This window comes from Camelus dromedarius, chromosome 2, assembly GCF_036321535.1.
Source record: "Camelus dromedarius isolate mCamDro1 chromosome 2, mCamDro1.pat, whole genome shotgun sequence".
NCBI classification, from domain to species: Eukaryota; Metazoa; Chordata; class Mammalia; order Artiodactyla; family Camelidae; genus Camelus; species Camelus dromedarius.
Genome location: NC_087437.1, coordinates 75,333,834 through 75,589,977, shown reverse-complemented (window position 1 = coordinate 75,589,977; position 256,144 = coordinate 75,333,834). Strand labels below are relative to the sequence as shown.

At 39.6% G+C, this 256,144-nt stretch overlaps 2 protein-coding genes across 2 annotated transcripts; one reads left to right on the top strand and one right to left on the bottom strand.

Moving 5' to 3' along the window:
- Positions 1–94,484: 94,484 nt before the first annotated feature.
- Positions 94,485–107,163, top strand: HHLA2 (HHLA2 member of B7 family). Its single transcript, XM_031437768.2, has 4 exons — positions 94,485–94,568; positions 96,119–96,460; positions 97,664–97,930; positions 106,805–107,163. Exons 1-4 carry the CDS (start codon positions 94,505–94,507, stop codon positions 107,161–107,163), a joined length of 1,032 nt encoding a protein of 343 aa, XP_031293628.2. The 5' UTR covers positions 94,485–94,504.
- Positions 107,164–116,556: 9,393 nt separating this feature from the next.
- MYH15 (myosin heavy chain 15) lies at positions 116,557–255,838 on the bottom strand. Its single transcript, XM_064495687.1, has 41 exons — positions 255,742–255,838; positions 251,692–251,798; positions 248,676–248,819; positions 247,059–247,215; positions 246,387–246,414; positions 244,979–245,072; positions 243,104–243,196; positions 240,138–240,201; positions 239,956–240,051; positions 232,283–232,386; positions 230,857–230,995; positions 221,671–221,789; positions 217,017–217,166; positions 216,262–216,432; positions 202,260–202,436; positions 201,040–201,172; positions 197,995–198,062; positions 197,047–197,134; positions 193,484–193,601; positions 192,460–192,583; positions 190,718–190,854; positions 186,512–186,767; positions 182,677–182,919; positions 181,408–181,584; positions 179,563–179,708; positions 176,488–176,578; positions 174,109–174,498; positions 167,404–167,530; positions 159,255–159,373; positions 156,516–156,712; positions 153,020–153,369; positions 150,751–150,875; positions 147,436–147,551; positions 141,664–141,856; positions 141,239–141,442; positions 136,875–137,000; positions 133,871–134,041; positions 131,209–131,313; positions 120,433–120,528; positions 119,360–119,494; positions 116,557–117,234 (listed from the first exon to the last, which is right to left on the bottom strand). The coding sequence occupies exons 1-41, from the start codon at positions 255,827–255,829 to the stop codon at positions 117,220–117,222; spliced, it is 5,781 nt and encodes a 1,926-aa protein (XP_064351757.1). The 5' UTR covers positions 255,830–255,838; the 3' UTR covers positions 116,557–117,219.
- Positions 255,839–256,144: the final 306 nt, after the last annotated feature.

Here is a 256,144-nt window from a genome sequence, read left to right as displayed (position 1 = left end):
CTAATAGACCCAGAGATCAGTGTTTTGCTTTTGACAGCCACAGAGTATTTTCTAGATTTTTTTTGCACAGCAGATACTTTAGTACATGTAATGTGTTAGGCACTATTCTCGGGCATGGTGGTACAAAGACTGATGAGCCTGGTCTCTGTGCTCAAATAGCTCATACTCCATTGTGGGATACAAGTGAGAATTGGCAAGTGCAACCTAGGGTACAGAGAAGTACAGTGTATTTTGGTAGAAGGCTCTCCAGACTTCTTTAATCCTACTCCTCCACAAGCCAGAGTCAGTTGTGCCTCCTCTGGATGATTTCTGTCTCTGGAGTCCCATTTGTCTCTGAGGCTGTGAAGGGTTGGGAAGAATTATGAGAAATTAGTAAGATTAATTAATATGATTGAGATAGTTTCTCACCTGGAGAGCCAAACTTCAGAGCAAAGGTGATGGCTCCTCTCCTTTGTGTCTATTTTGGGGGTTGGTGCCCTTTAGCCTTTTGCTTAAGGGTGCAGGGGGGCATGAGCTGACTCTCTTTATTTCGGAACTTTAGCAAGGGGTCCGCCATATACAGTCAGATATTTCCAGAATCTGGAGAAGAGCATGCGCTTGTGGCCCATTCACCAAGAATTCAAATTGAAATGTGTTTAAGTGCCTTCTAAAGAACTCATCCCAATATAGCCCTGAATCAAGAGCATAAGCCAAAAACTCTTTTTATGACTTTCTAACAACTTATTTTCAAATAAGTCTTTGCGCTTGACCTGCACGCCAAAAATACATTTTAAAAAGTTGTGGCTACAGGGTTCAGAGGAATGCTCATAAACTCAGTATGAAACTTTTCTTCCTTCTCCCCAGTACCCCAAAGCAGAGAATGGATTTGTCATAGTAACTTTCTGAGGAAGAATAGACAATTGAGAACCTGTAGACTGTGTGGTTGCCTAAGCCCCCAGAAAGAAAGGGAGATGGTCCCCACAGCTCCGCCATTGAGCAGGAATTGATGGTTCCCCTTCATACCGTAGAGCTGTGAGAGAATGGCTAGCCGTCTACCAGCCCGTTCCCTGTTCCTGTGAAATGTTTATACTTATTTGGTCTATTTCCAGATTTCAGACTTTGAACAGACTTCTCTTTGCTTATCCTCATGCCTGTGAAAAAAACTTGTTCTTGTTTTTGTTTTTGTTTTTGAAGCTTTAAAACAAGATTTACTCTCAGGTAGGGCATCCCCCTCCTCTAATTCTCTCAGCTGTCTTGATTATGATAGAGCCTTCTTCCAGATGAACTCCAAATTTATTTAATTTTAAAATGTGTACTCTCACAGTATTTTTGTAATATTGAGTTTATCATCCAGGAATACAGCATATACTCTATTTGAATCTCTTAGTGGGTTAAAAAGTTCTGTGGAAAACTTCTGTTTTCAATTTTTAAATTGACAGCTAATTTTAAAACAGAAATTCTTGCTGTTCTCCTTATGCTGTTCAGTTAGCACTGTTGAGTATGGAAACTCCATATTTTACTTTCTGAAGGCAAGGACAGACTGTTACATGGCAAAAGATCTGAATCTCCTCAGCCTCTTGCAGGAAGAATAATACTTCTGAAATGGGAGGCCAGAGCTTTTATGAGTAAAAATGCCCCAGAGGATCTTGCTCTTTCAAAGGAAACACCGAGTCCTTTCATAAAATAAAAAGAAAAAGTCTTTATTCTTGCTTGGAATACAATGACAGCTTCCTTATATTTTCCCCTGCATGTCTGGTCCGCTCGCACACTTTTGTCTGCATTGCTCCCAGAGTAATCTTTCTAAAATGCAAATATGGACACATCATTGTCCTGCCTGGCATCCTTACATGATGCCCCGCTTTAGGACAAATCTGTACTTCTTAGCCCGCTACACAAGCCTCCAGGGACGTATCTGGGCTTTGTGGGGCCTAAAGCTTATGCAGTTTAGGAGCAGGGATCCTTTTTAATAAAAATAAATATAAAATTTTGAATTCAGAATGAGCTACAGGGTCTTAGATAATTAAAGGGGTGATGTTCTTTGGGACATACATTTTACTAATTTCCTGGGTGTCTGCCTCTACAAAGGGAATTGTTTCATCATCTCAAATGAGTAAAGGTTACCAAGTCAATAAATAATGGCTAAGAAAAAGTATCCAATAAATTAAAGTTGAAAAAAATTTTTTCCTCTACCCTTCTAGATTCTTTGATTGAGACCCTGCAAATTAGACTGAAAAAGATAGACTAACAAGAGAAAAATAAACAGTTTATTAACTTGTGCAGTGAAGGTACATGCAGGATAAACTCAGTGATGAATAAATCAATGGGGTGGTTAGAACTTGGGCTTGTGCAGTATTTTAATGAAGAACAGTAAATGTGTAGAGAAGAGACAGGACAAAGGAAAAGGGCTTTAAGCTTCCAAGGTATATACATGGGGGGAACCAGTGGAAGATAAAGGTTGTTTGGATAAGGCATGTTACGGTAGATTAGTCAGTGCTGTCTCTGGGCTGGTGAGTCTCCAGTGATTCAAGAGTCTAAGTTTGGTTTTAGGAAAATGTCAAGGATGGCAAAGAGCTTTTTTTGGCACCTGCTATTTTTCAACTGTCCTCAGCTCAAGAGAATTCTTATGCCAAAGTGGCATATTTTGGTGTGTTGTGTTCCAATCCCCTACAGCTGAGATATCACTGAATAGAACTCAAGACCCAGTGGCTGAATGTGGCCAGGATGATTCTTCTAATATGAGACAGATATTTCAAGGCCTTTTAATAGTCACCACAATGAGGAGACTGTTAAGTGCATAGTTATCATAGTAGGTTATTTTAAATTGGTTCAAGTGTGACCCTAAAATTGCTAAATTAAACAAAGTTAAATTACTTCCCTGTGATTTGAGATTGCAACTCTCTACCTGGTAGTAATTGACTTTCTTCATTAATCCTTAACCACCTAGTTGAAATATTTAACAGTCTTCCTGTCTGGCTGAGCTACCAATTTTTCATTGGTGACCTAAATAATATTGTAATGATATTTTAATAATGGCTGATGGGACTCTTTATCTCTTCTGCCTTTGTCTGGCTTTGTAGTCAGCGCCACCGAGGTCATGCTAATGACACCTCTGATGAACTCTTATTCGCACCAGTTGATGGTTCTGGCTTCTTCTCAGCTGGGACTGGAGAGGGCGGAGTGATGAGAACTGTTGCACACACTCTCATTGTTTCTTACCCCATGTGACCATCCTCTCCTCACTCTGTAAATTCAGTTCATCCCCTCTGTTTCCTCTAGAGCCTCCTTTTAAAGATGGCAATGATTTCTTATTCTTTAGGTGACTTTTCTCTAAAGCACTTCTGTTAGAGTCTTCCAAGAATCAGAGATTGAAATGTGATTAGACATGCAATCTCATTTATAGGCTGTATGCCTAGGATGGAACATGGGAAGGGAGCTGGCAAAGACTGGGTCAGCAGTAAGGTCTTGGTACAGGACTGGCCCCAAGTGAAGAATAAAGGGAAGAAAATTTGGGTAGAAGTGTTCACTTTTCACCACCAGTCAGTCTAAGGGCCTCAGTCGGAGCTGGCAGCCTTTTGTATCACCCTGTGTATGGGTGGAGTGAATATTCCCAGATTTGGAATATGTTGCCTCTGAAAACTGAAGAGACCTATGTGTTTTGTGTCCTTCTTTGTGTGAGGAATGCAGGATACAGTGATTTGTCTTTTACTTTGGAGCAAGTCCCAACATGCCTCTGATCACTGGGTTCTCAAAACTTCTCTGAGGGGACTTGCACCTGAATCTGCTCTCTCACCCTCTAGAGTACGTGCATCTTACCCAGGCCTCCATCATGCTAGCCAACTCTTGCTCAATCATTATTATATCATGGATGTAATGGGTAGGTGTGATGTTCTGTGGGATGTCCTGAAGGTCTAGATCCCTTTGGATTAGTACAGAGGACAGGAGAGTTAACATAGCCCTGAGGGAAAATTTTAAATGAAGTGGTGTCCATCCATGTGAATGCAAACTTTCTAGTTCTCTTTCCTGATTGGGATTGAATAGAATACATTCACTAGGTTAATGGCTGTGTATTGTGTACCCGATGCCATATTAATTTGCTCTATCAGCCATACCATGCCTAGTATAGAAGCTACAATCTAGGATACACCTTGGTTGACATTGTGACCATCTACAGACATTCTCCAGGAGCTGCCTGGCTTTTGAAGGGGCCAGAGTGTCAAATTAAATGGAGATAGGGTATAGTCCACCATTCCTGCATCTTCAGATATTTAATGCTGGTATTCACCTTTGCCACACCCCTCCATGGGATATGGTAGTGTTTTTGTTTTACTGTCTTGAGAGGCAGTTTCAGAGGTTTCCATTTGACTGTCCCCACTGATAGGTCTTACTCCAGAGACCAGGACATAGTGTGGAGATTGCTCCAGCTGCCAAGTGTATCAACTCAAATCACACATACAGGCACTCTGTTGTCGTGGTACACACTTGGCCTTGGTGTGGCAGAGTCCTTCCTCCTAGAACCCCAGCCCCTTCTTTAGTCAAAGGGTTACAGACGTGAAAATCTGGTCTGGGAACTGAGCAAGTGATCATGGCTGTGCTGGGCAAGCACTTTCAGCATCCTGCTCCTCTGTTCTTTATTTGATTGTAATGTTAGCTGCCCCCCCCCTTTTTTTTTTTTTGCCCCTAGAGACATCATGCTCTACTAACCGTCTCTACAATTCCCTGTGGGTCAAGCGGCCTCAGCTGCCCTGCCCTCTGGTCTTGCCAGTCATTATGATAATTACAGCTTCCTGGCTCCTGACAGGCAAGTCCTGCCATCTGGCCTCGGTTACTTAAAGCCCCTTCATCTCCATGGATGTTAAGCAGCCCAGCTATGCAAGTGCTTCTCGCATTAACATCCCTGGCTGGTAGCAGAAGGCCACCTCAGACTTCAGTAGAGGTGCTGGGGCCCCTCTCATCAGTGCGTTCCTGGTGGTGTTGGTGAACGGTGTGCTCTCTGCACCCTCCTGTAGAACTCCATCTCTGGTGGGTCTTTGGCCTTAGGTACCCATCCCACATGCCCACTTTCCTCAGCAACTTAATTCCTTCATCTGCCTCCTGTTCGGGCAACTTTATTGAGAGTTAGCTAGGCTTCTAAGGAGCTGCCCTAGCTGTAAGTTTACCTATCCTGTTGGGTTATTAAATTCTGGGTCTGGATAAAGTGTCCCTAAGTCAACGAATTCTTGCTTATTCAGTTGTGTATTCTTCCTCACTGATCAAGCACTTTCAAAATCCACTTTCAGGAGTAATTTCCTGGCTCCTACTAGTATATCTCAGCTCATTCATATATATAATTGTTTATGTGCATAGTCTCTTTCTTCCCTTATAAGGCCCAGCAGCCCATCTCTAGCTGGGTTAAGCTAGGATTTCTTATTGGCCTGGCAGCCAGGAGAGATGGCAGGGGTAGCCTGTGTGGGTATCTTCTATTGCCTTGACAGGGTGAAAATTCTGCTGTGCTAGGAGATGCTACAGAGATGCTGGTTCTTACTGGGGAGGGGTGTGCTGCCTTTGCAACCCCAAGGGTCTGGAAGGTTGCAGAGTCGACATCCTCAGGACATCCACTCAGATGTCCCTATACTATTTCAGGGTTCTAGGTTTTCCCCACCAGGGCTCTGACTTTCACACAACTAACCTGCCTTGGCTGAGGATTAATATGTCTCTGGAGCTCTGGGACTTTTTCAAGTCTTCAGCATGCTGTTCAACTGTGTCGGCTCTTCTGGCAGAAGACAGGCCTATTTGTAAGCTACCACCCAGGCCCTCTGGCTCTGCTGTTTAGATGCTAACTAATGGTTTACAGCCCTCATCTTCCATAATCTCTGCAGAATGTCAATGCAACTTAGCAGTAACCAGCCAACCCCTCTATCTTTGTAAGCATTGCTCCCCTCCAAATGTTTCAAATGCCAGTATCATCCCTACCTGTCACAGCATTCACCTCCACTGGAATATTTTCCAGAGAGCATTTACCAAGGCCATCAAGAATGCACTGGTGAGAGGTTACTGAAATCTAGCAATTCAGCTACTGTCTTCTGCCAGAAGCTGTGTGTATTCCACCTACAAAGCCAGACAGTGCCCTTCCTCTGCCTGGTGGTAGACGAGCTAGTACCACACCCCTGTCTTCCTGCTTGCTTTTGCTCATACCACTAATGTTTGTCTGTCTGGGTCCTGTAAAATCAGACACTGAGACTGGGTTAAACATAAAGGGATTTTACTACAGAAAATGCCCATGTGATGAGGGAGATGGAAAAGTCTGCAAGAGCTGTCGGAACAAGGGCAAGTCTGACTGCCAGTGAGGAAGAGATGGAAAGTTGAAAGCATGTCATTACAGTCTTAGGAAGGCTCAGCAAGGCCGTCAAGGAATCCAGCCAAGATCACCTGTCAGAGAAGGCCTCCTGCAGAACTCAGTCATTGCCTGGAAGCAGCCCTTGGGTGCATTGCCTCTGTTCAGATAGTGGTTTTTCAGTTTGCAGCTGTTGAAGCCTCTGGTCAATTCTGTTCATTTGCATGGCCACCACAGCTTAATCAGTGTTCTAGTTGCTATTTATGGATAACAAGATACAACAAAATTTTGCAGCTTAAGACCTCATTCTATTTGTAGTGTTAAAGAAAAACCAAAATGGAGGCCACAGTTTGAATATACCCCTAGACCAAACATTCATAGCCACATAACCAGAACTTAAGCTGTCCTGGTTTCCTTGAAATGCTGACTCTGATTTTAAACAAATCTTAAGCTTTCTTCATGTCAGGGTGAACTTACAGCTTCCTAGCCAATCATCTACAAATTAGTGAGCTTATATAGTGCTGTCACCCTAAAACAAATATAAGTTTCTAGTAAACCAGTCACAGTAGAAAACAACGTACAGTTTACCCTTGAACAACATGGGTTTAAACTGTGTGGGTCCATTTATACGTGCATTTTTTTTCAATACTAAGTATAGTACTGCATGGTTGGTTGAATCCAAGGATGCTGAACTGCAGAAAGAGAGGGCCTATGAATTTGGAGAAACCATGTATAGAGAAGGCTGACTATAAGTTACATGCAGATTTTCCACTGCGCTGAGACAGGTGCTCCTAACCCTAGGGCTGTTCAAGAATCAACTGTATGTTCTCATTCATGCTTTGTAAACTGAACTGTAACTGCTGAGACCTGAACTTTGTATCACTTTTGAAGTCTCTCTGTTTATGAACAATTTTTTCTTGCTTGATAAAGTATTTATATTAAGTAAAGCCCTCTGAATTTTCTTTTGATAGTATATTCTGTGGGCCAGGAACTCAAATACAGCATATCAAGCATGGCTCGTCTTTTCTCTATAATGTTTCGGGCACTAAGTAGGAAGACTGGAAGTCTGGGGCAGCTCGGTGTTCAGGGGCTGGATTCCTCTGAAGGCTAATTCACTTATGACAGGCACCTGGGCTGGGATGGTGTGACGATGAGGACTGCCCACTAGAGTGCCTACACATGGCCTCTCCATGCGGCTTGACTTTTACAACAGGATGACCTCTGGGTAGTCAGGCATCTTACAGTTTGGCTTAGGGCTCCAAGTGTAAGCGTTGTAACAGTGAACAAGGAACATCTTTTCTGATCCAACATCTGCTGTATTGTAGCCCACTCAGTCTCATGGGGAAGGGACAACCCCTCCCCTCTTTTGATGGGAAGAGTGACATAGTTTTGTGGCCTTTTTTTTAAAACCACCACGGCAGGGTAACAGGATCCTGCAAGGAAGGCTGCAGAAAACCTGCAGCTTTGTTGCCACCACTAGCTTCCTGGATTTACGCTCCTAACACATTTCAACTTGGATTATAATTGCCTGTTTACTTCTGTTTCGGTCTTCCTTGTTCTCCTGCACCTGCCACACAGGTGCTTAATAGGCATTCAATTAACTGTTCTTCCCTTAAACCTACTTTGGGAGCAAAACTATGTAGGACAATAAAATTACAAGTTCATTTAGTTCAAGTTCTACTGTAAGAGTTAAGTTTTCTTTTCTCCTTCATCTGAATTAAATCCAGGTTGATGAAAACCTGGAATTATCCAAATAACGAACTTCAGGGAGCTTTTTCAAGATTCTCCCTTTGTCTGAAGTGATTGGTAAACATTTCAACTCCAGTCTGACATACAATTCCAAAATAATAAAATCCTAACTTGCCTCCCAAAATGGCCTTTCTAACCAGGGAATTGGGGAACTGAGTTCTTATCCAAAGGTAATTAAATGATCTTAATAGGTAACTAATTAAGGACTTCTTAAGGACCTTCTCAGTATATTCAATGCAATGTTTACTGCAGTAAGAGAACTATCAGAGGCTTGGAAAGAGTGACAGGCCTTTGTCCTGAAGGACATCCAGAACAAATCTTTAACCTTCCCCTACTTATATCTCCCTTTAAAAATATTACCAAAAAGTAAATGAAGAATATTAGATAATAAAATGGATTAAAGTATTTAATGTTTATCTGCACAGTGGTTAAAATGCAACGTAACAGAAGAAGCAAGAGGGAAATAAATGAGACCACACCAAAATACATCTTATGGCTGTGTGTCAAATTGTCCCTGAGTTTGTTTAATCTCTATGTGATTTATACATGAAGAGCTAGCTAATTTGTGATATTGTTTGGAGAACTCAGAGGTATCAGATTGAAGGCAGTTTTTCCAAACTAAAATGAGTTGGGAAGATAAGAAAATCCGCCATTTAAAATAAATTGGCTCAGGGACTAGCTAAAACTCAGTACAAAGCTCTATCACGAATGCAATCCTTATTGGAAACTTAGCTTTGACCTATCACTAAATATAAAATTCTTATTTTAGTCTTCTGCAGCAATAGATATCATTTATTTATAAATTCGATTTTGCCTGTGACAATTTGCATAGCTTGGTAACTTAGGAAATGTACTGAATTCTAAAGAGAAAACAAAGATCCATTGAAATGAGAAAAACAGCTTTCCTACCAATCCGTACTTTTCATTATGGATTTGATAAAGCAATAGGCTTACCTTGAGTTATACAGAATCTAATTATTGAACTAGGGCCTGTCTTTTCTTGAAGACTGGTAGGATTATACTTTATCTTTCTTAAAGTCCCCTTGCTTTTTATAGTCAGACTGGAATAGACAAAGTGGACTGCTGTCTCCATGGTCTGTCTATCTCACTTCTGACAGGCCTGTTTAAAGACTATGTATGCAGGGATGGGAGATAGTTCTCTAACTTTGCTTTAGCATAAACTACTGGGTTGAAAGCTTAAAATGATAATGAAAAGTACCATGAATCCAGAAAGGTCTGTTTGGGTAGTTATATCCTGATTAGGGATCCATTCTAAAAGTCACAGAGAGAGGGAAAGGAGGGCACCTATGCTTGATGTCAATTAAGGCTACAAAACTAAAGAGGAGGTTCTTTTAGTTTGAGAAATGAGTTGAACTTACCTGAGTCTTAAGATAATCATTCAATATACATCAATAAGACATGTGTTTTATAATACTGTTCTGTCATTGGTAGTTTCTGGCTATAAAGTCAAGGTAATTCAGGATTAACCCTTATAGATACCAAAGCTAACATTTAGTGAGCATCTTCTTAGATGTGTAGGGTTCATGATCCTAGTCTATTAAAAACTAGTTCACTAAACGGCGGTTATACTTCTGTTCTGCAGACGCCCATCCTCCAGCCGAAAGGGATGTTTTGATTTCCTGTGTTTGAATGGAGCCCATACATCTCTGTGTTTAAATTCTCCACAGTTGAATCTGATATGCAGCTAGTAGCTATATCATCCCTCCAGAAAAGTTACTGCTTCTATCTTGCATCATGTAGCTATGGATAAAAATTCAGAACTACCTCCTTTCTTTTTCAGGAAATACTGCTTGTTGGATTAACTACATTACCCTGAGCTGTTTTGCAATGTGAATGTTCCCTTAGTTATCACTTCGCTCTGTCCACCTTGAGCTTCAACTTCCTATCAGTACTGTTCTACCATACAATGAAGGTTTTGTCCTTTATGAAGAAGAAAAAAACCAAAATTAAGCAGTTCTGCCTTTTTTCACTGGATGATTTTTTTAATCCTGTTCTTCAAGCATTAGCGTCTATCCTGTCTATTGCTTTTTCTTTTGAAAGCTTAATTTCGACTTCCTGATGCAGTCCTTTCTTATTTTTTGGTTATACGCCTGTTCCCTGAAACTGTAATTTGAGTTGTGGAATTTATGTACATGTTTTCCTTTTTTCTTTCCCTCTGTTACCTCCCAGGTGATTAAGGAGCCAGGGTTTAGTTTGAGCCTCCTGTCAGGCCTGAACTGCCTTTCACAACAATAGACTGTCTGGCATTTGAATGCTCTCCCTGCTTTGAAATAAACCTTCCTAATATCTGGCATACTTTTCAAAATGTACTTGACATTCTTTTCTTTGATTGTAATAGATTCTGAAGGTGTTTTCACGTCCTTCCGAAGTTTCTATTACTTCTACTTCTAAAAGCATTAATTTATGTTGATCAGAGTGAAATTAATTCAATGGGAACAAATACTTTTCTTCCAAAAAAAGGATCTTCTTAAAAATCCTGCTTCACTCTTTTCAGAAGTATTTGTCAGGCAAATCAAGACTTTTGGAGTACAAATTTCCCCCACTATCTGAAATTAGAGTGTTCTGTTAAGCTCTGTGTAAGCTGAAATGATGTAAAGCAAAGAAGCAATTACCTTAGGACATGTCTTGCTAATGGATGTACAAAATAAATTGAGATAAGACACAGATGCTCAGAGACACAGTTCAAAGCTATGGCAGCTTGATGCAGACGCTGAGTGTAGTTCTGGGGAAGCTTGGCGGGGCCCCTCTTCATTGCTCGGGGTACATGCTGTCTCTCTAACAGCTCGCTGCAAAACAAACACTGAATGCAATTTTTGCTTTTTGCCTTTTTTCGTAAAAGCCAGAATCCTCTTTAGGTATCTTTCCATTAGCGAAAATAGATACTAATGTAGGTAGTTTGTAAAAGTGAAGTGGTGTAAAGCAAACTTTTGAAAACTGGGGGATGCCTGTATGTTCTTTTTCTTAGTGTCCCCTCTACAGGAAACATTCCTCTATCAATGGTCAACTTAGATAAAGTTTTATGTAAATAGACTTTTTCTATTACTTTTTACAATAGAAAAAAATTGGAACCGGCTGACATGTCCAGTGGTACATAGTTAATATTCCATGGTATACAAGGGCTCTTATTTAGGCAACATTGAAAAAGATGTTTTAAGATATTTCATGACATGGAAAAATACTCATGCAATCAAAAAGTAGATTTGAAAATTGCATATAAACAGTATAATATCAGTTCTAAAATATATGCATATAAAAATAAGATTAATCATGTTAGTTATCCTGTAATGATGATTGCATTATCTGTTTCTTATAAAAGAATTTCCAGACTCTAGTCATATACGCTTTGAAAATAAGGAAAAGTTAATAGACCATTTTAAAAAAATCACATATACACGTCTGTTAATGGATGTCTGCTTAGTTGGGGTTCTGTCTCTTTTACACCTTGTTTTATAATCTAATAATCACTTATCAAGTTTAATACAGGGACAGAAGAAACAGTTACTTGCTAATAATTGTTCTGATTCTTTTCTCCTTCATGATAGCTAGCATTTGAGTGCTTACTATGTGCTTAGGCACAGTGTCAAGGTTTTTAAGCACATAGTGTTTTATGTATCAAATTTAGATACTACCTAGCTTAAGCCTCAAAAGGAATTTAGTGTTTTATAGATAAGGACACTGAAGGTCAGACTGTCCAAGGTCACACAGCTGATATGTGGTAAGCTGTATCTGGTTCAAGGTCTCTAATAACAAAGCCTGTAATCTTTCTACTGTAAGTTGAACATTACCATGCTTCTTCCATAGTGCTTGGATAATAATTTAGCAGAATTGTTTGGCTATACAGCGTAGCTAGTCCATTGCCCTGCTTTTCAATTAGATTTTTAAAATTAAATTAAACTTAATTTTAAGACAATTGTGGATTCATACACAGTAGTAAGAAACAATCCATAGAGATCCTTTGTACCCTTTACCTAATATACATCAGTGGTATCATCTTGCAAAACCGTGGTACAGTATTATCATCAGGATATTGACATTGACACAGTCAAGATACATCACAACAGGGATCTCTGACATTGAACTTTTGTAGCCACATCCACCCCCCTCCCACCCCACTTAACCTCTGGCATTTGCAGAAGTGTTCTCTGTTTACATAATTTGTCATTTAAAGAAAAGTTATAAAAATAGAATCAAACAGTATGGAACCTCTTGGAACTAGTGTTTAAACTCAGCATACTTCTCTGGATACGTCATCCTGGTTGTTGTTTGTATCAATAGTTGATGCCTTTTTATTGCTGAGTAGTTTTCCATGGTATGAATATACCACAGTTTGTTTAACCATTCACCCATTGAAGGCTATCTGTGCTTCTAGTTTTTGACTATTACAAATAAAGCTGCTAAGAACATAAGTTTTCATTTTTCTGGGATAAATGCTAGGGGTACAATAGTTGAGTCATATGGTAGTTACGTGTTTAGTTTTTAAAGAAATTACCGAACTGTCTTCTGGACTGGCTGTGCCATTTTGCATTCCCATTGGCAATGTATGAGTGATTCTGTTTCTCCACATCCTCACCATTGTTTGGAGTTGTCATTTAAAAAATTTTTTTAATTATCATTTAAATTTTTTATTTTTAATTTTTTAAATTAAAAAATTTTTATTGTGATAGATGTGTAGTGATTATCTCATTGTAGTTTTAATTTGCATTTTCCTAATGTCTAGTGATGTTGAACTTTTTTTCATGTGCTTTTTTGCTATCTACAGATCTCTAATTAAACATCTCATGTCTTTTGTCCATTTTCTTTTGGATTCCTTGCTTTTTTTTTTTTTTAACTATTGAGCTTTGAAAGTGCTTCATATATTTTAGATACTAGTCCTTTGCCAGACATATGGCTTACAAATATTTCCTCTCAGTCTATAGTTTTTCTTTTCATTCTCTTAACAGTGTCTTTCACAAAGTAAAAGTTTAAATTTTTGATGAAAAATTTATAATTTTTTATATTTTTTATAATTATAAATTTATAATTTTTTCCTTTTATGGATCATGCTTTTAGTATCAAATCTCAGAACTTTTTGCCTAGCTCTAGTTACTAAAGATTTTCTCTTAATTATTTTCTAAAACTTTTACAGTTTTACATTTTATACCTTAGTTCAGGCTAATTTTCTGCCTCAGTCCTAGAATCAACCATTCTAGTATTTCCTGTCTGAGTCCTAGAATCGGCCATTTCTCCAAGGAACCCTGGTTCCTTTTTCTGAAGAATGGTATTTTTTGTCTAACTCAAATTTATGTGCCCAATACACAGTGAAGCCAAACAAATCAAAACATTGGAGTTTGGAGTAGACAGGTTTATTGCAGGGCCAACCAAGGAGAACAGGGCAGCTCATTCTCAAAAGAACCGAAACTCCTAAAGGTTTTGGGGAAAAGTTTTTATAGGCAAAATTTGGGGGGAGATCTGCAGGGTGTGTGACCTTCCTTTGATTGCTTGGTGGTGAGGTAATAGGGTGGTGTTCCAGGCATCTCAGTCATTAGCCTTCTGGTTCCAACTAGTCTAGGGTTCACTTGTTAGAGCTCAGCCTGAAGTTACCATCCTCCACCTAGGTGGGGCTTTAGTTCCTGTAGAAGAACTAGATATGTATCAAATTGTTATGCACATCCCCCCCCCCCCCCCTAAGGAGGAACCAGGATCAGGCTGCATGCTGCACTATTGTTTGTTTCTTCACTCCCTCACTCTCCTAATTAGTAACTGTTTGAACCTGCCCTCTGGAACTCAGGTCTAGGAGGCTGAAACCTTTTTCCTACAAACAGAAATGGTGGACATGGAGAGGCCTTTGTACTTGGAAGGGCCACACAGGGTCCTGTTCTGTTTCAGTATTAGAAACCAAGATCTAGGCAATAGGTGTATGTGTTGTAACTGTGATTTCATTGATGTCAGGTCCTGTCAGCCTACAGAACAAGGAAATATGTGTTACACTAATTCATATACTAAAACTTGCATGTACATAGCTGAAAGTAGTTTTATATGTAACCATCTGGATCTATAATTAAGGTAAACCTGAGTTCATATTTGTTGCCAAAACTTGGCCTCCATACCCTGATTACTGAATTGAGACTGGAGGACAGAGTTTTGATTGAAGCAGAAAAGGAAACTTTATTTCTTTGCCCGGCAAAGGAGGTCACAGTGGGCTAATGCCTCCAAGACAGTGAGCCTGCTGGGGAAAGAAAGTAGGGAGTTTCATAGTAAAAGTTCAAGAACTCAAGGGTCAGTGCTGGTTTCTATAGAGATCATGCCCAGGGTAACAGATTGTTGCATAGTTCTTCTTGTTTTTGTAGACTCAATTGGTCCCCTTCCTTCTGCTAGGTATGATGTTTTCCCCCCACTTTGGAAATCTAATATTCTTGTGCCTGGCACAAAGGCTGCTTAGGAAATGAGTCTGTGGAAAAGTGCTCTAGAGAAAAACTTGTGCAATTTAAAGTCAGGTTGGTAAATGCTTCTAGCATTTTAGGCAGGCTGAGGCCTGGGACCTCTTGCTGCAGTGTTTGCGTAGGCTGGGACCTGCACCTCAAACAACAGAATGCAAAAAACCACAAGTGACCGATAAATAACTGTGTGCATGCACATTTGGGGCGAGTTATGAAAAAGATACAGAAAACAGAAACCTAACTGCCATTTCTGAGATACTGGGAAAAAAGCAGGGCACTGGGGGCAAAAGCAGGGCCCTGAGCATGGTCCCCGCATGCAGCACCAGAAGGGGGTTGGGCAGACCACCCAAGCCTCCCTTCTCTCCAGCCTAACTCTGGTTGGCAAGAACATGAGAAAAGCCACTTAAACTAGTATACGATTAAGCAGTTACAAATACCATATGGTCACTAATGACAGTAGGGTCCTTTTCAGTTACATACTGATGTCTCCAACTCTAATCCATTATCAAATGGATCATTCTAGCTTCCTTCCCTTGCTTATCTGTAAATTCCCAACAGTGAGAAAACTAGCTCCTATCATCTGCCATCTATTTACTTAATCGCTCAATTCCAGTATACATATATAGTGGTATCAGAATTGTTAATCTGTACCCCAATGGGAAACAACTTTATTAATGAGAGTACAGTGCTCATGTACAGTTTCTTTTGCTATAGTGTTAGAGACTCCACTCATTTCCAGAGTTAATTTATTCAGCACCTTTTCCCCACCCCCTTCAGCAAAGTTATGTCATATATTTGTTGTACAATTAGATTGTTTTGTCCCAGTTTGCATTCCATTCTGGAATCCCCTAATCTTCTAAATGATTTTTTTTTATTTGCATGCATTCATGCTATGAAGTTCTGTGGGTTTTGACAAATGCATGATTTAATGTAGCTACAATTACATTCTAATACAGAATGCATGCCTTAAAAATATTTCCTGTACTTCACCTATTCAACTGTCCCTCTTTCCCCTCCTTCCTGAAAAACACTGGTCTTTTTACAGTCTCTATGGTTATATCTTTTCCAGAATGTCATATAATCGAAATCACGTAGTATATAACTTTCTCTGACTGGCTTCTTTCATTCTGTAATATGCATTTAAAATTAATCCATATTCTTTCCTGGCTTGACAGCTCATTTTTTTAATAGCTGACTAATATTCCATTGGGTGGTTGTACCACAGTTTGTTTATCCATTTACTTATTTTAGAATATCTTGGTTGGTTTTAGTTTTTTGTGACTATGAATAAAGTTGCAATAAACATTCATGTGCAGATTTTTGTGTGGACATACATTTTCATATAAGTTGAGTAAATATCTAGAAGTATGCTTGCTGGATTATGTGGTAATCTATATTTAGCTTTGTAAGAAAGTTCCAAACTTTCTTCTAAAGTGACTATATCATTTTTGCACTCCCATCAGCCATGAATAAGAGTTCCTGTTGCTCTGCATCATCACCAGCAAATAGGATTCTCAGTTTAAAAAAAAATTGATTATAATAGATGTGTAATAATAAACTATATTTTTATTCTTAAAAATATACTGGAAGACAGGTTATTTTGCAATGCAGAAGAATTAAAGGCAATGGTACCATTCAAAGACACTGCTAAACACAGACTTTGCCTCCTTCTCACAGAATTGACCTCACTGCTAAGGAATTTGCTTTAAGACACAGGACAGCCTATGTTTGTAAACATTCTCTAAAATCCATGATTCTCAGCCCTATCAGACCCACTGTGCCCTTACAACAAATGTTTGTAATGCCTTCTTTTCTGTGCCAAAATGAAATTAATCAGTAATATAACCTAACTATGTGGTTTTAAAAAATCAATATAATGTCCTGTCACATACAGGAGAAATTTTAAAAATTAAAAATAAATTATATATTCAGGCATGCAAATATTCAGTCATAAATATATTAAAAGACAATGAAGTAGCCAGGTATTAGTACCTTTGTGAGTAAGTGAGGAGATCAGAAGTCATTCTGTACAAGGCATACAGGGAAGTTGAAGCAGTGATGTGAGTGGGCACTAGAATAAAATCTAGTGTCACCTTTAGCATGATTGAAAGAGAGCTTATTTATATGTAATGGAAAGGAACGACCCCAGTTGATATAGGAATAATATGCCAAGATAAATTAGACTGTTGAAGTGAAAACAACGGGGATGTATGATGCTTGCAAATGAGCTCAGCATTAGAAGTATGGTGTTAAAATTTCTTATGTTGTGACATGGGCTGTTTGTTAGTGACAAAGTGTCATGTCTCCTCCTATTTTGCAATCCCATTACATGTTGGAACATATGTTCAGTCTCAGCTAAAACAGCCTAGGAGGCTGTATTCTTCAGGAAGCAATAGGGACTACAGAATAGATTGGGGGGAAAATATAAATAAGAGGCTATGGTGAAACTATATGATAAACCATAAGGGCCAATATTGTAGTAAGAGCTGAAAACAGGCAACCCCCAAATAATTTCAGTGCTGTTTTCACAATATAAATTTTTGTCCTTGTACTACAAAAAATAATGTAAGAATGTGAAAATTTAAAAACATTTTTATAATGAAATGTAGTGTTCTGCTAGTTTAATAATATTTGGCATCAAATCACAAGAGTAGCTCCAAAGGTATAATATATTTTCAATCTGCCTTGTTGTTTTTGCAATAATTGCATTTCTATACTGAAACCGTTTTTAACTAATATGAACTTTAAAATGCTATGTAACATTGAGTAGATAGAAAGTAAATTATTCAATAGTTTTAAAATAGTCTTTATTCCATTTAAGCTTGTCTCTCTATAACATTCCTCTCTTAAATAATGTTGACTTTTTGCAAAAATATATGGAAAGTCTTTTTAGTATCTCATCGACTAAAGTATCATTAGTTTGTACTTATTGTGGGTTTAGCACCCTTGGATATTAAAAATATGTTCAGGAAGATTCTCCCTGTGTGGGATTGTCCTGTGTATTTTTTGAGTATCTAACATCCTTGGCCTGGAACCACTAAATGCTTGAGCCTTCATGCCTCTGTCCCCAGTCATCAGGTAAGCAAAAATGCTCCCTTGTTTCCAGGATGTACTCTCACCTACAGTACTTGCCTTGTTGAGAACCTCAATTAAATCTATGTTTCCTAACCTTTCATGAGGAATATTGTAAGTTTCAACTGCTTAAGCCTTTAGAGTGAAGTCTAGACAAACAGATTCTGTAATGATTTCCTGATGACTGGAGTGGCCACCATGTGTTTGATGAAATGGGAGTTTCAGAACTGAGTTCAAATGATAAATGTCAGATTTTGCAAAAGTGGGTATAAAAAGTGCCCTTGAGGGGTAAACTGGCTATTAGAGAAGAAAGCTAGGTCAGAAACTAAATTTGCTCGTTCTGTTGTTGCTTTTTAGTCCATAAAACTGGATTGGGACATGAGAACCAAGAAGAAAACATCAACTAGCCTGCAAGTGTGTACTATGTACCAGGAGCTCTATTGATACTTCCAAACCTCATCTTCATAAAAACTCTCTGAGGAGGTTGTACTGTTCTCAATCAATTCTCACTTAGTAGAGGAAACTGGGGTTCTGAGAAATTATGTAACTTTTCCTACCTTGGTTGAAAAGCAGAATCTTACAAAAAGAGGAACAAGAAGAAAAGTGTATGTTGGAAATGGAATAGATTGGCTTACGCATGCTGTTGAATGGGCAAGCAGCTTTGCTAGGTGAGAGAGATCAATGTTTGGGGAGAAACAGAAAGCCTTTGTGAGATGTAGGTCCAGGAACTCTGTACTCCTAACCTGACCTAAGGTTTTTCCAGGTGGTTTGGACATACAACTGTTGTACTTTGTTTCCTATGGGCAGGAACAAAACACACCACCCAAGGTTTGGGCTTTTTGATTCAGGTCTAGCGGTGGCTAAACTCCCATTAAATAATGTGGCCTGTGATTGTGCAGTAATTAAACATTTCAAATTGAAAGATGGAAGAAGTTCCCCTTAGCTGAGATTAAAGATTCAATGCAGGTGAAATGTGTTACTTTCTGAGAGCTTATGGATAGAAAATCTCTAAATGTTTATTTTATGTGCCACTCTTGGCAAGATCTACATTTAAATCAGTGGGTCTTATGCTTTAATTCTGAAGTCTCAAAGGTAGTGTTTGGAACACGCTCCTACAAGCTTGTGAGGGCCGATTGTTAAATTTTCAGTTTTGCCATCTGTTAAATGGTTGAAATCAACTGTGATGGCAATATTTACATCACAAAATCAGAAAACCTTACAAATCAGTAAGTCCCTACTCCCTGCTTCTGGAATTGTTTTTAACTTTTTACTAATTTTTAAACTTTATATCAGTCTACTAGTGTTTAAAGGTTGTAAAATGATTCAGCCATGGCCATTGGCATTTACTTGTGCCCGAGGGTATCTTTCTGTTGCTTACAATCATTGGCCATATGACAACTACTGAAAAAATTACTTGTTCCTTTGACATAACTCACTTTCAGTTGGAATGAGGAAAGTAACAAACTTACTTATTTGGGTGTAGCTCTCTATTGCAGATAGTGGTAATAATCACGTTGTGGCCATTCCATTCCAATTATTTCCCTTCATCCTCATTCTTTACTCCCATTGCCCTCTGCTGTCATTGGCAAACATTCTAATCAATGTAATATCTGTACTTCTAAATGTGTACTTATAAAATGTATACTGTTCTGCAGACATACACTAACTTACAGAAATGGTTTATCTCAGTCTATTTTATGTTATTTCATACCTTTTACACCCAGAACGAGTTTTAAGGATTCTTAATTTGACTATGTTGTACCCAGTTGTCCTCTAGAAAGACTTCACTAGGCACTTTCCCATCAACGATTCTTGAGAATCCCCATGTTCCTACATTCTTGCCAATACTTGACAGTTATCCAACTTACTAATTTCAGGCTAATGGGTGTAAAATAATATCTTAATTTACACTCCTTTGATTACTAATGAGTTTGAGTACCTTATTGTATACTTGCTAGTGTTTTGGGTTTCTTTTTTTTTTTTTTTCCATAAATAGCTGTGGATATATACTTTGCACAAGTTTTTTTCCCATAGAGCTTTTGTCTATTGTACATTCTAGATATAATTTCTTGTCAATTTCAGATCCTGCAAACTTCTTTGGAGGAACAAATTTAAGTACCTTTACTATCCAGACCCTAAAATTTGAAACCTATAATTTCATATTTTTTGGTGATAGTGTACCAAGAAGAAAACTCTGCTAATTACCTTGCCCTCCACCCTCCCCATTAGTTCTTTTATCCGTCCCAATAGATTCGATCATGTTTCAGTACCAATTTCCATATCTTAATAGTTTAAACAGGCAGCATGCCTGAGTGAGAAGTAAATATGTCTGCTGTGGATCAGCAGAGGGGTTCTACTTGTCACAGTAATTCAGGGACTCTCAGATCAGCCACCCCCTCAGCACTGCTGGTTGCTAAGACAAAAGGGAAAGAGAGTTCTAGAGCATTTAGCACCAACAATTAAATGCTTGGTCAGGAGTGGTCATGTGGCCTTATCCATTTTCCAAGAGAATTCTAGAGCACTTAGCACCAACAATTAAATGCTTGGTCAGGAGTGGTCATGTGGCCTTATCCATTTTCCAAGAGAATTCTAGAGCACTTAGCACCAACAATTAAATGCTTGGTCAGGAGTGGTCATGTGGCCTTATCCATTTCCAAGAGGTCCATGAAGTATAATCCCGCCATTTTAGAAGAAATAAGTGAGATGCAAATAGTCAGCAAAAATTACTATTATCTGCCTTTCTGGCCATCAGATATGTCGGTCACCACTTTCTTTCCTGCAGTCAAAACATTCCACCTTTCTTGAGAGATATAATCCAAAAGTCACTTCCAGTCAGTGCATCAAACTCAAGAGCCCATCTCTAAATAATAGATGGAATTCTTCACATCAGGTTCAGGCATTGTTCTTCATTATCTGGAAACCTACGAACTAAGATGACACGTTATTAGTTTTTTACACACCCAATATACATTGGTGGAATAAAGGAAGGATAACTGAAACAATCCTGTTCAGATTGGAGGAGAATGGGACATTTGGGAATCAATGGCAATTTTAAGACCACCCTGGGAATGTGTTGTGAGGATCCTTTATGCTGTTGGTAGGGAGTATTTCTAATTAGGGCTCAGTTCTGCTTTGTGGTAGGGAATTCCAAGTTCATTATTTTCCAAAGTCCTTGGCTTCAGCCTTAGGAAAGTTTCTCCTTTCTCCATTATCTTCTGTGACTACAGTTAAGGAGAACATTGGAGAATATATCTTCCTTAGAGATTAAGAAGCTTTCTCAGCTTGAGCTTTAAGGCCAAGAATCATTTTAAGTTTGAAACAATCATCAAATTTTGGTCTAATCTTGTGGTTCTTTGGACTAAAACTACTACAAATGTAATTGGTTTCTCATCTGTTTGATTTCATTCAGCAGCATGCTCCAGTAGACGTCCACAATAATTTTTAAGACTGGGCTAAGTTCAATTAAGTGCACAGCTTGAACCTGTAAGGATTTGGTGGGAGAATCACAGCCTTCATCTCTTTCCACTGAGTCAATTTGTCCTCTTAAAATGATATAGTGGATGCTATAACCTTAGCTAGATCCATGCTCCCTGATAACTGAAACCATTCAGAAGTTTTCATTTCAGCTTCAGCCATGTTTTTGATTTGTTTTTTGGTCTAACGCTGAAATTTTCATAAGCTTTTTTTTTTCTCAAAAGGCCTCTCATTTTTATCTTTTACCAACTGAAGATGAGAAGCATTGCCTTTCCCAACCCTGCAAGTCCTAGACTTTCTAGACTCTCCTCTGTTCCCTTTCTTGCTTATAAACTAGCCAACTCTTTCCTGGAGTTAATTGAGTTAGTTTATTTCTTGTTTATTGACAAATATAGCCAATGATAATTAAAATTCTCTCTTCCAACCTTTTGCCTCAGACATGCAAGTTTATGAAGCATATACATTACATACCTTCTAAAGCATCACCAGTGACAATTTAACCAAGTGTTTCACCACTGTATCACATGGATTATTATTCTTCCAATTTCCAAATATTATTTTCTTGCTACCTAGTCCCTAGGCCAATGCCAAATCGAGATTTTTTTTTGTTATGGTGACACCTCCTTTTCTAAATACTTAACTTGTATAGTGATCCAGGCATTCTTCTGAGATGGAAGACTAACATAGCAAGTTAACAGTGAGGTTCTGCTGCTTACTGGGCCATCTTCTTGTTACTGAGTTAGAAGGAGAGGATAATTGTTTCTTTTTGTCTTAAGGTCCAGTGTTTCTAGGTCAGTTATTAAAAGAAACATTAATAACACTAAATAAATATAAAAATCTAAATTATCAGTATCTGAAACTAATATATGGAGTATCTCTTTTCTCCCTTGCTACATTTGTAGCAAGCTTGAGAATATTTTTCATATAATTTGCCTTCTTGCCTGATCCTTCCATACAGGTGTAAAGAATAAATGGGTAACTTGGCATTTCTTTTCTTTTGTCAAAATATGCTTGCATAATCAGAAATTTTCAAGGAATTGTGTTGAAGCTACTCAGGCTCCAATTTTGTGGGTTTGTCCTTTTAAGAGATCCTTGAGTAATTTTAGACACTAATGTATTGAAGTACCAATTTGGGGGGAATAGAGAAATGAATGATGCTCCTCTACCCTGGGGGTTGAAGTGGAAAACAGACTCTTCCATGAGGCTAGAGAGAGCTGATATCAGCTTCATGTTTAGAGTTTGTTGAGTGGTAGATCTCAGACCCATCCAGCAATGCAGGTGGATGAAGAAGGTAAAGTCTTGATAGGCTAGAGAGGACCAGGATGACCCCAAGTTAATCATAGCACTGAGCTTGACATCAAGAAGACTCAAACTTCCTGTGAACCCAGGTGGTTAACACTTGATCATTGGGTACCAGAATATCAACTCTGGAATATTGGCAGATGGAAGAAAGTGACTGCATCAAAGAGAAATATAGGCCAACTCATGAGATCTGTATGTAGAGCAGGGGTTGCAAACTTTTCCTCTAAAGGGCTAGATAGTAAATATTTTAGGCTTTGTAGGCTATATTGCAATCTCTGTCACATGTTCTTTTTTGCAACCCCATCTCCCCCAACCCTTCCTCCTCCTCTTTCTTATTCTACTTCTCATCTTCCTCTTTCTCCTACAACTCTTTTAAAATGTAAAAACCATTCCTAGTTCCTGGATTATACAAAATCAGGTCTGCAGAGTATATGTGGCCTAAGGGTTGTAGTTTGCCAATCCCTGGTATAGAGGAATTTGGCAAAATATCTGTAGGACTGTGGATACAAGGGAGGTGAGGAGGCATCTTCAGGGAAAACTCTTGTCATGTGATGGAGTCCTTATTGGATAATGTCCATTCTAAAACACCAAGTCCTTAAGCACCAGCAGTTATGCATAGAAAGATGTGGCTATTCAATTTCTCCCCACAGCTGAGTGGACATAATTTCTGAGCAAGGATGAAGAAAAAGCCTGAAAAAAGATCTTTAAGTAGGAATGCAATTAAATGATTTTGAACTTGGATGGAAATAATTATTGAATTGGACCACTTTTTCTACTGCTAAGCAGAAGTGGGACTCCAGAGCTAAAATGAAACTGGTTATAGAGATGGGGTTTCAACTGTGTTCTTTCCAATTTGCCTTTCAAATCTATACCTGGTTTAAAAAGATGTTTGAACAATTACTAGTGAATTTGTACAAAATATTTAAAAATAATTGGGGATTCCAAGATAGATATATCTCTTAACAGAGATTTGGATAAATGTAGAAAGGAATACAAAAGCTGTATTCACAGACTAAAAAGAGGTCTCGAATGTGCAGCATGCAAAAGATGTAGATGTAACTTGTTTTTTACCATTTTTTTTCTTGAAGTATAGTTGATTTATGATGTGTTAGCTTCTGGTGTACAGCAAAATGATTCAGTTATATATGTATTCTTTTTCATATTCTTTTCTGTTATGGTTTATTACAGGATATTGAATATAGTTCTCTGTGGTATGCAATAGGACCTTGTTGTTTGCCTGTTTTATATATAGTAGTTTGTATCTGGTAATTCCAAACTTCTAATTTATCTCTCCCCAATCCCCTTTCCCCTTTAGTAACATTTTCTATGTCTGTGAGTCTGTTTCTGTTTTGTAAATAAGTTCATTTGTATCATTTTAGATTCCACATATAAGTCATATTATATGGTACTTGTCTTTCTCTGTCTGACTTACTTGATTTAGTATGATAATCTCTATGTCCATCCATGTTGCTGCAAATGGCATTATTTCATTCTTTTTTATGGCTGAATAGTTTTCCTGTGTGTGTGTGTACACAGTATCTTTTTTATCCATTCATCTGTCAATGGACATTTAGGTTGCTTCCATGTCTTGGCTATTGTAAATCGTGGTGCAAAATAGTATCTTTTTGAATTAGAATTTTCTCTGGATATGTGCCCAGGAGTAGGATTCTCAATGGTGAAAAACTGGAAGTCTTCCCACTAAAATCTGAAACAAGATGAGGATGCCCACTCTCACCACTTTATTCAGCATAGTATTGGAAGTTTTAGCCACAGCAATCAGATAAGAAAAAGAAATAAAAGGTATCCAAATTGGAAGGAAAGAGGTAAAATTGTCATTATATACAGATGACATGATACAATATATGGAAAACTCTAAAGACTTCAAACAAAACTACTAGAACTGATAAATGAATTCAGCAAGGTAGAAAGATACAAGATTAACATACAGAAATCCAATGCATTTCTTTACATTAACGATGAAATATCAGAAAGGAAAGTAAAAAGAAAAAATCCCTTTTAAAATCATGTCAAAAAAGTACTTAGGAATAAACCTGACCAAGTTGGTGAAAGACATACTCTGCAAACTATAAAATGTTGATAAAGGAAATTGAAGATGATGCAAGGAAATGGAAAGATGTTCCATACTCTTGGATTGGAAGAATTAATATTGTTAAAATGACTATACTACCCAAAGCAATCACAGATTTAATGTGATCCCTATCAAGTTATCCATGACACTTTTCACAGAATTAGAACAAATAATCTTAAAATTTATATGGAACCATAAAAGACCCAGAATTACCAAAGCAATTCTGAGGAAAAAGAACAAAGCTTGAGGCATAACCCTCCCAGACTTCTGACAATACTACAGAGCTACAGAAATCAAAACAGCATGATTTTGGCACAAAAACAGACATGGATCAATGGAATAGAATAGGGAACCCAGAAATAAGTCCACATACCTATGGTCAATTACTCTTTGACAAACAAGACAAAAATACACAGTGGAGAAAAGACAGTCTCTTTAGCACATGGTGTTGGGAAAACTGGATAGCAGCATGTAAATCAATGAAGTTAGAACACACTCTCACATCATACACAGAAATAAACTCAAAATGGCTTGAAGACTTAAATATTAAGATGACACCATAAAACACCTAAAAGAAAATATAGGCAAAACATTCTCTGATATAAATCATAGCAATGTTTTCTTAGGTCAGTCTCCCAGGGCAAAAGAAATAAAGTAAAAATAAACAAATGAGATCTAATCAAACTTATAAACTGTTGCCCAGCAAAGGAAACCATAAACAAAGCAAAAAGACAACCTACAGACTAGGAGAAAATATTTGCAAACAATGTGACCAGTAAGGGCTTTGTTTCCAAAATATACAAACAGTTCATACAACTCAGTAACAAAGAACACAGTCAGAAAATGGGCAGAAGACCTAAACAGACATTTCTCCAAAGATGACAGATGGCCAATAGGCACATGAAAAGATGCTTAACATTGCTAATTATTAGAGGAATGCAAAAACTACAATGAAGTATCTCCTCACACTAATCAGAATAGCCATCATTAAAAAGTCTACAAATAATAAATGTAGGAGGGGGTATGGAGAAAAGGGAACCCTCCTACACTGTTAGTGGGAATGTAAATTGGTGCAGCCACTATGGAAAACAGTATGGAGTTTCCTTAAAAATACGTAATTTTTAAAACAGTTTTTTTTTATCTTTGAGAAATTTTCTAGACTTTGAAAATTGGATATTTTTCAAGCCAGTCTACACCACCAAATCTACTGAAAGATACTATCAAAGTTTACTTAATTAGGAAAAAAATTAACACTGTATCTAGGCTATAAAAAAATGGGAAAATTCAGATTATTGGAAACATTTAGGTTTTTAAAACATATCAAAAGTTCAATTATAAAAATAAATATAAAAATATCCCCTACACTTGTTCTTTGTGATTCCTGACAGGAAGATCTGTAGGACAAACAAAAACATCCTCAAATCTTTTGGCTCTTTTAATGCTTTACATGTTTTGGCCTAAGGAGGAGCAGCAAGCAGGCCCACCTTTGGGGCAGTTAAACTCTTAACCACAGCTCTTGCATAGTAATCCTCTGAAAAGACCTCCTATAATCTTGAGGAATCCTAGTCCATGTGCCTTTGGTCTTTCCATCTCTCCTTTTTGAAGGTCTTACTGAGGTTTTTGTATGGTATCTGGCAGGCACGTGCCAGAGCAGAGTTATTTAGGGTTTGAATCAGGCTGGTACATGGTGGTATAAACCAGGTCAGGACTCATGGAATCCCCAGGGCCGAGATGGAAATGTCATAATGGAACATTATATTGCTGTCACAGGCCAGGCTTACTACACAGATCCATCGAACACAAGCTCGGGAAGCAGCTCCTCAAGGGTTCCTGTGGGCCTCTGTCTGAGTGGGGGCTTAGCGAGAGGGAATAACCTTAACTTTACCATTGCTGTTGGTCTTGGCGCTGTGACTGATATGATGAGTACTGGCTGGCAGTCCAGATCTCTTGAACTATATTGTGACAGAGGGCTAAATTAACTGAGGACGTTGTTAACTGTCCTGAAGGCAGAATTGTAAAGGAATTTTGTCTGTTTCACACAAGTGTAAGTGTTCTGACTCTCATTCCTGATTGGAACAGAAGACATTTGTTAATTCCGTGGTTGCATACCATGTACTTGAGGCCTTATTAATCTGCTCTAGCAGTGCTACCTTATCCAGCACAGGGGATGTGGCAGGGGTTACTGGCTGGGTGAGCTTGCAATGGTCTAATAGACATTCTGCAGGTTGCACTCAGTTTCTCTAGGGTCAGAGTGGCAGATTAAATGCAGATAGAATAGGGACCACCACCCTTGTATCCTTTTCGGAATGTGATGTTGTTTTATATTTACTATTGTATCTGGGATGAGAGTATTTCAAGGACTTTGCTTGGCCTTCCCCACTGTGATAGCTCCTATCACTAGGACAAGGACCTAATATGAGGGTTATGCCAACTGGCAAGTATGTCAACCCTAATTATACGTTTGAGGACTAAGAAGCTGATGATGGCTGATTCTACAAACCAAGTAGATGTCCTGTAAGTCAGTGGGATCCATTTATTACCTGGTCTTTGCATGCCCCCCTCTAATAGGGGAGCCTTGATTCTGTTCTGTGGATATCAGTATTAAAGAAGACCTTATCTCCCAAAGTCCTTGAAGTGTCTGGGTGTTCCCCTTTCCTCTGTGTTCAAGTAAATGGCTGGTCTCGTCGGAAAAGAACTAGTGGAGTGATTACAGTAAGGTTATACCTACCGTGGTTCTGCAAAGTCCTTCAACCTGAGGACTCATCCAACTCTTTAGTCAATGAGTTCCAGGTCTTAAAACTGTTCAGGTCCAGGAACTAAGCAAAACAATGTGATCTTTGAATGAGCTGATCACATTCAGCCTCCTGCTCTTCCATTCTTACCTTCTTTTGTTTGTGTGTATTGAGCATCAGCCTCACAAACTGCTAGTCTATTTTGTCTCTAGAGATACTTCAACCCCCTGCAGGTAGGCCCCCTTAGCTGCCCTTCTAAACTTGCTGGTTGTTAAGGTAATTTGGGGTCCCTGGTTTATAGTGTTTAAGCACCACCACCTCTCCCCTATTATTCCCCATTAACCCCATTGCTATTAATGAGCCAAATCCTGAGACTGTCTTTCCTACCCTTAGCCCTGGCCTGAAGAGGAGAGCAAACACTGAACTTTTTAGAGATGCTGGCACCCTTCCGTCCAGCACATTCCTAACGGCCTTATTGAATGGCACATTTTTTGGGTACTCCTGTGGGACAAATCCTGTGGCAGGTATTCCTTCTGGCCTTATATAATATATCCATTCTGGCAAGCCCACTCTCCTGAGACTTTTGATCCATTTCCCCAATGTCTGTCTCAGCAACCCAGACATTGTTACTTTGCAGTGTGGACCAGCACTTCCCTAGGTTTCTAAGAACCATCCCAGCAGCATGTCCACTTCAACCCCAGGGTTCTTACCATATCACCATCAAGTGCCCCCAAGTCAGTGAATGCTCATTTATCCAGTCTGGTGCCCTTGATCAAACACCCTTAAGATCCTTTACAATGGATATGTCCCTTGTTTCTATTAGGACAGGCTGCTAATTTTTGCAATTCTAATCCCTATCCTCTCTTGACAAGGCCGGCATAACCCCAGCTGGTTTATGTTGGGATTTAACCCTTGTTAACAGCCTTAAAGCCAGGAGACAAAGTGGGGGCACTTCTGGAGGTGGGCACCTGATACCTTATGAAGCAAAGCCCTTCCAAGTGTCTTCCTGTATGAGGTCGATGTTAGCCTTTAATAGGGAGGGCTGGGCCCCCTTTCTAGGCTCTGGGTCAGGGTGTCTACAGAACCACAGTCCTCAGGGACACCCATTCAGATGCCCTACTGACATGTTTTCTCACATATGGCCTTGTCTTTGGCACAGTAGCCTCTGCCTTTGATGAGCTTTCATTAGTCTTTGAATCTTCACAACCTTAACTATCAGATTTGGAGTTTGTTCTTCAGCTGCACCTGCTCTCCTTCTAAAGAATTAAGAGCTTCTTTGTAAGTTACTACATACGCCCGCTAGTCCTCGCTCTTAGTTTGGACTTTTTAACTGTCCTGCAGTGTCTCATTTCCCCTCTATAATTCATCAGCAAAACTTAGAAATAATCAGCCAATTCTACTATTTTTTTTTGTATATGTAGTTCCCCTTATTATATTTTAAGTGCCTGAACAGTTCTGCTGGCAAGGTTATCCCTCCATTGGGGTGTTTTTCTTGTTCTAATGGTGCCATTTTTAGCAGTTGGGCTTCTACCTTGTGTCAGGGAGGAGCCTTGCCTCATATACCACTCAAGATGGAGTCCTTGCCACACAGCTAGCAATGAAATCAAATCCCATCTTACCACCTGCCCTCTTGGACCACTCCAGGTACCAGTTGTGTTAAGTTGCATCTTTAAGGAAGCAGTCTCCGAGAGAGAGAGAGAAATTCTTGAGTTGTATTGCTGGTAATGCCTGTGACACATAAAGAGGGAAATACGCAGGAGTAGGGAGAGCCTTCTGACTATGATGCATGTCTGACCTTTACAAAACAAGGCAGGGAAGGAAGGAAGGTTTGGATAAGAAGAGCACAAGACTGAGGTGCAGCTTTGAGAGTCTCAATGAACCTGGGAGAACTCCAGAGCAAAGACTGCATATCACAGGATGCTTGCGTTGGCCAGAAATAACCATGTTCTAGTATTGCTGTTTTTCTAAGTCATTGGCTGGGAGCTGTTTGGGGAGGATTGTCAAACACAAAAACAGATCCTGAAGATGCTACAGCTATGGCTGGTTGTCACTGGCCTGCACTCCTTGTTGTAGGTAGTTCGTTAAAGGGAGATCTGAGCAATGAATGTACTTTTGTATTTTTATGCTGCCAAACTAGGTATAGTCTAGAGGCTCGACATTACTTTTTACATTTCAGACCCTTTATCTGGTATCATTTCTCTTCTCTTTGAATAACATACAATAGAATGTACTTTGTGAATTTATTCTGGTTGTAGAAAAAATTTAATGCTCTTTTTCTTCAGAATGTCTTTAGGTATAGAATAAGTTATCCTTTCTCCCCAGTTTATTATGTCATTTCTCTGTTGTCTACCTTATATGGTACTTTTAAAAGTTCAACCATCATTCTAATTGCCTTTATTTTATAGACTATCTTTCACTTCTCTCTGACTATACATTTTTACAATGTATCTTTCTTCAACATTTATGATATGTCAATGTATGGTTTTATTTTTTATTGCTTTGGACTTTTACAAAATCTTGGCTTTATAATTATTAAATTATAAGAAATTATCAGCCACTATCTCTATTTCTCGGGTTCTTAAGTCTTTCTGGAACTCCAATTACACGTGTAAGACATTTCATTCACGTCTCTTCCTGTCTTTTGTATTCATATGTCAATCCTTCTGGATGCGTTTTGGAATTTTTTTCCAAATTATACTACCAGGGTAGACGGAGCAAAAATAAAATTAGTCAGCTTTTAAATTCATACTCTGAATTTTATATTTTATGCACTGTAGTCTTCTTTTCTATATGTTCTACATGGTTGTGTTTTAAATCTCTTGGTTCTTGTTCTTTTAAAATCTCTTATGTCCAGTTCATTCTCAACGATCTCATTTTTGCTCAAGGAAACATATTTGCTTTTTATTCTGGTTGATAACTCTGAAATTTTTTGTGGGTCTATTTCTGCTAGTTCTTATAATATATTTTCATTATTATTTTTTGATTAGTACTTTGGTATGTGTATGGAGGTGCTCAATTTTCCTGGAGTGTTATCTCTGGGAATTCTTAGAGTTCTGGGTTATTGTTAAGTTTCTCAGAACAGGTTGATATTTTCTTTTCTCAGTATCCTGGAGGTACAACTAATCCAGAAAAACTGTAGATTAAATTCTGTCCTTGGGCTTTCCTTGGACCACACAGGTAACTTGAATGTAGACAGTAAACCTGAGAACTAGTTTATGTTTGTGTTCTCAGGGAAACATTTATTTTTTTTTCCCCATCACTTAGCACCAACTTTGAAAAGGCATGTTTTCTCGATGTCATCTTTTTGGGAGATTTTTTTTCTTATATACCAATGAAGTCAAAAGTTTATGCAGAGATACTTTATTTGATTCCCTAACTAGACAGGTCATAGGATTTAGTTCTTCTTCCTCATAGTAGCTCACAAAGAAGCATCTCATTGAGAATCTCTAGGGTTCCACAGAAACTAACAGGTCAAGAAACTGATTTGGTGCCTATTTACCCAGCATTCCTAGTTTTAAATAATTTGAGGGATTTTTCATATTTCTTAGGTTTGTACAAGTCTATTGACATTTGATGGAAGACTTAAAAATATTTCTATTCATTCTCAGTTGGGAAGTGTTGTTTAGGATATTTAATCTACCATACTTCTGGAAATATAAAAACTAACAGCTCTTTGTCTGTTGAATGTTTTATGGAAGCCCAATTTTTTCCCCCAAATGTTTCTTGTTCGGAAGTAAGATTGCACATTTTGGTAACTAGATACTTTAAATAAAACCAATTTTCAATAAAAATCTAACTTACCCAAATCTACTCCTGGGAGAAAAGCTCCCTGTGGAGGAGAAGGAAAAAAATTAACATAGTCCAGGAAGAAGAACCTGTTTGTTACCAGAAGGTTTTCTTTTTTTAAACCCAACGTGGTGCTTCCCTTTGTTGTCTAACACAGTCTTGATGTTAACAAAACTTTCGTCTCTTTCTGGTTTACCCATCACCTGTTCTACTTCTAGAGCCTCCATGTTTCTTTTTATTGATTTTCTCTCATCTTCTCCTTTCTATTCCCTTAGAGTCAAAATTCTAGGGTATTTTTTAATGCTCTTGTGTTAGAGCAGAATTCAATCCATTGGAAAGTAGAAATAGGCATGTCTAAGATTTCCATTTACGTTATTTTTCCTATGAAAGACGCTGAAGTACTAAAAATTTTCACTGGCCCCTGCAAGACCTTAGCCCCAACTGTTCCTTTCTACATCTTACTAAACCCAGTTGTCCCACCAGCGGCTGCTAACATGGTCCTTTGATGTCCCTGCATTTTGTCCTGTGATTAACACAACCTCAGTTTTCTCATACCTTTCAAGAACTTAAGCAATGAAATTTGACCTTCCTTAATATAGCCTATAAAATCTTTAAGTGTCTTCTCCCCTTGGACCATTCAACTTGAGTACTTATCACATTGTAACTTTTAAAATAAAAGCTTGAGTTAACTCCTTTTTTACCCCCTTTCACAGTTCTTTTGTTCAGTGGATGTTTATTAGTTATTAGGGAATAAGGACACTAGGTGCTAAGGTGACAAGATGAATAAATAGGATACCTGTCCTTAAGGGAAACTTAAAAAAAAATTATATAGATAAGTCAATAGTTCCCATGTAATTTGAGACATTTCTTCACATCTGCTGGTAACTGAAGAATATAATCCAAGTTTGGGTGAACTTGGCCTCTACAAAAGAATAGAAAAGAATATAAGGGATATCTGACTCATCTGGAGATGGTAAATATGTGTTTTCTGGGGGTTAGAGTTCTTGCTATAACATGTGGAGACAAAATACATCATCACAGAGGAAGACATCTGGTCCTCGTGTAGAATAGACTACTCTTAAGGAATTTTATCTTTCAACCCTCTTTCAAAGTGAAGAAGGAGATTCTGGCAAATTTACATCTTCCAGGAAAAAAAAATGGGTATGTAAAAGTTAGATGGATTCATTTACTGTGTTTAAGGAAATGTAAATATTGAAAACAGACCACTGTGGGTGGAGGCAATAAAGTCAGTGTATCCAAGGTTTCTCAAAACACTTGAGGGAATCTTCACCTTCAGGCTACTTAGACTTGTTAGAACCTGGAAGCTGAACCAATTAACCTCAGGATTATTGTCTCCAGTTCTAAATAACTAATCACTTAAACTATCATTGTGTACTCCATTGTCACAGAGATCTAAAATTAATTAAAAATTAGTGTTCTTCACCCAATAAATTATATACTTTCGGAATGTAGTATAAATTTGTTTGTGTATAACTCTCTTCCAAGAATTTAATGTGGGAGCCATAAGGCACGATATATGTACATTACACATTACACTGGCTATGTCCCTATACTGCTGTTTTATAGTGAAGGAAGGCCTGGTGTGTGCCTGCTAGCATAGAAGCCCGAGTTTCCCTGTGTGCTGGCTGTATGTAACTCCCTCCTACCATAGTCCTTGACTCTGCTGGTAACTGTCTCCACTCTTGTTTTTCTGGCGTCACTACAGTTTTACTTCACCCTGCTGTGGAACAATATGGGAACTGGGAATAAAGACAGGGCCAGACTGGTGATCATGGCAGGATGTTACTGCATTATTGCAGCAGTGTGCCTTTTCTCTCTTTTTGGTAAAAGGTGAGGATATCATTCGGAAAAGAGTGTTGGCATGTATAACCACCCTGTTCCTGTGAGATGGATACATGGTATCATCCCATTCTGTTACTGAGGAAATGGCCCTATTGCGAGAGAAGTAGCCCAAAGGCACCCTTAAAAAGCACAATAATACAGGAGGAGCTCGCATTTGAGTAGACATTTGAGTGTCTACTACAGACTAGGGACTTTGTTAAGGAAATCATATTCCTATACAGAGCAAAATTGCCAACTCTGTAGAGGAAAGTCAGGAATAGTCTTATTGGTATTGAGAGAATGTGAGGGTCTGGCAGATACTGAGTCTCCCTGGAACTAGAAGATCCAGAGGAAGTCTCGTAATGTGTGCTTAAAAGATCAAGAAACTGGTAGCGTAATTTCATTTCAAAGAGAAGCAATCTAATATTTCAATGTCTACAATGAGTCAAGCACTTTACAAACCCTCTGGTTTAATCTTCAGCACTTCCCAATGAGGTAAATATTTCCCATGTCTCACAGCTGAGGAAACTGCCATGTAAGATCAAATAGCTAAAGTGACAGTGAAGGATTTCTGTTTTCAGGAAGATCAAATGGAAGTACTTGTCTCTTTTTCTCCCATTAAGTACAATAAAAACCCTGAACATTGTCTATACGACAATTATAAGGTTCTGAAAGGTAGAAAGAGGAAGGACAACAGGTTAGGAAGCCCAGGACCCAAGGAGCTACAGTGTGGAGAATTCCCTGGGTTTTCTGTTAGCCTCATGTACCCTAGACTTGGAGCCGAAGAGATTGCGACCCACAAATGCTAACAGGAGTAGATCAAAAGATCCAAACAAAAGTCCTCTCTCTACTAAAGGGACCAGAAAGGGAAAACCTAGCAAGACAGAAAACTTTAAGACAATAACCTCTCTATTAATAACAAACATCACAGAAAAATGATGGTGGAGACCCTAGACTTGCTCTTCCTGGAGACTCTAAGGAAGTGCTGTGCCCTCCCACTGGGATGGTGGCAGAGAAGGCTGAATAAGGAAACTGGGACTTTCATTTCATCCTCCTAAGCAGTAAGAAGAACCTTGCCCTCCCCAGAGTGTCTATGGAGACTATGTGGGAGCCTGGACTTCCACCCCCAACTCTGTAGTAATGGAATGGCATTCCTGCCTTTCTCTGCTGAAACTGTATCAGAAAAAGCCAAGTAAAATACAACGTAAAAATAAGATCTAGAGTCTCATAAATTAAAACCATTTGCTCTGCAAAAGTTTTTGTGAAGAGGATGAAAAGACGAGCTACAGTTGGGGAGAAAATGTTTGTAAACCATGTATCTGACAAAGGAATAATACCTAGGATACATAAAGTACACTTAAAACTCCACAGTAAAAAGACAATCCAACTGAAAATGGGCAAAAACATGAACAGACATTTCACCCAAGAGAATATCAGACAATAAATAAGCACACAAAAAAGGGCACAATACTGCAGTAATGCAGTGACATCCTGCCATTATCACCAGTCTGGCCCTGTCTTTATTCCCAGTTCCCCCATTGTTCCACAGCAGGGTGGAGCAAAATTATAGTGAGGCCAGCAAAACAGAAGTGGAGACAGTTGCCAGCAGAATCAGGGACTACAGGGTGAGGGAGTTACGTACAGCCAGCACACAGAAAAACTCGGACCTCTGTTTTAGACATTTGTTAGACATCAATAGGAGAGACCCTTGTGGTGATGGACATGTTCCGAATCTTCATGACTGTGTGAATGTCAATACCCTAGCTGTTATAGACTGAGTTTGTCAACCCCACATGTTCATATGTTGACATCCTAACCCCCAGTACCTCAGAATGTAACCATATTTGGAGACTGGGTCTTTAAAGAGGTCCCGAAGTTACAGTGAGGTCATTACAGTGGACCCTAAGTGATATAATTGGTTTTCTTTTAAGAAAAGGAAATTCGGGCATAACCTGTACAGAAGGAAGACCCTGCAAAGATGCAGGGAGAAGGCAGCCATCTACATGCCAAGAGAAACCAACCCTGACAACACCTTGGGGTGTTCAGCTCACCTGAACTTCAGCTTCTGAGGCCAAAAGGCCTGAGAAGAAACCAACCCTGCCAAACCAACACGAGCTCAGACTTCCAGCCTCCAGAACTGCTAGGAAACACATTTCTGCTGTTTAGACGGCCCAGCCTGCGGGGCTACTTTGTCATGGAAGCCCTGGCAAACTAGTACACTAGTTATGATATTATACTACGGTTTTGCAAGATGTTACCTTTCAGGAAAAGTGGGTAAGGGGTACATGAGATCTGTCTGAATTATTTCTTACAACTGCAATTCTACAATTATCTCAAAAAGTAAAAAATAAAAAAAGTGGTTCTGAGGTTCAAATGCAGGTTTCTCTGTTGCTAAGACTTATGCTCAAAAACTGACCCAAACTTTTGACACTGTCCTGTGTCAGAGAACCATCAATTCTGAGGCTGACTCAAAACTCCAAACTGTGAATTCCGACTGAGGTGATTAACATGGGTGCTGAGTTAGGTTCTTCGTGGTGATAGGTCAAAAGTAGCATTTTGCTCTGGGGTTTTCTGATTTTCTTTATTGTGGACCAATACTTCCTGTCTACTTTCTTCCTTGTAGAAGTGATTCTACGCTACAGACCTATGCCTTGGAGTAGGGGGTGACCCCAAGCTCTATTGCTTTCGTATATGAGTAAAGCTGCCTCACCAAACCTTAAAGGTAATTGACACGACTTAACGTTCTGTGACTCTGCAGAAGTTACACCACATAATTTTGAGTGCACCTGTTTCATAGTGATTAGGAATGTGTTGCTTTTCTAGATATTTTTGGTACTACATAGACCTAAAATGCAAGTCTGCTACTTTGGGTCCTCAATTGAAAAATAGTGATCTGAAATGAAAAAATAGTAGTCTGTTTCCATGCTTAAAAAATAAAAATCCAAAAGACACAAACTCTCTGTTGAACTCAGGATGCTTCTGTCTGTTTCTTTTGTGGTAAGGGATTTTCATAAGGATTTTCAGAGGTAATTTTGACTTTATGCATGTTTTGCTTTATATGCTGACTTAAGAAATTAACCTCCTCATAAAATCCAATCCCACTTTGCTATTTTGACACTTCCTTTGTCTGAAAGTATTCATTAACATTTCACATAATTGCTCCATTTCCAGAGCAAGTATATAATTTCCTATGGAGTGAAGGCTTCATAATGCATATCCAATAAAGTCCATCCGGTCTGCCAGTAGTCAATGCCTTAGTCTTACCATGGCTTTAAAGAAATTTTTCTGCTGTGGATCCTATTGAATCTTATTGGCCATCTGCACTGTTGAAAAGTGACCACCAGTAGTGGCTATTTGTAATTTCTACTATTCCTTAGCCATTGTTGTTCTCTTATGAACTCCTGGCTCTTTTCTGGATATGTACTGCTAGTGATTATTGCCAAGTCAACACATAGGATTTTAAGCAAAATTGATCAGAGTACTTTCTTGTCTTGATGTTTACCAAGATAGTTATGTAAATATGAGTCTAATTTTGATAGTAATATTGGCTAATAGGGAAAACTATGATAATGTACCTATGAAAACCTATGTTCTAGTGAAATATGGAGTCAAAGGATGGGCTTATTGATACAAAGGTATTTTACTTTCTGACTAAAGAATAAATTGCACAGAGCTTCAAAGAATTTTTTTAATCAAATGTATATGTTGTTTTTGCCTAAGGAATTAAAAGCAATCATGGAAACAGATTTCACTTTATTACTTTTTCAACTGAAATGACCTGTTATTAGTTTTATGTTCAAACAAACTACACTTTGAATGTTCTTTAAAATTTTTAATGTTATTAATCATATGGATAATTCTGGTGCTCATAGAATAGTAACTGATACTTTTTTTTGGTATCTGTTCTAGGCTTTGAGAAAAAGACCCTGGCCGCCCTATGTGGACTATATCTATGTTCTTTAGGAAAGCCATGGGAAAAATTAGTTTTCCCGCAATGACAAATGTTTTAGCCAGTATATCTAAAATCCAGAATTTGGGTCTTCATTTCTTTCATTCATATTTATAACTTAACACACTGCGTCTCAGTCTTTAGTGACAAGCAATCACAGCAACGTTTACATTCGGGCTGCCTGATTTCTGGTATCTGTCAAACATTATAAAATGATCTTTGCTGGCTCTTAAATCAGAAGCATTGTGGCTAACTGATCAGCTAGTCTGCACAAGCTACATTGAACTGTTTCTTTCAAACTACTATTTATACTTAGATTTGTACTTTCCAAATCAAAAATAGTTTAACATTTAGCAGTTGCTTTTTCTTAATCCTGTGCTGGTATGCGATGCTGATAGCAATATGGTACTTTGTCCAAGAGATTTCATTAATTTTTTTGCACTGGAAACAAACAAGTATGAATGATCATGTTCCATCTTTAAAAAATTAATGAAAGCAAATCCTCATTAATACATATATGTATACGTAATTACAACTGGTAAATATTGATGTTACTGCTATTATAAACCTCAAAGCTATAAAGACATCATTCTGTTTTCTCCATTCTGTGAGACTCTTTAGAGTGAACCATCAATATATCTAAAATAAGAAGCCATAAGAATAAAAATCTTGCTTTTTATTAGAAAATATAAGATGAAAAAGAACCAGTGAGGAAGATTTATAGGCATGGAACCCTTACAAACTGATCCTAGATATGTCATTGGGTAAAGATAGCTACTTCCAGCTCTTTTAAGTCACCTGCAGGAGGGCAATTTATATATTTCTCTTTGTATTTACACATAAATACACATACATCATTGTTAAATAATCACTACCTTAAAAGTAACCACAATTTTTCATTAGTAAGCACCTGATGTGTGCAAGGCTCTATAGAGCTTACAGAGGTTATACTTGTGTTCAAATATTAAATGTTATGGCTGTTGTTTGTCCGTGATTGTAAGTGTTAAAAAATGAGTATTGAATTTTAGGTCTGGTGATTAATAGGGTAATAAGAAGAATGAATCAGAAAATCGAAAGAATGTGTTTACAGCCTGTTGTAAGAAGCTGAGCCTGAGATAAGTCTTTCATGCAAGCAGCTGATTTTGGGAAGGGAACCCAAATGGTGGAGGGACCATTAGAAGAGTGAAAGAAGGAAGGAGGGTGAGCTAACCGCAGGGTGTTATCTTGAGACAGCTATCTCTGTGGGTAACCGGGGCTCAGAGTTGGTAGGGATGCTTTAGGGAACCACGTAGATGACCCTTCAGAACTGTTGACCAGGGACACTGGAGAGAGGAGCAACTCGACCCCTACAGGCTAAAAGGAACACTGAAGGGTGCTGATTTTCTCCTTTCTGGGAATCTTACTAGGAAGCAGAGAATCCCTGGGACAAGCAAGTTAGACACACAGAATAGCTGAGCCGAGGTGCCAGGTGCCATCAAGAACACCTGTGCACAGCTAACGGTTGCTCCAGCAGCGGCCAGAGCCAAAAGGTGGGCTGATGGGATGGCAGAGGGGACTGTGGTTCCCCTCTTGGACACTTGTTCATTTGGTGTGTCACTTATTCACTCTTAGCACCCATTTCCTCCAACTAAAAGAGTCTGGGTGACCCACTCTGCCTCTTTCCCAGACTTAAGGATTTGTAAAAACACACGGATCAATTTAAATGATAACCCACTATAAAACTGAAAATAGTTGAAGCTGTTCTAGACCTGAGACATGTAGAAATCCAGGGAAAGCAGAGAAGAAAAAGAGGTTACAGAAAGAATCTAGAAGGACATGAGAAGCCCCTGCATGTGATGTGACAGCTCTGTAGCCACCATGACCAGGACAGGAAGACATGCACAAATGATGACAAACATCACATTCAGCAACTAGGAAGATAAATGTGTGAGTTTAAGAGATCCAATTTTCTGCTAGCTAATATTAGGAGATTGTTTCTTGTTAGAAATAAATATTGATTGAACTGATTTAGCAAATACCTGACATATGATGCCTAATCTGCCTCTCAGACCAACTTAAGTTTGTCTACATTTTATTCATGTCTGTCTGCCCCACAGCTCTAGAGCTCAAATTCACAGCCGGATTATTAATTTCAGCCCTATTTGATCTCTGAGGATTCAGCCAGTAGCTACTCTCCCATCCTCAAGTTACATAAAGTTACCCTTTTATTTCTCAGAACTTTTGCAAATCTAATAAGTGTTAAATGCCAGTGTTACTTTAAATTCTCCTCTAAGCCTTAGTGTAGGTGCATATATATGATAGATATGATCAATGTCAAGAATATTCCATATGCCATTTCTCCTCCCAGCAACGTGAAGACATTATGGGGGAGCTTGACAGAGGAGAATCCAAGCTGGTATGTGCTTGAATTGGTGATGGATCTCAGAGCCTAACAACTGAACCACTGCAAGCAGTAGCCCTGTGGGCTTCCCTCAGCTAGGTTCCTAGTGACTCGTCCCACTTTCTTTCAGGTAGCCCTTCCTGGAGAGGTGGTGCAGTACATCTAAGGGAAAGGTACAGAACCTAAAGCTGTTGATCCTGTCTTCGATCGTGCTTTAAATGTTGAGGTAACTTTCTCTGTGACATAAACCTCAGAGCAACCCTCATCTCTCAGCTATTGATATTCTTAAAAGCCATCATTCTATTTTTGCTTCAGCTGGAACAGTGTCTGCATAATAAATATCTCTAGTGTGTGTGTGTATGATATTTCATCTTGAAACTTCAAAAATGTTCAAAGAATATCTAGTTCTTCTATTTTTGAGACTCTGTGAAAGTCTGTTCTCCCCATGTGTGGGCTTTAGGATCTTAGCTATTTCCTTAAACTAATATTAGAGTGGCTGTGATATACCAGGAACTACGTGGCCGTGGGGATTCAGAGGTGAAAGCTGGGATTGCCTGTGTCTTCAAAGGAAGTCCCAGTTTGATCTTATTTCACAGTAGATCTTATTAAACAATGATAAAAGTTGGCATGGATGACTTTGGGGATCCTGGGAGGTGAGCAGTGATCTCCAATTCAGCTTCCAAAGGGCAGTAAAAGGCTCACCACTGATGACTACTGAGTTGAAGAAAGAGGGCAAGAAAGAGGGAAGGAGTTCCCCAAACGTACCTTGTCCTCATCTCCAAGTGACTCCATGTGGCAGACGATAAAGTGAATGTGGACAGGAATGCATGAAGGCTAGAAAGCTAGGCAGGGCTGTGTGTGTCCCTTATTCCAGACGGAAGAGTCCTGTTGAAGTCCTGCGGAAGAGGCCATTGTCCTGGCAAAGTATCTTTTTGTTTACTCTGTAACTTCTGTTTCCATGGACTCAACAAGCAACTACTGTGCGGCTGTGTAGGAGGCACAGTGCTACTTGTTGGGGATGTAAGGGTTGCTGCCACACACGTGTGCAAGTGTGTGTGTGAGAGAGAAGGAGACACCCAGTAATGATAACAATATGCCGTGTGCGTAAAGGACGGGCACTGCTAACCTCTCCCCCACGGAGTTCAGGGAAGGCTTTACAGGGAAAACAATCATCTGAAGCTGAGTTTGTTCTTCTTGGATATTCTAGCAACCAGAACTGCAGTGAGAATTGTAGGTGCGGATAAACTCTGACTCTGTGTAGGGTTGTGGCTTTTTTCAAATTAGCACCCGCTGCAGTCAGCAGCACAGTTTTCTCTACGACTCTGTAGCAAACTAGGTAGGCTTGCTCTGGGCATGGAGGCCAGAGAGCAGTCCCACCCGAGGGGCTTGCCTGAATCACGCCGATGATGAGGGCTGGCACGTGCAGCATGGAAACGAGAGTCCACCAGCTGCACCACTGTATTATCTGTAACTGGGCGTTCTGGTTTCTGGATTTTAATCATCTGTGCTGATCCTGATCTGGGTGGAGTTAACTTTGAAAGGAGCCCTGCATAACATCACTGGTTTCCTCAACCTGTTATAGGTAATTAAGCAAACAGACTTTACACTTTACCCTCTGACTCATACCATATTCACCCTCTGACTCATACCATATTCACTATCGCACCCTCTCACATCTGAATTCAATCTGTGGTCTTGTGTCTAATGACTTAACATTGAACTGAAACATACATTTCTAAGTAAGGTAAGGATTTTTTTTCTAAGTTGTTTGTACCTAAAACTTAAAGTAGAGCATGAATGAGTAGAAAAATGTAGGGTTTTACTTAAATGCCTTATTTATCTGTTAGAAAAAAAAATGTGACTGGTTCTGTAAATTGATTTAGTGCAGATATCTCCAGTACCTACATACAAAACACATGCTTGATAAAAGGTTGTCTTGAAGGGTCATGCTGAAATATTTCAAATAAAAGAACTTAACAAAAAATGATACAATGTAAAGGATGGAAATTCTAATGTTCTGATAAGTTAGTGAAGGAGGAATAAGACATGTTTATTTTGAAAAGTATTTTGAGGAATTTATGTCTGAAAGAATATTCTTAGCACTGTTCATCTAGTTACACTACAGAGGCTTGGTAGCTGCCCCAAGGATAGTTTTCCCCTGGTGTGGGAGGAAGAAAGGACTATGGTTTTCTAGCAGAATCAAGTCGTCTTTGAATTCTAAAATAAGGAGCTGAAGTTGGCTAGGTATTTACACTGTCACAAGGGACAGTCATTAAGTTAATCTCATTTTTAATGCCTAAGAAAGGATTCAACAAATTAGGATTTAATTCTCATTAGATTTCTGTTATTTGGGACTTGGGATGATAGGAAAAATTACTAAAAGATAATTTAGGTTTTCTGTGTTGTTTGTACCTGACAATGAAAACTCGAGTTTCTGCATTTCCTGGAAATTTGGAGGAAATCATTTTTGTCTAGAAAAGTAAACTGATGTCATCTCCCACAATTATAAGCATATAGGCATATTTTAATTAAAAGGTGTAATAAGGTATAGTGGTCAGTATGATCGTCTCCAGAGTCAAATAATCCTTGGTGTGAATACCAGCTCCATCATTAAGCAATCGTGTATTTTTCTCTGAGCCTTAGTTTCCTCACCTGTAAAATAAGGTAGACAGGACCTCCGAGGTTTCCTGTGAAGTGTAAACGAAATGTATTAAAGAGCTTATCAACATGCCTGGTGCATAGAACATGTTCCATAAGTGTTGATTATTTGTCACTTACATCTATATTCTGAAATAATAATAATTTCCCAATCATATCATAACATGATATTATGTTATTATACTACTGAGGGTCCTATAAGTCTGGTGGTTCTTAAAGTAAATGAGAGTCCTTGGAGGAAGGCTCTGCCCAGTTTCAGCATGCTCTAGCAGTCGGCCTGTGCTGGGGAAGGGACCGATTCCTGGATTTAGTTTTCCTCCAGACACTTACAGGTGGGAACAGCTGTATGAATATTTGGATCGACAGCTGGGGATCCTGGGCGGCTCCTCCCTGCTGTGGTCAGTAACCAGGTGTACATTGTGTAGAAAGGTGTTAAGGTATTTTACCTCCTGAGACTGGCCAATCAACTTGAAATTCCCAGACACTTGCCTAAGGGTGGAAGCTTTATTCTAAACTGTCACATTACAGCATCCTTTTCTTTGAGGCTTTGAATGAACTCTGTAACTGACTTCCAACCCCAGAAATGCAAAGATCCCCCCGTACCTAGAGGGGATGAATATCCTCTGTCTGAGAGGCTCCCCAGCAATGGCCCAGGGGCTACCCAAGTGCCTGGTTACTTCCTGACTTATTTTAAGCCCCAGAAAGACTAAATAAACTGACTAGCAGGAAGACCCTAATCTTTCTCAGACTTCTGCCAGGTGAGACTGGCCTTTGGGTATACACTTCTTAGGGCTCAGACCTGACTTCCCTAGAAAAGAAAACTAGGGTCCAAGTCCATAACTGAAGCTATAAATGTGCCATTCTAAAAATCCTGCTGTTCTGGCTTTCTTTACCTTTAGGTTCTCCTTCCTGATGCCACACGTCTTTCTCATATATGTACAACCTTTCATTGGTATTTTATTGTTGTGTTAATGTATTCAAAATCCCTCAAATTTAGTCCTAAGTGAAGTTCCCAGTAAATATTTTAGGACCTCTTTTATTCCACAACCTTTAAAAATATGTGTGTCTCTTTCTTTTGTGACAGACTTTACCCTCGGAGGCTTGCTTTTCTCTGGGTTTCCTTTCCAGCAGGTCTCTGTGATAATGTCCTCAGTTTAATCCCTCTCTGCTAAAGAATGAGATGCTGCTAGCTGCAGCCTCTTATCTCTTCAGTTTCAGAATTTTTTCTCTGTAAAAACTGCTAAATGTCCCTTCAGAAACTTACTTTTAAATTCTGAGTAATGGGGGCTTGCTCTTCCTTTGCCCTTGGCCTTGGAATCTTGTAGTCTATAAATTGTGCATCACTCTTTATCAGCCATTTAGAGTTCAAACTACTAATTCTCAACCATTTGGATATTAAGATACAAACTGGAGACATACAAATACACATTTATAGCTTTATTACTTTAGTACTTTCTGTTTCAGGTAGGTCTTTGCCAAGGACACACAGATTCTGTCCTACAAAGCATCTTTGACAAATGGGGTCCTTTTTATCTAATTTAATGTAGATTAGAGGCACTGTGGAGAACACTTTCTAAAGAGAAAAGCCTTCTTACTTTCTGTACCTGTCCTATCTTTATCTGCTTTAGCTGTAACCATTGGAATGTAGTCAGTTATACAAGATCAATTATTAAGACTGACTTTGGTAATATTTCTATCTATAGGATAAAGTTTAACATCATTTCAAATTAGGGAGGTATTTATTCTCTTGGAAAATACCACTGTCTTATACAAAGTTCAGTACTTCATTAAACAGTCTATTCCCAGTAATATATTTAGAATTTTTCTCATTGTTTTGGGACTACTTTAGCTGTATTTTTTTTAAAACCGATTATGGTTAAAGTGAGCCCTCTCCATCATGCTGTCCCAGCTCACCCAATCCCCACCTCAGTCTTCATTTAAAGTATTTTTAAGAATACTTTTCCATATTTAAATAGACTTTATGTATTCTTGGAACCATTTCATCTAATCTGATCTCTAAAGAATTGGTTATACCCTTTTTTTTTTAAAGCTGTGCTATATTTTTAAAAACCCAAAACATTTAATGATCATTTACCTATAATTATATAAGCAGTTTTTACTGTAACTTTTAATATAATTGTAAAAATCCCCTCAAGCTATGTTTCTAAGAGACACAGGCACCAAGCTAAAATATTTAGCAAAACTATCTCATTTGTTTAAAACATTATAAATGCAAGTTAACACAAAACCAAGATGCCTCTTTTTATTAGCAAAATATTTGAAAAACCTAATGCTGGTGGTCTTGGGGTATAGCAAGTGCTGCTAAACGTGGCGGGTGATATTACAAAACCCTGTTTGAAAGCAACATCTCAGTAAATATAGATGATGAATAATCATCAAGTCAATTTCAAATTCATAAAATGCTAAGACAGTATAAAAAGCACCCTATTTCCCTACTTAGTTACTGGAAAGATCATCTCCTGGTGGGTCTATAGGAATAGAATTCTAAGGGCTGAGATGCTATTGGTTGTTAACTTTTTAACTCTGAGATACATTATTTGCCTCTGGGACCTGTAGATAATAAAAATGAGTATTTTTTATTCCCAGTAATTTTGTCCTTTTTGATTATAAGGCAAAAAAAACGTTTGACAACTTCAAAACTCCACCTGGTAATTGTTGATAAGGAGGAATCATTTCTGAGTTCCAAGGCTTTTATATTAGTTAAAACTTATCATTTATGTACTATATTCTAGGCAGTGTTGGGAGTACTTTTGTAGATATCAACTTGTTTAATCCTCCAAACCACCTAAGAGGCTTTCCCCGTTTCTGTCCAGTGCCACAGAACCAAGTGTAAGAGCTTGTAAGATATAGGATCTGTATCCCAGCAGTCTTACTCCTTACTGGTCTTTCTCAATAAGATCAATTATGTTATGCTCATGTCTCTTCGGCTCAGGTAGTATCAGACAAAGATAGCTGGTCATAGTGTGACAAACTATGGTCTATACTGCAATCAGTTGCCGTAATTATTTCTAGAGAGTTAAATGCTAGGTTTAGTTTTCATCCACACAGTATGTATTTAATATTTACCCATGAGCAAGGGTATATTCAAAATATTTATTAAGTCTTAGGGCAGGAGCACTAGCCAGTCAGAAGGGACACCACCCAATCAGAATGCCCACAGCATTAAACAACCAGTAGGGTCATATGGATGTAAAGTGAGTAGATATTAATCTACTCCTTAACCGACTCACCCAGGGATGTCTATGTACTTCAAGAAAATGAGCAGCTACGTTTATCACTGACAGCATACATTATGTTTAAAGATAGCACGTGGGATCAACCTTGAGGAATTTGATGAGGACCCATAATTACAACTGCAAAGCAAGTTCTTTCTACATTTTGAGTTGTTCCATCTGGGTTCAGGAATTGGAGATCCTCACTCTCCTTGGGCCTTCAGTTCACCCTGAGACCTTCTTTGTTCTATTACTTTTTACTTAAAGAACCATTTTTAATAGGACTATACATGCAAAATAAGAATTCTACTGTCTGTTAATTGTTAGACACATGCTAAGCAGTAGAGCTCATTCTTCCTCCAGTGCAAGCTCCAAATGTGGCTCTACAAAGCCCTGCCTCCCTCCTTCTTAACTCTTCTCATTAGATTTACCTCAAACTGGAATTTGTCTTTTCTTGTATTTTAATTCAAGCCTGTGACTATCCTAATTTTGAATTCATCCTTGATAATACCTTTCTAACTTTGGCTATTCTGTTTTTAAAATCCGAGTTTAGAGAAACCTTTTCAGTCCCAAAGCTTTCTGTCACTTTTTGCAGGAGAGGAAGGAGTATTTGTGATACTGTTACTTGTGTTGAATTTGAGAGACTCATCTGTTGTGTCATTTTTCATTTTAGGGACTTTTACCATGGTGTCATAGCTAAATCCTTGCAAATGCTGAGAAGTTAGTCTTTTCCAAGTCTGTAGCAAATCTCTATCTGTGCTCAATGTCTTTTTTTTTTTGTAAGTAACATGGCTACCTTATTATAAGTCAAATAAACAGCCCATTTTTATTCCTCTTTCAGGAGAGTGGAGTTGTACTGTGCTTATCTAAAGACAGGGGACATATGTGCTGTGGGAGGTAGTAGTTGAAACATTAGTCTCAAACCCTCTTAAGCAAGGATTCTAGTGTCTGAGTTTGTGGAGCTTCTGCAGATCAGAGGCTTTTGCTGTTTGTATCCACATCTCTCATACCACTTTTCATGGATATTGTTAGGAACCTGGAGTGAATAGCTCCCTTTTGATGGTGGAAGTTCAGAAATGAGTCTCCTAGAACTCCTGCTGGCTGTACATTCCCAGCAAAAAGACAGCTCAACCATTTTGAGCTATAAACCGATGTGTTCATAACTTTTTCATGATAGCTTTGACATGAGTAAAATTTTGTACTTCTTTGAGTATAAATAACTCTTTCATTACATCTGTGCATCCTAAAATATAATTCAGAGACATTGTATACTTACTGTGTTAGTTATCTATAGTCGTGCAGCAAATTAACCCAAAATGTAGTACCTTAAAACAACAAGCACTTAGCTTATGGTTTCTGCAGGTCAGGAATCTGAGAGCCTCGGATCCAAGGCCCCTCAAGAGGTTGTGGTCAGGGTGTCAGCCAGGGCAACATCTCATCCAAAGGCTGGATAGGAGCAGGATCTACTTTGAAGCTCACACTCATGGTTGTTAGAAGGATTCAGTTCCTTGTGGGCTGTGGGAACTGAAGGTCTTGGTTCCATGCTGGCCATGGGGAAAAGGACTCTCTCAGTTCCATGCCCTGTGGACCTCTCCATAGGACAGCTCACAGCATGGAAGCTGGCTCACTCAGAACAAGAGAGCTAGTGAGGGCCCAAGACAGAAATCAATCTTTTTGTAACCTAATCCTGGAAGTTATACCTCATCACTTCTGCTGTATTCTGTTTGTCAGAATGAGTCACTGGTTCCAGCTTAGATTCAGGGTGGGGAATTACATAAGGGTGTGAATTCTAGGAGCCAGATCATTGGAACTTTCTTAGAAGTTGCCTATCATATCTACTAGGGGAGGCATGTGTATGCGCAAAGAAAAAAGAGTCTCAGTCAGCCGTGGGCTTAATCTAATAACTCATCAGAGGCCAAGCATGGTAAATGCCACAGTGGAAGTGATGACACTGCTATGGAAGTGTAAAGGAGAGTAGTTTGGGGGAGGATCTCAGAAAGCTTCAAGGAAGACATGGCTTTGAAAGATGGAAGGGGCTTTGACAGGTGGGTGTTGGCATGAAGGATATCCCAGGCTGTGGAAGCAGCTTTGGGTGGAGCACAGGCACAGTCAGCAGACTCATAAGTGCCTGTGACCAGAATCCTGGGTTGTGTGACGACTAGGGTTGATACTACAAAGATAGCCTGGGGGAGATACTACAAAGATAGCCTGGAACTATATTTTGGTATCTTAAATTTTAGTTTGAAGAGTTTGTGTTTTGGGGGCAACATAAATCTTTTGGATATTTGAGGAGAATAAACTGATCAAGGCATGTATCTGGGTCATATTCTCTGTCCTCTGTAACATGTGGTATGAGGTTAATAGCAGATTCTGTACACTTAGGCCTTGCCATTTGCTATGGGTTTGTAGTAAATTATTCAATCTGTTGCCCCACAATCTACTCATCTATAAAATGGACATATTAGTATGTATCTCATAGAGTTATTGCTAAGATTAAGTAAAGGAGTGTTTATAACATAGCAAATCTCCTGTCACATCACCAGCAAGTATTGAGTGACTTTTATTAATTACAAAATGAACCACAGCAGAGCTACTTCTGTGAGTGAGTGAAAGAGGTCCTATTGCTTAAGCCATCTTTGTGGGCAGCAAAAGACAAAAGCTTTGTAAGGTCAGCTTTTTGTAGTTGACTCTATTTACTTTGTATATGAGTCTGAGTGCCCACCTGGAAGGCAAGAGCATCCAGAAAGCGCATCTCACCAAAGATGTGTGTGGCTGAAATGGTCACACCTGCACATGCCCAAAAGATAAGTGGCTTCTCAGCCTCTTGATGATGCACACAGCGTGGAGTGGAAGGAGAATGGGCTTTGGAAGAGGACTTGGGTCCACTGCTCAAGTATTTTTGTGACTTTGAGCGGTTTACTTACTCTCTGAATTTCCACCTTCTCATTTCAAGTGGAGATCAAACAGGGACTTAAATGAGGACTATTATAGCTCATAACTAATTATCGAGCCTTTTAACATCTTTTCAAAGATTTATCTCCATAGAGAAGTCTCCTTTAACTCTCCATCTTTTAAGGCTCTATCTATAGCTGTTCTAATTGAATTTTTTTTCTTTTCTATAGTTTATATGCCATTAGCCCTGCCAGCTACAGAGAAGAGAGGAATTTCTGGGAAGGAAAAATCTACCTTACTCTACCATAGATTTTCTTAAAGAGAGAAAATGATCTGTAATTGATTAGTTTATTATCATCATATTTTTCAATTCTGCCTACTTAGAATCTTACTTCTCCTTTTACTGTTTTACCCTTCGGTCAATATCATAAAATACTTCAACGTCCATTTTCCCCCTCAATACTGAGTTGGCAGTATTTTTTTAGATTCAAAATTACTTGTTCTTCTGAACTTGTCTTAATCTAACTTATTACACCTAACATCTCCAGGTTAGAAGGATGGCTATCAGAAACATACTTCTACTCTCTAGCCAATTTAAAATCAGTATCTGTGGAGGACAGCTATGACCTGGGATACTGTATATGCAGAGCATGTAAAATATTACCCACTTTACTAGAGTTGGGGCCTGGTGGGGAAAAAAAAACAACGAAAGCTCAGCGGAAGGAACAGATGAGAATTATGTCTCTGAAATCTGTGTCTCTGCAGATGCACAGCGTAGAGTACACAGGTGAATCGTCTCTTCCCCGTGTACCTTTTGACTGGGGCTTGTGGTACTGCTGAAGGGAAGAGACAGGTCAGTGACTTCTATGGAATCACTTCAAAGGAGTTGTTAAGAGCTTCTTCTCTACCCAGGTAGTTCTAACAATTCTTGTTTTTTTCCTTCTGAACATAGAAATCTTTCCTAGGAATTGCTCCAAGACTAACCAGAAAGAACTCTGGTCTCACTCAATACTTTCCTTCAGCCTTCCTCAGTTTCCCTAGAAATAGAGGGCCCACACTCAGTATGTAAATCTTTGGGTCCCTGGAAAGTCATTGTGACCTTTTACTAGTTTTCCAGCCTCAGAAAGGGTACTTCCACTTTAACAAATCGTGAATAGTGGCTTCCAAAACTGGTTTTTAAGCCCCCAAAATAAAAAAAAACCACGAATTCATTTTTTAAAGTGGATATGCACTTGGTGTTCTTAATTGGAGGGACTTTTTAATCTCATAGAATGTACAATCATAAACACTGAAGTTAAGTGTAGGATACATTTAGGGATGTTGGTTTACTATTGTTTCATCTCTGATTGTATTGAATGATAATTAGGAATAGTAGGACTTTTACCATATTTTTATCTTATGTGGGGAAGAGAAAACCCAAAGCCTTTTTGGAATCTAGGCGTGCTATCCCTACTGTTCCTTCCTGTCCACATGACTGGTCTTCTTGTGAGAATCTAAATTTCCTCTAAAATAACCACATCAGTTGCTAAACATCACTCCTAAAAATTTACACATTGACAAATTATAGGATTGATCTAATTATATATAAACTAGGCTATCAGCTTTATCAAGATCATCTTGGCAACAAGGAAAAGAAACCTGTTTACTCTTAAAAAAAAAAAAAAAAAGCTCAAAATGTTGTTTTTTTAGAAAGACCCAGGAAGTATAGAATAGCCTAAGTGAAAATGGGGGCAATAGATGGAGTCAGGGCTTGGAAATCTTAAGACAGTGTAGTGGGAGATGAGAAAGGAGGTGAGAATGATAGGGTTGTGCCAGGGCAGGCTGCTCTCTGAATTTGAGATTTAATGGGTAGAGCTGTTCTGGGTGATAAGGGCAGGATTTCATCTATGGAGATGACAGATTGAATGAAGAAGTGATTGGCTTTGGAATTCTTGATTATTTTTTCATGGAGTTTTAGATTTGTTGTCACGTGGGCATCAAAATTACCCAAGATGGTGAGGGAGACTGAGTTTTGGTGCTAGTTTTCAAAATCTACAGGAGCTGATCAGGATTTAGTAGATAACAAATGAGGAAGGGGCATAGGGAGGCTAAGACAGATGACCCAAGCCACAAAGTATTTGTTAAAAAACACTTTATACCTATGAAGGCTATAAAGAATACTATAACCCAACCATATATGCCCCAACCAGCTTAATATAGCTGACACTCCCTGGGGGCCCTCCTGTGTAGGAGCAAGGGTCACTTCAGAGTTTCGGTTTTCACAGTGAAATCCAAAAGCACCGAAGATACGGAAGTGATGGTTTGGAAAGAACATTGCTGAACAAGGAGATTGCCAGATTCTTATCTACAGATTCCAGTGTGAGAAAGATGGAAAAATGAATCACTCCTTCCTAAGGAAAAAGAGAAGGGGAAATGGCACCTTTGGGAATGAATCAGGTTTCAGTTGAGGCTGGAAAATAGCAGAAATCTCAGCAGGTTATGGGTAAAGGGCAGTTTATTGTGGAGTGAGGTTTTCAGAGGGCACGAGGGAGAGATCTGAGAGGCGCAGGAAAAGTAGGAGGCTGGGTCAAGGGAGGAGCATCACAGAGTATGTGAGAAGTTGAGTGTCTTGTTCACAGAGTAAAATGCCAGTTTTGCTGAGATGTGAAGATGAAAAAGAACAGCTCGGGACTTTCAAGGATGACCTGTCAGGGAGTTTGAGTGCATTCATTTGTGTCTTAGGGGAGATTCTACTACAGGCAGCTGCTTAGCCAAAGGTTTAGGTGCAAATGACTTATTAAGATAGTCCTCCCAGCAGAAATCAGTTAGGGAGTTGGGTAGCCAGCGTGGTAGGTGGGATGAGAACATAACCCAGGTGAGTCAATGACAAGAATCCAGGTATATGGCTGATTGGCTTGGTTCTGCAGTGGTAGCCAAAAGGGAGGGTCTGATACTTACTGGGGAAAATGACTACTCAGGTCCTAGCAGTGATGGTAAGTTCTGTGGAGTATGTGAGTCAAGGTAATCTGAAGGGGCACACAAAATTTGGGTCCAACACATGTGCTAAGTCACATTTATAAGTCTTTCTAATATTAAACCTTTGGATTCCTGGAGAAAACCCAACTTGGTCACTGTGCCAGCCATGAAAATATAGGGCCCGGATCACCTACTGTACGGAGTATCATTGATTGACAGCCCCAGTTGCTGCCCTCTGAAGGAAACACCGCCTTTGTGTTCTGTCCATGCTTACCTCGGGCCAGACTGATCTCACCAGATGCTCGGCCACTGTTTACTCAGCCAGTGATGGAGCACCATGGCAATACTAACGCAGACTCATTCCTGAGGGCACGGGGGTCCTCTAATGGGTGACTGGCCTAAGGGCTCCCCGGTGGCCTTGTCAAAACTTTCTTAGAACTGCACTGCAGTCTGAGGGTCTTTTTATTCCGTTTCCTCCTTCACTCCTTCCAAGTCACCGTCTGAAAGTTCTGCTGCCTTCTGTCCTTTACCCTTTGTAAGAGTTTCCCTCAATAAACCTCTTGTCTGTGTTATCTCGTCATGCTGTCTGCTTGTTAGAGGACACGTGATTAGCACAGTCACGGTCTATTACCTGTTTAAACATTGTTAGATCTGGTGCACTAACATTTTGTCTGGATTTCCCTGTCTATTTTCACGAGGGAAATAGGTTGCTTATTTTTTCTCCTCATTCTGCCTGGTTTTAATACCAAGGTGATACTGTCCTTGAAGTTCGGTTGAGTTCATCTGGAAAGCCATCTGGGCCTGCTGTGTGTGTGTGAGTGAGAGGGAGAGAGGGGAAGGGTTTATTATCCAGTTTCTTTAATGATTGTAGGATTCTTTAAGCTTTCTGTTTGGGGGTGGGGGGCAATTTTGCAAAGGAAAGATTTCTAGGAAATTGTTTTCAAATCCATTTGCAGAAAGTTGCTGATATTTTCAAATTTCAGCCTTATTTGTAGTTATGCCACCTTTTTTATAATAATTTTCTCCTTTAATTTTGCCAGAAGTTTGTCTATTGTTAATTTTTAGTCTTATCAGTTTTTGACTACCCTTTTCAATTTTATATATATATTCTATTTCATTTATTTCCACTATTAAGTTTGTTCTTTTGTTATTTTTCCAACTTCTTAGATTTTATGGTTATTTCATAAATTTTCAGCATTTATTCATTTTTAATGTTTTTATGACTATATAAATGTCCCTTAAAGGACTGCTTTCACTACACTCCACATATTTGTATATGTTGTATTCTTTTTTATTTGGTTGTAATTAAAATTTTGCTTTGGAATAATTTTAGAGTTACAGAAAAGTTGCAAGAATATTGGAGTTCTTGTTTACTTTCACCCAGCTTTCCCATTAACATCTTATATAGCCATGGTTCATTTGTCAAAACTAAGAAACTGGCAATGATAAAATGCTATTAACTAAACTACAAATTTTATTTGAATTTTACCAGTTTTCTGCTACTTTTTTTTTGTTTGTTTGTTTTTTGAAGTACAGTCAATTATAATAAGTCAATTTCTGGTGAACAGCACAACATCCCAGTCATTCATATACAACCTTTTTTTTTCTATTCCATCCAACCAAGAATTCCATGTTGCATTTAATAGTTCAATAGTTGTTGCATTTAATAGTTATATCTCCTTAATCTTCTCTAATATGCGGCAGTTTCTCTCTCTCTTTGTTTTTGTGACCATGATAGTTTTGAGGTGTAATGGTCAGATAATTTGTTGACTGTTTCTCAGTGTGGTTTTCTGTTGTTTCTCTCCTGGTAAGACTGGGGTTAGTGGGTTTTGTGGCAGAACACTGTACGAGTGAAGTGCCCTTCTTATCATATGGGTGGGGAGACATGCTATAATGTTAACCTTGATCACCTGGTTAAGATGATGTCTGCCCAGGTTTTCCCACTGTAAAGTTACTATTTTCCCCCTTTTCATACTCTACTTGTTGCAAGTGAATAGCTAAGTCCAGCTCACACTCAAAGGGTGATGAATTAAGCTCCACCTCCTGGGGGAGGGTAGTATGTACTATATATTCTTCAGAATTCTTTGGTAAGGAAAAATGTTATTTATTCAACCGTTTATGTCAGTATGGACACATGGATTTTTAAAAATTTAGGGGGTTATAATCCAATATTATAATTTATTTTGCTGCTTAAAATTTCCATCTTTGGCCATTAGGGGCTCCTTGAGGTCCTTTGATATACCCCAACATTTCTTTTAATTAGCACTTTCTTTCCCCTCTCCATCGCCCCAATTTGTTTTCCTTAGACCATTCATATTTACCTGTAATGGAACAAATATATTTTTCTAGAGAAAAATTCTAGGCTAAATTAATAAAATATATTATTTTATCCCCAGTTTTGATACTTATTTATAAGAAAAAAGTCTTACATAGATAAAAAACAGTTAGATATATTCTAAATTGCTTTCAGGTGAAAAATACTTGAAGCATGCAAAATTCGACAAAAGTGTCAGTTAATATATTTGTGTTATTTTCATCAATCATATTCTGCTGGAGTTAATGGCATATTGTTCCCTTCATACTTGTTGGAAGAAATCAGCTGGCTTAATTGTTAAATTTTTTGAAATTTCTTGGCAAGCCAGAGTAATTCATTTGGATTATCAAGAGAAATTTTATAGTATAATGGTCCAAATTCTGATTCTCGAAAGTTGTTAATCACTGGAAATTAACTGCATCCCACATCCATATTGGCAGTGAGAATGAATTTGCTTGTGTGTTATGTTTATAGATTTGATTTCCCATCTCAGCAGATACAGAACAGGAATCCCCTTTGGTGCATCTCAAGACTGATTGGAAAGCTTAAGAGGCCATTTAAAATTGGGATTTGGGGAAGATGTGAGTATATTTGGTATATTTTATCATGAATATTTGACTCTGTCATTTACCCCAGTATATAAGTATTATAAACTGTTTTAATGCAACATTTAACAGACACATTCAGTCATTTTTTAAATAAATGGGGTTTTGGCAACTGTGTGCTAAACGCCCGCACGCTAATCCTATTTCTTGTGTAAGATTTTACCATTCATCAAAATGCACTGTGAATTCAATAGAGAGTTAGAGCTTATAGATCTTCCAGATCTTGTCTTAAAGAGTTACAGGGTTGAGAACATTTACAAAATTCTATTATTTATTTTCTTTAGTTTACTACATGGAAACAAGTGTGTGTATCTGCATATAGTATATATACTTGGAAAATTGCTCCACTCGTAGCAAACCTGTATTTTTTTTTCTCCAGCTATTTGATTTGCAGGTGGTGGAGAACAAAACCTGGGAGGCTTGTCTGTCTGTATTTTCTAATAAGCCTGTAATCACTTTGTTAAGCCCCTAGGGGCAGTCTTTGCCTGAACTGTCTCTTGAGTGGTTCCAGGTACTGACACAAATTGACAAGTAATTAAAGACACATGTAAATGTGCCCACTAAATTTGGACCTGTGGTTAATGCTTAATTATGTTATTTAGTGCATGGTAAAACACTTCAGATGATGACTAACAGTTTGAAAATATCAAGTAATATCAAATATCAAGGATGATTTATCCAGACGTATGAAGGGGAAAATGGAAGTTTAAGCAAAGGGAAGGTCCTGCCAAGTCAATCTGTGCCAAAATTACTAACAAACTGAAACTCAGTTCTTAATGTTACTTTCAGAATCCTCCAACTTTTTCTTACCACTTTTCCTAGATTTAATCTGAGGTTGGGAATAGGCATCAGGAGGGACTGAAGCTTTCAGAGTTGGTCTCTTCCAACTAGGGACCAAGCTAGAGCAACACCACCTGGTCTACATTTGATTTCATTGGCTTTAAGACCTGGCATGAATTTTATTTCTTCTAGGTTCATCTAAAGAGATGTGTAAGACCACAAATTAGTTGACTCTGTATAACAGCAGAGAAAATGGGTGACACGCAGTGGTTTTGGTGAGCTTGTACCTCACAGGTTATGAAGAGAAGGGTGCAGGTGTACTCTAGTGACTGTGTCCATCATCTGCCTGATGGTCCTGTTCTCCTTCTGTCCTTCCCTTACTCTGCTGTGCATCACAAGGAGCTACATTTCCATAGCCCCCTTTCCCTCCGGCTTCTGGTAGGTCTGACCTCTAGGAAGCACAGGCAGAGAACTGGAGGGCTGGAGGGGAGAAGCCAGACTACTGCCCCACATCCTCACTTCCTGGAATGTCTCCTCTGCATCACCTCAGGGTTCTAGCCCCCTACACCTGTGACTGCTAACACCACCTCTCATTGTCCCTCCAGCCCAGGGGCTGTTGCAGCTTCTTGTCATTGCTAATCACTGCATTGCCTCACTCATTCCTGTCGCTTCCCATCTCTCCCATCACCCAATTTCCTGTAATTAATTTCTTCTTGCTGTTTCCTGGCTGGACCTTGTAGACTACTAGCTATGTCACTGGACAGGTGTCAATAAGAGTAGTAGTCCCTGTTGATGTCCTGCTCAGATCCTGTTTGCTGGGCAGGTGCACCCCACCCTCCGCTGTTACGAATGTTGGCCTCCAATGGCTTGTGGATGCACCCTTCTCTAGAGAAGTGCGCTTGCCCAGGGATGCCTGGGAAGCTGTGCTGTCCCATCTGGGATGGCCCAAGGCCAATGACTGACTGATTTGAGGATACAAAATATTGACCCCTTACCTCAAGGATGAATAAGACTGTAGTGCCATTTGTTAGAGACCAGACTTAGCCAAGCTCATCTTCACCTGGCTTCTTTCCCTTCTCTGCCCTGTTTCCCTCACTTCCTTACAGCTTTCTCTTGAAGGTATACTGTTAAAAAATCAGCTGCACAAGAATTCTCATCTCTGGCCATACTTCCAGGGAGCCTGACCTAAGAAAGTATATTTCCTAGGAGAAATGGAGAAAATCAGTTAATCTTGTGAGATAGTTAAGTGGAAGTTGTAAACAGAGCTTCAAGTACAGTTCCTAACAGGGTCGTGATGGTGAGAATGAAAAAGCAGCAGCTGGAGGATTCTTGGAGGGCTCTCTGCAGTTGTTGTAGAACTCAGAAATTTTGATATGTAGAAAAATAGTGCCTTGCAAAATTAAGAAGGTTTAGAAAGGCTAGATGTTATGGTAAAAAGATGATATCATACTTTTGACTAGGTGAGTGCAGAGTCCCGAGTTTTAAGAGTAAAAATACCTGGAGGTGATTACAAATGCAAGTCTGGTCTAAGACTAGATGTATAAACTCTGAGAGACAATTATATAAAGGCCATTTTTTCTCAGATTTGAATAATACTTAATTCTCTTTTTTGGGAAAATTCTTGTATCCCCTCGTATGACATAAATGATTTTTAGCACAAAATTATTATTTTTTGAGCTACTGGTGATCTTTCCATGAGGCATGTCATTTGGTCTTCAGTTGATGAAAACATGTCTGCTCCTGTCCTTTTTAACATGAGGCAAAATGGTCCAGCTTCATGCCGAACCAAAGCAACATTAACGCTGAAACTGTGTAGCAGCGTTTTAAAGTGATCATCCAGGAGACCAAAAATATGGGTCATTTTATCACAGAAATGAAAATAAAGTTCCTCAGTGATGTTTAAATCAGGAAGGATACATCCTTGGACCATTTGAGGATGAAACTTTTAGAGCGACCATCTCAGGCTCTGATTTCAGGGACACGCAGGCTACAGCAAAGACTGGTTTAGACAGGAGGTAAGACCACAGTTCAGGGGGACTAAGACCAGGAACGAAAGAAAAAGGGTCGGCACAGCCATGCATTATTGATTAGGTCACCATCTCCAGGGGCTGAGTTTAGTCTTTTGGGACCTTTTGAGGAATGTTAGGAAATGTGCTTCGGAACTGTCAGCATTTCTCCATCCCTTCCAGTCCTCCGGCGGGCCTGCCTCCTCCCTAGCTCTGGACTGCATGTGCATGGGGAAGCGCAGTGTGAGGTTTCCTGGGCTCCCTCTCTTCCTGCTTGAGAACTTCTAGGCGCTGGTATGGTCTTGGGGCAGGGTGCTCTGGGCTGCACCTGCAGTCAGCCGGCCGAAGCCTTTGCAGAGCTGCTTGCTGCAGTATGGACGAATAAGAGCTTTACTAAGTCGCGCCTGACAGATGTCCATACAGGCTACTACCTGGAGGGTGACAAGACCTGATCTAGAGTAAGGTCTGGCTCTGCCACATAGAAATTAATCTCTGTGACCTTAGGCAAGTTAGTCCTAAATTACTAATGTGAATATTAAGGCTGATGGTGTTTTGGAACTGACCTCCCATTATACCCACTTGCAGAGTTAAAATGACTTCATGAGGGCCCTCACTTTGCTCCCCAGACCCCTCAACTAAATTCTCTTTAATTTTCAAAGATAGTATTTTTGAGGGATTGAGGATGGCTTCACAGAGGAGGTGTCACTTTCTCTTCTGCATGTGCACTGTCCCCAGCGGAAGTCTAGCACACGCCATGTGTGGTGTCATTGCATATCCCTTTCTGCTGGACTGGACTCTGGGACACAGATCGATTTTTGTCTTTGTGCCCACAACACTGGCAAGTTGCTTATCAAGCTGTTGTACTGACGAATACTATTAGTACAGTTAATACTAACTGTTGTACTAACAGAGAAAGAAATTAAGAGACAAAAAAGGTAGAGGAGGGAGGGGGCAGGGTGGCAACCATTGAACTGTACTCCATATTCTTGTGAGCACCTACTCTTTTGTTACCGTGAGCAAAGCAGATCTATGGTCCAGGACTGTCTCTCTGAAAGAAAGTTTTCTCCACTCTTACATCCTCAGACTTGCCTTTTGCCATTTTGTGGATTTCTTCTTCTTTTGAATCTATTCTTGAAAGTTGTGGCTTCTCAATTTTTTAAATATGACAATAACATTGCTTGGAGTGAGGAAGGTTGGCATGAGAAAGGGAGGAGCTTGTCTTGGCCTCAGATTTCTTCGGGACCAAAGCTCTTGTCTCCATGACTCCTGCAACTTCCTCCTGTTGTTAAGATAAGTTAGAAAGACAATGGAAGATAAGGGGAAGGAGGTAGAGTGTGAAAAAAATATTTGTGTACCTACCGTGGAGCTGGGTATTTTACTTCATCAAATCGTCCTGGGGACTAAAGAGACTATTTGTACCCACTGCTACCCCAAACATCGGTTTTACAGGTGAAGCAAGAGCCTAAGGACAGTTGTATTATCGAAGTCCTATAACTAGTAAATTTTGGAGCTGGAAGCAGGCCTAACTCCAGAACCCATTGCTCTCACCTGCCTCCTTCTAAAGCACCTACTGGTATTGACAGCAAGACTCAGGTGTCCCCACTATGAAAGGAGCCTGCCACTCTGAGTTGGGACTTGTCCCCCCTACTCATCTGAATACAAAGACTGATGCTCCTACCAAGAAAGATGCCAGGCTCTGTGCCAAAACTTCTTTTCAGCTCTTCAGAAGAACAAATGCCCTTATTTTCCCAGAAGGGTTGAAATGGTGCTTTTGTACTCACATTAAGCTTTCTTCCAGAGCCTCTTACCCTGTGAAATTAGATTAAATTTAAAGTGGCTCACCGAGTGTGTCCAGGGGTGCATTCTCCAGCCTCCCACCCTCAGAAGGGCCTTGAGATCAGAACCGAGCCCTGGGTGTCTCATACAAATGCTGTGCACACTGAGTGTATTCTGTGGCTCTGGAGACAAGAATGTTGGCAACTGAGAATCCTCAGATATGACGGAGAGAACGTGGCCTCCTGTTACACAGAATGAGGGTGACAGTCCCTTGGAGTTTAAGCTCCGAGCACGTGTCAGTGTGCCGCCTCAGAGCTGTTACCCTCCCCCTGTCCACTTGACTCCTCTTCAGTTCATCCTCCCCATGGGTCAGCATTTCCCGTGGAGGCTGCAGGTACAGAGGAACATTTAGTCCTCACCACTTGCCACCTCTGTGTGGTTGTGGGCAAGTCTGTTAGCTTCTGCTACGGTCTTGTTTGGGTTTTTTAATTTAATTTAATTTTTTTTTTTTTTTTAGTGGGGAGGTAGTTAGGTTTATTTATTTATTTACTTAAATGGCGATGCTGGGGATTGAACCCAGGACCTCGGGCATGCTAGGCACACACTCTACCACTGAGCTATACCCTCCTCCCTTGCTACGGTTCATCTGTCATGTGAGAGGACAAGGCTGGCCAGCAGTCCAAGAAGCTTTCTGCTTCGAGGATTCTAATCTGACTGGGTAGGCGAGTTGTTAGATCGACACAGGTGATTTATCTTATGGTGAAAACTTTCTCTTCTGGAAACTCAGGGAGCTTTCCTTTGAGATAATAAAGTTCTGTCAGACACTGCAGGTGATATATGCCTTACACGAGTAATTACACCAATCAGGGATTACTAACCTGTGTATATTTTGGGTTAAATCTTTTTTCTTGGAAAACAATGCATAATTAGAATATGAATCGCTATTTGGCTCAGTTTTAAGTACTATTTACCAAACTAGAGGTGGCTAGTCTGATCATTCTGAATGTTAAAAGCAGGCCTACAGAAGCTTGTTTTCACCGGAGTAAAGAGTCTTGATGCTTCTTTAAGTTCTTTGGAAAGTACGTCAGCAGGCAGCTGGCTTTTCTTGATGTTTTCAAAGGGCATATAATAAGCATAAATAGGAATATGTGTGGTGGTTTTCTTAAAGTTGTTTGTATTTAAGCGAGAATGGTATACCTTGCATTTTCTTTTCTCTTGATTTTCAAATATCTGTCTGTCCCTTAAAACTACCTCCATTCAAAAGCCTGATCTATTTGTGTGGTTTGCATGTGGTTGATGTTTATTTGAGTAATCTAAGGTAGCAGAAGAGGAATATATTTAATCATCTAACCTTTACAATAAGGAACATTTGAAATGTCAGCATTTTATTTTGGGAACAGGTGAGCTATTGCACTATAAGGCCTTTATTTATTTATTTACACCCTGCATCTTTCTGAAAAGGAATTTGAAACAGCTTAGAACAGCTTATAATAAAGGGTAAAATAATATGAAAAAAAATATGAAAGAGGAAACAGTAAATATTCCAGCCAGAAGGGTCAACATAGTTGCTGTGATGGAATATAAACCTGTGTCTAAGATCCCTAGAAACCCAGCAAAGTGGGAAACGAATTATATAATCTTTAATATTTGAGAGATGGAAACAGGTTCTTCTGGTTCAAAACTCAGGGCTCTAATAGAGCATATGATATAAGGGATGTTGGTTTAATCCATTCAACAAATACTTAAGCACCTGTCATGTAGCCAGATCTTTGTCAGTTGCTGGAGGCAACACTGCGTACGTATGAGTGTTCTCAGGAAGCTCACGGTCTAGAGGTGCGATCAAACCTATTGATATATAACCAATTATACTTTTCTTTTGTATCAATTAGTGAAATAGTAACAATTCTTAAATTCGCTTAGACGTCTCTGGCTTAGACGTCTTCCCTGACTGTGAGACCTGAAAGATGGGTAAGCCTCGTCCAGGTGAAGAGAATAGAAGGAGAAGGTTGGATGGGCTGGAGAACCCAAGGAGAGCCAGTGTGCCTGCAGGAGAGCGGGACAGAGGAGACTGTGAAGGCAGCTGGTGGCAGTCACATCAGCAGTTCCCTAATGCACTGATTCAGCTTTACTTTATCAAAGCAAAGATGTGGGTCTAAGTAGACAGAATTTATTTCTGGTGAAATATTGGCCTTTTATTTTAAAATTACTATGCTCAGTAAATTATATACTTTAAGTCTCCTGGTTTCTTTCAAATAAAACTTGGCAACTCTGCATCAGTTCCCCCAAAAAACCCCTTAAACTTAAAAGAAAATTGCTCTGTGAAATCCAAAAAGCAGGGAAACATGGTCTGCATAGGACCCTCAAAAAATATGGCTGGAAAGACATCTGTAAGGATGAAAAGGTTTACAGTTGAAGCATGATTTAGTGATAGGATTTCCTCACGGGACTAAGGTAATGTCTTCTAAGCACATAAACCCTGGCTGCCCTGGGCAGTTATTCAGATTAAACAGTGTACTAGGGCACCCGGGTCATGGCATGAGTGGAGACTGAAATTTAGTCCTTGTTCCTCTTGTCAAATCATGTACCCTGGTTTAGGGTGGGATCTGCCTGGAAGAAAGGGAGCCTTTTATTTTTTATAGAAAGACACTGTGGTCACTGGTAGCAAACATCATCTTCCCGTGGTCTAGTCTGATTCAAGCATAGAACTTAACAAGCCTGTAGGAGTGTGCCTGGAGTGCAGTGAGGATCTCTGTGACAGTCATTCAGCCAGGTATTTTTTTAATGTATACAACTGTTCTCCAGTACCTTCTAGTATGGGTCTAAAGTGCTAGCTGCTGCTGATTAATGATGGATCTAATATTTCATAAATTAAGCTGGTAAGTGGAAAGATGAGTAGCAGAAAGGAAAGAAGGGGATGTCTTCATGTCCCGGTCATTGACACAGGTACCTTCTTATTTTACATAAATAGCGCATAAGTTTACCAAAAGGATTCTGATGAGTCATGTCCTCGAGAGGGTAAGGTAGTCTGTGATCTGGGGAGATTGTTTCTTGAGAACAAGTATTAGCTTTAACTATAGTCAATTTTGAATTTAGTTCTTATTGGAGCATTATCTTTCTTAAGCCCTCATTATAAAGCAAAGTAGAGATGGTTCTGGTTCAGAGATTTTCAGAGAGGGTGTAGCTAGTGGTCATCAATAGCCATGGGGAAAAAAAAAATCTTAACTAAAAGGTCTCCCGTTACTAACATGGTCTGTTAAATGTGCCTCGCAGGATGAATTAGCTAAAAAACGCATCCATAGGTTACAGGGTAAACTGACCTGTTCTGTGGAGTTCTGTTATAATTGACCAATTATGTTGGAGACTGTGCTGAAAACAATGACTTTACTTAGCTAATGTTCAGCCTAATTGCTGGAAATAAGTAATTACTCAAATCATTTTTCCTACCATCTTTTCTTCTTATATGATACTAATTCATGGTCATTGTAGAAAAATTAGAAAATACAGATAAGAAAAAAAATCATTCATAACCCTTTCCTGTAAAGAGACAATACTAGCATTTTATTCATGCTGTCAGATGTTTTCCACTCATGTATATTTTGTCTGTGCGTATTTTTAACTAAGATGTCAGTTGTGGTGACCCTGCCTCTTATGATCTTCCTCAGATCGGCCTGTAATACCCACTGCCCCCCATCCCAGTCATGTGGGAAGTTTAGTGCGTGTCCTGAGCTTTCTGGAATTGCTCAGGGACTTTGTCAACCTAGGTTATCATTTCTTACTTCATCTTGTAGATGTTTCCCTATTTCCACTTGGCAAACAACTACTTTTCCTCATTCTCCAAAAACACATACACTGTCATTCACAAGGCAGCATAAAATCCTTTTGTCTCTGAACACCGTATTACTTTGCTCTTTCTCCATTCCTTCGCTCTTCTTCATGTCTCCCACACCACAAATTCCTGTTTATTTCTTATTCCCAATGCCTTTGGAAAAGGCCTTGATAAGACCGTTGCATAGGGGACATAGGACCCGAGGACCTGAATGGAAAGGTGGCAAAGTTCCTGAAAGAATTCTAGTGATATCTAATAAAATACTTTAAAAAAATCCTATCATACAAGTCATTGACTTTAAAACAAAGAATATTCTCACTGAAACCACGCACACGTTTAACTATATTGTTGAGAATAGATTTCATCAAATTTGGCCTCTTTATAGCCATTGGATTATTTTTCCTCATTATCTGTTGTTTCCAGTGATTATTGGTGAGGGCACTCCCAGTCTGTCTTCTAGATGCTTTGTCTCTGTGTGAATTCTGCCACACATACTTTGGGAGCCATGGACATACTCAGGTCTCCTGCTAGGGGGAGCGCAATTGACTGGCAGTGCCCGCGGCTGCACCCCTGGGTCTATTACCACATTTGTACGGATGTCATGCTTCCTGTGGCTGCTCCCTGTCACTGAGCACGGTTGGGGGTATTAATGCAGGCCCTTGCTGCAGCACGAGTGACTCTCCAGATGGGTGACTTGCATAAGAACTCCCCGTCAGACTGGTTATTACTTCCTGGAACCCCACTGTAATCTAAAAGTCTTCCCATGCACTCCTCCTCTGTCTTCTTCACAAGTGTCAGAGCCTCTTCGTAGTCTGATGGTCTTCTCTGGTTTCTCCAGCTCTCTTCTCTTTTCCTTCGTGGGTATTCCCCCCCAATAAACCTACTGTAATAATCCTCTCTTGGTGTCTCCTTCTCAGAAGTACCCAAAATAATGCAGACATTCAGCAAGTGACCAGAAGAGTCAGAAGACCTGTTCATGCAAGTTTGGTGAAGTACTGGAGCTCCTGCCCAGGGGTCAGAGTTCCTTGCCTGATGAGTTGATTAGATGCAGACACTGAAGTGTTCTAGTGCTAACTGCTTTGTAGGTGCAGGCTTCTGTTATACTTCTGTTTATGCAAGAGCAGAGATGCCTGTACTTTTCACTAATGAATAAATATTTTTAGCATCTCTTATGCTAGTTAGCAAACCCTTCAGTGCTGATGGAGTTGTCATTGAAGCACTTGCACAGATGCTTGGAATGCATGCACTGAGCAGGTTTCCTCCAATATTAACTAACCATCGGTGGGGGGTAGGTTAAAACCAGTGCACACACATATTGTATGGTCCATGGTTAAGTGTAATGTGAACTTTACCCATGTTAGTGTGTCAGTAAATTCATCATATCTAATGACTATGTAATGGTCAATGGCATGAATATTCCACTTATTTTAATCAATTCTACAAGAATGGGTGTTTTTAGTTCCTAATTTTTAACTGTTTCCGATTTAGTAAAAAGTTTGTGTATACTTTGGGCATTGTCCTGCTATTCATAGAATAGCTTTTAGAAGTAGAATTACAAAGTTTTAAGGTTTTGCTGTTCATTGCCAAAAAAATCCAGGAAGTTTGTTCCAGTTTACAGTCCAACGATTACTGTATGAGTAGACGTATTTCTTTACCCTTTATTTTCTGCATGTGAAATTATGTGTAAAATGTAAATGTTTAATCCAAAAAACAAGTTTAAAAAACCCTTTGAATCCTCCACCCAGATTACAAACTAGAATTTAAAATCCTCCTGTGTTTATTGCTTCAAAACATTCCTCTCCATGCCGCCCTTCCCTACAGGGTGACAAGTAAAAAGCTGGTTGTGTGAGGGACTCCAAGACAAGATGAACTCAGTAGTCGCAGGGTTTTAGGCTTCTGCTTCCTGGGAATTTACAAGAGAACCTTCCGATGTATTCAGTGGGAGAAGGCCATGCATGAGTTCTGGGAAATCTGAGGCTCACCACAGTCTACAAATCTGTAAGAGTTGCAGTGTGAAGCAGGTACTAAGTATCTGATCTGCAGAAGTGAGGAGAATCACCCTGGGTTTCTTGCTTCTAAGCTCACCATGGCCTTGTTTCAGCTCTCAGAACTAAATCAAAGCAGGAAACTTCAGTGGGATGAAATATATGTCCACAGTCAATGTTGGCAGCAAGACCTGGAGGAAAGAGCAGGAAACTTACCAGCAAATTGCCAAGATCACCACATTCTTATCGGGACCAGATTCTCCAGGGCATTCATCCAGATGTTTGTTTAAAAAAAAAAAATACACCAAAGCAGTAGGGATCATAGTCCTACATCCTACAGCATGTCTAATAGACTCTCATTGCCCCAACCTGGTCTAGTCTCCAGCTAGCATCTTGGGAAATCTGTTCACTCTCCTAGCAATTCCTTCATCCCTCTCCTACTTGAAACTCACTTTCTTTCCTGTACCATGTCTTCCTTTTTCTTAGTTTATACTTTCATTTTGTTGGAACACTTTTCCGGTAGCTTCTTGAGAAAGAGAATGGGTAGTAAAAAAATTTTTAAGATCACCATTCTCCCCTCACAAGGTTTGAGAGTTTGGCTATAATTATAGGTTACAAGTCATTTTCCTTTAGGATTCTGACATAACTCCATTTTCTTCTTGCTTGCAGTGATACTGTTGCAAAATCTAAAGCCATTGTAATTCTTCATCCTTTCTGATCTGCTTTTTCTTCCTGGAAGTTGATAGAATCTTCTTTTCCTCTAGTGTTTTGAAATATATTTGTGCAGGTATTTTCATCTACTACTTCTATTTAGTAAACTTTTTTCAGTAATAGCATTTCACTTTCTATTGTTCTGGGAGAATTTTGCATTTTCTATTTTTTCTGGAAAGTATTGTTGATTTACGATATGTTATCACTTATATGTGGAATCTAAAAAATAAAATAGATGAATGAATATAGCAAAACAGAAAGAGACTCACAGATATAGAGAACAAACTAATGGTTACCAGTGGGGAAAGGGAGTAGGGGAGGGGCGAGTTAAGGGCAGGGAATTAAGGGGTACAAACACCTGGGACATTTTCTTGAGTAATTTTCGTTTGTTTTCTATTTCCTATTTTCTGTTTCCTCTTTTCTCTTTCTCCACCCCCCACAGATTTTCTGGGGCGGTCATCCAATTTTTTTTTCTCCTATTTTCTGCCTCTTTGTCTTTTTGCTCTGCTTTCTAGGAGACGTATCTATCTTATAATGACTTCATTTCTATTAGGTTCTCAGTTCTATGCTCTTTTCTGTTCTCTTAAATTTTTATGGCATCCTGTTCCTCTTTTATAGATGTATCATTTTCTTATTTATCTGAGGATGCTGATACTTTTATTTCATTTGGTTTTGTTGAATTCACCCTCCCCCACTCCTGCATTATTTACTTCAGGATGCTTTTTTATGAAGGAGATCAGTTTTTGTTTTGTTTTTCTTTCATTTCTATCTTCCATGATAGGAGCTTCCCTCAGATATCTGGTAATACCTAAATGTTTGCTTAATATTGAGAATGGGGGCATCTAAAAAGCTCCTCTGAGGCTCTGAGAGCTTGAACTATGGGCCATACTTATCAAGTGAGTTCACTGTAGAGTGATGTAGATTGGGAGTGGGCGGCGGATCTCTGTATTCAGGGATACATTTGATCACTTAGTCCTAACCCTTCTCCTAACTCTAGTCTGGGCCAATATCATTAGTTCAGACATCTTGCTTTTAGTTTCTCCAGAGAACAAGTTTCTGGGTTTTTGTCAGAATTGGGAGGGGCAATCGCTCAGCAGAGTGGAGTAGAGGAGGGAATCTGGAACGTTTAATTTCTTAAATAGTGTACTAGGGTCTGACTCCATTTTTTTTTTAATCTTTGACTGCTGAGAGCTTTTAAGGCCTAGTTTATTCCTTTTCCTATGCCCCCTATTTGGGAAAATTGATAAGAAAGCCAGGGCACTCCTTCCTTTGGCACCAGAGGGAAGTTCAAACAACTCCAGTAGTGAATTCTTCCATAGTTCCACCCCCTTACAATGGTAAACACCAGGCCTACTCGCCCTAACTCTCAAGACACTTAAGCCAATTCCAGGCCAGCTTGGGTGCTGTCCTCTCTGCCCAAGACATTTCATGATGTGAGTATTACAGTTTTCTCTTACCTCTTAACATGTGCATGGTGTCATCAATCTAGACATCCCACCTGTTAATCGGGAGGATATCTCAGTGTGCTTGTGCTGCTCTAATAAATTACCAGAGACCAGGTGGTTTAAATAGCAAGTGTTTATTTTTCATGGTTCTGGACGCTGGGAAGTCCAAGAACTAGGTGGCTGGAAGATCCAGAGTCTGGTGAGAACCCACTTCCTGGTTTGTAGATGGCCGTCTTCTCATTGTATCCTTACGTGGTGGAGAGCAGAGAGAGAAGCTAGCTCTCTTCTTGTAAGGACACTAACCCCATCTGGAGGGCCCCATCTCCCAATACCATTTCATTGGGTATTAGACTTTCAACACATGAATTTTGGGGGGACACAAACATGCAGTGCATTATAGAGGGGGCCCAGCCCATCTGCATGGGATAGCTATAAGAAATAGCTTTCAAGAAGATTTCCTTACCTTAGCCTTTCTTTTACTACCAGTCCCAAAGACAGTTCCTGTGCCTTTGAGCACATTGTGGTATCACTTGGCTGGCTCTCACACATTTCCAGTACCAGCTAGAGATTAGGTTTCTTGAGTCTATTAAGTTAGCTACTTCTTGCCCATCTTTCTCCAGCTTCCAAAATTTTGCTGACTTTTTTCCCTCTTCTGTTTTTCTGATTTGTATCATCCTCTCTTAAAAAAAAAAAAATTCATTCCCTAAATTTTTATTGACTTAAAATAAAAAACAAGATCAGAAACATGTTCAGCTGCTATTTTAACCCAGAAATCCTGAATGGCTCATTTCTTCAGACCTTGTAGACAATAGGTGCTATCCTTTCATTTGTTGCTAAATTCCTGAAATGTATACTACATTTAGTTACAATTGCTCTAACAACACAGATTATCCATATTGTTGGATTCTAATCTGGTCCTCTGTTCATATGACTGAAAGCCTAAAGTACACTTTCATAATTTATGGCAGATTTGTAAATTCAGCCTTTCAGTTAACCCTAAGTTTGCTTCCTATTTTTGGTAGCACACCATTATAATTCAGACGAAAGTCTTCTACCAACATTCTCGAAACAAGTTGAAACGAAAATGAATTATCTATACCTATCTCTGCTCCATTTGTGTGAGAGAAATGGAAAGATAATCAGTTCATGGCTGTTGTTTAAAATGAAAGCCACTTTTCTTCTCTTCTTGATTGTAAAAATTTGACCCATCTTTTGAACAAATTTTGCAATGATTTAAAATTTTTCTAGATTTTATACATTGTAGATTTAAGTTAAGATTTCAAAACGCTGTTGTTAATTTGAAAATAATGATCTCATCAAATGGTAAGCCTATTTTGGCTTCAAATTTGATTGATAGATTTGAAAATTTTTATTATTTTAAAAATTAAAAAGTTATGTTCTCAGTAAAAGCATATAGATGAAAATTAGCCCTTTTCTTCCACAAACTTTAGCAGAGTCCTAGTTTCCCCTCTTAGAGGCAGCAGGCCATATTAAATTTACTATGTATGTCTTGAATGTAAGCATGTATATAAGCCTGTGAGCTTTTTTACACTAACAAGATCACACTATGTATGCTGTTCCAAACCTTGTTTTATTTAACCATGTATTTCTGAAGATTACACCATATCGGCACATTCAGATATCCCTTATACATTTATTATTTTTCATGGAAATAGAATAAATACAGGGAAGTACACAAAATACATATAGTTGAATGAATCAGCACAAAACAAAAGCCCATCAGGTAACCACCACCTGGCTAGCCAAGCAATGAGACATTCCTAACCCTTCACGTCCCCTCCAAGTTACTACCACCTGTCTCTCCCTTAAAGGAAACCTCTTCTGAACTTTTACGGTACCCTTTTCTTGCTTTTCTTTAGTTTTACTACCTAAGTATAAATCCTTAAACCTAATGGTTTAGTTTTTCCTGTTTAGAATTTTTTTGCCTGGGTTAGAATTTCAGGCAATTGAAATCATGCAAATTTAGTGATGATTTAAAATTCTTGGTTGTACGTGAGTTGTTTCGTGTCTGGCTTGCTTCATGCTTTCAATTCATCCCATTTATCTTGCGGTGTTTTTTTTCCCTCCAACATTTCCTTCTTTCTGGTCCTTGCCACACATTTATTACTCTTTTTTTTTTACTACCTTGAAAGCCACACATTGTTTTGCAACTGTTTTACTGGTTAACTGTGAAATTATAACATACATTTTTAGTTCTCAAATCCTTATATAAATTGGTATTTACCCTCTTCATGGTCAATGCAAGAACCTGAAATTCCTTTTAATTCTGTCCTTTAATTTTGTCTATATTCTGAATGCTGTCATCATCATTATCAGTTTACTTATTTAAATTCACCTTTTTGTTGCTCATTATTCCTTTCGAAATCTGGGATTCCTGGTAAGTTTTCTTTCTGCCTGCAGAACATGCCTTTCATATGTCGTTTAGTGTAGATCTACTAGCTACAAATGCTGATTTGTTTGTCTTAAAATTATTTGTTTCACTCAACTCTTGAAATGTATGTTGCTAGACTTATATTCTGGGTTGGCTTATTTTCTTTTAGTACTTTGAAGATTTAGTACTTTGTCTTCCGGTTTCTTGTTAATTCTATTAATAAAGTCAGCTGTCTGCCTAATTATTGCCCTTCTGAAGGCAGTCTGTCTTTTTTTTGTTACTTCCAACTGTTTTAAGATTTTTCTTTTTCTTTGGTTTTTAACATTTTGCTATTAGATACCCAATTGTTTTTTCTTTATTTATTGTGTTTAGAGTTGTTTTGTTTTCTTAAATCTATAAATTAATGTCTTTCATTTTTAGAAAATTATTTCCTCAAATTATTTCCTCAGATAATTCTTCTTGCCCATTTTTTCTTTTTTCTTCCTAGAATTCCACTTGTATTGCACCTTCTCACTGTATCTTCTGTTTCTTACCTTTCTTCCTAATCTTTCCATTCTTTTGTTTCCCTTTGCTTTATTCTGGATAGTTTTTTCTGACCAATCAATACTCAGGTTACTAATACCATTTGACTATCTAAACAGCTGTTAAATCAATCTATTAAATTGTTGCTAATTTCAATTATTATTTTCCAGCTCTTGTAATTTCTGTTTGGTACTTTATTATGGTTTTCACTTTTCTACCAAAATTCTCTATCTTGTCCTGTTCCTTTGGACAAAATAAGTATGGTTATTATAAAGTCTGTGTCTGAAAACTCCAACATCTGAAGTACTTGTGAGTTTTATTTTCAATCATTTCTGCCTGTTTGATTATTATCTTGTCTCTGAGTGCCTGGTTATTTTTTATTTTGTGCCAGACATTGTATTTGATGTTAGAAATAATTTTCTACATGATACAGAAATAATTTTCAGCTAGGGGTAATATCTTCTTACAAAGAGGATTTGTGTTCTGTTTTTTTAAGTCATATGGTGTACCAATACTCTGAGACTACCTTAATCTATTTTCATCCACACAGCATGTAGAAGAGTACAAACAGTGCAGAAGACGCAATTATGATGCTTCTTTTGAATGATGACAGGGTACCTCCCATGGTAAGTTGGGAGATACACAATCAGAGTTCAGTGTGATCTGTGCTGGCTATTTGCTTAACACTGTGTACCAGATAGTATTTCACGTACTTTCAAGTATCATTAATATAATTCTTATAACAGTGATTCCAAGATGGATATTATTATTATCCCTATGTTACAGATGTAAAATGGACAGAGAAGAGATGGGTAACTTGGCCAATGGTACATGGCTTTAAAGGGAAAAGCTGAGCTTTGAATCCAAGTAATCTGATTCCAGGGTTTCCGATCCTAACCAATGTGGTAGAGTGAGAACTTTGTTTAGGGGGAAAAAAATGCAAGTTTTTGTTTATGCCAATTTCTCTGAGCTCCCTTAGCTCAGTTCCTGGATGCTGAATGTATTGAGCCAAAGGGCAAACAACATTAATAGGATTATTCAAATAAAGGTTTTTTAGGGGTAAGTTTTGTGAGTGGTCACTAAGCTAACTTAAAGAAATTGATGTGGTAAGAAATAATGCTGTTGAGGTGAATTTAGACGCTGAGTACTATGTTATTCTGGGAAATGGCATAATTTGGAATTATGTGGGGAAGGGCAGTTAGGAGTAGGACTCTCAACTTTGTTTAATGATTATAAATTTAAAAATGCATTATCTATCTCACATTTTGGCAGTGGTGCTGGTTGTTTAGGAGAAAAATCACAGTAGGATTATTCTGTGGGTGAGGGGACTCACTGAGAGAGGTTCCAGTTTGTGTAAACTCACTGCTGTGGTTCACAATTGGGAGGAAGCAGAATGAACAGTGGGTTCAGTATGTGGCCTCTACAGACTCCTTTGCACTGAGAGTGGCAAGTATGGAGAAACTGCATCTTAGAACTCAGAATCTTAGCTTGATTCATGCGTGGGATTTGTTTATTGTATTTCACTTCACAATGACTGCTCAGGCTGCTTCAGCATGAACAGTTGGCTCAGTACCCAGAGAATGTTTGATTAGCTAAGTTAGGAAGCAAAATGCCATACATACACTATAGAGGAAATTTATCCTGGATAAATGTAGATCATTCAGTCAAATCACTAGATTCTCAGCATGCTAAGGCTTTCCTGAGAGAAAATGCCATAGGAACTTTCTTAGAAACACAAATAAATAGAACTTATTTCTGAGGAACCTGAGGAGCATGACCTAACATATGGTTCAGGGCCAGCCAATATGGCCTCAGAGGAAAAGATGCAATAAGAAAAGAAAATGACCAGAGTGAGGCATGAAACTAATTCTTCAGAGGGCTTTTTGAGTCGGAACACCTCCTGGTTGCAAGTGACAGAAACCAGATTTCAGCCTAATCATAGCCATCAAGAGATGGGGAAGAGAAACAAATTACGGTCCTTGGGCTGACTACATTGCATATCAGTATAAATTTATGCTCATTTGTTGGATGGAAAGAGGACCAAAATATTTTCAGCAGGACTAAATGTACTTTGGAAGGCTCTGAACTTAAAGGGGGAAAAATGTATTGGCTCATAATACAGGGAATAACAGGCATGGCGCTAAATTACTCTTGACTGGATCCAGAGGTTGAAAAAACACCACTGCTGCCCTTGCACCATCCAACCTACCTTTGCTGTCTGTTCCTCTTACTAACTCATACTGCATTTGTGCTTCTTCTGTGTTACTAGAGAAGATGGACACAGGTATATTTCACTCTTCCTGGATTAGTCAGGCCTAGGACAGGTGTCATATCAGTTACCTACGGATGCATAATAAATTATTCCAAAATTTAGCAGCTTAAAACAACAAACATTTATCATCTCACACAGTTTCTGAGAGTCAGGAATCTAGAAGCAGCTTAGGTGGATGGTTTTGGCTGCAGGTCTCCCATGGGATTGCAGTTAAGATGTTGGCCAGGGCTGCAGTCATCTAAGGCTGAAGAAACTGCTCCCAAGCTCATTCCTATGGTTGTTTGTTGGAAGATTCAGTTACTTGCCACATGGGTCTCTCCACAAAGGCTACTGATACAGCATGACAGGTGGCTTCCCCTAAAGTGAGTGAGCAAAAAGCAAGAGATACCAAAATGAAGCCACAGTTCTTTTATAACCTAATCTCAGAAGTAACATATCATTTCTACAGTATTCTATTGGTTAGACAGACCAACCTGATACGGTGTAGGATACAAAGGTCTGAATACAAAGAAATGGAGTGATGATTGAGGACCATCTTAGAGGCTAGATACCACAGGTGCTGTAATAGGCAGAACCCCAAGATGGCCCTGAAAGTCTTCCTAGTGTGCACACTCTGTATGAGTCCCTTTGAGTGTGGGCTGGACCTGTGAATATGACACAGCCTTGATGTACAACAAGGGTGAAGGGACTTTGCAGATGTCATTACGGTCCCGAATCAGTTGATTTTGAGGTAACCAAAAGAGAGGGTCTTCTGGGTGGGCCTGACCAAAGCAGTGAGTCCTTTAACAGAAGGTCAGAAACTTGAAGCAGGGAAGATACTCTCCTGCTGGCCTTGAAGAAGCAAACTGCCATGTTGTGGAGAGGACCAGGGGCCAGGGAATGGTGGGTGGCTTCTAGTTGCTGAGAGCCTCAGCATTATAGCTGCGAGGAACAGGTTCCACCAATAGTCAGTGAGCTTGGGAAGAGACTCCAGGCCTTAGGTGAGGGAGCAACCCTGGCTGACCCCCTGAGCCAAAGACGCAGTTGAGCTGTGCCTGACACCTGACCCACACAGATTGTGAGATAATAAATATGTGTTGTTTTCAACTATTAAATTTGTGGTATTTGTTACGCAGCATAGAGAACTAATATAGGTGCCAGCCTGTGAAAGGGAAGGGACGGTGGATGTCACCTCTGTCAGTCTCTTCTCATGTTGTGAATGGGGAGGAAGATGCCCAAGGAAGGAAAGAGGCTATTAGAGAAACAAGAGGATGGCGGAGGCTGCTAGCAAAACAAACTTAGATCTCAGAGTTTCTTATATACCATTTCAAACCTGGAGACCCTCGCCATTTCAAGGATGTGAATCATCAAGCAAACAGTACCCTCCACTAAAACCTAAAACACTGTTTGCAAAATGTGATCTCTGTATGACCTGTCGTGGAACTTTCTGGAGTGTTTGTTAAAATTTAGGCTCCAATTTACTCCAAATGTACTCAGTCAACCTCTGTGAGGGTATAGCTTAGGGCCATGCATTATTTTTATTTATCATTTAACAGAGTTTTTTTTATTTTGAAGATTTTCAAAATCAGAAAAAAGTACAAGTACAGTGAACACTTGTTTGCCTTACACCAAAATTCATCAGTTGATATTTTACTCAATTTTCTTTATTTCTCAAGTACATATATATGTGTATGACCTTAGTGCTGAACCATTTGAAAGTAGGTTACAAGCATTATGACATTGTACCCCTAAACACTTTAATACAAATCTCCTACAAATGAAGTTATATAACCACCAACCCTTACCACACTGAAGAACGAAACACTGATGTATTAAATAATATATAGTTCATTTTTTCCAGCAGTCCTCAAAATACCCTTTAGATAATTACTTCTTAAAGTTTGATTCATAAACCAGCAGCTTAGGCATCACAGTATTTTGACAAGAAACCTAATCAGGGATCACATTGCATTTTAATTATCGACATTTTCTTTACCCTCCAGCATCTTTAAACTAGAATAGTTCAAGGTATTCCTATTTTCTTCTGTTCTCGGCTTCTGCACCCTTCTTCCTTACCTCCCTTCCCTTCATTTACCCTGGCAAAAATAGTGTGAAATTTAAAAACTGTTCCGTGCTTTTGAAATTAACCACAGAAAACTGTGAAAGGGTTTAATGAGTGATACAAGCAAGATGTAGAGAAGCGTGGTGGCAGGTGACATCACTGGGAGTTGACTGAGATCTCACGAAACACATGGCACTTCTGTGGATCTTGAAATCACAGATGCTGACGACAAGGGAAACAATTGGTGGGGTTAAGCATGATGCATTTGGGAAACTGAGTTAGCTGGTTTCTTTTGATTAGTTAAAGAAACTAAGAACAGCCATTTTGAAAGGGATGTTGCAACTTGATTCATAAGCAATTAGAAATCTGAATTAAAAAAATAATTTCCAGACTCACATAAGAATGGAAACTATTTGACGATGAAGAACAAAATGATCTCTGTGTGATGAGACTAGTGAGTTTTAATTTTTTAGTGTATTTCCTGCCAGATTTTTGCAAAAAGGAATCGTAAGATCCTGACTTGCATTATAAATTTCATAGGGGACCTTCTCATAACATTAAATATCAATCCAGCATTTAAAATCACCTCATCAATAATGTACCTTTACATACCGTATTTTATTTCTCCATATCATTATTTTAATCTTCCCCCTTTTATTAGACATTTGAATTGCTTCCAGTTCTTCACTGTAACAGAAAGCTTTGTCCAAACACCTATTACATCTCTGATTATTTTCTTATAATGGAATCCTAACGAGGTTGCTGGGGCAAAGCTTACAATAGACTCAAACTGGGGTGTGTGCCCAGCTCATATCGACTCCCTCAGAGATTCTGGCTGTGTCATGATTTCAGTCCTTGTGCCTAATCATTCTGATCCAGGAATGGAGCATCTGGAGTCAAACTGGTCCTCCCAAAAGACTTGGAAACCTGACAAAGGCAGGAAAGATGAGGCCGTCTCAAGGAGGCACCTGGTGCGGTGGGCTCAGGCTTCTGCAGCTGGGTTTTGACATTACACTGCTCCTGCTCCTGTCCTTCCTGAAGCTGGTTTGTGCAGCCCTTATTTGAATCATGTGAGCAACTTTGACTCCTTCCCCCTAAATCCACATTTTGCTTGTTATTCTGGGTTCCTTTCTGTTTCTTATCAAAAACTGAAACCCCTAACTGATCCCGATGGTGGGTTGCATACGATGACATCTAGAGGAAGGTAGTATTTGGAATTAGCCTTATATAAGTTATACCTTACTGGGGTAAAAGGCATTGAGGTTCCCCCTACCCATTCCTCTGGGACAGAAATGTAGAAGCTCACGGGAGTGGTTGCCAAATATCTCATCAGCCTCTCACCCTCAGGCAACCTGGCATCTCCTTGTGGGTACGTAGCTGAGTGTCTAGGTAGCTGTTGCCAAAATTAAGAGAATGGAGGCTAATGAAGCATTCTGGTCCCAAAAATGATGCGGCTAGTTCTGGTCTGAGGTCACACAGTCATTGAGTGGAGGTGACATGATTCCGATTTAGGCAATCTCCCTCTACAGCCTTAGTTCTTAGCCACTTCCTTATAGTTCCTGCCAAATGCAGCTAAGTCTTCTTTATATTAAAAGAAGCTAATGCCAACTGCCCTCACCTGCAGAGTTGGCCAGAATTAGCAAACAGAAACACAAGTCTCCCAATTAAATTTGAATGCCAGATAACCAGTGAGTGATTTGTTTTACTATGAGTATGTCCCAAATATTGTTTAGGACATACCCGGACTAAAATATTATTAGTTATTTATCTGAATTCAAATTTAACTAGATTTTTATCTGGCAACCCTACATGGCCCAATCCCTTTCCTTTTCATTATTGTTCTCTAAATTTAAAAAAATAATTTAAATTCAGCACATACATGCCTTAGAGGATACAGTGAAGAAAACATTTTCAGAGGAAATTTCAGAAATCCGAATCTGCTGAAATCATTGCAATAGTACTCACCAGGTAGCCTGTATTCAATGAACTAGCCTAGGCAGCCAGCTTTAATTTCAAGTTTGATGGCCTGGTGAGTGCAAACCATTGCTGAGTGCTGTCCTACAGGAGGTGACATTGAATTCCTTCTCCTCTATCATTCTGGGATTTTCCTTGCTCTCAAAGTCTGCAAGAACTAAAAAAAGTATTGGGGTGGGGAGTGGGTATATCTCAGTGGTAGAGCACATGCATAGCATGCACAAGGTCCTGGGTTCAATCCCCAGTACCTCCGTTTAAAAAAAAGTTTTTAAAAGAATTAAGTAAACAAACCAAAAAAAAAGCAATAGTTTGGATATATATGTATGAGTCTGGCCTACCTACTTCTCATTTTATTCTGCTGTTGGAGCTCAGAAAAATCTTCTTTCCCACAAGAAACAGATTGCTGAGCCAGGCTGCAGAGTTCTTTTAAAATGCACATTGCTAACTGTTTTCCTTGCCCAGGACTGCAAAGAAGATGCAGTGAAAATGGGATCCCTAAACTCAGCAGAGTTAGGAATCACGCTGAAGGCAAGTGATTGCAGACTTAAGGTGGGTGTGGTCAGAGAGCAAAAGGCAGTGCAGTAATCAGGGCTCAGGAAATAGTCAGACAAGCAGAAATCTTTGGCTCAAATCAAACATAAAATTTTTAGGAGTTAAATTGATGAGCCAGCCTTTATAGTCTATTTTTTGTTTGTTGGGGTTTTGTTGTTGTTGTCATGGTTTTTTTTTTTTTCTTTCCCTTTTTTGATATATTTTGGGGAAAAAAATCAGTTGTCATCAATTTTTGCAATGGCTAAACCAGGGAACTGGATGGGAATAAGGTGTGAATATCCACATGTACATCTTTTAAGCCTTTGAAAATATCCTAGGATGTTGTATCGCTTTTGATCAACTGTTTTGAAGGTATGGGGGCAGATAGTTACCATTTGGCTTTCCTACTCTAGGTAGCCTTTACAAAAGAGATAAGAGAGCTCATTTAGGGACTCCAAAAGTTGTCAAGGATAGACATTTCTACAATATACTCAGAGAAATTGTTTTAATTATAGTACCACAGGGACTAGGGTGAGTGCAGATAGAGTCTTTCTGGGAAAATTGCATCCACTTCAAGTATTTACAACAGAGAGAATTTAATGTAGGCAACCAGGTGATAGAAAAGTAGGAAAATCAAATAGAAGATAGTAGGGAACCCAGGAAACAGTAGGAAGTTGCTTCTATGGTGAAAGGAATTGATGCTATGGGATCCCAAGGATGAGATCACCTTGTGGAAGCTGGAGCCCTGGCAGGTCTGCCTGTCGGGAGTGTGAGCCACAGAAAAGATGGCGCTAGTCCCAGAAATGCTGCCCAGCATGTTATGCTTTTAACGGGTGGTGATTCTCATTGCAACTGCTGTCCATATGTTGTTTCCTGGAAGGTCAGCCTCTGCTCGGTTCTATTTGTTTGTATAACCAGAAATTCTCCTAGGGGTTTTTCCGAGTTCAGTAAAGACACTGGCAAATTCAGGCAGAGAGAGAGATACCAACTAATGCTAGTAGGAAGATTTTTCAAAGTGAGGTATCTTTGCCCATGTCCCCATCTGTTCAGGCAGTGATGTCCAGCCCAGCCTGATATACTGTGGAATGGTGATTCTGCTTCTCCTTGTGCTGACTTCCAATCCTTACTCTCCACAGATTAGCTACCACCTTCTTTGAGAAATAGAAATTCTCTCATCTACTCTCCTCTTTCTCAAATCTATCGTCTGGTACTTCCTCCTTTTCTCAGCTCTGTCCCTCTAATCTTTCCCTAGACCCTAGCCCTTGTCCTGACCGCCCCCACCCCCCACTCTCCCTCTTTCCGCATGCCTACAAGCACTGAATAACATTCCTTGGCCCACTGTTCCCTCTAGTTATGACTCTAATTCCCAGCTGCCTTTATCTTCCGAGTATCTGGGACCATATCTATTGCCACTCCTCCTCACTGCATACTGGCTAAAGTTCTGTGAACCAGACAGTTTTCCTACACAGCTGCCACATCCAGGAGTCATAACAGACTTGACAAAGCCAATGCTCATTAAAATCAGTGCTTCTCAACTATCTGTAGTAAAAGGAACAGTAAATTTTTGTTTCTAATTTGTCATGGATAAATTCATCAGGAAGGTGTAATAAAAGTGAATTGCTAGAAAAATGAAGTTAAAAAGAACATGAAGTACAAGCCTCGATTTTTTGTTATCACACATACAACAACAGAGATTTTGATCCTAATTTGACAGAGTAATTTTAAATACTTATTCTCAATGTCTATACTTTTATCATGAACCAGGAATCAACAGCTCACAGACTGGCACCAGCCAGCAGACCCCCCAGTTTGAGTAGCTCTGCTTTAGATGATGTTCCCCCTCAAATTCTGCTTCAGTCTATGGTCCAAAAGAAATGCTTTGCCACCAACAACACACTCTGCACACAGTATGAATAGAAAAGAACAGAAGACCTTTTATTCTAAGTCATGACACAGGCTATAGTCATTCTTTCTGCCATTTATCCCTAAACCTGCTATTTATATTTTCCTTTTTCTATTACCCATTCTGTGATCTCACCTTGGTCCAGTCCCTCAGCTGTTTCCCTAGCAGGGTAGCCTGAACCTTGATTCCTGAGCTGTTTTAGTTCTTGGTGGTCTTGCCTATTGAGGGGCAATAGCCTCCTATTAACCTCTTCCACAGAACATAAAAAAAAAAAAAAGGGACCCACCAAGTTCCTATTATATTCCTCCTAATTGTACAGCAGTAATTGCAGGTCCCCTTATGAGGCATGGTCACTTGTCCCAGTCAGGACAGTATCCCACTTTTCTGCTATTTGCCCCCTGGCATGAAGAACCCAAATGACCAGTTTTAGCTTCTCGCTCAGAAGAACCACACTTTGTCCATGGTAAAAGCAGACTTCCCTTAAGAGCTAAAAGGGGGGATGAATGACACTAAAGGGACACTGATTGAAATTCTGAGAGTGGGTCAATCAGTTGTAATTGTTAGACACATCAATCCCTCCTCACTCTTAGATCCATATCTTCTAACTGCAGGAGGACAGTGCCCAGGGTTAGAACTCAGGCTCGGAGCCTAACTCTTACTCTGCCGAGTAGCAGGTGGAAGAAGATGCCCTGTAGGATTGCAGGGCTAAGTTCTTAGAGGCCATCTCGCCACATTAGAAGGTAGCTGCTTCATTGATAGGGAACATAAAAGAGTGAATTACATTTGAATTAGTCCCCAACCTTCTCTCTTTGTTTTTGGTCAAAGAATTCTCCACAGCCAATTTGGATGGATAATATGGAGTGTTCAGTAAGTCTGCAGTTGGCAGTTTTGACAGGCATGGCCTGGAGACAGTGGAAATGCTGTCCCCTTTTCTAATGAAAGTAATTAAATAGAATCCAACAAGAAGCTGACTTGTCTTTGCTGGGTATGATGCCACATCAGAGATGGGAGTTGATCCCTAAACTGAGCACTCAGCTGCGGCACAGCCTGGTCTGCTTTGATGCGGAAAAGGGATGAAGGGAAAAAGGCTCTCTCCCTACTGCTGTGGCCGCCTCACTCAGGTTCCGTGTGAATACTCGCCAGAAGAGCTTCACCACGGAAGAGGCTCTCAATCATGTGAACGGGCAACGATGGAGTCGGGTCAGCTCAGCTCAGCCTCCTTTTCATGCTTGCTCAATGGGCTCCTGAAGTCTTATGCTCTGGATCCATTCTGAATATTCTGCACCCACATCCCTTTCCTCAGTCTTCTGATCAGCCTTCTTCTAGCCTTGACCAATAGGTCCAAAAAGTGGTACAGAGCCTGACTCAGGCCTCATCTTCATTCGGCCAAAACTATGTTACATGCTACTCAATATCCTTCCGAACCAGAGGTTCCCCTTCTCCATGGTCCTTCAGGTTTACCCATCTGGGGCTCTAGTCCTACAGGGTCTACTTGCAGGTCATGGCAGCTTTTATCCTGCAAAACCGTCCTTGGTACTCAGCAGCTTGTTAAAGGAACCTGCACGAGGCCATGAGCTCTGGTTGAGGATGAAACAGCAGTGTGGTAGGCTCTGTGGGCATGTAAGCAATCTGCTTGTACAGTTTGTTTGTTCTTTTGGAGCTTGATGGAATGCTGGGTGGCACACTCTGTTTTCACTTTGTTGTAGATTCTGGATCTCTGATCTTAGAATCTAAAACTCAGGTATCTTCTTCATAAACTCTGCTCTGTCTGATCCCCCTAGATACAATTTCTCAGAGAAATATCCTTTGCTAAAGGGAGGAGCCTTTCTTGGAAATCTAGGAGCTTTTATTGCAATTCTTCTATTAGGAATTGCCACAGGCATCATTCAGTATTCAGATCTGCCTCAGTCATTGCATCGTCTGGTCGGCTTTGTCTGTAAAGTGGACCAATATAATCATGTGCCCAAATGAGTCAAACACATGTACTCTGCAGTTGAAAGGTCAAAAGACCAACTTAAAGCTTTCATATTGTCCCTTCTTTAGTCTTAACTTTACAAATTCAACACCAAACTTGCAACATTGAAGTATACGTAATTATGTCATGGCATGTCAAACTTATTCTTTCTACAAATATTCAAGTCCTAGTGGTGTACTGTGAAGTTACTTTATTGCTTTAAAATCTTATTTTTTAAAGGATCCTTGAAAACAAGTATTTTCTCTATTTTTTCTTTGAAAGAAATAAGGGGAAACAGGAACCCTAGAGGGTAAAATACTTAGCCAAACCCTTTCCTAGTTATATAACAGAAAACTTTTGTTACCTGCAAGATAAAGTTTTGGCTAAGAATCGGTATTTTTCTTTTAATGTCGACACTAAAAAGAAACAGGAAGTTTAAGGTTAATGTGAGTCTGCTGTTAGAAATCTCTTCCTGTAAAAAACATAGGCATATTAAACTTTCTACAAGCTGTCAATGGCTCATAACTAGTGTTTGTTTTAGCTTCAGGATTAAAAAAGGTTTTGCTACCACTAGCAAGCAAATGAATGTCTCCGCGTTTACTCTGTTAAAAGATGATCAAACTTCTTTCAATGTTTTGTGGTAGTGGGAGGAGAGAGTCTTTCTTTCATTGATTTATTTATGTAGACAAAAATGGAACCTACTGCTTACTTCATCAGGTAAAAGAATTATTTTTATTTTGTGTCACTTTGGAATGTTTGGAGACATTTGAAGACCCAACTGATAGCAGTTTAAATTTAATTCACAGGAAGTCTAAAGGTAGAAAATACAGAAAAGGGGGGGTACAAGGATTCAAAATTATTATTACAAACCCAGATTCTTTCCATCTTTCTGCTCTATCATTCTTGTTTTGTTGACTTTTTAATCCTCATACGTGTTTTCTCTGTAGGATGGCTGCTGTAGCTCCAGGCACCAAATCAAGGCTCCGAAAGCAGAGGGAAAGGGCTTGCCATCACGCTCTGCACTTGCATCTGTCCCCGCCGTGAGGGCTCCGCACGAGTCCTCCCAGCAGACCTCTCTTCATGTCCCGTGGGGCAAAACAGTATCAAAATGTTTGTTGTTTGTTTTTTTCAGTTTGATTTTACTAGTTAATTTTGGATACAAAGCAGTGCAAGAGGCTGGCCACACTTTCCTACTTCCTTTAGTCTCAGAGTTAGAAGGAAAATGTGGACTTGCAGACATATAATTGGGGTTCAACACTCCATTGTGGGGTAAATACGGTTCGCTGCTCAACTCTCAATTTGCAGGAAAGTTGGGAAATTCTGACTGGCTTCCACCCCCGACCCAGGCCCAGCTCTTCACAATGGTCACCACCCCAGCTCCTCCTGTCCCAAACGTAGAAGACTTACTCCCACACTGAACCAGTCGTTGTCATCTCATTTACCTTTTCTGGGCCCTTTCTTGGTTCTCCTTTTAAGTAGAGGTGGTTGTATCCTGCACAGGGCTGGCCAGAGGAGGAGTTTGGTCAGCAAGAAAGAAGGGAATGGTACCAGTGGCTGTCACAGTGGCCTTTTCACTTTATCCATTTCACTTTGTCACCCTGGATTTTCAGGTTTTTTCGGTCACATCTACTTACTTGATACTTACAAGCTGGCTCCTTTTATTCATCTTCTGAAACACAGATCTGACTTCAGCATTAGCTTTGCATTTCCTTAGGGTGGCTCACAAGGATGGTCGTGACTGAGCCCTTGCACACCTTCCCAGCACTTTCTCTTCCGCGTGGCCTGCTTGGTTTTTACGTTCTCTCTTGCAGCTGCATCTGTGTTCTCTTGCATGCCTAGAATTTCTTCCCTCTCCCACTTACCTCTACTCTTCCTTACAGGCCAGTTTTTATGCCAGTTTCTCCTTGTCTTTCAAAACTGGTGCTTCAGGAAGCTTTCCTCAATGCTCAGTCCCCACTTAAGCGCCAGTATGTTTCCTCTCCTTCCATGGGAGTCCTTGTTGCTGCCTGTATCTCTGTATTCTGATTTATTTGTTCATCTAATCGATCTATCTTTTGGTACCAGACTGAGCTTTCTGAGATGAGGGATTGTCTGACCTACAGTCCTGTGATCCATAGGAGGTGTTCAAATTCTATGTTTTTAATGGCAGAAAAAATGGTAAGCTTGCTGGATGACGGGGATACCATACAAAGATTTAGTCCTGTTTCCTAGAAGGTCAGGATAAATTTGAGGTATTTCACTCTCTCTTGTTTCTCAGAACTTTTACATCTTCTGACCTGAATTTAGAAATGGATTGTGAATAGAAGATAGGGCTGAAGCAATAGAGCTTTACAAACAAAAGTTATTTGGCAGGATTGACTCTGAGCTGCACAGAAAGCTTACTGGTACAGAGCCAACCTGATAACCACCGTACTTTGGAGATGACCCACTGAGCTGTACATGCAGAACTAGGCCAGCAGTCTTTCTTGTCTTCTGCACCAGCTGGACAGGTTAGCTACAGCTTTAAATTCTAAGGGCGAAAAGCCACTAATTCAGGTGTACCTAGGCACAAGGACTTGCCAGAAAGCAATTCGTTATAAATCATCACTTATTAAACCTGCTAATTGTTATCCTCACATAGGCCCTAGCCTGGCTGAGGCCCCCTGCCTCAGTGGAGAGGGTTCTTTTTCCTTTCAGGTTCAAGCAGCCAAAAACCGAAACTGAAGCTAAGATTGAAGCAGCTTAAGCTTAATCAATGGCCAGAGAATGGAGAGGCGGGAACTTAGTTCACAAATCAACTTCTCCCCCAGAGGGCAATTAAGGCAAGATTTTAAGGGCAAGGCTAATGAGGGGGAGGCCTGTGCATTGGTTTTCTGGGAATAGGCAGGGTTCCTCCCGGAACTGGAGTGTTACTTCTTTGTTTGCCCTTCTATGGTCCTCTGGCATCTGGATGGGAAGCAGGCTGAACTGGCATGGCACAGACAGGTGGAGATCTCACTACTACAGTGAGATGGTATGAGCTGCAAGAGGACCTTTGTCCCACTCTTGAAGCTGAGCCAGCTTGCACCACCTTTCCTGTAGTTAGATTCTTGTTCCTGTGCTGTGAAGACAGCTGGAGGGTGGTTGTGGTTTTCTGTAAGTCTGCGCGCAGGGAGGGGTGGGACTGCGGTTCGGGGCAACAACCGTGGTAGCACAGCAGCTAGGAGTAAGTCTTGCCGAGATTGAGTTTGCCCTTTCTTCACACTAAATCTTTGATTCTGATATTTCATTACAAGTCGTGCAACCCTAACACCTTGGTACATAGATAGAGAGGAGCTCTTCACTTCTGCGCTTGAAAGGGTGACACGGGGATTGAGTGGAATGGTTAATCTCATTCTGAGGCATACCAAATATATCACCTCCCATTCAGCACAGTAATTAAATGTAATAACCGTGACCATCACACGATGGGATTCTGATATCAGAATTAGGTGATAAGCCTAAACCAACATTAGGAAGGAAGCCTCCTGGCCCAGATTCTTTGGCCTCCAGGTACTGCTGCTCCTCCTCTGTGTCACAGAAACATTGTTTCACGTTAACTGTGGTGAGAATTCACAGTATCATTTCAGAGCTTTCCTTATTTTAGTTGAATCCTTACATCTGACACACTCAACCCCAGTAGTTGGTCTGGTTTAAAAGAAAAAGAGAAATATTCCAATCATTAATTTTAAATGCTTTTAAACATAAAATACACAAATGTCCATCCATTTCCTAGTTTTCTGAGTGGAGGGCATTAAGGCCTTGTCCTGAGTGTGAGGCCACTGTTTTATTTTCTATATTATCTTTCTTACACAGACTGAATCAATGACTCACCATCCAGTATTTCTAGTCTTTGTTTCTTGAAAGTGGCCGGAAAGCTCTGCAGATTGTTAGAAAGAGTCCAGCTCCTTCTAGTGCTTTACTAATTGCTTTGTCTTTCACTATTGTCTCTCCCACACCGCATCCAATAGCAGAATTTTCTTCCCTCCTTTCTCGTGCTTTTATTTAGCCTTTCCAAATCATTCATCTTATTAAACTTAATTGTTGGAGAAACAGCAAGTTTGTCCTGTCCTCCCACTTCATCAGTTAATGTGATATTTAGTTATTTGATGATGACAACACACATTCTGAACTCTTGGGAGTAAAGTAGACAGACACAGCTGGCTGGCTTTCCAGAGGCGTTTGGTGTGCCATGGGCATCTATCAGTGAGTGTTAAGGAGGGAGAGGTGACTCTTTCCAAGAAGTCCTTGGCTCCACATCTGCACATGTTCAAAACTCACTTCACTTACAGAGTCTTGTTCACTTACTTATTACCTTTATATGGTAGACAAAACACCTGCTGTCTGCCTTAACACCCTGGCATTACCTTTTGTCTATTGTCTTGGCTTTGCAGCCTTCTTGCTAAAGGGGGAAAAAAAAAAGCCTCCACTCTGACTATGTTCTTTCTTGTATAGAGCGTTACTGAGGATTATATAGCCTACCCTTTGGCAAGAAGAAACATTTCATGATAGACTTCTGAACTGGAAAATGGTCCTGAAGACTAGTAAGTGCCCTGGCCTCTTCTCTGTAATGTGTGTTGTGGGATTCGGTGGGCCGGTGTGCAGGTGATAAAGGAATTTACCAAAGACAAAGGATGAAAATGGAAAAGGAGTTTATTCAGTACGCTGTCATAGACAAGAGCAGGCCACACAGATGAGAAGTGCCTGTGTGAGCACCAAGGGTTGGCTGCTGAGGTCTTTTATAAGGGAGGGTAACCTTGAACTCCTGTGCTTATGTGACCTCGAGCACAAAGTGGGTTGTGAAAGGACAAGGCTAGGGATTTTGGTAAAGGGTTGTGATTTTTGTAGGGTTTGTGGCCGGCCCTGGTGGTCATGCTTGCCGGCATGGTACGGATAATCATTATCTCCCTGAGGCAGGCCTGCATTAGGAAAGGAATGCTCTTTGTTATCTTCAAAGGGCAGCAGCTGGGCGCCTGAGGGGCCATGGAGCAGGAATCTACCAGATGTCTGTGGACCCACAATGTGATTTCCTTTACATGTGCTTTGTCTCAGTCCTGCTTCTCAGAGACCAACCCTTTAGAGGTGGAGGTTTGTAGACAAGTAATGAGGGAATGTTTCCCAAAGAAACTCATAAGGAAGTGTGGGAAGCAGGATGGGGCAGAGATAGAAGCTTCAGATGATGAAGTCTCAGCCTCATTCCCACGGTGGGGCTCTAGACCACAAACTGTCTCTTGCCTTGAAGCCACCACTGGGGTGCAGAGTAGGAAAGGAGTGTAACTCCAAGAACCACAGCTTCTATCACCTAAGGGCAAGCCTCCGAAGAAGGCTGCAGTTATGTGAGCAGGTAGCAGTAACTGAGCAACGCACGTGTGAAAACTGAATGGATAAAAGTGATCACAGGGGATCTGAGCAAGCGATTAATGGTCTGCTAGCATAGGAAATATCAATGTGTGGCATTTTCTAAATAGCTTTTACTGGGCCCAATTTATGAGCCTCCCTAGATTGTCTTGGCCTCACCTGTTTCCTGGGCCTTCAACTGGTTGGATGAAGAAAGCCCTTTCCCCAATGCCACTGCCTCATTTCCAAATGTCAGCAGCTGACCCTGCCTCCTCTGGGGAGGCCAACAGCAGTATGCTCTCCGTCACCCACCACAGCGGCTGCAGACTCCCAGAGGCTGTCGTTTCCCTTGTCCCTGTATTTCAGATTCAGTGTCACACTGTGAGGCATGGCATCTGGCTTCCTGAGTGGCTTCCCCATGTGGCCAGGTGCAGAACTAGGACAAGCATGGGATTTAAAGCCCCATGGGGAAAACTTTGACCAGTGGAGGAAATTGATAGACAGATTCCTTTTGCTCTGTTCCTCTAGTGGATTGTTCCGAGGTGCTGTGGTTCTGTAGAGGATGCCTGGAGATCATCCCTTGTGACTGCGTCAGTGCTCTGTTTCCTGTTCTAAAGCTGTGGCCAGCAGGGCGGCCACCACCTACTGTCTGCTTTCTCTCCTTTGTTTCACTTCCCCTTTTCCTTCACTCTTGCTGCCCTGCCGCTGCACCGCTATACCTCCCCAAAAGTGTGTTAGCACATACTTTTAACCTGATTTCCAAACAAACATACCAAGAACTACTCTCCCGACCCCAATCCCCCCAGAAAAACTGAGCCTGAAGCCAAGACAGTACCTCTAGAGATTCAAAATTTCAGCCCAATATATGAGTTCTCAGCTGGAGGATTTTCACTGTAAAACATCAGGGGTGTTATTTTTTGAGTAAAGGGCGGGTAATCCTAAAAACTGGTTTTTTGTTCTTTTTTCTATTTAAACAAAGTCAATCCTATTAAAATCTAAGTGGATGCTAAGGAGAAATCCCTAGGATGCTACAAAGAATTTTCCTTTTGTTATAACTTCTTTCACGAACTGGCTCAGTGCCCTGAGCACTATGGAGAGGCACTGAATTTAAAAATAATGCAGAGGAGAATGGAGCACCCTGGAAGCTGCTTTTCCTGAAGGAATTCATAACGTGAGCCGGCATGATGCAAGCGATGTGAAACAGTCCTGTTTACTGAACAAGAGACTTGACTTCCTGTGTGCATCTGGTCGTGTCTAGGCCAGAGTTCTGAGGCCAGGACTAGTCTTGAGTGTTCCTGACATGCAGCCTAGAGAATCTGACCTGAACACAAGTGAAGTTTGTCATTGCCACAGTCGGTGCTGATGGCTACGGTCAGTGTGGTCTGCAGCTGCTGAGTGCAGAGGGAGCTGCTCTGTCTCTTTATTTTATGCTTGTAGAATGGCCTCAATTTTTTCTTCTGTCTGATTAGTCTCAGCACCTGGACTTCTTTTCGCTACGTTTCACTACAGAGGCCGCTTCCCTTTGCCTTTCTCCCTCGCATCTGGAAGTCAGCCAGAATATGCCAGAACAAGACGCTTCTGGTATTTGAGCCCATTTGTAAGGGCGCTGATTGCACGTTGGGCAGCTACAGTCGAATCCGAGGTGGAAGATTTCTGCTGCTTTGGGGGAAGAAAATAAATGTCTAAAAATAAAACTTAGGCATAAAAATAGGGCCAAATACTCATTAACTGCCTCACTTAGCTGAATGCTGAAATTATTTCAAAAGCGCTAAATCAAGCATTTGTGTAGAAGAGGTTGAGTATGTTTTTTTAATTCATAGTACTTTATCTTAGATGATAAATGGGTTACTGTAATTTGTCATTTTATCCCAAAGACATGAATTAACTAGTTCTCAAGGGCCTAATTTTCAGCTCATGCTGACCCTCGAATTGGAGCACTTTGTGTTCACGAGTGTTTTGGAATATATGTTGTGGGTTGTTATGGGAGAGGCTGGAGGGGCGGACAGGCCCAGGAGCCAGAGTATGCAAGGCTTGGTACCTTACGAATTTGATCTGAGTGTGGTGGGAAGTCACTGAAGGGATTTAATTAGGAGGATGTTGTAGAGTTACTTATATTTTAAAAATGACTCTCAGTGCTGTGTTGACAGTGGCAGCTGTAGGGGCAAGAGTAGAGCAGTGGTAACTACCCAGATCTCTTTTTTAGAAATCCAGGTAAGAGATGACAGTGGCTTTGCAGTAGAATGGTAATGGCAGAGTTGGAGAGAAGTGCACAAATAATGGAGTTTTATTTAATCCATTAACAAAAGACTGGTAAATGGATTGGATATGGGACATGAGGAAAAGGAAGAATCAAGGTTGAATTCTATGTTTCTGGACTAAACAGCATGGAAGATTTGGTATCAATTATTGAGATAAAAGACTGGAGGATAAATAGGGTAATTCTTGTTGTCTTGTTCAAGGTGGAGCAGAGAACAATGGTAAAGGGAATGAGGTACGGATCAAGGGCTCATGTTAATCCTGTGATGCCTATCAGGCATCTAAGTGAACAATCAAATGGGTAATTGAATATATGACCTTGACTCAGCAGATAAATTTGAGAATCCTTGGTGTACAGATGGCAATCAGAGCCATGGAAGAGAGGGACTTACCTAGGAACAGAGCATAGAGAAGGTATAAGTCCTGAAAATCTTCCATATTTTCACGTAAGTAGGGCAAGCAAAGAAGGAGGCCCAGTAAAGGACTAAGGAGGAGCAGCAGTGAGGAAAGAAAAATTAAGAGAATGTGGTGGCCCAGAAACAAAGAGAAGAGCTCTCCATAAAAAAGGTAACAGACAATTATGTTGAAGGCTGCTGTGAGACTGAGTAAGATGAGGACAAATTGTATCCATGTTTTTGGCAACCTAGCACTTCTTGGTGACACTGACAAAGGGCAGTTTATGATATGTCATGCAGACAGGGGCCTGGAGTGGATTGAGGGGAAATTGTAAGGGGGAAATGGCAGGGCTATTTAGACAAGTATTTCGCAAAACTAATAGAGCTGAGAAATAGGTACATGTTAATCAAAAGTCAGAGGAGAATATTATTTTTTTTCATGTTCTTAAGGCGGGACAAATTGGAGCATTTTTGCTCATAGGATTGATCTAGAAAAAATGAACCTGATGATACAGTAGAGAGGGGATAGTGATTGCAAGGACAGATTTCTTGAATGCAAAAAAGATATGAGATGTAGAGCTAAAGTGAAGGGTTTGGGTTTGGATAAGAGGAGAAGGGGAGGCAGAAAGCGTGGACAGCTGTCAATGGGTAGGTTAAATTGGTGTTAGAGGGATGAGGGAAAATTCATAGTTAATTTTAACTAATTAATGAATCAAGAACATATGAAAGGAGGTGGGAAAAAGAGATGTAGGAAGCTTCAAGAAAAGCTAGCAAATAATGCAGTCATCCTGGAGAATGAGACGTTGAACCTGTAGTACGACAGTGGAAATGGAATGCCCCAGAGTTGCATCAAATATGGTGGAGTTAACTTTGGCTTGAGATAGACTGATTAAATTTTAAATTGTTTTTTAATAGCCTATAAATGTAAAATGCACTGTTACATATCTACATATGTTCATAGTATAAAATGAATTTAATGATTACTTTTAATCTTACTATTTGGAGATAAAGCATTGTGATATGTATCTTTTCAGGTGTTACACATGCAAATACATCTACAGGAAGAAATATAAAGGTCTTATTTTCACAACTACTACAATTTTACAAGTTTTTACTTTGCCAAACATTTTATTTTATGTTGTTATTTTTTTAACACTGTTACTTCCTATTACCCAACATAGTGATTTAGTATTTCTATATGTTTCAAAATGATCACCATGAGAAAATCTAGTTACAATCTGTCACCATACAAAGATATTACACAATTATTTACTATATTCTACCATACTGTACATTTCACATCCATGACTCATTTATTTTGCAATTGAAAGATTGCATCTTTTAATCTCCTTCACCAATGTCTTTCCTCCCTACCCTAGACCCCTCCCTGTCGCAACTACCTGTTTGTTCTCTGTATCTGTAACACTTTCTGTTTTTTTATATTCATTTGTTTTATTTTTTAGATTTCACATATAGGGAAATCAAACAGTATTTGTATTTCTAAGTCAGACTTATTTCAATTAGCTTAATAGTCTCTAGTACATCCTTGCTGCCACAAATGGCAAGATTTCATTCTTTTTTTGTGGTTAATATTACACTATACCTATATCACAGATTTTTTTATCCATTTGTCTATAGATGGACACTTAGGCTACTTGTGTATCTTGGCTATTATAAGTAATGATGCAAAGAACATAGGGGGTCCATATATCTTTTCTAACTGGTGTTTTCATTTTCTTCAGATAAATACCCAGGAGTGGAATTGCTGGATCACGTGGTAGTAATATTTTTAATTTTTTGAGGACTCTTCATACTTCTTTCCATTTTGGCTGCACTAAATTACATTCTCACCAACAGTGCACAAAGGTTCCCTTTTCTCCACATCTTGGCCGACACTTGTTACTTGTTATCCTTTTTAAAATTATTTTTTAATTGAGGTATAGTTGATATACAATATTATATAAGTTTCAGGTGTACAACATATTTTTTGTTATATTCACTAGTTTGTTTCATTTTTAAGATTCCACATATAGGTGATATCATGTACTATTTGTCTATTTCTATCTGGCTTATTTCATTCAGCATAATACCCTCCAAGTGTAATTATGTAGTTGCAAACGGCAAAATTACATTCTTTTTGATGGCTGAGTAGTATTCCATCGTGTGTATGTGTGTATGTGTGTGTGTGTGTGTGTATCTTCTTTATCCATTCATCTGTTGATGGACATTTAGGTTGCTCCCATGTCTTGACAATTGTAAATAATGCTGCTATGAATATTGGGGTGCATATATCTTTTCAAATCAATGTTTTCAGATTTTTTCAAATATATACCCAAAAGTGGAATTGCTGGGTCATATGGTAGTTCTATTTTTAGGTTGGGTTTTTTTTTTTTTTTTAAAAAACAAGAAACCTTCATACTGTTTTCCATGGTGGCTGCAGCAATTTACAGTTCCAATAAGGGTGTATGAGAGTTCCCTTTTCTCTGCATCCTCATCTACATTTGTTATTTGTGTTTTTTGATGATAGCCATTCCGATAGGTGTGAGGTGTATCTCACTGTGGTGAGATTTGATTTGCATTTCCCTGCTGATTAGTGATGTTGAGCATCTTTTCATATGCCTGTAGGCCATCTGTATTTCTTCACTGGAAAAATGTCTATTCAGATCTTCTGCCCATTTTTTAATCAAGTTGTTTGTTTGTTTGTTTTTGATATTGAGTTGTATGAGCTGTTTATCTGTTTTGGATATTAACCCCTTATTGGTCATATCATTTGCAAATATCTTCTCCCATTCAGTAGGTTGTCTTTTTGTTTTGTTGATGATTTCCTTGGCTGTGCAAAAGCTTTCAAATTGAATTAGGTCCCATTTATTTTTGCAATTGTTTCCTTTGCTTTGGGGACAATTTTTTTTAAATGTTGCTGTGATTTATGTCAAAGAGTGTTCTGCCTATGTTTTCGTCAAAGAGTTTTATGCTTTCTGGTCTTACATTCAGATTTTTAATCTGTTTTTAATTTATTTTGCATATTACTAATTTTGTTCTTTTACATGTAGCTATTCAATTTTCCCATCACCACTTAAAGAGACTTTTCTTCATTGAATTTTCTTGCCTCCTTTGTCATAGATTAATTGACCATAAATGCATGGGTTTATTTCTGGGCTCTCTATTCTGTTCCATTGATCTATGTGTATGTTTTTGTGCCAGTACCATAGTGTTTTGATTACTGTAGCTTGTAGTATAGTCTGAAGTGAGGGACTTGTTCCTCCAGCTCTGTTCTTCTTTCTCAAGAGTGTTTTGGGTATTTGTGTTTCCATACAAATTTGAAAATTATGTGTTCTAGTCCTGTGAAAATTACCCTTGGTATATTGATAGAGGTTGCATTGAATCTGTGGATCGCCTTGAGTAGTATGGTCATTTTAACAATGTTATTTCTTCCAGTACATGAACATGGTGTATTTTTTCCATCTTTTTATGTCATCTTCAATTTCTTTAATTAGTGTCTTCTAGCTTTCTAAGTACAGGTCTTTTACCTCATTAGGTAGGTTTATTCCTAGGCATTTTATTACTTTGGATGCCATTTTAAATGAGATTGTTTCCTTAACTTCTCTTTTTAATAGTTCCTTTTTAGTATATAGAAGTGAAACAGATTTCTATATATTAATTTTGTATCCTGCAACTTTACTGAATTGATTGATGAGCTCTCATAGTTTTTGGCTGCATCTTTAGGGTTTCTATGTATAGTATCAGATCAGCAGCAGTGAGTTTTACTTCTTCCTTCCCAGTTTGGACTCCTTTTTTCCTTGTCTGACTGCCGTGGCGAGGACTGCCAGTACTTGGTTAAATAAAAGCGGCGAAAGTGGGCATCCTTGTCTTCTTCCTGATCTTGGAGGAAGTGCTTTCAGCTTTGCACTGTTGAGTGTGTTGTTAGCTGTGGGCTTGTCATGTATGGCCTTTGTTATGTTGAGGTATATTTCCTCTTTGCCCACTTTCTGGAGAGTTTCTATCATAAATGGATGTTGAATTTTGTCAAAAGCTTTTTTTGCATCTGTTGAGATGATCATATAGCTTCTATTCTTCAAATTGTTCCTGACACTGCTGGATATGGGTTCTGTGGTGTCCTAAAGCTAGTGCTGGCATGCTGCTGAGTGCAGCTGGACCCTGGGGCAATTGGCTGGGGCGGTCTATGGTGTCTTACAGCTGATGTCTGCCTGCTGCTGGGCATGACTGGGGTACTAGGGGATTCAGAGCAGGTATCTTCCTGTCAGTGGGTAGGGCCTGGGCCCAGGGTATCTTGGGTTAGTGCTGGTCTGCTGGTGGGTAGAGCCAGGTCCTGGGGTCTCTGGCTAGGGGGCCCAAGGGGTTCCAGACCCGATGCTGTCCTGCTGGTTTGTGGACTGAATTCTAACATGGCAGGCTATGGGGCTGCAGTGGTCCTGTCACTGGTGTCCACCTGCTGGTCAGTGGGGTCAGGGCCTAGGGGATGCCAGGGCTAATGTTGATTTACTGGTGAGCCAAGTCAGGTCCCAGGGTCTCTGACTATAGGGCCCAGGTGTCCTGGTGCTGACATTGGCCCGCTGGTGGGTAAGGCCAGTTCCCAATGGCTGGTTTTGGGGACCCAGGGGTCCCAGGGCTAGTGTTAGTGTACTGCTGGGTGGGGATACGTTCTGCATTCTGTGTTGGACAGGACCGTGTCCTGGGGCAGCTAGGGCCTCAGGAGGTCTTAAGGCAGAAGGCCTGCTGGTAGGTGGAGTTGAGGTGTCCCAGTACTGGTGCTGACAGGCTGCTGGATGGGGGCAGGTCCCGGTGCTGATTCCAAAATGGCCTTTGCCTGCACCAGTGTCCTCACAGTAGAATAAGCTTCCAGAAATTGCTGCCACCAGCATCTGTGTCCCCAGGGTATGATCTCTAGTTGCCTCCTGCCTCTGCAGGAAGCTCCTCAAGATCAGCAGGTAGGTCTGGCCCAAGCTCCTCTCAAACTACTGCTTCTGCCCTGGGTCCCAGCGTGTGTGAGATTTTGTGCCCTTTTAGAATGGAGCCTACTTCCAACAGCCCTCTGGCTCTCTCCAGTGTAAGCCCTGCTGGCCTTCAGAGCCAAATGTTTTGGGGGCTCGTCTTCTCAGTGCAGAGCCCTTGGCTGGGGAGGCTGATGTGGGGCTCAGACCCCTCACTCCCTGGGGAGAACCTGTGCAGTTGTAATCATCCTATTTGTGGGTTGCCCATCTGGGGGTGTGGGTCATGACCATCCTACCCACCTCTTTGTGCTTTCTTCTTTATATCTTCAGTTGTAGATCTTCTCTGCTAGTCTGCAAGTCTCTATCATCAATAGTTGCTCTGTAAATATCACTTTGATGTGCCCATGGGAGGAGGTGAGCTCAGGGTCCTCCTATGCCACCATCTTGGTCACTTACCAAACATTTTAGCTGTTGCTCTGAGAAAGTTAGAAGCTATTAGAGTGACAGTTTGTCATATGGCAAATATTTTCCATATTTGTTTGATTTTTAATATGTTTTTGTTGCTTTTCCAATTTTTATATAGACATATCTGTAATAGAAAAGTGTAATCATATTAAAAAGGCTGTCTTCCAAGGCTGTCTATTCCATTATTTTCTTCAAGTATTTAAAATGTAACAATGAAACTATAAATTATTGATCTATCAGGTTTTATTTTGGTAAAATATAATGAGGGAATCAATTTTTATTTTTTAGAACAGTTTTAATCATTCTTAAATCTTATATCCTACAACAAATTTAGGGTACAAACTTGTAATAGAATTCCCAAGTGATTTCTTTAAAATTTTCTTCTAGAAGTTTTTAAAACTAATTATATACTATTCTTTTTCAAGCTACTTTTTTTAGAGAGAAATTATGTATAATCCCATCTCCAGAGAAAATAGTTCTATTTTACTTACTTGAGTTTATATTGTGTGTATGCATTTTACCATCTATATATTTTCTTACTTTTTTTAGTTTTTGAAACACTATGTAAATGATTTTAATGGCTGCCTTGTGATTTGTACTATTATTGGACATTTAGGAATATGTTTTCAGGTTTTGTTTTGTTTTTTATGTGTAATTATAAATAACACCATGGTTAACATCATTAGCATTTAATATTTAATTGAATTTGTTTTTGTATAGTTCCTGTAAAAGCAATACATGTCCACTGTGGAAAGCTTTAAATTAACAGACAAAAGCTATTATCCAGAGAACCACTATTAAACATATTCCAAAATCTTTATGCAACGATAATTTTTCAGTACCTATACGGCAGGCACTGCTTTAAATGTGAGGCCTGCTCTTCAGAGTTAACATCCTAGTGTACATTTTGTGATATGTCATGTCAATCTCCTATTTGCAGAAATGTGTGTGCTTTTACAAAGGGACTATGTTGTTTAAAAGTTGCATTGTAATCTGATTTTTCTCCTGTTATATTCAGAACTTTCTTCCATGCCACTGAACCGTCTTTTACAATGTCATCTTTAATAGTCGCAGAATTATTTGTGTGGATGTACTGTAGTTCATTTAATGAATCTCCTATAGTCAGATGTGTTCATTCTTTCTTTTCCAATTCCTGCTTGCACTTAACATCTATAACTTGCATATTTTGCTTCTCTTTGATAGTAGAACTAATACGACCTCCACAAGACATGAAGGCACAGGCAGTGGTGTCCTTCTTCTTCATTCTTACACCATCTCTATGTGGATCTCAGGGTAAGTTCCTTTATGACACACCCAAGTGTTAGTTGTCTGTATCATTAGCTGGGAACATGAACACAAAATACAAAGTGGCTGTTTCCTTTGTGGTCATAGCTGTATCAATTTTTCTGAGAGATCAATTAATTCGAAACAGTAAGCAGACTGGAAGTTTGCATGCAGATTGAAAATCACGTTTTCTTTTGTCTACTCTGATTAAGACTCTTTCTCATCTGTTATCTGCCACCAGATATAAACTCACTAGAAAGGCAAGTTTGGTTAATTTTTTTTAAATGTAAGCCTGGTACTTTCTTGACACTTACAGAAGGCATTATAGGTCCTATGACAGGCATTTTTAATTATCTGATGAAATATTAGAAGTGTTTAGTAGAGCAACTGGAGAGGTCAACAAAACCACTCCTTTTCCTTCCCATCTTTCCATGTCTTTCTCTCAGCATAATACCATATTCCTCTAGCCCTTTGTACAGAAATAAACCAAATCTCTCTGAGGGAGAGGCGTGGGACATGGCAGAGTAGAAAGAGCCCCAGAGGAGGAGGCAGAGAAAAAAGATTTTGTGACGGGGCCATATAAGCACCCAGTTCTCCCATCTTGGGTAGCTTTGGCCAAGGTCCAAAGAAGTTTACTCCACTGTCCCTAAGATAAGGTCATTTCCAATGCTAATATCATAGAATCCATAGACAGGGCACGTGATCTACTTAAAATGTGAATTGGTCAGAGAAGCTGGATACTGCCTTCAATGATTATGAAATGGGTAAGTATATTTTCTTTACAAAAACCTTAATTGTGATGAATCTGTTTGCTTTTTAATATATACTTATATATAAATATATATTAGGTAGATTGGATCTCTACATTTATATCCAGGATATTTAACTATATTTTGATTGACTCATAGGATATCATGAGAGCTGTCTTAAAGCCAAAATAAGTAAGTTACTTCATTTCCCCTCTTGGACTCCTCCTGGCCATGTACTCCCTTTTGAGACTAATGTCTGCCCATGCCCAACACATTCCTCAAGGCAGCGTTGTCTTCTACATGCTCCAAATATTTCCTAAACCAACCAAGTGAAGTTTGTTTCATTCTTTTAGGGCCTGCTGGGTCTTGCTAGCTGGATAAACTAATTTGCTATTGTTGCAGTAGATGTTAAAAGTAAATGTATTCAGGGAATAAAAGCCAACAGGAATCTTTAATTTATACAATATACATAATTTCCAGCAACTGTAGCAGGCCAGGATCAGAGGAGAGATGAGACCATTGATCAACTACAGAGCAAGCTAGTGTTTCTATGCTTTAGTCTGTTGTCAATTCTCATAGTTACATTGAATCAAACAGATATTCAATTAAAATTACAAAAATTCAAACACAGAGCTTCATGGCTTGTTTCTAGTAATTAGACCAGCAAGGGTTCTTGATGGATGATGTGATCTGTTAATGGTCAGGCTGCTGACCTGGAATAGTTCTAAGTAATCCTGATAGAACCCTTGATAAGCACCCATCACTAATTCTATTCGTAACTGCTCTTGTTTTTAGATGCATTCTCTCTAGCTTCCTTCAGTTATGCTAGCAGTACTAGAAGCGAACAAATAGTCATTGGAAGACTTGATGAAGACGTAATTCTCCCTTGCTTATTTGAGAGTGGGCTCAACGTTGTAATTCACTGGAAGAATCAAGATAACTATGTTTACTCATACTACAAAGACAGTGACCAGTTGGAAAAGCAAAATCTCAGATACGTAAACAGGACATCCCTCTTCCATGGTGAAATTCACAAAGGGAATGCCTCCCTATCTTTCCAAAGATTAAGCCTTCAGGATGAAGGAATTTACATATGCTATGTGGGAACATCATCTGGAAAAATCACAAACAAAGTTGTACTAAAAGTGGGAGGTAAGTGTGCATGTAAGTTTGCATTAAATAGGACGATATCATTTCATTCCATGTTTTCTGAAATGCCTTCTTTTTAATTTAATATGCTTTGGACTTCCTTCCAAGTCAATATGCACCGGTCTACCTCATTATTTGAAAACACGGTGTCTCATAGTATAGACACGCTGTAATCGATACTCCCATTCCTTCACTGGTAGGTATTGAGGTATTTGCAGTATTTTCCATGACAAAAAGAAGAACGTTGTGATGAACATCCTTATATTTAAGACTGGGAAATGATATGAAATAAAAGTACCAGTAATAAGATTTTAATATGTTACTTCTATCCGTGGTGTAGAATTTTCCCCTTCAGTCTTACCAGCACCTAATATTACCAATCTCAAGAATTTCTGTTGGGGGAGAGTATTGCTCAGTGGTAGAGTACATGCTTAGCATGCACAAAGTCCTGGGTTCAATCCCCAGTACTTCCATTTAAAAAAAAATTTAAAAATAAATAGACCTAATTGCCTCTCCCACAAACAAACAAAGCTTAAAAAATAAAAATAAAAAATTTAAAAGAGAAACTTAAAAAAAAGAATTTCTGCCAGTATAAAAACTTAAAATATTGAATTACTGATTTAAGTGACATTTTTCTATTTTCTAAGTGGAATTAATTTTACGATTACATGCTTTCCTCCTGTCTGTATTAACTTTATTTATCTGTTCATTTACTTACTGAGGGGAAGGGGCATTTTCTAATGCATTGTTTTATCCAGCATTTGTTCCTTCTCCCTCTGTTCCATTTAGCTGCTTTAGACCTCGATTCAGAAATCTAAGAATTATGTGTAAACAAAGAGTCCAAACGGCTCTGAGTCAGTACGTGAAGAGTACAGAGTGCTGCACGAGGTCTAGTTTATTGACTTCAACGCTGCATTTTGGTTGCTCAGTGAGGCTGTTAGATTTTTCTCTAGAATTCTTTCTAGAGAACTGAACTTGCTAGTTGCTGTGTACCCAGGCGTGCTCTTTTTTTCCTTGTAGAGAACCACACTATATTTTGAGGTTCTACAGAGTTTTTGTTTTGATTTTCCTTTCTGAATCTGCCAAGTTTTGCTCACAAAGCTTGGCTTTTCATTTCATGGATACTAAAATAATAAGTGTTCTGCACAGATGGCCTAAAAAGAAGCTAATGACAGTTCCTCATATGCCCTTCTTTCTCCCCCATAGCTTTTGCCACACCTGTGATGAAGTATGAAAAGAAGAACACAAACAGCTTCTTAATATGCAGTGTGTTAAGTGTTTATCCCCATCCAATTATCACATGGGAAGTGGATAATGCACCTATCTCCGAAGGCAGTGAGGAAGAAATTGAGTCTTTGGATCCTTTTCATATTAACAGTAGAGTAAAGATTACTGGGTCAAATTCATCTTATCAGTGTGATATTGAAAATACACTACTGAAGCAAACATGGACAGGGAGATGGACAATGAAAGGTAGGCTCCAGAGGGCTTTCTGTGTTCCATGTGCCGGCAGAGGTCAGGAGGGAATGGGGGTTGATTTGCAGGGAAAGAAAGGAACATAAAGGAAAGGAAGTGCATTTGCTGCAGTTAGGAGACTGAGACTGGAGTCCCAGGTCTGATATTACTGGCTGTATTACCTCAAGCAATCATCTTTACTTCTGTACATCGGTTCCTCGTTGATAAAGTGGAAGTAATTCTTGCAATGTGTTTATGAGTTGAAGGAAAACATTTATGAAATAGAAAGTAGCAAATATATCCATGAACATTACTGTATTTCTCTATGGCTCATCCTCTACACAGGATTTTCGACCTGCATCGCACTTTCGATGATCAGAGAAGGAAAGGATGCTTGTCTACTAGCAGGTCACAACCTCTGATTCTTGACAATTGTTCAACTAACAAAAATTAGTATTGCTTCTGTTTAGTCTCTTTACGTTCAGTCTCCTTAAGTAGTATTAGCTCATTAATCTTTATAAACACCTCTATCATAGCATGGGCAGTTTTTAACACTCCTTCCTCTCATTTACTTGAATAAACCCAAACCTTGACCTATCTCTATATCTATAACCTACTGTTTAAGAAAAGTTTAAGGGGGAAAAAATTGGTTTGACACCATTTATCCAATTCTGAGGAAAATTATTGGTTTTTATTTCATTAGAAGCAAAGCAAAAATTTTCTGTGAATCATTATATGGGGAAAGTGGAGATTAGCTATCCTTTCTGGCCTTCTCTTCCCTTGAGTTTCTTTTTTTCTAATGTTTAAATTTACTGAATATTAGGTAAACAACAAGTTCATACTGTATATCTCAGGAAACTATATTCAGTATCTTGTAGTAACTTATGGTGAAAAAGAATATGAAAATGAATATATATGTTCATGTATAACTGAAGCATTATGCTGTACACCAGAAACTGACACAACATTGTAAACCAACTATACTTCAATAAAAATATACATATAAAAAAATATTGAAATATAGTTGACTTACAATGTTAAATTAGTTTCAGGTATAAAACACAGTGGTAAGATACTGTTATAGATTGCATACCATACAAAGTTATTATGAAATGTTGACTATATTCCTTGTGATATGCATTACATCTCTGTGACTCATTTATTTTATAACTGGTAAAGTTTGTATCTCTTAACCTCCTTTACCCATTTCGCTCCTCTCCTATCCCTCTCCCATCTGGTAACCACTGATTTGTTCTCGGTGTTTGTGAGCCTGTTTCTGTTTCATTATATACATTTGTTTTTGTTTTTTAGATTCCACGTATAACTGAAACCAGACAGTATTTGCCATTCTCTGCCTACTTATTTCACTAATCATCATACCCTTACAAGTCCATCCATGTTGTCACAAACAGCAAGATTTCATTCCTTTTTATAGCTGAGTAATATTCCATTGTGTGTATGTGTAACTCACATTTATCCATTCATCTGTCAGTGGACACATATGGTTGCCTCCATATCTTGGTTATTGTAAATAATGGTGCTATGAGCTATGAACATTGGGGTACATATATCTTTTTGAATTAGTGTTTTTGTTTTCTTCAGATAAACACCCAGGAGTGGAATTTCTGCATCATTATGGTAGTTCTGTTTTTAATTTTGGGGGCAACATCCATCATGTTTTCCATAGTGGCTGCACCAATTCACATTCCCACTAACAGTGCACAAGGGTTCCCCTTTCTCCAGTTGCCCACCAACAAGTGTTGTCTTTTTGATAACAGTATTTCTGACAGGCGTGAAGTGATATCTCATTGTGTTTTAAATTTGCACTTCCCTGATGATTAGTGATGTGAAGCATCTTTTCATGTGCCTGTTGGCCATCTGTATGTCTTCTTTGGAAGAATGTCTATTCAAGTCTTCTGCCCATTTTTAAATCAGGTTGTTTGGGGCTTTTTTTTTTTTTTTTGAATTGTGTAAGTTCTTTATATGTTTTGGATATTAAACCCTTATCAGGTATATTACTTGCAAATAGCTTCTCCCATTCAGTATGTTGCCTTTTAGTTTTATTGGTGGATTCCTTCCCTGTGTAAAAGCTTTAAAATTTGATTAGGTCCCATTTGTTTATTTTTGCTTCTGTTGCCCTTGCCTGAGGAGACTGAGCCAAAAAAAATATTAAGACTGATATCAAAGAGCATGCTATCTATGTTTACCTCCATGAATTTTATGATTTCAGGTCTTAAATTTAAATCTTTAACCCATTTTGAGTTTATATTTATATACGGTATAAGAAGTTATTCTAGTTTTTTTTTTTTTTTAATATGTAGCTGTTCAGTTTTCCCAGCACCACTTATTGAAGAGACTACCCTTTCCCCATTGTATATTTTTGTCTCCTTTGTCAGAGATTAACTGACCGTATGTGTATGCATTTATTTCTGAGTGCTCTATTCTGTTCCATTGATCTATGTGTCTGATTTTGTGCTGGTACCATACTGTTTTGATTACTATAGCTTTGTAGTATAGTTTGAAGTCAGGGAGCATGGTAACTCCAGTTTTGTTCTCTCTCAAGATTGTTTTGGCTATTTGGGGTCTTTCGTGTTTCCATACAATTTTAGAATTATTTGTTCTTGTTCTGTGAAATATGCCATGGGTATTTTGATAGGGGTTGCATTAAATCTGTAGATTGCTTTGAGTAGTATGGACATTTTAACAATGTTAATTTTCCAGTCCATGAACACAGGGTATTTTCCCATTATTTGTATTATTTTCAATTTCTTTTATCAGTGTCTTATTTTTAGAGTACAGATCTTTCACTTACTTGGTTAGATTTATTCCTAGGTATTTTTAAAAATTTGATTATAAATGAGATTGTTCTAATTTCTCTATCTGATAGTTCATTATTAGTGTACAGAAACACAACTGATTTTTGTACACTGATTTTGTATCCAGCAAATTTACTAAATTTTTAAATTAGTTCTAACAGTTTTTTTGGTGTATGTGGAGATTTTAGGGTTTTCTATATATGATATCATGTCATGTGCACATAGTGACAGCTTAACTTCTTCCCTTCCAATTTGGTTGCCTTTTGTTTTTCTCTCTTATCTGATTGCTGTAGCTAGGACTTCTAATACTATGTTAAATAGAAGTGGCAAGAGTGGGCATTCTTGTTCCTGATCTTGGAGGGAAAGCTTTTAACTTTTCACCCTTGGGTATGATTTTATCCATGGTTTTATCATATATGGCTTCTATTATTTGCATGTATGTTCTCTTTTTATTATATGAATGAATGTGGAGAGTTTTTATTATAAGTGAATGTTGGATTTTTTTCAAATGCTTTTTCTGCATCTTTTGGGATCATGTGATTTTTATCTTTCACTTTATTAGGTATATTATATTGATTGATTTATGGATATTAAACTATCCTTGCATCCCTGGGATAAATTGCACTTGATCATGACATATGATCCTTTTAATGTATTGGGTTTTTTGTGAATCTTTTTTTTTTTATTGAAATATAGTTGCTTTACAATGTTGTGTTAATTTCTGGTGTACAGCACAGTGATTCATATATATGTGTGTGTGTGTGTATAGTATATATACACATACACACACATACACATACATATTCCTTTTCATATTATTTTTCATTATAGGCCATTATAAGGTATTGAATATAGTTTCCTGTGCTATATAGTAGGACCATGTTGTTTACCTTTTAATGTATTGTTGAATTAATTTGGTTTGCTAATGTTCTGTTGAGGATTTTTGATGCTATGTTCACTCGCAATATTGACCAGTAATTTTCTTTTCTTGTAGTGTTTTGTTTGGTTTTGTATCAGGGTAACGTTGGGCTTGTAAAATGTGTCTGGAAGCATTCTCTCCTCTTCAGTTTTTTGGAATAGTTTGAGAGGGTTAATCATTAATCCTTTAAATATTTGGTAGAATTATTCTGTAAAGCCATTTGGTCCTGGAATTTTGTTGAGGTTTTTTGATTACTGATTCATTTTCACTTGTATGATTCAGTCTGTTCAGATTTTCTACTTCTCCCTGAATCAGTCTTAGAAAATTGTAAATTTCTAGGGATTTATCCATTTCTTCCAGGTTGTCCAATTTGTTGATGTATAAATTTTCATAGTCTCTCCTATGATTGTTTCTGGGATATTGGCTGTAACTTCTCCTCTTTGGTTTCTAATTTTATTTATTTGGGACCTCTTTTTCTTGATGAGTTGGGCTAAATGTTTTTCAATTTTGTTTATCTTTTCAAAGAAACAGCTCTTAGTTTCATTGATACTTCTAATCTTTGGTCTCTTTATCCTTTATTTCTACTCTGACCTTAATATTATTTCCTTCTACTGGCTTTGAGCTTTGTTTGTTCTTTTTTCTATATCCTTTAGGTAGAAAATGACATTATTTGAGATCTTTCTTGTTTCTTGAAGTAGATTTATATTATGATAAACTTCCTTCTTAGAACTGCTTGTGCTGTGTCCCATAGGTTCTGAACATTGTGTTTCTATTTTCATTTGTCTCAAGATATTTTTTAATTTCCTCTTTGATTTCTTCATGACCCTTTGGTTTTTCAGTAGCTTGTTGTTTAGTCTCCATGTGTTTGTGTTCTTTCCAGTTTTATTCCTGTAATTGATTTATAGTTTCATACTGTTGTAGTCAGAAAAGATGCTTGATATGATTTCAATCTTAAATTTATTGAGACTTGTTTTGTAGCCTAGCATGAGATCCATCCTGGAGAATGCTCCATGTGCCTTTAAAAGAATGTAGATTCTGATTTTTTTTGTATGAAATTGTCTCTAGTTATTTATTAAGTCCATCTGGCCTAATGTGTCATTTAAGACCACTGTTTCCTTACTGATTTTCTGTCTGGATGATCTATCCATTGATATAAGTGGGATATTGAAGTCCCCTACAATTATTGTATTACTGTCAATTTCTCCCTTGCATGTCTGCAATATTTGCTTTATATATTTTGGTTTCTCCTATGTTAGGTGCATATATGTTTATAAATGTTAAATCTTCATAGATTGACCCTTTATCATTATATAATTTCCTTTTTGTCTTTTGTTGTGGACTTTATTTTAATGTCTATTTTGTTTGATGTGAGTATTGCTACCCCAGCTTTCTTTTTGTTTCCATTTGTATAGAATCTTTTCCCATCCATTTATTCTCTGTGTGTGTATCTTTAGCTTTGAAATGAATCTCTTATAGGCAGCATAAATAGTTCTTATTTTTTTATACATTCACCCACCCTATATCTTTTGATTGAAGTGTTTAGTCCATTTACTTTTAAGTGATTGTTGATAGGTATATACTTACTGCTGTTTTGTTACTTGTTTTCTGATTATTTTTGTAGTTCTCTGTTCTTAAGTCACTTCCCTTATGGTTTGATAACTTTCATTAGTGTTATTGTTGGATTCATTTCTCTTGGTTTTTATCTCTTGTAGTTGGTTTTTGTGGTTACTATAAGATTTGTACATATTAAAATATATATATATATTTTTTTTTATTTTAAACTGATAGTCATTTAAGTCAAACACATTCTAAAAGTTCTACATGTTTACTCTCCCTGCAAAAGTTTTGTTTTTATGTCATATTTTACATCTCTATGTGTATCCCTTAATTCTTGTACTTATAGTTGGTTTTACAACTTTTTTAACCTTTATACTAACTTTTTAAAGTAGTTGATCCATTTCCTTTACTCTACATTTGCCTTTACCAGTGAGATTTTTTTTCCTTCATGTATTTTCTTATTATGGCCTTCTTTTTTCACTTAAATAAGAACTTTTAACATTTCTTGTAAGGCCAGTTTACTGGTGATGAACTCTTGGTAGGTTTTGTTTGTTTGAGAAACTCTATTTCTTCAATTCTGAGTGATAACCTTGCTGGGAAGAGTATCCTAGGTTATATGTTTCTTCTTTTAAGCACTTTACATTATATCAGTGCTTTCATACAACCAGTCCTTTCTAGCCTTCAACATTTTTGCTGAAAAATCAGCTTATGGTCTTATAGGGGTCCCCTTGTTTGTGACTCTTTGCTTTTCTCTTGCTGCCTTGGAAATTCTCTTTTTATCTTTAATTTTTGCCATTTTAATTATGATATGTTGCTGTGGATATATTTGGGTTCATTTTGGGGGGAACCCTTTGAGCTTCCTAGACCTGGATTTCTGTTTCCTTTTTCAGGTTAGGGAATTTTTCAGCCATTATTTCATCAAATATGTTTTCTTCCCCTTCCTCTCTCTCTTTGACTTCTGGGACATCTATAATATAAATACTAGCATGCTTGCTGTTGTCCCAGAAGTCCCTTAAACTATCCTCATTTAATTTTTTTTTCTTTTTGCTATTTTGATTAGGTGATTACTACTACTCTGGCTTCCAGGTCACTTGTACATTCTTATGTATTACCTAATCTGTTGTTGATTCCCTCTAGAGTAATTTTCATTTCAGTTATTGTATTCTTCAGCTCTTATTGGTTCTTTTTTTTACATTTTCCAATTCTTTGTTGAAGTTCTTACTGTGTTCTATTCTTTTCTTGAGTTCACTTAGCATTTTTATGATCATTGCTTTGAACTCTTTATCAGGTAAATTATTTATCTCCATTTCATTAGGGTTGTTCTTTCATTTGGAACATATTTCTCTGTCTTCTCATTTTGTTCAACACTCTGTGTTTGTGAAATTAGGCAAAACAATTACCTATCCCAGTCTTGAAGGCATGTCCTTGTGGGGGAGTGTCCCCATGCAGTCTCTGTGTGCCCATGGCTTTGGTGGGAGAGCTGAATATGAAGCAAGCATAGAGAGGGTCTTTTTCTGGGGCACACCAGGGCCATCAGCTTGGTAGGGGTTAGCTGGAGCTGGGGAGGTGGCCTAGAGTTGAAGCACAGCATAGGCCAGGGCCTTTCCTGGGACATACAAGGGCTGCTGCTTTGGCGGGAGTGGGGTTGGAGCGAGAGCCTAGTGCAGGCTGGAAGGCATGCTGGGCAGTCCTGGCAGGTTGGCTAGAGTACCCACCAGTCACTCTTCAGTCTTTTTCCTCTGCACTGGGAGTAGAAGTGAGTAAGTTTGTATACCTGTCCTTGAACAGAGGAGTCTCAGGTGCCAATAGATTTCTGGTTCTCCTAGCTGTAAACCCCACTGGTTTTCAAACCAGTTAAGGGGGCTCATCTTCTCAGTGCCAGACCACAGGTTTGGGGTTCCCAGTGTGGGGCTCATACCCCTTCCTCCTTAGGGAGGATCTCTCAGTTTTTGATATTTGCCTTCTCTTCTGCACCACCCTCGTGGGTGAGTCCTGATGAGATCATTTCTCTCCGCCTCCTTCCCACCTCAGCGTGATTTTTTCTTTATATCTTTAGATGTATATGAGCCGTTCTGCTGTTCTTCAAAGGGTACTCTCAGCAAGAGTTGCTCTATGCGTAGTTGTAGTTTTGGTGTGCCATGGGAGGAGGTGAGCTCAGGGTCTTCTTACTCTACCAGCTTGATCCTGCCTCTACCCCTGAGTTTCACATTCTCAAAATATTTACCAAGAGGACACTAAAATTATGAGTATGTCACCACCTTTATATGATTTCAGTGTTAAAGGCATGGGCAAGCCATTGTTCACTTTTCTTCAGCTGGGCTGCAATGAAAACTAGGGGAAGTGTTGCAGTTGTTAATTGTTAATATTAAATTGTAAATATTTTCTTTGGACCATCATATCTTCTCATGTTTATTCAGAATTGAGTATCCTGAAGTTCTAAGTTCTATCCTGAGTCCTTAGACTCAGTGCTATTTTGTTTTGTCAAGGATCTATTATGTGCCAAGCTTTGTCATGCTCAGACTTTGAACTTAAGACTGAACTCTTACTTCTGGATCCACAGCATATAGTACAAACATGTAAAAATACAACTAAACCAGGAAGGTAGCAAACAAAGGGAGTGATTAATTCTGTTCACTGTGGATCAGGTTGTTACAGAATATATGCTTAAGGAAGTTGCACAAGGGCAGAATTTTAAGAGTAGTAGGGAATTCCAGGAGACCACAGATATTCCAGGTGAAAAACATACTATGCACAAAAGCACAAAGGAGTAAATAAATACTGCCTGGATTTGTAGAAGTGTAAGTGGTTGAGGGTGAAACTGAAGTATCAGGAGATAAGCCTGGAGAGGGAGGCAAACATCAGATCAAAGGACTTCATCTTGCTGAGGAGCTGGAGCAGGTCCTGGAGGGAGTGTGGAGCCAGAGGAGGCTATGAAGCCTCAGAGAGAATGGAGCTGGCATTCTAGATGGCTTGCTTTGGCATCACTCTCTTGCAGGTGGACCGCAAATTAGGTGAGTCTAGAACCAGGGAGGACAATTCATGGTAGTCCCTAGAGGTCAGCTGACAGAACTCCAGCACAGGAAGGACAGGAGGGAGCTCGCTCTGGAGGGGCAAGCTAAGAGTACCCCGCAGAGAGTCCCTGCTCTACAACCCAGTGGGGGATAGCCTGCACACAGCTGCAAATAGATTTCTTACGTGCAGGGGAAGAGACTTTGTCCAGAAAGAGAGATTAAGAAGTGGTTGAGACCATGAAAGGAGCAGAGGCCACTAAGGAGTAGACAGCATGACAAGAAGGCAGTCATAGGGAACATCAGCATTCAAGGGGCCCACAGAACACAGAGGTAAAAAGACTGAGTGATCACTGTCAGGTTGTAGGAGCTAAAAACCCGGGTGTGTCACCTCCATAGTTGGCCCAGGCTTAGGCCTTCGTGAAGCCTAGACTTAACTTTGGTGGGAGACTTCAAAATTGTAGTAAAGCTCTTAAGAAACCCCACAGCACAAATATCTAATTGCTTTCCAAAGGGTATTTTCAAAGATATTTCTAAGTGAAAATGTGAAAATTTGTTTTCATTGATGTTTACTTTTCTCTCCTGTTGTTAGATGGCCTTTGTAAAACACACAGTGAGAACGTTTTACTCTCATGTGAACCTGCAAACAGTTCTTTCCTACCAAGTCAAGACTTCACAGTCACTTGGTCCAGAGTGGAAAGTGGGACTTCCTCCGTCCTGGCTTACTTTCTGAACTCCTCGCAAAAAACAGTTATCAATGAACCCCGACTTTCACGGAACAAACTGCTAATAAACCAGCATGACTTCTCTTTGACTTTGAAGGATCTTAGTCCTTCAGACAGTGGGGAGTACTTATGCAATATTTCTTCAAGCAGATATACTTTACTCACCGTCCAAACACTGCATGTAGGTAAGTTACAAGGAAGGCTGGATGACAGGTTTCAGGCATAGCAGGAGAGATTGTGAACATCAAACAGGAAAATCAGGTTGGCATTTAAAGAATACTTGTGATTAGTATTTCTGAAAATACTATCTCCAAGGCTATTTCTGGTCAAGATGGTAGACAACCTCCTTTCTTTAACCGTACAGAAGTCCTGCATTAAAGAAAAAGAAGAAACTACTCCCAGAAGATTTCCTTTTTAGGGCTTCGGAGCTTTAGAAATGAAGAGGGAACCTACACGTTTTGTGACAGTGCAGGCTGAGTGTCTTCCACTCCAGCTTACCACTGTGCCTGGTGTGCCTCTGGGGCTGGGGCTGCAGGAGCCGGGGATGTGCAGGCCCAGTAGGAAGTTAGAACTGGGGCTCTGCTGGAAGCTGGGGAAGCAAGTCTGGGACCTTGGTGGGAAGAGTCACCAAGGACATTTGAAACACTTAGTGCATGTCTGATTCAGCTCATTTTTCACCTCTACTGATAGCTAACTGCCAAAATTCGTAACTTAAAATATTTCTAGTCTAGTGTCCATAGAGTCATGGAGTGTGTGCTCATGAAGTTGACTTTCTAAGTGGGTTGATCACCTTTATCCTGAAGCTGGCAACTTGACATTGTGGGACACCATGGCACCTCTCTTTCTATTCTTCATTAAAGATATGAGTAAGCGGAACATATGTTTTAGAAATATTTTTATCATTCTAGTTATGCAAATTAGGAGAAATAACAGATTTGGAGGGTTGGAGATGCTATGTAGTGAGATTTGGAGATAAGAATATGGAGTTGTTCTAAGGTCAAGGAGTCTTCAGATAGACAGAAGCTTCTAGACACTGATAGCACTCCCTTTGTAGAGCTGCTGCTTTTAGGGGGTAAAAACAGATGCAGTTGAATCTCCTCTTTTTCTTCAAAATAGAAGTGTCAGTTTTATGTAAAAAGCTTTAATTCTATTTTTTTGAACATTGCATTCATTTTGGAGTTTAGAAAAATAATCAGGAAGAAATGATCTGAAGACCACATATGGCCTGTCTTTCTCACTAGAGATCTAATTTTCAGTTTCTACAAAGTGAAGCATCAGGACCATTCCATCCCTGTCAAAGAAAAGCTTTTCAGAACATCTCGTCCTGAACACTGGCCAGTTGAGACTAGAGGAGGGATTGCCCACATTTCCCCCCAAGGAAGAGGTCTGTAGCAGGAGCAACCCATCAGGGCAGGAGATAGGACAAATAGTCCTGGTACCCTAGACATCAGTCTTTCAAGGAAACTTGGTGTACTGTTCTCAGTTGCAATTTTCTGCTTGCTGCCTTGCCCAGGGGATACTACAGTATTGGAAAAGGACACCCAGATGGTGGGGGTCATGACTCCTAGAGTCTAGATCTTCTCTATAAAGGCTTCACTGGATTGAGTGAAATTAAAAAATTCTCGCCAAATTTTGATGCTGAATCAGCATATGATCTTGGATAAATCTCTTTACAAATGTGGGAACTGAGGGTCATGGATAAAGTAAGAAGCTAGTCACGGCAGAATTTTCTTCAGGAGGAAAAATACACATATGAAAACACTTTAGAAAGTCAATATTTCTACTTAATTGCTCCTTCTTTACAATGGGTATAGAATTTCAGAATGACAAAAATGTGCGGAGATTAATGTTTTATTGGCTGTAAAACATTAAGTAAAGTTATATTCATGATAAGTGACATCTGTCATACAAAGCCATTCATTTTAAAGAAGAGCCATAAATAGTTTTCCCCTGAATTTGACCTTTGTGTTCTAATGCTTGCTCCTTACTCTTTGGTAGAGCGTGGATCACAAGATTAGCAGGCTCAGGCTTTGGTCACTCAAGGTCTCCAAGTTTCTGCCTTCTGGGTTCCCCACTTCCCTTAATACTAATTATAGCAATTCTAGTTCCAAACAAGATGCTAGAAAAAGTTTGGACTCCTCCAGTTATTCCTGAGGAGCTCCAGGCACTGTTATCCAGGTGGTCACCTGTCAGCTTTTACTCAAGACCATGGCTTCTACTCAGGTTTCATCACCTCTGCACTTCTTACCTCTATTCCTCTAGGATCCTGTCTTCTCCAAGCCAAGGGTGCACTACACCCTCCCTTCACTCCCCCAAGGAAAACACTAGGCTGAGGCTGGTTTGTAGTAATTAGTTCTTTGAAAAATGTGCTCATTCTCTTACCACAATATAAAATAGTAGAAACTTAAAATGCATAGAAAAATCATTGCCTCTCCTAACTCTCATCCCCACTATGCCCCAAACTGGCTAATATTACAGGTTTTGCAGGTTTCCCACAATAGAGACATTGAGACTGGGAGGTATTATTTACGCTCATGAAGAACACTCTGGTCAAGATAGGACTGTTGGCCATATCTTTAATGGGTATTTTCATTAGGAAAAGTCCTTTCACTAACATGAAATCTGCCTCCCACCCAGAATACAGAAATAGCTACTTTTAAAAACAGTAAACATACTCTACCCACCCACCTATACATTGTCTTTTATTTTCTGGTAAGTTTTCTTCCAGCTTATAGACTTGTTATTTGTTTTATTTAGACATAAGCCAAGGAAGAGTTGTCAGGATAATTGTTCTGACTGTGGCAGTGGTTTTGCTGACTTCAGCAGTAATTCTAGCTGTGAAGTTAAGATACATCTGTTTCTGCACAGGTAATATCTCATGGAGGACTAGGGCTTGTGCCTGGGTGTTCGGGTAGAGGTGTATCAAAGATGACCCGCAGCTGCACACCTGCACTGCGGCGAGGTGTGTAAATAGATCTGAATTTTCTGAAGAGTCGTTTGTAAAATTTCTCAGAAATTCTTTAAAAGGCTCCTACATTTCCACCTAACTGTTACTTCTAGGAAATTATCCTGAGTTAGATGGTCAGAGACACACCAAGCTGTATGCAAGCACATCCACTGCATCATGCTGCCATTACTGCCAGTTTTTCTATTTTAATAAAAAACAAGGGATTGAGTAAATGAATTGAAAATCACATGTTATTTAAGTTGTTTTATTTGTTTTTTTTACTAAAGAGAGAAATTTTAGATCTGGCAGTAAAATAATACACAGGATGATCTGAATTATCTTGCATTGAAAAATAGCTGGAAAGTAATCAGCCAAAACTTTAGAAAATGGTTGCCTTTGTACAGAGGCTGCCCCCTCTCTGCCACACACCTGCCTAGGTACTTTGATTATGTCTGGACTTCCTTAAGTCGCTGGGCTCTGTGTTCTCTTTCTTGGAGTTTTGTGTATAGTTGCTACTGCTCAAAACAACATTGTTGTCCTTTATGGGCCATTTTATTTTAAACTTTGTAAATTTTTTTTAAACTTTTTCTAAATTTTCTGCCACAAACATTTACTTATTTCCATATTTTCCAGATCAGGAAACTAGAATCCAAGAAGTTAACTCAAATTCTAAGTAAGCATGTGAAACAGACTTAATCCCCACCGAGCTGACTAGTGGCAGATGTAGGTCCTCAGAAGCTCTCCCTTATTTCATAATCTCTCTGAGAAAGCTCTGAGTGTCCCAGGAGGTTGAGATAGACCCAGTGTCCCTTCCTCTGATTGGTATTTGCCTACTGCCCCTGCTACAGGTAGGGTTATGTGATCATAACAGACATCATTATTGAAGGTAGGATTTTAAGGGTGATAGTGAGCGAGTGTTTTGCCAGCTGTGGCCCCGTGATTCTCATACTAATAGACAAGCTAGTCCCCTTACTTGTTGCTCCTGTCCCTTGGCTGGCAAGAGGCAGAAAAAGATGGGTGGTTGCAGATAGTCTAGTTTGCCCCTCACGTGCAAATCCCGGTATACTACTACTTGTGATTGGATTAGGTTCAAATCACAGGAGAGAGGGGCACTACCTCCTGCTCAAGAATGACAGTTTAGTTTCTATCCTGGAAGTGTGAGTCAGTGAAGTCCCAGCACAGAACACCTGGCACAGTCAAAACTGGACAAAAGGAGCACAGAAGATTGTGTGTTCCCCCAGAGCTGGGGACAGCTGATTTGAGAAAACTAAACTTGAAGGAACAAGAAGAAGAGTTATGGAAAACCAGCTGCGTTGTAAGGAGGGCAGCCTTCACTCAAAGGACACAGCCAGCCTAAGGTGACCTTACAGGGAAGGAACTAGGAGAATAAATACCTGCGTTTGCCCTTCCCTGCCTCTGATCTCTGCCCCAACTGGAAACCAGAGGGAAGAGAAACGGCCTGCAGATGGAACCCATCCAGGCCAGCTTCCCACGGCAGAGAGCAAGATGGATTCTGACTCTGGAGCAGTCAGTAAATATGAGCAAAAACAATATTAGCCACTTAAAAGAAATGTTTATATAGTTCTGTACTTAGATGGTCTGAAAATATATTTCAAGCTGTTACACTAAAAGCCACAAAAGCTCCAGGCCTCTGGCTGTAGTTTCCTATGACCATGGCTTATCTGTTTTCTTTGTAAATTCCTTTTTCTATTACTCTCTTTTAAAATGCCCTTAGTCTAGGAAAGGTATAAATTATCCCAGGTTTTAGCAAGGCCCAGAAGGAAGGCCTTCCTTGAGAAATGACATTATGCCCCCTTTTCCTTATCCATCACCTCCTTGGCTATTTTCCATTGTTTACAGTTGGGTGGAATCAGTCCCACACTCCTAAAGAGCCAGGAATTCCTGGGGTGGTTGAATTGCCTTTTCCCCTGCTTTGGAGCGCCTGAGTCAGCCATCAGAATTTATTACTTTTGTTTCTGATGAGGTATTTCTACATTAAGTGCATTTTAATGCTGTTTATTGGAAAAAAGATGCAAAGGGGAGTAACTAAGGTGATTCTAATAGCATAATTATACTGAAGTGGGGGTAAGGCAGAACCAGGTGTTGGCAAAGAGATTTTTTTTTTTAATTCTCTATTTTCCTGTTGAAGGATGTTCTGTGTCTACTGATCAGGGAGCTGGCACTGCTAGGACTGCAGAAGAAAACATGGTAAGGCATTTCCTTTATCAGACCACTTTTAGTATCCTTTATCAGACCACTTTTAGTATAAGAAATCTACTGCACAAAGGTAATTGAAATTTTGACTGATTCACACATTATCATGTAGGAATTTTATAGAGAAAAAAAAAGGCAGCAGGGATTGCAGGATAATAGAACAGGGAAAACATACAATTAGGCTTTTCCCAATGTCCGTAATTAAACAGGCTCTACTTGCGTAAGTCAGTGGTTGCTCCTCTCATCTCCTACTGGTATTTGTAGAGAAGATCTCAATGGCACTATGCACCAGTGCACTCAAGCTTCTGACAGAAACGTGGGATTGGACAGGAGTGGAAACAAATACGGACAGATAAGTAGAGAAAAGCAGACTATAGTTTCTGCCCAGACCCATATTCTGACCTTCCACGCTTTTCCAGCCACTTCTAGGTCCCTTGAGAACTTACAAATTATTACTTAATTGCATACTTCCTTTTGGCTGCATACCTTTTATTATTTATAAGTTCCGTTAATCAGAATGTCTATAACAGCAAAGAATGGGGTGAACTGGTTTTTCTACTTGTTAAAATCTCAGGAACATTTAGCAGGGAAATTAAAATTGACTGATGGGACCCAGACTCCATAACTACTTATTTTATGCCTGTCTTATGGATCTCTGATTACAGATGCAAATAATAGCTTCAAGCTGCCCACTCCCAAAAACCAAAAGAAAACAATTCCAGAATTAAATACTTAAAAATGGTTATTGTGACATGAACAACAGCCATTTAGAACCCATTTTTCTTGGTTCTAGGCTCTTTCAGGCTATCCAGCCAGTAGAGGAAATGGAGACAGGAGTTGACAGCACAAACATCTTTAATATCCAGTGACCTCACCTCCCCTTTCTTCACTGCCACTCCAGCAATGGCTGGTCATGGCCTGACAACTCCACCTTTGCAAAGACTTGTGATACTGGAAAGAGAATAGTTACGCTCTCTCTTCAAGACCGAAGAATCATTCACATGCATCAATACTATAAATGCCTGGATGCCAAGAATTCAACTTGGAAAAGAAGTATCTCTTTCATTTACATTTCTGCTGCAATCAGCCCAAGAGGCTACAGTGGGGTTTCCACCAAGAACGCAGAAGAAACGTGTCACTAAGAGATAATACAAAATCAGTTCAGCTAATGATGGATGAGAGGTAGGAGCAGAAAAGAAAAGTCCTTAGTGAAAAGATGAAAACCCGGGGCCCAGAAGCCAAGGCAATTGATTTGCTTAAGTACTGAACTCTAGTTTTACATGAATGGTTAGTATCAGTTTAACCAATAAGATTTAGTATGGTGAGTCTTAGGGCCGCCCAAGAGTAAGATTGTCAGTATGTCTAAGGCAAAGGGCCTAACAACTCAAGAACTGACATCTTTGGGGCTGAGTTATACCTTCCAATAACCAGGTTTGCATAACTGAGTGACCCTTGCTATGAAGATAATTTGATTCTGGCTCAGTTGTCATATTGTTTATCAGCTTTCTAATACATTTAGATTTTCACATACATTTTTATGCAAGGAGAGAATGGATAGCTCAGCCGACTGGATGATCCATTCCCCTTAATTTTATCATCAATTTATAAGGAAGAAAAAGCCTAACCAGGATTTTTTGTGAGTTGGTCAATCAAGGTTTTGGCTCGACAGTTTACAGAAGAAAACCAACCCTAAATTGTGTGTTAATGCCACCTGGTCCAGTTTTGTCAGCTGGACTTATTTCACAATCTCATACTTTATACAGAGTTTCACTGACTTCAAGAATTTGCTCCATCATTGTGACTGGTGTTCATTACAAACTGTAAAGTATTAAGGATGCCATTGTAAAGAAAAACTTTAGAAAGGGACACAGGACACTTGATGAGAAGATGCTCAGAACGGCTCTAGTCTTCTTATAGTGATGAGGGTGACAAATTTAAAGACCAAAGCCAGCAAGTGGAGGACGGCAGACAAGAAGGAGCCTGTGTCCTTCAACCCTGCTGAGCCCCTGCGTTCATCTTAGAGCCACTGTATGAGACAGGCTGGATCAGAGGGGCAGACTGCTGAGGATGACAGACAGTAAGGATGTATTCTGGAGATTCAGCCTTCTACAGTTGTGGGCACTGGTGAAGAAGTCTGCACCAGGCTGTCCCCTCTGCGTCTGGTGCTGGGCCTGACGTCGCTGTGGGTCAGCTGTGCCGGTGGTCAGGAAGGAGAGCTGGAAGTGGAGGGGGGCGTGAACTGGAATTGTAAGAACAAACTGGATCCTGTGCCATCTCAGGGCCTCCAGAGTGCATGCTGTGGGTGACCTGTAGAATCAGCTGGTGCCCACTGCCGCAGGGCCGCACACGCACCTGGCCAGGACTCAGTGAGGCTGGAGCAGGACACCAACGGAATGTGGGTCCTCGGAGCCATGGCCCTTCACTGCTGGCTCACTGTTTTGGCCTGGGGTAGTAATTGCCAGCTATCACAGTGCCTAGGGCCGTGCACTGACCTCATGAGCATAAAAACCAGCTATTCCTTCACCTCTGCCCACACATTGGTGCATTCTCTTGTAACCAACTTTAATCCAGAGCCACACAGAGATAGGAATTCTGGGCAGTGTTCCTCCAGCTTAGCGAGATTGGTACCATACAAAGACAGCATACAACCTGTCACTGAACTGAACATATTGTGTGGGAAGTTGCTTCAGTGTTTAAAGTCTGTACGACTCAGCCTATGTGTGTGTCAAGTAGGAGAGTTTTACCTACAAGGTAAGTGCCTTACTGTGATTATATGTACCTCATTATAGAGTGCCTAGAAAAGCCTACTGTCTCTCACCATTAGTGGCTAAAAATATAGATGCATGGATGTAGAAGTGAGTCAGGCAGAGTTCACTAACTTCAGTAATAACCACTTACCAACATGCCCTAGTCCTGATGGACCATAGTGCATGTCTTCCATGAATATTACTCATTAAGGAAATTTAAAAAATGGAAAGATACCCCATGCTCTTGGGTTGGAAGAATCAATATTGTTAAAATGGTCACACTGCCCAAGGCAATCTACAGATTTAATGCTATCCCTATCCAATTACCCAGGACATATTTCACAGAACTAGAACAAATCATAATCAAATTTATATGGAACCATCAAAGACCTAGAATTGCCAAAGCATTACTGAAGGAAAAGAAAGAGGCTGGAGGAATAACTCTCCCAGACTTCAGACAATACTATACAACTACAGTCATCAAGACAGCATGGTATTGGTACAAAAACAGACATACAGACCAACAGAACAGAATAGAGAGCCCAGAAATGAACCCACAAACTTTTGGTCAACTCATCTTCGACAAAGGAGGCAAGAATATACAATGGAATAAAGACAGTCTCTTCAGCAAATGGTGCTGGGAAAACTGGACAGCAGCATGTAAAACAATGAATCTAGAACACTCCCTTACACCATACACAAAAATAAACTCAAAATGGATCAAAGACTTAAACATAAGACAAGATACAATAAACCTCCTAGAGGAAAATATAGGCAAAACATTATCTGACATACATCTCAAAATTTTTCTCCTAGAAGAAATAAAAGCAAGAATAAACAAATGGGACCTAATGAAACTTACATGCTTCTGCACAGCAAAGGAAACCATAAGTAAAACAAAAAGACAACCTATGGAATGGGAAAAAAATTTGCAAATGAAACCGACAAAGGCTTATCTCTAGAGTATATAAGCAGCTCATACAACTTAATAAGAAAAAAACAAACAACCCAATCCAAAAATGGGCAGAAGGCCTAAACAAACAATTCTCCAAGGAAGACATACAAATGATCAATAGGCACATGAAAAAATGCTCTATATCATTAATTATCAGAGAAATGCAAATCAAAACTACAATGAGGTATCACCTCACACCAGTCAGAATGGCCATCATTCAAAAATCCACAAATGACAAATGCTGGAGAGGCTGTGGAGAAAAGGGAACCCTCCTACACTGCTGGTGGGAATGCAGTTTGGTGCAGTCACTGTGGAAAACAGTATGGAGATTCCTCAAAAGACTAGGAATAGACTTACCATATGACCCAGGAATCCTGCTCCTGGGCATATATCCAGAAGGAACCCTACTTCAAAAAGACACCTGCACCCCAATGTTCATAGCAGCACTATTTACAATAGCCAAAACATGGAAACAGCCTAAATGTCCATCAACAGGTGACTGGATGAAGAAGTGGTATATTTATACAATGGAATACTACTCAGCCATAAAAACTGACAACATAACGCCATTTGCAGCAACATGGATGTTCCTGGAGAATGTCATTCTAAGTGAAGTAAGCCAGAAAGAGAAAGAAAAATACCATATGAGATCACTCATATGTGGACTCTAAAAAAAAAAACAAAACCCAAATACAAATCAGAAACTCATAGACATAGAATACAAACTTGTGGTTGCCAAGGTGGCGGGGGGTGGGATTTCAAAATGTAGAATAGATAAACAAGATTACACTGTATAGCACAGGGAAATATATACAAGACCTTGTGGTAGCTCACAGAGAAAAAAATGTGACCATGAATATATATATGTTCATGTATAACTAAAAAATTGTGCTCTTCTCTTCATTTTAACTTCAGAATTTAAAAGATTCTTGCATGTAATCTTTCATGTGAGGAAAAAAAATCCCCATTAAACTGGGAAGCAACAATATTCCCTTTAATTATTACATTTTTCTAATCACCCTGTTTAAACTGCTTTTCACACAATATAAACATTTTTTAAATGTTTGTTTCACAAATTAATATAACAAAACAGAAAAAGATTTATCAATACAGAGAACAAACTATTGGTTACCAGAGAGGGGAGGGGAAGAGGATTAAGAGGTTCAAACCAGTAGCTTTAAAATAAGATACAAGGATATAATGTATAACACATGGAATATAACCAACATTTTAGAAGTTTAAATGGGTCATAATCTACAAGTATCACATCACTGTTGCACACTTGAAACTAACAGAACATTTAAATCAACTATACTTCTATAAGAAATAAAATGTTTCACACGCAACTTAAGTTCCTGGCCATAAAACAGTACCCGCCTTGTGCTTCGCCAGCCACTCTCCTTCATAAGCGAGGACTGCTCATTCTTCGTGGACCTGAAAAACAGTTATCAGTGTGTCTGTGAGATCCCTGTGACTTCCGTCAGTAAGACATGCCCAGAACCAAGCCCAGTGCTTTCCAGAGGACACAGCAGGCCTTAGCCAGTTCTTCATTAGCTTCAAAGCAGGGCAGGGAATTGAGGCAATTATCTGCAGGAGAGAAAGCAGACACTGGGCATTCACAGCAAGGGCACGCTGGGTCACTCAATTTTGTGCATTCTTCGCATCGCCAGTGAAGGCAGCGCCCTCTACCGAAGACCCTGTGCGGGCAAGGCTGTAGCAGCATCACCAATTTGCTCCACAGCCCTGACACACAATCCTAGCAGAAAACCTTTTCCTTTGGTTTATGACGGTTGAGAGATTTTCAGGCTTTCCTTCTGTGAATGGAAAACAATTAGTCATGGCACTGCCAAGGACGATTTTCCTATTCATCTCTGGCCTCTCAGAAGCAATTTCTGCTTCACTCATTTCATTCTTTGTTGGAAATAACTGTGACAAAGTCGAATGCAGTACATCTGTTTTGGAGGCCTTTTGACCTCCTGCAGCTGAGTGCAATTGCAGCACGTGTGAAGCACTTCCCTAAACAAATCTATTGCAGGGGGTTGCTGGGCAGCTTCTGGGCAGAAGACCCCAGTCCAATGCTGTAATACTTCTTAAATTGAGGCCAGAGTTCAAACCACTTAACTGGACCTCTCCAGATAGATAGGCTTTATCCCCGAGACAACTCTTTGCTCATCAATAAGAAATTCCTAGAGTCTGCCAGTGACTCCAACTTCTCATATTTGGATCCAAAGGTATTCAACATCACCAACTTACAGCCTCTTCTTCAAATGAGTTCCTTTTGACCTCCTGTAAGGTAATATTTATTATTGACCACCCTATCTAATTATCTTGCAGGGTTGTTAGTAATTCATTTACAATAAACAAGAAAGAAGACCAGAAGTATACCTCATTTAAAAAGCAAAATGAAATGGTGGTGCCTGTGCTAAGTGCTCTACAGGCATTCTAAGGAGGGTATCCAATCTCCTTTAATTCTCTTCTAGAGCCAGATGTCATTTCTGGGGAAAATCTCAGTGAAGAAGCTAAGGCTAAGCTAACTGTGATAGTATGAATATTTTTGTACCCCTGACAAATTCATATGTTGAAATCCTAGCCCCGCCTTCCTGTCCCCCTCCCCAGTGATGGTATTAGGAAGTAGGACCTTTATGTCATGAGGGTCGAGTCTGCATAACTGGGATTAATAATGTCCTTATGTGAAAAGACTCCAGAGAGCTTCCTCCCTGCTTTCTACTGTGTGAGGTTACAGGGAGAAGAGGGCTGCCTATGAGGAAGTGGCCTTCACCAGATACCGAGTCTGCCAGCACCATGATCCTGGACTTCCCAGGCTCCAGAATGGTGAGGAATAAATGTTTGCTGTTTGTAAGCACCGGGTCTCTGGTATTGTCATGGCAGCCTGAACCGACTAACGACACTGACCCTACCAAGCCGACGGTTTAGTGTTCTCTATCACTGTGCTCCTTTGCCAAGAAAATTAGGGCAGCTGCCTCTATTATTGGATCAGAACTAAAGTTTCATGGACCACAGAGATGTAGACAGTTCCTTTTCCCATTTTAGGGCAGAAAACTAGAAAGCAGGACTCTTGTATTTGTTCTTCATGGCCTCAATTTTAAACCCGGCCCCCTGGGTCTCAGTATGATATGATACAAAGCCACATACTTGTCTACCATAGAAAGAGTTCACTTAGAATTTCAAGCAGATACATCCATGCTCTTTTAATCATCTTTGCTCCCTGGTCTCCTGACTGTTCTACCCAAATGAATCTAGGCCCTGAAGCTCAGAGCCTGCAAACTAACCTGGAATTAAGCATTTGAGAAGTATAAGTACAATGTGCAGCCCACTCAAATGCTCAGCACCTCATACCACCTGGACAAATAGAATTTAGTAAGTATAGGAAGATTTTATCAGACCGTTTTTTTTTTTAGCATTTTTTTTAACATTATTATTTTTTTAAAGCCTTGAAAGAGAGAAACATGAAATTTCTTGTTACACTGGTCCAGGTGATGACATGAGCCTGAAACACAAATGCTTTAAGAATTAGAGCAGAGCTGAATATCTGACATACCTTTTTCCCAAACTCTTTTGCTTTAAGCTTGAGTTTATTAACTTGAGATTCGGCTATCTCTGCCCTTTCCTTAGCTTCATTCAACTCATGTTGCTGCTTCTTGTACTTGGAATGGTATTGACTGGCTTCTGCTTCCTATAAAAATAAAAAATGAAAAAAAGAGAAACCCTTGAGCCTACATAGTCATATTTTTTTCCTGCTCTGACATGAGAAAGTTGAAAACTGTGTGAAAGGGATTTAAGCTTCTGACTATTGAATGGAATATCATATTTTAGTATGATATATATGGATTCGGCCTTCCTAACAGGTACCAGGTCTATTTTATAACTGTTCCCTGGAAATTTAGAATGTGGTTGGCACTTTCCACCAAGTGCATGTAGTCCAGCTTTCACAGATTTGCTATGTGATACATTACAAAACAAACAACTGTGGTTAATCAGCTTAACTACTGGGTAGAGGGGGCTTGTCTTCACAATTATAAGGATCAACAGGTAATTATTAGACATAGTATTTTAGCCCAAATCATTTAAACAATCAATTCAAAACTCTTCAAGATATATTATTATTAGGCATAAGCTAAAGCTAATATATATGGCACTTATCAGTTGCAGTCCACATAACTACAGATGCTAACCCAGGGTTGGCACCTGCATTTCATGTGATGGTGGGTTTGTCCACAGTCAAGTCCAGGCTCATCAGGAAGAGGACTGTGAATTGCACTTATGCTCACCCAAGGTTGTAGGGTGAGGAAAGCCTCAGGGTGACCACCCAACCAAAAATTTGGCATCCCTGCAAGATATCTGTCTCTTATTTGGCTCATTTCTTGCAATACACATGTTTGGGTGTAACCACAAGGTTAAAGAAGAGAGCTCTGGCTCCCTGGAGGGAAAAAGTGCATGCATTTTTACCATGGTTGATAATTATAGCTTGAGAAAAACCAGAGAATGAGCAGACTTTAAGCTGAGCTGGTCTTCCCTGACAAGCTGCTCATCTAGCTCAGGGCCACATATTTCCATTAATCAAAAACAAATGGCTAGGAAATGCACGAGGCTGCAACTGCCCCAGGTACTTACCACTGCCTCGATTTGCTGTTTATAACTTTGTACTTTTAGCTGAAGATTATCCATCTGTGTCTGCATCCTGCTCATCTTTTTCTTATCTTCCTCTGCCTGCAATGCATAGGTACGTATGTGAAGGTAATTTGAAGGATGCAGCGGTCTGCACTGGGAGTAGCCTCACATGAGGATATGAGGGTAAGGAAACTTTATTAAACACATATTAGAGTTATGATTTGAAAACCAGGTTTCTCTACTCATCCCGAGTTCTAAGAGATTAATATTAAACACAGCTCAGAGCAATGGCCCTCATTTCTCCTGATCCACCACAGAACTCCCAGTCTTGGCTAAAATGGACTAGTTTCAATTCAGTCTTCAGCCCTCCCATCCCAACCAAGCCACAGCTGCCTGTGGCTTCTCAGCACCACTCCCCACCCTCGCACCATCAATCAAACCAATTTTTCCCTTGAACTTTCTAGTTGACCCTTGGCTTTAGGTAATGGAACTATAGGAAAGGTTAAGTTTTTTGGAATTCTGGTGTGGGCATCAGCAGAGATGTGAGGGAAATTCCATAAGCTGTGGGGACCCTTGCTGTGTGTGTTCTCATTGCTTCCATTGCAATCCAGGCTTAGGCTGGAGAAAGGAAACCTAGTGAGAAAGTGTTTCTCAGCTGTGCTCTGTACAGCTCTGGGTATTCTGAGGGGAAAGGAGGAGGGAGACAGACATGTAAAAAGGCTCTGCACGTCACCACCCCCTTTCCCACACCCATTTAACTAGAGTATCTCCACTTCGGAGCTGCTGAACTTCCCTGAAGAAGAAAGTATCTTAACTGGCTGATGGTCGAGATAATGATTTAACTAAGACAAAGCCTTGCTGCTCAAAAATTTTTTTTTCCTGATTCCATCTTACCTATTCCATCAAGTATCAACATTTCTGGTGGCTTTCATGGTTTCTCCACTTACGTTCCACTGCCCTCCACAAACCATCTCCACTCCAGCCAGCCTCATCTCCCATTTCCCCACACTTCTGCTTGTTTCCTCCTTAGTAGGTTTTAACCAATATCCCCCAGGACACAGCACAGAGGCAGCAGACAGAAATGCCCAGTGTTTCCTTGAAAGAGGCCTATTTGCTCATCTTAGTAGCTGTGGCCCTAGGGGCAGGCTTCTAATTTAACACACATCAAGCAGCAAGGGGCCGACTACAATACTTTCTAGTAACCAGGGAGGTTGGTGGGCACCATCTTCACACTCTCCCTCTGCCTCACTTCCAGTTCCTGGTATCTTTTGGAAAGGAATGTTTGGTGTCCCAGTTTTTGTGGCTCCCACCAAGGGGATACGCTTTGAAGACTTGGCTCTGGTGGCCAGCTGGACTTAATTTCATAGGTCCTACAAGACTGCACCAAAGAGTTTTTAACTGGCTACTACCCACTCCTCCCCAGGCAGAAGCAGCAAACTGGAAAGCCTGGTAAAGCCAGTGGGTGTCATCTTCATGCTCTCCATCTGCTCCACCCCAGGTCACCAGTATCTCTGAGAAAGGAGCTTGTGCACGGGTCTGGTGCACTGGCTTATGTGGCTTAATTCCAGACGGCACATCCCTTGATATCTGCTCTCTGGTGGCCAGCAGGGCTTGTGTTCACAAGTTCAACAGGATAGTAGCAAAGAAAGAAACAGTTCTTAACTGGCTATCACCCCAAGGGTTTGAGAGAAAACAGACAGAAATGCCTATCTCCCAGTCTTCCTCTGAAAGAGGTATATTTGCATATTTTAAAAGCTCCTGCCTGAGGACCCAGCTTCCAATTTGCCTGCACCTAGGTACTGACTGAGATCCTCCCCTTGGGACACTGGCAGGTCTTGGACACCCTCAATTACTAGGACCCAGAAGAACAAAGAAGGCTGCTTAGACAATCAAAAAGGTTTCAGAGACAACCGAGAGTTAGGGTAGTGTTGAACAATAATGACCATCTCCCGCATGAGATTACTCATTCAAGGCTGGGAGAGTTAGTTGTTTTATCTAATGCATGGAAACCAACACAGAAAGTAAAAAAAAAAAAAAAAAAAAAAAAAAAAAAAAGATGAAGGAGAAGGAGGAGGGTAAGGAGAAGGAGGAGAAGAAGAAACAGAAGAAACAGAGGAATATGTTTCAAATGAAGGAACAAGATAAAACCCCAGAAAAGGATAAAGATAAGTGATTTACCTCATAAAGAGTTCAAAATAATGAACATACTCACCAAGCTCAGGAGAACAATGCATGAATAAAGTGAACATTTCAACAAAAAGAAAGAAAATATAAGAAAGTACCAGTCAGAAATCACAGAAATGAAGAATAGGATAACTGAACTAAAAAAACAAAAACAAAAAAACAAAACCAATAGAGGGGTTCAACAGTAGTCTGGATGAGGCAGAAGAAAGGATTGATGAACTTCTAGACAGGGTTGTGCAATTCAACCCATAAAAGTAGCAAAAAGGAAAAAAAAGTGAAAATGAGTAAAGATAGCCTAAGAGATTTCTAGAACAACATAAAGTGGACCAACATTTGCATTATAGGGGGCTCTCAGGAGGAGAAGGGAGAAAGAAAGGGACAGAAAACTGATTTGAAAAATTAATCGTTCTTAACCTGGGGAGGGAGACACACATCCAGATCCAGGAAGCCCAGAGAGTTCCCAATAAGATGAACCCAAAGAGACCCACACTAAGACACATTATATTAAATAGTCAGAAGTTAAAGACAAGGAGAGAATCTTAAAAGTAGCAAAAGAAAAACAACTCGTTATACACAAGGGAAACCTCATAGGGTTATCGTATTTTCAGCAGAAACTTTCCAGGCCAGAAAAAAAGTGGCACAGTATATTTAAAGCGCTGAAAGAAAAAGACCTGACAACTGAGAATACTCTAATAGCAAAGCTGTCCTTCAGAATTGAAGGAGAGAGAAGTAGTTTTCCAGATAAGCAAAAGCTGAAGGAGTTAAGCACCACTAGACTCGCCTTACAAAAAATGTCTAAGGGACTTTAAGCTGAAACAAAAGAGCACTGATAAGTAATGGGAAAGTAGAAGTCTCACTGATCAAGATTAATGTAGGTTAAATTCAGAATAATCTGTTGTAATGGTGGTGGATAAGACACATAAATCTACTAGGTAGGTTAAGAGCCCAAAATAGTAAAAATAACTATACTACAAAATTTTGTTAATATGCAAGATACAAAGATGTAAATTGTGACATCAAAAACATAAAACATATGTGAGGGGAGAGTAAAATGTAGGTCTTTAGAATGCACAAAACTTCAGTTGTCATCAACTTAAAATAGACTATTACACATATAGGTTGTTTTATATAAGCCTCATGGTAACCAGAAAGCAAAGCCCTGAATACACAAAGCATAAACAGAAAGGCATCTAGCATACCACTACAGAAAATCAACAAAGCACATATGAAGAGAAGAAGAAGAAAAGAACAGAGGAATTACAAACCAGAAAACAATTAACAAACTGTCAGTAAGTACATACCTATCAATAATTACTTCAGATGTAAATAGACTAGATCCTCCACTCAACATAGAGTGGCTGAATGGATTAAAACAAAACAAAACAAAACAAGACCCATCTATCTGCTGCCTACAAGAGACTCATTTCAGATGTAAGGGCACACACAGATTGAAAGTAAAGAAGTGAAGGGAATGAAAAAGATATTACATGCAAACCCAAACTAAAATAAAGGTGGGGTAGCTATACTTAGACAAAACAGACTTTAAGACAAAGAGGGTCATTATATAATGATAAAAGTGTCAATCTAAGAAGACGATACAACATTTATAAATATTTATGCACCAACATAGGAGCATCTAAATCTATAAGGCAAATATTATCAGACCTAAAGGGAGAAAGAAACTGCAATCAATACTAGGGAACTTCAATACCTTGCTTTCATCAACAGATATATTAGATAGAAAATCATTACAAAAACTTTCGCCTCAAATGACACATTAGATCAGACAGGCAGATGCAGAACATTTCATTCAAAAACAGAATAAACATTATTCTCAAGCACACATGAAACATTCTCCAGGATGCATGATATGTTAGGCCACAAAACAATTCCTAATCAATTTAAAAGGATTGAAACCATATCAAATATCTTTTCTGACCACAAAGTATGAAACTAGAAGTCAATTACAAAAAAAAAAAGCAAAAAACAAAAAAACACCAAAACCGTGAATAACTCACAAATATATGGAGACTAAACAACATGCTCCTGAACAACCAATGGGTCAAAGAAAAAAATCAAAAAAGAAATTAAAAAAAATACCTTGAGACACATGAAAATGAAAATACAACATATGAAAAGTTATGAGATGCAGCAAAAGCAGTTCTAAGAAGGAGGTTCACAGTAACAAATACCTACATTTAGAAACAAGAAAAACCTCAAACAAACAACTTAATTTTACACCTCAAGGAACTAGAAAAAAAAAAAAGAGCAAATGAAACCCAAAGTTAACAGACAGAAGGAAATAATAAAGATCAGGGTGGAAATAAATTGAGACTAAAAAGATAATAGAAAAGATCAAATAAACTAAGAGCTTTTTTTTTTTTAGGATAAACAAAATTGTTAAGACTTTAACTAGACTCACCAAGAAGAAAAGAGAGAAGATTCAAATAACATCAGACATGAAAGAGGAGACATTATAACTAACACCACAGAAATACAAAAGATCATAAGAGACTACAAGGAACAAATATGCACCAAAAAATTGGACAACCTAGAAGAAATGGATAAATTCCTAGAACATACAACTGACCATAATTGAATCATGAAGAGATAGAAAATCTGAGCAGACTGATTACCAGTAAGGAGATTAAATCAGTAATCAAATACCAGGACCAAAAGTCATCAAAAATCAAAGTCCGGGACCAGATACCTTCACTACTGAATTCTATAAAACATTTAAAGAATACCAATACTTTCCAAACTCTACCAAAAAACAGAAAAGGAGGTAACACTTCCAAACTCATTTTATGAGCCCAGCATTACCATGATACCAAACCTGGAGAAGGACATCACAAAAAAAGAAAACTACAGACCAATATCCTTGATGAACATAGAACCCAAAAAATCCTCAAAAAAATTAGCAAACTGAATTCAGCAGTACATTAAAAGAATCATACACCACGATCAAGTAAGATTTATTTCAGGCATGCAAGGATTGTTCAACATCTGCAAATATAATCAGTGTGATATACCACATTAACAAAATGAATGGTAAAAGTCATAAGATCATCTCAAAAATGTAAGAAAAAAGTTTTACAAAGTTTAACATTTATTTATGATAAAACCTCTAAACAGTGGATATAGAGGGAACATACCTCAACCTAATAAAGGTCATATATGACAAACTCACGACTAACACAATACTCAGTGAAGAAAAACTGAAAGCTTTCCCTTTAAGATCAGGAACAAGACAAAGATACTCATTCTTGCTGTTTTTATTCAAAGTAGTACTGGAAGTCCCAGGCAGAGCAATTAGGAAAGTAAAAGAGATAAAAAGCATCCATATTGGAAAGAAAGAAGCAAAACTGTCTCCGTTTACAGATGACATGATATTATATATAGAAAACCCTAAAGATATCAATAAAAACTGTTGGAACTAATAAATGAATTCAGTAAGTTTGCAGGATAAAAAATCATACAAAAATCAGTTGTGTTTCTGTACACAAATATGAATTATCAGAAGGAGAAATTAAGAAAACAATCCTATTTAGAACTGCATCAAAAAGAATAAAACACTTACAAATAACTTTAACCAAGGTGGGGTGAAAGACTTGTACACCAAAAACTATAAGACACTGATGAAAGAAATTGAAGAAGACACAAATAAATGGAAAGATATTCCCTGCTTGGAGGAATTAATGTTAAAATATCCATATTACCCAAAATAATCTACAAAGTCAATGCAATAACTATCATAATTCCAATGGCATTTTTCACAGAAATAGAATGGAAACACAAAAGACCCAAAATAGCCAAAGCAATCTTGAGAAAGAAGAAAAAAGCCAAAGGTATCATGCTTTCTGATTTCAAACATATTACAAAGGTGTAGTAATCAAAACAGTATGGTATTGGAGTAAAAAAAGACACACAGATCAACTGAACAGAATAGAAAGCCCAGAAATAAACTCATATATACAAGGCCAATTAATTTATCTCAGAGGATCCAAAAATATATAATGAGGAGAAGATAGCCTCTTCAATAAATAGTGCTGGGAAAATTGGACAGTCACATGCAAAAGAAAGAAACTTGACCACTATCTTACACCATACATAAAAATTAACTCCAAATAGGTTAAAAACTTCAATCTAAGACCTGAAACCATAAGACTCCTAGAAGCCAACATAGGTGGGTAAGCTCCATGACACAGGCCTGGACAATGATTTTTTTTAAAATTTGATACCAAAAGCAAAGGCAACAGAAGCAAAAATAAATAAGTGAGACTACATCAAACTTTAAAACTTCTATATAGCAAAGGAAACCATCAACAGAATGAAAAGGCAACCTGTGGAATGGGAGAAAATAGTTTCACATCATGTATCTGATAAAGGGTTAATATTTAAAATACATTAAGAACTTATACAACTGGATAGCAAAAAATTTTTTTAAATCTGATTAAAAATGAGTAGAAGATCTGAATAGACAGTTTTCCAAAGAAGACATACAAAAGGCCAACAGGTACATGAAAAGGTACTCAACATCACTAATCATCAGGGAAATGCAAATCAAAACCACAACGAGATAGCATCTCACACCAGTTAGAATGAACTATTATCAAAAAGATAAGAAATAACAAGTGTTGGCAAGAATGTGAAGGAAGGAGAGTCCTTGTACACTCTTGGCAGGAATGTAAATTAGTGTAGCCACTATGGAGAGCAGTAGGAAGTTTCCTCAAAAAATTAAAGATAGAACTACCATATGATCCAGCAATTCCTCTTCTGGGTATTTATCTGCAGGAAATGAAATCACTATCTCAGAAAGATATCTTCACCCCCATATTCACGGCAGCATTATTTACAATGGCAAAGATATGGAAGCAATCAAAGTGTCCAACAACAGATGAATGGATAAAGAAGATGTGGTGTATACACACACACACACACACACACACACACACACACACGAATATTACTCAGCCATCAAAAATAAGGAAACCTTGCCATTTTCAACAACATGGATGGACCTTGAGAGCATTATAATTGGTGAGATAAGTCAGTTAGAGAAAGACAAATAATATAGGAGCTCATCTATTTGTGAAATCTAAAAAAAATTAACTCAGAGAAACAGAACTGACTGGTGGTTGCTAGAGGTAGGGGGTTGGGCGAGGGTGGGAGAAATGGGTTATTGCAATCAAAAGGTACAAACTTCTAGTCACAGGATGAATAAGTTCTGGGAATGTAATGCAAAGCATGGTGACTATGGTTAACGATACTGTATTGTACACTGAAAGTTGCTAGGAGAGTAAATCTTAAGAGTTCTCATCACAAGAAAAAAAGAACTGCAACTGTGTGTGGTGATGGGTGTTAACTAGACTTGTGATAATCATTTCGCAGGGTAAACATACATCAAATCATTATGCTGTACACTCCAAACTAATACATCATTATATGCTAATTATACATTAACATAAAGGAAGGGAGGGAGGGAGGAAAGGTTGGTTTAACCAAACTTTCCCTATTGTCTAGAGCACCCCTCCCCCAGCTCCACCTTACAGTACAATCTGACAGTAGAGAATTAATTACTAATTTTAAGCTTCCTAAGGTGAGGACCAATATATAAGGCATAGCCTGATTAGGGAAATGAGACAAGTCTATTTTATAAATAAAACCCCCCATTGTTTTCATCTTCCTATCCCACTATCTCTTTTTAAGAAATCTGAAGATTCATAGAAATTTGAAATTTTCAGAAATTTGGAGATTCACAGAAATTATGTGTTTATAGGGGTTTCTAAAACCAACAGAGGTTAAATTGCTTAAAACCAATTTACTGAGGTGAGTGAATTTTCTGTGTGGTAAAGGCGGCCACAGAGGAGAAAACTGAAAAAGACTAGGAGTAGCTGCTCATGTCAATGATGTTCCTCCCACGTGGGAGGCAAAGCCTTTACTGGGCTTCGGCTCACACCTGAGTAACTGTGGTTGCTATAGTTGTGCGTGGCAGCACAATTTCCCTTCAAGAAATGAACTTGCCATTCAGCTGTGAGGAATGCAGGTACCCGAAAAACCTCCAAATGTGGTGCCTTTCGGATCTGCAGTGGCATTTACACTGAGATCACACACTCCCCAGGCAACCCCCAGCCAACAGCTGGGCACAGCAGAGTTACCAGGGTCTGGCCTTTTCTGCCCAATGTGGGACTTCTTTGAGGCAGTCTTTGTGCTGGAGACTTGGTCAGAGCTGCACGGCAACCTGAGGCTTCTTCCTTCACCCTTCCCTTTCACAGGCGTCAGACTCACCCGACTCACACTGTGGTCTGAAAGCCTTCTCTGCCTCATCCTGCTTCTCTCCCCTTTATCTTTCCCAGGTGTTACCGCCCATAAGTCTCTTGTACTTCTTACTCCATCCTAGCATCTGGTTCCTGGAGAACCCACCGAAGACCAAATTTTGTTTTCTCATCCCTAGAAATGAAGATACTACATTCATACTTAGATTTGGAAGGATTAAATAACAGCTACACACAGATCCCGGAATTTAGGAAGCAGGCAAAAGTAAAATGGAACAGGTGGATGGAGAGTGGGAGGCAGAAAACTGACTTCACCTTCTGTAACAAATACAGGTTCCTAATCTATGTCCTGTTTTATAGCATATTTTTTGAGACACTAGAAAGAGAAATAGGATGAATTTCCAAATGCTAGAGGGACATACCGGGGAAGATTAATGCTCAGTGGGGACTGGCCATAGAACTACTGTGGATGGGGTCACACTTGATTCCTTTTCAGTGTAATATCATCTTCTCAGATTTTTCCCAGGAAAACCATATTCATGTCCCTTTCAAAATGAAATTTTATAAAGGCATCTATGATGTACTGCCACAAAACACCCTGCCTCATTGTCCTGATGGTCATTTTGATGTTAAAGAAGAACAGATTGAATTGATTCAACATCTACCTTGAATATTTCAAAACAGGTATTGATTTCAAGGAATGTGGAGGGCTCTCTAATGTCTCTTTAAACTTACAGGGTCTGGCCTAATATCTTGCATAAAAAGGTACTCAGTAGGTTTTATTTGATTTGATGGCAGAAACATCATTGCATTACTGAATAGATAAACTCTAAGCATTGTGCAGACACTTGGAAGAAATTAAGAAATACACCTTCATATGAGTACACGGGGAACACTAAGATTATTGCTACGAAGAAACAAAGATAAAAGCACAATAGAATGAGATTGTATCCCTTGGGACAATGAAAACCAAAGAAAATATAGCTTTGGTGTATTATTGTATAATAAACCTGTTTACAGAAGAAACCAGTAAGAATAATCCGTAAGAAAATAAAAAGAAAAGCATAACGAACAAGCGGCACTTCACTTCCTCATGTTTTCTTATCCTCACTCAGAAAAGGAGTAGAACAGCACATCTTTCACGTTCCCCAGGTGTCTGCTCCCTCAGCCACTCACACCACGGGCGCATCCCCGAGTAGCTCTGATAATAATCCCTAGCATGTCTAAAGAAGTGTCAGACTAACTCATCTTAGAAAAGAACCACTTATTCAGCAGAGAAGAACTAGCAAATAGCTCATTTCATCTTAATTAGCCCAAGATGATGCTGCTGAAGCACTCTGCTTTCTCATCAGTGCTATCCATCCTACCACAAGGGAGGAAGACTTTGATGTCTCTGACACCAGCTCAGCCTCAGGGACCAGCATCAGGACTGCAGATCCTGCGTGAGGCCGTCCGAGTTGCCATGAGATAGGCGCCTAGGATGAGTTTGCCTTTTCAGTGGAACAAGCTGTACTGTGCAGCGGAGAAAGTGACCTCTGGCATTTGTGTTCAACAACTGAAATATGTGCTCCTACTCTGCAGGGAAGTGCCGGGACCCAGAGCGGTGAGCGAGACCGTGCCTCTGCTATCATGGAATCTCTGATCTCCATTTGAAAAAAATGGAAGAAAGGTTAGAAAATGAAAACAGAAGTGAGGGAGTACATTGCTACTCGGGAAATGCATTAGTTACTGATAAGAAGTCTGCCCACCTCTTTTCAATTACTTGCTTAGACCACTGCTAGACTGCAGGAAAACAGTCAGAGAGCTGCAGAGACCTCTCAGTATTTGCTGTTTCCACCTGGCACCAGCCCCAGATAGAGTCCTCGGCGGCCTGCAGTGTCTGTGTGACTAGAAAACAGAAATGGAATGGGCCCCCTGCTCCAGTTTAGCCAGCGTCCCTTGTAGCCTGCTGGCTGAGTCGCCACCCTGGTCTCTGCCAGTCACTTCATTTACACATTGTTCTCACTCAGCCTCTCACAGGAAGGCATCTTTCCGAAAGCGCTGCAGACATTATGTGTGAAAAAACAAGGCAGTATAAATAGCTTTCTGCTGCTAATTGCAACTTGCCACTCACATTTTGCTTCCGGAGAGCTCTGAAAGGGACCAACCCAAACCAGTAATAGCACAGGAGCCCTGGAGGGCCAGTCCTGTCTCCCGCTGAGGGAGAGCAAGGATGGAGAGAGAACCACCTGAGATCTTGGGGGCCAACTGGCGCTTAAAGGAGCACATTTGCCCAGGGTGGAGCCCAGCCAGGCAAATAGGGAGTGGTTTCCCAGAGTACCTGATAGGTCAGCTCCTTGATGCTTCGCTCCAGCCTGCGGGCTCCCCTCTGGGCCTCTGCCTTGCGACCGACCTCGCTCTCCAGTTCACCTTCCAGTTCACGAACCTGCAAGCAAACCATGGTCTCAGACCACAGGCAGGCAGCCAGCAAGCCGTGCCAGCATGGTGTTTGCCAATTGGCACGATCCTTTGAAACACAGTGACATCGTTGAGGGCAGATGTGTCCACTCTCATTCTGGCAGTGGTGAGACAGGGCAACCTCTCTGGGAAAACTGCCTCCCAAAAGTGAGCTGGTTGAACTATGTGAGCTCATAAAAGGGCTGTTTAGACTCTAAAGGATGTGAAAGGCTAATCCATGCAGAGGTGATAAATTTCCCCTCATAGATAACAAAATTGCACACACACGTGTGTATGCATGAACGTACAGAAGCATAGAGAGAGAAAAAGCTACACATAGCGCTCCTGGAGGTTTTAGCCAATATACGACCTCATCTTAAGCTTCTTTCTCCATGTTCAGCTCTGACTCTAGAGAAATCAGACCCTCAGTCTGTGTCACACATAAGTCACCCACAGCCCCACAGCCTTGCTTTGAGGGAGAGCTGCAGTACAGACTAATAGCTGGCCTGCAGCTTTATCAAGTTATACGAACAAGGTTAACATAACATTCATTCAGCAAATATTTGATGCCTACTACACACCAAGCACCAGGGCCAAGGATACAGCAAGGAACAAAACAAAAACCTCTCCAACCGTAAGCCTCCATTGTAACAAAGGGAAACACAAAAACCGAAATGAAATGTAGAATGTGTGAGATGGTGATAAATGTGTGGAGGGAAATAAAGCAGGACCCAGGGTAAGGGGTAGGGATTTGATAGGGGAGGGGTGCTGGCTGCCCCCCTCCTCCCCTAGGGGTCCTGTCCCTGGCTCTCTCCTGTCCTTTTCCTACACAGATACCACCTTTTTTTGGGGGGGGGGTTGTTTCATTGTTATTCCTTTTTTAAGTGATTAAAACACCTAAGGGGAAAATTGCTTTATTAAAGCCAATCCTAGACATCACATAATTTCACTGTAAATATTTCTTTATGTAATTCTAATAGATAATGGTATTATGATTATGTTGTTAAGAAATTCACCGTATTTCCTTAGTCTCATCTGATATTCAAAAACTCACTGCTACTGAGTTATCATTAGTTCTAGGACAAACGACAACTGGAAATGAAATAAAATCCTGCAGTCTTAAATTTGAGATGGAAATACCAGTATAATTCATGTATTTTTCAGGGGGGAAAAAAAGGCATATTCCAAGTTCTTTGTTTTTATACCTACATGCTTTTTCTCTTGTACTAAAAATCTTGGTGCTTATATATGTTGTTGGATAAATAATTATATTACTTTTATTGCTAGTAGCAATAATAAGATAATGTTATTTTGAAACTACAAACGCAGTTCATTTTATTTGCTATTTTGTTTTGTCCTCAGATACATTCCATGAGGGATGTACAGACAAAAACACTGTATTTTAAAGTCCCAGGAATAATCGTTCTTCATGTTTTATGCTCCTCAACTTTATAAATAGTTGGCTTCATTTGCTTCCATTAGTGTTAAAATTTTAGGGATGGCTGTATTTTTCTCTTTGATTTAAACTTTTTTTTAACAATTATGAAGCATGTAAGTGTTTCATGTGATTTTGCAATCAAAACAGCTAAATAAGGTGCATTCAGAAGGCCTTTCATCTGTGTTCCCCTCCTGTGGGTAGCTGTTTTTATGAGTCTTTGTTTTATCCTGTCACCATTTCTTTTTTGGAAATATAAGCAAATGTGTACATGTCTTTATAGTTCTCCTCTTCTGCACAGAAGGTTGTACACTCTCCATACTGCCTGCACTTTTTATCATCATACAGCTAGTCATGGCCCCCTGAACATTACAGAGCTCTTCCTCATCCTTACTAATCAGCCTGATTATATGACTGTACCATAAATATGCATTGGCATTCTATTATATGGATACTCCATAAATGTGCAAAGGCAATACTTTCTTTTTCAGAGGCCCTTCTGTGCCGTGAAATCCCAGTCAAATATTCTTTCCATCCTTACAGCCTCTGTCATGTGACCTGCACATTGATATTGAAACTGATTAAATCATTTTTAAAATTCTATTCTCAAGATAGGTCTCTTATTTGTTTTTAAGCTCCCTAAAGGCAGGTACTACATCATTTCTGTCAGTCCTTACCATATCTTCACTAAGTCTTTTTGATCCTTCATTGAGTCGTTTCCCTCCAGTTTCTCTGGCTGTTAGGAGATGGGCGTTCCCCACAGAGGAAGTAATGGGAGCAAAGTCACAAAAAGCAAGATTGTGAGGGTGTGTTTGGAAACAGGGGGTCACTCTGGCTATGGGGAGCCTAGCGCTGGTGTGGGTGAGGGGAGGAGATGCGTTCTAACTTAGCAGGAAGGTGGATTTCATCCAGTCCAAGAAAAGTCCTATTTGGTGGCCCAAAGTCAAGAAGAATAAATGAATATACTGAGATCTGACCCTGTCAAAGATCTGAAAATGCTACAAGCAGAAGTGATGAGGGAGGCAGGGACTCTCTGGTGCAATATTCTGGGACAATCTGACTTCAGATTGGAAGTTGTCAAGACCCCACAATTACACAGGCCAACTCCTACCCTGGATTCTAGTTTCTGGATTTGCTTCCTGTTCCCCATCAGGGCAGTCTGTTCAGCATTAGCCAGCCTTTCTTGTAGATCTTTAATTGTCTGCTCCATATTCTTTCTCATCCTCTCCAAGTGGGCATTGGTATCCTGCTCCTTCTTCAGTTCTTCTGACATGTTTTCTACCTAGAAAAGGAAGGAAAGAGACTGAGACAATTCAGTAGCCAACTGAGCTTAACACTTCTACCCATGATCAGTTCCCGCTGTGACTAGTGTCATGCCTTGCCTCTGTGGACTTAATCTCTTCTCACCACGCTCTCCCCAACCTCTGTGGCCCTCAAGTTTGTTAAACATAGGCAACTGAGATAGCAGTAGCTAAGGACAACAGTATGGAGGTTCCTTAAAAAACTAAAAATAGAGTTATCATATGATCCAGCAATCCCATTCTTGGGCATATATCTGGAGAAAACTTTAACTCAAAATGATACATGCACCCCAGTGTTCATAGCAGCACTATTTACAATAGCCAAGACATGAAAACAACCTAAATGTCCATTGACAAATGACTGGCTAAAGAAGATGTGGTATATATATAAAATGGAATACTACTCAGCCATAGAAAAGAATAAAGTAATGCCATTTTCAGCAACATGGATGGACCTAGAGTGAAGTAAGTCAGACAAAGACAAATATATGATATCACCTATACGTGAACTCTATAAAAAAGTGACCCAAATGAACTTATTTACAAAACAGAAATAGACTCATAGATATGGAAAACAAACTTGTGGTTACCAGAGAGGAAGGGGGAAGATAAATTAGCAGATACAAACTACTATTTATAAAATACTATTTATAAAATAGATAAACAACAAGGTCCTACTGTACAGCACAGGGAACTATATTCAATAGCTTGCAATAACCTATAATGAACAAGAATGTGTATATATATATATGTATATGTATATATATATATATATGTATATGTGTATGTATGTATGTATAACTGAATCACTATGCTATACACCAGAACTAACATAACATTTTAAACCAACTATACTTCCATTAGAAAAAAAGACAGCAGTAGCTACTGAAGAAATTAGGGTAAAGGGTGGTGGAAACAGACCAAAGATGACGTACCATATGAACATCATTACACAACACCTGTATGGAAAGAAAGATGACCAACTGAAGCCACCGTTTTTAACTGAGTAAAGCACCAGGACACGTCCTGTAGCATCACACACCAGGAAAAGTGTGGAGTGCTGATGAGAATGTTTTTCACGTCTCACTTCTACAATTCTGTGATTTACAACTGCAAACAAGTTTAGGCTCTAGGAATTTGGCAGCAACAGATGCTCTCGGTGCCAATAATCTGGCACAAGGAAGGTTAATTCTTGTGAAGCCTGCTCTTGGCTTTGGTTGTGTATACAAGGGCTTGGTGTCTTGATGCAATTATTAAGAACTGTTTCACGAATCTCTCAGTACCTATAATGTAAGAACACTGCCCTCCCAGCCAAAGTTTCTCTGTCTGTCAGGTTACCAACCATCTGTATAATGTAAGTGTGAGACGTCTGTGCAGATGGTGAGGGCAAAGAATAAATTATGGAGGCAACTCTGGGTTCTGCTATGTGGGGTTGGAACTCAGAGCTGAACTACTAGAGAATTAAAGTGGGGAAAGAGGTAGTGAGTTCATTTTTCAACATTGTCAAGAAAATCTTATAAAGGCAAGGTTGAGCTGATAGAGTCTTCCTAATGTGTGACAACATAAATTTACCAAGCAGGAGTAGAAGCTTTTTTTTATTCCTTTCTACCTATGGGGATGTTCATAAATGTCAAGCCTATTATTTTTCCTTGGCCAAACACTTTCCGGCTTTCACACACCTCTTTTTCTGTCAGAGAGCAGAGTGTCTGCCTTGATTACAAAACGGCCAGTGACCTGCATGCTTTCCCATTCTTCTAGATTCTACAGTGACCTGGTAGCTAGGATTTGGTGCCAAAGTTTTGTTTAGTTCCCCAAGCGCTAAATCACTCAGGCAAACAAAAACATAAGCTTTTCCCTTCCTTTGAATTTTAAAATGACTAATGTAAAATCTAATTGAGTATCTTGTCTCTGCTGTTTCCCTACTTTTTAGCAAGAGGATCAGCTTTCGATCATATAGCAAGGTTAGGACTGCTGCATATGGTTGTGGGTCTGAGGGACTGACTATACAAAGTCACTTGATGGGGATGGGGTGAGTGGAGGCTGAAACCAAGCCAGAAGCTCTGCTCAGTCAGCACCAGGACCCAACCAAAGCTGGGTCCTTCACACACAGGCTTCCCACCTCCCTCCTTCTGCAATTATTTTTTTTCTGAGAATTGCCTTCTGCTTGCCATGCCTTTTGAGAGAAGTCTGCAACTGCCCCCAGGGGGTGACCAGAGGGTGTCCTTTTTCAGTTCCCACCAAGGTGCAGTCAAGGCAGACAGCCAGCCAACCCTGAGCTTAGCATCATTTAGGAAAAGCACTGCTACGAACAATTTTAAACTTGCAAATAAAGATGGTACTGGGGCCGTGAAGCCTTTCTTCACCAACCTGATTCTGTTACCGAAGCAGCAGTATGGGTTGTTGAAAAAAAAAAGGGAAATAAATGTTCTTTGCAGATCACCATCATAAAATTATTATAGACCCTGGGAAAATAGCTATTTGTAAGGAAACACAGGAAGAAGTGTTTCTAGACACTAGATATATAGATTCACAATTGGAAAGTGGATTAACTTTTTAAAAAATTCTCTTGCTTTCAAAAGATTTTGCTTATAGCAATTCAGCTGCTCCTTTTCATCGCCTGGATAGGTTGGAAGGGAGGAGCTAATTGGCCTAATTTTTCAAAATAGGAACAGAGGCAGAGGGGTCAGCTAACCACCCCCTGGCTATGCGGAGCATCAGTGGAATCCTTTCTGGCTGCAGCTCTGCCCCTGCCCCTTGGCTACTCCTCCCATCAGCTCTGGATGACGGGAGGGAGCAGGCAGTCAATGGACCCACCTCGGTGGCTGCCTTCCTGGCCTTCTCTTCTGCGTTTTGACAACCCTGCACCGCCTCTTCAGCTTCCTTCTGCATCCTGGCAACATCCACCTCCAGTTTCTTCTTCTGGCTGAGGAGACTGGTGTTCTAAGGAAAAGCAGCATCCTTGTTAGGCAAGTTGAGATCAGTGATGCCAAGGCAAGCTGGTCGGTCCAAGACCTGCAATGGGCGGGGCTCTGGCCGGCAGGGCGTTCTTCTCTGGTCAGCCCTATTCGATGAAGCAAGACTTCTAAGCCTGGGACACCACGTTAGAAAAGCACCTTTGCCTTCAAAGGCAGACCTGAGTGCAAGGGATTTCATCCATTCGAGGTTCCAGACTGACAAGATGACAGCCTGAATCAGAAAGGAGAAATGGGTCCAGACAAACTACAAGCCCTGAACATGTGTCTAGTTTTAGGCTTGTAGAGAAATATGTTTTTCTGCCTTTTGTTCTTTGATGGGGAAGAAACAAGTATCCTAGAGCAACAGTCAGGGTCAATAGCAGACATCTGGAAAGCAGGGGCTTGGGAATTAAAAATCAGTTTCCAGCACGCTGCTCCTGGGGAGAAAAAAATCTTCTTCATTATCTACCTCCCTTTCTATCTCAATTTGCAGTGAGGGGGTGGGAAAAGTAGCTCAGAGGCACCTCATCCGCCAGCCCTTAGAGGAGGGTGCTTTGTGTTCTGTGGCTGATGCTGCCCTAATTCTTTCCTTCCTGAGGTTGTGACATGAGAGGCTAAAGCTCTTTTTTGGTCCATGTTTGTGGCACAGCTTTTCTGAGGGTGTGAAGTCTTAGCATAGAGAATGTATTTAAAAGGCACAGCCTTTCTATTTTTAATTTCTCCTCTGTTTTTTTCCACTTTTCCTCTAACTAGTGCCTCTCTCAGTGGCAAGATTAAGAGTTCGAAATAGGAATAGAGATATCCCAGCCTCACAGGCTCTACTGGCTTCCTCGATGGTGTGAAGCGTCTCCGTCAAGGTTGCCATCCTCTGTCCTCATGGAGGGCCAGGCTCTGTGCACCCCTAGCTTTCCCGCTGCCATGGGTGTGGAATGGGGGGTCAGGGTATCTCCCTGGAATATGTTAGGATGCTCCCTGCACATAACTCCACAGAAACTCTTTCCTTGTAAAGGAAAATACAAGTATAAATGTTGATTTGTTTATATATAGAATGATTTAAAATCTGCTAGGGAGATGAGGGTTACAATCTTTTCAAGCTGAATGATTCTTTAATTGGTTCTTTTGGGGAGCAAGGGGGCAAGGAGGTATTGAGCAAAAGGGAAATCTAGACTGTCACAGCTCAGGTTTGAAAAAGGGTGCATGTTATCAGATAAGGATAAGTTTGGCCTCATATGTTTGTTCTAGGCTAGAGATTTGGGAATGCAGAAGGGATGTTAGAGCAGGCAGATAGCTAGATGTGAGCAGAGAAAAGGGGACACAGGCCAAACGGCAGGAATTGGGCAGAAAGGAAGATTACAGGCCAAATACAGGAAACCACACATCATGTAAACAGGGGTCCCTGGGCAGAAAAATAAAAGGAGGAACCTCTGGGCTGATAAGTGGTCACACATTTTGGGGTGATGAGAGGCCTGGAGGCCGACAAAGAAAGATGGGAAAAGGCAGGAATCTCCAGTGTCCGAATGTAACCTCTTGCTCATTATGCCCTCATTTCAACAAAATTAGCCTTGCAGATTAGAAGTACCCATCATGCACCGATGCCATGACACTTCCGATCCAGACTAAATAAGGACAAAAATCCCTCCTCCCTTTGGGAAGGTGGAGTTGGGATGAAAATCAGGGAATATAACCCCAATCCCTTCCTTCCCCAGTGAATATTCTGTTCATTCACTTTTATACCCCATGTAATCAACTTGCCAAAGAAACTCAGGGCAGCTGCTCACCAGCCTGCCCACTCTCCCCTTGACAGCGTACTATCCATCCCTTAATAAATCCCTGCTTTTCACTCTCTTAACGTCCATGTCCTGTCTCTGAATTCTTTCTGCAACAGGAAAAGAACCTAGTCACCAGCAAAAGTTCCATAAAATGCTTGTTATATGTCAATCAGAAGATTGACAGTGTTCTAGTAATTGCAAGGTATCCCCTCATGGCTTAGATAGGGGAGGAACCCTTGTGAGCAATATATCATCTATGCCAGAGCTGTTCGAGAGTAGTCCCTGGATCAGCAGCATCACCTAAGACCTTGTTTGATTTCTGTGTTCTACTGTGAAGATTCTAATTCAGTGGGTCTGGGGTGAGACCAGAGAATGTGCATTTTTGTGTTTCTTTCTCTCAAACACCTAAAGTTTCAGAAACCCTGCTCTGGAGATCAGGGTCTTTTGTTTTTTGTTTTTTGTTTTTTTGATTTCTTCTTGTTTGTTTTCAAATCTATCTCCTCCTCTCTATGTCTGCTTTTGCTCTTGGGAATTATGCATAATCTATAGCCTATTTGTTTTATACCATATGGTATCCAAATAGGATTGTGTCAAGCACATGGACACAAGTCAAGCTGTAAGCACAAACTAAATGCAATGCCTTCCAGTTGGTACATCTTTGGTTTATACTTCCTTTATCCATGTTTCTCAGTGGGATCGCAAGTTGGCATTCTGGGTGGGGCAATTCTTTGTGATGTTGAATTATTCCGTATCTTGCAGGAGCAGGAGTATCTCTGGATCCTGCTCGCTAAATGTCAGTGGCACTTCCCTGTCACTTGGGCAACCAAAATGATCCCACAGACATTTCTAAATACCCCAGAGCATGGCAGATCTGCCCCTAGTTGTTTTAATCCATCCTTCACAACAATCAGCAGAGTAAACTTCCTAAAATGTGGATCTAATAACTTCACTCCCAACGTACTCAAAATTCTTCAGTAGATGCCACCCCACCCCCCCAATTAGCTCCATGATAGAATTCAGATTCCATCTGTCTCAGACTTAAGGTTCCTGGTGACCTGGCTCTCCCTGCCCCTCCCTTAGCATTTATCTGCGGAGCTCTCCTACCCCTCTCCCAGCCCCATGCTCTAGCAAGTATATCAATTCCCTCTTCTCCCCATGCCTCTACCCTTGACTTTCTGCTGTACCTGGCTGACTTCTTACATGGCCTCCACGACTCAGATTAAGCATACTGCGCATCTACCTATGTCTGGGATTGTCAGGGAAGGCGTTCTGCAGGGGTGTGCTTGCTTTATCAATATACTTCCAAGAGTGCACTGTAATTTGTTTGTTTACTTAGATTTTCACTTTTTTAGGATGATAGAGATATCTATACCATGATAGATTCATGGTATCTACCTATACCATGACACTTGTCCAGGTTACCATGGGTGCCCTATAAATGTTTGTTGAATGACCTGTTTACTATACACATTTGTCCTAGCCAGTATGGTTTCTCCTGATTCTATGAGAATGGCATAGAGTCTAAGAATTCTTGCTTTGTGTCACTTACATAACCTTCCATGAGAAACCAGAGTCCTGACAGCTCATCGTATCTGTCAGCAGTCACTCAGAATTGTTTGAAATCTCCTGGCTCCAAGGCAGGAACTTGTTTTTTTGTTTTTTGTGTTTTTTTTTTGAATCTTGGGATGCTGGGGGAACACACGGCTTAGAGGGAACAGGAGAAGCAGGCAAGTTGTCCTGGAACACTAGGGAATGTTCCCCTCCCTCTCTCCCTAGCATCCTGGTGGCTGTGAGTGCACGGACTGTTTATTCTTCTGGCAGAGGCTTTGTGTTACAGGTCCCAAAAAAACATAAGTTGAAGACCTAACCCCCAATCCTCAGAATATGACTTTCCTCGGAAACAGGGTCTTTACAGAGATAATCAAGTTCAAAAGATGTCATTAGAGTTGGTCCTAATCCAATATGACTGATGTGACTGATGTCCTCATACAAACTTGGAAATTTGGGCAGTGACAGATTCAGAGGGAAGATGTTAAGACACAGAGAGAAAATGCCAATGGAAGACAGAGAGTTGGAGTGACACATCTCTAAGCTAAGGAATGCCAGAGACTGCCAGCAAACCACTAGAAGCTGGGGAAAGGCCAGGAAGGATTTCTCTACAAGATTCAGAGGGAGCACGACCCTGCCATCACCTTAATTTCAGACTTCTAGCCATCAGAACTGTGAGAAAAATAACTTTCTGTTGTTTGAAGCCCCTCAGCTGGTGGGACTTGGTTGCTGCAGCTCTAGGCAACTGATGCATTTGGGGGTGAAAGAAGGGTGTGACCAGCACACAGCTGCCCAAGGCTCTTCCTACACCTCCAAGGCCACACCCCAGGCTCTGTGTGGTCACCGTGTCCATACTGACACCTCCTACCAGCTAATGCAGCTGATGGATAGAGTTTCCGGGCCCCACCTGGGTGTGGAAAAGATTGATCTTTTCTGTGGCTTCCAGGAGCTCGTCCTCTGCCAGCCTGCGCCCGCGCTCTGTCTGTTCCTGCAGGGACCTCAGCTCCTCGAGTTCAGACTGGAGAAGAGAGCTGCGCCGCTCGGCCACAGCCACCTGCTCCTTCAGCTCACTGTTCAGCTGTGTGCTGTCCTCCAGCTGCACCCGGAGGTCCTGCGAAAGAAAGCACAGGCCCAGGGCACAGGTCCCTGGGAGTTCTGTGGGAACTGCCTGCCCGCTCTGAACAAGCTCCATCAATTAAATGCAAGCCCATCCCTGCTCTCCTGAAGGCTTAGATCTGTCCTCATTCGTGTTGCTCAACACAACCTGGTGCTTGGTTTGCATCCATGAGCAAAGGCAGCCCTCTCTTACCCCTGTATGATGATTGAAAATACCTTGATCTGGATCTGAAGCTGGCCCAGGGATTTGGTTGTGTCTGACACCTGCCGGTTGGCACAGCTAAGCTGGAGTTCCAGCTCAGTGAGGTCCCCCTCCATGCTCTTCTTCATCCGGGTAGCCTCGACTCTGCTCCTCACTTCAGAATCCAGACTGGACTGCAGGGAGTCAATAGCACACTGCTGCTTCCTCCTAATTTTAGAATAACATTCAGGGAGAAAAGTCATGCACCCACATTAAGAAAGGTTACCTGCTGTGTACACAACAGTTTCAGAATCAAAAAAAAATTAAAATCAAGAAAAAACTGTGTAATTCACAAAGTGAGTCTAAAGGGTTTTCATTTGGAAAACATGGAGGTTGAAGGGTTAGGTTAGTGAGATTTTGTCTGTCATCATGCACTAAGATTCCCAGGTCAACTTCCTAGAAGAATCAAGAAAAGCATCAGAATCTTTTTGAGGTCCTGTGGGGCAGCTGTTACCTTAGATAAGACCCCCCAAAGCCAATCTAGGGCAAACATCTGCATTTCCTAGAATGGCTAAGGATGAAGGGAGCATGTTCTCTCACAAAGACATAATATTCAAACAATTTGTTAATTCCCCTAGAAGAGCATGGTTATCTTTTTCCGGAGTTTGGGAGTACAAGCAAGGATAAGCTGAGAAAACCAACCGCTGTGTGATATTGAGTTACCTCAACACTCCTTTGTAAGAACCAAAGCTCTATGCTGAACCATTTTTGCAAAGGAACAGAAGCTTGCACAATAAATGTGGGTTCAGGAAGACAGTGGAAAATGTGGGGAACCCATGGCAATTATTTCCCAGCCCTCTTGCAGTGAGTTTGGGATGAGTGACTGAATTCTGACTAATGGACTGTGAGTGGAAGTGTTTCTAAGCCTCACATGTACAACTGTTTTACTTGTGTGTTCCTGTGTTCTTTTCCCCATCTTTGGTAAGCCTGGAGTCCACCCATGTACTCCATCACAAGATGGAAGGAACCTGTGTTCTCAAATGACTTTGCAGAATAGTGGCCTGCTGTCCACCCTAACCCCACACTGGATTCTGACACAAAGCAAAAATAAACTTTGATAGTTTGAATCCATCAAGATTTGGTGGTGGTGAGTCAGGATGGTGTAACTGTGACAACTTACACAGGCCCTGTTATACTCACCAATGAAACAGGGCCTAGTGCCGGGCAGGTAAGACAAGACGGAGGAGGGAACAGCCTTTCTGTTCTCCGTCCTCATGGAGCCCATCAGTGCAAACAGCAGACACGTATTCATCCTGGGTTAGAATTAGGTTCCACACTGGGTTGACTGGAGCCCGTGTCCTGAGCTCTGAGACCAGTCAGGGAGGTACAGCCCCGGAGGAGTCACAGCGTGGTCAGAGTTTCTGACTGGGTGGCAGGTTGGAGTTGTCAGTTTCATGACCACCCTTCTCCCCACTGGCCAGGGGAGGCCTCAGAAGTAGGTGTGGAAGTGGACATGGATAAGAAATCACTCCTTCTGGTTCCAGAGCCCAGAGTTAGCAGGTCTCCTTTGCCAACCCCATGTCCCCTGCCCCCACATGTTGAGGTCAGTCTCTTATGCCTCTCCTTAGATCCTGGCTTTTGTTCAGCTCCCGGTCAGAATCCTACAGGGATGCCAGTATATCAAGTCACCAGAGATTCTTACGGCTGAATTGTGTCCCTCTCCCCCTCCCAACACAATGCCTATGTTGAAGTCCTTAACCCCCTTGGAAGTCCCTCAGAATGTGAGTATATTTGGAGATAGGGCCTTTAAAGAGGTGATTAAGTTAAATGAGGCCCTTAGGATGGGACCTAATCCAATCTGCCTGATCTCCTTTTAAGAAGAAATGTAGACACACAAAGAGACACAGGGAGAGGTGTGCATGGAGAAAAGGAAATGTGAGGATATAGCGAGGTGGCCACATGCAAGCCAGAGAGAGGTCTCAGGCCCAAACTTGCCGACATCTTGATCTTGAACCTCCAGCCTTTAAAAATGTGAGAAAACAAATTTTTGTTGTTTAAAACACCCCATCTGTGTACTCTGTTACAGCAGCCCTGGCCCATTACTACCGCAGGGGTGCACCCTCAGACTCCCTGACAGCTTCAGGACACTGCTCTGTCTTGCACTGAGCAAACTCTCACTTTTGCCCCAGCCGACTCTCCTTGGTCAGGAACACCAAAGCATCCCGAGGCTGATGTCAAAATCCTCTGTACAGCGGCATCTTCTACTTAAGCACATAAAATGAAGGTTTTGAATTGTACTGTTTCCACAGTTGTTTATGAAACTTCACGAGAGCCTACAGACAAGTAGAAAGTGCTGTGGTTTAAGAGGCTTCTGCATGATGCAGGCCTAGAGAATGGCCGCAAAACAACACATTTCAGGCAGAGTCAAGAAATCTTTAAAATGAAAACCCCCCAAGTACATTTTTTTTACGAAAAATGAAGCACTCAGGTTTGAGGCGATATCATAAGAAGTTCCTTTTTTTCCCCCCGAAATGTGAACTATAATTTGAGGAAAGAAACCAAATGCAAATAAAAACAAAACCAGAATAAAAACTGAAAACTTGAAAAAGCTAAGGATTTTAAACTGACAGTCAATTCAATAGGTTCTTTTTTTCCTCCTGCAATGTTGCTCATCTCTATCAGAGGAACGAAAGCTTTTCCTTAATCCCAGTGCACATGACTCAGCTTCAAACTGATTAACAAGCATTTTGCTAATGAAATACCATGTCTGGGTTTGAGATCCTACTTCGGTAAAATATTTCACTTAGAAATGAGAAGAGATTTCAACACATTCTTCTGGCAGAGACTCAGACAATAAAGGAAATTAAGTTGGATACTGCATATAAATGGAGACCATGTGACAAAGACCACTATGACTGAGTTCAGAGAAGGGAACCCTATGGAAGGATAAGATGATGGAAAATTACCAGATGGCTGAGGCCACAGGCTGGCGGGGGGCAAACTGTGGGCTATGGGCCAAATCCAGCCATGCCCAGTTGATTTCCTATTGTATATGCATTCAAGCTATAATTGCAGATTTGAGTAGCTGCAACAGAGACTCGGTGGCCTGCAAAGCCAAAAATACTATCTGACCCCACAAAGAAAAAGTTTGCCTAGGTCTTCTATAGATGATCAAACCACAGCAAACAAGGGCATCCCGACAGAGTAAGGAATGTCAGTGCCTTAATCCCCAGAGCTCCTTCCACAGCACCTCCCTGCATATGTCTGGGGAGAGCAGGACACAGGGACGTCCTGGCTCTAGGCTGGTGAGAAGACCCCACACATTATGGAATTTCCTTGAATACCTGAGTTGGGAGAGGGATATAATCAGTGGCCCTGGAAGATTCAGGATGCACCTGCCCAACTTGCTTTCAACCCAGTCTCGGGTCTTGCTTGACTTAGATGGCAGTTCCAGCTGCCAGGTGGCCTTCAAGCTGGCCACGGATGTCAATCTTGCTTTCCTGCGTTGGGGATGGAGAGGGCCAAAGCTGGGCATCAGAGCTCCTCCCTTCTTTCCTTCAATGAGTGCATTGCCACCTCCCTCCCTCTTGCTCTGCTAATTATAACATTTGTAAGGAAATAAAACAGCCCCATCAATCCATAGAAGCTTGGAGAGCTCTGTCTAGAATAGAAGGCACAGTGTCTTGCCAACACGAAGTGCTCTGTTGAACATCTCTTGAACAAGTGAAACCTATGACTCCCATGCCAGCTGCTCATTCTTTACCACCAACAGGTTTCCAGCCCGACTCACGCAGGATCGGTCCTCACCAAAAGGAGAGCGAGCTGGGCAGCAGAGGATGAGTGAATGACTTCCCCACTTTTCAGCTCAACCAAGGTTATGCTTTTGCCTCTCAATCTCTCTCCTGCTCTTATGGTCTCTTGAGCTCCCCTAGTCCTGCCTCACAGGCCTCCTTCAGTTTCTGTGGCATTTTCCCAGGATTATGTGGAACAGGACCTTGAATCTCATCTTGCCCTCGGGCAATATTTCCCTTGAGTTCTATAATTCACCTTGATTCCTTACTTATCCTTATCCTTGATGCTCAAAATCTTATGCTTTGCTAGGATTTCCTCCTGGCCTTCTCTTCAGTTTCCTTAAGATCCCTTCCTCTCCCAGCCCTGAAGTCAGATTAAACCCTTGGATTAAACCCAGGCCTCTTGACACAGTCTGCACTGAAGCAGGGCACTCACACAGGAAGGGCCTGGCATGGTATTTGTGATCTTTTGCAAGATATGCCCATCTTTCCTTTCCGATGTAACTATTACAGTCATTATGAATCATTACCTAAAACTCACAAATAGTTCACCCCTCCCCCCCAGCCCGCCCTTCTTTTTCCAGCCCCTTCACACTCCTGCCTTGTCTTCAGTTCTTCCCTCTCCCAGCCCTGGCTGTTTGGAACTTCCTTTGCACGAAAATTATTACAATTGGTGAACAGCTCTACGACATTCAGATGTACCTGTCAGGATGCAGACTCTCTGAGGATTCATTTTTTTCTTTGCTTGGTTTATTAATAGGCACAGGTTTGACATTACCTGAAACCAGGGTGCGTTTCTTTTTTTTTTTTTTTTTTCCCTTGTAAATACACAAGGAGACGTTCATTTTTGCTCCTGGTGGAAGGAAGTAGGGCAAATATCAAGGCCCAATGTTTTTGCCCTTCATCAAAAAAATTCTTTTAGACAGAGCCTCTTAAGCAGCTGGGAACCCACCACCACAGTCAGTCCTATAGAGGAACGTGCCGGTGATTGAAGATAACTCAAAGTGCACAGAGGGCCAAATTGGGCTTGACATTCTTCTTAAAAAAAATGACCCCCATGGGAGTTTTGTCTGAAGATGGGTGATAGAAAAGAGGCCAGTTCAATTAGACATGTAAACTTTAAAAAAAAAAAAAAAAACTGTTTAACAAACACATTGAAAGCACATTGCCAGTTGGATCTCAGACTCAAAGATGATTTTCCTCACCGACATACGGCACTGACTTAAGGGAGCGGATCAGATAGACAATACAATCGTAGTTAATTCCGTGTGTTTGTAATTGGGCCCTTGATCTAGAGTGTGAAGTGCCTTGCCAATGTCGGCTTACTGATCTTGCTCGCCACCTTCTGTGACACGAATGGGACTGCTTTCATCCCCTCACTTCACTCAGGAGCTAAGAAGTGAAATGTCTAAAATCATCAGCTTGTTATGATGAAGCTAAGAAAAGATCCTGCAACCCAGGATTCCTGTTTAATTCAGTTCCTGATATTAAGGCTCAGCTGTTTCCACGGGGATTCGGTAAGCAGCTTAGCTCCTGGCTTTGGCCCCTCTCTGAACAAATGGCTACAGGTACAGGCAGGGGGCATGTGGAAACCTCACTTAGACCTGACATTAATTTTAATGCACAGCATCAAACTTAGTTCTTCTCCTCCACTGTTCAGCCTTATCAGTCAGTGTCCTGAATGCTCAAGAAAGAGGCTCGTTGGAGGGAGACCCACACAGTAAACACAGTCATTGCCCACATACTTATGCTTTCTTGGTGTGTTATCTTGAGTCTTGTGTATGAGTAGAAGCTACTCAAATATAAGAAAATCATACAATCTGACAGGAATCGTGTAGGGTTGTTCCATTATATTAGCAGTGTGGAGCTTCCCAGATTCTCGTGGAGGGTTAGACTGGCTAAGTTTCTCTGATAATTTTTCAACAGGGGTCTTAAAAGCAAACAAACACAGCGAATCATGATCAGTTAAGGATTCTGAAGTATGCAACTGTTGCTCATCAAAATAATCTTAAATACCTAAAATTTTCTATTTCTTCATCTTTCTCTGAAAGCTTTCTTTCAAGTTCCGCTTTAGTTTCTGAGAGTTCGAGCTGCAAACGAAGAATCTTGCTTTCGTTACGTTCCAGAGCTCCCTAGAATACATAAATAAAAAGTACTAAATTAAGCCCACTTTTGACAAAAGTATTTTTTCCTCTAAACGTATGTCACTAATGTAGCTCTCTTTAGAATTGCTAGGAATAATCTAAGTTCAAATCAGGTTGCTGAAGATTGGAACAGATTGAGAGACAAGTGATTACTTTGTTTGTCATGTCACTTAGAGCTGTGACATTCTTAGGGCTTTCTGCTGTGATTCAAGATCTGGAATTCAAAGAATTTTTTAAAATAGAAAATTTCAATCTTCTCTGTGACTATACTTAAATTTTTAAATTGATTACTCTTGACTTTTTCTAATGTTTTCATCTTTGGGATGAATCAATAAAAGTACCATTCAAGATCTGCAGATACTAACTATTATGTATAAAAAAGATAAACAAGTTTGTACTGTATAGCACGGGGAACTAAATTCAATATCTTGTAGTAACCTATAATGAAAAAGAATATGATAAGGAATATATGTATGTATATGCATGACTGAAACATGCTGTACACCAGAAATTGACACAACACTGTAAACTGACTGTACACTATACTTCAAAAAAAAAAAAGACAGACAAAATCCAAACAAAAAAACTTTTTTTAAAGTATCAAGGTTAGAACAAGAAGGTGGTAACTCCTACCTGGAAACTTGTATTTAATTCTCAACATTACAGAGGGATAGAGAAAAAGTCAAAAGCATTCAGAGAGCAAGATACAAGACAGGGCTCAAATAAAGGAACTTAGGATGTACCTGACACATAAGGCTTGGTGTGAGCCATCATCACCATAATTACTACTTTTACTATAAATAGATTGCTTTGACAGGCAGGGAGATCTCCTGCCCCTTTGAGTATCTAAATATAGGCAAGGCGATTACTGCCAGGAACATTACAAAGGTGATTCAAGTTTGAAAGTGTAGGTTTGATTAAATCTTTAAAGCATGTTCCAAAGATAAAATGTATATAGAAGAAGAAACAAACAAAATACTTGAAAGATTCTGAAGAGGATGTTTATAAAGGGCGCAAGGAAGGGGTCACAACAATACATTGGCCAGTTAACCACTGGCAGACAGTCCTGAGGGTAGAAGTAATTTTTATAGCCTCTTCCAAGGAGTGCTTAGCACATACCATGAAAAGTAAAACTAAGTAGCAATTTCAAAATAAAAATAAGAAAGATGCTGGGAACTTTAACATGACTTCAGGCCTTGCTGCTGTTATCTCAACACTGTCTTCAATATAAAAGAAAAGAAATAAAAAAACAAATGCTTGGGTAGCAATTTTCTCCAAGGGAATGGTGCCCTTCCTTCAGGGGGAAATTGTCACCTCTAACCCTCTTGAATGGATGAGAAAGTAAATCTTTGAAGGTGACCCAGGATAATTTGAGTTTTGTGATTTCAAAAATAATATGATAAGGTTTCTAATAAAGGCTCACCCAGGAAAATAACCCAATTTTACAAATACATGTCCAAGCTGATGAAGTATTTATGGATGCAGCTGAAAACAAAACTTGAGAAAATGCGAACAGAATCTAACGCCATCTAGTGCTACTAAATGGTAGGAGCGTGGTGGCCTCAGTCTCACTTTCAAAGTGCTATTCAGCTTCATCCACCAGGATGTCTACACGTCAGCCAGGACTAAGACTGCCCTGCCCAGTCGTAGCTCTCATTGGCTTCTTGTGTTGCTGGGAATTTCTACCATAAAAGTTACTTCTTTGGCTAAAGCGGTGGCTTTGAAATTCCCTGGTCGGGGTAGCCAGAGAACCAAAGGGAACAAGTAAATGAAACAAAGTTCACCTACTTTATGAGGACCAGCCTTGCTAGCGGATACCACACTGCCAACTGAAAGGATTCTATATAAAATGTAGAAGACCTCAGAAACTAATTTGCATAAAAAGACAAAAGCCGTCCACTTCATACATCTTCCGTCTGGCAGGTTTCTTCTAAAATTGTGGTGAGATACATTTAACGGACATGGCTTGACACAAAGCAGTCCTTTAGGGTCTAACTTTTTTTTATCATACCTTCCAAAAGGTCCGTGCCTAAAATTGACTGCTGTGCCTTTTAAAAATCATTGTCTCTGTTGGAGGTGAGTGGGTAGGGGCTGCATTTTTAATATGAGTCATTGCTTATTCTAAAGGTGGGTCAAGAGGGGGGAGGGTATAGCTCAAGTGGTAGAGGGCATGCTTAGCATGCATGAGGTTTTGGGTTCAATCCCCAGTACCTCCTCTAAGAATAAATAAATAAATGAACCTAATTACCTCCTTTCACCAAAAGAAAAAAAAAAAAAAGGACAAAGGGTGGGTCAAGAAAATGAAATTTGGCTGTGAGAAAAGAGGCTCTGCATGGCTTGTTAACTATGTAATGATCATGACAGGATAACTTCCTTCTGCATTCACCCTCTTTGGCAAAGGTTTTCTCAGGGGCCCTTTCAATCACTAGCACACACCTAGGGATAAAATCAGAGGTTGTTCCTGAACTTTTAAGCCCTAACACTGAAAACTTTCCTGTCAAACAACCCCCACAAAGATGAGCTTTCAGAAACAAATGTTTGAGAGCATCACTTTGAACTCATTTTTAAAACTACCTAAAGTTTTTTTTTGGGGGGGGGGAGTGTTTTGACTGATTCTATTTGAAGAAGAGGGGCAGGTATTAAGATATTTATTCATTCAACATTCAACAAGTATTTACTGAACCTCTTCTGGACACCAGGCAATGTTCTAGTCCAGTGCTTCTCAAATGTTCATGTGAATATGAACCACTAAGGGATCTTGTTAAAATGCAGATTCTGATTCAGCAGAACCGCGAAGAGGGCTGAGAGTCTGAATTTCTAACAAGCTCCTAAGTGATGTCCAGGAAACTGTCCATGGGCCACATTTATAGTAGTGAGGGTCTAGGCACTGGAGATAAATTGGGGAACAAGATAGATCCAATTCCTGTTTTCATTACAATCAAGAGATTTGCATCCACTCTTGCTTATCCTGTTCTCTGAGCCTCAATTTCCTCATTTGTAAAATGAGGACAATAGTTTGCTAGGGTGATTACATAAAATAATGCATATAAAGCACTCAGCATAGTGCCAGGCACGTAGTTAAAACCTGAATAAGTGTTAATGGCATTGTGTTGTTGTTATAACTAGAATGCAGATCATCTGCACTGTCACAATGATAAAAGCTTTCTCTGCTTCCTGGAGGTAATACCTTGGCCTCTTCCAGTGCCATCTGGACTTCAGTCTTTTCTTGTTCAATCTGTTTCTTCACCTTTTCCATTTCACTTAAGTTCTTCTTTCCTTCTCTCACCTGATTTGTCAGATTAGAAATTTCTTCTGGAGAGGGAAGAGAGACAAAGTTAGTGAAAGGAACCAGTCTCAGACCCATGATATCAGGCCCAATAGACTGTTCTCCTTGGTAACTCGATGGCAAGGCCACCTCTGGCACATATGGGACCTTTGAACTAAAAAAAGGAATCCTCCCCTTCAATATATTCTTTTGGCATCTGCCAGAAAGTTGCTTACAACAAGTGGTGAAGATGGTGTTTCTTAGAGTATTGTGCATTGAACAACCTATGCAACTGTACACGGCAGTCCTGCTTGTCAGATGTTGCCTGGTGGAGTTCTAGGACACAGACCTGGAATCCCTACACTTTCAGTAGAAGTGCTTAGCTAGCAATACTAGTGTCTTCTGTTGTGTCAGCTGCTGCTAAACACCAGGATGGGAACTTACAGCATAAGCTGGGTCACTGTCTACCAGAAGCCAACGCATGAGCCCGGACAGACCTAGGAATCTGAAGGAGCTCAAGCACTTGAGGGTTTCTGCCGAGCCACTCATGAGCACAAGCCTTTGACAGAGCTAGGCATCCAGCAGTGACAAAACTTCCACCATCTGACACTGTTACTGTCAGTTCTGTTCATGAAAGAAGCCTCCAGAACCTGAGAGGTGTGGAGTGGGGCCAAGTGCTCTGGGAATTACCCACAGTCTAGAGGTGGTGGAAGGAGTTCCAGAGTGTGGCTGCTCCTCTGGTTCTGAGATCCTGAGCTGGGAGAGGATGTGACAGGAATTTTTTAAAGTTACAAAAACAAACCCATTTGATGGTAATTCTCATGTGAATAATAAATCCTCTGAGAAAGCCTCTCCAGAAGAGGTGCTCCTGAGAGAAAACTTGAAGCAATGGTTCTCTACTCTAACATACCTTGGAATCACTTGGAAAGCTTTTGAGAAAGACTTCTGCCCAAGCTCTGCCCCGGACCAAGTGTGGGCCCCAGAGCAGCAGCACCGGTCTTGCTGGAGGACTTGTTAGAAATGCAAATTTCTCAGACCCCCTCCTAGACTTACTGGATCAGGAACTCTGAGGATGGGGCCCAGCCAACCATGTTTTAACAAGTCCCCCAGGTGTTTCAGATGCCACTAAAGTTTTCTGACTGTTCCAGCACCTCTCACAGACCCAGTCAGTGACCTGATCACGGATGATGCAGGTCAGCAGAGAAAGCCAGTTTCATTTACGCCTCTGATAATAACACAAGATCTCCCAGGGCATCTCTGGCTTGTAATGCATGTCACTGGTGGTGCTGGTATGCGTTGGCAGCCTCTTTGAAGGGCTGCTGGGCAGTATCTCAAAATTTAAAAATTCATTCTTTTAACCCAGCAATTTCATTTCTAGGAATTTACCCTACTGAGGTATTTGTACATGTCCACAAATATAGGTACAGGGATGGACAATGTAGGATTATGTATAATTGTGAAAAATCACATCTAAAATGAAAAAGGTCTAGTTGAATGCGTGAGTTGTCCTTATTATAAAACCCCATGTTGCTATTAACAATACGTGGTAGGTCTCTAGGTAGAGGCGTGCAAAGAATCACAAGGCATATGGGGAGGTGGCAGAGCCCAGGGACTGGGTGTGTGTATGTCAGAATCAAGATGCTTGGGCTCAAATCTCAAATCTACTACTTATTAAATGTGAATTTGGACAAGTTCTTAAACTTAAGTGACTCAATACAATCTGCATTTTACAGATAAAGAAATTAACACATTCTGAGACTTAATGAATAGTTACATATAAAGCAGTGCCTGGCACGTAGTATGGGCTGTAGAAATATTAAATTAGAAAATACATTACCAGGTGAAAAAAATAAAAGGTGTAGAATACTGTGTAATTTAAGGGAAAATACATGCATGCATATATGCATGGAAAATCTTGGTAAGGTTATGGGTATAAAGGAATTCTTAATAGGCTTTCTTTACAGAGTGGAAATGGGACTAAAGGTAGAAAAGTTGTCTTATTTTTAGAATTCATTTAATTAAAATAATCTCCATAGTAAAAAAAGAATTCAAAAGGAGGTATTAAAAATGGAAAAGTTAAAACCTGAGTGGCCCACGAGGATGCTGCGGCATCTGCGCATGGAAGGCAGCCTTGCCCTGGGTGCAGGGTCTTCTGGGTACCCCAGTTCCCAGGGCCACGCATCCAGCATACCTTGCAGATTCTTGTTCTCCCTCCGGAGGGTCTCCTGGCTCAGGGCGCCCTCCTCGCAGGCGTGCCTGAGCTCCAGGAGCTGGGAGCTGAGGGCCCGGGCCTCCTTCTGAGAGGCGTCCAGCATCGCCTGGGACTCCTCCTGCTGCCGCCTCCAGTCCTCCAGGCACTTGTCAAAGTGCTGCTGCTTCTGGTCCAGCACAGCGGCGGTGGAGCGTGCCTTCCCGAGGTCCGAGAGGGTGTCCCCGAGCTCAAGCTGCAGTTGGAGCCTAGCCCTCTCCAGGGAGGCATTTCTGGCATTGGCCACCCCCATGGCTTCCGCAGCTTCCTGCAACTGAATTGCCAGCTTCTTCCTGAGAAGAGGAGACCCAAAAGGTGAGTGAAGCCACAATCCTCAGAGAGCTCAACCGGTGTATCCTGAAAGACAGCGATCTGGAGCAAAATAGGGGTGGGGGTGAGAGGCTGAGGGGAGCTTAATAGTATGAAGTGGAAACAGCTTGTGTCTGAAAATGACCTCCTTGTGCCTGCAGAACCCAGATGTCTGCTGACCACCACCCTCCGGCTCCTGTGTCCACATGTCCTTTATCTACCCCTATCCTTTGCCAGCCTGGACTTGGAACTCAGGATTTCTGAATCCCTGTGAGTTTCTGCTTCCTCAAACCTTGCACAAGCAATACAGGCTTTATTGATGATTTCATAAGAAATGGGAGGAAGTGGGTACCGAACACCCAACAGTAAGCAACTGTTAAGAAGTCTGTAGACACATCTAGTCTCTGAAGTTGCTTCCAAGGAGCATTCTTTGACTGTCTCCTGCTCACTCTCTCCTCCTCTCATCATGTGGCTCCTAAACATGCCCAGATTCTCTTTCCTCTGTTTCTTCTCTACCTCAGCTCCTCTTCCCAAATTGATATAGCCAACCCATCCCAGCATTATGCTCCCACTTAACAAGTCCCACTGCCCCCAGGGGCACTGCAGCCCCTGTCGAGTGTCCCTCCCTCATCCTCTGAGATGGAGCGGCTTGTTAAAGGGCTCCCTCCACCGCCCCCAACAATGCAGTGCTCACATCTCCAGGGACACTGGCAGTCCCATTCTCACTCATTCATCACATCTCTTAGATGAAAGTATGGTATGTACCAAAACTTATTCTGATCTATTGCCACTAAACGGAAAAAGATCCTCAGGAATTAACATGTGCCACACAACTAGCTCAACAGAGCAATGTGGTCATAAGGCCCCTTTTTGGTGGAATCCAGTGAAAATCAATCTGTGCTCAGCATCCAGGAAGGACCTGGGATCTAACAAGTACTTCTCCCTCACTGGCTTTCTAACCATGGACACTTCACATCTTTGCTTCATCTTTCTTAACTGTTCAAAGGAGATTCTGATGTACCACGTGATGACTATCATTAATAATACTGTATTGTAGATTTGAAGGTTGCTATGAGAGTAGAGCTTTAATATTTTCACTGTAACAACAACAACAACCACAAAATGGGAATTATGTGGGGCAAAGGTTATATTAAGTAACCATTGTGGTAAGGACTTCACAGTATGTGCATGTATCAAATTACCATATTGTACACAAATTCACACAATGGTATCAATTATATCTCAATAAAGCTGGAGAAAAAAAGAAATTCTTATGCTTTACCTCACCTAAAATAATAGTCTTATAAAACAAGTACACATATTTTAACTACTTTAGAAATGCTCAATTAGAACAAGAAAATAGTAATTTTACTCTGGGTGACCAACTGTTTTGAGGGAACTGAGGGGTTTTTACCAGGACTTGGGGCCAACAGTGCTCAAATCCAGCAAGTCAAGGGCAAACTGGACAATTGATCACCTTTGTTTAACTAATAATGTTGTTCTACACCTAATACCAGCTACCATTTTGCTTCTCAACTTGCCAACCATAGCACCTACGTAGTTGCCTAAAAGATGCAAGAAGACGTGGAGGTTAAGAAAGCAGATCTCTATCCTTGGGGACCACAGAAGCAGTAAACTGGGTCTCAGGTGAGCTTGATTCCACTAAACTAATTCATCATGTGAACACAAGCCTGGAAATCTGAGCAGGCAAATCTTCAGCAGCTTTGCAATTGAAAAAAAAGAATCCTAGATTGTTTTGCAGTTCTACCTCCCTGGGTGATTTGGGGAAAAGTATAATACAGACAATATGCTTCATTTACTTGATGTTCAACTAAGTTTAAAGCCAAAAAAGAAAAAAAAAAGCCTTCAGATATGACCACGTTTACCCATGATTTTTCTTTAGTTGTCGTGTAACACAGGACCATAATTTGGTAGAACTAACAAATCCATGTGGTCATATGTAGCCTACATACTTTCCCTTCTTTTCTATCCCTTCCAAAGAAACTTTCAACAGAATTACTGGTAGATACTTTCACTTGAATTCTTCAATTATTAGAAAAAAAATCTTACTTTAGAAGCAAATGCCCTATTTTGGATATGAGGAGCCATTTCAGTTCAGAGCCCCACTTTTCTGTGATTCAGAGTTTTAACACATTTACTGCAGGTATTTTTAGTGTCTGTCATCCGTAAGTCCTTTTTAAGTTCCTGTGACTAGAGAGACAATCACTTGGTACCCCTTTAGGGGCAGAACACAGTGGCTGTTCAGCACGTGCACAGCAATGTCTTTCAAAGATTTAGGCAAAGAACTGAAAAATAATATTTTGGGGTGAAGCTAAAGAGAAATGTATCGATCTGCCCTGGACTTTTGCCAAGCCACCAAGCCAGGGACACATTCTTTTGTGTCAACTTTTAATGATTATAAGCTGGGGTTGGTGTGACACTTTCTCTCAAAGACACACAGTCCTTCAACCTTGGAGAAAAATGTTTCAGAACTGCACCCTGGTACTGAGTCTTGATTCATGTGGGCCCCAAACTTCTGTAGTTCCTGAGAACTTCTAAAGCCTTTATGGAGTGTTGGCTATAAAACGGATATCATAACCTTAGAGGTGGCCCAAAGGTGATTTCTTTTCAAAGAAACTTTTGTCCCATAGGCAGGATGACAGATCTCAACACGTTTCCAGCTCTCCCTGTCCATCTTCACAGACCTCTTTGTAGTCTACAAGTTGCAGACCAGAAACACAGTGACTTTAATGTGTAGAGACACATATACATAAGGACTCCATTATTTTGGTGTTGCAAATATCACACAGGATTTTAAATGCTAGTCCACTTTCAAACCATAGCTCAAAGTCTTCTATGAAGACTTCCTTGGTTCCCCTAGAAAGAGCCTCCTTTTCCCCCCAGGACCTCTCTCTAGTCTTTACCACTCTGCATTATCATTTTTATTTTTGAACCCCTCTGGAGCATGTGCTTCCTGCCAGTGGTGGCTGTTTCAGCTTTGGTCTTGGGCTTGGTCACATGCTGGGTGAGGATTTGCTAAGTGCACACACGCGACCTTGAAGAGAAAGCCGCCATCCTCGCGGTCCTCTGTGTAACTGACCCCAGGTTAGGGTCGCCGTGCCCCACTCACTTGGCATCCTCCAAGTCCTCAGTTCTCCGGATGCTGTCGTCCTCGTACTTCATCCTCCACTTCACCGTTTCAGCGCTGCCTTTGAAGAGCGCCCGGAGCAGCTCAGCCTTGGCCTCTTGCTCTTCTTCACACTGCTCTCGAAGGAGGTCACAGTCATGCTTGGCTGACCTCACAGCCTGGGCCAGGGCACTCTGTGACTGTAGGGGACACAACGCACGTGACAAAAAGGCACGACCACCACGAGCAACGAATGGCTTGGAGGTGACGTCATCTTTCTTAGATAAGGTTAATAACCACCTGCCACAAATTCAGCCTGAACCTGAACCTAGTAAGATAATACCAGAGAGAGCGCTGGGGACAAGAAGAGAAAGGAGAGGGTATCTAATTGCTGCCATTAAAACAGGGAAGAAGGTTCTATTTAGGGAAATGCCAGCTTGACTATGTGGGCTTTGACAATAGACAGGCCTGGAGTTCTAGAAATAGTGCAGGATGCAGGTAGCAAGGAGAATACTAACTATCATTTAGGCAATAGATTTAAATTTAGCAGTAGGTAGGAGTCATATCTCGTTTGGACTAGAAAGGATCACTGAGATTTAGTCCACCTTTCTCATTCAATTGATGAGGAAAACAAAATCTTTTATTTCACATGTAAATCTCTAAAAGCTTTATCTCTTATCACTTTCAAACAGCACTACTACATGAAACTCTCCTTGGTGATAAAAATATTCTATACATATGCTCTCCAATAGGGTAGCCACAAGCCATGTGGCTACTGAACATTCAAAATGTGCCCCAAACCAGGTGTGGTCAAAACTGAACTTCAATTTTACTTAATTTTAATTAATGTCAATTTAAATTTAGATATTCAGCTGTAGTACAGCAGTGGTTACTGTATTTATTGGATGGGAGAGCTCAGTTAAAGGACTGTTTCTGTCATGTGACTGATGGACTGGTTAACCTAGCAGCATCGTTCCCAAGAGACAACCTAGTCTAGTGGCTTCTGCCAGTCCTCATGGGTCTTTAATGCAAATTTTAAAAAGAGCATCTTCTCAGGTAGATGCAGCCCTAAAGCACAAGGCTTGGTTAATGGCAGACTCAGGCAGGTGCCACTGGGCAGTGAACGAGGATCAATAATACACAGTGACTCTGAGGAGGACAGGGGCTTTAGAATCTGGCAAACTTGGCTTCAAATTTTGGCCCTTCCTCTTATTTAATATATATGTATTGAGCACCTGTTCTAGGCATTAGTGTTTATAGAAGTAAATGAGACGAGAGGGAGGTTATAGCTCAGTGGTGGAGTGTGTGCTTAGCATGCACAAGATCCTGGGTTCAATCCCCAGTACCTCCATTAAAAAATAAATAAAAATAAATAAACCTAATTACCTTCCCCTGTCCCCGACATTTAAAAATAAAAAGAAGTAAATAAGATGGAGACAAGCCTTTGTCCAAAGGAGCCCAAAATTGTGAGAGGACACACAAAACAAACATGTACACAAAGTAATGAATAAAATGGCTGACAGCAGTGAGAAAATAAACAGATGGACTCGATGAGGAATGTTTGCTCTTTTCTCATCATCCCCCAAAGGCCTTTCTTAGGGAAGGGCTTTCAGACAGTGGGAATAGCAGCTACAAAAATGATGGCAGCTTGTTTAAGAGGCAGCGAGGAGGCCATGGTGACCAGAGGGGAGTAAATGAGGGAAGCAGATGTATGAGGTCGGGTCACAGAAGCAGGCTGGAGCCAGAGCAAGGGGGCCTTGTACCCCAGTTGGAAGCCACTGGGAAGTCAGCCAGAGAGAGCTTCTCAAACACAAATCAAGTCATTTCGCTACCTGCTACAATTCCTTAGCAGTCCGTGATTAGCTGTATGACCTTGGATGAGTTATTTGTCTTCTCAGAACCTCGGTTTCTTCACGTAAAAAGGTATCATTCTACCTGTTTCATCAATGTCTGATGCACAAATCATGGTAGTAATTTTTAAATGTATATACAGGTAGGGGAGGGTATAGCTCAGTGGTAGAGTGCATGCTTAGCATGCTTGAGATCCTGCATTCAATCCCCAGCACCTCTATTAATAAATAAATAAACAAACCTAATTACTGCCCCCTCAAAAAAAACCCCCCAAAACAAACCAACAACCAAAAAATGTATATACAAAATAAGAAGAGTGGAGGAAATAAAATAAAATGTTTAAAATCAGGAGTCTGAAGACTCAATGACCTCCCCTCTCCCATTTTAGTCACTATCCTTCAACCTTAAAGAACCTCTTTCATTGTGGTCACTTATTAGCTACATTATATATCTCTTGGGAAGTAGTGACTAATAATGACTAATATCTATAATTTATTGACAATTTAAAAGTAATATTGAGCTAATCTATCCCCATTTGTTTTGTCCTGGCCTTCTATTTAATTTCACTTCTTTATGCAATTCAGAATCAAAGATCTATAAAGAACTTTGCCAACTGTCTGTTCAAGTAATAATGCAAGATGGAAACACATGCTTTGCTTGTGCTAAAATCTAGACAAACTAGGGAAGCAATTGGAATTACTGAGGATGATCCTTCAGTGATCAGAGTCCTTCCCGGCACATACAAGATCCAACACATCTTTCTTCCCATAACTTCTAGGGCACTTTCCCCTTTTCTTTTATATGAGAAGATATTCGGGCTGACTTAACAAGCTCTACTTTTTTTTTCAAACATACAGTCAAGCTCCTGGTGAGAAATAATAGATGCATTACTTTGGTCTGTTCTGCCAACTGCCCTTTCAGGTCCTGAATCTGCAGTGTGAAGGTGCTCTTTTCCCTGGAAAGTTGGTTTATCAGAGCCTCCTTTTCTTCCAGCCTTTTCAGGAACTCACCTACAGAAAGATTTCATAAAATAAGTTAATTATGGTCCTTTTCCTCAACTACTGCCTCCCCCACTTAACCTGTTGAGTTTAAGAGCAGCTAAAATGATTCACATATTTTTGGTATTTATAAAGAGTCTGAGTCCAGTAATCAGCAAAATCATGGCAACGATCCTTTTCAGAACTCACAGAACCCTAAAAAAACTGATTTGTAGTAGTAAATATGAATAGATAAAAAACAGATAATATTAGCTACCATTTATGGAGAATCTTCCATGGGGTAAGTACTTTATGTATATTATCTAATTTAATTCTCATAACTCCTTGATAATGTAGACATTATATTACCCATTTTTCAGAAGGGAAAACACAGCAACTTACTTAAATGTGATTGAGACACAAACCTGCAGTGCTGGTAACTGATGAATATAGATTCAAATTAAACTCTTAATTCTAAAGAATGTGTTCCTCATTGCCATGCCCCCTTGTTTAGTGTGTGTGGCTTTACCAATTTCTGGCCATATAATTTTTAGATAATTACAGTTTCTTTGCCTCATTTGTAAAATATGGATAACAATAAAAGATTGTTAATGAAAATTAAATGAGGGTGAATATATTCTGTAGACTGAATTGCTAAATAAATATTAGAAATTGTCATTAAGTGGTAGATAATGTGACCAAGAAAGGGGTACATTTTATTTCACTGTAGTCTACTCTCCCTGCTTAGCTTATTTCATTAATGATAGATCAGAAACATGCTGGTTGTTAGAAGTAGCTCTAAAGCAGAGCCCATCCTGAGCAAAGGCAGTTACCTTTATTAGTGCAAAATTAAAGTTATTATTAGTGCAAAAGTAAAGTCCCAAATATTTCTGACTCCTATCCCTCTTGCTACAAACAAGTTCTAAAACTCTCAAAATTAAAAGAAAGCATTTGTTTGGACTAAAACAGGAATTCTCAAAACTTTTTGGTCTCAGAAACTCTTTATATGCTTAAAAATTATTGGGGACCCCACAGAGATTTTGTTTATGTAAGTTTTATATTAATACATAGTATAATAGAAATTAAAAGAGAAATTTAATATATGTATTTATTCATTTTAAAATAATAATAAAAACCTTAATGATATGTTAACATAAATAAAAAATTTTAGGGGGAAGAACTATTTCTAAAGTAACAAAATATTCATGAGAAAAATGACCTTATTTTACATTTTAAAAAATCTCTGGCTTAATAAAAGTCATCTGAATTCTTTTGGTTGAAGAATTCAACTGTTCTGGTTGAAGTATATGAAGAAAATCCAGCCTCTCATAGATATGTAGTAGAAAAAAGGGAGATGTATTTTCATAGTCTTTTTGGATAATTGTGACTATTATTTGATACTACATCAAAACTCAACAAATGGAAGCTTTGTAAGGGTTAATGATATAAACCATATAAATGAAAATTTTTATTCTGTTACATTAAAATTCATGGATCTATCTTAAACTTTGAATGGATCTTTTATCCACATATGATTTTGTAACATCACATAGTCGTGATTTGAAAAATACGCATTTACTCAATTATGTATAATTTGCAAATGTTAACATATTTCATCACACAATATAAAAAAAATCATATTTGTTAACATCACCACTTATCTCATAAGAAAAGTCTTTAAGGTTCAGATCAAGATGGAGGAGGAAGACCCTGAGCTCACCTCCTCCCACAGACATACCAAAACTACAACTACATAAAGAACAACGATCCCCGAGTATGACCTGAAGACTAGCAGAACAGATTTTCTACAACTAAGGCTACAAAGAAAAGGCCATATGAGGATGGGTAAGAGGGGTAGGGATGTGGTCTAGTCAGAACCCACATCTCCCGTGCAGTGACTTGTAAGTAGGAGGAATATCACAACCACGGAGGCACCCACCAGGGAGTGAGGGGTCCAAGCCCCACATCAGGCTCCCCATACCAGGGTACTTGCACTGGGAAGATAAGCCTCCATAATGCCTGGCTTTGAAAGTCAGTGGAGCTTAGGGTCAGGAGAGCCAGTGTCCTGTGGAGAGCTGAGACACTGCATTTGAAGGACATGTCCACCAACTCACTTGCTCCAAGTCCCAGAGCAGAGGCAACAGCTTTAAAAGCACCTGGGTCATCCAAAGAGATTTTTTGCCTAATATTAGGACATATGCTGGAGGGGCAGGAATCTGGTGGAAACTTTCTCCAGGGGCAGAAGCACCTGCTGGCAATTCTATATTTTTATTTTTAACTCTTCTGCCACATAACTAGTCTAAGGCTGTTGGGCACTACTTCTGTTACTTTCAATCAACCTAGCAAACAGTGTACTTCACCCCAACATTCCCCTGAGGACCCACCTCAGCAGGCCCCTCAAAAGTCATTCCATGCCCACTCCACCAGGCAAGTGGCCCCAGTGCCCCTCCAAAGTGGCTCTCACTCCATCCTACCTGGTGGGCCACCTCAGCCAGTGCCCCTTACCCCAAAGACGTGCCCACTCTGGGGGTCAGCCCCACCCACAGCACACCCACAGCAGTCACAACCAAGCTGTGCAGCCAGCTGGGCCTGGGGCCACCAGTATGCACATAGCAATTGTGGCCCAACCACAATAGGAAGGTGCAAGCAGCTCAAACAGGGGAAACCCCTGGAGAACCTAGCTCTAGTGACCACGGGGGATTGTGCCACTGAGCCCCTTAGGATGTCTTTCATATAGCTGGGAGGCATAGCTAATATACCTAATACATAGAAGCAAAGAGGTAAAATGAGGAGGCAAAGGAATACTTTCCAAATAAAAGAACAAGACAAAACTCCAGAAAAAGAACTAAATGAAATGGAGATAAGTAATTTACCAGAAAGGAGTTCAAAGTTATACTCATAAAGATGCTTACCAAACTCAGGATAAGAATGGATGAACTCAGTGAGAACTTCAACAAAAAGATAGAAAATTTTAAAAAGAATCAGTTAGAATGGAAGAATACAATAAGTGAAATGAAAACACACTAAGGGAATCAACAGCAGATTAAAGGATATGGAAGAACAGATCTGCAATCTGGAAGATGAAGTATTAAAAATCACCCAATCAGAACAGCAAAAAGAAACCAGAATTAAAAAAATAATAATAAGATTAGTTTAATAGACTTCTGGGACAACATCAAGCACACTAACATTTGCATTATAGGGCTCTAGAAGGAGAAGAGACAGAGACAGACAGAGACAGACAGAGAAAGAGAGAGAGAGGGAGGGAGGGAGAGGGAGAGGGAGAGAAAATAGAGAAGGAACATACCTGAACATAATAAACACCATATATGACAAAACCACAGCCAACATACTCAATGGTGAAAATCCTTTAAGATCAGGAACAAGGCAAGGATGTCCATTCTTGCTACTTTTATTTAACACAGTACTGGAAGCCCTAGCCACAGCAATCAGACAAGAAAAAGAGATAAAAGACATCTAAATTGGAAAGTAAGAAAAAACTCATCACTATTTATAGACAATATGATACTATACATAGAAAACCCTGAAGACTCCATGAAAAAACTATTATAACTAATAAATGAATTCAATAAAGTTGTGGGATACCAAATCAATATGCAGAATCAGCTGCATTTCTGTACACTAGTAACATACTACCAGAAAGAGAAATGAAGAAAACAATTCAATTTACAACTGCATCAAAAATAATAAAATACTTGGATTTAATTTAACCAAGGAAGTGAAAGATCCTGTACTTGAAAACTGTAAGACATTGATGAAAGAAACTGAAGATGATAAAAGTAAATGGAAAGATATTCTGTGTTCATAGATTGGAAGAATAAATATTGTTGAAATATTACTACCCAAAACAATCTATAGATTCAATGCAACATTTTTGGCATTTTTCACAAAACTAGAATAACCCTAAAACTTATGCGGAACCATAGAAGACCCAGAATAGCCAAAGCAATCATGAGAAAGAACAAAGCTGGCAGTATCACACTCCCTGATTTCAAACTATACCACAAAGCTAGAGTAATCATAACTTTATGATACTGGCACAAAAACATAGATCAATGGAACAGAAGAGAGAGTCCAGAAATAAACCTGTGCTTAGATGGACAATTAATTTACAACTGAGGAGCCAAAAACATACAGTGTGGAAGAAGCAGTCTTCAATAAATGGTATTGGGAAAATTGGACAGTTAAATGCAGAAAAATCAAAGTGGACTATTTTCTCACACCAGGCACAAAAATAAATTCAAAATAAACTAAAGACTTAAATGTAAGACCCGAAACTATAAAACTCCTAGATGAAAACATAGACTTGTGTATTTTTTGACACTGGCCTCAGCAATATTTTGGGGAATCTGTTTCCTCAAGCCAGGGAAACAAAGGCAAAAATGAACTAATGAGACCCAATCAAACTAAAAACTTTTGCATAGCAAAAGAAACCATTGACAAAATGAAAAGACAACCTACTGAATGGGAGAAGATATTTGCAAATGCTGTATCTGCTAAGTGGTTAATATCTAAAATATACAAAGAATTCACACAAGTCAATGTCAATAAAGTAATCTGATTTAAAACTGGGCAGAAGACTTGAATAAACTTTTTTTTTTCCCAAAGAAGACATGCACATGAAAAGATGCTCAATGTCACTAATCATCAGGGAAATGCAAATTAAAACCACAATGAGATACCATCTCTCACTGATATTCATCAGTTCCACTTCTGAATATTTACTGGAAGAAAATGAAAACACTAACTCATAAACATATGTGCACCACTATGTTCATAGCAGCATTATTTATAATAGTCAATATATAGAAGCAATCTTAGTGTCTTTCAATAGATGAATGAATAAAGAAGATGTGATATATATATCCAATAGACTAGTATTCAGTCATGAAAAATAATGAAGTCATGTCATTTGTAGTAACATGGACAGACCTAGAGGGTAATATGCTAAATAAGTTAGAAAAATACAAATACTATATGATTTCTCTTATATGTGGAATCTAAAAAGAAACAGACAAACAAAACAACACAGAAACAAACTCATACATACAGAGAGCAAACTAGTGGTCACTAGAGGGGAAGGAGTTGAGGGTTAGATGAAATAGGTGAAAGGGATTAAAAGATACAAACTTCCAATTATAAAATAAATAAGTCATGGGGGATATGATGTACAGCATAGGGAATATAGTCATTGGTACCAAAATAACTTCATATAGTGACAGATGGTTATCAGATTTATTGTGGTTATCAATTTGTAATGTAAATCAATGTTGAATCACTAGGTTGTACACCTGAAACTAGTATTATATTGTATGTCAACTATACTTCTATAAAAAAAAATAATAAGGGAAAAAAAGCCTTCAAGAATTGAGGGCCATCAAGTTCACAATGGCATTTATGTGTTTTCTGAAATCTAATTTTTACCTAAAATCTCCACTTTTATTATTGGTAACAAATATTGTCAGTTGCTTTCCTTGTAGTGACAGGCTCACTTTGTTCATTTTTGAGAAAATATCTGCCAAATATCTGTATCTGAATAAGCATCGTTTGTCAAATATTCTTTTAAGTAAATACTATGCTCCCTGAAAAAAAAAAACCTGCTAGTTCAGCTCAGAACTTAAACAATCACACATCCTACTTCAGTATGAAACAGAAGTGTTTTATGCATACTTTTTGTTTTGTCACACAGAATATTAAGAAGATATACACTTGGGATTGATATGTTATATAATCAAATTTTACTGTTTCATTAAGGACATTCTTAAGTAAAACTGACTTTGTGACTGTGAGTATGTATCAGTGAATACAATGATTAATAGCACAGTGCGGTGTACCGCCTTGCTTGTGATAAAGGCTCCCGCGTTTTGAAGTGTCATTGTTTTTGCACCATCAATAACAGCAGCAAAAGAATTTAAAAAGCAAACAGTGGTTTAGTATTATAATGAAATAGCTCTAACCTTTGAGGTCCCCTGAAAAAGTCTTGGTGACTGCTGGGATTCCATGGACCCAAATTTGAGAAGCTCTGGGGGATAAGATCATATTTAAAAGTATTCTGAAAAAATATCAATGTATTAGGGGGGTTAAGACTAACATATTATATACTTTATAGATCTAGGACCCACTTAACATGGCTTAATTGATCACATTTACTATAAGTCTCCTTTGAAAGCAGTGGACAGGAAAGGGCATGAGAAAGAAACTGGTGATAGTAGCAAAAAAAAAGCAGCAAAAAGTCTGGAGCATAGGCCTTGTAAGAGGAGGAGAGGTTTGGATAGATATATACTTAAAATTTAATTCATACAAAAGCTAAAAGGTAAAGCTAAGAATTAAAAGAGGAAGTAAAAGGTCCTGCATCCTAAGCAGAATTATCATCCCAGATCCACTTTCATTTCACTCACCTACCAATTTCCTCATCAAAAAAGTAAGTAGAAAATTAATGCCAGTAACTAGGGGGAGGTAGGCAATGCCTATCAAAACAAATTGTATACAGCACCTCCTGCAGGGCCAGACATACACGAATTTAGCAGCCTCGTATCCGGACTGCACCACATGCAGACTGTACCCTAAATGGAACAGAAGATCAAATTGGGGATTTTGTAATGAGGCCAAGTGTCACACCCCTGTCACCAGCATGAGAAGAGTCCTACTTAGTGTCCCTGCCAGAACCTGAAAGAACACTTTCCCTTTAGATTACCAGGTTTGTAGTCTTACCAGTTCATTTTAATTTAGCTTTGACTCTAGGTTTAGCATCTAGAAACAGAGGTGTCCATGAGCAGAAGGATGATTATGCAGTTCAAATGGTCTTCATTCTCTTTTCAAAGTGAGTGCCTCTGGGTATCAAGATACTTTATTTTCATTGGCCTAGGAATTCCATCACTGGGAAATACATTATAAAAAATAATTCTAATTACAAACAGCTAGCCACATGCTATTCATAGCAGAGAAACAAGTTACAGGGCAAGGTGAAGTCAACCACAGTCCATCTCCTTGATGGATTGGAACAGCCATCATAAATGACTGAGAATCTGAGATACAAGATAACTCATGACAAATTGCAAAAGAAAAACCCTAAATAGATTGCCATCATGTAAAAGACAGGAAAAAAATAACCCACTATCAATAGTGGTTGATAGTTGAGAGGAAGCCATGGAACATTTTTCTACTTTTATTTACCACATGTTTGTGGAGCACCAGTAAGTGGCTGGCATTGTTCCTCAAGATTGACGTGAACAAGGCAAAGACCCTTGCCCTTGTGTAGCTTATTACACTTCGGCAGATGGAGACAAGACAAATAAACTTATTTATTAGGTCAAGCAGATAGTTTGTTTGAAGGTATTAAATACTATGAAAACAGAAACACAGGGAGAAAACTGGTTGAGAGCACTTCTCAACAAGGCCCATCCTGACTTCCCCCCGATATCCCTTTGATTAACCCCCATCTTCAAGTCTTCACAAAATTAATAGGGCATTATTTTAGGTAGAGGAAATAGGAGGCAGAAGACTCGAGGGTGAGAATATGCCTGGTATGTTCAAAACACAGCAAAGAGGTCCATGTGACCAAGGCAGAATGAGAGAAGGGGAAGTAGAAGAAGAGGTCAGAGAGATAACGGGGCCCAATCATGGGGCCCTGGGAGACCATTGTCCAGACTATGGCTTTTACTGAATATAAATAAGAGGTGTGGGTCCATTGGTGAAAATTAGAAATAATGCCTATTTCAATGAGATAGATGTGACAGACGCATGTCTTGTAGCTGTGTGGACAGCCCCTACCATCCTTTGATCTTGCGAGTTCTTCAGCCAACTGCATATTACTTTTCCCCTTTATGGGAGACAAATAGGCAGGGCCTCCCAAACTGGTATAGAGGGGATCCTTCCCAGACAAGGGCATGTCTGTGGACAAGGGTCCATCAGTGCCTCATTCCTCCCCCAGAATCTTTCAGCGCCCACTCAGGCTCAGTGATGAGTTCATCAGCTCGTTTGTCTCTCCACGTGTCGGCTGCGACTGAGCCTCCTCAGTGAGGCAGCAATGAGAGTTTACTTACCATTCTCACTCCGGAGCTTTGTCTTCTGTGCTGTCAGGTCATTTGCCAACTGAGTCACTTCTTCTAGCTTTGCATTTGCTTCATTCAAGCGTTCTTCATGCAGACCACAGAGCTTCTCGGCACTAGCCTTTGAATTGAGAAGGAAGGGTTGAATATGACTTATAAAGGCCATGCTGAACTAGCTGCATGAGGACAGAGGGGAAGGTGGCTCCTAGGACCATGTGCTCTCTTCTGCCCTGAAAGCCACAGCCAGCACGGAGAGACCATGTCTCCTAACCTACATAGGCACAATAAACTCAGGGTCTTGGACCCAGAAAGGCCCAAACTTTTCAGATTATAGATGTTAATGAAGAAACCCAACTTTCTGGGCATTGGGAACTTCTCCGGGATTCTTTGTTTCTCTGAAGAAGGAAACATCTCAAACACTGATGAAGTATATAGTCACGCCCTGACATTACATCATATAATTAATCATCTTTCTCTCTCACTAGATATAAGTATCATGAGGGTAAAGATTCCATTTAACTACAGATTATATCCCTAGTGCCTATTCCGAGCACATGCTAGGCACTCAATCCACAAGGGGGTAGGTTCAGAGGGAAGGGAAAGGAAAGATGGGAGGGTCTGGAGGAAGAGGGAAGGAAATCCACAAGGCTGAGCAAGAAGAATAGGAGAGAGTGGATGGGTCTGAGCTGCAATAGCACAGTAATAGAAATCTGAACTTTCCAAACAGCTGGACCCTCCCGATCACTAGGACTCCAGGCTCATGATTACCCTGCTGGGTGAACACTTCAATCCCAAACTCCAACTTCTCAGAATTGGTTGTTCATGCTTGAAGAAAAGGATGTACCATTGGCCTTTGTACTGCTCCCTGGTTTAGGTCACTAATCTAATCATCCAGACTTTTGTCACATCCAGATTTTTGTCATCCAGATTTTTACATAGCTGATTTTGTGTTTTGCTCTTTACCTGTATTAAATCTCAATCCAAACAACAACCCTGTGAAGCTTTTGTCTCTGCAAAGAATGAGTGCTATGGAAATAGAAGACAAAGAAAAGATCACATCAATATCATTCCTAGGAAATGATGAAAACTGTGAAATCTGGTGGTAAATCTCATAGTTTCAATGTTAAACTAATTTTTATGATGTAGCAATGGCCAAGGACCAGAAACATTTCAAAGATGATGCCAGATTTGGTCCTCTGGAAAACTGTATCAGCAAATACTTTGGTGATCTCTAGCTGGAGCCTAGGCTGTGTTGAAGGTTGTTCTCTTTAAGCTTACACTAATGAATATTTTAAACTCCTTATGAAACACTACTAGATTACATCTTCTATCCACAAGGCCAAATGAAGTGCTTGACAAAAAACAGGCACTTAATAAATGTCTAAGACACTCAAATTATTGCAAACTTTAGAAGAGAGGTTGGCCAACATCCCCACTGAGGTTTACTTAGAGGTCACATTCAAGCTCTCCTCATAAACCCCAACCCCCGAATAATTTTTCACTTGGTCAGGATATTATCCGCTGATTAGCAAACAAGTGAAGAGGCAGATTCGGCCCCTACCCATGTGGAGACTGGCAAGCAATGTCATGTAGTTCTACTCACGGATGTTCCACAGCACACCCAGGCTTGGTGCTGGTTATGAAACCAGACCTGGCAGAGATTCAGTGATCAGCTTTTTGTACAATGTCATCAGCATCATGTAGGCTGCAGCACTGATGTCAACTGCCAGGCACACTCAATTACCCACCCTCTCCACTTGCTACTAGAAGCTATAGTGGCGACAAGTGTAACAGGTTTTAGACGGTCTGTAATTTCCAATGTTTTGAATGTTGAATATGTTTGCTCTCATTTCTGAAACTAATTTGACAGTCAAAGTTGGCACACTCATTGTTTTCCTCACCATATTCCTTGAGAATTCAGGTTGGCTCTGTTTTATAAATGAGAAAATGGAGTCAAAGAGGCTAAATACTTGGTCCCAATTCACACAGCTAGTATGTGTTGGAATTAGGGTTTGAACTGATAATTGCCTGTGCAGATGCAAATTTTAAAAAAGCCATACACTAGATACTAGATGCATAAGCATCTGTTGTATGAAGTAATAAAGGAACCACTAAAGATTCACTGACAATGTCCTAGTTAGCTCAAATTGTCATGAATCCTGGGTCCCCGAGGAAACTGGACAAAGATGTGATGACTGTGTGAACCACCTTTATTTTATGTTGTCTCCAATAATAAATGACCCATTAACTGGGCCAGGAGGAACACGACCAGATGTGAGAAATGCTACTCTGTGTGTGGCCCTAAGTATGCTCTACTACACACCTGTTTGCTGAGGGTGAAAGAAAACAGATCTCTATAAGACAACTCAGTCAGTGGTATGGAAATGGCAAGTTGAAGGAGCCATAAAACGCCCAGTTTTCAAGAGAAGCCTGTGTGGGAAAGCCCAGCTGGGCCAAGGCACTTGCCTTTAGACACAGCTTAAATGGTAGAGATACATGGGCACTGTTAACACTGGTAGAGTGTTTTTAATTGAACAAGTGTTTTCATAAGCTGGATCTTCAAGAGACAATGAGATTGTTTGTCTAAAGGTGGCTTGTGCAGGGTTACGGCAAAAGAGTGGTACCTGCAAAAGAACTTCAAATTTAAGTGTAAAGATAGACACAAAAGTTTGACACCAGGAAGGAAGAAGTTAATGGAATAATGTACATTCATCCTAAAACTGGTTCTTAAAATGATGCATAAAATCGCTCTCTCATAGAAACTCAGAAACCAATGGGAATTCAAAATAATCAAGATAATTGTGAGATTGCCTCAAACTTCTAAATTGCCCTGGGCCTCTCTGTCAGCGTAATATGCTTTAGAAAATGCTTCGGTTTCCACTGTCCCACTGAGTATTGGCATTTCTGGCATTATAATTCAGGAAAAGATGAAGTAAACAATTTAAGAAAAAGTTCAGCATAATGGATCTGCCTATGAGAGTGAACAGAATCAGCTGATCCCACCAACAAATATGTAAGGCAGCAGCAGAATGTGGTTGCCCACAGACATACACAGGATTGGAGCTGAGGCCCATCTCTGTCATGCAGATTTTGTAACCTTGGACAAATCAGTGAACCTGTAAGCCACAGAAATCCCAAGAGGCATATGTAAAAATCAATGCTAGTAACTGAGTGTATAGGTTACAGAAAGCATGTAGTAAACATGAGTAAGAAAAGACCTAGTTTCTGCCTTAGAGATGTTGTCTATTTAAATAGAGTAAAAAGACTACACAAGGCAGCAGGACAAGGGGGACCCCAAAAGTGCTACAAGAATTCAGAAACATTGTATAAAGCTTCTTTATCCAGTCATCTGTTGATGGACATTTAGGTTGTTCCCATGTCTTGGCTATTGTAAATAATGCTGCTATAAACATTGGGGTGCATGTATCTTTTTGAATTAAGGTTCCCTCTGGATATATGCCCAGGAATGGGATTGCTGGATCATATGGTAAGTCTATTTCTAGTCTTTTGAGGAATCTCCATACTATTTTCCGTAACGGCTGTACCAAACTACATTCCCATCAACAATGTACCAGGGTTCCCTTTTATCCACAGCCTCTCCAGCATTTATCATTTGTAGACTTTTGGATGATGGAATACTACTCAGCCATAAAAAATAATAAAATAATGCCATTTGCAGCAACATGGATGGACCTGGAGAATGTCATTCTAGGTGAATTAAGTCAGAAAGAAAAAGAAAAATACCATATGATATCACTTATATGTGGAATCTAAAAAAAAAACCAAAACAAAAACACAAACCAACTTATTTACAAAACAGAAACAGACTCACAGACATAGGAAACAAACTTATGGTCACCAGCGGGGAAGAGTGTAGGAAGGAATAAATTGGGAGTTAGAGATTTGCAGATACTAACTAATATATATAAAATAAATAAACAGTAAGTTTATACTGTATAGCACAGGGAACTATATTCAATTATCTTATAGTAACTTACATGAAAAAGAATATGAAAACGAATATATGTATGTTTCTATATGACTGAAGCACTGTGCTGTACACTAGAAATTGACACATTGTAAACTGACTCTACTTCAATAAAAATATATTTTTAAAAAAGGAATTCAGAAACAAATAACATTTTCATAAGGGAAGTTGAACTTGAGCACTCCAGGGAGATGGTTTAGGTTGAAAAAGGCATATTGGTGGAAAAATGGATATTTGGTAGAAGGCAAGCATTCTAGCTTGGGTAAGTGGAAGGTTCGGGAAACAAAGTAATGAAATCTAAAATTGGCAGGGCAAGGGAGTCAGATTACAGGCCAGATGGTTCCTTGAAGGGTGGAAGTTTGGAGTTCACTTTGAAGCAGGGACGTGATTCAATAAAGCCATGTCTCGAAATATTCATATGGGTACTATATAAAATAGATTGGAAAAAAGACAGACTAGTAGCAAAAAGAAAGATAATTTAGGAAACCACTGCAGTAGTCCAGTCAAAAGATAATGAAAGTCCTACGGGTGAGTGGGAATGACACGAAAAGTTACAAGACAGTGCAAAATTGACCTACTGTTAATAACTGATCAGACAGAAAAGAACACAAGAGGAAACAAGTAATCAATGACAGGCTTTGGGTAGAAAGAGTGTGCTGGTGACAAAAATGTCCACAGGAGATGTGTCAGCTTCAGGAGAAGGTGATAAGTTTGGTTTTAGACATTCTAATTTGAGGAAAGGGAGATATTACTGATCTTTGAAAGAACATATCAAGAAAATACTTTTAAGATAATCAGAGGAATGAAAAGACTTTGCAGGGGTTAAAGGAGTAAGGAGGTAGTGAGGTATACACCTATGTGTGGGAGCTAGTCTCTAAAGGCGGCCCACCAATGAGCCACCGTCTCCGTACTTGCACCCATGTGTAGACCCCTACCTCTGTGACTCAGCACTGCTGGGAGTCACACAGAATCACTCCACTGCTTTGTAAGCCTCCTTCACGAGAATCTTTGCAGCTTCTGCTTTGGTCTCCTGGAATACTTGCTTTTAGTGCCTTGAGTTGCCATGTGAGAAGTCCAACTCCTTAGGAAACCCAAGCTAGTCACATGGAGAGATCACATGGAGAGAGAGATTTCCAACCAGCCCCCAACAGTTCTAAATATCTCAGCCCAGGAGCCAGATACATGAGTGATTAAACCTTCAGCTGATTCTAGTCTCAATTGCCATCTGAGTTAAGCCTGTCAACCCACAGAACCAAGAGAGATAATAATAAAATGTTGTTCTAAGCTACAAGGTTTTGGAGTGATATATCAATAGATGACTGAACATCACTCTTTGGTCAAGAAATCAGATTAAGATAGATTTGGACAGACTTTGCTTTTCTCTCAAAATACCATCCTTAATATCTGAAGAAAAGTCTTTTATCATGGTTTTTTGTTTGTCTTCTGGAATGGGTGAATAATGATTATGCTGTAGAATATTTTATTCTTTGGAACAAGGAGGAAAGACATGGATTGAGTGAATAACTTATAAAGTGAAGAGAGAAATTATAATGAATGGTCTTGATCTTGTCATTTAGGTCTTAACATTTATTAAAAGCATGGATTCAGAAAGGCAGGATAGAATCTGAAGATTTTGTTTCTCTTTTTAAATAAAAGAAAGTGAGTTAGAGGAATAAAAAATTTCTAAGAAGCAATGAAATTCTAGAGGAAGTCAGACACTATAAAATTCACACCTAACTAGTATGGATTTATGGTGAACCTATCAACAGTTTGATTTTATGATTTTATGACTTCCTACTAAAATGTACAGAAACAGAAGAGTTCCTGAGGATAAAAGAAAGGCCAAGAGTATGGAGAGAGTAAGGTCTTCCAGGGCTCCATGGGGCTGAGGAAGAAAACTGAAGCCTTCAGGGCATAGAGTGAGAATGTTTTCATTGCTGAGTTGAAGACAGAATCCATACAAAATGCAGAACACAGAAGAGATGGAGGAAGAGAGGACCTAAGTCCTCACTAGATTCATATTTTAAGACAGTTGGAGGTGGGATGGCAGGGGTAATGGAGAGAAAGAGGAGAGAGAAGAGCAGGGTCGTTGTGTTTCTTTCTACTCAATGTGGTCTTTAAAGGAAATTAACGCTAAATATTTTCAGAGCCACTTAGTATTTGAAGAAATTCTACATTTTTATGGCCACCATCAATGAAGGTCAAGCTTTATTGTTGGTTTATCTCTTTCCCAGATGATTACAAATTCTGCTCATGAGGAGAACTTGGCACCAGCTCTTTGCTCTCCTTGACCTCAGCAAGCCTCCTCTCATCTGCTAGAAGGTAGGATGGCCCTTACCTGTGATCTGATGCTAATCATTTGAGATAAGAGCTGGCAGTATAGAGATTAATGGACTCAGTGAAGAAAGAACATGAGATAAACTTTCTTCTAGCACTGGCCCATTAAAGAGATGCTAAAGAACATAAAGGAGAAAAAATTCCCTCCTCCCCGCAAGACTGTGTGTGCCACCATTCCTTCAGACAGACTCCAAGCACCTGAGCCTTTCCTAAGAGATGCTCCCAACTCAAAGTCGTCCTTCATGAGAGAAGCACTACAGCCCCACTAGCAAATAACCTTGAGTCCCCAGCCTGGTTTAGTTTTCTTTTCCTTTCCCTCCTCTGACTGCTTCCATGTTCTAAATCCTCAAGGAGTGCTTGGCAATGTGTATTACCTTAGCTCTGGCTGTCTGCTCAATGTGGGTCAGGAGGTCATTCACTTCGAGCTGCAAGTCACTCTTGTCTTTTTCCAACGTCTGCTTGACCTGTTGGAGATGTTCTACCTGGCTCTCCAGCTCAGCCAGGCTGTCTGCATGTCTCTTTCTCAAAGAAGCAGAAGTTGCCTCAAAGTGCAGTGTGGCCTCTTCCATGTCTCGGCGAAGCTTCTGGAATTTTGCTTCTTGTTTCTTAGTTATCTCCAGCTGAGCCAAACTGGCCCCTCCTGCCTCCTCCAGCCTCTCATTCAAGTCTTCCAGCTCTTGGGTGAGGTCAGCTCTCTCCCTCTCTCCCTTGGCTCGAGTGGTCCTTTCAGCCTCCAGTTCCTCTTTCAAATCCTGTATCTGAATCTGTAGCAATACAGAATTTTGACTTTCACTAAGCACTTGTAGCATATTTTATATTCAAGAGCTTTACTGTACCTTTAAAAAAATTTCTCACAACCAAGAACAACAACAACATTTCTGGTTCCCATTTTCTAGTTAAAGAAGATAGAATACACAGAAATCAAGTGATCTGCTCCAAACCAGTATTAAGACCAGAATCAAAATGTGCAGTTCCTCCCCATCTCCCAGCCTTTGGTGGTAAGCAAGCTCATTTAATTATGAAGGGGAAATTTAATAAAGAGCACTTTCCAAGGGAATAGAAAACATCTTTCATATAACAAGAAAAAAATTTAAAGAGAGTTTATAAAAAACAATATGATAAATTTTATGTATGCTACCTCACTCATCTGGATTTTGTTTACCTGACAATCTAAACTAGGGAAAACTTGGGCAAAAATCCGATCAATAGACTAAGTATCTCCAAGTTCAAGCAGCTAACTCATAAGAAACAGTATCAATTTAATTTTATACACAATTCTGACACACCTGGTTACTTGGTTTCTTAGCCTGAAGGTGATTTCAAGTAGCAGGACATTTGAAGTAACAAATTAAAGTTGGTAGAGGAATGGGACTAAGAAATTGAATAGGAATCTGATATCATTAGAAGCAGAATTAGACCAAACTAAAAAGTAGTGATAAGAGCTCTCAGAGCCAAAAACTCTTTCAGAATAAGGGCAAATAGCTATACAAATCTTTATAGCATCATTGTGGGGCAGCACAGTAAAATAATGTTCATTAACATCACCTTAAATAATTAGGCATAGGTTAGGGCAGGAGAAGAAAAGGATAAAATCTGTTTTAGAATGTCTTTTCCTTCCCATTAAATAAGAGTATGATTGCTTAGGGGAAGCTAATTTCTAGCTCATACCAAATAAGTACGGCTATCAGTTCTGTAGATGAGTTGTGACAGAGACGATGCTGAAAAAGTTATTATGATGTCCATATCCAGGTAATCGTGATCCCCTTCCAACTGGTTATCTTGGGATCCAATACCTTTATTCCAAATAATACTGTCATTGAACAAAACATTTCTGAAACATTTCTTCAAAAATAATCTTTGGAGTATTTTTTTAATGATCAAGTTAAGAAATTTATCTTTTGGACAGATTGAAATTTTTTTTTGCATAAATTCAAGTGTCATTTGAAGACGAATCTGGTGAATATGATAGATAATTGCTTGGAGATTAATATTGTGTCTGAAAGCACATCCATAAACCAGTGAGACTGGTTTTCTTATTTGGTTCAAAATGTCTCAGAAGCTAATTATCAGGGAAAAGTTCTATAATTATTCTGAGTAATAGTTACATTGGTGAGATAAATATTTAGCTCCAAAACAAGCAAAACAAATCTATCTGCATGTATTTGTGAGGAGTTACATGTATCCATGTTTTAAATTACTTTATAACATAGTCATAGAGTATAAAACCTTCACAAGGTCTAAAACTTATAAATAGCCGCCCGTTATCAAATGTTTTGAGGCTACAAGTAGTTACAAAACAGATTTTCAGCATAATTGTCTTCTAATAACAAAGACTAATCATCGTAAAAAATTAAATTGCTACATTGAATGCATACCAGAGGTCAGGCACTGAGCTTACCACTTAAACATCCTGTTGCATTTAATTTTAGCTCAAAGGTTGTCAGGAGGGTCAATGAGTAAAAATATGCATGTCCAGGATTTTAGCACAAACCAAGTTTATGTCTGACATTCAACAAATTAGCTATTTGTTGTCATTATCTTCGTGATAAGGAAATCTAAGCTTAAACAGTAATTTTCTCTGGATGCACATATCTGTAGAATGCCAGTTTATCTTCTCAACCACTGTTCTTTTCTGTCTCTGCCTATTGTTGGCTAGGGGTATGGCTGCCTTGGCAGAGCATCTGTCACTGAGGTGCCAATCATCACCCATGGATTGAACTCCAGGTGCACACAGGTACTTGATCAATGATTACCTGGAGCTCTTTAACCATCCTCTGAAGTTGAGCCGCCAGGCCTTTCTCGTTCTCCACCTTTGAACTCATCTGATTCATTTCTAATTCCTTCCTGTTAGGGAAAGAGGCATTAAATGGAGTTGTTCATAGTAGTAACATTTTGCCTAAATATTCTTTTCATTATAGTAATGTCACATGAATTTATTTTCATTGTAGAAATTCAACTATTACATCTATATCTGAAGTCTTCTTGTCTAACAAACCCCATCTCTCTCCCTTCCCTAGAGGTAACCACCAAAATCAGTTATGTGAAGACTTCCAGACATTTTTCTGAGTACTGACATATGTTTGTGCTTATATAACAGTAGAAATAGTTTCATTTTCTTTACTGTGAAAGGTATAATATTGTATACATTTGTATTTGTAGTTCTACAACATTTTAACCCAATAATACATGGACATTTTTCCATGTTGGCCTACACGTAGATGACTTCACCTAAAAGTCAACTGTGACACACTAGTCTTATGCTTCAGAACTCATGTGGTTTACTTATCCATTTCCCCATTACTAAGCACGTAGGTTTTCCATGAAGTTTTACTTTCACAAATAACACTATTCAGACACATGCATCTTTGGGTACATGTGAGTATCTCTATAGAGTGGATACTGAGCAGGGACTTGCTGCATTGGGTATAGGTATGTGTTTAAATTATAACCTTGCCCTTTGCCCTCCAATAGCAATGTGAAGTTATTTCGCTACATTTACACTTAAAATTACCACATGTCTAAGTTTCTCCTAATCTAACAGATTAGTATGTCATCGTTTTAATATGAATATCCTTGTTTGCTAGTGGTAACAGTTTCCTGTCAACTATGAGGATTTTAAAATGGGCAGTAAAACAAATGAACTGCCCACTTATGTCCTTTGCCCATTTTTCTGTTAGGTTGTTCATCTAATTATTGAATTATAGATTTTCCTTTAACATCTTGGTATTTTTTTTGATATCAGTTGCAAATATTTCTCCCACTTTATAAGTTTCTTCAATTTTATTTATGTTGGCTTTTGCCACATAAATGTTTAAAATGTTGATCTATCAACATCAAATTTATCAAGATATTCCTTTTATGCCTTTGGCTTTTTGTGACTCATTCAACGAGTCTGACCTGCTAATTTCCTAAGACTTATTGTCTTAAGTCTATAGGTGTTCCTAAGACACCTATATTGTCTTTGAATTTTGATTCTGTTGTTGTTTTATTGAAAATGTTTAATATGAGATCTACTCTCTCAACAAATATTTAAGTGTACAATACAATATCATTAACTCTAGGTACAATATTGTATAGCAGATCTCTAGAACTTAATCATCTTGCATGATGGAAGCTTTCTACCCACTAAACAGCAGCTCCATTTTCCTCTCCCCACAACCCCCGGCAAGCACTGTTCTACTCTGTTTCTATGAGTTTGACTGTTCTAGATGCCTCACATAAGTGGAATCAAGCAGTATTTATCCTTCTGTGACTGACATTTCATTTAGCATGATGTTTTCCATATTCGCACGTGTTGTCACATATGCCAGGACTTCCTTTTTAAAGGCTGAATAATATTCCATTATATGTACACTGCATTTTCTTTATCCATTCATCCATCAATCAGCATTTATTGGCTATTGTGAATAATGCTGCATCTTCTAATAATGATTTTATAGCTTTATTTTTACATTTAATTCTGTAATGCAACTAGATTTTATGTATGTATGAATAGTATGAGGAAGAAATTTAACTTTCACCTCAGAAGATGAATAGCTATCAATCTCAGCACTATTTATTAAATATTCTATCCTGTCATCACTATTTTAAAATACCACCTTTTCATGTATTAAGTTTCCATCTATATCTAAGTCCATTTAGAGAAAGGTTTTTACAATAAAGTTATCACTTCCTGAAAACATGAATTTCTAAAATGCTGGGGCCCTCTGACCTGTGGCCTACAAAAATGTGGAGTCTAATTTTCACTCTGTGGAGCTGAAACACAGTCTTCAAAACTGAGTGCTAAAGGAACTCTATTATCATTTTGCCTTTCACCGTTTCATTACATTCATAAGGTTATTTATTTCATCTTTGCCAAACACCTACCAAGTTCAGGAACTTATTGGTAGGCTATTAATCATGTCTGACCACCAGCATGTAAAATGGAGACTCACATACACACCCAGGAAAGCCAGCAGCTCACAGCCTCTCACTCAACTTTCTGCTTCTTTACTGTGGCTTCAACCACCGGTGTGCTCCCAGCTATAACATGGCCAGATGTCACGCTTGGACCTCACTGTTTCCCCGTCTTGTTTGACCTATCCTAAATAACTTGGAAATCCCTAATGGTTAGAACATCTAGCTAAGTGGAGGAAGACAAAGGCACAAGGTAAGAAAATCCATTTCACTGAGTGATGAAGTCAAACTGAGAGGGCCACCTTGCCTGGAGCTCCTTGAGAATCCATGTGAACTAAGGTCCACTAATTTTGATTATGTTATGTTTTACTTAAGATTTAATACTTGCATAGTAAATTATTTGACAAAAAAGTTATATAAATGTTATAAAGTTATATCTGGCAAATGAGTACATTTTAATTTAAAAAAATTATTGAAGTATAGTTGATTCACAATATTGTATTTGTTTGTTTAAATGATCAGAGAGTATATGGGACTTCACCTTAGGATCAATTTTTTTTAATTTGTTACTTATTCATTTTTTTACTTTTTGTGCCATTGGTCTCATCATGAGAAAAAGTGGTCAGCCTTTTTGATTTTTTGACTTGTAATCTGAAACTCCAGTAGTTCACATATCACAAGCCCCACACCTCTCATTCACATCAGCCTTCTCAGTTACTTTCTTGTAGGTTGTTATATAATTATAAAAAGAGAGTAAATGCATAAAGTCTAGCAAAAAGAAAATCAATATGCTAGACTTGTTAGCCTTCTCATCCTCCCCTTCAGGTCCTGAGACATCTGTCCCTGGAGTCAAGAGGATGAATTATGTGAGAGAGCCATTCCTTCCAAGATAAGGTCTCCCAGAATCTCACATCAACAGAAGGGCAGCTTACCTCCTCAGCTTTTCTGCCAGCTGCCGCTGGCCGCTCTCCAGGTGCTCCATGCTCTCCCGGTTCAGCTTTAAGTCGCCCTCCAGTTTGCGATTTTCCCTTTCACAGTTCATTCTCACTTTGCTCTCCTGCTCAAGGGCACCCTCAAGCTGACAAAAGGAGATACTACTTAGCCAAATAAATAGGTAAAGTTTATACTTTACTACAGGTGTTCATTAACCACTTCCCTTCTTGAAAAAAGAAAGAAAAATACAAGAAGAGTCTGTAAATGATGCCTAGTTATGTAGGTATTTTTAAATAAATATTGCACACATCAATAGGATAATAAAAGAACCTCGATAACACAATGGTAGAAGAAAACTTAAGCGATTAAGGAATACAGCTCTAGCCTATGGAAGGAACCAAAAATAAATGGCTGGTGAGCCTATGTTTGATCACTTTCCAGTGATGGGAAGCTCACTTCTTCACATGGCAGCTCATTTCATGGGTGGATAAGTCCATTTATTCGGGAGTGCGTCTTCTTAAGAAGCCAGAACATTCTCTGTAAATTCATCCCACAAGTCTAAGCTCTGCTCCCTGGAACACCACCAGGTGAATCTGTCTCCGCATGATCATTCATGAACATCAGGCAGCTGTCCGGAATCTCCCAACTCAGTATCTCCGACACTTTCAAAGACATCTCATGTGGCATGATTTCCATACCTCCTTCACCACCTTGAGATCCTCTCTCTAGCCCATAACATTATGTCATATTCTGGTACCCCCGCCAAGGTGATCACAACATTCCAGTTATGTCTGGATTAGTATTGCCAACAACAATATCGAGGTTGGTTTAGCAGGAGGCGAGATAACAGTTACTATACAGCTATTTTTTCATGGCTAGGTTTGCCGCAATAGAAGCTCTTTCCTGTAACCTGCAAAAGATGTAAAATTCAAGTGGAGGAGAAGGGAGAATTTCTTTTGGGAAGGTGTATGTAAAAACCTGAAAATAAATGAACTCCGAGAGAGAACAAGTGTGTGAGAATGTGTATATGAGTGTGAGTGTGTGTGTGTGTGTGTGATCACACAAACACCAATAAACCCCCGTACTGAGGCCTTGTGAGATACACATCAGTGGAAATCGGAAGAGTGAGACAACTAATACATAATAGAGGAAACTGATGGAGACACATGAGGAAAAAGAAGCAGATAATCAAAAAAAACCTAACCACCCTTGTCAGCAATTCTGTAAAGGCTAAGCTTTGGGGACTAAGCAAACAGTGACTGCATACACTCCATCAGCTGGGAGAAGGCAGGAGGACCGATGGACCTACCCATGGAGACTGGTCTGAAACATCTTTATTTCAGAGCATGTATGGAGGCAGAACAGGGGCAGAATTTTACAAGCATTTTCCAATAGTGTAGGTAGAACACAGCTGTGACTTACATATTTTTTGACGATAAATAAACCTCAGTACACCCCTGGGGACACAATAGGGCCTTTCAAGTAATTCTTCAATACTAGTGTCAGATTGAGGACCAACATATTTGTGGGGTAAAATACCAGGTTCTGTGGGGACTTGGCAGCCACTTAGAGTGATACCCCTTTATGACTCATCTCCATGTTCTTCTCCCACTGCCCCGGTTGTGTGGAAGTTGCATTTTAAAGCTGACAGATTACACGCTGGGGCCTCTCCTCTACTATAGCGGTTCCGTGTACGTTAAGAAAAAAACCCCTCTATTTCTAAATCATGAGAGAAACTAACAGTGTTAAGTTTTCCTGAAAATGTCAAGGCAGATTAACTAAGTGAAGACTGGTCTGTATATATGCAGACAGACAGCTAACTAGCGAGATGCATCACTACTGACCTCATTCACATGCTGCTCCAAGGTCAGCATGGCTTTGCTCAAGGTGCGGAGTTTCTCCTCCTCTGCGCGCAGGTCATCCAGGGTCCGCTGGTGGGCCTCCTGCCCAGCCTTGGCTGCTCTGTGGAGTTTGCCGATTTCCTCGTTGAGAGACTCCACTTCCTCGGCCAGGTTCTTGACCTGAGGGAAGAAGCCAACACCAGCTCCGTGAGAGCCACCACTGGAAGGTGGGGCATAACGCTCAGGGCCGTCTCCTCTCTCTTCTAGGACCAAAAATCTCATGAGGTATCTACTTTCATAAAGAACCAAATTCAGCCAAATTCCAGATACACTTTTTAAAACTCTAAATTCACTTTTTCTTTTACACACACACACACACACACACACACACACACACACAAATGATGTTATCTGTCCTGGGCAGGGAATAGGGTATTCTGGTTAATCAAATATTATCAACATAGGTGACTGGATGGCCAATTTTCAGTGTTGTATTATTGTATAACAGGGACACCACTGAAGGCAATTTAGCTTTCTTTTGAGTGTTCAGGGCACGTGTTAATCCTGTTGTGCCTCAGTATCCTAAGAAAACAGAAGGCAAAGAAGAGTCCCAGCTGACAAAATAGGCAAAAATGGAAGCCAATTATATCAGGCCTGCGCGCTTTTTTATGAAAGAGAACCGATGGTACAAGAGTTGCTATTTAATCATCTGCTGAAATTACGGTATTATTCTGGAGCCTGGTTTTTTGTTTTTTTTCAGAGGTTTGAAACAGACTCCTCAGCTAACTTCAGTCTCTACACAGATGCACAAGTTAAAATAAACAAACAACTAAAATGAACAAAACATTAAAACATAAAATGACATATTCAAGGTCAAACTCCAAATCAACGACAGAGGTAGGGATTTAGACGCATCCCAAATCACCTTTCAGTAAACTGCCTCCTGCCTGCTCCCCTTCCAAAAAAGGATACTTAGGGGCCCAATGAAACCACTTGGCTCTTTCCATTAGATTTCAGATGCAATGAGACTGGAACAAATGAAAACGTTTCATTTGGGAGATTAAGAGGGATTCCATAAATTCGAGCTGGAAATTTGAATTAGGACAGCGCAGCTCATCAGACCCTTCATTTTCTGCCAGTTCTGACCCCCAGAGCTGTACAGCTGCGGGCCACCGTGCTAGATGACTTAAACAGAGCAGGCCTAGTCCCGAAGCCTGATTGGAAGCGTGCAACTCAGGCACATAGGCGTCCCTGACATTGTAGAGAAAGTACCTTGTGCTCGGTAGCATGCTTCTCCTTCTGTGCCTTGGCCAATAGTGTTTCCAGGTCATCTATTTCTTTCTTCAGCTCGAAACATTCATCTTCGAGTTTCCGCCCCCTGGCAGTCAGCTCGGAATTTATCTTCTCTTTTTCCTCCACCTTCTCAGACAGCGCCTTGACTCTGGCCTCCAGCTGGATCTTGGATTTAATCAGCGACTCGCGCTGCTCTTCAACGTTTGCCAGGGTCTCTCGCTCCTGCCATGATGAGGAGAAAATTGTTGCCAACAGCTGGAAGTAATTTATCAGCCAGGCGAAAATGCTGCTTAACACAGAGCAAAGAGAGAATTGCCTGCCCTCTGCCCAGCACTTTCACCTGCCTTTCCTGCGCAGCTGAAATAATATTCCCAGTCCCCCGATCCCACTGTTGAGAAGTGGAGGAGCTGCTTGTGTTTGGAGGTGCTTTCGATCTTTCAGGCCATTCAGTAGATTAGATTAGCTCTTCTGGAGCACTTAATAGGATCCTGGTGGCCTAAAGGAACTCACATGCCTCCCAAAATCAGTGGTGTGCTGATTAAATCACAGCTACTGGAAGCATCCTGTGGGCATATAGTTTGAGGGTGTAACCTGCTCCAAATATGGTCCTTTAAGAAAGCAGCATTCCCTCAGACAATACCATATTAATACTATTATTATGAGTGCTCTGATGCACTTGTTAATATACAAGCATCTTCTAATAAATAGAGCTGGGCTGAATATTTTTTATTCGTAGGCCGAATTTAGAATTCATGAGGTTACCTGCATGTCACTAACTAGATTTCACTATTATTTCCAACTAAAATCGTTTTCTCAATGGTCTTGCCAGCAGTAAATTCTACAAGTTATACCCACAGAGTATAAAATACTCTTCCCTTTTATCTTTTCAAATGTACTGCCTCCAGCTCTCACTGAGTGACCCACTGTTCCTGTGTTATGGGCTGAGTGAAAAATGAAGAGGCCGATTGCTTTTTGCTATGAAAGCACCTTTTGTAACTTTGAATGCCTCTAATTTGTCTCCATTTAGAGGCTAAATAAAACCTCTCCTTTGTGAGTAAGCTCTTAATTACTGTAGGTCTCGTTGCAACATAACTTCACACATATCTCCATCTTCCATCTCCAGACCTCATCCATCCTCTGCAATACCCCAGCTTGTGCAACCTATTAACTATCTATTTGCTTGGCTTGAGTTGTTTCATCTACTTAAATCAAGAACAGAAAAAAGCAAAAAGCCAGGCTATTGGTTTCTGGCTAACAACTGGCAAGAGAATGACATCTGCCCAACAAATGGGACTACAAGAGGGAAGATGGGGGAAGTATAGAATAGTAAATTTCCAACATCGCTGAAGACCCGAGAGAAGGGCTAAACTAAAAACCAACAAAAATGTCTAGGCAAAAAGGGTCCATGCAAATCAGAGACGCTTCCAATGTTTGGGCAACAATGGGGACATTTGATCTTAGTTCACCCTGGGTTGACAAGCAGAACCGTTGTTTGCTCTCTTCCATTCAGCATGTGTACAGGACCTGTCACCATCACCAAATGAAGAGGACAATCCAATCGACCATCATCGATCCCCTCATTAAACATGACAGCAGGCTTGGGGCCAGCTGAGCGATGCTGTGACAATTCAACAGGAGGAACATCCCTCCCCCAGTGGCAGTTATTCTCTCACGTTCTCACAGTGTTAATTGAAATGGGCTCACTCAGCACTGTTGGTAATTTTGAGGAAGTGAATGATTTTAAAAGAATCTTTGTTTCCTAGGTTCCTATTGTATTGGGCTACGCCCCTTAAAAATAAATAATGATAAAATATTTCACAGCCATGCCACCATTTTAAATCAGTTACAGTTTGAACTGTGAATGGTAAGTATTCCTTGCCATATCAGTAAACAAAGGATGCTGCAGCCATCAGCCACTACAGCTGCCCCTGATGGTGAGCCGGAGAGAACTCAAGACAGCAGGCTGCCCGGCCTCTGCCGCCACCCCCAACGCTGTCCCCTGAGGAGACTCAGGATGAGAAGCACAGGATACCGGCCCTAGCTGGCTAAGGTGCACATCAAAGGAATGATTTCAGCAAGCCCAGACTTTTGCATCTTCCCATAAATAGAAGAGTGCTAGACTCCTTAACTTGAGATGTCTGATTTTCTTTAATTAACAATAATCTTTTGATGTTCCAACTACTTGGTCTTTGTTACAAAAACTCACATATCCTGGCTCCTCACCTACCTCTTGGGAGCTATCCCTTAGCCCTATCTGAGAGGCTGCCTCCTGGGGTTGAGGTCCTCAGAATGTCCGCTGAATAAAACATAACTCTCAACTTTTAGGTTGTGTATTTTTTCAGTCAACAGAACTCATCTCAGCCTTCATAGATTTGCCCTGGAATTGGCTTCCATGTATTTCCTATGCTTCCCCCACTGATCGTTTATCACATCTCCCAGGCTTTTACCCACCACTCCCTCCACAAGTCGGGCACATTTCTATCTCCCCCATCAGCCCAAGTAGCACTGGCCACTCTCTCTGCTAGCAGGAAGAAGGGTGAAAACTGGGAAGCCAGGTCTCTCCTAAGCCAGACAAAATACGACATTACAAACTGCTTCTCACAGTAGGAATCTTAACGTAGGTTTGGAGTGGGGCCATGGAATTTCTATATCTAACTAGCATCCCAGGTAAGGCTGATACACACTAGAACCACTGCTATGTTAAATATGTATCAGAAATACATAAATTCTGGGTCTAAATTCTCATGTAAAATATGGCCTGCTGGAACACTGATGGGTAGCACAGCCCCAAAAGAAAAGAATAACTTGGATCAGTCTAAAATCATTAAATTCTGTTTTCAGTAAGTCCAAAGAGCAGGAAAAAGTTTCATGTATATAACTGTATATGAACCCCCACCCCTTTTTTTAACTTAGCACTGTGCTATGTGAGGTGGAGAATATAATAAAGGTGGATACAGCCTCATACTTGCTTTTGAGATGTTTGGGGATAACAGTAGTCCTGGTAGTAAGAGAAGAGGAATGTAAAAGGGAGTGAGAAACGGCACATGGGCATCAGATTAGAGATGGAGGCTCGGGTGCCAGGGCCGAGGGTCTGGAGTCTATGATGCACACACTACGGGACCTGAAGCTTGCTCCTCAGGGAAGCAACACGGTATTTGTTTAAGGCAATGGTTCTCAGTCCTGAATCACCCAGAACCACCCACACAGATAATATGGACCCACATAGGGTCTGCTTAATCAAAATAGCTGTGAGTAGAGCCTAGGCATCTTTCTTTTTATTTTCTAATGCTTCACAAATGAGTTTGATGCAAAGCCAAGGTTGAAAACAGCTGTTTTAAGAACACAACTGATTGTAATATTGATTTGGACTGGGGAAGGGCAAATAGGGAAATCAAAATCATGAAAGCCAGTTAGGAGCATACGTCAATAAACCTGAAGATCTCAGTAAAGCTTTTCTCAGGACCCACTAAAATCCTGTCTTTTGATTTGCTAATGGGTTATGGGCTACACACAGAATTTAAATTAAGATCCAGAGCTTCCTGGCTCCCATTATAGATTTTGATGTGTTTATATAGTTAAAACCCATCTAATAGTTTGTCCCTTTTTCACAGATATCTTGCCAATGAAATCACTTCACTATAAAACAGGGTGTCTCTTTAAATGTTTTCATTGTCCGTGTTGGATGAAAGGCTAGAGTATTTGAAAAAGCACTGAAAAGCATGTGCCTCTATTTTTTTTCACATCAACACCGCCTGCAAAACAAGGGAATCTAATTAGAAAGTTGATTTGAAGAACAAATGATGTGGCCACTCACAGCCTGCAGCTGAAGAAGCAGGTCATTCTTTTCCTGGATGAGGGAGACTTGCTCTGCTTTCAGTTCCTCCCTCTGTGATTCCGATTCCTCCAAGGCTTTTTGCAGCTGCACACACTCTTCCTTCAGTCCAGCTCCCTCCTTTCCCATCCCAGCAGATCTAACAAGAGGCTTGATCTTGAAGAAGAGCCTCATCCAAGGCCAGCTCTTCACAGCCATGAAAGCTCTTATGTTCCACTGGATCAAAAGAAGTGCATCCCTAAATCAAGAGAAAAAAAACAAAGAAAAGCAAGATAAACCAGATTATAAGAGAGTTATCTTCCAAATTAAGATCCTTAATAAGCACATCTTTTTAGGAGTCATTATCAGTTCTCATTAGTCTTCAAAGCACTTCTACATCCAAGCTCTCATTTGATTCTGGCAGACACCCTTGGAGGAAATTTTGGGGCTAGCAATGTTATGGACTAGGTGTCCTGAAAATCCCCCACCATGAATATCCTTTAAATGAAAGCTGAGCCTTAAAGAGGGTAAGAAGTATAGAGGGAGCCAAAACAAACAAACAAACAAACAAACAAACAAACAAACAAAAACAGAGCAAAAAGTGAATGCTTGTACAGCCTGGCCATCCTTACGGAAGGAGGAAGCCAGTCTTCGTATTGCAGGGTTTGTATTTTTATATACTTGTGGGTAAAGAGTCAGGCTTAGGTTTTGAAAGAATTTCCCCCTTAATGAAAAGGAAGATTTAAAAATTCACCCACTGGCACAGAGAGAAATTAAAGAGAAATAACATCTGATTTGCTCTGGGCTCAGGAATACTAGGATTCCAATGCTAGGACTTTTTTTTTTTTTAACTATCAACCAATACTACTGGAGTGTTTGAGGTTTAAATTATAGTTCCTGATTAGAAAAGAAATATGTAAGGAATTAGCATAATCATTTTTACACTGGTAATAAATACCCTCTGGGCCCTTGGGGGAAAAATGCAAAAGTGTACTGAAGTACTCAAGTACCAGAGATTCTCCTAAAGTCCCCTTGAAGATGAGCAAACAATTCAAAATTACAAAACACATATAGAGAAAAAAAAATCAACCATCAATGAGGGTATCTACAGTAAAAATTTTAATTAAACCCCCAAGAATTTCACATAATTGAACAGTTTGGTGGAGACCATAAAATGATTGTTTAAAATTATTAAAGGCATAAAGGAAAGAATGGAAAATAAGAAAGAAATGAACAACTATGATAAAAGGTCAAACAGATTTGAAAGAGGACCAAATAAAATGTCTAATATTGAAAAGTACATTCATTGAAATCAAATACTCAGTGGAAGAATTAAGCAGCTGATTAGACACACTGAAAAAAAAATGGATTAAGAAAAATAAACCCAAAACAAGTAGATAGAAGGAAAAAATAAAGCTGAGATCAGAAACTAATGAACTAGAAAACAGAAAAATAAAGAAGCATTTTAAAGGTGGGTTATTAAATAGTCTAACAAAATAAACAAACATCTGACATGAATCATCGTGCCAAAGGAGAGAAGGCACAAATACACTAGGAATAATTCTCTAAGAACATAATAACCTAGGGTTATGCTCTAGAAATATAATTATAGATATATTAGAGATTAAAAATCATAATCTAGCAAATTTGAAGATTTAAAAGAAATGTAAAATTTCTTTTTCTTAAACTCATTTAAGCTAATTCAAGAAGAAAACAAACTCAATAGGCCTGTAACTATTAAAAAATTAAATGAATGTAGTAAAATCTATCACAAAAGAAACACCAGATCTAGATGGTTTTATAAGCAAATTTTACCAACAACTCAAAATAAATAATCAAACAGATAATCCAAATAAATTGTTTCATGCTTTGGAAAGAGGAAATATTGCCCCACTCTTTTATGAGATGAAGGTAACCCTGATTCAAAGTCAGATAACAGTAGGAGATAAAATTATAGGCCAAATTTACTCATGAACATTGATGCAAAAATACTACAGTGCTGTAACCAAACCCACAATGTATGAAAAAGATAATATTTCATAAACAAAGTGGGCTTAACATTTTTTTAAAAATCTATTAATTTAATTCAACACATTTATAAGTTAATGGAAAAAAATCATATAATTACTTCAATAGATGCAGAAAACGAATTTAACCATTTCCTGGTAAACATGCTTAGCAAAATAAAATGGAATGCATGTCCTCCACACAATATATCATGTTTACCAAAAAAATCTACAGAAGCCATCATATTAAAAGAAAAAGAGTATCTTTCCCCAAAGACAGAAATATGATGAAGTTTGGCAGAAGTTTTTGAAGTCTGAAACATGACAAGTTGGTGAGAATATGGAGCCATGGGATCTTTATATACTCCTGGTAAAGAATAAAATTGGAGAGCATTTTGGCAATAGCTCACAAAAGTGAAGTTGTATATCCTAAAACCTAGTAATTCAAACCCTGGAGAAGTGCCACTCAATGTGTGGGCCTTGGCCAGCTGCTACCCAAAGACTATCAGAGCATGGATCAGCATCTTGAGTAACAGTGCCTTCAAGAAACTCTTGCATTACGTGCAGGGGAAGACATTTACAAAAATGTCATTGCAGAAATGTTTGTAATAGCAAAAACTTATAAGAAAGCTTACTTGGACTGGAAAATGTATAAATAAATTGTAGTATATTCATACAATGGAATGCTATACAACAGTGAAGATCAAACATCTAGCCTTAGATTTATCAATATTAATAAATTTCAAAACTAGTACTGGATATAAAGAACAAACTTCAGGATGGATCCTTTCATAGAGGATAACTATATGAAGACTAAAAACATGCAAAATCATGAAACCTTTTAAGGATATTTGCATAACTCCACAGAACTTGAATCAAGGGAGAAATATGCAAGGGGCTTCAACTGTGTCTATTAATTTATTTTTAAATGCTGTAACTACAGAAAAAAATGCTAAACATTCATATGTTTTATATATGGAACATGAATAAAACATAGAATATTAAACACAAATTCAGGATCTGGGGAGCTAGGCACAGGAAACAGATCAAGGGAGAAATACACAAAGAGCTTCAACATCGCTTATTAGTTAATTAATTAATGTTTAAGTTGTGAGCAATTACAGACAAGATGTTAGGAATTGATATACTTTGCTGATGGCTCCATGAATATGCCTTAAAATTGTTTCTGCAATTTTTGCATTTGAAATATTTCATAATAATTCTTTTAAAGTCTTTCTATGATTTAGAAAGAATGGATAGTAAAGACCTCATTTTAGAGATGAAGGAAGTAAACAATGGGAAAATTAAGAGTCTTAACTAAGTTTACATAATTGGTCATTGAAACCAGGACTCCTTATACCCAAACTGTCATAAACTCCCAAGCGACATGGAGGACTACATGGGAGTCACAGAAGACTCCTAGGAGTCTCTCTAGAAGACTCTTAGAAGACTCTTTAATATCTTTGACATCACCATGCAATGATTTTATTCTTTGAGGAAACAGAAAGAATTAACAGACTGTCAGTTAGGCAAATTATATACCAAGACCTGTGGAAATCACTCCAGAAGGTAAACTATATTATGGTAAAAAGTAAACACAACAATCTCAGAATCCCTTGTCCGTTTGGAGTCCCTTTGGAGATTTTGCTAGCCTGCTTTCTATGCTTCTATTAAAGAATAAACAAAATCCACACCTCAGTGTCCAGAGGTGGTGATAAATATCCCTAGTGCACCTGCCTGAAATGAAGTAAAAGAGTTATGGTTACATTTCACCACGAGCCCAGTTTCTGGCCTAGGGGAGGCTGTGTGTTCAGAACACACACCCGCTTTGCAACAAACTTCCCCACGGGGCTGGCTGTGGGATGCATGCAAACCCTTCAGGTCTGCTTCTGTTTTGAATTATGAGTCATGCCACTCTCAGAGATCCAGATATCACCAACTATAAAAAAATCCCTCCAAAGGGAAGGCAGGAAGCAATGCAAGAAATATCTGAATTATGCTCATACTTGGTTAGACAGGGTAATAAAAGCCCTCTGTGTTCTATTTGGTGTTCCATAATTTTAAAATTTCAAGTTAAGTCCCAGACTAAGCAGATGTGGCACAGCTCTTTACCCTGACCTCTTATAAGGCAACGAGAAAAGGTCACATTGACTGAGACATACTATTACTCTAGCAGTGGGGGTGTAGGGTGGGGATATCATACCTCTCTTTCAGAGTCCTCTGGAATTTGATTTGCATCAGTTTTCCCCGTATTCTGGCTTGGAACAATGTGAAGACTTTAGATAGTTTCTTATCTCTCATTGCTTCCAGTTGGTCCAGAAAGCCAGCTTTTAAAAACACCTAAAAGAAATAAGTCAGATGTTAGTTCCACTCATCAATGGGCATTCAGTAAATGTCTGTTGAATGACCCTATGAGCAACTGATATCAGTTTATCAGTTCTATTTCTAATTAAGTTTTACTTAATGTATAAAATATAAATTCTAGAAAGTTTGGTTTTATAAATCCAAACTTTGCAAAAACAAAAACAAAACAAAACCCCACAACTTTAATTATACTGCGGTTATATTCTTTCTTTAAGAACTTAGACTGTCCTTATTTATAGCCTAGGTTGTACTGGGAACTTGGTTTAAGACAGGCCTAGGCAGGGGTCTGCAAACATTTTCTGTAAAGGGCCAGATAGTAAATATTTCTAGGCTTTGCAGACCACACACAGTCTCTGTGGTGCCTTCACCTTTGCCTCCACCTTCCTTCCCTACCCTCTTCCTCCTCCTCTTCTTTTATTTATTCTATTTCTTCTTCTTTCTCTTTAAAAATGACCTTTGAAAAGTGTCAAATCATTTTTAGCTATTGGACCATATGAAAAAATAAGCCATGGATATGACCCTTTGGGGCATAGTTTGCCGGCCTTTGCCCTAGAGAAAAGTTACTTTCTTCTTAGATTAAAAAAAAAAAAAATCCACATAAATATTTTTTTAAAAATCATTAGTAGTGACCAGGATGAGGTGAGTGAGGTACCTAAGGCATAAATTTTAAGGAAGCACTCACATTCAGGGTTGTACAATACAACCATAAGAATGAGTACCTCCTTAAATTTTGTAACTTAAGATGCTCTCTTACCTCATACTAGTCTCGGCCTAGATGAGTGGTATACAGCAAAAATAACTAAATACACAAGGAAGCAAGGCACCAGTAGCAAAATTCAGTAGAAGCAAAGAACAGAAGAAACAGAATCTTAGGTACTCAAAATGTGGGAGTTGAGTAACATATAATCATGTCCAACAGAGTTCTTTTTCTGTGAGCCCTTCACCCCAGACCCTCCAATTCTCCTTCAAATAATTTAGTTCTTATATGGATGTCACTAGAAACAACCTGCTATTGACTGTCAGACAAAATGAAATCAAGTCAGAAGTTTCCCAAAATATATGGGTCATACCAAGATAATCTAAGATGAAGCAGGTTTTAGTTAATCACATTTAAGGACGTTACGTTTGGATTAATTTTTTGGATAGCGGGGTTAATCTTAAACTTTTTAGTTACTCAGACAGTCATCTGGAATTAATTTCCTAAAAGAGTATTTGTGGCTGAATCAGTTCACATGCAGACAAGCAATAACTCCAATAAGTTGACTCAATTTTCTATAGCTCTGATGTGAATACACATTTTCTAGCCCACTAATGTTGATTCAGTATTTTATATCTTGGCACTAAATTGCTTAGATAAATAATTACCAAAATATAAATGTAGTCAAGACTGAGGTTCAAGAAACATTGAATTTTTTTCTCAAATAGTGCTGACATTTCCACTTTCCGCAGAGCTCTATTTGTATTATTTGTGGTCACAAGAACTGCAGAATGCCTTATAACTGCACTTCTTTGGGAATTTTAAAATACACCCAGTTTCCTCCCACTCTTCTCTAAATTCACTCTTTGTAGTTTTCCAGTTACCTTAGTGATTCCAAAGTGGTACTGGGTATGGTCTGTATCCAAGGAGCGAAGAAATTCTTCAGTTGCTTTTCTGTTGCTCACAAACTTGCTCTTTGGAAAGGCCCTTGGGTTCAGAATGTAGTACCTAATTTAAAATAGGTCAAGGATAAATCTTGAGGTCAGGGGTTATATGATTCAAATAAAGAATAACCTGGACAAGTGAGTGAAAGGAGGAACAGTCTTCTACCTCTCCCACCAATATGTTCAATTTCCATAAAACTCTTGGCAATATTAATGAGAATATGAGCAATAATTCCTTACTTTGGTGTAATGGTTTGTACTTTTCAGAGTGCCTTAGAGACAACATCACTTGATTCTCTGCTCAATTAGGGAGGGAGGGAGAGGTTGAGAGGGGAAAGAGATAGAAAGAGGCAGGCTTAAGTATCTCTATTGTATGGAAAAGAAACTGAAAAGCCAAGACATTAAAAGTCTTTTCCAAGATTCCCTCACCCTAATGGTGAACCGGTGGAGAGCTAGAAATAGGCTTCTTAATTCTGAAACAGGTACTTTGTCTATTCTACTTTGCTCACATTCGCTTGATGATCTATAATTTACACTTTTAGAATTTGGGAAATAGAAAGCAAAGATGCCTCTCCTGCCTCCTGCTGCACAACCTGCTGGCTTCCTTCTTTTCACAGCCTAGCTAGTAAAGTAACAGCCTGCTTGGATGGCAGCTACGATTGAGTATATACAACACTTCAGAGATTCAATTCAGCCTCCATATCTTTCTTCTCTATATATTTCTTCTATATGTGGGTCTATTATCCAGTAATAGAGATTTAAGGATATTACAGCTACACGGATGTTGGATTTAAGGGGAAATAATAATGGAACTCTGTCACCGTATATCTCACCACCACCAAAACACATCGATCTGCCGTCTGGAGGATATCAACCAAACAAACAATGCATGCCTAAACACTCAGAAAGAGGGGAAACAAAATGGACCGCCTCAGGCTTCTTGGATCCTGGGATGTATGTTTACCTTTGTTTAAAATCAGCATATAGCAGCCGGTTTGGAAAACCTTCACAGTATATTCTGACCCCTTCTAAGACACCATTACAGCGCAGCTGTTGTAGAACCAAATAAGGGTCCATTACACCTGAAGAAAAAGGATCACATGAGTCCATGTCTAAAAACAGTATTACCCTACATTTTGTCCTAATTGCTGCATCTTGGGTTAAAATAGTTGGAATTTGGTGTTCTCTACATGATAGGTAATAGGATCTACTCACTCCCCGCCTGGTGGCATTCACAGTACCCATCCTTTTACCTAGGACTCTCTAAATAGGATTTACCTGGAACAAACCCTCTAGTTCATAGTTAGTCAAGATTTTATAAGCAGATACTCCTAGAAAATGAAAAGAAATTTTTTTGCTAGAATGTAAATGGCTGGTACTATATCCATTTGGCAGCCAAAAACCAGCTAGGCAAGGGATAAAGCACAAAAGAGAACTGTCATCTCCAAGTAGGAAGGGGAAGGGATTACAAGAAGGGAGGACACAAAGAAAGGGGCAGATGAGCGCTACCACACAATTCTGTTCACTGTTTTGCCTTCGGAAAGAACTGGCCACATCCCAGCCTATGTTCTCCCCCAATTATCTTGAGTTTTATGCTATAGTATAGGCATGTTCATGAGATAGAGCCCCACCACAGCCACAGCTGAAATCTCTGAGAGAAGCCTTTGAAAAGCCATCCAGTGAGCCACCATATCTGGCTCTCAGCAAGGCTTCTGGAAGAAGCCAAGCAGTACCCTCCTAACACAAAGGCCAGCTGGAGTGTTATAAGAAAGATGGAATGACATGATTCTCTGCTCATGCCCAGGGTCACAGAAGTAACCTCGAAGCCATGTATGCATATTCCTGTACTCCCATCCCTTTCATAGACAGAAACAGACCATCTGTAAGAAGGGGTAAAGCAGAGTTCTTTGATACCACAAGATCAAGCAAGCCCATACCCTTTAAGGACATATGAAGAACTGTTTTGACTATCTTATGAAGCTTTTCTTGTGACTTTGTCTTAAGACTTAAAAAAACAAACAAACAAAAAACCTGCTGAAATCAGAGCTGACTCAATGGGAGGCAACTCTAATAGGTAACAGAATCGCTCCAAAATAGAGGCAGCTAATTAGATTCCTTGCTAGATGGAAGCAGTGTCCCTAGATGTGTTCAGAAACCCAGCTGATAAGAAACAATGAAGCAAAAACATACAGCGTGAATGAACATGAGTGTTTGCATTGCAAAAATTCAAACTGCGGCATCATTGTTTAGCATCACACTTTCCCAAAATAGGTCACAGGCTGTCAAGATTGGGGTCTTAATTACAGGAGGTTAATAAAAATGCAAGATACTACAGAACATCAGAAATCAGAATCAGCAACATCTGGCTACAGATTCCAAGGGTGATTAGTGCTCTGAAGACATAAGTGCTCGTCATACAGACAACTTTGAGGCTTACAGCCTCCGAGCAAGCTCCACAGAAACCTGAAATTCCAAAAAGAAGGCTGGAAGTCTTCAAATCCATGATGTTAGGAAAGCAATTCATAGTCAATATCTGTAAAAACTTCCTTTTGTCAACTGAAAACCTAAATAATTCACCACCACCTACCTATTTCATTACCCCACTACCACCATCCACTCATTAAAAAGTATCTACTACAAAAGCCAAGACATGAAAACATGGAAACATTCTAAGTGTCCACTGATGGATGAATAGATAAAAAAGTTGTGATACACACAGAGAGGAATATTATTCAGCCATGAAAAGGAGGAAATCCTGCTATATGTGACAACATGGGTAGCCCTTGAAGGCATTATGCTATGTGAAATAAGTCAGATGAGAAAGAGAAATGTCATATGATCTCATTTATGGTTTTAGGTATTTTCACCATAAGTTTCTTTGCCAAAAGTATTTTTGCCACAAACATTTTTGCCATATAACTAACTGACCATGCAACAATTTTGCCATAAAAGATAAGACAACTGGCTGACAGTCATTTCTCCATCAACACTGTACTCCCATTTTTATATTACATAAATCTGAAAGAGGTCAAGGGCCTCGAAGGCACAGAGTTGAACCCACATTTCCCATAGAACTTGGAATGTCTACCAACAGACATGTGACAACATGCCATGACAAACAAGTGTGGAAAGCTTTCACAACACAATACAAAGCTCAGTTACAAACATGTATAATATTTGGAAACTGATACCTCTCTCAATGAGGGAAGAAATTTTAGCAAAGAAGAAAAAGTGTGATGCTGAATGAGGAGACAAATCAACAAGCCAAAAATGTATAATGAACTATAAACAATGATATTGAAGATAAATGCTGAGGTGCAGCCCACAAAGTAAAATCAGTATTGCCATCAATCTACACACATTTTAAACATATTTAAATAGTTTATATCTCACAGTAAAGTCTTTTTAACTTTGTTATTTATTTTTATTGTATGTTATCTTACTTCTTATGGCAAAATTGCCTTATAGCCAATTAGTTACACAAAGAAAACGTTTGTGGCAAAAATACTTGGGGCAAAGATGTTTATAACCAAGAAGCTTACGGTGAAAATATCAAATGCACTTATATGCGGAATCTTAAAAAAAAAATCCTCATAGAAAAAGAGGTTCAATTTGTGGTTACCAGACGTGGGGGTGGGGGAAATTGGATGAAGTTGGTCAAAAGGTACAGAAGTCTATTTTTAAGATAAATAAGTACTGGGGATGTGATGTGCCACATAAAGACTATAATTAACATTGCAGTATGGTATACTGAAAGTTATTAAGAGAGTAAGTTTTATGAGTTATCATCACAAGGAAAAAATATCTTTTCTATTTTCCTTGTATTTGTATGAGATGATGGAAGCTAACTAAACTTGTGGTCATCATTTCATGATATATGTTAAAGCAGACCGTTATGCTGTACACCTTAAACTTATACAATGCTGTTTATCAATTGTATCTCAATAATACTAGAGGAAAAAAAAAAACATTTCTTTTAAAAAGCCCGGAAGTACAGAACTAAAGAAATGGGTACTGAGGGGAGTACCTATATCAGGAGAGGGGATATATTTGTATTGTGAAGGAAGACTAGAGGGAGTTCTTAACAATTAGATATGGATTTAGAAACTGTCTTTATGGTCATTTTAGATAATTTAAACCAAATGATTTCCTTCATGCTGAAATATCTACCTTAATCCCCCAACTGATTATTCAATCCCTTTTTATTATACTTTGCCCTTATAGACAATGGCATAGAAGCTCATTCAGGTTTCAGCATGAAATTCAAGGAGGAACTTAAATGGTAATATCAAGCATTCTAATATTACCCAATAGAGTATGCTTTGTGAAACCCTTCTTTACATCCACTTGAATCTCAATTCAAAGGCATTCTTGAGGAGGTTCTGAAAACCTCACTTTCAACTTGTTTTTCTATCTGAAAATCTAGCTTTTATATAAAAGAAACTCATAAATGTTTCTTGCGAAGACATTCAATATAGCTTAAATCAAATGTATTTCCTAGTGTGGATTATGAAGAAGTTGACTTACCTGGCATTTTGTTCACATTGGGATTTATGCATCTCACAAAATGAGGTGCTGCTGATTTCAGATTAGTCATCAATTTATTTAGGTTTTCCTAAAATAGAGACCATAACCAACAAAAAATTACTTTTCAAATCATTAAAAACACCAAGCCACCTCACAAAAGTCTCCATGTTGATCAGCTTAATCTTAAAGCCAGATGCATACCAACAATAAAACAATGAATTCAATATTCTTCCCTGCTTACCAAACATACATTATTTCCTTCCCGTGATGAGCCAATATTACCTGACAGACATGGTTCTGTTGTGAATCTTATCTACTCATTTTAAATTTGATAGCAATAATTCATGAATGGGTAACATTAAATGGCTTGAGGAGAGAAACTGTTTCTCAAGTTTTCTGTCTGGAAATTTTTATCTTAGGTCAGACTGTCTGGAAGCAGAATCTGAGCTGGGGATTCTGGTTCGAGAGGTTTACTTGGAGAAGGAGGGAAGCTGAGTAGGGCAGGAGAGAAAAAAAGCAATGGTGAGAATTCAGCTGAGTCTGATTCTTGCAGGGGCTCTAAGCACAAATGCATCAATTGTACAACAGTTGGTACCTCCTTGAGGCAAAAGAGGGGCCAGAGTCCGGAGGAGAGGGTAAGAAAACAGCTGGGCTTCCCATCTGACCAAGGGCAATCCTGGCAACTGTGAGTTGTCTGGGGCCAATATTCTCATCAGCTGTAAGATGGGTGCAGATTAGGGGGTGGGGAGGGAAGAGGATAAAGGGGATGTAAGTGGGATACCGGTGGTGTCCACTAAAGCCCATTAATATCAAGATAAATGTCAACTTTTCCAACTTGGTTAATTTCAGATACTTTATCCTTATTTGAAGATGTAAAATTCCCAATAAGTAATAACATATGCAGATTGTGAGGCAGTTAATATATGAATAGATGCAATTAAAAATTACTTTATGCAGAGATGCAACCATTTGGAATGAAGCTCCTTTCTTGCGTTTCTTCTCCCCAAACTGTAGAGCTAAAAAAAGAAGGAAAAAAGTAAGAAAAGGGCTCTTTTTGTCACATTACCAAGCCCTGCTGATGAAAGCATAAATGTGTCAAAGTTCTAGAAGCAATATGGTGATGTCTACCAAAGGCTTTAAAAATATTTATGTCTCAACACAAAAAGTCTATATTTGGTGTTTTTCCTTGAGGAAATAATCAGGCAACTGTGCAAAGACATTCACTGCAGTGTTGTTTAATTTAAAAAAAATTAAGCCAAAAATAAAAATGTCAACAAATGTCTATCAAAGGGGGATTGGTTAGTTAAATTATGAAAGAATATGTATACAATGAAACACTGTGATCTTTTAAAATGATGATGTAGATCCATATCACTGGCATGGAAAGATTTCCAGGATTTATTTTGAGAGAAAAATTAGGCTACAAAATAGTTCGTACGTTATGATCTTGAGTGTACATACATGTTTTTAAGTGTGTTTTAAAGTATCATGGGTGACCATGTACATAAAAATGTTGGGTAGAGTACACACCAAAGTTTAGCAGTTGCTATCTCTCTCTGTGAGATTATAGGTAATTTTTATGTTCCCATATTTTAGTTTTTCTGTATTGTCTGTGTTTGGGGCAACATTCATGCATTACTTTTATGATTTACAAAAAAATAATCCATGCCCATCTTCTTGAAGCTAAAGAATCTACGCTAAGCCAAGTTGTTTTACAAACATTTGTGCAGTGCTGATTCATGAAGATGTACACCACCTCCACCACCAACAAAACCTATAGGCAATCTGGAGAAAATGGGCCAGCTGTAAATGTGAAAAACTAATAAAATATTCTCTAGCCTGAGTAGTAACTGTGCTGAGGCAGATGTCATAAAGTTGCATCACTGCTGTCCTATTGCCACATCCCAGGCCCTCCGTGAGTCACCTGACTTCCTTGCACTTCCATTTTTCTGCCCATGAAAGAGGACTACTACTACTTTCCACTAATGTTTTAAAAGAATTATGACTGGTTTAAAGTACTTAGATTCCCCGAACAAAGTACGGTTATTAGGGGTAATTTAATGTTTGAATGAGTCAGAAACTTGGAGGCAAGTGTTTTCAGGGCGTGCTTACAAAATTACAAAAAAAGGACATTTGGGACAATTTTTCTCTTCCAGTTCAAAAGAACACAGCACACCCTGAAGAGTCAGAAGATGATTTCCTCTCTAATTCTCTACCCAAACCACTCTCTGATCTCTCATGATCCAAGAATTACTCATCTGTGAGCCATACACTGATGTGGCCACTATCTAAGAGACTTCATATGGGGCACTTTAGGGGCTATTAGAATCAGGCAAATGCACTGCCTGAAGGTTTTCAGGGTCCAAACACAATAGCTTCCATTTCTCAACCTCCTCTTGAGACAGGCCAATAGGATTTCAGGCAGTGACCTGCTCCTAAATTACATCATCACGTGCTAATGAAGCCAGAAGTGCTAAATTCTCTCTCCATTCCCTGACCACGTCAATCAGGACTCCCAAAGCAGGCTCCAGCGGGCAGGAGTTAACCTGACGCTGGGTGTAAGATAATAGCAAGGTGAGAATGTTAGAAAGTGAGAGCACACCTCACTCAGAGAACAGCTGGTACCCTTTGCCCCACTGCCACAAGGGCCTCTGAAACCAGGCTGGCCAGATTTTCTATGTTCCCATAATTTCCATTTTTCAAAGCAAAAGGGAAATCCAAACATGTATGTGGGACCTTCTGATTTTTTAAAAACTGTGTGGACCAAACATGTTTGAAGACCAGGTTCTGCTCTGGGGCTGCCAACCTGCACGTTTGCTATGAATCCTGAAGAGCTTCCCTCTGCAGCTAGCAGTTGTCCAGATGTGAAGGTGATGTCAACAACTTGGGCTCAGTGTCTGTATCATGGCGCAGAAATCTGAATTGTATCCTAAATCCAGGTAGCCTGTCCATCTCTCTGTTTTGTATCTGGGAGATGGTGAGAGTGGAACAGGCCCAAGACGAGGAAGCAGAAGTCCTGCTTTCTCCCTCGGCTTCGCCACTTAGTGATGTTAAGTAGCTCTAATGTCGTGGCAGCCTAAGTAAGCAAACCGAGAACTAAGCCTGTAAATGCCCCAAGTTTACAACATCAAAACGCTAAGGACAACCAATCACAAACAGCCACCTGGGTTTTAAGCAACAGCCAGTCAACATGTCCTCATTTTGCTTCTGCCTTTTCTCCGTAAAAGCCTTTCCCTGAGCTCCTGTCGGTGGGATGCTTTTAACCACTTCTGGTGCTGCCTATTTTGAATCAGTTTTTGCTCAAATAAACTCTTAAAAATTTTAATATGCCTGAGTTTATCTTTTAAGAGTTGATTTGTGAAACTGGGGGTGCTACTTAATTCTTCTGTACTTGCTCCTGTAAGATAGGGAGAGACTTCTCTCTATAGGTATCTGAAAGGGTCATGACAAGGATTCAGTAAGGTAGTGCATCGAAAAATGCTTTATGAATTACAAACTGCTAAACAAGATTAGTTATTAGTTGTTCAACAAGTATTTATGGAGTACCTGCTAAATGGGAATTTGGCTACATGTTTGAGGCTACAATCAGACCTGATTCCTGCCCTCATAAAGCTTATAATAACCCCAAGTTACTGCACTCTGAGAACACTGTGAAGGAGCATTTCAAGATATCTGGGGGATATGTATTAAAGGGGCTTGTTATTTCCCCCAAATCATTTATCAAAACATAGTTTGCTGCTCTCTCTTTGCAGGTGGCTTGAGGAGAAGATAAAAGTGGGCTGGAGCAGTCTCCTTGAAATCTATCTACTTTAGAGCACTGTTTTCCCGAAGAATCACCAGCCAGAGGATGGAAAGGCTAGTAAGAGGGGATGACTCAGGCCACAGGGAACAAACACAGATATGACAGGAACGAAGCCAGGATTTTTATAAACACTAAGGCAGACATGAGTTCCATTCTAAGGCTGAAAAATTGAGAAAGATTGTTCGACTCACCAGTGTTGGTACTGATGTAATTTTCAAAAAGGTTTGCCAGGAGACTGTTAGATGACTTCTGAAACACAGCCACCACTGTTTCATTAAGAAAGTCTTTGTTCTTTTCAAGCCAGCCACTGATGTTATAAGGCACCTTTGGAAAGGCATGCAATTCAGGTAACAAAAGAAGAGAATGCATAAATTAACTTAGCAAATTGTGTATGCCTTAAGAAATCATAAATTGTGTGGATCCTTTAACTTTTCAATCAGTTTAATGTAACAGTGCTGAATAAATACTCCAGAAATCTATGCTCAACCCAAAGAGATTCTCAGCTTTACCATTTACATTGTGGAGAGAAAGGAAGAGAAGAGGAGGGAGGTAGGGAGGGAGGGGAACAGCAAGAGAGGGAGAGGGAGGAGGAAATAGATGGCGTTTCCAGTAGAGACAATTCACATCAGCCCCCCTTCATAGGCAAGAGCAGATGGAATAACCCACCTGTATCTGACACACAGTGAGCAGCCAAAAAAACATGGTCAATTACCATGGTATTTTACTGTAAATATCACTTTAATTAATATTCAAGGATATCAAAGAAGAACATTAACAAGCATATCTATGTACAGTTGACAGGTCATTCTTAGGTTGAAGTATTATTTTATCTTTCATCTGTTCTCTTTCTGTTCCATCCAGAATCACTGACCAGAGCATAAAAGCAGAAAGAAGGGGCATGATGCACACACGTACAAGTACACGTACACGTACACACAGACACACACACACACACCCCCCTCCTGGTAGAGAAATGAGGAGAGGGCATGAGGGTCATTAGGAATCTTTGTTGGTCATAGTTTGAGACCATTACTTAACAGTGACCATTTCTTTATGAGAAAAATTTTTTTAAACTTCAATAAAAGATGAATTGAAATCACTCATTCACACAATGTCAAGTTGAAAGGAAAGACAAACAAGGAAAAACCCATGTCTTTGATGGCCTCCATAACTTTCTGAAGTTGTCTTACTTTGAGTTGGGGTGACGAGTCTATTTTGAGATTTCTGACCTCTAGTATGGGTGTTTTGTTTCCTAACTGTTAAAAGGCTACACCAACTTTTTTTCTGGAACCGAAATTTTTTTATCTCTTCATTTAATCTAAACTTCACTTATATATTCTCTAAGGATTTTGGCTAAACACATTTGAAACAGTCAGGGGAATTCAGGGCTGAGGGTCCAGAGGTAACTTACCACTCCTGCATAATGGACAAGTTCAAAGTGAGCTTCGTAGTTCTTATTGCCAGGCTTGGGCTTCTGGAAATGAACCGACTTTCCAAAATGGTTATCAAAAAGTTTGGTCTTGAAACTCATATCTGTAGCCTGATGAAACATACATTCCTCTTCAAGGATGGAAAAAATGCCCATTGGCTATTGGAGATACATATAAAAAGCAGTTAAAAAAATACCAATAAACAGTATTGTCAGTAGGGGGTCAGTGTAAATTATTTCCCAGGAACCTAATTAGTTGACAAGGGGAAAAGATATTCACTACATACAGCTAGCTAACCATCTATTCAACAAATATGTATTAAAGACCTCCTAGGTACCAGGCACCAGTAGAAGCTGGCAATGTGGCCATGAACCACATACACAAAGTGTCTGTCCTCCCAGTGCTTACCTTCTGGGCAGCAGACAGACAACAGACAAGTAAAGGAAAAATAAATAACTCAGTTTCACGTAAGTGCTCTGAAGAAATCATGCAAAGGAAAGAGACAGTATAACTGGGGCTGTGTGAGAGCTATTTCAGTAGGATAGTTGGGTAAAGCCCTCTGACCTGAGTGAGAAATGCAAATCCTGAGAACATCTGGTGCAAGTATTCTGGGCAGAAAAATGAAAGTGCAGAGGCCCCAAGGAAGGAGCACCCTTGGCAACTTTGATGTCCTGCCAGAGACAAGTGTGGACAGAGCAAAGCTGGTCGGAGGGAGCCTGTGGTAGGAGAGGTAAGCAGGACTGGGTCCCAAAGGCCTTATGGGCTGTGGTAAGACGTTTGGATTTTATTTTAAGTGCATTGGGAAGACTTTGGAGATATTTAACATGGAATGATGTGATTAGATTTATGCTTAAAAGGATTAATTGTTTAGAACCAGGGTTGGCAAAGTCAAGCCTGTGGTTCAATCCTGCCTGTGGTCTGTCTGTATTGGAAAGCCAGTGAGCTAATAATGGTTTTTACATTTTTAAAGGGTTGTTAAAAAAAAAAAAACCTAACAAAAAAGGAATATGTGATAGAAAACTGATGACCCTGTCAGCAAACTTTTTCTCTAAGTGGACACATAATAAAGGTTTTAGACTTTAATAATAAAAATAAAGGTTGCACCTCAGCAGTTAAGCCAACCAGCCCTGAAAGCAGCAGCTGACGACATGTAAACAAAATGGGTGTGACAATGTGGCATTAAAACTTTATTTACAAAAATAGGCTACAGACTTGCTTTGGCCCACTGAGCCATTGTTTGCTGACCCCTGATCCAGACAAGTGAGAGTGCTGGAGACTGTGAGAAATCACTGACGCGTCTTGCAGGTGAAAAGTAGAGCTGGGTCACAACCTACTGATGGACAGAACGTGGGGTGTTGTAGAAAGAGTTAAGATGACCAGGTTTTTGGCTTGAGCGAATGGATGCTGCCATGATCCAATATGGAGTACATACACATGGGGAAAGACAGGTTTGAGGGGCAGAAATCAAGGATTCCTACATTTGCATATCTCTTTGTGTATTTATATCTTCATTTATCTACTCCACAAATATTTCTGAAGTGCCTTCTATGAACAAATCACTGTACCAAACACTTTGGATTATAACAGAATAATCAGACATAGGCTCTGGCTGCGGAGCATCTAACTGAGAAGATGAGACATGTACATGGTATGGAGACTACAAAGCAAATAAGACAGAGGAACAGAGAAAATGTCATGAGAGTTCCAAGATGGAACTGTGACCCCTTGGCCCAACAACACAGATTTCATGATTCTCTATCAACTCTTTGTACCTATGAACCACAGACTCTCAGGTTTGGGAGAGACGTTATAGGTCTGGCCCAACCCACCTAAAATTCCTTTTTACAAGTTCCTTCTGAAAAGCAGGTTAGCTTATGCTTGAATATTTTCATGGGGAGAGAACACACCAACTCCAAGTCGAACCTCTGGATGGGTGACAGACTAGAAGAAAAATTGCTTGTAGTTTAGAACCCTCAGTTCTCAGTTATTCCACTAAAGCCATCCAGATAGGTCTCCCTTGGATCATTAGATATTTGAAGAACATATTTTTGATTTACTTGAGTCTATCAATCTAATATATGGACTGTGGTTTTCTACCTCTTTTGTATAGTCTCATAGATGTAGAACCTTATTTTATAGAAAATGTATTGAACAACAATCTACTAATAACTCTTGTTCTGAAGGGCCCTGGACATCTTCCTTCCTCCCAAGCATCAACGTGGGGAATGAAGCAGCAAATAAATATATCAAGTGTTCTAAGTGATGACAAAATATTCTAAGTGAAACTGATACAATACTTGTCTTGCTTCTGGCAGCATTGACCTTGTGGGTTCTTGCTGAAGTGAGAAATGTGGAGGAGAAGGAGGAGGAGGAGGGAGAATCTGGTAAACAGTTCATTCACTGGCGCAGGCTCTGGAGGCATGGACTCCATTTTGTACCACATATTTTCCTACCATACATATAGTCAACCCTCAGTGAACACTAGGATGAGTCATTTAAAAATATAAGCATCTCCTGGGATGGTGCCTGTTAATGAGGGTTGTGGCAAAGGCTCACCAGGAGCAGCAGCCTCCGTCTCAAGCAGTGCTACCTCCCATGCATGAGAACCATTTCCCTGGGACTCCAATGAAGCCATCTTCTTTTTGAGGATGAATGGAAGTTTTATGCAAAGCAAGTAGATGTCATAGCTCAAAATGTAACAATTAAACCACTGAGAAGGGAAAAACATTGTTTCTTCAGGGTCTTCTCCATTTCTTCAATGCTTAGGTGGCCCCAAACTTCTAATAAATATGAGGCCCTCTAGCAAATTAATTTCCAAATAGGTCAGGAAGAAAGTAATCATGTTCTGCCCTGTAGCATCAATTGTCCTATATTGTACAGTAAATGGTTTGAGTCAGTTGCCCTGACTCTGAATGTTAGTACTCCAACCTCTTCCTCTTCAGATGTTATCAATTCTGCCTTCCTCTCTTTTACATCTGACACTTTCTTACTATTTCCACTTCCGCTATCCTGATTCAGGGCCTCTTTCTCCTCTGCTGTAATAGCTTCTTAACTGCGATAACTCTAGCCTTTCTGCCCATCCAAACCCAGCACACAAACTCACCAGATTAAAACATAAGCATCTCTGACTACCCCATTGTCCCGTGCGGAACACTCTTTGGCTTCCCATTGCCTAAATACAAGTTAGAAATTCATTAAAATCTTTCACAATCTGATCCTCCTTTTTAACTTCTAGATCCTTCCTTCTGTATAGTCTAAGCTCCAACTAGATTTTGAAACGTGCCCATTGCTTTCCTGTTTGTCAGCTTTTGCTCTTGCCCGCCCCTCCACCTGCTCACTGTCTTCCTCTTCTCACCTGCCAAAATCATATCCATTTTTTCAGATCCAGCTGAAATTATGTCCCCTTCCCACCAGGCCCTCCTAGACTCCTGCAGGCAGAGGTGACCTCTGCTCTCCTAAATTCTGTGGGCTTTTGTCTGTGCCTTTGCCACATTTACCCTGACACATATTTTTACATTTATTAGACTTACAAATCTCCTTCTTGACTGCATACTTCCTAAGGGCAAGTGCTATTTATAACAAATGCTTAAGTTTTCCACAGCACTTAATTCAAAGTTATATATGCAGCAGTCCAGTATTAAGGTCCAACATGATGGGTGCTTTGACATCAGGGGAAATACAGGAGAGCCTCAAATGACCTAATCTTGGGCACCGCCCCCCCTCCCCCCATCTGTGCTGTCATGGTTTGGGTCTTCTAGCAAAGCAGCCCTCTTTATCATGGGAACAGGCACAGCACCTACTTCTTCTTGAGTAATGGGTTTCACTTCCCTGCCAACCCACGGAATTGTTCAAACAAGCCAATTACACCCTCCAGTAGGAATCAATGGTCATCTCACCCTATTATTTACTACAAAGTCTACCTCCCACAGCTCTTGCTTATTCATTCTGCTCCCAAGTGCAACCACCATGTGGCCTCATGCGGCATACAGTGTCTTCGTCACCCAACCCCCCAGGCTGTGAGTATATGTGACTAATGAGCTGCTGTCCATCTCATCTGTCCAATGTCAGGTTCATACCTTCATCTATCCCCATAGCCCTAGGATAGGAATCCCTCCCTCACCACTGGGGTGAGAAGGAAGCAATCAAAACAAGTAGCTGCTAAATAAATGTATCTATTTAATTAAAAAACAATACAAGTTTTGATCTTAATATGGAAGCCACCTAAATGTCCATCGACAGATGAATGAATAAAGAAGATGTGATATATATATAAAGGAATATTACTCAGCCATAAAAAAGAATGAAATAATGCCATTTGTAGCAACATGGATGGACCTAGAGACTATTATACTAAAAGAAGTACGTCAGAAAGAGAAAAACAAATTACCATATGATATCACTTATACATGGAATCTAAAATATGATACAAATGAATTTATTTACAAAACAGAAAGGGACTAATGGACAGAAAACAAACTTATGGCTACCAAAGGGGAAAGAGGTGGAGGAGAGATAAATTAGGAGTTTGGGATTAGCAGATACAAACAACTGTATATAAAATAAACAAACAGCAAGGTCCTATGGTATAGCACAGGGAACTATATTTAATACCCGGTAATAAACCATCATGGAAAATATGAAGAAAGAATATATATATGTATAACTGAATCACTTTGTTGTACACCAGAAATTAACACATTGTAAATCAACTATACTTCAATAAAAATTAAAAAATAAAAAAATTTTAAATAATTTTTTTAAAGTTTTGATCTTAAGACAATGTTTCAATTATACCCTAAGTTCCTTGAGTGACAGGATGATGCCTCTGGTTTGTATTTCTCACAACCCTTAACATAGTAGGTCCTGAGGAGACTAAAATCTAGGTCTTCAGCAAATTGTATTAAGTAATTAACTGATAGGTGAACACTAAGACATACAGGTTTGAGTTTTGGGACCTGGGCTGCTTTGCTGTGGGCAGAAAGTAACAGCTGTGAACAAAAAAACATGGAGTTACATGTTTGAAGAAAATATTCATGTGCATACAAGGGATAACAAGATATTAATGATTCATTTAAAAATAAAAACATAAGAATTAGCATATCCAAAGAACTCTATTTGGGAGGCGACAACACTCACTGCCAAGATGCTATCAGGATTTAAATACAAAACAGAAACAGACTCATAGACATAGAATACAAACTTGTGGTTGCCAAGGGGGCAGGGGATGGGAAGGGACAGACTGGGATTTCAAAATTTGTAGATACTGACAGGCATATGCAGAATAGATAAACAAGATTATACCGTATAGCACAGGGAAAGATATACAAGATCTTGTGGTAGCTCATAGTGAGAAAGAATGTGACAATGAATATATGTATGTTTATATATGACAGAAAAATTGTACTCCTCTGGAATTTGACACAACATTGTAAAATGATTATAACTCAATAAAAAATGTTACATAAATAAATAAAAGTAAAGGAAACTAAATGTTAAAAAAATAAATAAAACAAAAATGAATCAATTTTGACATTAGTAGGACAAAGATGAAAAAGATTGATAATATCTAATTTGGTTAAGGGAAGTATACACTGGGACATTCTTACTAGAAGGTGCTGAAGGAATTAAAAGAGATAGTGTTTAGAGATATAAAATATGTCAAAAATGAAATTGAAGCTATAAAGAAGAGCCAAGTAGAATGGGTAAACTCATTGACAGAGATGAGGAATGATCTAATAGCTGTGCAAAGCCGACTAGATAATGCAGAGGAACGAATTAGTGATCTAGAAGACAGGGCAATAGAAAGCACCCATTCAGAAGAACTACAAGAGAAGCAAATAAAAAATAATGAAAATAGCATAAGGGACCTATGGGATAATATAAAGCGTCCCAATCTTCGCATAATAGGGGTCCCAGAAGGAGAAGAAAGATCAAAGGGGATTGAAAAGGTTTTTGAAGAAATCATGACTGAAAACTTCCCAAACTTAAAGAAGGAATCAGATATCCAAGTACAGGAAGCTCAGAGGGTCCCAAACAGGAAGAACCCAAATAGACCCACACCAAGACATATCATAATCAAGATGGCCAGAGTCAAGGATAAAGAAAGGATTCTAAAGGCAACAAGAGAAAAGCAAAGAGTAAGTTACAAGGGAACCCCCATAAGGCTCTCAGCTGATTTCTCTACACAAACACTACAGGCCAGAAGGGAGTGGCAAGATATATTCAAAGCCCTGAATGGAAAAAAGATGCAGCCTAGGATCCTTTATCCAGCAAGGCTATCCTTTAGGATAGAAGGAGAAATAAAGAGTTTCACAGACAAAAAAAAAAGCTGCAGGAGTTTAGCAACACTAAACCCATGCTAAAAGAAATATTGAAAGGGCTATTCTAAATAGAAAAGCAGCAGGATGCTACAGAAATGAGAAACTCACAACTGGAAAGGTGATAACTCATGAATTACAAATAAAGTAAACATGAAATTATAAAAGAAGACATACAAATCACTGAGAGTGGGAGAGGGAGGCAGGGAAATATAGAATATTTTTTTCTTTCTTTTTTAAATTTTTTTTAACAGTAGGATGGGTTTGAGATCATGTTACTATCAGTTTAATAAAAACAGTTATAGTAATGGGTTGACAGATTTACAAAAAAGGGTAACCACAAGCCAAAAATTTACAAAGGAGTCACAAAAATTAAATAAAATCCATGATATTACAAAGGAAAATTACCAAACCACAAAAGGAAGAAGAAAGGAACAAAGAGGATATACCAATTCAACTGCAAAGTTAAGTTCAAAATGGCAATAAACACACATCTATCATTAATTAGTGTAAATGTTAATGGACTAAATGCTCCAGTCAAAAGACACAGAGTGGCAGACTGGATAATAAAGCAAGAACCTTCAATATGCTGCATACAAGAGACCCACTTTAGGGAGAAGGACACATATAGATTGAGAGTGAAAGGATGGAAAAGGATATTCCATGCAAATGGAAAAGCCAAAAAAGCAGGTGTTGCAGTACTGATTTCAGACAAAATAGACTTTAAAACAAAGGCCATAAAGAAAGATAAAGAAGGACATTTTATAATGATTAAAGGAGTGATACAAGATGAGGATATTACACTCGTTAATATATATGCACCCAATATAGGAGCACCTAAGTACATACAAGAATTACTAACAGAGATAAAGGGGGATATTGATGGGAATACAATCATAGTTGGAGATTTTAACACTGCATTAACATCACTAGACAGATCTTCCAGACAGAAAATAAACAAGGCAACAGAGAAATTAAATACTACAATAGAAAAACTAGATTTGGTGGATATTTTCAGAGCATTACACCCCCCAAAAATAGGATATACATTCTTTTCAAGTGCACATGGAACATTTTCCAGGATCGATCATGTACTTGGGCACAAAAGAAACCTCAACAATTTTAAGAAGATAGAAATTATCTCAAGCATCTTTACTGACCACAATGCCATGAAACTGGAAATCAACAACAGAGAAACAAAGGAGAAAAAGAGGAAAGCATGGAGATTAAACAATATGTTATTGAAAAAACAATGGATCAATGAGGAAATCAAAGCTGAAATTAAAAAATACCTTGAGACAAATGAGAATGAAAGCACAACCACTCAAAACCTATGGGACACAGCAAAGGCAGTGCTAAGAGGGAAGTTTATAGTGATACAGGCCTTCCTCAAAAAAGAAGAACAATCTCAAATAAACAATTTAACCCACCACCTGAATGAATTAGAAAAAGAAGAACAAAAAGCCCCAAAAAGCAGCAGAAGGAAGGAAATAATAAAGATCAGAGGGGAATTAAATACAATAGAGATTAAAACAAGACCATAGAAAAAATCAACCAAACCAAAAGCTGGTTTTTTGAAAAAGTAAATAAAATTGACAAACCTCTGGCCAAACTCACAAAGAAGAAAAAAGAGAGAGCACAAATTAGCAAAATAAGAAAGGAAAATGGAGAAATTACAACAAACAAAATAGAAATACAGAATATCATATGAGAATATTATGAAAAACTGTATGGAACCAAACTGGATAACCTAGAGGAGATGGACAAGTTTCTGGAAACATACTGTCCACCAAAACTGAATCAAGAAGAATCTGAACACTTGAACAATCCGATCACTAGAAAGGAAATAGAAATAGCAATTAAAAACCTCCCTACAAATAAAAGTCCAGGACCGGACGGCTTCACCGGGGAATTCTACCAAACATACAAAGAAGAACTCATACCAGTCCTTCTCAAACTCTTCCAGACGATTGAAAAGGAGGGAATACTCCCAAACTCATTCTATGAAGCCACCATCACCCTGATACCAAAACCAGGCAAAGACACTACAAAAAAAAGAGAATTATAGGCCAATATCACTGATGAACATAGACGCCAAAATCCTCACCAAAATTTTGGCAAATACAATCCAACAACACATAAAAAAGATTATACATCATGACCAAGTGGGGTTCATCCCAGGGACACAAGGCTGGTTCAACATACGCAAATCAATCAGTGTAATACATCACATCAACAAGAGAAAGGACAAAAACCACATGATCATCTCAATCGATGCAGAAAAAGCATTTGATAAAATTCAACACCCATTTATGGTAAAAACTCTCGCCAAAGTGGGTATAGAGGGAACATATCTCAACATAATAAAAGCTATATATGACAAACCTACAGCCAGCATAGTACTCAACGGTGAAAAACTCAAAAGCTTCCCACTAAAATCTGGGACAAGACAAGGATGCCCACTATCACCACTCCTATTCAACATAGTCCTGGAAGTCCTAGCCACAGCAGTCAGGCAAGAGAAAGAAATAAAAGGGACCCAAATTGGAAAAGAAGAGGTAAAAGTGTCATTATATGCTGATGACATGTTACTATATATAGAAAACCCTAAAAGGTCCACACAAAAGCTACCAGAGCTGATTGAAGAATTCAGCAAGGTAGCAGGTTACAAAATTAACGTTCAAAAATCAGTTGCATTTCTTTACACTAACGATAAATCAACAGAAGAAGAAAGTAAAGAAACAATCCCCTTTAAAATAGCACCCAAAGTAATAAAATACCTTGGTTAGAATAAATCTAACCAAGGAGGTGAAAGAATTATACACAGAAAACTATAAACCATTGATGAAGGAAATTAAAGAAGACTTTAAAAAATGGAAAGATATTCCATGCTCTTGGATTGGAAGAATCAATATTGTTAAAATGGTCACACTGCCCAAGGCAATCTACAGATTTAATGCAATCCCTATCCAATTACCCAGGACATATTTCACAGAACTAGAACAAATCATAATAAAATTTATATGGAACCATCAAAGACCTAGAATTGCCAAAGCATTACTGAAGAGAAAGAAAGAGGCTGGAGGAATAACTCTCCCAGACTTCAGACAATACTATAGAGCTACAGTCATCAAGACAGCATGGTATTGGTACCAAAACAGACATATAGACCAATGGAACAGAATAGAGAGCCCAGAAATGAACCCACAAACTTTTGGTCAACTCATCTTTGACAAAGGAGGCAAGAATATACAATGGAATAAAGACAGTCTCTTCAGCAAATGGTGTTGGGAAAACTGGACAGCAGCATGTAAAACAATGAAGCTAGAACACTCCCTTACACCATACACAAAAATCAACTCAAAATGGATTAAAGACTTAAACATAAGACAAGATACAATAAACCTCCTAGAGGAAAACATAGGCAAAACATTATCTGACATACATTTAAAAAATTTTCTCCTAGAAGAAATAAAAGCAAGAATAAACAAATGGGACCTAATGAAACTTACAAGCTTCTGCACAGCAAAGGAAACCAGAAATAAAACAAGAAGAAAACCTATGGAATGGGAGAAAATTTTTGCAAGTGAAACCGACAAAGGCTTGATCTCCAGAATATATAAGCAGCTCATACGACTCAATAAGAAAAAAATAAACAACCCAATCCAAAAATGGGCAGAAGACCTAAACAAGCAATTCTCCAAGGAAGACATACAAATGATCAAAAAGCACATGAAAAAATGCTCAATATCACTAATTATCAGAGAAATGCAAATCAAAACTACAATGAGGTATCACCTCACACCAGTCAGAATGGCCGTCATTCAAAAATCCACAAATGACAAATGCTGGAGAGGCTGTGGAGAAAGGGGAACCCTCCTACACTGCTGGTGAGAATGCAGTCTGGTGCAGCCACTATGGAAAACAGTGTGGAGATTCCTCAAAAGACTAGGAATAGACTTACCATATGACCCAGGAATCCCACTCCTGGGCTTGTATCCAGAAGGAAATCTACTTCAGGATGACACCTGCACCCCAATGTTCATAGCAGCACTATTTACAATAGCCAAAACATGGAAACAGCCTAAATGTCCATCAACAGGTGACTGGATGAAGAAGATGTGATATATTTATACAATGGAATACTACTCAGCCATAAAAACCGACAACATAATGCCATTTGCAGCAACATGGATGCTCCTGGAGAATGTCATTCTAAGTGAAGTAAGCCAGAAAGAGAAAGAAAAATACCATATGAGATCGCTCACATGTGGAATCTAAAAAACAAAAACAAAAACAAACAAACAAACAAAAACAAAGCGTAAATACAGGACAGAAGTAGACTCACAGACAGAGAATACAGACTTGTGGTTACCGGGGGGTGGAGGGTGGGAAGGGATAGACTGGGATTTCAAAATTGTAGAATAGACTACACTGTATAGCACAGGGAAATATACACAAAATGTTATGATAACTCACAAAGAAAAAAATGTGACAATGAGTGTGTATATGTCCATGAATAACTGAAAAATTGTTCTGAACACTGGAATTTGATACAACATTGTAAAATGATTATAAATCAATAAAAAATGTTTAAAAAATGAATCAATTTTGACATTAGCAGGACAAAGATGAAAAAGACTGATAATATCTAATTTTGTTAAGGGAAGTATATACTGGGACATTCTTATTAGAATGTGGTTGGAAAGAGCTCCACAATATACTAGATACAAATCTAAATATGTAAACATATTAAATATATGTGTACGTTCTCCCTTTTGGTCCAGAAATTTAATTTCCCTTTGGAGAATTTATATTATCCTATTCTAATATGTGCATAAAGATACATACAAAGATGTTCATTGTATCATGGTTTACAATGCCAGAATTTTGGAAGGATACTAAATGCCCATTAACAAGAGGCTGGTTAATAAAATCATGTTAATAGAGTGAATATTATGCAGCTGGTAGCCTTAAAATAATGACGTATATAGATGCATGGCTGTGGAAAGAACTCCAAAATTATTATCAAATAAATAAAAGGGTATTAATCAAATTAAAAAGGCTTTAAAATATTTTAGAACCTCCAGTGTGATATCTGACTCCTTTGGCTATTGGCGCATGGAAAGTTCCTGTTGTCTGACCATGTAATGCCATATAGAAACAATCACAAGTTTATTCAGGCCAAGTCAGACAAATAAAGCAAAAAATGTGACCAAGCTAGGTAATACAGTTGGACTCAAAAACAGTTAAGATGATTAGTATTGAAGTTACTTTTCTTTCAAAAATAGTAAAAAATCTAAAAATTTCTCCCAATCCCCATCTTATGAGGGGCTTTTTCCAAAAGGGCTGAATTATTCAAATAAGGAGGTAGCCTCCCAAGGTGACTACACTGAAGGGGCAACAGCTTTCAAATATATAATTTTGGATGTATTTGTTTAAAAAATAGTAAGAATAATTTCTTTACCAATACCTATATAAAATCATAAATATGTAATCATATTTAATACTTTAATATGTAAATTATTGATGCTCAAGTTCTAAACAAGCTAGAATATTTCCAGTAATTAGATAAGTGTGAGCTAATCCTATAATAGATTTGTTCACTGCATATATATAGAAGGAGGTCATTGTACACTTGAAGACCAAATCAACAAAGTTGGTGTTGAAATACATTTTTTAGCTTGATATAAACTTTTTTGTAAACATAAAAACATGAGAATATTTTTAAATTTTATTTTTTACTTAAGTGTAATTGATTTTGATTTACAATGTTAGTTTCAGTTGTACAGCAAAGAGATTCTGTTATATATATATATATACACACACATACACACATACATATATTTTTTTCAGATTTTTTAAATTATAGCTTATTATGAGAAACTGAACATAGCTCCCTGTGCTATACAGTAGGACCTTCTTGTGTATCTGTTTTATATACAGTAATAAAACAAAATTTTTATGTCTGAAAATCTCTCTTTTCCTTATATATACACGCAGATCCATTCTATGAGACATTTTATATGTACTGATGTATTTTAGTTCTTTTGAATTTTGAAAACTTCCCATGATGCATTCTGTTTCAAGGAGTAAGTTTGACCATTAATATTTACTACAAATTTTCTTCACATAGCCTGAGCAAACGCAATGATCTTTTCAACATATAGAATCATTTCAAGAAAGGTTTTGGTGTTCTGCATTTGCCTGACCTCAACATCTTTGAAATCACTCATAGAAAACCAAAAACTTGTCTTTTCCTTCTATCATCTGGTCATTTTTTTTTCTCATTTTATCATATCAATAGACAGTACAACAGGAAATTACATTCATGTTGCTAGTGTCTTATTTAGAATAACTTTGATTATCATAAACAAGACTTCACATCAACTACAAATCATTAATAACATTCACAGACTTCTCAGGATCTGAATAATGTCTGCATCTCACTTTCCTGCCTGAAAACAATATCTTGCCATTGTTAGAGTAAGTAGCCATTGCAGCTGACAATTGCCCAAAATTAAATCTGTCCCTGTAAGGAGCTCCAGTTCTTTTGTTTCATTTCTAATTAGAAAACTGTAGCTTTAACAATGTCATCCAACATTTACCAGATTATGATTGGGTCATTATTATCATTATTTTTAATCAGCTCACAAGTTGGTTCATTATCATCATTTTTTCAATCAGTCTGTCCTCCCCGCAGGAAGTTCACAGGTTATAAGACAAAGAAAATCAATGTGATGTCCACTCCCATTAGGAATTATGGCTATTTTCAAGGAAGATGTAGTTTCATCTAAAGTCGAACAAATAAAATTGATGGGACAGTGATTGATAAAATCTGGGCCCCACAAAGGACAGTGAGAGGCCAGTCACCGTAACCCCTTCCTGACAAGGCGGCTGAGAATCAAATGTGACAGCAAAGGGTGGCTTCCCAGACCTGTGTCCAGAATTCACTGCAATCCACAGTTATAGCAAGACACTAGGGGCATGGAGCTGCTCCCTTGAACAAAGCCACAGAGAAAACCATACTGATTTCTCCCAGCAAATCCGGTTAATCTTTCCCAGAGCACATGAAAAGATTTCAGTGTGCAGGAACATCATTGAATTCAGAAACCATACACTGCAGCTAATTTACTAATAAGCCATGGAGTATTGTCATAAATTACTTAAACTAACTGGTACTTGTCCAATTAAATGAACAAACTACATCCTGCAAGGTAGTGGCCTTGAGGATTTAGGGCAGTTGTTTGTTTGCATGCTAATTTGCCAGATTTCGTTAGGCTGCTCTGGGTCTACTCATTCACCTTATGTTAATGAGCCAGGCCCTACAGTGTTCATATTTTCAGCTCTGTGTTTTCCCAGTCAAGAGCATGACCATTTTTAATCTCGACAAGCTTCCTCACGCATTAACAGCCGAGGCCGTGCGTAAGCAGCACACGCGCAGCGACAGCGTGAGTTAGAGATGATGGAGGAGGGTAACTGACGTGAGAGCTTAGTTAGGATGCTACGCATGCCGCGCAGAAAAACCATTCAGAGAAAATGTGCACCACTCTCCTGCCCTGTTTCCCATCCACTTGACAGAGCCTGGGTCTTGACAGGGATCAACATGGCAGGCAAGGACAATTCCCCTTCAACAAAAACGGATGAGGAGAGAAGCACACGTTACCTTCTCAATGAGATCTATGCAGGCTTGCAAATCCAGGCCAAAGTCAATGGCCACCCAGTCAATGCCTTCTTTCCTATATTCTTCTTGCTCCAATACCAACATGCGCTGATTAAAGAACTGTTGTAATTTTTCATTGGTAAAATTAATACAAAGTTGTTCAAGGCTGTTATACTTCAAAGTTGTGATTAGGTAGGAAGAAGAGATAAAAATAAAATTGAGAAAATGGTAACTATTTGAGGTGACAGATATGTTAATTACCTTGATTGTGGTATTTCACAATGTATATGTGTACCAAATCATCAAGCTGTGCAATTTAAATATACACATTTTTAAATTATCGAATATACCTCAGTAGAAAAATAAAATTGAGATCCACTTGGAAAAACATAAAGAGAAAACCATAGCCACTGTCAAAAATTGGCAAATAGACCCACTAAGTAAAAACCACTCAATTAAATTCTTACCTTTTTCATATAAACCTGCAAATGAAGGATTATGACAGCAAAGTAATATCATGATATTAAAATTCAAAATCATAAAAGATGTCTTGATCTCTATTTACCTTTATTTAAGGCTGAATTAATTTCTTAATACAATTAATTATAATAATCATTGTTATTTGTTAGTATTAATAATAGGTTTTTTTCTAACCAAAGTAGATCTTAAGATTTGCACAGAATGAATCTCATGCTTTGACTACATTTTCTGACATTCAATTCACATATTCTTATCCCCTTGTAACTAGATATACTTACATCAAGCATCTCAAAGCCAGTGATGTCAAGAATGCCAATGAAGAACTGCCTTGACTGCTTGGCATCCAGGGCCCTGTTGATACGTGCCACCAGCCACTTAAACATCCTCTCATAGATTGACTTAGACAAGGCACCAACAGCATAGGTCACCTGGAAATCACATTGAAAGCACTCCTTCATCTGACAGCAGTGTTCATTTTGATCCTGGGTGTTCTCTATCAGCAACCACCTTCTAGTAAAACCAGGATATATTTATCCCTTTCTGTGGTTCTAGCTGAATGCTGAATACAATGAAAAGACAGAAAAAAGAAGCAGGAAGGGAGGAGAGTGAGAAAAGAAGGAGAGAGGAGGAGAGGGGAACAGAGGTAGGGGAAGAGAGGTGAGCTGGCCTGGTACCTCCCTACCCAATGATCTTGTGAGAGAACTCATGTTCCTATTACTAAGGGACCAAGCATCCTACGGTAGGGTGGCAACATGTTCTAAAGCCTTGCTGTTCAAAGTGTGGTCCTAAGACCTGCAGCATCAGCATCTCCTGAGAGCCTGTTAAAGATGCCATCATTCAGCATCTTGTCCCTAACACAAACCCCTGTGATTCCTGCTCACCATAAAGTTTGAAAAATACTGGGAGAGTAGGTTAGGAACCTGGGGTTCCTAGTCTGTCCTACCGCTGCTGTTTCTAATAAATTGTATAAGCCTTGACAAGTGACCTAACCTCTCTGGGCTGCAGTCTCTTCACTTGAATTATGCGCTTGAAGGTTTTTTCCAGCCTCAGCTTCCCCTCTCATGATAACATTAGTTCCCAGAGCAGCTCTCAACTCCATGGAGGGAGAATGGCAATTTAGTGCATCGTTCTGACTCAGATTCTCCTACTGTAAAACTCGGGCTGCATTTCCCCTCCCTGGAGGTGTGTGGCAAAGGCTCTCTCTGTAACCTCCTGGGGAGAGCTGTACAAATGCAGATCCTGCCGCCATGATGCAAAGGCACTGCCTACATAATATCAGGTTTCGTAAGACTCCAAGCAGGAGTGAATTTCAGCTGGACAGTCTCCAAGCCTGGAAGCAGAATGTGCTCCAACGGCTTAACAGTTAAAATAGGCCTATCGCATCCATCCTTCAGCTGCCCAGGAGAGCACACGCAGCAGGAGCCAGTCGGTGTCTGGTGGTGATTTAGTTATGAGTCACCTACTCCTTGATCAGTTATCTTGAGTCATTTCCACAGCAATCCATAAGCTGGCTGGCATCACAGTTTTTTATTATTGGAGTCAAGAGCACACCCGCGTGAATAAAGCACCAAGAATGATTTTTATCCTCCGGAGCACCGAGGAAATCACTCTCTGTCCACAGCAGTCACTTTGAAAGTTTAAAAAAACATGACTAACTTGCTCACCCCTTTTTAATTCCCCAAATACTCAAGAGGTGTCAGTGGGAGAGGACCCCTTTGGCCAGGGATGGGGAGTAGCTAAGAAACGGGAAGAAAGCCTGAAACTGTAGCAGAGGAAGAAATGGATGGTATGATGTCTGCTAAATTAATAAAAGCAATAATCCAATATACTGCTCACCACTTAATCATTTTCATTATTTTCTGTCCAGTGAAGGAGGAATGAGGCAGAACATTTGACACATCCACTTTTCAGGGACTACATGGACCCATGTCTGAGCTCTTCTTAAAATAACCTCACAGAAGACTGATTACTGGGGGCCAACAGTATATAACAGGAAAAACAAAACCAAAAAGAAATGGAGTCAAATAACCATATTTTTAAGCACTTTGATCCCTGCCTTTTACATATGTGAAATAACAATATTAAAATATGTGTGTGTCATGGTCGTTGGGAGTGATTTAATGAGACAGAGGATGTAAATATCCACAGCAGAATATTTGGCACTTAGAATCCAGTAACTGTTAGTTCTGCTCTTCCCATCCCCTGTCCACTTTTATCACTTCCTCATCCTCGCTCCAGTATTTACTATCCGTGTTACCTTGAGTAGTTAATCTTTCTAAGGTTCACTGTCTTTAACTATAAAATGGAAATATAAATAAGATCAACTTTGCAGGCTTGTGTCAGATTGAACGAGATATCCATACAAAGCACAGAGCAGACACAGCATCCCTAGTGAGAATTCAGTGGTTACTGATTATAATTATTGTTTTTACCATTATTGAGCTTTTTAAAGTAAAATAACTTACTTCTAATAGGCATGGCTAGAACTCTCATGGAATCATAAAATACTAGACCTGAAGAAACTTAGTGCCTGATCATCACGTCTAGGGGCTTTCAACTCCGGATGGTACCTCCCCCAAGGGAGGAGGGCATTTGGAAAAAGGGTAGGCATTTTCCCATCATCGTAGTGACTGAGATCAATGCTGGCATTTAGCACATGGGAGCAGGAAAGCAAAACCTCCTACAATGTGTGGGACACTTTCATATCCAAAGGATTATCCCTTTTAGAAGCCAATCACCCCTCCACTGAGACATACAGAAGAATTCAGCCTCTTTCACTGGGGTACTCAGAGAGATGGAGCATTTGACCAAGGTCCCAGAGTTAGTTAGCATTGGAGCTACAATGAAATTGTGTACAGAGTGTTAACACCACAAGAGTTTTTGTCATCTTTTGCTTGTCATCAACAGAGTATATACATTTCTATTCTTAGCAGTGACAATTGTCTCAGTAAAGGCAGTAAAATTCCTAAGAAAAGAAAGGCCTTACAGTGTGCTTTCTTACTCTATCTTCAGGAGAGAGAGGAAAAGAGAGAGAGAGAGAACTCACGAGCAAGGGGCTGGTGGGGAGCGGGGAGAGGGTGGAGAGGATGGAGGACGAGGGTGTTTCTTCCTTTATTGTTGAATAATAATGTATTAGCTTGCTTCACTGGTTCCATTATAGTAAAGGCTGGTGTGGTAACTCAGTCCCTGAGAGCACAATATTAAAGAGACGAAGGTTTGATTTCAGTCCTCCTATGGGCTCATTAGTTTTACACAGAGCAAGTCTTTGTTCTATAATCATAGCATATCATGCATGGATGTGGTGGTGAATGTCTTAAAAGGCAGGAAACTGCCAAACACCTCTAACCTCACTACCAAGAAATAGCCCAACTACTTGTCCTGCTGAGCATCACTCAATATTTAGTTTAACATGTATGGAGAGTCTTCTGCTTGCAGGGCACTGTACTAGATGCTGGGGTATGAGATGAATTAGACACAATCCATGACCTCAAGAAGCTCAGGTTACCCTGGAGGATAAACATGTAAACAAATTGTTCCAGTATAATTGGTATTATGGTAGAGGTTGAATTATTGATTTATAGAGTAAGGTCAGCTAGGAAATTCATTATGATTAGTTGTTGAGATGCTTTAAACAACACCGTCACACCAGATGCCTTAAAATACCAAAATAGAGTTCACTGTAGTCAAAATAACTGTCTTCTATCACAAATTTACACATTTGTCTCTCTTTTGCAGATTTAAGGTGTATATACAGAGTAAGACAATGTGAGTGTCACCTGAACACTAGCTCTGTGTTCTTTGGAATGTTACTTATGTTCCCCAATCCTCAGTTTTCTCACCTGGAAAAAGCCTAAGTTAAGTATACTTGCCCTATTAGCCTTATAAGAACAGAAGGAGATAATACCTGTGAATACTTTACATATATATATGTGATCAAACACTTCCTTTCTCCAGAAAGAATACATTTCTCAACCCCCCTATAGCGAGGAAGATAATATGACTAATTCTCACCAATAGAATATTAGCAAGAGTAGTATCACTTCTAGCCCCAAGCAGTTAAGGTGGGTGTACATTCTGCACAAATTATATTTTTCCCTGCACAGCAACATTGGAGACCATGTGTTCCAGATGGCCTAAGTGCAAAATTAAAGAAGGCAGTCCCATCTGTATTGGACTTGGAATGAGTAACAAATAAATCCCTATTTTATTGTCACTGAGATTTTAGTGTGTATGTGTCACTGAAGCATGGCCTATCTCATACTGACTAACATACTACAGATATAAATTATTATTTTGAAATGCACTAGCATACTTAAGTGGTCTCATTACCTGGCAACCCTGGGAATATTTACTGCAAAGCCTCAGGATTAGCAATCCTCAGAGCACTCATTATTCTATCATTAAAACATTCTCCTGGCTACTGAACAAAACCTATATGACCTTCCATCTCTCATTTCTGTTCTCATTTTCCCCCTCCATTCAAATGTTAACATCAGCATATGTTCTGAAAACTCTTCTTAAGGAATGTGTCGGATAGCCTAAAAAAGTCAATATTCCAAATAGATAATAGATGTCAATTGACCAATTTTCTTCATGTCAGGAACCAATAGCTTTAGAAGATTCTTACCTAAACAACAAAGAGGTTAATTACTACAAGTAAAGGACTTGCCTGAATCTGCTATGAAACTTGTTACCTAAGGGAAAACTATCAAAATGGTATATTTCACACTGGAAAGACTCTTAACACAAGAACATTTACTGTAGTGTGTGTCACTGATGAAAACATTCTGAATAGTCATCACAGTAACTCTTCAGCACTTTTTCATCGAAGCTCTGATTGCAGACATCATCAGAAGTTCAAAAATAAAAAAATACACTATGTGTACAATTATTACAAGATTATAGAATCGTAATGCTCTGGAGATATCTTACCTGTTCTACATTTTGACTTCTAGTAACATATTCATTACCAACTCTGATTCTCGGATGGATCAAGCCCTTCACCAACTCAGAGGAGTTAATGCCCATGAGGAAAGCAGCTTTGTCAGCATCTGGTCAGAAGAAAAGAAGAAGGGAAGGAAGGAGGGAGAGAGAAAAAGAGAAGAAAAGGAGGAGAGGGGAACAGAGGAAGGAAAACACTTCTAAAATTCATTCCACCATAGCCAAATAGACTACGCAGAAGATGAAAGGATGGCGTGTTTAGTTGTAGCAAAGTAGGTTGTAGTTTTGAAATAAATGCATGAATCCTAAATGTTTAAAAGCTATTTCTTGGAAATCCAAATCAAAACCACAATGAAATGCTACTTCGCACCCATGAAAATGGCTATAATCTGAATGACAGACAATAATGGGTGTTGGTGAAGATGTGGAGAAATTGGAACCTTCAGACACTGCTAGACTGTAAATGGTACAGTCACTATGGAAAACCATAATAATTTGGCAGCTACTCCAAAGTTAAACAGCGTTACTCTAGGATCCAGAAATTCCACTCCTAGGTATATACCCAAGTGAAATAAAAACATATGTTCCCACACACACAAAAAAATTGTCCACAAATGTTCCTGGTGGCATAATTTATAATGGTCAAGAAATAAAAAACACACAAATGTCCATCAACTGATGAATGGATAAACACAATGTGGTATATTAATACAATGGAAGATTTTTTAGCCATAAAAAGGAATGCAGTATTGATGCAGGCTGCAACACGGACAAGGTTTGAGAACATTCGAGTAAGTAAAAGAAGCCAGACACAAAGGCCATATATTGTATGATGTTATTTGTATGAACTGTCCAGAAGGGGCAAATCCACAGAGACAGAAAGTAGATTTGTAGATGCCGGGGGCTAGGAGAGAAGGGAATGGGGAGTAACTACTATTGGGTACAGGATTTCTTTTTAGAGAAATGAAATTTCTGGAATTTGATAGTGGCGATGGTCACACAACCTTATGAATATGCTCAAACTCACTGAACTGTATATTTTAAAAGGGTAAATTTTACAATATGTAAATTATAGCTCAATTTTTAAAAATAATCTATTTCTTGATATTGGCCCTCTTCTGAAAAGAACTGTTTATCTGAAGGACATGAAAAATCTCATTTTTTATTAGTTGCCTATTTCCCTCTTCTACATATATATGTGTAGATCCTTTCAATGAAAAATGAAACAGGAACTTGACCGTGTAATTCGATAATTCAAGACAACCACCAATTAACAGAAGCCAGAACACTTGTCCAGTATCTGTCAAAAACCTTCCCTTTTCCTCTGCAGTCTCTGCTCCACAGTGCTCTTTGCTTCCTAACAAGAGTACTTACAACCCACACAACTGTACATTCATAACACAGTACTTCTATTTTCTAAGGAAAGAAAGGAAGAATAGCGAGTGTTATCAGAAGGAAAGGTAAATAGGCACGTATCACATCAGGTGTTAAAAAATGACAATGACACAAAAGAATGCCACAGGCAAAAAGTTATAAGCACATTTCAAATCGCAGATTTTTTCAGTTATCAGACAAAAGGAATATTTTGCTCAACTAAAACCTCTCTGTTGTCTTCCATTTTAAATGAATCCAGAGATATGCTAGTATATCTGATGTAGTCACTCTGTAAAACAATGTCTCAGAAGAGAAGGAAATGCAGTCTTTCCTTAGTTCACTAAGAAGTAAAAAATTTCCTGAGCAATAACCACAAATCAAGAATAAAGTAAAAACAATACACAATTAGAGAGCTATATGTCATTTATATTAATAATATCCATTTCCTTTTTGTGGCCTTTAAAATTTTTATAAAGGCTTAAAAAGCTTGAAATGCTTGATTAACTTGTTAACTAAAATCAATATGTATTGTACACACGCTCCTACAAGCGGTGCACCTACTCCATGTCAGCGGTAATGCCGAGGTACTCAGTTGCTATGAAACCTTTCAAAATGCAAAGCCTGTTTAGGAACATAAATGGAAAAATCAAAAGTGGAGCAGACATGCCTGTCTTATGCTGAGTTATCCCCGCTAAGAATGCCATGTTAGGAGACAAAATCCTGATTATTTCAAGTTGAGAAGCCAAGTGGGTCAGGATCACAGACTTTTTGAACTAGAAGAGACTTTAAAGAGCATCTAACCCCAAATGAAAATATTCCAAAGAAAGGGAGAAATGTAACATGCCTGATGAACCTGAGTGAAGATGGACAGTAACCAATAATGTGAAAAGAAACAATTCCACAGTATCTGTCTAGGGAAAAAAGATGAGAGTTCAGTTTTCTATGCTTTGGAAGCATTCAGCTGGACAATGCAGGTAATAATAGTCTCAATTTCATACAACCTTGTTCCAGTGTTGATGACAGTCCTTTGAGTCTATTTTTATCCATGAACAAAGGAAACCCAAATTCTCTGTACAGTATCCCACCTTAAGCTCTAACAGAAATAGCATCCAACATTGCAAAATTATTTCTCACTCACTCCTGAGATAGTCAAGGGTCTGCAGACAAAGGAAGAGTGTGCCTTGGATTTTACCCCGCAGGTGTACAACATATATAACATGTTTTCCTTTTTTTAAAAATTTTTTTACAGAAAACACTAGTAGTCATAATGTTCCAAAAAAAAATTACTTCATTTGCACTAAAAGCCAACAGCCAAGACCAAAATAGTTTAAAACTATAAACAAACGTCCTTCCGACATTCAGGAAATGCTATCGTGAATACAGCATTATCTATAAACATATTTTCATCACATGACCTGATGTGTTCCCAAAGAGGCTTTATTACATTCCCACCAATAAACATCATTCCCTAGGGCGTCCATGGACTTTTGCTTGGTTGTATAATCTTACCTGAGAGAGGTTTAGCTAGAGGGGTTCTCACAGGTTAGTGTGGATCAGAACAGCCTGGAGAGCTTATAAAGGAAGAAAGGGCTAGCTCACTGCAGCATATTAAGGTCTGGGCCTATTTCTAGCATGTTCACCAGGTGATTCGGATACACATGAAGGTCTGAGAACAGTCCTTCATAGAGGGGCCTTGGCTGCACACTGGGGTCACCTGGCAAGTTGTAAAAACAAACACTGATGTCTGCATCCACTGTCAGAGGTTGGTTACCTTTGGTCTGGGTGAGGCCTGAGCCTCAGAAATCTGAAACTCCCCAAGTGATTTGGATGTGCAGCAAGTTTGAGAACTACTCTCTAGAGAGTGGTCTCCAGGTTTGTTAAGTTCATTTAGAAGAAGATGGAAAGAATCAAGTTTGACTTCACCTCAAAACAGGTGGGAGATAGAGAAAAACAAAGTCCAGTCTAGTGCCCCAACTGTAAATGACAAGATATAAAGAAGGGAAGAGATAGTTTTGTCAAATCACAGTCTGGCTAATGTGAAAAAGGAGTTTTAAAAATGACCTTCAAATAGTCTTTGATGGAGGGTTATAATATGGTTTCTGAGCTGTTCATGTTTCCTTAATCTATTGAACAGATTTTCTGAGCACTTGCTATGTGCAAAGCCTGGTACTAGATGCTGTAGTAAGAAGATAGATAAACAAGACAAAAATCCTTGACATCAAGTTTATAATCCGTGAAAGTATCTAAAACATGGGGGAAAAAAGGCAAGCCAATGAGACAACTGCCTAGAAGTGACAAATGGAGTATCATGAAAGTTTGAAAGAGAGAGAGATCCCTTCTGGATTGCATGACCAGGGAAGATTTCAAGAAAAAAATAGCATTTGATCTGGGCCTTGAAGGATGAGAAGGGCTTTGATAGATAAATAGGGGAGAACATGCATTTCTGAAACAGAGAACAGCATGACTTAAAGGCCCAGAGGTGAGCGAGTCTCTGCAGCGATGCTCAAAGATTCGGATCGGACCATGAAGACAGGGAGTGAGAGAAATAGAAGAGGGGGTGATTTATGTTTGCAGGAGACATCTGATGCCACTGTTAGGTATTAGTTAAATAATGGAAAAACATTAAAGGGGCTTTTAGCAGAGAAATGACTTAACTAGAGTCTGGCTTCAGGACAGTTAATTTTGTGGAAGTTTGCAAAACAGACCAGAGTGAGAAGATTACAGAGAAAGTGAACCCACAGTGGGATGCCAGAGTACAAGGCACTGAAAGTCGAAACTAGTGATAGGAAAGGGAAAAAGAGAGACGGAGAAACATGACTAAGAGGTTTCCAGCCTGAGGAGCAGAGAGAAGAGCAGTATCGTGAATATGAATAGAATGTTCATATTCACAGGGGGAGAAGATGATGTGCTGAGTTTCAGCCATGCAGAATTTAGGACACCAGAGAACATGCAGTAGCAAGTCAGATATGTGGGGCTGGAATTTAAGAAAGAGGTAAATGCAAGGATGCCCCCTTAAGTTTGAGGCCCATCCCCTTTCCACCCACTTCTCCATCTGTCCTGCTCCTTCATCTGTCCAATCCCTTCCCAAATGACCAACTGTGAGAAAATTCCCAAAGTTTAATATATTAAGAGCCCTTAGAAATCAATAAGAAAAATCCAGTGCCTCAATTTTTAAAATCAGCTGATAGAAACAAAAATTCAAAAAAGAAACAATACAAATAGGTAATAACCTACCAAAAAGTTAACTTTATTAATACTTAAGTATAAAACAAAACCTGGCTAATTGGCAAGAGAAAAATAATTAACTTCTAACATTGGTGACCAAAGTGAGAAAGTCACTCAACTACAAAAAGACACAACAAATATATCCTATGGCATTAACAGTTCTTGATTGTTTTGAATAAGCAGGATCCATTCAACAAATAATTATTTGCTACTATAGTAAATGCTACTATTATACAACGTTAGGCATTGTATTAAAATCTAGAAATACAGAAATGCACACCGAACTAGGTTCTTGTTCTTATGGAGTTTATATCTGATGGAAATTGGGGGGGGGGGGGGTAGGACAGACAAAAATAAATAAATGAATGACACAAAGAAAAATATGCAGAGTAAGGACAAAATGACAGGGAAGTATTGGGGGCAATTAAGGAAGGGTTTGGGGGTAAAGCAACATCCAAGAAGACATCTTAATGAAGTGAGGGAGTAAGCCATGAGGATCCCTAGGAAAAGAGCTGCCGATAGAAGGAAGAGTTAGTGAAAAAGTTCTGCAACAGGAGTGCTCACATGCCCCCCAAAAACCAAGAGACCAGTGGGCTGAGGGAGCAGAGTGGGAGAAGGGGGAAATGGTAGGTGGGGGCTCTGCACCTGATTTCAACAGCAGTGGTGGCTGCGGAGGAGGGGAGTGAGGAGAAGCACACCCCAGGCAATCCTGTGACACCAGCTGAACACTCTACAATTCAACTGAATTCTTACACTAACTACCTGGAGATGGCGTCAGATTCCGCAGGTTAAGAGTTCAGTCCCACAAGACTGCTCCCCCAACTTCAGGTGCTAATTGAAAGTCCAAGTTGTCACTTGGGCTCCTGAACAACCAGCTATATAGGTCAAAGATCCCAACGACCCCCTCCTTGGGTTCAATCAATTTGCTAGAAGCTCACAGAACTCAGAGAAACATTTTACTTACTGGATCAACAGTTTATTATAAAGGCTATCACTCAGGAGCAGCCAGATGGAAGAGGTGCATTGAACAAGGTATGGAGAAGGGGAGCAGAGCTTCCATGCCCTCTCCAAGGATGCCAGTCTCCCCAGATCTCCATGTGTTCACCCACCTGGGAGCTCTCTCTGTCCCTTTGGGTTTTTATGAGGTTTCATTACATAGGCATGTTTGATTAAATCATTGGCCACCAGTGATTGAACTCAATCTCCAGCCTCTCTCCTCTGTCCTGTTGAGGGTGGGACTGAAAGCTCCAACTCTCTAATCACATCGTTAGTTCTTGTGATGACCAGTCCCATCCTTAGCTACAATCCAAAAGTCACCATATTAATATAAAAGGCACCTTTATTGCTCTCATCTCTTAGGACATTCCAAAGCTTTTAAGAGCTCTGTGCCAGAAACTGGGACAAATACCAAATATAAATTTCTTATTATAAATCACAATATCACAGTAGGAGATGGGATTAGAGAGAGATTTAGAGAGACATCAGGGAAGACAAGGAGACTGTGATGACAATTTGGGGCTTATTTTGAGTAAGATGGGAGCCATTGGTGAGCCTAGGACAGAGGAAGGGGCAAGGACTGGCTGACACTCTGAAAGGGTCACTGCTGGCTGTCATATGTAGAACTATGGTAATGGGACAAGGGTGGAGACAGGGAGACTAGTAAGGGGGCTGCTGCCGTCATCCTGTAAGAAATGATGGCTCAGGCTGGGTGGTAGCAGTGAACATGGTCATTGTGGTAGCTGTGAGTTTTATATATATTTAAAGGTAGGGACAAGAAGAAGAAAGTAGAGACAAAAAGAAAAAGTTCAGGATGACTTGTAGATGTGAGTCAGGGCACCTGGGAGAATCTAGCTGACATTTATTAAGAAGACTGAGAAATGAAGAGTTAGCAGCAGGGGCAGAGAAAGATGAAGAGTTTGGTTCCATATAGGCTGAGTTTGAGATGATCAGCGAAGACAGGAGCAGAGAAAAGTTCCAAGGGCTGAGCCTGCAGCCCTAAAGCAGTTAGAAGAAGGGAAGGCGAGGGTGCTGCAGCTAAGAACTCAAGGAGGAACCACCAGGCAGATGGGATGAGATAACTCGTTTCATTTACTTATCTGTATTTTCTGATTAATAAGTATGCCTTGCTTTCATAATAAAAATCATTCAAAAAACTGATATAAGATATTTTCCCATATTGCACTATGGGGAGGTCGTTCTGGCTTGTACCTGAGTTAAACTGAATTTTGTGCTAAACTAAAACAGCCTGTTTGTGGCCTATCAAACATACATTGTACATCTGCTTTAATTATTAAAGAAAAGGGTGCATTGAACAGAAGTAAAGAATGCCCATGTTAAAAATAAAGATTAAATGCCTCCCTTCCCTGGACGCTAATGCTGGTACTCCTTTGATGATAAGACTCCTTTCCTAGGTGCCACATTCATACTGATTGTCTATGTACATGCCTGTCTGTTTTTGTTTGAAACCTTGAAGGAATCTGCCCGACTCATTTGATGTCCTTTGTTCTGACAAGACATAAAACTATGCCGAAACCATGCTTCTCCAGAGCAATTTCTTCAGAGTTACCCAAAAGGCTGTCTTCCAAGTTATAGTCCTCAGTTTGGCTCAAATAAAACTCTTTTCTATTCCTATTATAGATTGTTTACTGATTATTTTTATCGACAAAATCATGCTTCAAAAGGTGGGAAAAGAAAAAGAAAAAACAATGACAAAAATAAAGCAACAAGATGCCATGAAAGCGTATATTAATGTTAATATACAAGATGTTTACACTATCTTCAAAGCACACTCTCTCACTTTATTCTTGTCTGAGCTCAAGTGTCTTCTTCTCTAAGGGGACTTTCGGACCACCCTATCAACAATAACCCCCTCACTCCTATGATTCCTATTTTTTCATTATGACTACATGCATATTTGTCTGCTTATGTATATATTGTCTGTCTCCACACTTGACGGTCAAGACAGGGATGGTATCTTGTTCACAGGTATATCTCTAGCACCAAGAACAGTCTCCAGCACAGATTGGTCTCAGAAATTATTTGTTAAACAATAAAAACCAACCAATCCAATTCAAAAATGGGCAAAGCATGTGAACAGATATTTCACCAAAGAAGATACACAAATAGTCAATAAGCACATGAAGGATACTCAACACCACTAATCATTAGGGAAATGCAAATCAAAACCACAATGAGATATCACCTTATACCTATTAGAAGGGCTTTTACCAGAAAAACCCCAAAAAGCAATAAATGCTGACAAAGATATAGAATAATTAGAACCCTTGTGCATTGCTGGTGGGAATGTAAAATGGTGCAGTCACCACAGAAAACAGTATGGTGGTTCCTCAAAAATTAAACATAGAATATCTGCTTAATTCAGCAATTCCACTTCCAGGTATGTACACAAAAGAACTGAAAGCACAGACTTGAACAGATATTTGAACACTAGTGTTCACAGAAGCATCACTCACAATAGTGAAAAGTGAAAGCAACTCAAGCGTCTATAAATGGATAAACGGAAAGTAGAATATACATACAGTGGAGTAACATTCAGCCTTAAAGAGGAATTAAATTCTGACACATACTACAACATGTCTTAAAAACATTATACTAAGTGAAATAAACCAGGCACAAGAGGACAAATACTGTATGATTCCACTTGTATGGGATACCTGGAGTGGTCAAATTCACAGAGACAGAAAGTAGAATAATGATTTCCAGGGATTAGGGGAAGGGGGTAATAGGGGCTCATTGTTCTTAGGTACGGAGTTTCAGTTTTGGATGATGAAAAAGTTCTGGAGATGAACAGCGGTGACAGTTGCAGAACAATGTGGAAGTATCTAATGCCACTGAAATGTATGCTTAAAAATGGTTAAAACTCTATATGGTGTATATTTACCACAATTGAAAATATAAAGTTAAAAAAAATTATTGAAAGATTTGAATGAATGTCCTTTCTTCCTTTTTGTTTCAGTTGCCAGGAATTTTAATGTTAAATGAAATAATTATAACAACTGTGATTCCTTCTTTTCATAATTGTGATTTTCTATTTTGATGATCATTCTAGACAGATCATTCATTGTAAATATTTTTGGTAAGCAGGCATGACTATAGATTTTTAGAATGTGAATTAAAAAACAAAGAGAAATGAAGCCACAGTGTTTTCAACGCAGTGGAAACCCCACCTTTGGAATTCTAAAGATCTTTGTTCCCACCTCCATTATGTCACCCAATACATCTTATGGTAATCTGTCTGCTCTTTTCTCTGCTTCTTTCAGTAGTCTATATGCTGAAGGCAGACTGTGTCTTAGTCAAGCCTCTATCACCCAGGTAGCAAATTTACTGGCATTGTCAATAATTAATTAAGTAATGCTTCTTAGTCTGAGATACGAGGATTCTATATTAGAATAGTGGTTGACAGAATCATTTTGAGGAACAGCAATTAAGGGAGATTGCTGATTAATTTCAACATTTTCCAAAAACCAAGACGTGAGGTTAACCACAAGTAAAAGGGAGCAGGCCTGGGGTCAGGGATCTGAAGAGAGTATATGGCCATATCTTCAAAGTAATCCTTACTTTCTGTGCCATCTGCTTCCACTTGCTCTTCTCTGGGTTTCTGTTTAAATGTCATGTTTCCAAAGTGCAGGATGGCACCAGTGAGTTTATAGGCTCCATGCTTCTCATGAGGAAGAAAGCCCAAGATGTCCAAGGCTCGCTGTAAAAAGAAAAGCAGATGGCCAAGTTCTTCATTTGCCTAATGGCTGCAGTGAGTGCCTCACCCCCGCTGTGTGTCACACCTCCCTCCGCTCCATGGGCTATGGGCTGCCGAAGGGAAGAAGGGAAGAAGATGGATCACTGCCACAGCCGCAATGTGTAACAGCTCCGTTCAAAGCTGTGCAAATCGGCCCTGTTGGCACTTGGTCACCTGCAGTCTGCTTATCCCTTTAAAAGAGAATTAGGAAGGCAAATGACTTGACTTGTTTAATTTCCAGTGGTTTTAGAACTTCCCTCCAATGCCTTGCTCCCCTCCTCTCCCTTCCAACAATCCACCATTAACTGGCTCTACGAGGTACATTACTTTGCCTTTCATGGTTACAGAAGGAAGTAGCACCATATCTGATAGGGTGGCTTATTTCTGGGATCCCATATGTTCCCCCAACTTTATCCCAGTGCAAGTCCATTTCAAAGACTGGCAAAAGGAAGTGTTTAAGAAAAGAAAAACCATGTCACCAAAGAACAGCATCCTAACAAGCCACTGCACATGGTAAGATGTGTGTTCTCACACCCGCCAGGAGGGTGGAAATTCGTACAATATTTCTAGCGGTTAATTTAGAATGTGTATCAATAGACTATAAAAAATTCATAATCCTTACCTAGTAATTTCACTTTTAGGAATCTAGCACAAGTGAATCTGATCTACCATAAAAGTATTCGCCTACAAAGATATTCATGACAGTAGGGAAAAAATCCCACGACCTTTAGTCTAACAATAGGAGAATGGCTAAGCAAACTTAGAACAAACGTCTGATCAAATATTAAGTGTCCATTTAAATGAGTATGAAGAGTTTGTAATAACACTGAAAATGCTTAAGATTAATCAAAAAAGCAAACGATATGTCTAATAGCATATTCAGTATGATTATAATCTTTAATTTAAAAAAATAAACCCACCAAAACAACTATACAATAGCAACCCCAAGGAGAAAAAAAAAAACATAAAGACCATAAAGTTATACTCCAAATAAAAACAGTGGCTGTCATTGAGCTGAAGCATCTTCTTACTCTTCCATATGTTCTGAAATTATGATACTGACAATGTACGTTTTTACATTAAATAAGTAAACTGGACAGAAGCAGTCCTGGAGGGGCTCCTTGTATTCTCACCCCTAGGGGAAGGAAGTTCACTTGTCCAGAACCCTTTGAAAGACAAAAGATCTAAGATGCTTTCTTTCATTGCTCATTGTCTTTACTAGACTTTGCTCTGATAAGTAACAAGCCTTACATCTGTGACCAGCAATTCTTCAGCATCATCCAAGCTCTCCACAGCGACGACCCCATGAGAGCAAAAGTGAAAGTCAGAGGGATTTTCAGACACCAGGAGCATATCTGCAGTGGGAAAACTGTCAGTTAAACAGCTTAAAGAAATCCACGAGGCTTTAGAAAGTAATTGACCAATATTCACAGTTTACTCTTACAGCTTACAGCATACTTGTAAACAAGCCAAGATAAAATCCATATTCTACACCTAAACCTCTGCAATCAATTTTTGCCCTCTATTAACTTGTCAGTCATGTGTTAATGCCTTCTGAGAGGAGACCAGGCAGGCCAAATCTGAAAGCAGATTCAATTGCAGTATCCTGAACTGGTGTGAAAAAAGAAAAAAAAATAAAATAAAAACCAGATAATGCATGTTGGCAAAATTTTGAAAACAGGAATTTGGCCTAGATGCGTGGTTGAGAGCTGGAGGAGAAAAAATGGTTTGTAAAATTATAACAGGCCTAAGCTTCAAAGGCTAGAAAGTAGGCAGACCCTGGGGTCAGCACCTCGGGAACATTAGCAGTATAATCCTGTCACATCATGTCCTGCCTATTAGGAGGCTAAGTCTGTCTTTCAAGAGATCCGTAAATCAGCTACTGTGTTCAACGCTGCACCTCTGATATGTCTAAGACTCCTGACATGATTCACTTAGTCAGGAAACATAATGCAGGCTGAAGCCAAGGCAGGCTGTCAGAGGCACAACAGCAATTGACTTGGCCAAATCACATTAACCTCTTAAAGCCTGACACTCACTCCCAGTGAAGTTTTTTTGAGCTGATCCGAGTTTCCTGTTTATTACTCAACGTTGTGATGCTCTATTATCCTGAACCCCAAATCTCAAAAACAAAAAAGCTGGGCTACATGAATATTCATAGCAGCTCTATATGGAAACCATCCAAATGTCTATCAATAGTTAACAAACTGTATTGTATCCATACAGTGGATTATTATTACTCAGCAAACAAAGGAATGAACTATGAATACGTGAATGAACACAAAAGGATCTCAGAATAATCATGCCGCATGAAATAAGCCAGACAAAAGAATATATACTGTATGATTCCATCTTACAAAATTCTAGAAATGCAATCTAATCTGTAGTGACAGAGAGCACATCAGTGGTTGCCTAAGGACTGGGTCAAAAGAGGAGGGGTTGAGGGAATGAGAAAGGGCAGGAGAGAGGAATTATAAGAGGTCACGAGAAGACTTTTGAATGGATTCATACATTATCTTGACTGTGGTGATGGGTTTACTTCATGGATACATATGTCATCGCTTATACTTATGTTGATAATATTTCAATAAGCTATTTTATAAAAGTAATTGGGCTAGCCCAAAAGAAATCAGGCTGAATGCAAGTACAATATATATTTTTAAGTAGAAATATAATCCATAATAATTTTCTAAAGTATTTACTTGAATGGTGATTCAAATGTTCCTTAAATGTTAAGATTTCTCAGGAATCTCCTTATATTCTTCCTCATGTCTCAATTTATATCAACAAATATTTGTGGATCAAATAATGTGTCAGGCATTATTGTAAGTTTCAGGGATAGATCAGTGAAAAAAAAAATCCTGCTCCTGTCTTCATAAAGCTAATATCCCAACAAGAGGAGACAAAAGTTAAAAAAAAAATGAGTAAAATATATGGCATGTAAGATGGTCATAAGTGCTATGGAGAAAAATACAAGCAGGGAAAGGGAATACAAAGTACTGGAGATGGAAAGTTGAAGTTTTTAGTAGGGTGATCAGGGAAGGCCTCTATAAGGTGACATTTGAGTAAGACCTGAAATAGTTGAGGGACAGAATTATGGATAAGAAGGGGAAGAATATTCCAGAAAGAAAAAGTCAATGCAAAGGCCCTGAAGTGAGAGTGGTTCAGGTAGGTCAAAGAAGAAGTGGGTCATGAGGTCAGAGAGGCATCCAGAAGCCAGATGACAGAGTCTCACAGGCCATGGTGAGGATGTGGGCATTTATGTACTATGTGAGATAAGAAGCCATTATAGGTCTTTGAACAGAGGAGTGACATCATCTGACTTTTTTTTAATTTACTATGGCTGCTGGAGTAAAGACAGAGGGACAGTGATGGGAGCAGGGATACCAGGAAAGTGCTGAATAATTCAGGAGAGAGATGGTGGTACTTGACTGGGGAAGTAACAACAGACATGGTGAGAACTGGCCAGAGTTTGAATTTTGAAAGTAAAGTCAATAGGATTTGCTGGTGGAACAAATGAGAATAAGGTGGGAGAAAAGGCTGATCAAGGATAACTCCAAGGTTTGGGCCCAGGCAAGTGGAAGGATGGAGCTGCCTTCAGCTGACCTGGGAAACACTGTGGTAGGAGCAGGTCTGGCAGGGTGAAGTCCAGGAACTAGGTTTTAGGAAATGAAGTTTGAGATGCCGATTAAACATCCAAGGGGAGACATAGAAGAATCAGTTAGCTAGGAGTCTGGAATACTAAAGAAAAGTCTAGACTCATGATCAAACTTTGGAAGTCATCAGATAGAAATATCTTTAAAGCTGTCAGTCTAGATGATCTGTCATAAGACAGATCCAAAGACTCAGCCCCAGGGCATTCTAAAGTCATGGGCTAGATGAAAGAAAGAAACCTGCAAAGCACTGCCCAGAGATTTAGGAGAGAAACAAGAGAGGGTGGCACACTAGAAGCCACGAGGGGAGATTTTCAAAGAAGAGGGAATAATCAGGGGTATCAAATACTGTCCTGACTGCACACTGTCAAATATCTCTATAGATTCTTTGGCAAGTTTCATTCATGTCTTTACTGAAAACTCTCAAATCTGTATTTATTTTCAGAGCTCCACACGTAAATGTCCAACTTCCCAACACACATTTCAGTGTGGATGACCACAAGTAGCTCAAACCCAACATCACCACAGTTAAATCTATGATGTTTTCCATGTCTGCCCTGAAGCTGTTCCTCTTCTGTGGTTCCTTATGCCAGTGAATGTCACCACCACCCCAGGCCAGACACCTGCTGCAACGTCTTGCCTGTTCACCTCCTTCACAGCTCAAATCAAAGCATTTATTTACTCTTTTTTCTCTACCGTAAGTAAGAGGGAAGAGGGAGAGATGCAAAACTAAAATGGTCCTTTCTCTCAAGGAAGCTAGAGGAATAACACCCCCAACAGTGCGAAAAATGCTCCTGTGTGTCTTTAGGGAGGGGCTATGTATCAGTTGACTGACTCATTTAAAAATAAATCTGCTTCCCAAGATTGCTTTGCCAAGAATTATCTTTTAGATTATACTAAATCAACCTTTTAGAGAATTTTCATTTTACTGTCATGTTTCCTTTGTCATTTTTGATCATTTTCATCCTGGTCATGACGGTCAAATATGCCATATTTGACATTATTTTCTCTATGTTAATATAGGGAAATAGTTGACTAGAAAGGCTCACTACTTGCCCAGAATCACATTAATGACACATTGAATTTAGCGCATCGCTTCTAAGACTTCTGTTAGACTCTGCCACCTACCCACCCAGCCTGTGTTTATAACTATGACGGAATTCCATTTCCTTCTTTGGCATGGACAGAAGGAGGGTCTTGCTTCCACGTAAGCAGGCTCGACACTGGACAAGCGCTGAGGGAGACTGAGCAAAGGGAAAGAACACCCCATGCCTGAGGACTAGAGGACTGGGAAGAAGAGAGAGGAATCAAGATTCAGGAGGGAGCTAGTATTAAGGCAGAACGGCGGGCCCAAGTGCTTTGTGTGTATTTCTCCCTCATCACCTCCCCGCTCCAGGCACATCATTTCTAGAAGTCACTAAGCACACCCAGTAAACCTCCTTATGAGGGGGAACACGGCTGCTGCGCCAGCATAACCACTCACTGGAACAGCTGCACTCAGAATGATGTGCTGCTCTAGAGAATGTAGAGGCTAAAAGCATGAGGGTTTGAGGAGCTCTGAGAAGCCCTGAGCTCAAAACATCTTCCCCACTGGGCCTTACCAAAACTTGTTTTCAAGGAGCAATGAATTTTAATTGGGTTGAGGCTTGAGGCTATCTCAGAGGAGTATCACATAAACAGGGATTCCTTTATTTAATTAATTTCATTTCTACCAAGAGAAATGGCCTTGAGAGAATGAAAAAAAAAAGTGAATGCATTTATTATGAGATACTATTAGGGCCAGAGAGACTGTCTAGGCAGGTAAGGCCCACACAGAAGATTGCTGACCAGGCTGTGGGCACATGGAGGGCAGGGGAGCTTGTCTGGAGGAGTGAGGTGGGTAGCAGAGAGAGAAAGAATGAGAGGATGCTAAAGGGCTAAAAGTCAACTGCTTCACAATTTCAAAAACTACAGATGAAAACTTTGTACGGGTTCATTGTTAGACCCACCCTCTGGTAGAGGATGCAGAGAACCCATTAAGAGTATTTTATCATTCAAAATTTTGTCTTACGTGTTATCCTGACATTAAATTTTGCTTTCTAAATGGCTGAATGTTCTCCAAGACTCAACTATATTTACTATGTAAAAGAGCAAAGCTGACATCGGGCCAAAAAAAAGTTCAGGCTCACAAAGTTCTATAGCGAGTACCTCTATGCCACACCACCCATCGTTACCTGTTTCTCAGTACTGCCATGTACAGCTGAAGAGGTTGTGCACTGCTCAACTGCAGAGAGAATCATTCACATAGTCTACAGTTTGAATAGCATTCTCTGGTGTTGGGAAGTGCACCATCTCCACAACCATACACATATCTTGTGCCCTCTAACAACCAGTGGGGAGAAAGGGAGTAAAGATAGGAGACCAGTTCAAGAGAGATGGGTAAAGGGGCACAACTGAATATTCTCCAGAATGGGAGGTCCAGGTGCCGACCATTTCTCCCTCCAGGGCATTCAGGCCACCAGTAGACAGACTCAGGAGCATCTCTTGGCAATCACCACTGTGTATCACCATCACACACTTTATGGAGTGAGTGCTCAGGGCACTAGGCAAAGGGTCAAGGATTCCAAGAGGCAAGAACTGGTTTCCTTACCTCTCTTCCTTGAGTTTAGAGACCGCTTGAATAGCAAGAATGAGTACAATAAATAAATAGAAAAAAAGTCAAAGAAATGAAGAGAAAAAGGAAAATACATGCCAGACCAAGCTATACAGATGGTGCTGAGATCTGAAGAGTTTCTAGGAGCCATCTCTGAGGGAATGGAGAAAGTGGGTTCTAGCTGTGCCTGGAACAAGAGTCAGCCTGAACTGAAAGGAAAGGGGAGAAAGGATGCTCAGGCCATGTAGAGGCTCGACTGGGACTGGCTCTGGGGTAACACATCACTCCATTTCCTTGGCTCCTTCAGCAGGTGGCCAGCCTCTGCGGTAATTTTCCACACACAAATGCTCCAATTTTAGGAAACTTGGACATAATCCACATATTGCAAAGATGTGCCCTCTTGAGTCTCTGCTCAGGACACTTGAAACTCTTCGTTGTCAGCCATAAGTAGAAAGAGTTCAAACATTTACAACGTCCCAAAGAATGATAATTGGTGTCATAAACAAGTGGACTGACAATACCCAACTTGGACCACCAGATGTCAGTCTTTGTACAGTAATCAAGCTCAGCAGCCCAGAGACTCAACCAAGTTCATGAACTCCTGATAAGTATGAATTTTCCATAGCAGCCCAGAGTCTTCAGATGGTTCTGCTAATAAACAGAGATGCTCCAAAACATCTTGCATTCACTGCTGGTACCCACACGGGACCCTATGTGTGTCAAGAATGTTAGATTTGTCAGGACAAATGAAAGGGAAACAAAAACAATCTGTACCAGGTTTAGGTGGAGGGAAGGTGGGAAGGAGAATAGCGGTTCTTCTATCATCAGCTGCACCCTGGCAAAAATAATTGTCTAGTTTGCAGAGCTTCCTCCATTTGGTGAGGGCACTTGGGAATTGAGGACCATGTAGTCAAAATGCTGCGGGATTTATTCCATACTTAATCTAAGCATAACGGGCTGGGGGATTGTTCCCCATCAATTTGTTCACCTGGATCTCAGATATCATCCCATATTCACTCCTGTGGAAGCGCTATTACCCTCAATGGCTTAATTCACATGCAAATCCAATCAGCTTGTCAATCTCCCCTTCCAGTGACCTTCCATAGCACTCAAGATGTAAACTCTTTGCCATAGCCTGCAAGGTGCTGCTTGGTCTGGCCCTGCCTACCTCTCCCTGCATTACCTCCTCCACTCTGCCACAATGGCCATTGTGCTATTCCAAGAATAAACTAAATGCATTCCTACCTCAGGGCCTTTGCACTGACTGTTTCTTCCTCCAAGAACTTTCTTCCTGGAAATCTTTGCCTACTTGTTCCCTTATTCATTCAGCTTTCTGGAAAATATTGCCATCTCATTTTCTTTTCTGCTCTTGTATCTAAGATATAACTTACCCACTACCCTACCAATCCCCATTTCATCCCGTCCCTTTACCCACTTTATTTTTCTCTTTAGACCTACAGTCTCTGAAATGTATATTTCTTTGTTTACTTGTTTGTTACTGTCTTCCATACTAGAATGTAAGCTCATGAGGCAGGAACCTGCCTGTCTTATTTCCTTCTCTACTCCTTGTTCTTAAAAAGCAGAGCCAGGCACACACAGAGCAGCCCCACAATCAATATTTGTTGAATGAATACATGAAATTCATCCTCTAACCCTACAAGTTGCTTTTCTATTTCTGTCCATGGGACTACTTTTATCCTAGTCAAATTACCAAATTTGGGGGGATTTTTGACTCACCAGTCTTCCTCATTTCTACAATTAATCATTGCCAAGACCTTCTATTCTTCCGTGAATCCATCCTCTTTTCTCCCCCATTCCCACAAACACTGCACTGGACAATTGTCTTGTCATCTCATACTGGGACTCCTACAATCACTTCCCTCGGTGTTTCTGCCTTCAGTCCATCCTGCCCACCATACCAGCTCAAGTGTTACTGCTCTCAACAAATCGTGATCTACTATGACCCCATCCCGCCCCGACAAAACACACACACACACACACACACACACACACACACCCTCCCAACTCTCTGAGTTCAGAAACCATCAGAACCAAATCTCACTACTCCTCTATGCAAATCCTTTCCTCCAGTTAGCCTGGTCTCTCTGTTCCCTAATCTTGTCCTGCCTTTTCCTGATATTGTATGCACTTCTCTTCCTGAGGGAAATACCCTCCACTCTGGTTAAATCTCCTTCACATTCTTCATACCCTAACCTAAATCCTCCCTTCTTTGCAAAACTCTCATTGACTGCTACACACATAGTGATGTATCCCACCTGCGGCCTCTTGTCTATACCACCGACTTAAAGGATTAGTGGTTCTAACCATTTAAGGCCTTAAAATATCTAATGCTTTTTAGACACACACACATATATACACACACACATTTATTTACCTCTGCTGGTTGCCTGTCTACTTCCAAACACTACCAAGTTGTAAAAAAAAAAAAAAACTGTTACCATTTACTCTCTATCCATATAAATTTATAGAACATTGGCTCAATTTCTTACATTTTAGGATGAATATACTGAGTTCTAAAGAGGCTGTGAGAATTATTAAATAGCACTTTTTCAGGTCCGATAATCTGACTTCTGCCTCTTGTTTTAGAAGGACCCCCAGCTCCAAAATAATACACTTACCATGAAGTTCTTTTTTTCCTGACAGAATTTGATAGAATATATGGTAGTTTCTCTCCCCTGGCTGCTGGAAAATCACCCGGGATTTTTCAAGCAAATCTGCATGATGAGATATCAATAAAGATTCATACTTAGGTGATCTTGCAAAATTAGAAGAAAAGTAATCACAGTGCAATGCTACTCACAGATGTCAATGTCTGCAGATGACAGCTTGCCTCTGGCACAAAAGTGCATCCTGATGAATTTGCCCTGAGTGGACACAGAACAAACATTCCCAAGAGTTGCAATGGCTTCATTATACATGTTCCTCTTAAAGTGATTACTTCCCCTAAAGTTAAAAAATGCAACCTGGGTCTGAGAGGGCACCAGTGAATGCGAAGAAGCAGCCAGAGTGGTCATCAGGACCAGCAGTGGTCTGGAGTCTAGTCTCAGACCTGCTGATGCCCGGCTGTGTGTGCCGTGTGCATCACAGAATCTCTCTGGGACTCAGTGTTCTTTTTGTTGTTGTTGTTTAAGGGAACCCAAATCTTTTTTTATTAAAGTATAGTTGATTTACAATATTGTGTTAGTTTCAGGTATACAGCAAATTTATTCAGTTTTATATATGTGTGTGTTTCATATTCTCTTCCATTATTGGTTATTATAAGATACTGGAGATGGTTCCCTGTGCTATACAGTAAATCCTTGTTGCTTATCTATTTCATGTATAATAATTTGTATCTGTTAGTCTCATACTCCTAATTTATCCCTACCCTGCTCCCTTTCCCCTTTGCCAACCATAGGTTTATTTTCTATGTCTGTGAGTCTGTTTCTATTTTGGGGCCTTTTATCCAAAAATGAGAAAAAGAGTATCTGCTTAGCGTATTCTTTCACTTTTTTCCAACAAACATTTGTTGAGCATCTACTACAATCCAGAAAACCTGCTAGGCACTGGAGATAACACATTAGAAAGATAGGTGTGGTCCCCTCTTTTCTAGATTCTAGTGTAAGTAGTTAATGCAACAGCTCTAACATAGGAACATTTGGTGTGTCTTGAAATCAAAAGGAAAGCCAGTTGTACAGGAAATTAGCAAGTAAGAGAAAAGAGAGTAGACAGGCATCATATTATGTAAGCCAGGTGGTCACAGGAGGTTTTGTTTTGTGTGCTCAGAAGACACTGGGCAGTTTTAAGCAGAGGAGTGGTGTGATCTGATTTATGTTTAAAACACCACTTTGGCATGAACAGATGGGGCTCCGTTTCTTCCTTATTAATGAAAAGCCATAAGACAGGATCTAGTGGGGCAGAAAGTCTGCCTGGAGGTGACAGAGCGCAGGTCAGAGCACCAGTTGCAGCCAAGGAGGCAGTCCAGTGGCAGCTAGAGTCTGCAGGATGAAGAGGCTGGTGCAGAGTGGAAAGCGGCCTCGTGGAGGTGGCCCCATTCAAGGAAGGAATCAGAGCAGGACAGCAGTCTGGAAAGGGAAGAAGAGGGCTACCTACAGGGGGACTGAGCTGTTAAGTTAAAGAATGCAGGATAATGGGAGCCACACACACAAACATACACATGAATATAAACACACACATATATCTAAGCATGTATATACATGTAGCATGTGTACATTTACACACATAAACATATACGTATACATACAGAGTATCAATTGAAAGAATTTAACGTGGATTTCTTGATTTTTTTGAACTCCCTTTTCTCTCTTCTCCTTTCTTTCATTCATCTTTTTAAACTTTGCTTCTCTACTTCTTTCTTTCCCTCTATCCTTACAACTTTTTTCCCATTCTTGTTTTTTTCAATTGTTGTCTTTCCTTATTTAGCTTTCTTTCCATTTCCTGTTCTTTTCTTTCTTCCTTCCCTTCTTTTCTTTCACTTTCTTTCCTTTCCTTTATCTTCCTTTGTTCGCTCCCTCTCTTCCTTCTATCCTTTTTCCCTGTCTTGGTTTTTTCTCCCCCAGCTTTCTTTCTTTCACATTTAAGCAGAAAATCTCTTCACATTCTAACAAATCCCAAATCTAGCCGTTGTTCCATGGACCGGTATTAGCACCTGCTCCACAGCCAGACATCGCCAGCAGATGCAAGTGTCGTCAGGGCAGCTCTAAGGCTTTGGAGGAAAACCAGCCAAATCGGCAGGAAGCTATTATTTAATTATGCCTAGAGACTCAAACAGGAAGCCTTCTGCAAATTTCCTTGTAAATTATATGGTGGCTCCCTGCCACTCATTTTTGGCACAGGATGGATTAGTGAAGTTAGTTTGAAATCCAAATCCTTCTTCTACCGTGGGACTGCTAGTTAGCAAAAGCTACTTTAAAAAATGCTTTCTCCCAGTTAAAAACAAAAAAATCCCCAATGAAAACTACATGGGGAAGGGGGGCCATAGGCAAGAGTAGAAATAATAATTGTAGTAAATGAATTAGGGAGTGTTTACTAAAATGACTTGTTACAAGGAGTACAGGAAATTATGAAGGAGAAAGTACTTTCACATTTGAGAATGTAATAAAATACAAAAACATTATTAGGCTTTGCTGGGTGAGCTTCCCTACTAGGAGTGGAAAGGAACTTGAAACTGTTGTGGCAAAAATTTTCTTCCTGAAATTGACCAAACAGTAGAAGCTTCTCAGGCACATATTTTTATGTAGTTTTTAATTGTCTTAATGATAAAGCTGGCAAACTTCTTTTTGAGAATCTAACAATAATATAAACATTAATCAAAAATCTTCTTTGAATCTAAAAAAATGACACAAATGAGTTTCTTTACCAAACAGAAATAGACTCACAGACATAGAAAACAAATTTATGGTTATCAGGGGGACAAAAGGGTGGGGAAGGAAAAGCTGGGAGTTCGGGATTTGCAGATACTGAGTACTATATATAAAACAGATAAAAAGCAAGGTCCTACTGTATAGCACAGGGAACTATATTCAATACCTTGTAATGGCCTATAATGAAACAGAATATGAAAATGTATACATACATGCATAACTGAATCACTATGCTGTACACCAGAAATTAACACAACATTGTAAATCGACTATACTTCAACAAGAAAACAAAACCTTTTTTGATGTTCTAGAAAATTTTTTTCAGACCTATGTGCTCAGACATGAGTTTTGCCATTTGCTAAAAATTAAAGACTCGGATATACTGCTCAATCATGTTACTTACAAAACGAGAGGAGTTGTCATTTCTCAGGGTTTTGGCATTTCCAAATGCTTCCAAGATAGGATTCACTTGCTTGATTTGATCTTGTAGAGTCCCCTGAGATGCACATAAGAGAGGTATAGCTGATGAAGCTTCTAGCAGATTCTGTAATGCGGAAAGCCCTCCACACCCAGGTCAAACCTCATTCTTGTCTTGGCAACCACTAGCCAAAAGCTACTTCCACATTTGGTGACAAAATGTTATTTTGGAATGGGGACTCAGAAAAAAACACGGATGAAAGACTGACAATCTGTGACGCCCGTGTAAGTATATGTGGGAGCTCATTTATTTGCAATGTTTCTCTTTTGTTGCAATTGTCCTGAGTAGGAAAGGAAAATTGATACTTACCAAAATAAACAAGAACAGCAAATACCATAGCCTATTTCCAAATTCCATACCATAAATTCCTCCTCATTGCTAATCTCCCTAGCTTCCCGTTCAATCCTCACACTTGGAAATTTATCCTAAGATAATAACAGCTGACACTTGACATTACTGAACTGTATTTTTGCTTGCCTTTATTCCTATGTAATCTAGAGGTTCATATCAAGCAGTGGCTTCAAATGGTGTATACCGGTCTTGAATTTGAATCATACGTGCTCAGGCTGATGGGCCAATGCAGGTAGGTCATCTACACTAAGTGAGCCTTAATGACCACTTAGCACCCAAACTGGAACATGGCTTTGTTTTCTTTCAGTCAGCCTCAAAGACCCAAACTTTATGAGAGAAATTTTATAATACATGGCATTCAAGAATTTATAAATTTACAAATAATATATTTATTCTAAGTATTATGGGCCTACTGTCCTTTAAATAAGTAAAAGGGCTAATATGAGCAGACTTTCACAGAATTCTTATGTGTTATGTATTGTGTTATGCATTATCATAAGGCTCAATGGTTGGATCAATCAAATGCACACTGAACAACCTAAAATGTATACAAAAATGAAGTAATAACTAGTGAATAATAGAGTTCAATGATACTAAAGAAATCATTCAAACTCCAAAAAGTGGTCATTAGAAAAGAAATTTTCTATGGTTTGAAAATTGGACCAGATTGCTATTTTGATATACTTCTTATGCTGCAAAAAACACAAAAACATCAAATAGAAGAAGCAAAAGAACAATGTCAGACGTAGAAAGATGAATGTCTCCAACAGCTCAATAACTCATTGATTTTGAGTTCTGCTCTGCATTATCTAATTTTACTTTGCATTCCAACTCTCATGGTCTAGTTATCCTCAGATTAGTACCATCACCCTGTTAACGGAGCTAAACAAAGTAAGCTAAAGCAAAAATTGCCGAGGATAAAAATAATTAAGTGGAGAGACAAGATAAAGTTTTTCAGAACCTAGAATGTGATTAAAGTTGAGGGTACATCCATTGGGTGTTTGGAATTTGATGCAGAAGTTAGTGGTCTAGGAAGCAGCATTCTGTTGGTGCATATCTGTGGGAATCTGACATCTCATGGTAGCTAAAGGGTTTAGAAATATCAAAGTGGCCACTAAAGGCATTGTGACCCCAGTTTTTGGGAGAAGATGGTTTAGATCTTAAGTGCCTAATTCTCAGAAGGTCCAACCAATGAAGATTAGGCTAGTAAATGCCCCTTGAGGCAGATCTGAAACAAATGATGTAATTTCATGTTTGGGGGTTATTGGTCTGGTACACTTGATGACCCTCTCAAGGACCAAACGAAAAATGGGGAAAAAGATTTTCTATAACTTTTTAGTTGTTCTATGGTGCTGTCCCCGCTTCCTCCCCATAAGTGGTCAGGACAGGGCATCTATGATCAGCGGAAGGGCCATCTCACCTTTTCTGCCAAGATACATAAACACTTACTGGCTTTTCCCTGGATTCACCCGTAGTTGCTCTGGTGGCAAAATATTGGATAATATGTTTGGTGTTCACAGTCTTTCCAGCACCAGATTCTCCTCTATGATTGGAAATTCAATGACACAGTTAAGTGGTTCAGAATATAAATTCAATGAGAGATAAATAATTTTAATCATACAGGCTAAGGCAAGAAGGGAAAGTTTTATGGAAAAATGTGGGTTAAGAGGGAATTTGGAGGAGAAGCAGACATGTAATTGGTGGGGAGAAGGAGAAGGACATCTCAGGCTGGAAAAGCAGCAGGAGCAAAACTCTGGAGTAGAGAAAAATTGAAGGCTTTTATAAAAATTAGGTGCCTGTTCCTCATCACCCTGTTAACAAAAGCATGAAGAGACAGGTCTCCACATTACCAACTGTTCAAGAGATTTTCACATATTAAGGCTGCCAGGCATATGGCCAGGTCCAACCCTCTCCCTCAGAAGAGAACCTACCAATCATTCCACCAGGAAGCTGGGCTTTAGACTTCCCTTCTACCTTTGACAATCAGCTAACTTTGTAATGTGGAGAGAACACAGTGGTGAATGTATAGCTTCATCACACAAAGTGTCATGGGATCAAGGCCTGCCTGCCTTTATCTGCATGAAACTCTAGAAAACAGTCTATCCTCTCTGCAGAGGGCTGAACTCTAACCACCCTTCTAGCACGAAGATTCTGAGACCCTATTCCTTTTCCTGGAATGACTAAAGCCAACGTATAGCCCAGCACAGGAGGTGGCATCATCATTGCATTGGAAGAGCAAGAACTCCAGTGTTTCACTGTCTCTCATTCCCAGCCTGTCCCCTCAGGCACCATGGTGACAGTTCATGGCCAGTCAATGCTCTTCCCATCCAAATTAACATACAATATGGTATCAATGAAGTCCTTTCCTTCCTTCCTCTTCACTCCCTTTTCTTGTCCCGCCAAGCCTCATTGTCTTTTGGTTCCCATTACTTAACGTACCTTGGCCTGCCCCAATCTGGCTACTCACAACTGCAGGTTATCTGTTCCATGGTCACACCCACTGGACTTTCAGTCTGTCTGCCTAATTAGCCAGTCCACAGAACTTTGAAAAGTGGTCATTTGGACGGGGAGTTCTTTCCATCACGAAGATGATTAAGACCAGACAGTGCACTTCAGATTCTAAAGGATCTCCTAAAACGGGAAGCAGCCTAGCTGGCACCATATTTGGATAGTCATTGACTAAAGTGTTATGACAATTTCCTGAGTATCTTATTCTTGCCTCAAAATGTATTTGCTGTCTAAAGAATCACAATTCAAAGACAGTGAATTTATATTTCATATCCAGTGAAATGTAGGTGTCTGTTTCCATTGAAACGCTCACTGCTGGCCAAAAGGAGAAAGCAAGGCAAACACTTACGTGAAGAGCACCGACTGATTCTCTCGATCTACAAAAGAAAGGAAAATGTCAGAACACTCTTCAGTCGGAGCCTTTACACATTGGCATGCACTTATTCAAAATTTCCTTGCTTGTGGTTTGAAGTCAGACACAAGGGGAAGGATTTGCTCTGTATAAAGTTAGAAAAAATACCATTTAAATGATACAAAGTAAAATAGAGTTTCTCTTGACCCTACGTATGCCAGGCATAAGAACGTACAAGTTCTATTCCTATTTCCTTGCTCCAAATACCAATGGTAAATGACTAATGGTTGACATTTTGCTATTTTAAGCCCTTTAAGAAGCGTGGTGGAAGAATAGCTCTCAAATAACTTTTTGTGTCAGAGATTCTATTAGGTGCTTTATGTAATAGAAGCTGACATCTCCAGGGCGCTCACCCTGGGCCAGCCACTGGGCTGAGCACTTTCAAGGCATTGTCTCACTTAATTTGACATATGAGCTAATTGTCCCTATAACCCTAGGAGGGAGGCACTGTTTTGCCCACGTTTCATCCAGAAGGAAACGGAGGCTTCAAGTGATGAGTCAACTGTATAAAGGCCACGCTCTGCTCACAATGCCTACCTGTCTCTTAGTGACACAGAGAAAAAGTAGATCAGATATTTTTACCTTTCATTTTGGAAGGCAGCCACTTACTGTGAAGCAGATCCTGAAAGGCATTATCGGCCACTGCAAAGATGTGAGGGGGAACCTCTGATCGCCTCTTCCCTTTGTAGGCAGCCGCCACTTCTTCCTGATACACTGGAAGCCACTTGTGAGGGTTTATGCTCACACAGGAGGGACCCGAATAAGTCTGCCGGAAGATCAGAACAGATTTCAGAAAACAAGTTAGAAATGCTTCCAGGTTTGTCAGCTCTTTTGCCATCAGATATCATTTGCTGGAATATTTATTTATTAAGGAACTAAAAGGAGGGTAGCTTTTGGATTCTTTCAGAGAAGGGACTTCTAACAGGAAAAGACAGAACCAGGTTAGAGTGACAATGGGACCTGGGATCACCTCTCCCCTGGGAGATCTGCCAACCATGAACTCGTCTGATACACGGACACACGCACAACTTTCAAAGACAGGGAGGACACTAACAGCAGACTTGCAGGTTTTGGTAACCAGCTCTCAGGCATTTGAGGTCTGAAGGGAATCTGGGCCTCAGTAAGATTTGAAAGCTGACGTTTAAGGCACTGGGGTGAATAGCTCATGGGGGTCACCCACGCTGTGGTGGTTGAACTGGCGCTTCCCAAAGATATGTCCATGTCCTAGTCACTAGAACCTGTAAATGTGATCTGATCTGGAAAAAGGATCTTTGTGGGTGTAATCAAATTAAGGATCTCAAGATGCTATCTGGATGGGTCTTAAGCCCAAGGGTCTTAAGATGTCCTTTTGAGAGACACACAGAGGAGAAGACATGCACACACACAGAAGGCGATGTGGAGACGGAAGCAGAGAATGGAGTGATACAGCCACAGTGAATGCTGACAGCCCGTAGAAACTGGTGGAGGTAAGGAAGGACTCTCCCCTAGAGGCTCAGAGGGAGTGCAACAGCTGAGTTTATTTGATTTTAGACTCTGGCCTCTGGAACTGTGACAAAGTAAGTTGCTGTTGTTTTAAGCCACCGGGTTTGTGGTCATTTTGTTGCAGTATCCCAGGGAAACTGACACAGTCACGCAGCGAGTCAGAGAGCCTAGGAGCAAGCTGGCTGCACGTCAAGGCTTCTATAGCAAAGGGTCCCAAATGCATCATCTTAGCCTCACCTACCCAGTGCCACTCCTGCTGAGTAGACTCTGAGGAAATCAAAGAATCTGAGCAACCAATTGAACGATACAGAAAAAAAAATGATTCAATTTATTGAGCAGTAATTAGTTAACAGGCACTGAAACTATATGCTTTACCTGCATTATTTTATTTAATCCTCCAAGCTACCACAGAGAGACAGGTACTATTACCCCACTTTATAGATAAGGTGACTTCAAGAAGAAACTTAACAACCAGTAAGAGACAGAGTGGACCTTTGGAGCCTGGTCTGTCATGATCCAAGCCTCTTGCCTTTACTTTAGGATGACAAGCTGTGGGAAGGGTTGTAAATACTGACAAAATAAAACTGGGGAAATGTTAAGATCCCTTCTCCATGGGCATTCCTCAGAGATTATCCCTGTATGATTATGATTCAGTTCAAAGATTTCTTTTCACCCAAGAGAGGGCTGGGACATCACCAACATGATGCCAACGTGCTGTTTCAGCGGCAGAGCAGACATACATACATAGATCATCCAGTGGTCGTAGCGCCTCTTCAGTGTATGCAGCACAGAGGCTTCGTTGAGGTGAGCCAGCATGGCTACGTCTTCAATCATTTCAAACTCTGGAGGATTCATCTGCTGGATTTCATCCTCCTTGACACTCAGACTCTGCAGAGAGGGGAAAAATCTAAGATATATTCCCCTATTTCTTCTATGCTCATTCCTTTTTGCCAAACATTGGAAAGAATTTTCAAAGTTAAGAAAGAGATGCCTCGTTAGAGGAGGGGCCAGAGGAAGTTAAACCAAGTTTCTTCCAAGAAGCAGGTGTTCCTCCTGCTCATGTTCTCTCTTTGCCCAAAGATAAAGTTTTTAGAAGGTGTTTTTGTTGCATCAAAATTTTCTGAATTGCAGTGCTCTGACCCTATGGCTCCTCACTGACTCAAGCCTGAGAGTACACATGTTATACTGCACATGATCTATCCCCTCTTGAGATGTCTCAGCATATCCTGGAGGTTTGGAAGAAGGAATTTGGAGGGAAGGATCAAGGAGGCAGACTCATCCTTCCAGACTTAAAGACCTATTCTCTTCCTCAAACCTTCCCCAACTTCCCCAGCTCATTACTGTTTTATCTCCTTCCTTAAGTCTTTTATCATATACACAACCTGTATTATCTTTTTTCTTTTACTTTTTAAAAATTGAAGTATAGTTGATTTACAATGTTGCATTATTTCTGGTGTTCAACAAAGTGATTCACAGATATACACACACACACACACACACACACACACACATACACATATTCTTTTTCAGATTCTTTTCCATTATAGGCCATACAGGATATTGAATATAGTTCCCTGTGCTACACAGGTCTTTGCTGTGTATCTACTCTGCACACAGTAGTTTGTATCTGCTAATCCCAAGCTCCCTATTTATCCCTCCCCCTTCTTATACTAACTCTTGTGTATTTTTCAGTAATTGGCTATGTTAACCCTATTCCCAGCTAGACGGTAAGCATCTTAGGAAGGAGTCTTGATATTGTCTTGTTCTGCAGTTATTAAAGCCTTTATCGCAATGCTAAGGAAATGGTAGGTATTCAGCATATATAAGTATCTTGATTAACATGGATGCATTGTTACTACGAAATAGTTGCTTAGAGTTACTCACAGAAGTTTCCTAACATCATTTCCTGTAGCCCCTTTTTCTTCAGTAAACAAATATCGGTATCAGCTGATTGCTCCATTGACTCCCAGTTGGGAATGGCTTCTTCCAGGACTCCCGCTCTCCATATTCTCCATCTAATTCCTACCCACAGTCTTCTTTGACATTGTTCAAACAGTAATCCATTTTCTTTTGAGTCCCTTCAATTTCCATATGTCATGGACTCCTTCTCTCCCATAGAACATAATCAGCCCTCTGACATCAAAAAACTCCCCTTGGCTCTGATTCTATTTTTCTCTCTTCTTTCACTACCAACTTTAAGTGTTACTCTCCACCCACTGGCTTTATTGCCTTAGTTAATGTTACAAAGGCCAAAGGTGATTGGAAGTGTCATCACTTCTAACATCAGGAGGAGGAAGCCTGGGGCCAGGGAGATGCAGAGTGGGGCTGGGGGCCAGGCCTTCCATTAGGAGGTGAAAAGTCAAGCAGAACAAAACCACCCACCGTTTGACTCCTCTTTCTATTTCATTAACCTATTGCTTTCATGCTCTTCTTCCTATGATTTCTTTTGAAAATCATAGTTGTAATCACATTATATTCACAAATTACCTTAAATACTGTTGAAAAGGCAGCAGTTTTAGAATGTGCTTAGGAGAACAAACCTCTCATCTGGAGGCCTAGTAAAACTGAATAGGACACAATCTAGAAAGTGAAAGCACAGCACACAGACTAGGAGAAAAGAATTGAATCCCTTTGTTTCTTAAGACATTCTGAATTTTCCCTTGCCTACATTTTTATGCTCCTGTTGATAAGGACTAAGTTCTGCCCTTAATCCCATTAATTATTTATATAAAATCTACCTAACTTGTGATTTTTTAAAATGTACAGATACCAGCAGGAAGGCATATTAGGACATCAAAAGTGGTAGTTTTTGAGTGGAATCCAGCATTTTACAATTCAAATGGCAATGCTTTAGATCATAAATTGTCCAAATACAAAGATAAAAATATAAACTTCACTGATAATGATTGTACCTGTCTGTTATAGGATGTGGTTTATTATGGAGCTGGGGAGGGCAGAATTGGAAGGAGAATAGAGAATTGTATACAGGCAGGAAATCATCTGTAAAATCTATAAGAATGTGTCCATCTGAGTCAGGCCAGCAACAGGGCCTGGTTCCCCACCATGGAGCAGGCAGGCACCTGAGGTCAGCAACACAGGCAAAGGTTCTGAGAGTGGGCTGTCTGCTCAGTATTGCTCTGTTGCTCTGTATGCCTTGGTGACAGGGAGAAGGGATTGGGGACTGTTACAGCCTCACAACACATTTCCTCTATGACCCCTTACAGTCTAACTTATGCCCCAACACTTGACCTAAGCTTCTCCTTCAAAGGTCATAGGTGACCTCCTAATTCTGAAGTCCAAGGCTTTCTCCAAGCCATAAATCTCTTTCTTTAGCGTTTGACATTACTGACCATTCGCTCATTTCTTGGCTTCTCTGACATTGAGCTATTCTTATTCATATTATCCCTCTCTTTCCTGATCCTACAAACACAGCCTGCTTCAAGTTCCTAAGGTCATTATTTACTACATTGGGCACCTTTACAAAAGAACTTGAACCATGATGAAAGGAGTGGAAAAAGCTGTGCATTCTAGAGTCAGTGAGCTTTACCACTAGTGATCATTTTACTCTGATTTCAATGTTCATCATTAAATCTTTGATAGTAAGCGAAGGAGCTTCTTAAAGATGAATGAGTTTTCCAAAATGTGTCAGTGGCATCTCCTACCCCAGGTTTTTAAGTAAACAATTAGAGAAAGGATATATTTAATTATGAAATGAAATAGAGAATTTAGTTATCCTGGGATGAAATAAAGTTTCCTTTACCTTTCCATCTGTTGTCTCAACAATTATTCCGCCATCATCTCCACTCCCTGTAACCTCAGCCTCAACATAAGCATTCTTCACATCACGAATCCAGCATTTCTTCTTCCCTATAGAGAAAAAAAATGGATTGTTAACAGCAGTACTTGTAGGAAATGTACATTGGATACTTTCACATTGACAGACATGATCTCATTTCTAAGTCTACTTGTTGACTTGGAGGCACCAATATAGGAAATTGCCAAATTAGATAAAATCATGAAAGATCACCCGGAAGATAAACCCACATAAGGACTCTGTAGGAATAAGAACCATTTCAGCAGGTGGAGGTGGGGAACACCATAGACCATTTTGCTACAAGAAAGTTACCCGCCAGCACCTCAGCCACCCCTCCCAACCCCAACACGTACCTCCCACTCCCAGTCCCCGGTGCTGGGTGGTTGTCCTGGTGATCTTACCCTTCCCAGCTTCCCTTCAAAAAACTTTCCTCAGAAACCTCTGGTTACAACTAAACGAAAATTTAGGTTAGTGGCTCTGACTGTCATCAGGATTTCTTTAGACCTCATTTTTAATTTTGGAATGAAAGCCTGCTAAGAGAATGACATGGCAGAATTGGAGTAGGGAGAATTGGGGAGAGAGACTATGGGTTATTTCTGTCATACAGCATAACTGATTCATTTTATTTCCCCCATATATTATTTTTCTCCCCTTAGTCTCTTTAATCCTACGTCTCGTGTCTCAGCAAAGCAGCCCTCTACAAACCTTAACCAATTAGAGATTTGGGTGAACTGAGCCAGAATCCCTATGAACATCTGAGGCAGGTTCTCCTAGCCTCACTTAGATGCTTCTCAAGTCCTCTCCCACCCAAGGCAGAAAGCCAGGGAAGATTAACAAAACACATACTTTTAAAGGAAAATGAGTCTAACCAGAAGCTCACAGAAATTCCCAGCTCCTCAGAAAGATGTGGGAAAGAGGTGAGGAGAGCATTTGGTTAGAGAGGGAAAATCTGAACCCATGGCTCTGAGATGTACAGGTGAAATCCCCTTGCAACCACTGGCGGATCGGGCCAACTCCGTCACCACCTCCCCAAACATGAATCACAAATCTCGGGAGCCTTTTGCTGCAGAAGTGGCAGCCTTCGCCAGCTGCTCTCCCCAGAGGTGGACAATGCGACTCGAGGATGGTATGTGTAGGAAGGAGCTGCAGTTGGGCAGCTTTCAGCCCTTCTTCCATCACGCTTGTCTCTGGAAAGAATTTTCTTGCTCACTACTGTCTTACCACCACAACCTACACTGTGCTCTCTTCCCCATTCCCCTGATTCCAATCAGCTCACCACTAAAACTGCTGGGCAGGTGGAATTTTGTATTCCTTTTTGCATTTGCTTCTACTTGTGTGCATTTTAAATACTGGTTTGAATTGTATTTATCATTTTGCCCTTTTTGCAAAAATTAATTTTGCTTTGTGTGATGTCTAGGAAAATAGGCTTGTTTTTGAAAAGCACTCATTTTGCATACATTTTGTGTGTTTTAGGTATATGGGCGGCATTTGAAACCAAGTGTCATTACTTGAGAGAAACATGGGTATCACCTGGCACAGATTTCCCTTTGTTATTTTTATTTTTAGAAAAAGAACCTGGGAAGAGAGATTAAGAGAGTTGTCCATAGTCACATAGCTAATTAGTGACCATCATTAGAATAATGACTCTAGAAATTAGATCATTTACCTCCTAAATCAGAGCTCTTCCACTACAGCATTCTTCCTCTGTCCTATATGCTGAGCTTTTTTCCTTCCAATTTTTCTCTCAAAAATTAGGTTCATCACCTGCCTTATGACTAGCTCTTTTATTGCTCCTAGAAACAGCAGGTGAGAAGACCTATCTGAGACCCAGACCTGGAGAGGGATGGTTTTGAAGATGAAGTAAATGAACTCGGTCAACTTTTAATCCTTTGCATTCATAAATAATGGCAGGGATGGAAATGTGTACAGCAATGGATTTGAGGCAGGCCACCTGGATTTTAGTCCCGGTTTTGCTAGTAAAAGGTGTAAGGCAATGGCCTCAACTCTTTGGGCTTTAGTTCTCTCATTTGTAAACTGAGGATGTTTGTCTCTATGACTTCATATTTTTAGATGATTAAATGTCTTTTCCAATATAAGGTAACATGTGTTTATTGCAAAAAAGACTAAAAAAGTAGAGAGATGTATGAAGAAGATTTTTAAAAAAATAATCGCCCATAATGAAACAACTCAGAATCCATCTGAAGCATTTCTTTCAAGTCTTTTTTTTTCTATAATGTTGATCAAAATTGAATAATACTATATTCAGTTTTGTAGTTATTTTAAACAGATGGTTAACCTATTCTAATATAAAAATCATTTACATTTGGCTTTGAAATGGTATTTCGTTTCTATCTCTGAAAGCATACTTCCTCCCTGACACCCAGCAATTCTAGTTTTCTTTCCCAGGTATCATAATAATGCACTGTGTTTGTTTTTCACATTTATTGTCTTCTTTGATCCTCATGGAGGAAGGTAAGCAGAGCAAGCATATGGTCTCATCCGAAAGACGAGGAAATTGAGGCTCAGCAAGGTGAAGTGCTTTGCTCTAATTAGACAGCTAGAAAGGATCAAGGACAGGTACTCTGAACCCCAGACTACTCGCCAAATGCTCGTATCACACTTATTCCATTGCGCCTGAGTTCAAAAAAGCAAACTCTATTATCTACTAGCCCAGAGGGATGAAAAACTCCTGCTGACTCTCTTCTTTGCGCTGCCAGTGCATTTCTGTGAGGAAGGATTGTTGGACCAAAAAAAAAAATTAAATAAATAAATAAAAATAAAACTTATGGAGATTGTTATATTTTAAGTAATTATTTGCAGTGCTGATTCCACTAAACGTCTCACCCAGTCCTCTTCAGTGTTTTGGCATTTTGACTTTCTCCCTGGCACCACTCTGATCTGATCCTTCATCATCCAACTGCCTGTTACAAGCTTCTACATGACCAGTTCTGACCTCAAGGAGAGTTCTGTTACTGTGTTTGATTTGATGGATCATAATTAGCAACTCTAAAATCCAATCACAGTAATGAAATCCAATGACTAGAAACTGGGAACTGATCCAGGACTGGTCTATGATGGAAACATAATGTCCTACCTAACAGGCTTGAGTTATAATTGGTTACATTATAGTCCATTATTGACTGATTTGGGTACTAGAACAACTCTCAGGCAGGGTTCCTGTTGAGTAATTTTGGAATTGAGATGTATAGGTGGCTTGGTGCTGGAACACACTGTGTATCTGACTCTAAATCTCCAGTAAGCTGAAATTCAGAAGATGGCCATGTAGCCCAGACACATAAAGAAGGAGAGAAAGATGCAACATTTATTGAGAGATTTTAATCTAGTACTCAGCCTTTATCTTATGGGTAAATCGTCATTAAACCTTGTCCTTGCCTGTAACTACCAAGAAATTATTCCTCAGGTGAGCAAGTCTCCCACTTATCTTTTGGTTAGTGTTGGGTCGGTGACCCTCCTGACCTAGAGGACAGCCAGAGGGCAAAGTTTCAACATCCAGAAATCCTGAAGAGGGCCAAGGACAACTTCTGTTTCTCCTGCCTTCCTGAAGTCTTTTCCTTTATTTTTCCTTCCAGTGAATCAACAACCGCCACCCCCGACCAAGCCCTGCCGCCTGTCTAAGCCCCCTCTCTCTACTATGGTATTCACCTGATACAAAGAGGTTTCTGAGAAAGGCTTTAACTGGGGTCACACGTGGGGGTGTCTGTGTTGTCATATTGCTTCCCTGAGGAGAGAACCTGTCTCAGGGCCAAGTGAGTAGGGCCTGGGCTGCCTCCCAGCCCTCCTCTTCCTTACAAACATCCGTCTTTACCCTCGACACTCTGAGCTCCTCAATCCCTCAGAGGTTCGTAGAGGCAGACTGCACCCCAAGCAATTAAGTTAGGCTCTAGAATTGATGGCTCCTTTCAACCAATCAAGTGTCTCAGTTGCCACCTGGAAGCAGTCAGACACCATGAAGCCGGCAGCTGTCACAAGTCTTACCATCAGAGGCTGTGGCCTGCAGCAGACCCAGCTCAGCCTCGCTCCTTCGGAGGAAGGCTGCCGCCTCTCCAAGCTCTGACAGGTCCATCCTCCTTAGAGCGATTCACTGAGATAGGCTGAGGCCCAAAAGTGCGCTGACAGGATTCACCCTGCAGAAAATAGGTACAGGAAGGAAGCAGGGGAAATGAGGCATCAGGCAGTAAAAGGAGAAACTTCACCATAGATAGACCAATAAGGGTTAAGTCTTTTAAACTACCTCCACCCCTCCTCTCTCCGCCATGTCTCAAGTACATGACAACATTGTACTCAAAGACATCCTACTCTACAGGGCCAACTCAGCCATGAGGCACAGAAGGCCCAGTGCCCAGAGTCCATGATGCTTTTAGGGGCTCACAAAAATATG

Bases quoted from the DNA above. Each gene is read 5' to 3' on its own strand.
- MYH15 (XM_064495687.1), bottom strand. From the start codon at position 255,829: ATGGACCTGTCAGAGCTTGGAGAGGCGGCAGCCTTCCTCCGAAGGAGC. The intron at 181,585-182,676 runs GTACTTTCTCTA...TTCTTCCCTCAG, and splicing joins AGCATGCTACCGAGCACAAG to GTCAAGAACCTGGCCGAGGA. The intron at 159,374-167,403 runs GTAAGTAAACTC...ATCTTTCTGTAG, and splicing joins AAAGCTCCGGAGTGAGAATG to GTGAGTTCCTGAAAAGGCTG.
- HHLA2 (XM_031437768.2), top strand. From the start codon at position 94,505: ATGAAGGCACAGGCAGTGGTGTCCTTCTTCTTCATTCTTACACCATCT. The intron at 96,461-97,663 runs GTAAGTGTGCAT...TCTCCCCCATAG, and splicing joins AGTTGTACTAAAAGTGGGAG to CTTTTGCCACACCTGTGATG. The intron at 97,931-106,804 runs GTAGGCTCCAGA...TCCTGTTGTTAG, and splicing joins AGGGAGATGGACAATGAAAG to ATGGCCTTTGTAAAACACAC.